Source organism: Ixodes scapularis, unplaced genomic scaffold, assembly GCF_016920785.2.
Source record: "Ixodes scapularis isolate PalLabHiFi unplaced genomic scaffold, ASM1692078v2 PGA_scaffold9__187_contigs__length_104089568, whole genome shotgun sequence".
NCBI classification, from domain to species: Eukaryota; Metazoa; Arthropoda; class Arachnida; order Ixodida; family Ixodidae; genus Ixodes; species Ixodes scapularis.
Genome location: NW_024609884.1, coordinates 7,716,532 through 7,965,778, shown reverse-complemented (window position 1 = coordinate 7,965,778; position 249,247 = coordinate 7,716,532). Strand labels below are relative to the sequence as shown.

General features: G+C 47.0%; 4 protein-coding genes, 1 long non-coding RNA gene and 1 other non-coding gene across 16 annotated transcripts in view; 3 read left to right on the top strand and 3 right to left on the bottom strand.

The window, feature by feature from the left end:
* Positions 1 to 45,341: 45,341 nt before the first annotated feature.
* Positions 45,342 to 218,088, bottom strand: LOC8041779 (katanin p80 WD40 repeat-containing subunit B1). 11 transcript variants are annotated; one of them, XM_042287100.1, is made up of 21 exons: positions 217,759 to 218,088; positions 167,043 to 167,173; positions 124,231 to 124,348; positions 119,749 to 119,849; positions 116,670 to 116,711; positions 115,028 to 115,111; positions 112,399 to 112,586; positions 112,170 to 112,320; positions 110,351 to 110,481; positions 109,478 to 109,531; positions 107,414 to 107,532; positions 106,253 to 106,279; positions 101,749 to 101,796; positions 100,560 to 100,806; positions 96,561 to 96,729; positions 93,610 to 93,792; positions 92,481 to 92,651; positions 87,023 to 87,099; positions 67,450 to 67,524; positions 55,443 to 55,559; positions 45,342 to 50,001 (listed from the first exon to the last, which is right to left on the bottom strand). In XM_042287100.1, exons 1-21 carry the CDS (start codon positions 217,799 to 217,801, stop codon positions 49,869 to 49,871), a joined length of 2,409 nt encoding a protein of 802 aa, XP_042143034.1. In that variant the 5' UTR covers positions 217,802 to 218,088; the 3' UTR covers positions 45,342 to 49,868. The 11 variants fall into 11 exon arrangements, with proteins under 11 accessions (XP_042143034.1, XP_029847281.1, XP_042143031.1 ...); XM_029991421.4 differs by having other exon boundaries at positions 93,610 to 93,771; positions 217,759 to 218,074; XM_042287097.1 differs by having other exon boundaries at positions 112,170 to 112,586; positions 217,759 to 217,823; positions 217,927 to 218,074.
* On the bottom strand, positions 83,699 to 83,780 carry Trnas-aga. The gene has a single exon. It is a non-coding gene; the product is annotated as a tRNA-Ser (tRNA).
* A 461-nt stretch (positions 218,089 to 218,549) lies between the features above and the next one.
* Positions 218,550 to 220,669, top strand: LOC8041774 (UPF0598 protein CG30010). The gene is made up of 3 exons (XM_002414958.5): positions 218,550 to 218,925; positions 219,005 to 219,053; positions 219,633 to 220,669. The coding sequence occupies exons 1-3, from the start codon at positions 218,782 to 218,784 to the stop codon at positions 220,112 to 220,114; spliced, it is 675 nt and encodes a 224-aa protein (XP_002415003.3). The 5' UTR covers positions 218,550 to 218,781; the 3' UTR covers positions 220,115 to 220,669.
* Positions 220,592 to 243,266, bottom strand: LOC8041773 (AKT-interacting protein). The gene is made up of 10 exons (XM_029991427.4): positions 242,763 to 243,266; positions 242,086 to 242,186; positions 241,827 to 241,887; positions 241,182 to 241,309; positions 239,611 to 239,675; positions 234,959 to 235,059; positions 234,441 to 234,529; positions 226,729 to 226,827; positions 224,756 to 224,924; positions 220,592 to 221,920 (listed from the first exon to the last, which is right to left on the bottom strand). The coding sequence occupies exons 3-10, from the start codon at positions 241,839 to 241,841 to the stop codon at positions 221,819 to 221,821; spliced, it is 768 nt and encodes a 255-aa protein (XP_029847287.1). The 5' UTR covers positions 241,842 to 241,887; positions 242,086 to 242,186; positions 242,763 to 243,266; the 3' UTR covers positions 220,592 to 221,818.
* Positions 243,267 to 248,270: 5,004 nt separating this feature from the next.
* Positions 248,271 to 249,247, top strand: part of LOC115329763 — a 6,478-nt gene continuing 5,501 nt past the window's right edge. The window contains exon 1 of the long non-coding RNA XR_003920154.3: positions 248,271 to 248,434. This is a non-coding gene — a long non-coding RNA (uncharacterized LOC115329763). The remainder of the gene's footprint in view (positions 248,435 to 249,247) is intronic.
* LOC115329761 (Down syndrome cell adhesion molecule-like protein 1 homolog) overlaps positions 248,428 to 249,247 on the top strand; it is a 6,321-nt gene continuing 5,501 nt past the window's right edge. Inside the window, exon 1 of the mRNA XM_029991424.4 lies at positions 248,428 to 249,247. This exon is cut by the window's right edge and continues 5,501 nt beyond it. Within this exon, the coding sequence (XP_029847284.2) occupies positions 248,538 to 249,247 (710 nt within the window). The 5' untranslated portion in view covers positions 248,428 to 248,537.

The window sequence follows — 249,247 nt, the reverse complement described above, 5'->3', positions numbered from 1 at the left end:
CAATTATTTACACATAATTATGATTACGTATGGTTAATTATGGCTAACCATGCCTACCGTTTAAGTGCTTATGCATTGCCTGCTATAGGAAGTATTCACTGGCGGCCATATCCGTGTGCGCGACTGCTGAGCGCGTGCTGATGGCGAGCTCTTCCACAGTTCTTTTGTAACGTGCATTTCGCACCCTCAAGATTGCCGATCTTTGCAGCCAATTAATGTGGGCTCGTTCAGAGAGCGAACGAGGCCGCGAGGGCGCAGCTAAACGCATGTACCCTGCCCTCAGAAGGCCACGATCCTCTCCTCGCACCGCAAGAACAAGACGAAAGGCCTGCCATACCACCTGACCCAGACGAGATAAAAAGAGAGGAGCGGCTTGCCCGAAAACTCAGGCTCATCTCCCTTCTTCCGCCAGATTCTTATCCGATCCCGCCGGAATACAACCGGTGGGAGGAGGGGAGCATCAGGCGGCTCCAAACAAATGCGGCCATCACGCCCATCTGGCAGGCTAAATTTTATAAGCCTACAGACCCGAACGACCCAGGCATTGACCCCAACTGCGAATACTGCGGTGTCCCGGCAACATGTTTCCACCTCGTGTGGGACTGCGCTGAAAGTTCGCGGTGTCGCGAAGCAGCGTGGAAGAAGCTTTTCCCACAGGCAAGAAGACCCACAACATATGAAGAGTGGACCCTTCCGGACCTCGCAAACCAGCACAGGAAGCAGATCCTCGACTTTCTGTTAGACTTTCTCTGTCTTTCAGAGGTGGCGAGGCATGTATGACCCCCTTTCCCCTTTCTTTTCCCCTCCACGTCACTCCAGATGATGCTACTCAAGAGGATGTGACGAATCCCCTTTGTACATATAATAAATACGTTTCGTATATATATATGCGCTCTAGACATCACCCACAAATATGGCACCCAGTGAATACTCATAGGCTCTGTATACGCTTGTTGCCTTGGCCAGTGTGTAACACTTCTTTGTCACGCTCGAACGTGACGCTTTTTAACATGAAATTCAGCCCATAAACAGATTGGTTTTAAACAAAGTAAAAAATAATAATAATAAAGCAAAGCGCAGACGAGTACACTTCTGACATATGCGTCCTCGTCTGTGTTTTGTCCTTTTCCTGTTTGTACTTTCTGTTCGCCATCAGCAATACTACTTTCGAACAGAAATCACTCGGTATTGCTGTGAAAAGGACCTTTCATGAAGCCGGCTGAATAATATGTAAATTTCTCATTTTTAAAATATCTTCAGAAAAGCAAACTGCGTCCAATCTTTAATGCGCATAATAATAACCAGCATTTGTGGTATAATATAAGCACACACATTAAAGCGCCGTTAACACTCTTGTGACCGAGTAAGACCGAGAGAGACCAGACCGGTTTGTAAGCCTCTTGCGACGTTTTAAGACCGGATGCGTTGCAGTGGAGCTGGTCCTAAGTCATTTGTTTCTCTCCCCTGCGGCAACCTGTCCGGTGACCTGGACATCGATGTCCAGTGCACTCAACAGCAATAATAATAATTAAAAAAAAGACGCGTTCTCGTAAAAAAAAAAAAAGTAAAGAAAAAGGAAACGAAGAGCGCGTCAAGTTTTGCTTTGCAACTGTGATTCCCAGCCTCGCCTTTAGAACTTAGCATATTTTGAGAAAGCTAAGGATTCGTGAATGACGCTCGCTGTCAGAAGGTTCTCTCGCGAGTCTATTCCGCATCACTCCCTTTGGTGATTAAATCAAATTGCCTCGGTGTATTGATCCTGGCAACTTTTCCCGATGAATATTTGTATACCACGTGTGCCAAAAAACTATACAGTCCAGATTTCCCGACTGGAAATCGCTGCATCACGTGAACAGTAACTTCCCGAGCAATACACGTGTTCCGCAAGTTCGTACAAATTCGAGAGTACACACGCGGACCGGCGGAAGCTTCCCTTCCGCGTGTGCCCGTCGACGAAGTCACACGCTGCCTGTCGCCTGAGCGGCGTCCACGATAATCCCATTCGGCCCCACGTCCGTGCACCCTCCCGTCAGAACGCGTCGACACTTTTCATCTTGCACCCCCGAAAATCTGAGCGGCTACAAACTATATCAAATTATGAAAAAAAAAAAAAAAGGGCAGCGCGGCCCTCCGCTGCCGGTTTGTATTTGCTCGTTGCGTTTTTGCGCGTTTTAATTATGGCGCTGCAAAGTTCCCAGATAGCGCTAAACGGCTGCGTGAGCGTGTCGCGGGCGGGTCGGCGCGGCGCACGCGGGAGGTGTCCGACCCCGACTCTCGGCGTTTCCCTAAAAGCTCTCGGCCGTAATCCGAGCCTATCTCAGTGCACAGGGCCAGCCGTGAGTGCCATTCAGTTGCTCATTGTGCTGCCGCTGCTCGCGTTCTTGCGCTTGCCTCTCGCTTTCGGCCCTTGGACAAAAAATCCCGATGACGAAAGCCGATAACTCTCGAGCAGAGCCCTTCTTTTTTTGTCGCTCTCACTCCAGGATTTGCCCCCCCCCCCCCCCCTTCCCTTCTTTCTATTTTTCTCCCCTATTCGCTCTGCTTATTTCTTCCCGTCTCGACAGTTTGATCTTTGCGGCTGGAGCTAAATTCGGCCCTGGGAATCTGACAGATGTCCCCCTGTTTGTGGGTGCTGCCTCCGAAGCCTTTCCCGCGTGCCCTCCGCGGCTGCCGAGAGCGTGCATTCGCGTGCGTGTGTTTGTGCCTCGGCCGGATGCATTATCTGCGCTTATCGGCTCAATCGGTAAGCGAGTCCGTTTATTCACGGCCCTCGCTTCACTGTGAGAAGATGGGTACCGCCCAGTCGAGGGCGGCGCTCCGTGCTCTGCCGGCGGCGGTCGTTCTCTGTGGGCGAGTTTTCTACCTGTGCGAACGCGTACAGCGCCGAAGACAAATATCGACTCAGCCAAGGAAAGAAGGCGTAAAGCGCCATACCGCCCTGGTCCACGCCGGGGCAAGAGGGGAAGGCAACTGACACAAAGGAACAATAAAGCTTCGAACCGTGGTTAAAAGTGCTACAAAGACGAACACAAGAGAGAAGACAAACTCACAACTGTATCTGAAAAAAAAGAAGATAGAAGTACACACACACATATATACAGATAGATAGATATATACAAGATGTTCCAAAAAAATTTACAGGGATTTTTTTTCTACCGCGAAAATAAGCTATGCTTGCCCAACGCTTATTCTCCGCCAAAAGGTAGCGATAGAGATCCGAACCAAATACCAACGTTTCCGCACGAACCGATATTTAATTCAAAAGTTATAAGTCGGATTTTCTGAAAATTTCAATGCGAAAATGAGGCCCATTTTCGCCGGTTTTCGGTTTCTGGCGTCATAGAGCGCCATGTATTCGGGAGATCCGTCGGCCACCAATTTCTCAGTGACATTTTCAGAAAGTCATTTATAACTTTTGAATAAAATATCGGTTCGCGCTGGAACTTTGGCATGTGGTTCGGGCCCCTACCGCTACCTTTGGGCGGAGGATGAGCGTTAGGCGATGCGTAGTTTATTTTTGCGGTGACAAAAAACAACAACAAAAAAACTGTAACTATTTTTTGGAGACACCCCGTATATATATATATATATTCTTGTTTTCAAAGACAATTGTGAGTAGCACCCGTGTTTCTCTTCTCTCTTGTGTTCGTCTTTTTAGCGCTTTCAACCATGGTTCAAAACGTTAATCACCAACTTGCCCAACAAGTACTTTTACAGAACAATAAAGAAACGAGCTGCTTGCCATTCACAATAAAAGGAACTCCATAAGATATGCACAAATGTTAAACACAGAACGATATGATTTCGGTGCTTGTCTGAAGACATTCATTGATATATGCAGTGCCGGAATTAATAAAACATAAGCCGGTGGCTGCGAATTTATTTAGTCGAGTATTTCAGGTTGCCAGAACGTCAAGCTTAGGTTACAATTTTAGACGAATGATTTTCATAGCGTGGTCAATGGAATCACAGCGACAACGGCAGCTGCAATGACCAGAAATTTGGGGGACGCTTAAGCTTCACCTTTAAGAGTGGATCACGATGGCGTTATCGGGTCCCGTTTGCAAAGCCTTCTTATATAAACGCGTGCTCGTTGCCAAGCGTGCAAGCGTGTATGCGTGATCTACTCAGCAGCGGCACGTGTCACGTGACGTCACACGTGGCTGTGACGTTATGATTCTATCGGCGCTAAATTTGGCGGAAAAAATTTCGCTAAGTTTGGCGGTGAAATTTTTCCGCCAAATTTTGCGGGTAAATCCCATAATGCAATGAGCGAAGCCACGTGTGACGTCAAGTGTGACGTCACACGTGGCTGCGCGTGTTGCATTATGGGATTTTTTTTGTCCCACCAACGCCGACGCCGGATTTTCTGCGACACGAGCTCCTAAACGCTATCGCGTTCAAACCAGTCGGTAAGTGAACGAACAACAACAGAGTGATCTGTTTTTAATGCAATAGCATTATTAAGCTACTACTCAAGATTTTCAGCTATGCATATTCTGGCCTCCTAATGCGCAGTAGGTATGCGCAATCGACCATTTCAGATCATTGCGCTTGTACCTTCTTGCGCCGCGCGTATGCGGAGCGGCAGTATAAGCACTCCCTTCACATTCGCACCCTCTTCGAAAGACCTCCCTACCTTGACGTCGTCCTCGACGTCGCCTTGAGGTCTTCCTAAGGTTGTCCTAGAGATCGTCTCAAGGTCCGTTCACACTCTTGCAACCGAGTACGACTGAGAGAGACCAGACCGGTTTTTAAGCCTCTTGCGACTTCTTAGGACCGGATGCGGTGCAGCGGAGCTGGTCCTAAGAGATCGCAAGAGGCTTAAAAACCGGTCTGGTCTCTCTCGGTCGTACTCGGTTGCAAGAGTGTGAACGGGCCTTTAGAGGTCGCTCAAGATGTCGCCTTTGACGTTGTCCTAGTCGGCGTCTATGACGACGTACTAGAGGACGACGTTAAGAGCGACGTCTAGGACGACCTCAAGGACGACCTCTAGGGTGATCTTAAGGACGGCAAGAATTTAGCGGGGAGTTTCCCCGCTAAGTTTAGCGAAAACATTGACGTCACTAGGGAGTTTTCGTAGATCGTTCTGGCGTCTCCGCTACGCCTCCGCTACGTTATCCGCTACGCCTCTGCAACTACTGCGCATGCGCCAATCTAGCGCGGAGCTTGCGGAGTTGCGGACGTGGTTGCGGAGGCGCCTTACGAGATAGCGAATCTCGAGATACGCTGGTTGTTAGATTGTGTCTTTTTATCTATTTTATTTTATTTATACATATATACGCGTATAAATAAAGAACACAACGAACGACGACGTTGAGAGGGTGACACACCGGGCGACGGTGGTGCCTCAATCTGAGCCCTGGTGCCTCGGAGGCGGCAGCTTCTACTTTGACTGGGCTACCTCCTTGGAACCTGATGCTTCGACTGCAGTGGACCCCAGTGAGCAACAGGGCCATAATGTTCCGGAGGCTCGTTCATGCACCGATCGAACGGCGTGCCAGATCCCCCAGCTCGCTTCTCACTCGCCCAACCCGCCTCAACGAAATTTGGACTTCTGCGAATCGGACTACCATCCTCCCCAATACCAACAATCCATGTCTTCGTCATTATGCATGTATATACTCATGACATTATCATGTTCACGAGACACGGCACCGCGGGCCTCCATGGTACGAGCTGGTGCCTTTCCGTGGTGCCGCGGCTCTCCAAAGCCAAATAAATTAAGCCTAAAGACTAAAGACTAAATTCTTTGCTGATCAACAGTTGGTAGTGCCTTAAAAAAAAAAAAAGAACAATACTGGTTCCCCGTTTATAGAATACAAATTCCAAAACTACACCATACCACTGGCACAGATCAGTGAAATAGCATACGCAAAACAGAAAATAAGATGGTCTGTTGAACGCACGTGCACGTGCGTTCAAGGCACGTGAACGTCCTCAAGAACGCTGCGCCGCTGCATCTTCGGGAATTGGTGGAGAACGCGTCCACGAACATAAAAGAGCGCGAGATGACAAAGAGAGAATCGGCTTGGCCGGCGATTACCGCAAGCTGGCAAGATGCGCTACGAAGAATTTATTCAGAAAAAAAACATTAACATTCATAATCGTCAATTAACCATGTGTTGTATTCAAAAAGAGGCACTCTGATAAAACAAATACGCGGTTGCAGTAATAGTAATTGTCTAATGTTTTATATATTACTTTTTACGACCGCTAGTGGCGCTGTCATAATCGCAGTATCGTAGCCCGCAGAGAACGGTCTACGAAAGCAACTTTCTGAGTCTCCGCTATGCCTCTGTTAGCGGGTCTCGTAGCGGGTAGCGGATAGCGTTGCGGAAAGGCCAAAACGATCCACGAAAACTCCCTACTATTTATGCACCAATTCAGTTTTCCCTCCAAATCAGGCGGTGTGCAACGATAAATGCAATCGCATTCATAGATAATCACCCCTGTGGTTTCTACAAATTTGCCTCGACCATCGATTTGCTGTCCTGTAATTTTTGTTTGTGTCTGCAAAAAATAAATTAGCCACCTTTTGTTCGTTTGCATAGCATGCCGCACCCAGATTCTATAAGAATTGTATTCGTAGATATCCTGCAAGGAAATCCCTTATATCTAGCTCCAAATTGGCGCGTGTTTTCAAAGCTTACACGTATTAGGTCTTTCTCTTCATCACCGGTCAAGGCGAAGACTTTCGCCGGTCTTGAGCGACGAGGAAGATCCACTCCGCATGCCTTGGCTATGCCTTGGCCCTCGGCACACTTTTCGGGGGGGTTGCTCATATTGCTCGAGACTGCTAATTCTGGTCAAGAACACGTCATGAATCAGGCCGCGAATAAATAAATAGTCATACCAATGTGATATGTATATTTTTTAATCGCGTAGAGCTTCCAGGCTTGTTGAAGACACTGTTACGAATTCAGTGCATATGCGCCCCGCCATTGGCGTCTCTCGTGTGTGTAAAGTGCGCCCGATCTTCGTCAGCTTGTATACGTTTTCGCCAGATCAGCACGGTTTTCAGTCGCTCGGCGCGAGCCATGGGCGTGGAGCAACGATTCGACCGATGCCCCGAACGGGCGACTTGGCGCGCGCCTTTTCAAAAACGTTGGGAAGGCACGAGCCGATTTACGTGCTTGGTCAGAGTCGCACAACGGCTCACCGAAGCGATCTGCAGAGCCCATGGTCGGCGTATCCCAGAACGATTAGCAGCGGTGCGTGAGACTGCCGCCGTTTGGCAGACCGGGGGAGCCCCGTCGGACCGCCTGGTTCGTGGCAAAGGAGCGGGTCGCGTGTGCGCCGCTCAAGCGACTCGCGGGGAAATGAACCCGCCCACGAGGGTCCATTTATAAGTTTCGGACTCGGTGACAACCGCGTCCGTCTGACACCTATGCACGCTTCCCGACGTTGCATTCCCGCCGAGGTTGTACCGGCTTCGTACTTCGCGAGCAAGGCGTGAGCGAAACAAAAAATAATAATAAGACCGAGCCCGATTCACATGGTGCGATTTTTCTTGCGATTTTGCAGCTGCAGCGTTTAGCCCCGCAGCCTTCACCAAGCATTCTTTTGCCGCACGAGCGACGCCGCATTTGCGAAATCGCAAGCAAAATCGCACCATGTGAATCAGGTTGTACGTATACCGTTCGAGGCTATTTTCGAAAGCGGAGGATTTTCAACGCACGTAGGTCCCAAATATACTCTCGTTAAAAGCATATTTGCGAGTTCTCTACACAATGAATATTTGAATACAACGCGTGGTTCTTTTTTTTGAGTAGTGGTCTGGAACTGTTATCTCATGTATTGAATATTGTGCGATTTTTCGCTGATTTCTTTTTTTTTTTTTTTGCACATGTGATCCAGCCTTCACTCGAGATAGCGAGAAAGGATCTGCCAATGACATTTTCCACCGACGTCGCAGCCTCGTTTTCCGCGCGCGCCTCAATCCCAACGGTCACCCCGAATGGAAAGACGCGGACTTTTCCGCCCAATTGAGGCGATAAAACCCAAGGTGTGCACCTCCCATCGGCCGGGCGTACATACGGGCGCTTCCTGCACGGCCAACGTAGAACGACTCACGCGAAACATCCCCCGCCGAGCATTCATTGAGCCGAAGGGAGCACGACTCATCGCGACGCCACTTGCTCGCGGAGCGACACCTGGGCCGCTCGAGCCCTGTCCGACAAACGACCCGAAATGTCCGCGCACGGCAGACATTCCCACAGGTCCTGCAACGCCGGGCAGTTCGTGAAAACGCCGTTGCCCCCGACGCGCAGAAAAGCGAGAGGGAACGGAAACGCGATCACTCGAGTCCGACTCCGCATTCAACGTCGCCCCAAATCGAGGCTCGAGTTACGTCCTCCAAGAGCACTGCCGAAGGGGGAACAGTCGCCGAGGGGGGGCCTCACACACACATGACCGGAAGTCGTAATGGGCATTGTGGCCCTGTTTACTCGGCTGTTGGCTCCCAGCGCTGTTGCGCATGTATGGAGGCTCCGTCGCCCGGGAGGACCCTGCCGGCGGGGGCGCCGTACTACCGCGCTCGCCTGCATAATGGAGCCGGCTCGGACTCGACGCCTGCGTCCGAGGGGCTTTTCGTTCCGATTGCGTCCTCGGATCCGTTTTTCACACAAGGTCCGCAACTATATTAGCGTGGGCCCGAGACTGGGGCCAGTCACGCCGTGCATGCTTCCCCCTCCCCGTTTAGTACCTGGCGTTTCTGAGCTCCTCGTCGAGGTGCGCCGTAAACGGCTTCCTCGACTTTGTTCGTAAAACGGCGCCGGTGACGAAAGTGCGGGGGTCGAGGGACGCGTGTGAGAACGGGCAGTTGACCCCGCCGTTCTTAGAGTATATTCTAGGAGGCGTGCAGTCGGTAGAAGTAACACCCCAAATTGATGCTTCCACGCGCATCAAATAAAAGGGGAAGGAAGGGAGGAATGAAGGAAATAAAAGGAAGACATACAAGTTAACCTCTAGAGGTGAACTTCTATGTTCCATTAGCATAGAGCTGCCACGTAAAGCGGTATTGCTGCCGTGAGATCACGCTGTGATTTCGAAGCATGCTCTCAAGAGTGTGCCCGGAGTGCTACCGCGCTCCCGGTAGCCAACAGTAAAACGAAACGAAAACAGTCAACGCTTGCGAGATCAAACGTCCAAAACCAAGGACCGGAAAATTATTCATAAATGCATCAGTTACACAACGGCCCAACCAATCGGCATAAAAAAAAATAAAAAAAAAAGTCAGGTGCACCATGAGAATAAACGGAATCAAAAGGTTTAGGGGCTGTGCAACGATATTGGGTAGGAACGTTTCTCACTTTTAACTAGCTTACTGACACTAGTGGGATCCAAGAATACTTGAACGCAACGCCACTGACTAAGAAGCGTCTTCGTCGCGGTGGAATTCCAAGGACAAAAGCGGACCTTTTCTTCCAGTCTCTCCTTCGCAAAACTTGATGACGGAGACAATGACAGAGCTCTGGGGACAATGACGACAATGCGATCCCCAGGAGTGCGTCATCGAGCTTTGCGATCCCCCCTGTGACGATATTTAAGTGTTGCTCATCCAGTGGACACGAAGACGGCGCAGGCATTCGATTTGGGCTCGCGACAATCAATGCCTCGACATGCATTCGGGTAGTGGTTCGTGCCCAGTCACTGGGATGACAGGAATAGCCGAACCTTAACAATGCGTGGAACTCAGCGCGCACCCATGTGCTTTTTCTGGCTACGGGTTCAGGCGGTAAACGGTGTTCGGTTTTCTCGGATTTTTCTGCGAGTACCATTGCGTAGAAATAAAAACAACAACAACAACAAAAAGTGCGTTTCATAGGTCATAAATGTCAAGGAATAATTCTAAGCTGTATTCATTGAAAGTAGAAAAATTGTTCCATCGTCCCTTTAAGAAGTCAAAAGGTTTCATTTAAAATAGTTGATATCTTTATTCGCAGTATAACAGCGGTGTCCGTTCGACACTCGTTAGAGCGGGACGAATCGGGCGCGGACAGAAAGCTTAACTGCCCAGTACGGCAACTCACAAGTTAAGGTCAACTAGGCGAGACCAACTATGATGGCGGTCGTCGCATTAAAATTTGTCCCTAGAGCGCTGTTCATATATACACAGCTTGTATTGTGACGTCTTTCGCGGCCATGCCAGTATTTTATGCGCTGCGAGCTTTGCATTCGCCATGTTAGTTGCACACCGCGAACGTTGTAGTTCGATGAAACCAGTAACTAGAAATAACCGTCAGTATATCAGAAATGGCGACACTTGCACGCTATACTCAAAGAAATGCCTGCGCGTCTACTTACCCGCAAAACACTCAAAGAGTCAATCTCTGCGATTTACGAAATCAGCTCAGCGAATGATGAGGCGGAACATCCGTTTAGACCTCAAAATGAAGACTGCGCTGCGGCATTACGCAATGCAAGCATGACGCTTTGTATTGCGTAATACCACAGCGCAGACTTCATTTTTAGGACTAAACGAATGTTCCGCCTCATCATTCGCTGAGCTGATTTCGTAGATCACAAAGACTGCACTCTAAAAAAAGCCCGTGCGTGTGCTTTCCCGCACAACACTCGGAGAGCCAATCAAAGCAACTTACGGAGGCAGCTCAGCGAATGACGATGCAAAACATGTGTTCAGACGAAAAAACGCAGTCGGAGTTGTGACATTAAGCAATTCAAGCTTGACGTTTTGCATTGCTTAATGTCACAACTCAGACTCCGTTTTTGGTCTAAACATTTGCTTCGGCATCGTCATTCGCTGAGCTGCCTCCGTAAGTTGCGGTAATTCGCTCTCCGAGGTGTTGTGCGGGAAAGCAGACGCATGGGCATTTTTTTAGAGTGTGGCTCTTTGAGTGTTTTGCGGGTAAGTAGACGCGCAGGCATTTCTTTGAGTGTATATGTGTAGTGAGTGACGAACTGAGAGCGACCGGACCGCCCGGCCTCCAGCAAGCGCTCGTTGTCTGCCGCCCTGCCTGTGCGTGCACGCCCGAAGCTCACGAGACGCTGAAGCTTTGTCGAGGGGATATATAGAAGCTCCCAGTGGAGGTGGAACAACTGAAGGAGCTCCCTACCGTTCTAATCTATTGGCTATTGGCGACGTGCGCGATCGAAAGTGTCGCTGTGGTCAACCTTCCACGATTGGCCAAATGCTGACTACGACGTCAGCAAAGGCTTTCTCATCGACAAATATAAGAGGAATGTAAGAACCTACATTTTGACGGTGTTGGCCGTGTTGGTTTCAGAGCGCAATGATTTCAAGCTTTCACCATATATGTGCAAATTCCAAACACCATCGAACTTGTTGTCCGCAAGGTAATGACGTCACGAGAGGGAACCATAGGAGGGCGCCACCAAAACACCTCGCCGCTAATGAAGGGTATTCACTGAACACGATACTTCAGGGCGATGTTTAGAGCGCATGCTCAGAACGAGCTTGTTAGTGGACTGCTAAGACCGGCAGTCTTGATGGTGCGGGATGCACGTTGCAAACGAACCGTGGAAGCCCGCTGTTAGCACGCGCTCAGCAGTCGAGCACACAGCATATATGGCTGTCAGTGAATGTGACGCTTTGTGCACGCGCCAGATTGCAGTCATTATTGATGATCTTCTCTTGTCTTACCGAGATACCAAGCCACTGTAGCGGGCCTTGACGAGCCTCCACAAAGGCCTATGCATGCTTCTGGGTAACGGCAGGCTTGATTACCTCAAAAACAGAACTAGCTGCTTGGTGGCACATAGGAGATCTAGGCATAGCAATTATATGCTGATTGGTGAAGGTCAGTATGGACTGCTGTGAATGATCATTTTAGGTACGAAGTAAAATGTAAACCAAATAGCATATTCCACTGAAATAATGTTAGAATAATCTTGAGCATACAAATGGATGTTTCCTTCAAGTTTTAAAGGTCGTAATAAAACTAAAATTGTTAAATCAGAAAAAAAAATGGCATTCAATTATGAATATTATTGACATCATGCAGGTATGTTACATAGCCCCCAAAATTTATCTAGACACTTGCTTTATTGTCCGTTCGGTCTCTCGTCACCTTCACCTTCTATGATTTTGACACTCCGATTATATCTCATTATCCTTGATTGTATTTAGACTTTGCTTCTCACCGTTGTTTCCTAGCCCGTTTATTGGAAAAGACTGAAAGTAAAAATGACTGCCACGTTCAATTAATATTTGCATTTCTAATTTGCAACCTTCATCTTGTTCCTAGTTAACTTAGTTCATTATTGTGAAATGTGATTCGACCTTTCTATACCAAGCAGACAGACGTTCAATAGTGGACCCAAACCCTGCGTATCTAAAGCGACATACAAAGAGCACCATTTTACTTCGCCCAAATTTGATCTGACGCAAACCATAAATATCTACTCACGTAAAAAGATGAAGCACATGAGAGGCTTCTCTCTCTCTCTCTTCTTAAATTGCACATATAGCATAAATATTTTTTTACAAGCTCCGCTTTATGTAGGGGAGACAGAACCTGCCACTTGAACCTCGACACAAACGTCACGGGGGCACCTTAGGCGAAAGAAAGGCGGAAAAAAAAAAGAGCGGGCCGTGCAAAAGACTTCCCACTTGGCGGCCTCACGCGTTGCCAGAGCCTCGACGTCTGCCACCGGGGCCCAACAAATGCACGCCAATTCACACGCACCGCCGCGCAGGCAGACACCGAAATGGGTCTTTTTATTCTCGATCCGTCACGTTGCCGCCCCGCAGCACACCTGAGTCCAGCGTGTTTTGGTCGCTGTCGGTCACCTTTTTCAGAGCAAAATGCGGAGCTAACGTCTCCCCCCTCCCCCTCTCCCCCTCCAAACCCTCTTATCATGTTTATTTTTTTTTTCTACACCATCATAACGTAATTCGAAACCTAAATTACGGCACCGCACTAACGCAGAAGCTGGACTTCGAAGCAGCGGTAGTAAGAGCTGCAGCAATAACAGCAAAACTAACAAGAAAGCAGAACGAAAGCGGCATCGAGCTAACAGGATTCCCCCAAGACTGGAAGAGAGGAAATGGAAAGTCTTTGCCGCACCTCCACGCAATAAAAAATTAAAAAAAAAAAAAAAAAGCCTGGCGACCGATCGGCCCACTGACATTGTACACCATCTCGCAAAATTCCGTGGCACTGCGAGGCCAAAAACTTTTCATTCCCTCCTAAAGAAGACACCATCTCCTATTGTTGTGATCCGCGATAGAGTGCCATCGAAAGCCGGACAAACAAATTTATCTCTATGCTTCTTTTTTACCATTATTTTCACTTCTTTTTTTTTTTTCTCAGTCTAGTATAAGCCATTTGAGATGAACACCTTCAGCCGTCAGAGCGCCGTCCGTACGACTTATATTCATCTTGGTTCACTTTGTGTACGTCATGTATTGGCTCAGAAGGAGCGAAAATAGATAGTGAAAATACTACGACTGTATTTTTTAGGCGGGATCTGTTTATTACTTCAAACGCATCGATCGTTCGGGGCTCGATTTTTGGCAAATAAATGCATACAGATAAAAGAGGCGTGAAAACGCTCCGCGCAGTGAAATCGGAGACCGAAACGCGGCGAGGCAGAGGTCCACAAAGGGCTCTGAAGAGGTCCTCGGTTAAAAAGATTTGATGGACAGATGGGTGAGTTAGCGGGGAGGGACGCGGGGCGCTGACGCCTGGCAACAAAGGCGCCCGAGGAGCAGCCCGATCAAACTGAGATAAAACAACTGATTAAAGCCGGGTCGCGCGTCGCAAAGACGTCGGCGTGGGAAGCGACGCGTCCGGCGTCGTCGCCAATAATTCGGGTACGTAATGGATCGACAACAGCGTTGCAACGCGACACGCGCGACTGAAAAGTCCTCTGCCCCCCCCCCCCCCCCCCCCCCCCTCGAAATGGAGTAAAATGTATGCGCGTGAAAGGGCGTTTCCGTCTTGTATAGCGTGATTATCACGGGAAGGGAGAAGGAAACATTGCAATTCACTTTCAAGCTAAGTTAAAGTTGTCATCTTCTGTAGGAGTGGATTGTATAAATACAAAGTTTTTAAAAAAATACCAAAGTATATTCGTCAATTATACTAACCAAACTGTTTGATCAATCTATGCAAGAATCTGTTCTCCCTTTAGACAGGAAAGTAGGGAAGGTGGTTTCCATTTATACAAAACAGGTGGCAAACGTTCCCCTCTCGATTATCGGCCGATTTCCATTACCTGTGGTCCTTGCGAAATTCTTGAACATGTCATATTCTCTCACCTTGTTAATTTCTTGGAACTTAACAGATTTTTTAACCCATCTCAAGATGGGTTTTCGAAAGACATTTTTATGTGAAACTCAACTTTTATCAATCACCGATTATCTTCATTCAATTTTAGACCGAGGATCCCAGGCTGACTGCATATTTTTGGACTTTGCCAAAGCTTTCGATAAAGTCCCTCATAGACTTCTGTTTCTTAAACTATGAAAGCTTAATATAGACTCTTAAATTCTCGAATGGATTCAATCTATTAACCAACCGCTCTCGATTCCTAACTGTCAATAACTCCAGCTCTTCTCTCGCAACCGTTAGTTCCGGTGCTCCATAGGGATCTGTTTTAGGACCATTATTATTCCTAATTTATGTTAATTATCTCTTACATAACATCTCCTCATTTATCTGTTTATTTGCTGATGATTGTGTGATTTACCGGGAAATAATTGGCCATAGTGGCAGGCAGCTGTGTGCTCCAGTCTGATATTAACAATATTGTCCAATGGTGTGACTTATTGTCCATGAGCCATAATTCTAACAAATGTTAAATCTCTGCGTGTGTTCCGTCAGTCCTATGAAAGTCCTAATTATCTTCTTAATGAAGCTAACTTAGAAGCTGCTGCATACTACAAATATTTAGCCGTGCACTTAACTTACAACCTTTCCTGAAAAACTCATATTCAGTACATTGCGGCATTGCTAATAGCATGTTAGGTTACCTAGCTTGGGCTAATTTTTTAGTTGCACCTGTTTCTTTGAAGTTAATTTTTGTATAAAACCCTAATCCGATCCAAACTAGAATATGCAACATCGATCTGGAATACCGGTCATGCCTTCCTCATTGATGCATTAAAAGCCATACAAAACAAATCTGCTCGTTTCATACTCACTAATTACCACTACACAGATAGTGTCATTAATATGAAATCAATCTCATTGCTCCCACCCTTATTTCAACGTCGGAAATTTTCAGGCCTCTCCTTATTTCACAAAATTAATTTTCATAATTCTATACTACGAGACAAATTAATTTTACGCCCATTTTACGTTTCCTCTCGTCTTGATCATCAACACAAGGCTGGCATCCCAAGTGGTAACACAACTACATTTCATTCATCCTTTTTTCCTCGTACCTTCCAAGAGTGGAACCCTCTTCCCGGTTTAATTACTTCCATCGCGGACATGGAGCATTCTAAATCTGCGCTAACTAACCATGTTCTTGACGAGTGTGTCTAAACTGTATTTATTTATTTTTTTTATCCCAATGTGTTCCTGTTTTTTTTTTTTTTTTTTTTTTTTTACTGTATTACTATATTGTTGCTCTCCCCCTCTGTAATGGCGAATGGCGACCAGTTGGCGTGATGACCAGCATTTGAAATTCCCGCGAGATAGGAACATTAGATTGGAACAGACTTGATTTAAGTTGCATTCATTCGTGGGATTGCACAAACGTTAGAAACGTGTTGTTGGATTAGCCAAGTCGACGCCAGCAATCGAAAATGTAGGTGTCTCCCTCCATGACACTAGTGGTCCAGGAACACGAGGAGTCCATTTAAAAGCACTACATTGCACTGAAATATAAGGTTCCGTTTAGCGCGTCGTGCCGAGGAAAATAACGTCACGTACCAGGTACTTCGTGGTGCTATACTACTTATTTCGACATTATGTGGCAGCATGAGTGTTGCTGGAAGATGAATTGCACGTTCCTCGAAATGCCAATTCTCTCCGTCGACATTAAAAGAACACTTCCAAATAATGCCCGTTGGGCTCGACAAGTAGTGACACGCGTAAAATCAGGTTGTCTCCCTTTGAGAGCCTGTCTGGTCGTCCGTCGTCGTCCAGCTGAAACAAAACGCGAGAATATTTACTACTCAAAAACACGAAAACAAGCGGCTGCAGAACACGCGAGAAAAACGCACGCACGCCAACAGAAACATGTCGTCCACTCAGACGCACGAATTTATGCTGCGCCATCACGAGCGCGATTTTATCTGTACGTCCGGCGCACGCTCGTAATGCGCTCGAGCACGCGTAGGATTACGGGGACTCGGGCAGAACAGCGTGGCAGCCGTGTTCCGATCGCAAATGCTCGCGCCCACTCCGGGAGTCGGGGAAACTCATCCCGGGCTCACGGCTCGACGCACGTCGTCAAAACACTCGAGCCGTGAGAGCCCTCGGAGCTCTCTTACAACAGCGCCGGTCGAGCGGTCCTCGGAGCCCAAGGAAAACACGACCCCAAGTTTGCCTACAACATGCCGGACGCACAGGGCGCAACACGGCAGCGCGTCCCGTGCCGGCACGTCCGTAGCAAATCCGGGCTTTAAAAACAATTGCTTTTTTTTTTTTTTTTTTTCACTATTACTTACATTGCTTGAGCACGTTTCCGAAGTGCGCTAACAGGTGCGAAAAGAACAACCCTTCTTTTGTAAATTCTTCCTACAGCTCATTCTTTTGCATAACCGTTGTAGGAAAAAAAAAAAGAAAAAAAAAAGATGAGCGTTCATGGTAATCTTGCAGTACTATGAAGTGAAATCATTACTTCTAGAAATTTAATACGGTTATCCTTAGTAAGCATTTTTATTGAGTTCAGGTCTGTTACCCAATAGCAAGAACCAAAAGTTTGGCCGTTATTTTGCTAAAAAAAAAGAAAGGAAAGAGGAAGCAATACCATATTTAATATGTTTTTTTTCTGTTTTTTTCGTTTTCAGTGCAGCTATTGTAGGGTGATTCCACGTCAGTTCATGCAATGATGGTCCGGGTCATAAATTAAATATTTTTGTTAAAAATATATATGAAAGCCATGTTCTTGGGAGGAGCATTCAGCTAGATATGAACGCCGTAACAATTTTTTTCGCTGAGATATAAAATAGAAAAGCTTGAGGCGTGGAAATTGAGAAGATTTCACAATGCTACTCTGCACAGTCGTCATTTCCTTATCGAACCTTTCACGGCACCATAACTTTTTAAATAGGTTTTACAAAAGCTATACAACACATACACAAAGAATTAAAAATACCCATAAAATATTTCAATGCAAACAAAAATATCAAACATGGCACAAAAACGCGTTTTAGAGACATATTCACAATTTTTTTGCAAATAAACCATTTTTTTATATTACTTCACAAAACATATCAAAATGCGCGTATTTAAATATTCTTTACGAATATATAAAGATAATATGCCCACCCTTAAGTATATTTTTGTTATCAACGCGGAAAAGCGGATGATTTCTCAAATTGAGGCAAGATTGGGCGTCGATATTTAAAAAACTCCATCTTTTATTTTCTTTAAACTCCCCTTGGCACTTTGCAGTGACTTGAACTAACCTGTGATGGCAAAAGATTGAGTAACATACGACCTCCAAGCGGGAAAAGCTACGACAAACCTTCACTCGGAGCGAGCCGACGTCTTCGTCAAGGCGGCTTTGCCGCACAGCACCAAACGTTTTGAGCGTTAGTTATGGCATGTATTTTATATTATTAAAATTCTTTTTTTATAAGCGGTGAGTATTAGTGACGTGAAAAAAAACTTTTAGCTGGAATACCATTAATTAGCTTACAAGTCACAGGAATAAAACGGCCCCACTCTGCAAATTCGCTACCGATGCATCATACATAAGCTTAAAACTCTCAGTTGTGCGAATGGCCATGTATACATCTGTATACATCTGGCCTCTCGGCATATGATGACTTTCACAGATGAGTTGACTGGATTCCTTTGACAGGTTTTACGGTGGTCCACTTTGCTTGCTTCACCGCACGAAACTCTCGAACTCGAAGGCAGTTGTGAGCACTGCGCAGAGTGTTTCGAAGCGTTTTGCGAAGTGCTGAAGGCATGTAGTTCCCACCAGGAACGCAAGCGACTGTACGTGCTTCTGCCACCAATCATCCTGAAGAAAAAAATATTGCGTCTGGTGTCGGAAGCGACTGCCTACATGATTGATCAAACATGAAAACTGAAGCGCAAAGGTGGTGTTTGGGCAACCCCTGATCCCTACATGGGGAAAAAGGCGAATGCCGAAGACGTGAGGGTTGCAATTGAGTACTACACACGCGACGACCTCGCATGCCCTGTTCAAAGCCCCAACAAAAAGGACGTCGTCAAAGCCATGATCAACAACATGTTCAAAGTCGTAAAAAGGTTTATGACCCGCTCTATTAAGGAAGCTTACCAGCTGTTTAGGAAGGACCATCCCCATCCCGAACTAGGTATCTCCAAATTTTATTCCCTACGACCAAAATGGGTAAAAAAAAAAGTCCCGAGCACGAGGTGTGCGCATGCATATATTGCGTCAATTTTCAGTTGCTTTTAACAGCAATAACAAATGCCCCAAAGAAGAAATTTACTGAAGACGACCTCAAGCGCATCTACCTCTTCTGCGCTCCACAGAACGATTGCTTTCTGCGCCGTTGCGAAAAGTGCCCAAAAACGCAGAGCATCTCGCTGCAGTGGCTTCATCTCGACGAAGACGAAGAGATCTGTTTCGCGTTATGGGACGCTGGCGAACTCGTCAAAAAGGTTATGGACACTTCTGCCTTCCTGCGGCAATAGGAGAGCGAAAAGTATATGAGGCATTCTTACATCCTTGACCTTGAACGAAGCCTGATACATGACACAAGAACCGCCTTACCACCCAAGGCAGTGATGTTCCACTTCGATTTTGCGGAAAAATGGACAGTACTCTTTCCAACCGAACTGCAGAGTTTTCATTGAAAAAAAAACTCAAGTGTCTCTCTCCACAAGTGTGGTTACGTCCACGCAAGGCACGCAAAGCTTTGCCGTTGTCACCGATGGTACACGACACATGACACAGCTCACGCTTTTCTAGCCAGATAGGCCATAAAGAGTATGTTAATGTTCATTTCCCAGTCTTTTTTGAAATAATTTTTGTATCAGACGGAGCGGCGGCGCATTTCAAGAATCGCTTCCAATTCCACGAATTGTCTCGGAAGCCGCACTCTTCGGCAAGATGGATCTTTTCAGCCACTGGACACGGAGAAAGCGCTTGTGATGAAGTAGGTGGAAGAACCAACGCTCACCAAGTTGAGATCTTCGCTCAACTCAACGATTGCCACCGCTAAAGACTTTGTGGAAGTGCTACGTAAAAAAGTAACAAATGTCTGCATGTTCCACCTGTCTGTGAAACGGGTTCGAGAGTTTCGTGCGGTAAAGCAAGCAGAGTGGACCACCATAAAACCTGTGAGAGGAATCCAGGCTTCTCATCTGTGGAAGTCATCATATGCCGAGAGGCCGGATGTATACATGGCCACTCGCATAACTGAGAGTTTTAAGCTTATCTATGCATAGTTAGCGAATTCGCACAGTGGGGCCGTTTTGTTCCTGTGAATTGTAAGCTAATTAATGGTATTCCAGCTCAAAGTCCATTTTCGCGTCACTAATACTCAGCCCTTATGAAAAAAAGAATTTTAATCATGTAAAATACATGTCATAACTAACGCTCAAAACGTTTGGTGCTGTGCGGCCAAGCCGCCTTGACGAAGACGTCGGCTCGCTCCGAGTGAAGGTTTGTCGTAGCTTTTTCCGCTTGGAGGTCATATGTTACTCAATCCTTTGCCATCACGGGTTAGTTCAAGTCACTGTAAAGTGCCACGGGGAGTTAAAAAAAATAAAAGATGGAGTTTTTTTAAATATCGACGCCCAATCTTGCCACATTTTGAGAAATCAGCCGCATTTCCGCATTAATAACAAGAAGACAATTAAGGGTGGGCATATAATTTTTACATATCCGTAAAGAATATTTAAATACCCGTATTTTGATATGTTTTGTGAAGTATTATGAAAGATGGTTTATTTGCAAAAAAATTGTGAATATGTCTCTAAAACGCGTTTTTATGCCATGTTTGATATTTTTGTTTGCATAGAAATATTTTATTGATATTTTCAATTTTTATGTATGTGTTTTATAACCTTTGTAAAACCTATTAAAAAGATTATGGTGCCGTGAAAGGTTCGATAAAGAAATGACGACTGTGCAAAGTAGCATTGTGAAATCTTCTCAATGTCCACGCCTCAAGCTTCTCTATTTTATATTTCAGCGAAAAAAATTGTCACGGCGTTCATATCTAGCTGAATGTTCCTCCCAAAAACATGGCTTTCATATATATTTTTAACAAAAATATCTAAATTATGACCCGGACCATCATTGCATGAATTGACGTGGAATCACCCTGTAGAACCTTGCGCCTCCCAGAAGAAACCTAACTGCCTTTTTTTTTTGCGTTTTCTCTTTTTTTTTTTTTTGGTTTCAATTAGAGCCACACTTTAAAAAATGTCTGTGCGTCTACTTTCCCGGACAACACTCGGAGAGCCAATCACAGCAACTTACGGAGGCAGCTCAGCGAATGACGATGCCGAAACATATGTTTAGACCCAAAAACGCAGTCTGAGTTGTGACATTAAGCAATGCAAAACGTCACGCTTGCATTGCTTAATGTCACAACTCAGTCAGCGTTTTGTGGTTTAAACATGTTTTGGCATCGTCATTCGCTGAGCTGCCTCCGCATGTTGCGGTGATTTACTCTGAGAGTGTTGTGCGGGAAAGCAGACGCACGGGCTTTTTTTAGAGTGCATCTATGAAGGATTTCAAGGTACCGTCATATTCTGAAGTTGAACAAACACGAGTCGTAAAGAAAACGCACAGGTACGGGGAAATCTTAAATTACACAAGGCTACGTTAAATCCGCAGCGAGTCCTTAATTAAGTCATCGAGCTCAGTGATTTCATCCAGGAGCTAGGGACGGTGGCTCCAGCCGAAGCCCCCGGTCGATGGGTCTGCGTAGTCAATCCGGCGATACACGCGATCGCTTGGGGCCCCACCCACAAAACTAGATGGTTCGGGTGTTCCATCCTTCGCTACCGAAGCATGACTTCGGCCTGCAGTGAGCGTCCCACTGAGAACCCATGCTCATGTTAAAACGGAAGCAATTTTTTGCTAAAACCTAAGATACCAGACGTGCAGGGTTAAATTTCTCACGTAACGGCATACGTAAAGGATTCAGAGAGCCACAAAAGAGACAGACTAAAAGCAAGATGTTTACACTCGTGTTTAGATGTCAACGTGTGCATTTATCAGTAAATACGTGATAAGATCAGGTGTGAAGACCTTCCATCGTGAGCGCCACACGGTTAACCCGAGCGGGAGCAAGGCGCTTGCGTACATTTTTCGCTAATATACTTAGGTCAAGGTTAAAACACCCCCGCGGAAAGTGATGCTTCGTATATAAAGGATACAGTATCCACTTTTGATTTCGTTCAGACTTGCATTTTATTCGGCCGATAAATGTGCGAGAAACCCGCGAACTGCCATTCTTACTAACCGTGCCGAGCGCTGTACGTACGGGATTACGTAGAGACATTACAAACCTCAGCGTATATTTTTGAGGATGCGTCTCCAGCTAAATCTCCGAACGAGCGATGGCCTTCGCTCGTGTTAAGCAATTTCAAAATGTGTACTTCGGGCTTCCCCGCAGAACGCATGGCCCTGCGGGGAAGCCCTAATGGCGAGGAAAACAACTCCAGCTGGCAACCGCAGGCGGGTCGCGGAAAGGGAAGTGCAAAAAGGGCCCTTTTTACTCCCCTCGAGTCAGAAACCCCTGCACGCACTTTGCGCCAGTCATTGTGCATGAGGCAGGGGGGAAGTTTAGTCAATTATCAACTTTCCGCCTCAAGAAATGCATGTTTGTTTAATTACCTGCCATATCGAGCGTGAAAGTGTTACCGCGCAGTTAGGATCGTTTCGCATCAATGGGTTATCTAGCAAACGTCACTGTATACACTATTAGTTTCCTACTTATAATGCATTAGGGTAGCGTACGGGCAGGACTCGGTATTCACTCTAAAAAATGCCCGTGCGTCTGCTTTCCCGCACAACACTAGGACAGCCAATCAGTGCAACCTACGGAGGCAGCTCAGCGAATGACGACACCGAAACATATGTTTAGAGCGAAAAACGCAGTCTGAGTTGTGACATTAAGCAATGCAAAACGTCACGCCTTGCATTGCTTAATATCACAACTCGGACTGCGTTTTTTGGTCTAAACATATGTTTCGACGTCGTCATTCGCTGAGCTGCCTCCGTAGGTTGCACTGATTGGGTCTCCGAGTGTTTTGCGGGAAAACAGACGCACGGGCTTTTTTTAGAGTGAGCTACTTCCCTACACAGAGCGCTTGAGCTCAGACAAACAATTCCACATTACGTTTTTTTTTTGTTTTTTTTTTTTTTACTTCGTTTTTAGGCAAATGAAGTTGGCGTATTTAAGTGCAAAAAGGTGGAGCTTCTCTACTGCACATTTAAATTGGTTCTGACTTTATAAAATTCACGAAAACAAAACAAAACAAAAAAAAAACAAAAAAAAAATCTCCGCCTAAGTTGGCAACGACTCGTGCGAATTTTCGGGAAGAGGCATTAGATAACTCAAAAACAGGTAATAGCTTGCACTACCTTCGCGTGTAAAAGCGAAGTACGAAGCCGGAGTAAACCCAAGACAAAGAGGAGGGGGGGGGGGACAAGAAATGGAACAACAAAATAGAAAAAAAAATAATGAAAGTAAAAAGAAAAAGAAAGTATAATAATAATAAGATCGGAATTAATGCACTGCCCTAGCTGCGAGAACTTGGCAGATGCTCTTTACTCGAGGCTTAAAATATCCTAACGGTGCTTCGGATGTTTCTATCAGCTAACGACACGGGGGCGTGACGCCCGCTTGCCGGTGCCATTTAATTGGAATTCAGCTCATTAAATTAGTAAAGCGTATAAATAAACAATATTCTCCATAATCGCACGCGCTACTGCACTGTGGTCGGTCGCGGCCCGGGACAATGAGGGACGTCTGTTTGCTCAGGGATTGATAATTAAATAACGATATCGTCGTTATTTATTAATCCCCACGTAAACGAGTCATTTACATCGCACAGGTGACGCAGCTGGTTAACTTCTGAAGCAGGGATTTGATCTGCAAGCCATCCAGTATATTTTTTTTTTATCTAATGCTGATGTAGAGTATGGCATTAACGACACGCACAATACAAAATGGTCATGATGATTATATCATATATATTTATGACACGATTTTTTTTTCCGAGCACTCGTGTTGACCTTTCATGAACTGCTTCGTAATCAAATATCACGGGGAGAAAAACATTTTGGTGCCTTGATATTTGTCGTAAATTAATGATGTACGCCATTCTTGAACCGCCAATTTTGGGGAGTATGTTATATAAACATTAGGCAACAAATGAAAAAGAAAAAAATAGAGGAATATAGAAAGACACTAAAAATTAACGTGACTGTCAGAATCAAAATCAGTGTCGGCTGTTATTTTCAAAATATATTGCACTCTCATTCCCGATGCGCGATATTAAAATGCTTTGTTCACCATCACGTGAAATGGCACATTTTTAAGTTTCGAGATACTGGCAATACAGCATCCGTCGGACACTGTGATATTCGCGTAGTCATATTTAACGGATGTGCAGATAAGGTAAATTTAATTTTAAAAGTAATAATATTACGTTTAAACAACATTGTCATTACTCCGCACAGTAAGGAATCTGCACTTCCCAAGCGAGAAGACAACCTAAATTCTTCTGATCTATTTACACGGTATAGAGCCACCAGAGTCTCATCTCGCAGTACAAAACAGACCATTAAAGTTAGCATTAGAAACGATTTTATTTCGACAAGAAGAAAATTGGAACTTGTGAATATTTAGACAACAAGAAGTTGGTCTGCATTGGGAAATGGGGACACTGCATGGTTTCGACTTTGTGGAGGAGCGCTTTAGCCCATTGAAGTAAGACCGCTAAACTGGACTCTGATGCGCATCCCATAAATGAATCCAACTATTGCACATATTTACGATAATCATTTATATCGGGGTGAGCAGGGCCAAGGACTGAACTAATCCAGGATTTCTGAGCTCTACACAGCGATATTTTGATCCACGTTGAGGCTACGGTGCGCACAGAGCAGGTGGCCACGGAAAAAATTGCATGAAAATGTACGAAGTGATATCATGGAAAGTACCGCCCAAAGACAACAAATTATATTATTCCCACTAAAAAAACCGATACGCACGCACGCACACGCACATTTGTATAATCGTAGGTTTATTCTAACGGCGTCATTCCATGCCATATCTGGCTTTCGTGACTGTGAGAACAGACACGCGTGGCAGAGGCACCGTGTGCAGTGGGTGCAGCGAGAGCTCCGTGCCCCGCGACACCGGGAGGACACCTCGCTCGCACGGAACCCCCTGGATCATGCACGCATGCACGAGCGTCCGAGTAGCGCACTCTACAGCCGACCTGCGTGCGGGCATTCCAGGAGCGCGCCCCTCCCTCGCCGAGCGGGCACCCGGTTGCGATCCCGCGACAGAGCATTCCGCAGGTGATCGTCGGGCCCAAGTTAGTCGTCCCGCTGCTTAATGGTCGTCGCAGGTGCCTCGAGCAGGGGGCCAAATTACGAGCGGCCTGATTAATGAGGAGGTCTGGTTGGGGCCGTGCGCGAGCCGCGTGCACGCACCGAAACCATAAGGGCCTGCGACGCACGCACGCACGGCGCCCGTCCACGCCCAAGGATGCAGCTACCGGTCCGGATGCCCCCCGATCGCCTGCACGCAGTTCGAGATTTATGGGGGCCAAGGCGCGTTCTCTTCGAATACGCGCCGCCGCCGGAATATGCGCCCCTCGCCGAATAATCGAGCAGCCCGACTCTCGGGAACCGTTCCTCTGTCCGCTCCGTGGCTTGGATGCGCCGTCCTTCCTTATGGAAAGAAAGGGCGGCTGCTGAATTCTGCCGCGGGCGTTTCTCACGCTTCGCCGCTCGGCGGGAACAAAGAACGATTAGCCCATGTTACGCGAAACAATCGCTACCTGTTCGCGCCTGCCTTCTTGCGTTCCGCACCAAGGCTCACGGCGGCTGAGGCAAATATACACGGCTGTCATACCGTGAATCGAACAGAGTCAAGGTGGGTGACGCTATCGCACTTACTATAAAAGTGGCCTTATTTCAGGAAACAAGTGACCTTTCCAACAAAATAATGCGCTCAAACGTGAAAACAAAATGAAAAAAAGGAAACCGATATTGTATTTATGTCCCAGTACCACGTGTAGATCACGTCCATTGACCGAGACAGTACCCACTTCAGTGACGCCCGCAGCAGCAGCAGTCAACGATTTTGCTTCTTGTATTCTTCTCTGGGCAGGAAGATGATTCAGATAGCTTCGGTAATAAAACCGGATACTCCGCCGACGTCTTTGCGCGTGCATCGTATCGTTATAGGAGGTATCGGGAAGATCAACTAAAACTGTCTATTGTCTCCTTTGCGAGAATTTAATTGAAGTATTAATGGGAAGACTTTCGAGGCGATTGGGGCGACCAATATGTTTGCCAATTGAAACATCATCGCGAGGATGATGACTCTTAGGCTAAAACCTCATTGAATTATACCTAGTCGTATAGCTAGCTAATCACGAAAACATTCGACGTCCAATTCATATCGTAAGTGGAATCATGTGGCTCAGGCTTCGGAACGTGACTTTCGAAATGTTTCTATCGGGTTTGCTACGAAGTCGCCTCTAGGCGCAGCGAATTGGAACGACACAAATTACGGTACCGCACTCAGCTCACTGAAGGTAATAAGCACGCTATAGGCAGGGCTCCGTGTTTTCGGATAAATCCCCAAAACTGCGAAAAACACCCGCCGGTAAATTTTTTGTCAATTCGAGTTATTATGTCCCCCCCCCCCCCCCCCCCCCCCTCACAGCAAAAAAAAGAAAAGTATTTTTTTTTTCTTTTTTTACAATTTGAGCAGCGCAGGATGTGAAAATGACACCATAATTATCTTTCAAGCCTCGGACCGTTTTCAAAGGCGGGTCTTACGGCTTGCCTCATCAAGGTTGGTTCAGGGAAACAGGTCATCGTACCATTCGTGTCACGACAAAAGCCACTCTTTTGGCTCCCAGTTTGGGCCATGGGATTTGGGATTTAGGGAAAGCAGAGGGTATGTTTCGGGGGGTAACAGTGAAAGCTATGGACCATAGAGATTGTATAAAATAGGGAAGAGGGGCAGTTGAGACTTCTCTATTATGTCCTTAACCACTCCACCTCGCGCGGCCGCGGGATAGATTGATGGGATGGCTACGAGCTTCCTTGCGGCCACCTCCGGCAGTTTATTGATATTAAGGTATCGACGTTTATCGAAGCCAAACTTGTGTGCGACTTTTGTCGTGGGACAAATTAGTATTGCCAATGAAACCAACGCCACATTCAACTGAAGAAATGTTAATTGATACAAGCGCGTTTTATTTTTTATCTGGCATACGTTTGCATCCGGTTATTTATTATTTTTAATGCGAAATTAATATCCGAATTCTGGAGAATTGGGAATCAAACAAACATAAACTCCGATAAGCTCCGAATCTTTGGCAAAAAATAAACTCCCAAAAACACCCTCCGAATTTGACGAAAAATAAACTCCGAAAACACGGAATCCTAGCTATAGGCCTCCTCCCCCCCCCCCCTCCCCCCCCCCCCCCTCCTCCTTCCACCGATCGACTCCTCTCTCCAAAGTTACCGCTCAGCACAGGCGCCCGCCGCGCCGAAACGCATCCGCCTCTAAAACCCCGCGAGTGAACCGTGAGCAGACGTCATGAGTCCAGAACAAGTGCCAAATTGAGCCGCCCGAGTACCCAATGCGGCACTCGAAGAGAGGGCGAGAGGGCAGCCAGACAGTTGAGCTGCCCTCCACGACGGAACCCCGACCGAAGCCTGCGCGGACTGCGAGGCGGCACTCGGCTCGCTCCCCCGTGCACCGGCCTGGGGTGCTCGGGGGGCTTCCCCAAGAGCCCTTCACGATCCTCCCGGCTTAATCCCGCGCCGCTCTCGGTGCCGCCCGGGTTCGAGCTGGCTAGACGCCGGAGTTCCGTCGGGGATCGGCTCCTCGCGCGTGCATTGCGCCCGTCATATGACGCTCGGGCTCTCCTTCAGGGGGGAGGGAGCGCTCGAGTTGGCGCCCGAGCAGTCTGGTCGAGGGCCCTTCGTCGCGCTAAATGCGCCCGAAGAATGTGCGCTTTCCAAATCCCCGGAGTCTGGACGATTCCGCGCTCCTCGAGCTCCGCATGTCTCGCCCACTGCATGGGGTCTCTCGCCCTTCGGTGCGCTGCCGCTGCGCATTTTGTGCGTTCTCGCGTTTCGGCGGCATTCCTCGGGGAAGGTGTCGCTGCCTCGAAAGACCGGACTGAAGGACGGGCGAGCCGATGATTACCGCAACTACAAAAATAACGTTAATATTTAAATAAACATGTGAAATAAAACGGTACGCGGCAACATCAAGCCCCGCGATGCAATCAAGCGAACAGCTTCGGCAGAGTTGTTTTCTATAGTTCCCCTTCTGTTACTAGGCAACGATATGAAATGCAACATCCTTTCTTGCTTTTTGACGTAGCTACAAATTTTTGAACATGTTATCGTCCCGACGAGGGCTAGAACGGAAAGTTTATAGAATCCAAACTACATATACTGTTTGACAGGTTGAGGTTTAACGAAGGTCGTGGGAGCGGTGAAACTGAAAAGAAGAATATATAAATAAATAAATAATAGCTTCATTTTATGTATAAGCATGGTGGGGGCTGAGGAAAAAAGCTGTCCAAGCAGCTTGACTGGTCCTCAGCAGCTTGACTGGTCCTCAGATGAGCTGTTCCCTTTCATATTGTTGCCGATCGTATTTTCGCGTGCTGACCGAACTCCTCGATCCGTCGCCCGCTAACAGTGAATTTGCTTTTTTTTCTTCTTTTTTTCTTTTTTGGCCTACATTTTGCTTTTCTTGAAAATCTAGTTGATTTAAAAATTACGACTCAATACCACTGTTCCACAATGTGAAAATATTCGGATTAATATTGTCGCGCTGTCGTGAACTGGGGCGTGGGTTTAAATTAGCATCAATTTTGAGAGCACGCCTTCCACGATTCCTGCTGATTACCTTCATGCTTACTGTTTGGTACGCACCGCTACAGTTCGGCTATATTCGTCAGAAACTATATAGCGAATTAGTGACATTACTTATCCGCATCAAAGCCTAATTGAAAACTAAAGAAAAGAGAAAAAAAAATATTTTTTTGAAAAAACAAAAACAAAATAAGTTGCCGAGTGTTCAGGAGGAACGACTAGCTTTATTCCGTATTATTGAAGAACGGAAATGTTCGCGATCGCAGCTTCGTTAAATGTGGCCTGGCCCTGTGCGTCAGCACGAAACATGGCATCCCACCGAGCATTGTTCTCGGGTCAGGCGTTCTTGCCCTGGGCCGCGTGCACCAAACACTGACCCGCGGCGGGGGACTCGGCGTCGGACGGCGCGAGGCGCACCGGCTTAGCGGGCCGTCTGTCCTCCCCCACCTCCACGAAACGCCATCAGAAAAAAAAAAGGAAAAAGAGGGGGAACAAAGCGCGAAAAAGGTCCCCAAGCAACGTCGAAGAACAATCCCAGCGAGGGTCTCCCATAACGAGCGTCGCATACGCCGGGGACGACAACGGTTATGACGATGATCACCGGCGTTGTCGTGCCCGTCGCGAACGTCGCCTCGCATATGGAAAAATCGTGTCACGTTCCCATCATTAAAAGGGTCTTAGAGCGGGCCCCCTCCAAGCGGAGCAAAAAGACGGCAAAGGGGGGGAGGCAAAAAAGAGGCCGGGCAGCAGGCAGCGGTGATCCGGCTCAGAGACCGCCCTGACGTCCTAATCACGGGCTCCGGGCCCGAACGCTGCGCGCTGGATCGCTTCAAAGGGATAAAAAGATGGAGGCGCACGTGCCGGCCGGGCACGGCCCGCGATCCGTGGGATAATCCCAAATTGCCCGAGTTTAACAAGCGCTAAACGCCGGATCTGCGGCGGCCCGCTCCTTAAGTGATTCATGCGCCGAGTCGTGCATGCCGACTGCTGCTCGCGCCTCTCCCGGTCTTCGCAGAGATTCATTCGGTTCCAGCCGAGGTTGCTTCGGGCCGCTGCGAGAGCTGGCCTCGCGTCCGGGGAGGTACGGGAACCGGCGCGGCGGCCCCGTGCGGGGGCGTGGCGCTTGCACGGGCTCCCTTGGATCAGACTTTGCCCGCGTTGTTTTTCTTCCAGAACACGACACAGACTGCCGTGGCGGTAGTGGAGGTTATCCGCGAGTCTCGCTCATATCGGGACACGTGAAGAGCCCCACATGGGAATAGGAAGGCGACATGTGAACGCGAGGTTGCAATTTCCTGCTCTTCACACGTCATCCTGTCCGGTCGTATGCAACTTCTGTAGCGTGGCATATCCGCCCGAATGCAAACACACGCTCGGAGGGACCCAAATTTAAATAAACGCAACCTGGAGACTAGTGTCTTGAAGAATTGTACTAGTACGATTGGAACGCAAAGGAGATGGCGTGAGGTAACTCTCGCATTCCAGTAGCACAAAGCGCACTCGAAGATTTGCGATCCGTGCGCATACGTGCCCGATCAGAATCATACTTCTAATTGAACGCTCGCTGCGTCTGCAATGGCGGTTGAGTTAGGCCCCACGCAGACTATTGCCACGCCACCGCTGAAGCTGGTTTCCATTTTACCAGCGACAAACATAACAGGCATTCGGTACCCCGGCGACACCGCGAACGCCGACGACTCGGCACGTTGACTCGCGTAGCCCGAGGCACCGCGCTGAATGCATCCATTGAATGGCCCGCGGACCCGCGCAGCTGGCATGAACCCCGTGCTCCGAGCGCCGCCCGCGCCAGTCATTCAAAAGAGGCGCTAATTCCATTCCGATTGCGTGGCCGCACGGGCGCTTCCAACGGGACGGCCGAGAGGCGCGCGCGCCCGGGCCGGGCCGCGTCCCGTCGCGGGAACCCCCGGGGTTGCCGAACATAGAGCGTCTTGCCCAGTGGGCGCATTTGCATGAGCGCCCCGGACCACGTGCTTTCATTCCTTCTTTTATTTATTTCCGGGGGGGTCGCCAGGAGGGCGCGTGCGTGCGCTCGCCGGTTCCTCGCTCGGCGCAATTAAAGGCAAGAGACGGCCGCCGAGGAACGCGCGCGAGGCCCGCATTTTAATTAGGAGCGCCTTGCACCCCCGCTGGCATCTCCTCGGAGGCATCCCAGAGCGGGGGGACCGCGCGCGCGGGGCGAAACGCTCTTCCCAATTAGAATAGGATTGGGCCAACTGACTCGCGATCGGATATTAAAAATGGGCGCTCGCCGGGCGGCTTTTGTCGATCGCGTCGCCGCCCCGGCCGAAATTTCCGGCGGGCCCCGGGCGCGGCGCGCCACCGGAGCCATTGTTGCTCCGCCGGGCGCAAACACGGGGGACCCTCGCCTCGCGGTTCGCACCCGGAATAGGAATACGGCGTTCACAAAAGTATACCGGCCGCGTTGGCATACGCGACTGAGCTCGCGGAGTACGTTTCAATTTCGGTCTCCTCGCGACGTCACAATGCGCGCACCGTTCGCTTTGTTGGCAGCCCGCGTTGAGCGCGTTGCATACCCGATGTGCGCCGTCGAAACGGGCGTACTCTACGAATAATTCGATTGGCCCGCCTCAGATTGGGCAACTGACCTCGCGTATGACAATTCGAGACTTCTTTGTTTGGAGAATGAACGTGTATAACAAGGCTGGGGGTCAGTGGGACTTTGCTAAGCATGGCCAATTTTACGAGACATTCCGTGGTATAATATGTTTTCAAGGAAATATCAGATTTCTAATTGATTTGCGTTTTGTGAGGCCCAGGCAATTACAACCCTCGGGAACACTACAATCTATTATCAAGAGATGCAGAAATCGATGTACGCGCAAATGTACACGCAAGACATCATCTCTTATGGCAGGTGCAAAGAAATAAAATACTTCCACTTTCCCCAAGCTCAACGCAATAGTCGAAATCTACAGTGCCCTCCAATCAATGCGAAATTTGTTACAGATGATAAACCCCCATTAAATGTTTGCGCAGCCAACACAGATAGCAAAGGCCCGAGTACCTTGGGACGCAGTTCACTATTATTTGTTTCACTTTATGTGCGAGCAAAACCGAATCTACAAGCACGATATTTTTTTTATTTTTTTTTATTTCAATGTAGCACTGAGCAAGCGTGCGTGCTCGGCGACTTTCGACTTGTTCTTGACGAGGAAAACAAATTCGAAAATGCGTAATTTACGTTCCAAAAAGTATACACGCTCAGCAGGAAAAAACGTGCGCGGTCTTTCGACGAACAATCTTGCAGACGATCGTCAGTGAAGCTGCGCACGGTGCACACGTCTCCCTGACCTGGTCACAGCACACGCGCTGAGGCGGCGTATTCCCGACCATATAGTCGGAGCGATCAACTGTGAAATAGTTCCCTAAAGGCGTCTAATGCCGCCCTAGGTTCCTGCTACGGCTCCGCGCCGGTCAAGCCCCGATCAGAGCGAGGCAACCGATCAATTACGGACGGACACAGGAGTCGCGACACGCGCGGTGACAACTCCGAAAAGGCCCGACCCGAGGCTCGCCGTCGGTTCCCCGTTGGAGCGAGAAACACAAGACTCCCCATCGATCAGGGATTCGAAAGCCGAACTGCGAGCCGGTCACGACCCCGCGCTGCAGCCGGACTCACGCCTCTGCGGAGGAAGCACCCGACGTCGCAGCCGGACCGAGCGTTGGCGGACGCGTGATGGATCGCGTAAACAGGCGCGGACGTTTGACACAACACGTGTGCAACCGACGACGACAACAAACAAACAGGGCACGCCACGTCTTTAGATGCTTACACAATGGCGGATCTCCGCGCGCGTGAGCTGACCGGTTTTTCGAATGCCACGGTCGGTGACGGCTGGCCAGGAACGTACGCGAAGTTGGCCATTTTTGCTGAAAAGCGTATTGTGCGCCATGAACGCCATTTAAATGACGCATGTATATGTATTTTTTCCCCACAAAATACACCGTATTTAATTATGGCGTTCTCACAGATAACGGATGCATACTTCGTGTACGTTTAACCTGTCATAGCTGCCAGTAACACTCACCAGCAAAATATTTGTGTATGTACAAGTTTACAAAATGGTGTACGTACAAGTACACAAAATGTGTGTATGCTTAAAAAACTGGCTTTTGTTTAATAGACAACGTTTACGCGATCTCTTGCTTATACATAAGGTAAGTGGCCCTGTTGATTTATCAGTGCTTTTAAGCACTCTTTGCTTTCGTGCATATGCGCGGTCCAGTCACTCGCAATGACCTTTGCACCCATTAGTTTTGTACCATAAGCCGCCAATTAGAAAAATTCAACTTGAATACGATATGCTTAATCAATCTGTATAAGCCATTTGTTGTGATTTTAAAACCTTTCGACAAAAGATAATTAAAAAAAACACGCCAATATCATGTTCACGCTAACAGTGTCGCGCAATGTATATACATTTTTATAAAGCATCGGGGCGGGTCACCCAATATCGCAGCAGTCATTGCATTCACCGTATAGAAATTGATAGAGCTCAATTGCACGCCCAGTATAATTTTCTTTTTTCTCATAAAGAGTTAGTGCCGAAATCGAACGGCGCCGAAAATATGACGTAAGTCAACTATAATGACGCCATGAATACTTACTACTACCTCGAATTTCCACCTTGTGGCAGCGCTTGATGCAGACCTACCCGCAAATCCCTTAGTGAAAACACGAAAGCTACACAGAAACTTCGGAGATCCGAGGAGTTTCAAAAGCGATCAATCCTTTTTGTGCTTCAAGCGAAAGAGACAACGAAGCAACATACGACAACTTGTACCGTCGCTCCTTTTCAGCCCAGTCCCGAGGTGAACGCGCTCGGCCAACAAGACAGCAACGACCGCCATTTCACGGTCTCCTTGTTTGCCCACTGGCGGGATGGAGCGGGCACTTGCGCTCTGGCTGTGAGCGCAACGCGGTATTAGGCCTGTCCGACAGTAGTCCTCCTCTTGGTCGTTTCTCCAGGAACGCCTTCCTAAACACAACAACGAGCCGCGTCATTCCCCGAGGAGCCGCCTTAAACCGCGGGCGGACAAACAGCCGCAATGTCCTCCTTAATCCGTTTATTTGTACACACACGGGACGTCGGCTGTGTCCCCCGGGGAGCTCGCAGCCACGGACATTCCGGTGAGCCGCGGAGTCGGTGGGCCAACAGCGCAGGTTCGCCCGTCCCGCCGCATTTTGGAGAAAGCGGTCAAGACGCCACAATTGAGCCCCGCACGGGCCCCGGCCATACGTCTGGGCATGGAGCGCGGAGACAAGCGAGCGGGCGCGAGTGGGGCCGTCCGCCCCAGCGCTCCCTCTTCACACCTATTCATCTTGCTCCATTCTGACGATTGAGTTGTTTAGGGCAGGGTCGCCTTCGCAGCGAGAGAGGGAGGGAGGCGAAAGAAAAGTTGCTGAATAAGACGGCTGAATGTGGTGGCGCGGAGGAAAAAAGCGCGTCTCGCCATAGTTGTGACTCTCCTGTCGCTCCCCCGCTTGCGCGACGGACTCGGCCCGACAATGTACCGGAGGCTCGGAACACGCCGTCTGACTTTAGGGGGGAAGCGAGCGACCCCGTTATACACGACGGAGCCGCTGCGCGGGCCGACGAGGCGGTCAATCCTATCGGCAATCGGAAGCTGCTCTAAACGATCCCGCAATCGAGCCCATCCGGAAACTAGAAGCTCGGAAGGAAATCCAACTGCTCGCCATTGTTGCACGTTGGGACCCCCCACGACACGGGGGCGCGCTTCCGACGAGAACTCTTTCGCGTTGCGGACTCAATCGCGAGAAAAGACTCCAAACTGTCCCCCCTAACACCCCCCCCCCCCCCCCCCCCCCCTTCACCCGCGTAGAAGAGAACGCGCAAAAAAGAGCGAAGCACCGAAACGTGACCCGAGCGGCGCTGAAGTGTAAGCTCGAAGCAACAAGCACGGGTGGCAAATGAACACCTTCTTATTTAGAGTTCCACGCACTAGCAATCCAAATACGGGGTCTGCTGCGTGGGGTCATTCCCTTCGACGAAGACCACTCATCGCCTTCACCGAGGCTCGATGACCCGTAACGACGGCGAGATCGACCGACGCCGAGCCATCTATCATCGAGTAATCTCGAACGCGCCTCCACTGAATAGACTTCCATCGATGGAGAAAAAGCACTCCTTTGATGCAGGGCGAACGGGTCAATTAAGAAACCCCTCGAATGCTCGAATAGAGATAGAACTGCGCCAGGAGCGAAGCGAGCGCGAAGGTGACCAAGGTCACGGGAGCTCCCCCATCGCCATGTTGGTGCTACTCTCGGGACAGCGTACTCCTCAGCCGATTGTTTGCACGGCATTGTGGCCCTGCCACGATCTTCGTCTCGCCCGCTTTTCAAATCTAAACTCTGCACCGTTCTAGGAGGCCCGGGGGCGAGCGCGTAACCCTCCTTGCGCCCCGAGTGCTCCTGGTCATTCCTATACTTGTTTTTGCCCTGAAAGACAAATTCGGTCATGCGAAATGTGCGCTGCAGAGAAGGTGCGCGCTCAGCAGCGAAGCAAGCACAATGGCTGCTGATGTGACATCAATGCAAGCCATCTACATCTACGATGAAGTCAGCCGAATAACAGAAAAAGCGAATGCCACTTATGACCGCGTCAGACATGTACCAAGTTACGCAAAAAAAGTAATTAAGTTAAGTTACTGAGTATTGGCCTGAAAAGGAATTTGGGTAGAGTAGAAATTACTCAAATGAAAAGTAATTGAGTAAATTACTAACTACCGTAAGAAAGTAGCGAATTACTTTTGAAATTCCTTTTATATTTTATAGTAACAAGAAAGTACATAGATGTTTTGATTCGTTAGCGAAATTCTGCTAACCAATATAAAGCGGCTTGTGTTTTCATATAAATGCTTTACTAGCTAGTTCCACTTCCGTGTGATTAATTGTTTTGTACTTTTTGTTTTTTGGTCAATGGTGTACTGCGGATGTATAATTTGTACTTTGATGTTTAGCACTGCCTGAGATTGATTTGCAGATAGTATTTGCTTGTTTACAGTGTTGCGTAAAGTACATCTAAAAAGTACTTGAAGTAATGTACAAAGCCAATTAGAGGTTATGTGCTTCAAGTGTCGTAAGTGCGCCGGGTGCAATGTACTTGAAGTAAAGTACTCTAAATACAACATGCTTTTAATGTACAAATTCTTTTTAACACAATACTTCATGATGCCCTTTCTTACCCTTTTTTAACATTCTTTTATCTGGTATGCATTGTTCCAGGGGTAATCCAAGGAGCATCAGTTTTTTTCGGAAATGGTGGCAAATATTGAATAAAGTCAAATCGCCACGGAGCAGTTGTTTTACTCTCGATGACGAACTGTTTAACACAATACACTTAAAAGGCGCTTATTTTTATCAGTCATTACTGCACTCAGAGAAATTACCAGACGATGTCAGGAAAGACGACAGCGCGTTTTCACGTGAGGATACGCCATTTTTGCTTTCCAAATTTGAGGAATGTCCTTTAAAGTGGGGAATTTTACTTTCTTCAGAAATTACTAGAAAAAAAACTTTTGTAAAGTACAAGTATACATGCTCGGAGAATGTACTTCAAGTAAAGTAGAAGTTTTCTAATCCTACTTGATATAGTACTTTAAGTACCATGTATTTAAAGTGCTTTCCAATTCAGCTTGTGTTTTTTGTGTGTGTATCTGTGTGTGTGTGTGTGTGTGTGTGTGTTTTTGTTGTTTTTCTTTTTTTTTTTTTTTTGTAAAAACGATGGGGCAATTATGAAGCTTCTCGAACGATCTTCGAGTCTCGGAAGACCTGCATATGTTGAGTTTTGGGAGGAAAGCCAACGCCAAGAGGTCATCTTTGCGTTCCCCTTTAGCACGCGATTCTTCAAGTACAAGCACCAGATGGACTTCAGAACGGGGGCTGCATTTTGTTGCCTCTTTTGAGTAAGGCTGCAGTGTATACACCTCCTGTTTCTGGCGAGAGTTTCTACGTTGGGGAGAAGCGGGAACAAACCCTTTCTTTAAATGCGTCAAGTCTCCTTGAGTTTCGGGACACACACTAAGAAATGCCAGTTTTCGGCGCTAATCCCGCATTTACCGGGCCTCACTTGCGACGTGTCTGTCCGCTCATTTTTGTGCAGGAATGTTTGTTGACCAGCAAACCTACCACTAAAATTCAAAAGTAATTTGTAATGTGAGTAGAAGTTACTCGGAAAAAGTAATAAAAGAAAACTACTAATTACGGAAATAAAATGTAATTGAAAGTTACTAAACTCTCAGAAAAGTAGTTACACTACAGTAACTTGAGTAGAGTATTTGAACTACTGACAAGTCTGGACCGCGCCCATGCGCACCTGGCTCCAAGCATCTCTGAAAGTATCACACTATGGCAGGTTAAAGGGGCGGTGCAACGATATCGGGTAGGAATGTTTCTCACTTTCTACAAGCTTACTGGCAGTGTAGTGGAACCCAGGTATACTCGCACTCAACGCCACTGACCAAGCAGTTTCGGACGTTTTCTTTCAGTCTCTCCTTCGCAAAACTTGATGATGAAGTTGTGGCGATCGGATTGTTGGCGTTGTCAACAATATGACCCCCAGGATTTCGTCGACAAGCTTTGCGATCCCCGCGGTGGCGGTATTTAAATGCCGTGTTAAATGCGGCTCATACAGTGGACATGGGCACTGCGTGGGCATTAGATTTGTGCTCGTGACAATCAATGCGTCGACATGTATTCATGTTGTGCCCAATCGCTGCGATGACGGGAACAGCCGAACTTTAACAAACCTATGGAACTCAGTGTGTGCCCTGTGTTTTGCCAACCCCAGCGCGTGGCTGTGATAAACGTTATGGGGGATTCACCCGCGATTAATTTGTAGCCTTTTCCTCACAGATGGCGCAGAATTTTTTTGGAACAAACGAGTTGCTCTCAGCTGCGAATGCAGCTTGGGCGCTCGGGGTTGGCTCGGGATTGGCTCGGGGTTGGCTCGGGGTTGGCTCGGGCCATGGGCTGTGCGCGTCGATCTATGCGAGCTTGGTTTTGCTCACCCGGCGTCCGCCGCTACCGGCAGTTCTTTGACTGGCTTTGATTTCTGACTGGCTCCAAAGTTGGAACCAGATTCCAACCATGCAAACGTATTTTATAAACACCCTATATGTACCGATGGTGGTATGGGTTGGTTATGGCCTCGGGTTTTCAGCGTTTGCAGTTGCGGCATTTGAGTGCAGATGGAGTCGCTCACTTCACGGAGCTCATGCCTCGACATCATGTATCGGCCTCGGCGACGTTTATCACTTGTTTGTCGTATGAGTAGGACTGACCACCGGCATGGTGCAGAGACGAGCCATGTGTAGCGCCAGCTCAATCGAACCTACGACTCCTTGCTTTTCCAGCTACGCGACGCCGTAGAATCGGAGCCCAGCAGGATTATCACATTCACGGTTGACAGGAAATGTCGTGTAGCTCGGAGAAAAACGCAACTGCGATTAGGGACTTCCGAAAATAATTGCCGAAGAAAAATCTAAAACCTATTGGAAACAATCTGAGGACTGTAGGAATTTTCCGTAGAAACTATTGACAACTATAAAAAAATATCGACTGTACACTATTGAAACTATATGAATAAAATATATCAACTTGATGGGTTGTCGAAGTTTTTTCGGCTGTTTTAGTTCGCTTTCCCGGGTGTGCCCTTTGGTTTTTATGGGCAGAGCTCAATGGGAAAAATGAAAAATCCCTGTCGCCCCTGACAAGTAATTAAACTACGTGTTGCATACGGAACCTGCTTGAATATGATGCTAGCGATGGTGATCGAATGCACAAGTATGGGGACATGATTTTACCCGCGGTTGAAAAGATAAGTGTGGCATTTTTTTTTTTTCGAACCGAACAGGTTGCGAGAAGAAAAGAAGCAATATTTTGTTTCGGGTTCGTAAGTTTTTGCACTGAAATATTGCCTCATTGTAAAAAAATCGTTACTCGGATTACATGAAATTTTCGTTTTTATCTTTTATTTTGGATCCAGTTAACGTTATGTTCCCAAACTTATTGTATTTGGAGAATGGAAAAACTAAAAGCATCACTAACTTGCCATATTGGCTTGGTATAAGCTTTTTTATCTTGTAATGTTGAACTCTCCACTACAAAATCTCTTACATTTATTGATTCAAAAATAGTTATTTATAGACTATGTAAGGGCTTCTGTATTGTGAAGTTGTATTTTATAACAACAGGTAAATCTTTTCCTAGCCACCGTTATTGAAATCTGCCAAACTAAAACCGAACAAAAAGACGCAACATATAACTGCTTTTGTCAACAGTTTCCCGATTTTCGGGAATATAAATAATCATCAGTAGAAAAAAAAAAAAAGAAAAGATCTTTAGCAGAGTGCATATTTTAATGTCAGAGGTCAATGCTATGCAAAGTAATAACCGTATATGACAATTGAACAATAAAGCGTGAAACAAACTTAACTTATGAGAACCCTGATAATGATGTTTGGGGTTTAAAGGCGCAAGAGAAACTTTGGCTATATGGCGCCAAGAAGGTATGTGAGACCCCTGATGCTACATGTCTTCAGAAAGTGTTTTCCCTAGCTGCAAGACAAAACATAAAATAAAAAAAAAAATACTAAATATACTTTATAGTTTGACAAATGCGGTCCTACTATTAAAGTATGAAGCCCCATATTTGCACCCCGTGCATATACAAAATATGTGCGCAGGGAAACTAGCAAAACGCCATTTCTGTTTTACCTCTAAATGCATTGTATTAGAATGCAACTTTATGTTTTGTTTCCTCTGAATTTCATGTTTTTCCCAGAACCACGCGTTGTTTGCCCGTACATATCCGTTGTCATTTCTTTTTTGGGTAGTGCTTAGTTTTCTGAAAGCCGACTTTCAATCGTATCGAGAGTCGACCAAAACCCAGCTATCGATAGTACTATCGATAGCTTCCAAGAGCTCGTTCGCAGTTATACTAATACCTAGCGTTCTTTTTTATTCCCTGTCCTTATATTGTCTTTGTATGCTTTTTTGTGTTTTTCTGTGTGTACTATTAATATATTTACTTGCCCTCCCCCCCATGTAATACCCTCCTCAAAGGGCCTTTTGAATAATTAAATAAATAAATAGTATTATCGATAGTTTTGGAACAACGACCGAGAGTATCGGTAGTCAATTTTTCGATAGTTTTGCATCACTAGTTCGAAGGCGTTCCAACAGCGCAGTGGAGACAGAGGCAGCTGAGCTTTGTCATTCCAGGCAGAGGTCGGCGTTCCAGCGCTCTCTCGTTTCCTCCCCTCCCTCAGTTTGTGCCCGCATAGCGGGAAACGAAGCGTCAAATGCATCCGATAAAGATGGCCATACACAGCACCTCAGCGCTACTCTTCCTAGCTGTCTTCAGTCCGCTGCTTCCTATTGCAAAACATTCTGAAGACTGCGGCAAATCCAGTGAGCGCCTCGCCTACAGACCTGCGTATATGCGCACGATAAGGAGGGGAGAACTTAACTATCGCTTCACAAGTGTCCCCCTTGACCAGACTTGTACGTAACGCGTTACAAGTAATTGATTACTTCTAATCAATTACAGTTAAGTGTAATTTTGTAACGCTTCAATTACATTTGTCAAGCTGTAACGCTTGGAGTAATTCAATTACTTTTTTTCTGTAATCAATTACAACATCAATTACACAATTACCAATTACATTTTTCATCCCACAATTTTTTTTTCTCACAAAAACCAGCATAGTCACTCAGCCATGGAGCAAAAATTATTGACATTTTTTTAACATCTAAAAAATAAAACTAGGATTAGTCGGCAAATCCTTTTTTCTTTTACGCCACGCTCTTCTACAAACGCGCCACCAGCCTTCGCTGGGGAGTTCCGGATCTCGTTGCAGATTGCTGATAAAGTCGACGGGAAGCGGGAACTCGCTATTGACTTTTTAGTGGGCTTTGTTCCTTAGGTCGACGCGTCAGCTACACGACAAGGTCCGGGTCTGAAAACAAAAAAGGGAACAATAACCAAACAAAATTGTGTACGCAATATTTTACTGTGTATTTGTGTATTTCTGTCATCGCAATAAAAAGTAACGTGAAAGTAACTTGAAAAGTAATCAATTACTTTGCAGTAATTGTTCAATTACTTCTGGGAGGCAGTAATCAGTAACGGTAATCGGTTACTTTTTTGACTGTAGTAATTGTAATTGTAATCAGTTACTTTTTTTCAGTAACGTGTACAAGTCTGCGAGCGGCGTACTCAAAATCTTGGGGTCCTGGGCTCAACCCTCCTTCAAGTACGTTCGGGATTTTGTTAATAGACCGATCCCACCAGCCAGTTTGACAACGCCACCGCTGCCGCGAGGCAGCGAGGGAACTTTAGTCTTTCTGCACGTGCGACAACCTCGCTAAAGCTCTGCGCGTGTGGAGCACGAGACAGCACGAGCCCTCTCGTGCATTGCCGTTTGCCTCCTGCCAACTAAAGTTATGACGGCGCCACGCATGCGCCAAATGCTTGGTGAGATCGGTCTATTATCAGTTTATGCACTTATCGCTCTCCCGCGCATGAGCTTGCGTTTCGTGTTCGGGTCGACGTCTAGCGCCATCCCAGCCAACCCAGCTCTTTGAACGTAGCACGAGACTCGGCTTTCCGCGCGTCACGGTGCTTGCTCTCGATGGTCACGGGAAACCAGAGGTGTATGTAACGCGCGTTACTAGTAACGAGTTCGTTTTTTTCGGAAACGAGTAACCTGCTTAGCTACTTTTTTTTCTTTTTTATAAAAGGAACGAGTAACGTACTTAGTTACTCTTAGGGCCAAGTAACGTGTGACGGTATTTCGTTACTTTTTAGGAATAACGTGTACAACACCGCTTAAACAGGCTCGTTTTAATTCTCAGCCTAACTATGCGTCCATTGCGATAAAGGCAGATGGGCGACCCAAAAAAACAACTAAGCAGTATGACAAGGTAGCAACGTTTATCGCTGAACACGTCAGTTGAACTCTACACCTGAAAATCTCCTTTAGCAAGCGAACAGAATAAGGTTTGATAGTTGAACCTTCTAGAGTCGTGTACAGACCGAATGTAAACCTGGAGGTTGCCAACACGGGAAGGCACGAATTCCAGTGTTAATTTAGAACTTTAGAAGCAGAGAGAACAAAAGAGAGAGGAGAATCCCAGATGCACCTGCAGCTCTTCTTCCTGAAGCACAGCACTGCCGTTCCTTCGAGCGCGTCAGTATAGGACGACTCTTCAGCGTCGCCGGAAATGAATTCTTAAGGAAGCGGGAAAACATAACTGATGAAAACTTGGAGAGGCAGCTACTGCTTAAGTACAACGACTACTTAAAAGAAAACAATTAACCATGAAACAAAATCGGTTGTGTGTTTGGTCGTCAAAGTGACCAGAAAAATAACTCGCTACCATTGAGGTAAAGTAACGCGGTAACAAGTCACGTATTTAGTTACTATCTGGGCGAGTAACGAGCAACGCTATTTAGTTACTTTTTTGGGTAGCGTTTACATGTCTGCGGAAAACTCACACGGCCTTTGGATTGCCTCCGACGGGTCATGCATCCGCCGCGGCCGCTCCATGCCGCGGGGAACGACAGGTTAGCAGAAGAGGCCCGTTCAATTATCGCTGCCATTTGCATTTTGACAATAATTTGTCATATTATGGACGTAACAACCGAGAGTAGGTTTATGGCGCACGAAGCTGGCTGCGGGTCACGGACGCAAGATTCTTGAACTCAAAATGGCGACGTGTATGGTAACGGGTTTTTGTCGTGTATCCAAAAAGCTGGAAGCATGACTGCTTCGTTCGAGAAACAAAAGAAACGAACTATATGTTCTGCACCACTTGCTTGTTAGGCTTGATTTAGATCCCACACAGGCCTGCGAGGACTATTTCATCAACAGCGTGAATAAACCAAGAATTTTTGCCGCCAGCACAGATATTCGATGAATCGCACTATTCGAAAACTAGGAATTCAAATTCAAACGTCGAGTCGAATTATTCCATCAATCACGATTAGATTCGAAATTGATTACCCCCCCCCCCCCCCCCCCCTCCACCGCCTTGTAAAGGGTCGTAGCTGTCTTTGAGAACAAGCGGATATTTTTACGAAAGCGCAGCACCGCAGGGAAAAAGGCACGACTCGTCGCGGTCAGGCGGCATGATCGAAGGACATGCCTTTGGCACGCCAAAGTGCCGAGTCTCTGTGTTTTCACACGCTTAGATACTGATCAAGAATCGACGCCGTGTGGATGCTAGCCCATCGGAAAAAAGTTTCGAAGCTGTGTTAATCACGAACGGTATGTTAGCTTACGCACTTTACGCTGTAAGTCGTCCGTTTGCGTGATTTTTGCAATCGCAAGGGATCGTTTGTACGAGTAAAGGCCCGTTCACACTCTTGCGACCGAGTACGACTGAGAGAGACGAGATCTCTTACAACTTCTTAAATGTTTTTAGAATGAGGGAACATACTGACATTGTGGCGCCATCTATGCGGTGACCCTGGAACTGCATTTCACAAGAGCGAAGGTTTTGCGGGATTTTCGAGGTCAAATGTGCGTAATACCCATAGAAAGGCTCGTTTATAACATTGTCAAAAGTTTTTCGAGCCAAGAAAGAAAGGATACAAAACTTGAAAGTATAAAACAGAGAGGACGAGGACGAGAACAGGACATCTTTCAAAAAAGATGTCCTGTTCTCGTCCTCGTCCTCTCTGTTTTATACTTTCAAGTTTTGTATCTATTAACCAACACGCTCGTTTTCAATTGTAAAAGAAAGGATAATTCTCGAGAAATAAAAAAAAATATGCCGGACCGCCGAGTTTACACTGCTTCCCAATAGATGGCGCCAGTGTGTTTTCTGGTTTAACAAGTTTTAAGGAACCCAGGTTTAAGAGGTCGCAAGAGTGTGAACGGGCCTTAAAGGTCATGCAAGTTTAGGAGGTACGTGCGCTTCGTCCCATGCACTATAATCACCGAGAAGATAAGAACAACCCTCTTTGCCGTTCTCACTCTGCCAGTGACTCGAATAGTTTTCACGTTAGGTCAAGCCGTGCGAGCAAATGCGACAGACCCCCGATTTGTAGACATTGGCCCAGAGCGAACACACTGCTCGTGTCACGATCATTTGACGACTCCCATGAGATTAGCAAAGTTTACAGTGATGCGATATTTCCGCCAACTTGCTTACTCTGCTACGTTTTAAAGAAATTTCAGGAATTTACGCCAACACTGCGCCTAAAGTTAATTCCACTTTATCAATATAGAAGCCGATAAGCCGGGCGTCGCTACACGACCGGATCTTTAGTAAGCTGAAGAAAGCTTTTAAAAATTTCGATAACCGCGCTTAGAATAACGTACTATTCAGGCCATATTCTCAAGTCGTCGATTGACCCGCAGTCCGACACTAATCGATAAATAATAACTTGAGGCACAAAATATAGTAACCATATAATAAAAACAATGTAACCTCAATGCAGATACGAAAATGACACGAAAATAAAGATCCGGTGGTGGCAGGTACTACAACAGAAAACGCATTCCACTGAAGAGAATCTGGAGGCCATTAGCTATGGCGGCAGGGCCATGCGATACGAAGATGGTGGCTCCTAAGCAAAGCTGCATGCACGGAGATACAGGAGCGTGAAAGGTGGAGCGGGAAAAACCCTTTAATTATTCTTGCAGTATGGGTTACCCTGAAAAGTCTTAGAAGGTCGAAAAGAAGTTACTTCGAAATATCTCATCTTTCATCGAGGTGGAAGGACCTCTACCATTGTACTAACAAGATAATCGTACGAAACGGGCACACGCCAAGATCAGTTAATGCAGGTCGCTAATAGAAGGCTTTAATATACCTGTGTCACGGTGCTGGCGTGGGGTACTGGAGTCAATTAAAATCCCTTGATACTTATTTTACAAGTAACGACAACCAACACAAATGATAAAGCACATTCGGCTCGAAAAAAATGTCGGCGTTCAGTTCGAACCTCTGTTGTTCGCCGCCATTCGCTTCCCTAAAACTTGCACAGTCACGCAGTCGGCGCTTCAAAGGATGTCGCTCCTTGTAGAAAGCTCTTATTCTAGGGACTTTATACTTCGTTTCATGTTCGGTCCGAGCGCGGCCAATGTTATGAGCCGACGGGCCAATCAAACAGCGCAAAAAGCGCAACGTCATGGCGGGCTCTTTGCGGAGGAGCACACAGTGCACAGAGAGACGGTGATTGCGGGCTGGTCCTATCAACAACAGAGAGCACGCCATGACGTTGTGCCTCTTCCGCTGTTTGATTGGCCCATCGGCTCATAACATTGGCTGCGCTCGGACCGAAGCTGAAACGAAGTATAGTATCAATGTACCCATGCAGTACGGATGACTAAATCACTTCTCAAGCTAAAGTCCTTTAAACTAAAAGAGTACCTGTAATAAATGTTGCTCGATGTCGCACGCTCGGTTGAGGGTACAGGCTGGGGCACCTATGCAAAAAACCAACCACAAAACGCACAAAAATAAATAAAAACATTTATTTATATATACCATTTTTTTAAGAAACGAACTAAACCAGGGTCTTTGCGTTACGGAACTTGTGAATATGCTTTTGACGACGAATTATCTGCAGTTTGCGTGCAGTATACACTCGGTTCTCGAAAACAACGTTTAACGATTTTCGTATGTTCAGATTTTCGGATGCGTTTCGCACTCCTACCAACAGCCCTGGGGTCAACCGACTAAGTGGTGAGAGAACATTGCTATACCAAATGTTTGCTTCGTAGAAATTTAAATTCGGTAGCAATACCATACGCTTATCTTTTTACCTTTTTTTTTTTTTTCTTGTATGTAGTTGCATTCCACACCGCGACAGTGATGCACGTTGGTGACGATCGCTGACACGAGCCCGAGGCACGCACGATGGACAGCTGCACGGATCTGCCGGTGGTTCCGAACGACGGCAAAACCGTTCAGTCGACGAAGGTCCAAGCGCGTTTTCCGAACTAACTTCTACCACACCGAGGTGCGCGAAACCTGAAAAGAAAAGCTACCGTGGCATTAGCAGACGGGTAGCGTGCATTCGTCGCACCGGTGATGACAGGACAAAAGGTGCGAACACACGCCGTAGCACTTTATTGTCAGCACGCAGACGTTGACTGTTCGCAGGTCGAAAACCACGTCCGCCCCGAACGGCAATGCCAGGGCGGCGGCCGGAAAGCAAATTCCCAGCAGCGAAGTAAAAAAAAAAAAACATGGCGAACGGTTATGCTCATGGTCAACGTGCGCAATCGTCAAACACAACCACTCTACGCTGTTAAATAACACAATCGGGAGAAAACACAACACAACTCGCTCGCTCGCTCCTACGACGCCAAAGTTAGTCGAGTAACACGCACCAGAAAGAACATGGCGGAGGTCGTCCTCGACAACCGACAGAAGGCAAGGTTGGTTTCGTTCAGTGTGTGCGACAGCAAGTCCACTGCACCACCCGCGTCCTTCGCGCTGCTTCGACGCAACACGATGTCAGGCAGCGTCGGGGAAATGACGGAGCCCGCTTCGAGCTTCTTCAATGATGTCCTTACCCCACTTCGCGTAGTATGTACACACAAACGCCGGCAGGAACAGCAGAGAACACGAAACCGGTCGAGTTGAACAGTCTGAGCCGCCCGAAAAGGCCCGCACACAGTAAAGCTTCGTCGTTTTCCCTGCCGGTAACAACCACTCAGTTTGAAGGAGGACAGACATCGTAAGGGCGGCACATTTCACCCTTCCTCGGTTTCGCCGAAGGACGCGCGACGCACATACGCCATCCTGACAACTTGCTACAAGATGAAGCGAGACGTTTCTGCCATCGGTTCGCGCCATCCAAGGAGCACAACTCGCCCTGTATGACCGTGCCCCTTCGTGAGACTTACTCCGCAACCGAGCATCGCGACGTACTGTTTGCACCGAAATAGGCCAAAATCACGAGGCACCATGTACTTCGCGTGGAATCAGCCTTTCTTACTAGCGCGTGTGCCACACATTTATAGGGTACTTGCGGCCTTCGCGCCAGTTGTGTTCTGTTCACTAATGTGCCCAAACCCTGATGCAAAATGCGTTCCAATGAGAGCCAGCTGAGGTAGCTAGGCTAGCTGAGGTAGTTTCGAAGCAATCAGAAGATGTTTCAATTTCAGACGTTCGATCAAGACGGGTTGGAATGTTGGGAACTGTTTAGTGGTCAGAGTTCTACGGGTTTTATCGATTCCGAACTCCTTGCAGACAGGAGACCCAACAAATCAAAAATAAAATATTCGAACACGCAGAAATCCAGTTTGAGAGTTGGTTTAGCGCCTGTCTGCTACGGAGTTTGTGATGTTCCTCGAAAATTTACGCAATTCAGCCTAGTTTACGCCACCTTGATCGCGTGTATTTCCACTCGGTGTTTGACTGAAAACCGACAGCAACCATACACGAGCGACTCGTAGTGCGAGTAACGCAGTCGCTTGTAATCTCTGGCACCTCTGAGGTCCCACGTACACAAAGTCAGTACCAATCGATTTGCTAATTTACGGACTAAAGCTACCGCGCTCCGCGATTCGAGCACCATTCTTCACGTACTCGGGGTCCAAACACGGCAAAAGGGAATTTCACGGCATGAATTCTTTGTCCACTGGCTCACGCAAGGTTCGGGTAAAAAAACATTTACCGAATTGTTGAAAAAGTCCACTACGAACGGGCCCGATATGCGGGTGATTACGCGAACCATCCCAAGATTTCGGTGAGAATAGGAAGTTCGTTAATCACACACAAAAAAAAAAAAAAAAAAAACATATTTCAAGTTTACCGCATCTATCGAAGAGGAGGATTCGAAAGGTCAAACGCCATCCAACTTTCAAATCTCGCGCCACGGGGGCGTTGGACGGATAACACGCTTCGATAACAAAATGCCGCCTAGAGGCAGTTTAAGGAACTTGGGAGTGCGTTTCATACACAGCGGCGACGGAACGGAAGCCTCGCAGCGCTGAACCAGCCGCAGTGAACATTTGGTTCCGTCACGCAGACACTGCCTGTTTACTGCTACGCGTGGTTTTCTTTATATCGTAATAATAACGCGAATACTACGATTCATAGTTTACATCGTCTTGACACACGTTGCGTTGCTACACAACAAGAGTTTGGAGATGGCCCGTTGCTCAGTGATACTCCGAGCACGAAGATTGCGCAAATGCAATTCGGGAAAACAGTGAGCATCTGCATGCTCTCAAGAGAGCTCAGTTGAAAACCTATATAGCTAAACCGCCTCCCTCCCCTTAAAGTTTAGTTTAAAAAAAAAAAAAAAGCACAAGACATGTGCTTGGCAGTATGTCGGTTTAGTTGCGTACAAAAGAATGAGTCGTGTATCCTCAGCTCGCTAATCTACTTACACGAAAACACGAGGTTAGGCTGTTCCATACGGTGTGTGCGATAGTTTCGTACGAATTCGAAAATGCGACGCAGACCCCGCGGCGGCAGCTGAAAGGAAAATAATCGCCCCAGCTCCGGTTTTTTCCGTTTCACACGGAATAAACTTTCGTTCGCATCGTCGTTGTTTCGACGAATGCACGTGGACCGGGCGCATCCAGCACGCCAGCAAGGCGCCAGCCAATTTGGTATCGTATCCCACCGCAAAGAGCGCGACTTCTGTCAGATATTCCGAGGCAACATTCGTCCGAAGAGGGAAATGCGAAAGAGGTTCATTCGGTCGAACCTCGCGAAAACCGAGCTCCAGCGTGAAGCTTCAGCGTACTCGGCATCGAATTTTCGTAATTCGCAGGGAAACATCGCGCTGCCACGTGAAGCAGCCAGAGGCAACGATGAAAAATACACACAATTTAGTTTACTGCACATAACGCTGTGCATGTCAGACATTTTGCTATGAGCTCTGCGCCCGTTTTTAATAAAGTGAATTTCAAAATAAACACGCCTTGCAAAAGGACAAAACGCAACACGCTCAGGAGCTCGCATTTGCAAGATGTGAACATTTTCTACAAACGTCTTAAAACCCAATAATAAAAAAATAAAAAAAAACTCTGAGCACGCTAAAGTGCACAGAGTGTCAAGGCAACTACAAATAACGATAAAAACCAACGGCCTTTTCATTTCCAAGACCGTTTTGTATATGGCAGCACGAGCGCACATGTTGGCCAACTCACTGCATTGAACGCGAAAGGCCTTACCCCGAAAAGCTTTTACAATTTGCATCACTAACTACCGGAGCAACGCTTGCTCGCGTTCATGTCAGGCATCTCCGCGCGCACACACACTCCCAATTTATGGATGTTGAAAGCAGGCCGAAACATCTTTACCGACTCTCACAAAACAGCTTCGAACGTCGCTCGTTCACGAAGCCAAGAACGACAGACACCCTTTTCAACATGACTCTCACAGACTGTTGTCGGTGAAATTATACATGACAGGAAAAGAGCCCGTGAGAGTTCCCTTCTCCACACTCGCTTACTCATCTAGCTTCACTCAGTGCTTGCACAAGTCGAAACGAATGTTGTAAAAGAAACTAAAAACAAACAAAAAAAGACATACACGAGAAAAGCAAGGTACAGCAACAGAAAGACCGAAGTTCATTTGTGCAACCTGCTCTACACTCCCATGTAAGGAACTAAAGAAAGAAAAAAACTTCACTTTTTACTTAATAAATATCACTCCATTCTGTAGATCACTCACTCACAAAGATAAAAGACAGTATGTAAGTACGCATATTTACATTATTTTTTTTTCTCTCTCTCGGGCGGTTCCTCTCGCAAACATTCAGCCGTTGTATCACAGCGCATTCTCCAGTACGCGATATACCTTCAAGTAAGCCAAACGCACACAAGCATGCACACTGACAGTCTCCTCAGTTTACTCCTCGGTATCGGGCAATTTACATTCGATGTCATCCAAACGTGAAATTTATTGAATGTTTTTCATGCGAATCCCCACGACCCATTGGGCCACGCGCGAGCCCCATCAGCTCTCGCGTAGGATGGCTGCCAAGTCCTGCCCCGGAGATTCGATTCGCCCTCAGGCTCTTCAACTATACTTCGTTTCCGCTTAAGCCCAAACGTAGTCGACGCTACGAGTTAATGGGACCAATCAACAAGCGTGAAAAGCGCAAGTCACTGGGACTTTTTTGTTTCTGATTGGTTCAGCGATGACGAACACCATGAGAGGCTGTCTGATTGGTCTCATCAGCTTTAAGGTGAAACGCAGTATAGAGCACCGAGGCTTTCCTTGTCATTTACTCCCTCCAACTACTCTCGGTCGGGAGCACAAAAACACCCCAAGAACAGAGCTGACGGGTTGGCGAGGCGACAGCGCGCACCAGACCAGACAAGAACCCACGAACACACGGACTAATCACGCCCAAGTAAATAAATCATGAACACACAAAAACGGGACACAGTGACGCGGCGGGCATGCACGAGTATATGTCCGTGGCGTTGCCATTTGCGTCGTCGACGCCAGAGTCCGCAAACGTAAAGGAACACCGTTAGGCAACTCATGGTAGGATATTCACAATGGCACTGTCGGTGGTGGTGGTGGTGGTGGTGGTAGTGGTGGCGGTGGAGGTGGTGAAGGTGGCGGTGAAGGAGAACAGTTCGACCGCCTCGGAGGCGGTTCACTCGAGGCCCTGCATCAAGATGTGCATTTCGCGGAACAAATGTCCGAGCTTGCCCTGCATGGTCTGCCTCTTGAGCAGGAACGACCGAATGGAGAACAGCTGGTTGTAGCAGCTCATGCACTTGTGGTACCTGCGACGAGGCAGACAAAAACAAACTCCCCAAGTCACACCAGGAAAACTACACACGCTTTGCATGCGAGCTATGGCGACGCCTCGAACCCAACGAACCAAGTTGAAGCACGTACTGCCTTTATATCTTTTGGGGAAGTGCTGTTTGCACGAAGATACAGATACCGCTTTGCGATTTCAGACAATGTTCAGATAACTGGCAACAATGATTTTAAGCACTTCTGAAGCGTCATTATTCTAAAGCGGAGCTTACGGAGTGGGCTGAACAACATCAGCGCTTGACTGTATCAACCTTCGGCCCAGTTTGGCAGTTTCGCGAAAAGAAAATAATGACACGCTCGTGACTGCGGCGTACGACGCCCCAACTCTTTATCCTTCGGCTCGAATGCCCGCGCTAGTCTTGTTTCTCGTGGCGCCGGTGGAAACAAAGAAACAAACAAACAGCAAAGCAAACGTAACCTTTTCTCTCTCTCTCCAATGAAAACCGAAAACCGGCGCAATTTCTTCGGAACTAATTTTTTTGCGCCTCCCAAAAATAATAGGTAGCCAATTGGTCCCCCGTCCTTTTCTCCTTTTGGCGTTCGACAACCAAGGACAAGACACAGAGAAATAAAAAAAAGAAAAGAGTGGCACGGAATCCAGGCAGCGGCAAGGGCGCGCTTCCACCGGCGAGGGTCAAGCGCGCACAGCGGCCACGCAGAGAGTCGTCCATTCGGAGCAATTACTCGACCGAGAGGTTTTCGGCGTGGCCGGCGGGGCGACGAAGACCCCGAGCCCCGGATCCTCCCCCACGCGGCACAGCGCCGGCCCGTGCACGTCCCGAACAACAAAGCGCGCAAAAAGGCGACCAGTTGGAGGGGGCGTCGCCGGGAGTCCGTCGCCGGCCAGCGCCAAACAGCTCGCTTCAATAATGATCCGTCTGTTGGGTAACTCTGTTTCGGAGTGTGTGTGTCTGGCTGCTTCGGGGGAGCCCGGCTCTCTCTCTCTCTCTCTCTCTCTCTCTCCCCCCCCCCCCCCCCCCCTTCCAGAGTTGCTCGTGGACGCGTGCATCCGATCCGGGTCCCTGTAATTGTAGCTCGCTGGCGGCCACGAGAGAGAGCGCGCGCGAGGTGCAGCAACAACAACGATCGCCAGAGTCGGTCTGCGATCGCAATTAAAATGGAGAGGGTCGTTGAGCAGAAGAAAATCAAAGCGCCGCTTTTCGTCTGCCTTTTGCCCGTGTCGCCCTCTCCAAGATCAACTATCGGGCTCCCCCTCCCTGCCCCCGGGTAATGGTAACAAATGCGAGCCTCGCGGCGGCGGGCCCGGCATCCCCCGGTCCTTCATGAATTTCATAGGCCCCTTTCCCCTCGCGCGTCCCACGCCCCGCGGCGAGCGCCTGTTTCGGAACTCCTACGGGCCACTCCTCTCGCACTGCACGATGTATTATGTACACGCCCAGTATTAGAGTCGGACAATTACGCAGTTTCTTGCCCCTCCCAGAACAGGAGATTCCATCGAGCGAAAGCAGCTGGCCGGAGAAAGGAAAGAAAGGAAAAAGCGCCTTCCGGACGCGGGTTCGGAGCCTGGCGCTCGCCTCGGGGGGGAGGCCCAGAAGGCACCCCCCCGGACCCTGGTCCCCGACCGACACCCCGACCGTACCACCGGCAAAGCCGACACGACGCTCGTCGTCCCAAGTGAACCTGGCACGCCACGAACGGCGACGGAATACGTATCTTTTAAAGAAAAAAAAAAAAAAGAACACGTTTTGACAAATTTTGGCGTAACTCAGTTGTCGCGCATCTTTTACGGGGGAAACCCGGCGAGTTTGATGAGATGCAGGACCGACTGACCAAAGAGAAGCGAGCGGACCGCATCCATATATAAATAGACTATTTAGCTGTGTAGCTCGAAACGGATACTGTTCCGTGTTTTTACAAAGGTCGTTAACAGCACCTGTTGGGGATGCATGCAACATGTGGTGATTGCATCCTCTCACGTGTATTAAAAAAAAAAAAAAATAAGAAATTGTTATTTTGCCTTTATTGCGCTCGCGTGACGAATCAGTGGTAAAATAAAGTTTAGAAATCAATTTCCTCAGTTTTCTCGATCAATGCTACTCAAAATAATTCCGTGAAACACACTGTATAATGCCTCGTTATAGCGTATCTGGCACCAAGGGCTCTCTGTATCATGACATTCAGGTATTAACATGCAGTTCAAACGTTGTTTTTAAAATAATACAGGACAGTTAGAAAGGTAAACTAAAACGACGGCCTCAAAATGTGTGGACTAATGAAGAAATAAGTGTGCCACATTAAAGCCTTGTGGAAACGATGCAGGCAAGACTCGAAAGATCTGCTTATGAAAGAATCTCGAGAGATACGAAATAAATTTACAGCCAAAATACGCCTAGCAAAAAATAAGTACTAGGCAGTAGACAGTTTTAATGGACCGTACACTAAAGCTTTGCGTGCGCAAAGAAATCGCGGGTAGGGAGTGCGCATGCGCAGCACGCGATAGAAGGGCTAGCGTGTTGCGTACGCACGCACCGCTATGGGGATTTCGCGTTGCGGGCTAGTGTGCTTTGCGGGAAGCTCTCGAGACATCTCGGGCCAAGCGAGAGCACCTGTTTCAAGATGGCGGTTACCTCGACTGGCGCAGTAAAGGGCGACGTGGTGTTCGCGAAGTTCAGTGTTATGTGAAATCCCGTGGTGTTCAGGTCGGCAATTCTTTCCGGGACCTAGCGGTCGAATCAGATCGCCATGCAGCTGAATGAGTGAACAGTGAAAATGTTCACCGCTCGCAATGTGCGTGACGACTCTTCCTAAAAATCGCTCAGGTTGTCGCTATGCACTGGACATCAGCAGGTCATGGATTTCTTCCAGCGATAGCATTGATAAAAGGTGCCGTTTCTACGGGACGACTGACGGAGGCTCCATGATTGAATTTGGTTACGCACTCGTCCCTTTCGTACCCCGCAGAAAGATGGTTGGAAAAGTTTTAATTAACAATATTTCTTTTGAGGACCACGGTGGCATTGTAAGCACGCGGAATTCAAGGCCCTATATACTGGGAGAGTTTGGCCGATGGGCGGAGCCTGTCGTCCGCTAGAACAAGCGGACTTTACGATAACACAATATAGAGGATTTTGCCTTTGGCCACTCTACTCGGCGTGCGCTAGCCCAAATGCGCGGTTAGTACTTGTTTTTTAAACAAAATTTCTTGTACTCTGAGTTTTGGTTATGCCTGCAATTGATCACTATATTTAAGCACTGGCCATCCTTTATTGATTTCCAAAAACAGAACTTACAAATAAGCTTTATTTCTTTTGGTTCAAAACAAAATTATGCTTTCTCAAACAAAACGAAATCTGGGAATTGAGCGCACGGGTTCGCAGCGCTTCTCCTAGATGGCGCTCGTCGCGGCACTGAATTTTAGCGGTGGTAATTTTTGAGACCTAATATTCAATACTAACTTTTCACAAAAGAGGAATAAGTTTAAGTTCATATAATTTTAAGAGATCAGAGCAGATAAGTAGGTTTGACTGGCGATTACTTTAGCACGATCTGTAAATTCTTTAGCACGATGCTGCTTAGCTGCCAATATTAAGGTTCTGTGGACTCGTCAAGCTGCAATGCTGTAGCTTTTTTCCACAGCTCCTTCATCTTGTTCGTACAAGGTGAAAATAAACTGATTTGATTTGATTACGTGTGCAGCGCCAAAAACACGTGCAATAACGAGAAACACCTTTATTACAATGGTGGGTCACAGCATCCCTAGTGTGCCTAATCCAGAGTGAGTTCGAAATTCGATAAGACAAAATGGCGGAGGCAAGGTGCCACCTGCTGGCTACCCGTGGTTGCTGGACTGACGGCATCTTCAAAAGAGCGCCAAACTCTCTCCCCTATAAAGGGCACTGGCGGAATTCTACGGCTCTGTTTAAAGGGACAGTGACACCACCAAAATTTGATTTCTTTTTTTTTTTTTTTGCCAGGAGATTTATTATGGTTTCAGAAGACTACCCAATCAATATTGTGCTACGGTGTCACGTATATTTTTAAGTAAGTAAAAAACGCAACTACTCGAAACCGAATCTGGACTGGAGAGGAAGAAGAAATATAGAGGAGGGGAGAGTTGGCGGAAGTCACGTGGCTGTGCAACTTTTTCTCTTCTTCGATCAACGTATTTGCGGCTTTCTAGAAACCACAAAAAAATTTGCGTCATATTTTTTTTTTTATATTTTTAATATTGAGTGTGTGCCTTCGATGACCCACGACTTTGATTACATTTGGTGGTGGTGTCTAAACCATAGCAAACGGCACGTGACCACAGAGAAGAGAGTAAGCGCGGCTCAAACTGGCCAGTTCTCGGTCGGCGGTTTTCGAGCAGAAAGAAAAGAGTGCAAGCACGCTATCGTTCCCGTTCTCAATTCACTCGGGAATTATTCCAGCTCAACGAGACCCGAAAAAAAAAAAAAAAAAAAAAAATATATATATATATATATATATATATATATATATATATATATATCTTCATAAGAGAGAGTTTTTTCTTTACAACAGTTTAGAGGGGACAAAACATATATTTTAATGATGATAATATCTGAAGGCGAGAATCTCGAACTCGAAGGTTTATCCTTTTTTTTTTTTTTCCCGCGGAGCGAGGCTTCGTGCAGCCGAGGTCCGTCCTCGAGCGAAGAAAGCTCGGAAGCAAAGATAAAAACAAAACACGAGGCAAATGAAAAAAAAAACAACAACTATAAACTATGTGATACGTTGCAAGATCAGAGCTACGCGGGCCGAGTGTTTGAGATCTTTAGGCATACTGACTCTTCAGAAGGTGTATGAGTATGTCATATTAATGCGCCATTATTATCACGAAGAAGCGTAAAAGCAGAGGTTAGAAAGATAAACTTGAAACATATGAAAGGTATGTTGTACCCACTATACTAAGAGGGGGGGGGGGGGGGGGGGGGGGAGAGCCACTATTTTTTTGAATAAATTACCAGATGACTTATTTGGCTTCTCTTCTTTAAATAAAGTGAAGAAACTGCTAAAAAACGAATGTAATAAATACAATATGTGATGAAATTGCATGAACCTTCCGTCTTGCTTTCGATTTTTAATTGTGTGTTGAATGGCTTTGCATTATTCACCCTGTATTCAACAAGCAAGTACTGATGTTGGATATGTTTTGTTTTATTCGCTGTGGTAAAAACACTAGGTTAGTGTTCAAAGAGTAATTATTGAATATGATACGGCGCTTGTGCGTGTGTGTGTGTGATACGGCGCTTGTGCGTGTGTGTGTGTGTGATACACACACACACACACGCACGCACGCACGCACGCGCACGCACGCACACACACACACGCGCGCGCACGCACGCACACACACACACACATACATACATACATTCCGGGTCAGGATCGCCCTCCCCCAGACACGCCGAGAGCACATTACCTCTCTTCCCTGGGGATGTCGACTCCCACTCCAGGAGGAGCCGTGATGTTCGTCTTGATGACAGAGCCGAAGTTCTTCAGGATAATACGGAGGCAGGAGCAGCCGGTCGACATATGCCTGCAACAAACGTTCCTCACATCAGACTCGGTCAGACCTTCTCGAACATTCTCAAAGAACCCGACGAGCTTCGTCGGGACCGGAGGCGGCTACTACAGGTCATCCAGAAAGGGCCAACTCCCAAAAACAAGAGGCCGCGGCTACGCGACAGATGTATAAATTGCCGAAATTCCCGAAGCAACACCCCCAAGAACAGGGCAGGGTCGCCCACTCCCCGCGCGACGCCGGCCCGAGAAGGCGAGAGCTGGACATTTGTCCCGGAGGAACATGCACCGCCCTAATGAGCGAAATCCCGCATAAATTGGTGAGGAATTCCGACACCAGCTCATACTGCACGGGCCGCACCTTCGGAACGTCGGCGGAACGAGGCTGCACCGAAATCGAAGACGGACGGTGGATTATGACGCGGCAGAGACGCGCCCGACGGGTAATTAATGATGCATAAGTGCGCGAGGACCCGGTCTCGCACCTCGTACGGCGAGGGGACAGAACGCGCTGCCGATGGCCGCGGAGCAATCCGAAGATTCCGGTCGGGAGCTCGACCTCCGCGCCGCTCCCGACTGCATCGGGAGCGACGGTGGGGGGACGCGCACCTGCTCGCCACGCACGCCCGGAGGAGACCCACCCTGGTCCTCGCAACAGTGGGAAGGAAATCTGGAAGGGTACGCTTTGTCCACTTTCTTCCCGCCGCCGGCTGTGGGGACTGCTCAAGACGAAGCAGTACGGAGAAGACGACCATTTCGCCAAGAACGTTAACAGAGCTGATGGACGCCACACAAGGTACTCCAGATCAGCTCACGATGTTTCAGTGCCGCCACTTCACTTCCTCTCTCCTGCGGTCTTTTTGAACGGCGCATACTACAATCCACACACTATATGTGCCAAGTCAACATAAGTGGAGAACATAAGTGGGGAACAATCAAACCCTGAGAGTGGTAACTGGACTACCGAGATACACACCCCTCGACGAACTAAGGAAATATGCAGGAATGAACAAGATAGAGGAGAAAGCAGAGTCACAACAAATCGCACACTTCCAACGCCTCGAAAGGTCTAAACATGGGCGAAGACTATTGGAAATGCTAGGATACTCCACGGAAGGTAGGCCCCCGATCGAGAAGGCTTCCCCACCATGGCAAGACATAGGCATAACTGACCACAAGCCAACATTCAAGGAACAAGGAACTAAACAGAGAAACTTCGCAGCCAAGAAACACGTTCAGTGGCTCGCGGAGGACACTCAATGTAAGGAAATAAGGTACACGGATGCCGCGAAACATGACGGGGCTGCCGCAGCAGCCTTTGTCGACCTTGCGAGGGACAGGACCTGGTCAGAGAAGCTTCCAACGCAGACCTCGGTTAAAGAGGCTGAACTGCGTGCAATTTTAGCCGCAGCCAAAGATATCCGAGAAAGAATCGACCTGCAGGTAACAGGGCCTGGATCTTCACAGACTCTCAGACGGCATTGAAAGCTTGCCGCAGCTGCAGAACGAGAAGCAGAACGGTTAAGATTAAGAAGATCAAGAATATTGCGGAGGAGCACAGGAAGCTAGATTCCAACATAACGATCGAGTGGCTACCCGGACACAACGATATCCCGGGGAACGAGAGGGCTCACCAGGCCGCAGCGGAGGCAGCTAGCAGCACCAGCTCCGCGTCAGGCCTTACCTCTCGAGTAGAAACGACGAACGAAATGTCAATAGACCCAGATGAAATGGCTGAGCAAGCCAAAGAAGGAAGGAAGGAAACTATACCTAAAGGGTCTTCTGCTAACAGAGGAAGACCCGATACCACCAGGGTACACGAGATGGGAGACGGTTCGGCTACGGCGAATCAGTACAAGGACGGCGTTAACTCTGGCGAAAACAACAAAAAAAAGCATCCTTCGAACTGAAGGACCACGAGGACCCAACGTGCAAGACATGCACAGAGGGATCCATGGCAACGACCAAACACGTGCTCTGGCAATGCAAAGGCCTGGAAGACTTTTAGAGTAGAGGCTTGGGACTCGCTACCCAGCGAGAAAAGGCCCACGAAGCTTGAAGACTGGACTCACCCCAGGGGACAGCCACAGCACAGAAAAGAAATCCTGGACTCCCTGATCAGCTACATCAGGGACTCTGGGGTCCATCACTTCATCTATATTTATACATAGTCACTTAACATTTCCTATCAATCCCTACATTCCTTTTCCCTCTCGCCTCAGGGACACCAACCCATAGACGAGTGAACCTTTCATTAAATAAATACATGGTCTCTCTCTCTCTCTCTCTGGGGGAAAAACGGGGCGTCGGCTTTATCATAAACTCAACACTGGGTTGGTCTTGCAGTCATACCTGTTACTTACACCTACACCTCGCTGGAACTAAACTAATACTTCTTATATTTTTCACACATACATAGCGCTACACGACGTAAACTTAAGCCCTCGGATGTCTACGCCAAGCACCAACGTCCGCTGCAAGGCGCGAACCCAAGCCCAAAGCCGAGGAAGAAAAACCGCCCCAAAACGGTTTTTATGGAAACTGGCCCAGAGAAAATCGGTCGCCTCCCTCGTCAACATTTAAAACCATCCCCATGTACGCACTTATGCTGGCAAAATACTTGCGTTCGCTTTCCGGAACGTAAAAGCCGCTATTGCCCCGGTAAGAAGGCGTTCTTTAGATCTCAACTTGCAAACGGAGCTCGGACACGCAAGACGGCGACCGCCCCGACACCCCACTAGGGGCCACAGTGTGGGCTTCCCCGGGGGTTGGGCGCAAGGTGCGCGGACGCCAGGATAGCCCGGGCCCCCGTTGCCCCCCGCGCGCCCCCGGCGCCCACCCCAAGTGCCCGCTCCGGGGCGCGACAACACCAGGCCAGCTGCGGCCATCAGCGTCGTCACTGTGATTTACGGTCGGGATGTGACTGCAGCCTGTAATTTGGCCCGTCGAGCTGCGAGACCCGCAGCGAGGTCTCCCCGCCGCCACCGGTGGTGCTCTGTCGCCCCTCCCTTCCCGGGGACGCGGTCACAGCACGCGCCCGTCGCACGCGCTCAGCTAGCCTGTGCACACGAGAATCCATCCAAGATGCAGATAGCCACCCCACATTAGAGATGGCGATCTTCCCCGCGCAGGTATACACTCGAGCGCGTCATACGACGCGCTTCCGGTTAGCCTTCCGAACGTTCACGCCAAGCATACTGCTCGCGTATATAAACTCTCGCACGCTTTCGGATGCCGTTCACCTTCCGAAGGATCCAGCAAAAGCCGAAGAAATCAGCGCGCACGATCGCGAAATCACCACCGCGCAGCAACAAATCGGCGAGACTCCGCGCACACTGGCGTTTTCCGATCCCTTCTGTAAGAATCGTCCGAGAGGGCGCATTTCTACTCGGCGGTGTAATTGCAGGGAGGGGCTGCTTTATTCCCCGCGAGTCGCTTCTCTTTGTCTGATTGAGATGAATCATGGCAACGGGTTTCGCGACGCCGTCGATGCTGCGCACTTGGAGCCGCTCAAATTGTTTGGTAAACGAGCCCTCTGCAGAGCTCCGCGCCGAGGTCCCAGTCGCCGGGGGCCAGGGGCGCGCACGAGTGGCACTTTGGCCGCTCGCCGAGGCGAGACCCGTCGCCAGCGGAGCGGGCACCTCCCACCCTGCCGCCGCCGCGCTCATCAAGTTGTTGACCTTTGCACGCCGCCTTTCGGCAATCGGCCGGCACAAAGTGCCTTCGAAAACTCGCCGCTCCGACAATTACCCCGTTACACAATGGGTCCTCCCCTCTCCCGAACGTGGACCCGCGAGTGGGTGCGAACGTACTTACGCGCGGGAGCTGTTCAGTTAGGGATACGGCCCACAGGCTATGTTCGCCACTTGTCCCGCCTTCGAAGGCACATGCATGTTTGTTCTGCGAGAAAGTAACTTGGTCTGCCCGGTTGCCGTGTAAAGCGAGCAGCGGAGCACGGTCGAGGTCGGCTGAGTCTCGCAGGAGGCCACGTCACGTCACAGCTCAACGCTGGAACAGAGACGCTCGCACGCGCATTCCTCTCGGGAGAGCTTTGATCATCGAAGGAGCGGAGTGAAATACACGTAGCAAATGACCGAGCCAATGATGAGAGCGAAGGATTTGCGTTCACGCATCCGGAGCACTGGTTAGATTTCATTATCGGGACGATACTGGCCAGTAACCTGTTGAGCAGGTCAGCCAGCCGCGGGCTCCTTTTGCAGAATAAACGGCGACTCTTCCTTTATTGGAAGGAGGTTACACAAATTAAAAGTAAAAGAAGTGGAACCTGTAAATCTGCTCTGATAGACGATGCGTCTGGCAGCCGCCATCTATCTACTCCTGTGAGCAAGCCCACGAAATCGCAAGCCTGTCGAAGCTTACGCCGCGCGCATGCCGCACCTGCCTGCACGCAAAGGGCAGAGCCGGGACGCATACCACCGGACGCAACGTTCGAGCCCGTTGTTCACAGCGCACGCCCGAACAAAGCGAGCTCCCGCTTATGTCTGCCAAGAACGACATTCGTACGGAATGTAGTACAGCGCGTACAAGCGATCGCCGGGTTTGCACAGAATATGTCATACGGCTGTTAGTGACCGTTTCCGGTTCTCGCTCCAGTGCCGGAAGAAAAGGCGAATGTGAACCGAACGCTGACGCTGCGCTCGTCTCATCACTGATTGGACACGAGCGCCAACCGAACGTCTTGTTCGAGGAGGTCCGAGTTACTCCCGTGGGTCACATAACTTAACCAAACATAGAGCAAGACGTTTGCAAGTACGGCCTCAGGGCGCTGCCATCTTGTTGCCGGTGTGTGTAGATCTTCTCATAGACAAGCATTGCGGAGGCGTACCCACGGTTTCCAGACTGGCGCCTAAACAAGGCGTTTTCCATCCACGGTGGCCAGACCTGACCCCACTCGCGGCTAGTATGGGCGAGAGCGTGATCACGTGGCAAAAGATCGATGCATGACTGGTCCAACGAGCTTGTAGCTTCCATCGCCTTGTCAGCATAGGGACGAACGGCTTTTGCCAAGGGCAAACAAATGTCGACACAACACTCTGGTTGCCGCCGCCGCTCATAGGTGGCGGTAGCTGTCCAGAGCGTTGTGTTTGCCGGTTGTCTGCTTGCCGCCGTCGCTCATAGATCGCGGCAACCCTTCCAGTCTCAGCAACCAGACAACTGGTGGCTGCTGTCGCTCATAGATGGCGGCAAGATTTTTTTGGAGGAAGAATAGCGGGAATGGAACGAGCGGCGATGTGCACAGCAGCGCGAATGGTTCCCGCAACCGCCGCGAGGCCGCTATCGCCTAAAGTTACACTGCGTCGAGCGCTTCAGATTCCCTTGCGAAAAAAGACCAGATCGCTCGCCTGGAAAGCCACCGCCGAGAACAGAAGCTACAGCTCTGCTGCTCTTAATTCCTTCTTCACCAAAATAAAAAAAACTAAAAGCTTTTTTTTTTTTTTTTTCATTTGGGTGAATTTTTTTTTTTTGATAGAGCCGTTCACGACTAAACTGCAGCGCGCGGCGCAACTCTCATTCTCTTCGTTCAAGTATGTCGCGTTTCCGGAGTTAATGGAGCCGGAGTTGCCTCGACGCCAGAAACGGCGGCGCTGCGATCGCATCTAGCTCGACGCTGCATCACATTCTGTGTGATCGCCTTTGTCATGATAGTGAAGGAAAGGGGAGATTTTATTTTCCCTGATAGAATCGAAAGATTGACATTGAAGCCACCACTGTGGTGCCAAGTGCTCGTTAAGGAAGTGGTAAAATATGGTGCTCCTCACTAGGGAGTTTTAGTAGATAATACCGATGACTCCGATAACGACACGTTATACTCTGCCGACGCCTTTGTGCATGCATCGTGTCGTTATCGGAACGATCTGCTAAAACTCTCCACTATCTGAGTAAAATGCGAATAAGCGTCGATGTCGTGTGCGGGCTAACTATAGCGCGTGGTGCTCATTGAGGAAGCGTTAAGGTAGTTTGCCGTCAGCAGGCGCTCAGGAGCAACGAAAATTAAAGTGACCCTCCATGTGTTTGAGTTCGTCTTGCAAGTCGCGTCAAATGCGCCAGTGCACTGAAATGAGCGGTCCTTGGAAGCGAATGGCGGCGGAGCACTCGCTCGTGGCACGGGTCTTGCGCGTTTCCACAACAACGATTGGCGGTATTTGTAAAAAAACGCCTTTACCAAGGGGCTTTAACGGAAATGGCAGGCCGCTACCGGCTACTAACTTCTCGATCGCCAAGTGGTAGCGACACGCTGGGAATGACAGGACGTCTCTTCTCGCAACTGTCACGACGTCTTTGGGGGCGCACTGACATCTATCAAAATGCACGTCATCGGGATGATCGACGTTGAGGAGCAGTACGATGTTAGATCCGTGACGCGCAAGTAGTTCCAATTTGCTTAACTACGAGCGTTTTTTGAGTCTCACGTTATTATTTTATATCACTAAGATGTAAGCCAGCATTTGTTTTACCGAGAAGTCCACCCTCCCCGAAACTTGGAAGCGTGATTGTCACACCGCGGTATACCACCATCGCTGAAAGTTGCGAATTACTTTGCGGTGCTTCAATGGAAGTTCGGAAGGCCGGCGGCGGCTGCGGCGGAGCGTGCACCTGAAGAGGCCGCCCTTAATAAACAACTGCCGAGACACTCCTGCCAGATACCGCCTAACTAAATGCAAAGCGAGAGACAGGCGGAAGCGCAGAGAGTCAAGAGCCCGTTGAAGAGGCGGCAGAACCCCGAGGGCAGCGTGCACGACGCACCAGATGCGGCTTCATCGAGGGCCCCCGAAAGGCAGAGCGCGCCAACAAATCGGCTCCATTTCAAGCCGTCGTCGATAAAGATCGGATCGCGTTTCCCAAAAACGGCCGTGAGAAAGAGAAGAAACGGTCGCACAAAACAAGGCGCCCGGTTGTTCGGCGCGACACTGAGCTGCCAAGAATGGCCCGGGCTGGCGCGCAAAAAAGGGATGCGTTTCAAAGGCGGCGATAGCATCGATCGTTGGTCGACAAAGAAGTCACAATGGGAGCCAGGGCCGAGTCCCACAGACGCGGGGGGGCCCGCGGACGCCGCCGCTCGCGCTCGGACTCCGGGCCGCACACAAAGGAACGGACTTGAACCGTCCGGCGCTCGTCAGCAGGCGCCCTCGCTCGGGACGCGGCAGCAGAGGACGGGCGCGATGGGTCGGCCGCTGCAGCCGTTCGAGAGTGTTTGGCACGACGCACAAACGCCCAGGAAGAGCACGATCCAGCAGCGAATGACAGAGAGGGCTTCCCGAGCGACTGTTCCGCTTCGTCACACTCCTTCCTTTTATAACACCAACAAAAAATTATCTCCACGTACGCACGACACTCATCAATGAAGCTCATAGTAAAGACTATTCTCTAAAGAAGAAAAAAATAAATAATACTTCGCATTACGCGCCAGAGCCTGCAGTTTGCTGAGACATCAGATCCGCATGAGAACCTCCGCCTCCAGCTCGTTTCCTTTCGTTGTGTGTGTCAACCAAGTGTCAACCGAAGGTCGAAAACTCAAGGTGGAGGAGGAGCTTCCTGAGTAGTTTTTATCTTCCAAGAGACTAGAGTGACCAGGATGCAAGCCGCGAAAGTTTAGAATCAATTCACGCACACGTAGCTACGTCAATGAAAAAAAGGGTGCAGCGGTTGACAAACCGATGCTCACGTGTCAATCAGCGAAACGTGCATCGCGCTGCCAGTGACGCAGCGATTGAGTCTGGAGGCGGCGCGGAACCACTCGACCCAAGTGAACCGTCTACCTGCATCCTCGAAGGAGACGGGCCGTCTCGAATTATTCGACGGTTCGCTGGACGCCTCGCGACTAACAGTCTGGAGTCAACGCGCACCAGCGGCGGGCAAGTGACGGGCGACCGACAGCCATCTATCGGGAGAGGTAGGCCCTGAGCACTACGAAACCCGGCAGCCCGACAAAAGGTCGTCTCCCCGTGAAGTCCCCCGAGCTGCTCCCTCCTCCGCAGCGGGGGACCAGTCCCCGTGACATCTTCATCGGGACCTCGGCGGAACCAATCTCCCCCTTGGGTCTCGCGCCGTGCTGCCGATTCGACGCGCCCCTGCTCGCGACGCTCGACACGCCGCGACGAAACGTCAAACGAGCGACGGACATGAGAACAAGGCGTCGTGGCACGTCGTGGGAACCAGCGCGGGGGAGGCGTTGACGCAAGGCGGCTCGACGCGTTGTCGTGCCCGGCAAATGTTTCCTCGAGGACAATCGCTGATCGAGCACTATGTTAACTAAACATTAAGCGGAAAAAAGAAAAAGCACAGAGCATTTAGCTGGAAAGCGGTCGTTTACTTTTAGCTATTTATTATTTTGATTTGTTTCAACGGGTCCAAGGATTTAGTTTCTGAGCCAATTAGGACGGTGTCTCAATTACACCAGAAATAACTGGTCACTGAATTACGCACTTCTTCCGTGGAAATACCCGAGAAAAAATAAAATAATAAAAAAAAAGCTCTGCTGCGTCTATGTTGTCAAACTTGTTTCTTCGTGACATTTTAGTGCAGCAAAAAAAAAAAAAGCTACGCTTACCCCCCCCCCCCCCCCAAACCCTTTACACACACACACATACACACACACAAAGAGAAAGAAAGACTGCCAATAATGTTATGTACTTCGGAAGTATATACTTCGGAATTAAGACTTCTTAGCTCAGTGACGCCGGAAAGAAAATTACGACCAGAAAAAACTTCCCCACAAAAACGTTAAAACCAGAAAATCGCAAAGTGGACTTGGAGCCGGGAGAAGCATAGATGGGCTCCATTCCGTCTTGCTCCAGTGGATGCACGAACTTGAAGAGTAAACAGAGACAACTGCAAGCGTGGCGCCCCGACTGGTGCCCCATACGCGCAACTACGAGCAGTTTGCGCGTGAACACAACTTTGGCAAGCTTGAAATTGCACGGGCTTGTCCATGCAATCCATGTCTTTAGAGCGCAAAAAAAGATCGCCAGAAAGCCGCGTGGGCGGAAAAAAAAAAACGCAAAAAACAAAACGGTAAAAAAAAAAGAAGAAAACTTTTCGCCGAATGATATATTATTTATCGAAAGAGACATTCCCTGCCCGGGCCACTTTTATATGTAGCTGTTGAACACCGCTCGCCTTAATCAATAAATAAATAATAAAAAATCGGCAAAAGGAAGCTAAAAAAAAAACGAAATCACGAGTTGGGAATGTTGGGCCAACAAACGGGCCACCTAAGAGCGCGCCACGCACACAGCGCCAGAGCGAGGGAGGGACTTTGATTTGGCCTCCAGTGCGTGTCCAACGCAAACGCACTCGAGAGTAACTACGCCAGCCCTCTCTCCCTTCGTCGGAGTCCAGGCTGCACAGAGGCGACAGAGCTCGCGCGAGGCAAACAATGGGCCCGGGCGCGAAGGCAGCGGGCCCGTGCGCCCTCTGCGACGGGGCCCAGCGGCCGAAGGTGCGCACCCCGGGGGAAGACGGCCCGGCATTCCGGGGGCGCCACCCAGCGCGGGCCGAGGGGAGCGAGTGCAGGTGCGGGCACCGGCGGGGCGGGCAGCGGGGCCCACCGGCGCATGCAAACAACCCCCCGCATTGTGCGCGCGGCGCCCAGGACCAACACACGGGGAGGGGGGAGCCCGCCGGCTCACTAAGCGCGCTCTGTTAATCGGCCTTCCGTTCTGCGCGATAAACGCAAATACGATCAATGCGATAAAGCGGCGGAACACGACGACTGCCGGGAGAGGAGGGCGCCCCCGGCTGAAAAGCCTCGAAGCCATAAATCTGGGGCGGCCGGGGGTTCCCCCTGCCGGCCCGAAGCCGTGACGGCGGCGCACAATGCGGCCGCGACCCACCACGCGAACCCGCCCTGCCCAGCGCGGGGCCCAGGGCTCCGGAGCATCCTTTCTTGCGCGCAAATAAATAATCCCGAGGACCGCCAGAAAAGAGGCCCCCGGGCCCTGTGACAGCCCCCCTCCGACGACAAGGAGCCATCGCCGAGCCAAAAAAATGCTGGCTCGAGCGTGATAAATAATGTGTCGCAGTGCGCACGCTCAATGCCGGAGGGCGGCGGCGACATCCTTGTCGTCGCGCCCCCCACGCACGACAATCGAGAGGCACGTTGGAGACACTGCCGACTCGGCCGGGACCACCCAGCGCAGAACCGTCGGCTTGCCGAGCGCACAAAGCCGCGCCCAAGAGCGTGGCGTCATCTGCCCGCGCACAGCGAACCCGGCCCATTTCAACGGTACCATCAACGCTTCTACAATTTAATCTCATGGCGTCCGAGTACGAAAAATGCGTGGCGAATTGCTAGCCAATCGTGTTGCATACGTGAAGCGTTCTAGAATCGCATACGTTTAGCGATACGCCGACTGCCTAGAATGAAGCGATACTATTGTCAATCGGGCTGATAAACCTAGCGATCTTCCAGAGTCCATACTATCGAGATCCTCTCCCTCATTGCGCACAGGTGGTTGAGTTCCTCCTCGCCTACCCCTCTGGTCACATGAGCTCCCCCGTGAACCAATCAGCATCGAGCTTCGCGGCCACGCCTATAAGGCTGCACGAAATGCGGAGCAACTAGCCAAGGAACGTTTACCGTAAAAAAACGGAACATCTGTACCCGACTTAATGCACGCTAAGCACGAATAGTACAGGGACGTTTCTGACGCTAGCCTGTGAAGCGCGAACGAGCGTCGATTTTGCCTTGTACCAACGCTTAAAACACACACATACACATAGGCGTAGACTACGGGGAGAGGGGGGCGGGGGCATTGGGGCTCGTGCCCGCCGCCCGCCGCCCCCCGCCCCCCCCCCCCCCCCCCCCCCCCCGGGCCATGATCCTTACTTGTCTTGTTAATGAGCGTTTGACCTGATATTCTGAAGCCGCAGACTTTATTTCCATGTATCAAAGAGAAAAGACTCGTGGCCTAAATGTCCCCTAAAAGAGAAAGGTCGCTGCCAATTCTTTTTTCCCCTAAACGTTGTGTTTTTCACTTCCCAGGTGGTCAACGTAACACTCTTTATAGAAGTTTTAGAAGAACATTTTTCCCGGAAATTAACTATGGAAACTAAAGACCATCGCCGAAATCAACAGGTCTGCGGGAATCTAGAACGGCAGAACGGTGTGTACTTGGGCGAGTTGGTTGTACATCGCAGATAATAAAAAGTGCCAAGAAAACACAAGGAACAAGCAGAAGGACGACGTACACCCCAGAGCGCTCTGTGCTGCACGTCGCCCTTCTATTTGTCCTTCGTGTTTTCTTGGCGCCTTTATTCTCTACAATCCAGAACGGCACACGCGCGTTTCCCCACGCAGAATATTCGTGAACCGACATTTCACTCGAGCGATCGTGATCTTGAAGATAGGATTGAACGCCGAGGTTACGCTTACTCGAAATTGCTACGAAGCACACGGTCGAACCAAGAAACGAGAAGAGATCTATAAAACATCTCGACGTAACTCGGAAAAAAAAAAAAAGAAGAAAAAAAGGTTTGCATTTTTTTATTGTTTTTCTTGTGTTTTAGTTATTTTTTTCTTTCATTAATGGAACCTTCAGTGATTCTAATGGAACCCACACAAAAATCTTTGAACGATGAAGTATGTGCAGCGCTCGTAGGTAATTGTATACCTTCCTGCGGTCTTCGGTCTGGTTGAATATAACCAATAATGGCAATGATGTTAATGTTCCCATAAAATGCACTTAGAGGTATTTTATGACCCCATATGGATCACTTAATTACCCCGACACCCCCGGCAAATGCGCAGACCCGCGAGAACCAGACCGCCACCATTCAATGCGAAACATCGCGTGCAAATATCAAAACCTTCATTGACGCCCGTCTGCCAACATTTGGTCACTACGTTCGTGTAAAAATTCATCAAACCCCAAATCATTACTTACGATTCGTATTTGCTTTGAAGCAGATCGTAGATGGCAGGTAGCACAATCTGGCACATATCCAACGTCCAGATTTGACTGCAAAAAACACGGAAAATAGGAATGAGGTAGACTTCTCCACGTCGGCAGATCAACATTTCCGACCAAAAACACCAACTATGAATACGTCCGTTTCAACAAGCTGTTTTAATTCGTGCGGTGGGAATCCTTGGACTACGGTTCAAAGACAAGCGAAACCCGCGGAAAGTGTTCCTCCTAGTTGGTATGCAGATTGTTAAAAAAGGTTTGTGCAGAATCACCACCATAAAACTGCAACCGCAACGCTCTTTTTTTTTTTTAGAAATATATTGGTTTAGACCGCGAAAATCTCAGTACACCTAATCCCAGTCCACAAAAACTAGGCGTAAACTAGCGACGTTCGCAGGCGAAATCGCGCGCCAGGCGCCTTGAATCGTAGCTGCCAGCAGCGCCTTTTTCAGCTGTTTCCTTGTCACTTCGCGGCGCCGAAAGCAAACTACGAATCACTTAGTACTTCGGACAGACTCTGCGACTACCACCCTCAGCCTAGGTTGGGTCTCCCAGATCCTCAAATCCAGACGCGAAATTTATTATGTCGGTACACGAGCCTACTTTATATTTTTGTTTTGTTTTTATTACCATGGGTCAGAAATTACGTTTAGCGTTCGCTATCGATAAAATTAATCCCACTATAAAGAAGTGTTCACTTTTGCATCACCTTCCATCAAAGATTAAAGCTCCCTAATCAGGCAGCTCTCAAATTCGGATTAGTAGCTAGGAAAGGAATTTTAGTTGGCACAATCGACGAAATGGTCAGATTGAAGTTACTATACTTATACACGCATCTAAATTATGAAGCAACTTCCACCAAACAAATGCGGCCACGGTTAGACGTCGGCGGGCTGCGCTTCGTAGGCCCTCTCAACGTCGGGCACCCTAGCGCCTTGTTGAGCGTATTTTGCTCCTACTGTGCCGCCATCTGGTGTTAAACTCCGTAGCCAACAACATTACATCGTTCGCCCCCTCCACTAAAGATGGCGCCACTGTACAAGCTTTAGACTCGTCACACAGATTGGTGCGGGATGTTTCCTTTATCTCCTCTTTATTTATTTTTTCCCTTGTGGAAAAAAGAGGGGGGGAGGGGCTTATTTTAATGTTGGCTTCAGTGTCGCCTACACTTGCCATACTCTCAATTTAGAGATATTAAATAGCATGCCAGGAAGTATTACAAAAATACAAAATATTAAAAAAATGAAAGCTCATTCCGATCCCGATAAGCAATTATATATATTTTTTAATTAATTAAATGCCTGAAGGCCTTTTTCATAAATGCAAAAACAGCATATTGATATGAAATGTATAAGGTGTTAAGAAATGTATATCATATTGCACGATATGACATGTATGGAATTTAACGTTCCACTGCTGTAAAGCACCCGAGAGAGCGCACAGTATTTATTTACAAATAAAGAAATAAAAAAAAAACTGTAGATGATTACATTATAATCTAAACCATGAGACAAGGAAAAATAAAATAACGGACAAGACGACAAATAATTGCAAACGCGGCTGAATTCATTCGCAAGGGGACCACCATTTATAGCTGTCCACACAAACAGGAAAGAGAGAAGACAAAAAGACATGCAGCCGCAAAGATGGCGGAACCGAGCTAGACTGACTGACCTCCACCCAACGTTCCTAAAACACTCAGTTGGGAAACTCGCCGTCGAAACTTGGGCCGCTGGCGTCCAACGAGACCGAGCTAGATACGACAACAGCGCCACTCTATCATTTGTCTGTATTGTGGTCACCTTGAGCTTTTACAAAGCATGTTTTTGCGTAAAAACAAACGGAAAAGACTCCTTTTTTTATGAGATTTTTTGGAGTTTAGTACAAAATGATGGGCGCATGATGTTTTTAAAATCTATAGTTTGCAGGGTTTGCGGCACAATTAACATTGTTTTTATACAACCATGCCTCAGTGGTGCTTTCAGGTAGCGCGTCCCGACCTAGGTGCATTTTAACTCCGGTAGTATGACGCGGCGCGTCCGCTAAGGATACGGGGGTGGCACCCCTGTAACCTCTTCCGCTGTATCTGTTTCGGCTCCAAAATGGCCGATTAAATCCAAAATAGAAGTGACGCGCAGTTCCTCGAGTGGCCGCTGCGGGAGAAATGGCGGCGTTGTGGTCGCCATTAGCTCGGTTGTCGAGGACAGATTGGGGCCACTTTTTCAGAGCAGTCTCTACGGCAGTTTCCCAACTGAGTGTTTTAGTAACGTTGCCTCCACCCAAACACCCCACCACCAGCAGATACCCGCTGCCAAGCTACCAAATAAGATATAAGCCTCATCAAGGCTATGTGAACCAAGCAACGCCCCCCCCCCCCCCCCCCTTTTTTTTTCTGACAACCCATACCTCAACGACAACAAAAACTCACATCAGAAGAAACTTTCTCGCGCGCTTGTTCAAAACTATAGACGGCTGGCTCACACACTATCCGTGGCCCTTTGTACTCAAGGTTTCCTCTAAAATTCTTTTGAAAGAATCACTTTCTTTTTTTTTTTTTGCACAAGGTTGAAGTGTTTCTTTTTTTTTTTTCCATAATGACAAAACATTTTTTAGACTTTTGTGTTCTAAGAGGCAGTCATTCACACACCAACCTGTCTGGTCCACATAGCAGAGTCCACAATCAAACAGGATTTTGTACACAACTTGCTTGATGCAACCAATTGAAGAATCCTCATATATTTTTTTTTTTCACACAAATCTTTTTTGTTTAAATGCGAACAGTGTAAGAATACCTAAGCGGAAATCCGCCTTAAAAACGACATTTACTTCGAACTTCTGAGCCAAAGCTCTGACTGGTTCTCAACCATCGATGTTTCGCGGACCCCTTGTAGATCGGCGGAGGTGATGGAGGACCCCGTTTGCGGTGAGGGGAGAAAAAAGGTATAGGTTAAATATAATAATGATATAAAATAGATATAACTAAGGGCTAGTGTGAAGTAGACTTCTCTTATTGACATACACACAAAAAAACTCGCCCGAAAATGAAAAAAAAAAAAAAAATTCTTCTCTGTCTGAAAAAAGACAACTTTTATTGCCGGGTTTGACTGAGCACGCAGGGCTTCGCGGACCCCTAGAATGTCTTCGCGGACCCCAAAGGCTCCACGGACCCCCATTTGAGAACCACTGCTCTAAGAATATGCAAAAACCTGTAAAAATATGAAACTACAACAACATTTCTCTTTGGAATCCCCTCAGAGCCTTTAGGCCGTTCTACAATTTATCTACGCAAAATCGATCCAAAAAAATCCAAACTATACCCAGCTAGCCTGAACCGCTCCAACTGTCTCACGAGCGCACTGCCAACACAATGAATACACAACTTTTTTACAGCATTGCCTCTAAGGGACTGTACAACGCCAACCTTTACAAGTTCTGAAAGGACAGTCTCTAGTTAAGACCCTCTTTGGTTCCCCTTTTCCATAAAACAAACACAAACTTTTACCATTTAACAACTGTAATCTAGAAATTGGAACTTCCCCGTTACCGTAAAACCAGCCGTGAACCCTTAACTCTGGTGCTACTTCAATAATATCATTTCGAACCTTACTTCCATAGTATTCATTTGGGGCGCAGATTAATATGTCGTTAAAAAATCTGCGAACAATCAAGCTTCCTACCTCCAAAGGTTCTTCAAAAGATGTCACATGCCTGTCTAACACAATGAGATAAAATTCAGACAACAGCGGATACACACACCTCTCCGCTGAGTAAAATGCTCTCCGTTAAACTTTACCATGGTTGAACCTTAAATAACAGTTCAAGAGTCGCAATAACATGTCAACAGAAATCCCCGCTTGATCTTGAAAATAAACTAAATTCAGCTCGAGAATGTCTCTCACCATACTCAGGTACAGAAAATATAAATCTTTTACATCTAGGGGCATGAAAGCACAGGCCTTCTGGTGAAGCGGAGATAGGCTATCAAGCAACTCCACTGAATTGCAAAGTGACAAACTACCTTCAAGATGGACAGTGTTGGGTAAAGTACATAAAAGAAAAGTACTTGAAGTAAAGTAGTATGTACACCGGGCGCAATGTTGAAGTAAAGTACGATAAATACAACACTTCCAAAGTCAAGTACAAGTACTTTTTTAACACAATATGTCATGATGTCCTCCAATCCCTATAAAGTTTTTTTGTTTGTTTTTTAACTGATATGTATTGCCCCAGGGGTAACGAGGGTGCATCAGGTATTTTAGGAAATGGCAGTGAATTTTGGATAAAGTGAAGTGGCCACAAAGTAGTTGGTTTACTCTCGCTTACAAACTATTTAATACAAATATTTTTTGAGGCACTTATTTGTACCAGTCTTATAGCTGCCATTACTTCACTGAGGAAAATGACCAGATGACGTCTCGAAAGATAAGTGTGTTTTCACAGGACTATAAGCCTTTTCTTTTTTCCTCTTAAGGCCGACGACCAGATTGGAGATTCTGCAAGGCAGAAGATCTTCCTCACTTTGGGGAGGAGGAAACAGGCAAGGGCGGACCGTGTAGAAGGGGGGAGAGGAGGAAGCGAGGGAAAAGTGGAAGGCACGAACTAGTCATCAGTCTTTAAGGTTGGTGAACTTGAAAGAGCTTTCACAGAGACCAAATTTGGGGAATGTACTTTGAATAATTACAATGTAGCGCAAAGACAACACGGGAAGGAGACAGAGTACATTTTATGTACTTTGAAGTCAGGATTTTTACTTTCCTCGGAAAGTACCAGAAAAAATACTTCAAAGGGATACTGAATCGAAACTTGAAATATACAAAAAACATCAAGAAACAAGTTGAATGGGATGAGCTAAACCTGTAATTGATTATCGCATGGTTGTATTTTAAGCGGGCGGCTATATTTTTTGTTCTAAACGACGGGGTTTCAGCAAGCGCTTCAAAATCAGCCATCGAAAAGCAAAATGCATCTCGGTAGATCCGCCAAATCGGGCGCGGCCTTGACGTCAGCATACATGCACTGAAGGGCAGAGTGTACCATAGTTACAAGCTTTGCCACTTGGAGGCGTCAACACTTTACAATCTCGCTTAGTGTAAGTACCTGAGGGCTGTAGCATATCGCGGAGCCGGCGGAGCCGATGGAGCTGGCTGAGCTGCCTCGAGTGTTTGATGATTAACCAATGCGACGAGAGGGGTGGGTGTGATGACCATGAAGACGCCGCTACATCACCAGTGACCATGATGACCGAGAAGTGATTTGGCCTAGTCGTAGCTGTATGACCGGTCTGCCTCGTCTTCGTCGTCCGCAACAGGTAACGGAGCTTATTCACGAAATGATCTTACGACAAAGCCTAAGAAGAAATCTGTATTCACGAAGCAAAATTATCACAAGTTTTTTGTAAGCTACGATGAAATCCTAAGACCACGCCTATGACGTACAGCTCCAGAGGTTTACTAACTTAAAGAGAAAAGAAAAAAAAGTACTTGAAACTGAAAGCCGTGACAGAGACAAACGCTGGAACCACGGATATCCAAAGAAGCTACAACGACAACGATCCCACCGACCAAGCGTCCGCTAAAGACTATATCTAGGAACGCTAGGCTTAGCAAGGCACTCCGGCGATCCGGGCCAAGACCATCTGCACACAACCGGCTGGCTTGCTGAATGGAATATTCCCAAGCGACCTTTGTGGACCCTTCTCGCATGAATAGTTTGAACCCTGAACTCTATTTTGGGGTAAGAAGGTCAGTCTTTCCCCTCGTCGTCCCTAGCTTGTTTTCAGGTGAAGCGGTGGCGAATGCTCCAGTCAAAAAAGAACACTCTCCTCGATTCTATTTTCTTTTTTGTGTCATAGAGCTTAAATAAACGCCATATGGATTGCCTTTGCAACATGGGTACAACACTTGTTTTAGTATGTCCATTTTATTCTGACATGACGGTACGCCAACACATGTCGAGTTAGAGCAGTTGTTGGGGGTTACTCAATGCCGGTCCAAACTTTCTCGGCCGAGCGTCACGTCAGCATTGAGTTGCGATTGTCTAGTGGCCCAGCGGTTCATAAAATCGGTTGTAAAAGAATGTTCCGCAATCAGTTATCAAGAACGCAGAAGAATGCGGTGCCAGTGCGGTTCCGCTCCCAGTGTGAACAGGTATTTACGTGGAGTTTGCTGACGCTCTTTTAGTTCAAGCGTATCTTCCTGGGACGTCAGCTCCCTCCCGCATTTCCGAAGCTCAAAAATGCCGCAGCAACTTGTTTAGATGCGTGCCACTTTGCAGAGCCGTACGCGCCGTCTCCTTTTAGCAACGATGGTAGTTGTGTTGACTTCAGAGCGATCGAGTTTGTTGCAGTCGACCAGGGCGACTATCTCGTCATCAGGAGAGGTGGGTATTCGGGACCGTTTAGATAGATATTTTGTGGCGTCGATATTACATTGCACGTATACAATCCCCAAACCACCCCAAACAAGCATTGCCGGAAAGACCACCTGATACTAAAACGAACGGTGACCAACTCTGCTGTTAGTTTCTTCATCAAAGTGCCTCCGTATCATGTTCAGGCCCAAGTAATCTCTATGAGCGAGCGTACTTCCTGTTGTGGTGCTGCTCTTACTAACATGTTGTCATCACGACATTCCATCGAAGCTTCACAGACGTCCACGAGGTGGTTTTTAGTTATAGTTTTATTCGGTTTAAAATATGTTTTCTTGTGTTATCCTATGTTATAAAGGTGTTGGTCACATTCAACTTTAACCCGCTTCATGTTAAAGCAAAAAGATGAGCTCCAGAATTTGTTTTCTGTACCCCTTTAAGTAAAGTACAAGTACCTACTCAGAGAATATACTTCAAATAAAATACAAAGTTTTCTAAACCTACTTGAAGTAGTACTTCCCAAACAAGTCTGTATGTACACAGCAAAAGAATCTACTGCCAAGAACGATTTTCATTGACCACCACGCAGAATGCGAAGCCCTGAAGCCCTCCTTATGGTCTTCTACCAGAAACTTTACTGCAAAAGAAGAACACAAAACCCCCTAATCTTGTTTAATGTGAGAGTTAACTCATACTCAGATAGAATTTTACACAGTTCACGCTTTACAATCAATACATCCTCTCTGGTCTTTTCAAAATACCCTGGAACTGCAGCCACTGCCCTTTCATTAAACGTGTCCACTGGGAGCGCTGCAAACTGCCCACTTTTGTCCGCCTCGAGCAAGGCAAATGACCTCCCAGAAAGCTTGTTTTTCAATGCTGAAATCTTATTCAATCTCCACAGGAAAAGACATGTCAACCAAATCTTCTCATTTTTTTTACCGAGTCGTTTACAAAAGACAACCGACCCTCCTGAGCCGGCACTTTGTTTTCAAGTTTGCCTGCTTCTTTTGCATGGGTTCTGGTGACAGTCGAACGCCAAACTCTGATTCGCTCTAATTAAAGGATAGTGGGAAGGCCTGGAAGCAAGCAGCATTGAAGTCTACCTACTATCCTTCCTATCAACCTACTATCCAAAGAAGCAGACGGGCTTGCGCTCCACATAGATTGCACACAAGAAAATAAAACAAAACGGGAAGGTCTAATGTTAAGGCAAAAATTTTGCTCCCTCCCCTCCCTCAGAATCAAATCTGACCTTCGTGAGATACCCATCAGAATTAAAACAATGTTCAAGGGCTTCTCTTGGACCTCATTTCTTTAACACCTCCCTTCTCTTGGCAGTCCACAGCAAATGGAAGTCTGACTGTTGTAAACAGTTCCAGGTGTGAAAGTCCACTGAAAAACGGAAGTTTTCACCACTCGAACTGTTTGTGTGGACGGTTATGAATTGTTCCCTTGCAAATAAACTCGGCTGTGTTAAAGATTTTCTGTCGTCTGGCTCAGCGCAATATCCCCTGGAGGCGCCGGAAGAGGATCCTTAAAGCCTACAGGAATCCAGCAAGTCAACAGCATTGGGAGCTTTTCGAGGTGCTGTGGAAAAGTGTCAGTGGTGAAAACTCCCGTTTTTCGGTGGACTTCCACACATGGAACTGTTTACGATAGTCGAAGTTCCAGTTGCTGTGAGCCGTCAAGAGGAAACAGGCGTTGAAGAAGCAAGGTCCAAGAGACGATTATCAGTGCTTTCTACTGCTCTTGGACATTATTTTAATCCAAGTGAAGTTAGTATCTCGCGAAGGTCAGATTCGATTATGAGAGAGGGACCGAAATTTTGCCTTAAGGGGAGATACAAATCTTAAAATAAACAAAAATCACACTATTTCCGTGGCTTTTCTTTTTTTTTTTTTTTAAACCACATATCTGAGTTGAATTTATCCCAAAATATGTGCCTGCAAGGTTTAGACCTCTAATTCAATGTCTAAGTATGAAAAAAAAAAAAAAAAAACTATAATTATGATGCCGCCGCAGCGTTCATATCGCGGGTTCAAGACAAAAACTAGCCGACCTCCGCGCCTGCAGCAATCCGCACCCGCTTTTCAGATTGCGGCCATTTTGGTCTTGTTTGAAAGTTGGTTCTCTTCCCTTCATCCCCATGTCTTTCATTGCCACCTACACTTCGGGAAATGTCCGCGTTCTGCGGGTTTTCCAGGTCCCAATAGCTATTGCTAATTGGCCGGCGCGCAGACGTCACGGCACTTTTCATGCTGCGCACTCCTGCCATAGGCCAAAACGCGTCCCTCCGCTCTTTTTCTCCTTTCACTCTCTCTGCTTCTCCTTTCCTCCTCGCGCTCCGCCCGCCGGGGAAGCGTCGTCAGCCAAAGCGTCTGCTCCCGCTCTGCTCCATCGCAGTTCATCTGCTTTGTTCCCTGCGTGGTTGAGCACACATTGTTTTGGTTCTCTTTTGTGGCGTACGTTGTCACTTTAGCTTGGTGAGAATTTTTAGGGAGGTTGGTTCGAGCGGTCGAGATGCCGGGTGACACTCAATTGAAGGCGAGTATATTGAAAAATTTCGGAAGAACGGCTAGACGAGCCTGGAACAAGAAGCAGGTGTTGACCGCAAGTGCTCCTCTGTGATCTTCAGCACCGCCGGACTCGTTGGATCTGCCGTAAGAATCGGCAACGCGACCTGATGAAGACATCGCAGGACCACGGTGTGTGGGACCAAGTTCTAACACGGACTGTTTCTCAAGACTTCGCGACGCGGTTTGTGTTTACTTCGCGTACTACTCTGCAGATGGGCAAGCAGGATGTGTTCAGCAATCGGACAAAAGCAAGCAGGCCTTGTCGGAGAAGTCGGCGATCTAGCGCAAGTTCTGAGCTGGGACCCAGTTCATTGTCATTGACATGAAGGTGCTGAATGACCTTTTAGCGCAGGCGAAATGTGGTAGCTGTGGCGTGGAAACACTGACGCTCATTAAGGCCGCAGATAAGGAGTGCAGCTTGGCGGTCAAGCTCCTGCTCGTCTGTAGTGCCTATGAATTTCAGATGAAGAAGTTCTCTTTCCCAAGAGTAGCTGGAACGACCATGATCACTCCCTTCGAAGTGAATAAGAAGCCGATGAGGGGAATTCAATCAATCGGCAAAGGAGTGACAGCCCTTGCAGACTTCTTTGCATTCATAAACCTGTCCCACCGAGGTCTGCACCCGAAGATCCTTTCCAGGGCCACCTGAAAACCCTGCTTCGTGCCTCAGAGAATGCAGCAAGTGAGAGTGAAGCTGCCAGCACGAAAGCAGTCAAGGAGGTGTACAAGGACTTCTTGAATCTCATAGAAAATGTTGATGTTATCTTCGGTGGATCTTGAACGACCCGAGGACGCAGCTCCCACACTGGTGTGGGGTGCATTGTCGAGTTGTACTCCGGTCTGGCCATCGATCATGTTGTGTACTCAAACTTCTGCCTTGGATGTGCCCTTAAACCACAACTGGAGGAAGAAGGGTATGATGACTGGCACGCAACCCACGAGTACCAGAGGAACATTGTACGCAATGCTGGTCGCATAGAGGTGTAAGTTGCACTCACCATGTTAAAGAGGTCCCTTTCTCTGTATGGGCTACGGTACACCACAGTTCTCTCCGATTGAGGCAGCCGTATATTTCATGCCTGGTCCGAAGCAAAAGTCTACGGCTTCATCAAGGTTAAGAAGAAGGACTGTATCAACCATGTCCACAAGCGGATGGGGGCTGCCTTGCGGAACCTCATTGACAAGAAAAGAGCTCAGGGGGAAACAATGGGTGGAAAGGGCCGACTGACCCAGGAGAGGATCAAGAAGATCACAAACTACTACAGCTACGCCCCGAGAAGCAACAGCCATGACGTGCCAGGAATGAAGAAGGCAGTGGCAGCCACTCTCCTGCACATGATGTCTATGGACAGTGCCCCAAACCACATCAAGTGCCCCGATGAAGCCGAGCCCCGGTGCAAGTACACCAGAGCCCTGGCGAACAGTGAGCGCCCACCTCCGCACAAAAGTCGTCTGCCGGACTGTGTTCGGTCTGCACTGGAACCGGTGTTCGCACGAAAGTCAAATTTGGGAGTTTTACGTGCCAAACCAACGACGGGCATCTGGAATGTCCCAGCAGAGCACTGAGAATTAATGTCGACCACCTGGGGATCTTTTGACGTGCAACCGAAAGCTCGGTTACACGGCGCCTTCTCCACAATAAGCCTCAGTCAGATTGCGGGCACCTCGGCCGGGATTCGAACCCACCACATGGGGATTCATAGGCCGGCGCTCTCGACTCGGAGCCACCGAGGCGGCGGTGTTTGCATGGCTCAGCAATGAAGACTTGCTGGCACAGTGCAGTAAAGGGAAGACGCAGAATGCCAGTCAGAGTCTGCATTCTGTCATCTAAACGCAGGTGTCGTAGAATGCGAATGCCTCCCTGGACAGCATGATGGGGGCTGCCGTTGAAGCTGTTGCAGTCCACAACCAAGGAAGGCGAGCAATCAACGAGTCTATCACTGCACGCCTGAGCCAGGGCCGTACCCAGAAAAAAATTTCGGGGGGGGTTTTCGGGGACAACGGCGGCCATTTTGAAAGTGTCTATTGTCTTATTTTCGCCTATGAATCATGTGCATCGGTGGTATATAATGGAGAGTTGCAGCAAACCGGAGAACCGGTCCCGGTTTGGTATCCGGTAGCCGACCGGCGCCACTGCGCGTGCGCAGAGGTGGAGATTAAAATCGGCTGGCTGCAAGTGCACCGACCAGGGCCGTACCCAGAAAAAAATTTCGGGGGGGGGGGGGGGGGTCAGAACCCCCTATCCCCCCCCTGGTTACGGCCCTGGCCTGAGCCATGTGGCTGGTCATTGCCTTGTGCGTAAGAGCACGAAGGACAATCTGTACTTGCATAAGGCAAACGGAGTACACCAGAGGTCCAGCAGCGTAAAGGAGTTCTCCAAGTGCCACAAGACTGGAAGCATGCAAGACTACAGCCCCGGACAGCTGTAAGGGCACTTTTCAATGCCACACAAGCAAAAGGCCCTTTTGAGAACCAAACAAATTGGCTTTTGAGCATTAATTCTTGCTACCCACTCCCATTGTCTAAAGCATAATAAACTCATTACTTCAAACTTTTTCTTTCTTTCTTTTTCACATTTTAGTTATTTTATAAATTTAAAGAAGAATTTTTTTTTTTTTTTCAGTGTTCCCATGAACCGATTATTTTACTTATCACTGTTTGTACAGGAAGAAATGCACTACATATTGACAAGAGATATTGCAAAGGGCTTTTCATACATATTTCTGCAGACAGTGTTAAAACTTCAAGTGTGATTTTCTCAGCTTTGGGTTTTTTTGTCAACATGCTTAGCCTTCTCATAGGGTTTGTCTTCCACAATATTAATATATTTTATAGTATTAAATTAATGAAGAACTGGACTATGGAGTAAAGCTATTTTTTATGGCTCAGTGTGGTCAAAATATTTTTACTAACAATACTGTAAGTTCATTGTAGTTTATAATTAGGATGTTTGATGTAATCAGGCAATCTCACCTGATGGTGTAGCTTTGGCAAGAATATAAATAGCTTTATAATGCATGGCAGGTCTTTAGCTACAAATCCGTATCATTCGCAACAGAATCTTTTTGTGGGAAAAGGCTTTAACAACTCGTAAGAAATGACCTAATTAAACAATTTTTTTTTTCTAACTCGGGAACTAATTGAGGTATCTTGAAAATGATTGCATATTTGAAAAGAGGATAACAAAACACATACTGTAAACGACCTATTTTTTGTGAGCTCAATATTTTTCGATTTAGGTCAAAGTTGAAGTTTTGGAGTAGTTCGCGGGTTCAAATTTTCGTGACACGGTGGGATCTCAATATAGATTCCAATGTGTTTACATTTTACAGCAATTGTACGCAGGACCTATTTTCCGCAAACTGTAGGCGATTTGCGAAAATTAGGTCCTGCGAAAATTAAGTCGTTTACAGTATACAGTACCAGAATATTCACATAAATAAAAGAGCTTTTTTCCAGGACTAATGTCTCCCCTTAACCGTAGACCTTCCCGTTTCGTTTTATTTTCTTGTGTGCAATCAATTGCGAACAGAGTGCTGGCTCAGGAGGATTGGTTATCTTTTGTAAATTAGTCAGTGAAAAGATTAGAGGACTTCAGTGACCTGTCTTTTCCTGTGGAGCGGAAAAAAGTTAATAAAGTTTCGGCATTGAAAAACAAGTTTCTTGAAAGGTCATTGGCCTTGCTCCAGAAAGAAAAAAGTGGTCAGTTTGCAGTGCTCCCAGTAGGCACGTTTAATGAAAGGGCGTTGGCTGCAGTTTCAGAACTATTTGAAAAGACCCGAGAAGATGTATTGGTTGTAAAGTGTGAAATGTGTAAAGTCCTAGCCAGAGATGGGCAGTATTTCAAATACAAGTATTTTAAATACGTATTTCAAATACTTTGTGTATTTTCTATTTGTATTTAATTACAAATTGGGTAATATATTTGACATGCGTATTTAAATACTAAAACGTGGGTATTTCAAATACAATTGTAATAAAATACAATTTTGTGGGCAAAAATACATCCCCTCAAATTTATTGTCACTGTGCAGAGCAGGTAGAAAACTACATTCTTCACCTAATGCAGTGTCTCTCAATCAAGCACAAGCATTTAGCGACTTTGTGATTATGGCGCTAGTCCAGGGGAAGAATAGTGACGAAATCGACGTTCACTGGCAGACTGGCTAAATAAGCGCCTGTGACAACTTGTGATGCTTTCCAGCCTGTTTTCCATCCATATTTTTGCCTGGAACATTCTGAATGTGCGGGTCGTCCAGATTTTCGTAACTGGTGCGAGTCGCAACAATAAAAAATTCTCTAGCTAGTGCTGCGCGTCTTGGTCGTCTCGGTTCTTGGTTGGTCTACTCTATACCAAAATGTAATCCACAAAAAAAGCTGCTTGAAGCTCTGTACTTTTTTCACCTATTATGTCCAAGCTGATTACATTTTTTTTGTGATTATATTTCTATTACGCTACTAGAGCCTCGCACACTAACTCCCGAGTGTGCGATGCAAAATTAAAATGAGATACCCAGAAACCCGTTGCAGATGCCCTGAAGTCGCTGACGCAAATTTTGAGGAATGTATTTGGAAAAGTATTTGGAGGAGACCAAATACATTTGGTTGTATTTCTACCTTGTACCTAAATGCTTTTCTGGAAATGTAATTAGATTTGTAATTAAATACATTTTTGACGAAGTATTTTGTATTTGTATTTTGATACATATTTGCATGCATTTTGCCCATCCCTGGTCCTAGCTGAGTACGAGTCAACTGTCACATTAAAGAAGATTGGGGGTTTTACGTTCTTCCTTTGCGAAAAAGTTTCTGATAAAAATTTCTAGTAGAAGATTGGAGGCCTTTCCATTCCACGTGGTGGTCAACGGAAACAGTTTGTGGCAGAAGGTTCTTGCTGTATTCATACAGACTTGTTTGGGCTAAGTTCATCTTGAAGGTAGTTTACCCCTTCGCAATTTAGAGGAGTTGCTTGATAGCCTATCTCCCCTGCACCAGAATACCTGAGCTTTGATGTCCTTAGATATAAAAAAATTATATTACTCCTTGGATGCTGTTGCTGAGTAGGGTGAGACATTCTCAAGCTGAACTTACCGTAGTTCCTTTTCAAGCTCAAGCAGGGATTTCAGTCAACATGTTACAACTCTTGAACTGTTATTTAAGGTTAACTGTGGTAAAGGTTTTAACGGAGAGTCTTTTATTCAGTGGAGAGGTGTGTGTATCTGAATTTTATCTCAATGTGTTAGACAGGCAAGTGACATCTTTTGTAGAATCTTTGGGGGTAGGAAGCTTGACTGTTCGCAGATTTGTTGATGACATATCGATCTGCGCCTCAAATGAATATAGCACAAGGTTCGAGATGATATTATCGAAGTATCACCGGACTTAAGACTCACAGCGGTTTTACAGTCATGGAGAAGATGTGATTTCTAGATGTACAGTTGTTAAACAGTAAAGGCCCTGTCACACTGAGGCAACAGTTGAACAACTCTATCCGGCAACACAAAGAAATCGTGTTGCCGGCGACCCTGTCACATCGCGGCAACAATAGTCGGACAACATGTTGCTGCCGCCCGGCAACAGTGTTGTCCGATTTGTTGTCCAACTACCCTGTCACACCGCGCTGACGGCGGGGACAACACGGGGAAGAGTCCGCCATCTTTATTGTTTACCTTCGTTTGTGTTTGGCGTGGCGTCACTGGAAATGTGACTCTACAAAGTGCTAGTGCGTTCGGAAGGCCAGAAATTACCCCGGGACGACATCAACCAGTGACTGCGATTAGAAAACTTGACACAAGGAGTATTTTCCACCCTTTATTTTATCAAAATGTTCTGCATTCGCTGACAAGGCAGATAGCCCTAACTGAGGAAAATGAGATTGCTGATATATGTTTGGGATTTATGCCACCCTATGAAGTGTTTCTGTCCGGTTCTTTCTTTCATGCAATTCTTATTTCTACCTTGAAATTGAGTTTGCGCCGACAGTACCCCAAAACGTCTTTTGTAGCGTGGTGTTGAGCGGAAAAATGTCATTCGCTCATGTGATATGGATCCGGTGTTGAGCTAACTGACAGTGCTTAAAAACTGCAACACCGTCACGATCGGCCTTCATAAGAATCGGTGGAATAAATTATTCTTCAACGCTGTCTATTTGCCTACCACCTCTTATGTGACCTATTTATTCCCCAAAACGTCCTAGGTATTGTTGAAGCAAATCAGGTGTCCTGATAGCAGCTGTTTCCAAGTTCCAAGCATCAACAATCATGATCAAAGTGGTCGTTTTCATGCTTTGATTTTTTAATCCAATTGCTTTCCTGGATTAGTATAATTATGCTTCATTAGCGGGTGAGTAGGCATGCCATTTTATTTCACTAGCAGTGATGTGAGCTGGTCTGGCAGTTCTAATTTTTAACACCAGTCTGGACGTTCACGACCGCAGCTGTGACCATTTTGACAATCGCTTTCCGTAATTATGCAGTAAACACATTCCTCAAATTATTTTAGCTTTATGCCAGCCCTAATTATTGTTAAATAACGTTTTCCACGATTTTATTTGAGTAAGACATTATTGATAGGGCACTAGCTCTGTCATCGAAGCTATCTGTGTTGTCGTGTTGCCGGCCCGAAATTCGCTCAGCCAGCAATCAGGGCAACACGCGTTGTCCAACACAAGTTGCTGCTATTTTTGTTGCCGAAAGCTGTCATACCGAGGCAACATTTTCGTTGTCGCCCATGTTGTGCTGTTGTTGCCGCGATGTGACAGGTTTGTCGGACAACACGGGTGCGAGCAACAAGTTGCCCGACTTTTGGACAACGTGTTGTGTTGCTGTTGCCATCGTGTTGCCTCAGTGTGACAGGGCCTTAAATGTTTGTGTTGGTTGTATGAAAAAAACGGAACTAAAGAGGGTCTTATATAGAGACAGTGCCCATTTAAAACTTGCAAAGGTTGGTGTCGTAAAGTCCCTTACAGGCAATGTTGCACAAAAGTTCTGTATTCATTGTGTTGGCAGTGCGCTCGTCAGACAGTTGGAGCAGTAAGCTAGCTGGGTATAGTACTAGTATGTATTTCTTTGGATCGATTTTGCATAAGCAAATTGTAGAAAGGCTTAAAGGCTCTGAGGGGACTCCAAAGAGAAATGTTGTAATTCCATACTTTCAAAGGTTTTGACATATTCTTGAAGCTTCGGCTCAGAAGTTAGAAGTAAATGTTGTTTTAGGGGCGAAGCTCCTAAGGGCCTAGTCCGACCGTCCGTCCGTGCTCACAAAAGAAGAAAAAATGTTTGCGCAGTCGACAGGATTCGAACCTGTGCGGGGAGACCCCAATGGATTTCTAGTCCATCGCCTTAACCGCTCGGCCACGACTGCGGGACGAGCAGGGGGCTCTGAGATGTGGTAGTAACTCGAGAGCTGGGGATGTCATGGATGAAATGTTGCATGTAGCCGCTCAACGTCTACAGAGGAGAGGGCGCTGCGGTGGATTCTCTTTCTCTTTTTGACATGAACCGTTGACTTAAGCGGTGGAGATGCGTTCCCACGGCTTCTAGCGGATCCAAGCTGATCCGCTAGAAGAACCACTGGCTCTGCATTTGACCGACCATAAAGCAGTAATAATGAAGTCAAAACGCAACCCGGAACCTAGCACTACCTATGACAGGGGTGGAACTCATGAAATGTATTTGGGAGCAGCCACGGGAGCTGTTCTAACCGCTGTTTTGGAGCAGGTTGGGAGCAGCTGAAACTACATTCTGGAGCAGGCTAGGAGCAGCTCAGATCAGTTTTCATTGCACTTCTGCTTGTGTCTTAGACGAGCACGGGAGCAATTTCAATAGTGCTTAGCAGCACAGATGAACATGAGTGGTTAGGAACCTAGGTAGATGGGATAACAGTGTAGCAGATGCGAAAACTTGAAACTTCGTGAGCCTTAATGAGAACGAAAAAGCAAGTACCATATATTTCTGAAGATGGTATCCTGGATATTTTCTGAGTGGCTTTCAGCTGCTCAAAATGCAAACCAACACTGCTTATCGCACAACTCACGTGCTCGACATAGTAATTATACGTGCGAACCACGTGACGTGCGTAAGCAATGGACGTGCTGTTGCGTGGAGGAACAGGGACACAAATTTCAAGTTTATCCTATTGTGCAACTCAATATCGAAGCAGCAGACTACGATTAACAGACTTATCGTATTCAAAGCGATTATAAGGAGCAAGGTTAAAGGACGCCGAGCAGATCTACCCCTCGCCTGAGAGCTGCTGGCCGGCAAGGTTTCGGATCGGACCGCGTTTCAGTTCTATCAAATCACAATTTATCTTGCTGGAATGCTGTTACAACTTCCAACGATGAAGTACTGAAAGGAATCTTTTGCTCATTTGTTTTCAACTGCGCTCACGTACGGATCCTGGGCCGCAGAGCCTCAGGCAATCTGCCGCTTAACGACTCGACCTCACCTTGGCCTACTTGCTTAACCGCTGATGGTTGAAGAATAGCAATCCAATCGCAGGTGGTGTAGCGCTTGGAATCCGAACCCCGAGTTTTTCCGCGCGCTTCCGACTCGGAATACACACGGAGAATAAACAGAACAAAGGATTGCAAGGCCGACCAAGCTAAACGCGCTTATTGCTGCCAATCGAGTCCATAGAAACCGAAACCAAGACAAAATACAATTTGTTTGGCGCACGTTGTGCGATTTGATGCATAATGGCGCAAGGTATTGGTTGTGGCGCAGTTTCCGCAAAATGGCGCAGGATGGCGCAGACAAATGCGTCTGGCGCAAAATGGCGCAAATGGCGCAGCCGTTCCACCCCTGCTATGAGCAATAAAAAAAAAATCAGCACCATCAGCACTACCTATGAACAATAAAATCAGTATCAGCAGCACCACCAGAGCTTCGCCCCAATCAACATCATTCACCACGTAGAGATGTGGTCAGTTTTCAAGACAGATTTTTGCTTAGGTAGTCTAATACTCAAGCTACACTAGCGCTCTCAACTGTCATTAGGCCAATAATCATTGACATCTCTAAACTGTCATTGAGCTCAACTAAGTTGTCCGGTGTTACATGGTTACATAGGCCTATGAACACCAGTCCAGGTGCGTGTCAAGGGACACAGTTGAAACCAAAACGACACCAGAACTGATGTCACATTATCTTTTTTAAATAGCGATGCAAATTAATTATATGCACACTTTTTTTTCACTATAAATGCTTAGAACAAAATAAAATAAACTTTTTTGTTTTTGTTTTTATAGTAAAGAAACAACAATTGGAACGTTTTGCACAAATTCAAGCAAGAGAGACACAACGAAAGCTTTATCGGCACTGACATTACAATGGCCGCCCTCGCCGAGCTTCGGCTTCCGCAACGGGCCGTGATCGTTCCAGTAACAGCTCTGGCCCCGAATCCTACCTCCTCCGACAACCTTTGCTGCTAAGATACTTTCTAGACACCTCCGCCAATCTTCCGCAATAGTAAGTGCTTCGCTAGTGCTGGCCATCTATGCGGCGGACACCGCCATCTTCAGCTCTATTGGGGTGAACCCCCATCAGTTATACTCGGTTTCACCTTATGTTGTACCGCAGCGAAGGCTAGAAGTGCGAGCACATGGCGTTGGCAGCTGCCCTTAAAACATGAGAAGTACCGCCGAGATGTGCCCCAGAGCAAGGAGCTCGCGCTTGTAGCCTTTCCTGCAGTACATCATAAGGTGAAAGAGTATAACTGAGCTAGGCTAGCTCAGTTGAACTCGGCGATTGTTAGCGGCTCAATGACAGTCGGCGCCACCGTGTAACTCCGGCCGATCGCGATTGAGTCAACTGTTGTTGGCCTAATGACAGATGAGAGTGCTAGTGTACCTAGGATATAACACCATTCGCGTTTGAGCAAAATAGAACTGTGTGAGAATACATAGGGATCCTCCAATTGGTTGCGCCAAGGAAGTTGTGCACAAGATTCCGTTTGCTTGTGGGCTGTGCTGTGTGGGCCAGACAGGTCGGTGCGTAAATGACCGCATCTTGAACCACAAAAGAAGCGTGAAAAATGTTTTTCCATCATCTGAACTAGCCAAATATATTTCTGAATGTAATGTGTGCTCACCACTATGGGAAAAGACTTCAATCTTGTGCAAAGAAAGCAATTCTTTCAAAAGAATCCTAAAGGAAACCTTGAGTTGAGAGGACCACGAACGCGTGAGGAAGTTCCTTCTGTTGCAAGTTTGTGCTGTTGTTGCTGTCGAGGGGTGGGTGGTCAGAGAGGGGGGGGAGTGCATCCTTTTGCTCGCTTCACGTAGCCTTGAGGGGGATTATCTTGTCGGGTAGCATGGTGGCGGTTGTCTGCTGGTAGTGTGGTGTCCGAGAGGAGGTCAGTCAGTCGGGCTCAATTTTGCCAACTTTGCGGCGGCATGTCTTTTTGTATTCTCTCTTTCCTGTTTGTGTGGACGGCTATAAATTGTTGCTTCCTCGCGAACAACTTGGCTGTGTTTGAGATTTTGTGTCGTCTTGTCCGTTAACTTATTCCTCCTTGTCTCAGGGTTTAGATTATGACGTTTCCTAACCAGTTTGATTGCATACTTTCGCTCCTTAGACGATTAATTGAAATTATTTACTTACGGCCTCATTGCAATCACATTGAGAATGTCGACAAGTGTTGATTGGTCCCGGATATTCAGAGCAGTCTCAAGAGCCATCTGCAAGAAAAAAAAATGGACGTATGCATGAAGCTTGCATAATGAAACTGACACACTGTGCTTTGCATGTTAATAATGTGGTTCTAAGCCCTCCCGTTCTTACAAGACAAGACTTAAAAGAAAAAAAATGTTTTATAGGCGTTTATATGGTTATAGGTACCATCCCTGCATCACTTAAGTGTAACTATTATGAAAAAAAAAAAAAAAAAAAAAACAGAGGCTGCTTGGAGTTGTGTAAATACAATAAATTAGAGCAACCACACTACAATGTAGATACAAACAGAACACAACAGTCTATTAACTTTATTTAATTATTTACTTCCTTGCCACGCCCATAGGCCATCAATCATATATGATCGACGATTTCTGCGCACTGCAAGAATTCATATTTGGCACATTGGAACATCTTGCAGCATTTCATAGACAGCTGAAGAACTACAGTTTTGGTTTTGATGCACAGTCGCCGACAGATTTTTCAGACTCCGATAATTCTGACTTGTTTGATATTTCGGACCTAAAGGAGGAACTGTGACCTACCCGATAGAAATAGTGACAATTAACGACTGACGTTTCAGACAGCTTGAAGTCTGAAAGTTCGATTTTTTGGAAAAAATCGTCACGAGCGATCAGTGGGAGAGATGCCGCCGTTTTAGATTCTATGTTGGCTGCACATGGATTGGCTTGGTATGGCAGCACTACTTGAGTACCGCTAAGTCCTACCGCTAGGTATGCTACGGCTTTTTTTGCTCTCTAGCTGCACGTCATTATCATCATCATGGTTACCATTCTGCTTTGTTCATTTGCCATTCTACAATCGTAGACTTGCGCCTCTCATCTTGTCGGTGGATCATGCTTTAAGACTACGCTGGCTTGGACATCATGGCCCTATCTGTTCTTCCGCTGCCGCGAAGTGTCGCGAAGAAGTGCGGAAAGTACTCGACCATAACGCTAGAAAAACAGGCAGCGATTCTCAAGCTGGTAATAGAAAGTGGCCAAATGCAAGCGGAGGCGTAACCAGAAGCAAGGCACTATTGACGGCTTTTTTAAGTCCGCTTAGACGTAACAAACGCCAATTTCACAGTCGAGCTGTTAACCCTTTCATGGTCGCATTTTTTATCCAAAGACGCGCCCCCGTGGTCGTTTTTTTTTACTTGGTGCGATAGCAAGGTCGCATAAAAAGTGTCGCATAAAAAAATCTAAGACTTAAAATAAATAGTACACACGCTTCAAAACATCTGTGGTGCACTCGCTGGAGGCTGAACAAAGCAAAAAGGAGTAAAACTTCGACGCGCCCGCTTCCGAGACGGTCTAGCAGACGTGAGGCTGTGTGTCAGACTCCGGACTCCGAACTGAGCTGGTTTCCAGTTGTTTCTCAGATGTCCAGCTGTCATCCGACTCAGAGTCCGAGAAGGGTTCAAAGTCTGAATCCGAAGAGCCATCGCTCCAATCTCCACTACACTACCCCCAAGCAGCCGGCACGCGCGGCCATCTCGAAAGTATCACTTGCACAGAGCGTCCAGTTTCGCAATTTCAAAAAGCCGCGCCACAACAAACACGACCGGAGTTACGTGGTCGTAGTTCCCTAGAAACCTACCAGATGGCAGCACATTCCGGCAAATGCTCCCGTTCAAGCAGAGGCGGGAATTTTTGAATGAGCAGTTGCGGATGTACAGGTACGTCAGCAACCATGCGGGACGCTCCCGCGCTGACGTACAGGTACGTCAGTGACCATCAAAGGGTTAAGGGCTAGTTTCCCCAAGATTGTGTCCGCCAGATTAGAAATGATGACACCAAACTCTGGACAGCTACCGTCATCTATAAGCGACGGCGGCAACCAGAGAAGTGGTTGCCGAAATTGCTCATAAATGGCGGCAATTTTTCTTTGGAGGAAAAAGAGTGGGAGCGTAACGAGCGGCGATGTGCGCAGCAGTGCGAATGGTTCCGCAACCGCCGCAAAGCCTCTATCACTAAAGTTCCACTGCGTCGAGCGCTTCAGATTTCCTTGGGAAAGAAGAGCAGATCGCTCGCCTGGGAGGCTACAGCTTCGCTGCTCTTCCTTCTTCACCAGAGTGGAAAGGCTTAAAGTTATTTCTTTTAATATGCTAATTTTTTTTGACTGCTCTATTATTTGGGTTTTTTTTTCAGCCCCTGCGAAGTCCGAGAAATCGGTCGGCGATTGTAGTTTAAAAGCACGGCAGTGGCAGCTGTCAAACATGAAGTCCTGTTCACATTGGACGCATCAACAAAGACAGCCTCAATGACATGATTTGATTCTGTCTGCTAATTAATATTTGGATGACAACAGCAATGAAGTGTGTCGATAAGATTGTATTATCTTATTTTAGCTCCGACAACAATGTATCATATCACAAACACACCAATAGGTGCAACTTGTCGCTGAACATCATTCAGATATTAAAGTGGGCTAGTTAGTTTAACATTCTAAGAATGTAAGGACAGGATTGCGCTGCAATGTCTTGTTCATGTCTTTGTCCGTCTCTTGCACTTCGCATATTTAGCACTGTTCGAGCTTTACAAGTTGTCCTGAGCAGGGGCACACGTTTTGTATGTGCTCCAAGCTGTCAAAAATGTAGAAGAGGAGAAACTACAAGCATTGCTAAAAAAACACCAAGGTCCAAAAAGAAAAAAAAAAAAAAAGGGCTGAAATTATTGTTGCTGCCATGCTTATTCTTGAAGAAATGCGTTAGCATTTCGCGCAACGGTTATAGCATGGGGAATGCGGCCTCTCAGCACTTTTCTGTAGGAGGAACGTCCCCAAAACCCCTCTTCTCCCTGGTGTAAGCAGATCAGGTCATTTAGCATCTGCATGAAGGACGTGCGCGATGCGTGGAAAGCAACAGAGCCATTTCAATGGTGTGCATACATGTTGTGCATACAGAGATGACAACACCTTGCGCTTCCCTCAGTTCCTGCTTCCCCGCCGTTCTTGACGACTGCACGTGAAGAACGACATGGCAGGCCGAAGAACGGAACCCGCAGCCCGCGTGCGTTCACAGGTCTCCAAAGCCGCCGGCAGGAGTTTCCGAGGGCGTCCAAAGCACGCACCCGCAAGCCGGTCACGTGCCGTCACACATATGTAACACACGGGGTGAAAGACGGGGGGGGAAGGGGAGTTGACACGCTCCCCAGTGATACACCCGCTTTCCCCCACTGCGCAGCTTCGAAATTGGCGAAGGGGGACGTCGCCGACGATCTTCGGCTGCTAGGTGTTACGTCATGGCGTCACTCCCTATAACCAGCCAATCTAGTGCAGCCTCCATTGCTATGCGTCCTATCGCAAAAGCCGCGCGAAATATGCACCTCACCACCATCTGTCGGTGCTTGCACAAGGTGCTCCCTAGCCAGTGGGGCTGTGGCGCCGTCCCGTGGCAACGTTGCAAACTTTAAATATGTTTGCTCCAAACCAGTCCAAGGTCAGCGCATGTACCAGGACACTAATGCTAAGGCTTTAACTTGTGTTCAGGAAGAAATACCTATGCATCATATTTCCTAAATGGCACAGGCGCCACCAAACCTAACTTGCCGAAGAACAAAAATAAAAAATTACAGTATCAGCTAGAGTGCTCTAACTCAAAGAAGTGACAGCTATGGGTATGGAACACACTCGGTATATTCAAGGGGCACTGACACCCCAAGGGTCGTATTTATTTTTATTGTCTAAAACGATGCAAGTTGCAGTCATAGACACGCAAAAAAAAAAAACGCTTCGCAAAAAAAACTTTTCCTGCGCGCGCGCGCCTTCTTATTTTTGGCGTTTGATTCTCCCGCCTCTTTCCTCCTCGCTTCTTTTGATTCGTGACGTCAAGCATCATGAAATTTAGAAGCTTTGTAGGCGACATCTTTATAACATTTAAAACGGCAATCCTAAAACATATTTTTTAACGCAATTGCGAACGCAATACGGCCCTTCTTTTTGAAATCCCAAAAATCGGGAGTTCGTTGTGGTGCCGTCTCCTGGATTTGTATCCTCCAACGGAAAACAGGCGATGACAGGCCATGGCAACAGCAGGGAGTCGTGAAAGAAAGTGGATTCTCAGGATTCCGCAATATTTGACGTCAAGGCACCGGCGCCGATCGCGCGGGAACTTCGAATTCGGCATTTGGAAATTTGTTTTTTACTTTACAAATACTGAATTCCCAAATTTCAAATTTTGAAGGTAATGTCCCGGCATTGTTTTCAATCGTTTCGGATAATAAAAAAAAGTATGATTTCGATGTGTCAGTGCCCCTTTCAGGAGTTTTTAAAATTTGTCATATGTTTTGATATAGTTATATGAACATTTCATTTTTTTCTCCTCTTTTTGTAAATTCCAACCTGAACAAGTGATTTGCTAAACATTTTCAATGCATTATTCTTTCCTTCGAAAAAGTAGTTTATTGCCTGCATTTTGGTGTGTCAAAATTCACCATATGGTGATTAGTTCTTGAAATAAAGAAATATGTCCATCCTTCGAAAATCCCAATTTTTCCCCATGGCAAGCAAAGAGTTGTAATACAATGTGGAGTTTTCCCCTACAAACAACACAGCATAAAAATACCCGCCCACGGGCGTCGGCAGGGGCAGTTGCCTGGTCATCAGGCAAACTAAAATATTATGGAGGGAGTACACGCTTAATATACGTCAATGGGGTCTTTGAACTGGACTTAGCTATTTTATTCAAAGACTCGGAACATTGTAGACAAGCTTGTCTACAAGCCGATCACCTCGTGTTTTCACTACATAGGGAAAGGCATTCGAGAGTATTTTAAAGTTTTTATTGCATAGGCGTAGTGCGAAATGTGATAAAATTAATAAATTACCGCTGGCTCCTTCGTCAGTGATAATCCGCTAGCTCTGAAATGTTAATGCCCCGTTCACCATTCCCAAGAGTTTTGTGACCAGGTTGAAAAAGTTAAATCGCTCAAAGTTCCGGAGGACTTTTTTTATGTAAGCAATTAGAACCTTAAGAATGTTTATGACAAAATTTGCTAAAAAGTCCAAGTATAATATGTTGTAAAAATGTTGTGGGAATATGTTTGTTGTGACTCATGAATATACAACCTCCTTGTTTGATTTGGTCCTTATATATTTTTGTACATTACAAAAAATATTTTTCACTTCCCCATAAAAAAAGAAAAGAAAAAAAACCACTGGGTGCAAAAGTTTTGCATCACCAAGACAAAATCCTGTTGATGCCCATGTGCCCACCAATAATATTATGCACAGAATATTAAAAATCGCTGCCACAACTCTGGTTATATAGCACGAAATTCATTAAACAAAGTATGGGCCCCTCTCGTATCATGGGAAAAGTGTGCTTCCGTGCTCCCGTCCACAACCAATGGTGGGCGGTGCTCAAATGACCTGCCAGCGTGCGCACCTTGAGGTCTTTTGTGCTCCACTGAGCGAGGACAATCTTGATGTTCCTGAGACGGTGGTGAAGAACTGCAAGGATCGTCTTGTGCTGTTCCATGATGCTGCCCACGGCCTCGGCCTCCGACATCTCCGGGACTCCCAAGCCTCCCCCGTGGTGGCTCGCTTGCAAGTGGCGCTGAAGCCCACCACCCACAAACATCAGTTTAGAGCAAATCACACAAAATGACCACACAACCAATCTAGGGCAAGCTCGCTCTCGGGATTCCAAGATGTAGAAAGTTCTCCAGCTCGCTTGGGTATTCTCTGTCGTTTTGATTACTCTCAAACATATCCAATTCCTCAACTTCAGCCTCACCAACAATTAAAAGGCCCAGAATAAACTATTACAAGTGGTGATTCAAAAGAGCTGTACAAGACAATCTACTATGTTGGGGTTGAAAATTATTGGTTGTATCCGGTCAGGTAATGTCTTACTTGGCTACAATCTCTATTACTAAACCTTTTGACACGTTTCATTCTGAATTAAGTCTGTAGGCAGAATGTTTGTCGCATATCAAACTTGTACGTGCCAAACCAATGAAGGGCATCTGAGGACTGAGGATCAATTTAGACCACCTGGTCATTTTTTGATGTGCAACCGAACTCTCGCTTACTTCTTCGCAATAAGCCTCCGACAGATAGTGGGCACCTGGGTCGGGATTCGAACCCGATATCTGGGGATCCGTAGGTCGGCGCCTCAAAGTCATTGAGGCGGCTTCATTTTCAGTCTCATCTGTGCCATACCGATACCCTCTGCCTTGCACATGCTTACAAAATGCTTACGCATCTTAGAGCTAACACATTAACTCTGTTTTATGTGAGCAGTAGTCGTACGCAACTTGTCATTAAAATGCTGACAAGCAAGTCAGGGATATAGAAATACGAAAGCAAAGGTCAGTAAATCTCGAAAGCAGAGCTTTGTGCGCATTTATGAAAGCTCGTCTTAGTATCAACTATTGGCAACGAAAGCAGTCGTGACATTCCTGCGATACAGACACCAGCAGATGCGAAAACAGACTCTACTATGTTTGTCACTTTCCACACCTCTCAAAAGACAGGGTCGGGAAATATTGAGTCGACGAGTAAAGACTCACCGGGAGGAACTCGTCCAAGTCTAAGCCCGCAGGCACGTCCCTTTGGGATGGCACGAGCTTCTGTTCTGGATGAACGACAGCCTTCTGGGGAGTCAGAGCTTCTTTGCTGTCTGGCAGTACACTCATCACAGGCCGCACAACAGACACCGTGGAACTCTCCACCTGCCGCGTGCAAGAAAAATGCTACCTTTAGTTAGATTGACCAGGCCTATGTAGAAATATTGGCTACGATCTATCCGATTTCCCCAGTTTTCGTGGCTTACAGCAAAACACACGTAAACGTCGGCTGGATATTTTTATGACAAACAGGTCGAAAAGAACAGGCCCAAAAATTAAATAGGCAGCATCATGTTTATATTGACACTGTCTTGTATGTGATAGCTGGAGAACAGATATAAATGCAGCATCCTGTTTTTAATGCAGCGCTGCTTTTCTGAAGGGCAATCGAAAAGGCTCTTGGCAACAAGACGAAAGAGAGCACATTGTTTATGTTCATGCTGCTGCAGTTTCACTCGCTTTTCTGCTCCACTGGGTCCTTCCTTACATAATTTGTTTCCGTCGCCTCTTTGTGCTGGAGCCTCACTCATGCAAAAGATGGTAGTATATCAATTAACACTCGTTTATTACGCCAAATCGTGTTAAAAATCATCAATGAAAACCACAAGTTCTAGTTATAAAGAAGCCATGCAAGTATGTGTCCAAACGCATCTGTAGCTTGGCAAATGACAAAATGCACACCTTTTGAAAAAAAATCTGCATCTAACAAAATCTTACAAACATCAGACCTAGCTGACTGTGGTATACAAACGTCATCATATAAAAAAATGCTTTAATTTTTTTCCAATGGGTAATCAAACTGTCTCCAACATTTACTTTGTACAAAGTGTCCCCACAAAAAAAAAAAAAATGTTTTTTTTAACTGCCAAAATAAACTATGCCTAGTCATTCTCCGTCCAAATGCAGCGCTAGCAGCTCGAACCAAATTTCAAGGTTTGAGAACCGTTATCTTATTCAAAGGTTAAGTGATTTTCTGAAAATTTCAATGGGAAAATGGGGCTCATTTCCACCTGTTTTCAGTAACTGGCGCAATTCAGCTCTAACGTAAAATACCGGGCAAGCACCCACTCAAAATTTAGAGATAATCGCGAAAGAATGGGGGTGGGCGTTTGTCCGGTCATGAATTTTACATATAAATGTACTACCGTAATATCCCGAGGGATGCCCCACCCTCGAAAGATAACCCGCCCCCAATTTTTAGCTTGATTCACAATATTTTAAACACCGAAAGACAGCCCAGTCCTGGTAATCGTAGTGTTCGGATCAATGATGGCCTCGGCGTAAATGCGGCTAGTTGGCTATGGCGGGACATAAGCAAACATTGCTACCTGGGAAGTACAGTCATCTTTGCTTCATTGTCCCTCGCCGCAATAACAAATTCGGCAGAAAAACATTATCTAAAAATAGCGTGTTTTTTTGGTCTTTCAAATTTTTTTTTATTGTACTTTGAAAGTTAGTTGACTCCTTATTTTCACCCGATTTGCTCTCGATTTTAGGTGGGCTATCTCCCGGGATATTACAGTATGCATATTTCCTGATATCTTACAAATTTGGGAATGGGCGCTTAGTGTGGAATGGGCGGATGCGCGGTTTTCTACGGTGTGTATTTGAGAGCTCCATCGGCCGCCATTTTGCCAATGAAAATTTAAGAAAATCACGTAACTTGATAATGGTTCTATATTCTGTTTCCCGACAACTTGACGAATTGTGGAGGCTACGGCCACTGCGAACCAATCAAAGCGTCGGAGCGAGGCACATGACACTACGTCACGGGGCGTGCGTGTCACTGCGCCAAATGCGAGGCCCGGAGAAACCGGCTGGCCAAGAGTCGTCTGCTGCGAAACCAACCAACTTCGGATGAAGGTCCCCCTCTGCAACATTTCTGTCCGCTAGAATAGCAAGCACTTGGAGAACAGCTCTCGAGACAACCGTACGATCACTTTACCCACGAATCTGCGATGGGTGCTAATGCCAAAGCCCAGTGCCATGTTTTGAGCGGAAACGGTCGACTACATGGCTGGAATCGCCAACGGCCACGGTGCTACATGGAGAAAAGAATCGGGAGCGGATACGCATGTGGCATCACTTTTTTGGCTCAAATATAATTGAAACTCATAAATTTGTGATTATTTATACCTTATTTTTTGTATCTTCTCGATAGAAATGGAATCGTGCGAGTTCAGTTGCCGTTAAAAGAAAAAGAAGCCTAGAACTACTTTTTGTCCTGGACGGCGCTGTTACTGCGGCGGTAACGAGGCCCCCCGTCGCCTCGACCAGGAGTGTTATCACATACCTTGCTCCGGCGCCCTTATTGGGTCGCGGGGGCTGCAGCCTCCACAGTTTGCCAAGTTATTGTGAAACAAAGTACAGTTCTGAACTTTGGCCTCTTGGATGAATTCCTAGCGCTACATTCAGGCGCTAGGAATTCTAACGTACAGAGAATGAGCGTTTTGTGATGCATAGTTTACTTTTGCCGTTAAAGAACCTTGTAAATTTTTGGGGGGCTCGCCCTCAGCAACTTCCATCTTGATGTCGATCCACAGTTCGATTCTCCTGCGCAATAGCCCCTTGCAAACGTTTGCAACAGGCTTTCTGGTCCCGTCAGAACTTGGATACACGCATAATCAAAAGTGCTGTGCCATGCTGCCTTAATGTTAAGTTCTAAATATGCTTCTATGTTTCCGCATAAAACACAATTTTCCATTTTCAATACAGCTCTCCCCCAATTCAAAAGCTGTTTTATTCAGTTTAGAGAACAAAAGTGAAAAATTTCCAAATACTGTGCTGCAAGTGTGTTGAGGCTTTTGAGGAGCATTCCTTTTTGGAGTACCTCCGACTGGAAAAATCTACAACACATGTAAAAATAGAGTTGTGGATAAAGAGAAGGCAGGTACCTGGGAGGTGCGAACCATGGCAGTAGCCTTCTCCATCGGTTTCACAAGACTGGTAGAGACCGCCGAGATGGGTCCTGTAGGCATGGCACGACTGCTGCTCTTGCTGGGTAGCGAATTCCGATTCACAGGTACGGGCAGGTTGCTGGGCAGTACCCCGACAGTGCTGTACCTGTCGGTGAAAACAAGAAGCATTGTCACTATTGAACAACTATTACCGGACTTCGGCTGCCCAGGCAGGCTAATTCTAGAGTGTAGCATCAATGTCAACGATAAAACAAAAAAACAAAAAATGAAAGTATGACACGAGCACAATGCTCATTCAGGGCACCAACCTCAGCAGAAAAACCTGCTCTCGCCGGTACCTTGCTGAAGTAAAATACAATAAAAAACAGACTGCGTTTATGTTGTGCCGTCCAGTTTATGCAAAGAAAGTCGCACAGAGCAACTTCACAACCAAATACTATACTCTCTTCTGAGATACAATACATGAAAATGTGTACTTGTAGCAAAAACCTTTACCGCAGCTGCAAACTGTATCTATACAAGTGTGTGTGCTTATGAGTACCATGTGTACAGTACGGTAAATAAGGTTACATTTAAAAATTACATATTATGATTCTGTTATCCAAGTAGACAAGGTATCTGCGAATCAGGGTTGGGCAGTATCGCGATAGAAATGTATCGCAATAGTATTTCAAAAATATGTTTCGTATCTGTATTTCTGTATCGCGATACATTTTTTTCACCAGTATCTGTATTCCTGTATCGGAATACATTTTGAATGGTCCTTTGTATTGCAATACAATCAGGGTGAAATGTATTTCGTTACATTTCTTGGGAAATACTCCTCTGCCCTGTCTGCCCCTGCCCGCCCCGCCCCGCCCCGCCCCCCGCCCCGCCCCCCCCCCGCCCCCCCCCGGAAAGAAAATCCAACTCAATTTTTTTTTTTTACTTCTCAAAGCACCAGGGTCAAGGAGGCGCTGGGGAATTGTTACCATCCTGACCAAGGTTCCTCCCGATTCTCCAAACTATTTTCCTATGCGTCCTCTTCTCCCTTCTGAGAAGTGTTGCGTAGTCAGGGACTCGAACTAGGTGGCGTGCCAGGAGTGGAGTCAGAGCATCTTCTGCCGCAGGTCCTTAGGTAGAAATTTCTTGAGTTATTATTTGCTAACATCCAATGCCCTCTGCTAACCGTCCCTCTTGCCTTAGCCTACGCAGTAAACCCGACCGGCAAAGCTGAGACACAGTCTGTTGCAGCAAGAGCCTGGCGGTGGTTGACTTGAAATAGTAGGATGACTCACGCAGTGAAGTTCAACACATGTTCAAATGCGCCTGCGGCTGCGCCCGTAATATTGCACGGCTTAAGGGTACGTACGTCATCAGCCGACGTGAAAGTAACCCGCTGCTCTGGTGCTCCGAAACCCAGGAAGGAAGTCAGACGTGGCCTCGCTGTGCCGACCCAGACTTCGTACACCTGCTACTCGTCTCGAGCTCGCTATTTATCGGAGAGCTCGCACTTCTGCCGGCAATATCAGGTTGCAATTTACGAAGTCTCTACTTGGAGTATGCAAGACAAAACTTGAGAACTGCAATCCATGCGTCGGTGGCAGAGGGCCGACAGGAAAGACCTTTACAACAGGGATGCCACCGTATCGTTTTTTCAACCGTAAGAGAAGTTAAGACAGGTGTTCCAGGATGCTTCAGGTAGTCCACTATTCTCGAAAAATCCAAATGACACTGCCTGCTTGATCTTCAACGAGGTAACCTACAACAAAGTATGTATTGTCCTTTCATACAGCAGCGTGCTAAAGTTTCATGTTCAAGGCTACACCTACAGATAAAAAATGCCAGTTCATTCTACCGCGACGTCATGTGATAAATGTTGACAGGAGCGTCCTTATTGAACAGGGGCGTGGTGATTTAGGATGATATATAAATTATTTAGAGCTCGAAGTCTTTTTGCATCCCTCATCAGACAGACAGGATGTCAGGGAAGGGACCGCGGCCAGTCCTTGGTGGAACGTTTTTTGAGCCCATCAAAGACTCCTCGTCGTCCGAAATAACTACCTTCAAGGCAAAGTGTCAAGCCTACGTAAAGTAATTTCAGGATCAAAAACTTCAACCTCCAACTTCAAGCTTCATCTCATTTGGCGTCTCAAAGAAATTTTAAAAATGTATTGCAGTATCAGTATTTCTGTATTTGTATTTCTGCCCTCCCTAAAATGTATTCCTGTATTTGTATTTCCAAATAGTTTTTGCCTTCTTTTAAGTTGTATTTCCAATACATATCGCGATACACTTTTACAAATATATCTCAGTATCAGTATTTTAGCTACTATTTTAATGTATCCCAGTATTTGTATTTCCAAATACACTTTTGAGTATTTCTGCCCAACCCTGCTGTGAATGAAGCAGACTAATAAGGGTCTAATTGTCACATATTGCATTAGTGGCACGAAATTCGAGGTGGTATTTGGACTTGTTCTGACAACTGTGTGAAACTTTCTACTCATAAATTCTGTTAAGGGGGGACACTACCCAGAAAATAATATTTCTGCAAAAAAGTTAATTTGGAAAAATGCCCTATTTACATCTGCCAACATCTAAAGAGTATTCCCAGAAAGTTTCATTTGTTTACAGAGCATGGTTATTTTTTTATAAATTATTTTCAGTTCGCCAATGCTAAAGAAAAGGTAGAGGTTGGAGCACTTTGAATGCGTTTTTCTCCAATCCACTTTTTGGCATAAATTCAACCTTAATAAAACTATTGTTTCAGTATGACACTATCAAGAGACTTAATATTTGCGGCTTATATGTGGAAATTTTATGGAACTATGAACTCAGACTTTGCATTTTCATGTTCCTTTATTTAAAAAAAAGTGTAATTTGCAAAACACGGTAAATGTAAAAAAAAGGTGTTTTCATACATTTTTTTTTACCTGATAAATGCATATTTTCAGAAATTTCTTTTCATAGTAACCGGCAACAGGTATTCCAGTATGCATTCCACCAGAAAAATATGTCGTTATTGACACCCTTTCTCAACGATAGATTCATTGAGCAGATTCCATGCAAAGCTATGCTTTACTTTGTTCCGGGGGTATACAATTGGTTTACAGGGCTGAAACTTTGCATGCCCTCCTTCTACATGGCTACAAGCACCACCTGCAAATATCACGTCGATTTAGTGAGCGGTTTAAAAGTTGACATTCCCACGTAGTGTCCCCCCCTTAATGGTTACCCCCCCCGTCAGTAAGACATTGCCTGGCTTAAACACTCTGCCAAATGCAATGAAGGCACGATAGCACTCATTAGGGTTTTTAACGAGCAGCAGTTCCTATCGGAATAATATGAAACGTGATATGCGATGAAGGAATTGTGGATGTATAAAAAAAAAAGCCTTCATCCATGCACCTTTTCTCTGGAGGAATTGCATAGTTTTCTCTGAAATGCAGCCACATATGCACTCTGACTGTGAAATGCCTCTGCGCCTACTGGATAGCACGCTATTCCTAGCCTACCACAGCTCCCATACAGAGGGGAGTGTTAGCACACTGCTACCCCCCCCCCCCCCCCTTCGCACAGCATTACGCCATTGGTTGCGTGCGCTAGTACATCACATGGGAGGGAGAATCAGCCACAGGAGAGAACATTAGCAACGAAACTCGCTCTGTTACTGACACTCTCTTTAAAGGGCAACTCCGGTTGCTTTAGCGATCAGTGACCCGCTGGCGGCCCGCTAAGGGGCGGCTGCTCGCAGCGGGTCGTAATTTTATTATTGGCATTAGTTGGGAATGTGGCGTCCCCTTGACGTAATATTTTGGCTGGGGTCGTATTTTGTGTCACTAAAGCGATACCAGTAATTTGTTCGCTTTTGAACTTTGGCCGGAGTTGCCCTTTAATGGTCTTGCTTGCTAGAGCACGACCAAAGCGAGCGAAAAAAGGTTGGTAGAAGGTTCACGTACATGTATCTATCACTTTATAAGAGATAAACCTCACCCAGGCACCGCAGCCATGATGCTCTGCGCAGGTTCGGGAGGTAGGAGGGCGCCCGAACCTACCAAGGATCCCCGTGCTCGCGCAGTGAAGGACGTGTCGACCGTCGTGACACGGGTGGTTACGCTAAGCTGGCGCACTTCCTTCACATTGCCCCTTGGTCGCTCCGTCAACACGCCTGGGTTCGAGGCACCCGAGAGACGGACCACTTTGCTGCTCTGCGGCTCTGTGGCCAGTGTCTTCATCATGTCTGCAATAGAAGCAGCTAGGTGACTCGCAAGTGCCATCAGGCTCCAAAGAGTTGCAAGCACCCTCAGGAAAAGACGCAACATAGAATCAGATTAGGAAAAAGAGTCGAGAGAAAGCAAACAAGACAAAGTTTAAGCAAAAAAATGGTGAGAGGGCAGGCTTTAAAAAGACAGGCATGCATTAGTGTGCTTGTCTTTTTAAGGAGGCATACAGCTAGGCCTGTCTCTTACTAGAGAAACATGCTCCAATGTCACTTTAGCAAGAATCGAAAAGTACAACCTTAGTGTTTGAGGACACATACGAGCTTTCAGCATAGAAGGCGAAGACCCTGGGTGCATGCACAGGTAGACAGATATTCATCGGACGTCTTTGGAAAGATGAAGGAAGCCCTTAAAGAAAGGAGAGGAAACTACGGACTAGCTGCCTGCAGCCTTAAGTTGCATCTGTCACGCAAATCTAACTTTAGCACTATTTCATCTGTGTTGAAAGAAAATTACCGAGCCTTCCGACATGCCATTGACAATCCTAGCATAGTGATGAGAAAGTCGAAGCATAACTCAAAGGTGGCTGAGGCTGCTAACTTGAAAAGGAGTCTCATGGAAGCCACAGAGTGGCGGTACTCCTTTTCAACAAACAGAATATTAGAAAGAAATGATATCTGAAAATTTTTTTCATTCTGAAGAGTTGAGAAGTCATAGTTGCATTGCAAAGAAGGGAGCATTCACACTGACAAATGCAAATGCGTTCCAAATTTCAATGTTAGTTGGGTGTGGGGTGGAAGTGAAGAAAGTCTAACCAGCAAGGATGGCATTAGATTGCCTCGAGGAACGGAGTAGGACGATGAAGGAAGCTCCACAAAGAGCAGCTCCTATGGAGGACTACCGGGACGGGAAACACGAGGGAAAATAACGAACACAAGACAAAACAACAGAACCAAGCCTACCCTCTGGGGGGGCTGGGAAGGGGTTGTCCTTCGGTGGAGTACGTGACACTGAAGTGAAACAAAAATGAGGGGGAGTTAATGACAAAACAAGGACCGAAAACGGCTGTCTGTACCACGTCGGTACCCATGTCATTGTCAACGAAATGCCAATGTTGCTTACTGCACACAAAGTTTCGATATTGGTTCATGATCATGTTAAAGCAAGACTGCACGAAAAATATAAAATGTTTGGAAGACAACTGGTGTACAGCTGTCCATTAGTAATGTACCATAGTTTGTTGCCTGTTGAGAAAAGCAGGAGAAGCTCCTCTGACAAAGCCTTTTACTCCTTCCACTTCAATGCAAAGCGCAAGTTCGTCTGCTTGTTTTGCAGGCGTTGTGGCGACGTCAGAACGCCAAGCTCCGATTGGCTCTGATTGAAGGATAGCAGGTAGACCTCAATGCAAGCTGCCATTGAGGTGTACCCTCTATCCTTCAATTAGAGCCAATCAGAGCTCGGCATTCTGACGTAACCACAACCCCTGCTAAAGAAGCAGACGAACTTGCACTCCGCATAGAGCGAATGTTGAAGATTAGAAAGGAGAGGAGGCAAGTCCACTCTCCTCCTTTCCAGCGTTTGCTCTGCTGAGGTTGAAAGAGTAAAGGGCCTTGTGGGAGGAGCTCATACTGCTTTTCTTAACCTGCAACATAATATATCACAATCAACATGACTTGGAACACCCCTACATGTGTCGCACGATACTACCAGCGCCTCCCGTCGGATGCTCCGCGAAGCTTAAATGTGCACTGAGGTCGATATACACAGCTTTCAGAAATCAGTGCACTGCCATCTGTTTCCATTCATCTGCTATTAACACGGTAATTCCCGGGCGATGTGCACTTCATATTCTCCACGTGAATTAGGCATCAACTGATGAAAAAAAAGCTTCAATTTTGTTTTCGAAATCTATTTACAAATAATGCTGTAGACTGGTTTTCGTTCTATTAATTCCATTCACTTCACATGTGTATCGTAAAAATTAACATCTTCAAATGTCCTTGGGTGGCCAGCATTGAGTCATATTTTACTTTTTCGTCTCACCGACCAAACATTTAATGGAACTTGTAACCAAATGTACTGCTTACGAGGCCTCAACTTTATGTTTAAATTTCTTGTAACACAAAACTCCGACAAGGCAATCTCATTGTTACAAGAAGAAAACAAATCTGAGAACTTCACCGAAAGAGTATACGCAGAAAGTGATTTCAGCCACAACAAGACAGTTATGCGACTGGAAATTCAATTACATCACAAAGAGATCACAACCAAGGGATACGCCACACAACAGTTTACACTGTTAGCCACGACCCCTAGAATGTTGTGGCTGTAGCGGTAGGTTTTTTTTTCCGAATCGGAACAAGCCAGGCTCATAGTGCCCCGAGGCGTTAAATCTCTCGCACCAAGTGGAAGGGGTTTACCGCTACAGCTGCAACGAGCTGGTGATCCTCCTCGTTTGTTGTCACTCAGAGATGCCTTCTGTGCTGAGACCTTGATCTCCATAAGCTTGAATTACCCAATCTGCAGTCACCAACAACTGCCCTCTTATGTCTGATATCGTCTAGAGCTGCGCAAATATTCGAAATTGCGAATAGTAGTTCCGAATAATACACTATTCGATATTCGCTTCGAGAACAACTGCACTATCGTGTTTTTCGAAGTGTTGATTGCGGCGGGTTAGCCCCGTTGAGTGCGCTTCTTACCAAGCACCGGTGCGCTGCGGAAAAGCAATACCCGCAGACGCGAGCTTCGCGAGTGTTGCTTCTCTGCATTACATCGGTGCTCGGTAAGAAGCGCACTCAACGGGGTAGCCCGCCGCGATAAACACTTGGAAAAGCAGGAATATCGTAATCGCGTGCTTGGAGGAAACGCATACATTCAAAGCGGGATGGTACACCAGTGCCGACTGTATTTGAAAATAAATGGAAACTTTGTGAATCTGTATATCTCCATCATAGTAAAAATTTCAAAATTAAACTGTTAAGCAAGAGTACACTATGTTAGGCAGAGAGGCCCTTACAAGCTGCGTTCATCATGCGCGATTCATTCTTTTTTTAACTCGAGATTAAATCATGAATATTTTATACAGCAAGATTTGTAAATTCACTCAAATGGGTATAGTTGGCCACCTTTATAAGATTCATTTTATGTCAAATCAGTAGTTTACTTGTCATCCCAAGACACCAGACCTTCTGAGGTCACAGTTCATAAATATAGATAGATTAAACTTAACTTATAAATGAATAAGTGGAACAACCTTCACACGTTTAGCTGGGTTTTCATCTAAGCATTATGCAATGGTAGTGAAAGCAACTAAAAAAGCGCCAAAAAAAACACAAGGACGAGGAAGTAGACAGACAAGAGCACTCTGTCTACTTCCTCGTCCTTGTGTTTTTTTGGCGCAAAGGACCAGATGGCCCAAATCGCTATCTTAATGGTAGTGAAAGGCGTGGAAAAACTATTCGATATTCGAATAAAAAATATTCGGCCAAAACCACTATTCGCTTTGAACTCAAAATCAACTATTCGCACAAGACTACTATCGTGCCCTGCGAATACTCTCTCAGGCTGAGTTCCAAAATGCGTTGGCGCTTTTGTATCAACCATTTCAACATTTTTGCACTCGTTTCCGATCAAATATAAAACACCGTATGTGATCGTCCGTCCGAATCACCAGACAGCGGATCGATGATTGCATGATGACATCTTGGGGCGACGCAGAGCTTCCTACGATAAAGTTTGCGCTCGATTTATGCTGCATAATGCGCAGCTATACAACTCTAGGGAGCGAAAAGATGCGGCTAACACTTGCTTAGCGGCAACTACCAGCGGACATTGGTCAGCTGTTCCCTTGTTCACCCAACCGATGCTCACTAACAGATGAGTGGAAGTTCAAAGTAGCGCAGCGATGGCTGAAGACTGTTTCACTCCAAGCACGTTTGAGCTTCGTGGAACACCCGACGAGAGTCAAGTACTGTGTGCGACGCATAGGGCTGCTTCCGGTCATACTGATCGTGATAGTACTTCTCAATGCGAAATCACCCATTACCCCAAAATATTTTTAGACTGAGTGGAGTTGCCATTTCATAAGCCATGTTTGTTAAAAAAAAATACTAGCACACATTAAAAAAACAAAGTGAGGAGTTCTTGATTTCTTTTGTTTTCTTTTTTACACTCGAGGTTGCACACAATTCATTTCATCAAGAAGTTTGTGTCTAACAGAACTGAGCAAGCAACATGGAATGTCTACCTTCATGCATAAAAAGCAGACGTCACATTGAAGACCTTCACATGTACAGCCGACCAGGATATCCATACACTGCGAAAACCCGAGCCCTTTCAGTGCTGTAAATGTGACCTTTGAATTAGAAAACTCTGCCTGCACTTCTCCAAACACAGCAAATGTTAACTTCTGCTTTTGGAATGCCTTTCATGTGAAAGGAGCATGTGCACAGTGGAACTGTCTCGAAGAGATATCGGCTTGCGCTTACACTATCTGTAGACTGCCGAATGGAAAACAGATGCAGTACCTTTCACACACTTTACAGCACTGAAAGGATTCATGTGAATGCTGAATTGCCAATCACTCGGACTTTATCCCATGAGGCAAACGCGAAGCATTAGCACAGGGCTCCAACTGGAGGAAGCCAAATACAAGCAACCAGCAAAAGAGCCTTAATATTAACAAGCAGCACCACCTTGTGCCCCTCCAAATAGCTCAAACAAAAATAGAGCACATACGCGGTCAAACTTGGGCGGAGCACGGGAGTGAATTTTAATTTGCAGAAAAATTTGGAAGTATGATAGCACTGGGGTATACCTATGTGAACAGAAGGTATAATATAGACATAATGAGAGAGAAAGAAGGGAAATAACTTGACATTGGAGCAAATCCGTGCATGAGCAGACAGAAAAACATCCAAAACATGCCGAGAGTAGGCTTGGCATTTGCTCCAATCAAGTTTGATTGCGATGGTACACTTCAAACGACCGACGCACTTGAGCAAGTCTCTCCCCAGAACTGTTAGCCAAGCGGCTGAGTAATTGTTAATCAAGTAATATCTGCTGGTATCATTTTTCCTAGGGAGTGACTCCGTGCTCAAAACAGCGTCCAAGTTGGCCCACACACCAACTCCTAGCAAGAGCTACTGGAAATGCACACAAGCTGGCACTACAGGTTCCACTGGTTGGCATCTTTGAAAGCTCTGTGTATCCCAGTCGACTGTACTCTAGGTTTCTGTAGTGGAATGTCTGCAGCCAATAGGCACCAAATCTGGTGTAGCTGATACCCCCCAAACAGAACACCAAACACGATTGACACATATTGCATGCAAAGCTTAAGCGAATGCATGCAGTCTGGCCATGCTAGTTTACTCTTGATTAGAATAAAGTTTAAAGCTGAAGCGTTCTTGCCAATAGAAATAATTAAAAAGCAACACACAACAGACGAAAACTTCAAATCCATACTTTTGTTCTTGTCCACAGATTCCAGTACTGTTTAAACAAAGAAGAAAAAATTCTAGTAAAAATGTGAAACCTTTCATTCCAAGCCATAAGCACCTGCAATGAGCTGCAACTGTGCAAGGCGAAGCTACTGATTTGGGCACAGTTGAGATTGTTATACTAGAGCCAATTTAGTCAGAAATGCTCTGTAAATAAGCTTACATATTCTATGTCTAAAACCCTAAAAGACGGCTGCATTCTGTTGTAATACTGCTTTAGAGAACTTTTACAAAAAAATGTAAGCAATTTTCACCAGTGGCATAGCCAGGAAATTTTTTCCGAGGGGTGCAAAAGTCCTAGGATGTCCACGACTTGGGGTGCGGGGGAATGTAAATGCATGTGTATTATAACGACGTTTGCAAGTACAGCCTCTGGGCGCCGCCATCTTGCTGCTGGTGTGGGTAGATCGTCTGATAATCAAGCATTGCAGAGGCCGGGTGGGCACGGTAAAGGCAATGCTTTACTATCAGACGATCTACCCACACTAGCTGCAAGATGGCGGCACCCAGAGGCCGTACTTGCAAATGTCTATAGGGTCGGCTGGATTTTGGGGGGAGAAGCGAAGTCCCCAAAGCCCCCCTCCCTCCTTCCCTCACTCCCTCCTCCTCTTCCACCCTTCTGGCTACGCCACTGCGCTACACTCTGTTCCCGATTTGGATTAACAACCTACAGCCAATAAAGTTATGTGCAAACGCTGAAGGTATTTCTCCGTCAACACACCCTCGTTTTTTGCTCCAAGTAAGGTAACATTAGTGGCAGTGTAAAGCAAACTAAGCATAATGACCACTGCTGATGCTGTAGCTAGTTTTTATGCGTCCAAGATTTGCAGACTTTAAAAACATCCCAAAACACTGTTATTTTCCAGATTATGAACACAACTAAACACAAGTGTGAATTTTTGGAGGCTTTGTTTTGAATATATTATTATCTCCCTTTAAGGCTGTTTTACATTCTGTACTAGTATATACCCATTTATTAGAGCACCAAAAATGTACTACTGCTTGTTTTGTTTACGATATGTAGAGGAATGAACAGCTTAAAATAAACTGCAGAGAAAAAAGTACAGTGCTCTTCAAAGCTTACTGAAATTCGTTTGTCAGATCGAAGTATCACAGACACACTCACATTCTTGTGATGGGTGAAATATTTTGTTGTAGTCTCCTAAGTCCTTTATATCTGCATCTCCTGGCTCCGCTTCCAATAGAAAAGGGTCTGCGTCGTCCACAGGCTTTGTGTGCATTACTCTGAAGGAAACAAAATCACGCAGTTAGTAGTAATAAGTTAAGGATGACAAATATGACGGATTGCACTTTGACCCAACAAAAATGCTGCTCAACACACCAAAGGCCACTACAACCAAACAGACTTGCACTTCCGTCCGATTTCAATGTGGCAGTTTGTATAATTTCAATCAATGTGCAAAAATTAAAAAATTAAATGGAAGAAGCTTTGTTACAGAATCAGAGAGGAATTGGGGAATTTGATATTCTCAGTTTCATTTCCCTGCCACACAAAGGCAGGCCCGAAAAGCGGCTCCAAGTCGGCTTTGAATATTTTTGGCAGTTCCTCCTCTACACTGTTAGAGACAGAAAGAGCATGCAGCAAGATAGCAAGGACACGCAGTACCCTGCAATGTCGCGGAGCCATCCTGGGCACAGCCAAAAGGCATTTGTAGCCAGAGACAGTTTCGAGGCTTCATTAATAAAATAAAAAATAATAAGCTTGAATTTTCATGACCTGTTTATAAAGTTGACTAGAAATATAATTTTCGGTTTCTAGGCTAAGCAAAAGAAGTGAGTCCATTTACTTTCTCTGCTAGTTTCACACACACGTCGTCTACAATGAGAAAACATGGCTGTGAGGATCTGAGGCGGTCGATGGAGAACAAGAGTTCTTAGCTCAGAAGGAAGTCACTTCAGCCTCGTCAAGGCGGAACTGCCTTTATTTTTGTCGAGTCTTGCACTAGACGTCATGCACCAAGTGTCACGCGCCCCATCTCCCCAGCCTCGGTGGAGCGCCACCCACTCCGACTCCACATGTGCCGCTGTTTTAGAAGCTGCCGACCCTGAAAGTGCATTCTCACTAAACAAATATGTACCTCTATTCACACACACTGTCATGCACCGACATCTGCAGCACTCCTCGGACTCCTGCGACCGATAGAAGTCTATTCGTTCCACACGGCGGAGCCAGATATTCCTAGACGATTCAAGAGGTACCGGGGTTATGAATACATCCATGCCGCCATCTATGATGTTTGTGGAGGCTAAGCTACTGTGGAACATTGAACTGCTCGAGGTGCCAGAAGTATGCCAAACGTTAAACAATCTTAAAGGGTGGCTGCCTGGTGGTGATCATCACTGACTGCGGCATTGAGATGAGGGCATATTCATCTTCACTGTAATTTCAACATGGCATCCAGCACTCCTCCAACATGGCATCCAGCACACCGACCTCCAAGACACAGTTCACGACACATCTATTTTCCTGGTACACGGATGTGATTCAGTATTACCTCTTGATGTCGTTTATGACCACCGGGAGCTGGGTGATCTACGCAATGCCTCGAATTATTCAGTCATCGTTCATGATTACCCAACCTAAGCTGGTAAGTGAACCACCAACACACAAAGCTCGCACAAGAGAAGCAAGTGTAGCACTTTTATAGGGGACACAAGGACGCTGCCTTCAAAAACGACCAGCGCGTGTTGTCACTGGCCCACATCGAATTGTGAGCCGGACCTTCCTCGTGAAACATAAAGACTGAACTTATAGACGACACAGGCTTTCTAAAACCCTGGCATGTAGAGAGTTTGAGCAGACAATGCTCCTCCAAGGCTCGAAGACATGCAGCATGTGACACGGACAACAAGGTCCAAAAAACATAAAATTTGTTCTGCCTGGACACCAGACATGGTTCAAGTGTTTTCTACTTCAGATGGCCACAATAGCTTAGAAGCTTCATCAATAAGCAGAGGCCAATTGTAAACAAATTTTGATTTTCCAAATAAAACACTTCTCGCCAACACAAGGTGATAGAAAGAGCAGAATGTACAGTGTAAATAGAGGGCATGGTCCGAATAATTTTGGTTAAAAGTTTTAACCAGTTGACATGCAAGATATATTGAAGCAGCTGTATAAAATACAGTCAATGCAAAACTCTGTAAAAAAATGTTCATATCAACTTACTGGAACTCTTCCGAAACCCGTTTATCTTTTGAGAAACTTCTTCTTGCATGGGACCTATTGAAAAATAAGGACATTAGATAATAAAATGCACACCTGAGTTCTTCCACATCTTTCATATGAAGCCATGAAAGATACATATATACAAAGTGCACCTGCTGAAGCAAGTAGTATTAAGTTAACCCCTTGGCTACTAATTACAAGTGTTACTCGTGCCCTCCATTACAGATCAGAAAACCTGACCAAAAGTCCGGCTCGTGCTTCGGAGCTTGTTTCGCTCACACCCTTGCAGATGGCAGCGCTATCACTATTGTTCTGCCCCTCTTCAGGTTATTTTGTTGTTTTGAATTTTCACCTAGGAAGGCTCTACTTTCTCAGGAAAACAAAAAGATGAACTACGTCTGCAAGTGCAGGAAAATGCCACATGGCCACAATGCAGAAATCCACTTTAGCTAATGAAGAATTACAGAAGCTTTCATTTGGAAGTGATGAGCGCTCTACCATTTCCAATAATGTGTCATACCACTGCTCTCATAACTCAGAAATATGATTTAAAATCATCAATTTCCACAAAAATTGAAGGAAGCAAACATGTTTTTTGCTCTCTACCTTCCTCAATATTTCCGACAGCACATTATAGTGAACAACTACTGAACAGACACATCAGATGACCAAAAATTAATAGTGAAAGCAACAAAACGTTTGGAGGTCACCTGAATGTTTCCTTATATTTTTGTGCAGATTGCCGACTTTAAATTTAAGTTTATGCTATGTTTTATGAAAAAAAAAAGTATGCAATGCGTTACAGAGTTTGAGGCGCACAGGGTTTATGCAATCGAGTCCCATTAATTAAATAAAACTGTGCTATCAACAAACCCTGTTTTGAAGGGACTTTTGCTGATGTACTGAGGCTCAGATGAATTGCTTGGAAACTTTCCCATTGGTTGGACCCTTTTCAAGTCTATCACATAGACAGCAACATTTGTTAGAGAAAAGGCACCAGCAATCTGAAAAAAAAGAAAGAGAAGAAGCAACGAGTTATTACTTCATTTGTGCTCATAAAAAAAGGTAGAGACAAAACATACTACATTCAATCAATGCTGAAATTAAGTATAATATTATGTAAAGTAGTCACCCTAACTATGACTTAAAGTTGTAACCCTTACTAGCTCCAACAAAATTTTGAAAGAAAAATGGGTTGAGTGTATGCCACGGCCATGAGTCTTTAGGCGTGATAACGTCTATGTCCCGAGTGTAGCGAAATCAAATGCACGCCTTAAATGTAACATTTATTTTGATGTAACAGAATTAATAGAATGAAACACAAATATGAGATGGAACACATTTATTTGTTCGTCACAAAATCAATTAACGAGAGTTTCGAAACAAATATTTAAACATGAGGTAAACTTATACTTCCAAACGTACACATGAAACCAAACGAAAATAATGTCAAGACACAACACAAGCGTATAAGTCCCACAGGCAGTCTCTAACAAGTGCAGATAGAAGTGCGAGCGACATTTGAACTTCGAAGATGAAACTCATCAATGGACAGAAGTGACTGATTATAGGACGATGGTAGGAGAAATATGAAATATACTCTCAGGCAAAATGGCGGCCCAAGGGATTTCGGTTTCATGGTTCAAACGCTACATTTCAGGGGGGATGCGGCCTCGCGCTTCCCCGAGCGCCGAGCAACGGGTATTGCACTGCCTCCCAGGTGAAAATCCAAAGTGGTATTACAAGTGGTACCACTTGCCAGCAAGTGGTTCCAGTTGAGGACCACTTTGGTTTTAGGCGGTTCCAGTTGGAACTACAAGTGGTTCCACTCGCTTTACAAGTGGTCATGGTCAGAAAACCACTTTAAAGTAAGTTGTTCCATTTGCCTTCCAAGTGGTCATGGTCAGAGAACAACTTTGTAGTAAGTGGTTCCCCTTGCCTCCCAAGTGGTCATAGTCAGAAAAACACTTTGAAGAAAGTGGTTCCAGTTGCTTTCCAAGTGGTCATGGTCTGAAGACCACCTAAAGGCAAGTGGTTCCACTTGCCTTCCAACTGGTCATTATAATGGAATAAATTTTGATTCCGATTCACAAACGAAACAAGGTTCCATTTGACATCTGTTAATAAATTACAAATGGTAAGGAGTTAAAAAAGTAACCCCTGTAGCCAAAAGAAATGTTAGCTTCCACCCTGATCATTACAATATGAGAAAGAATATCCATCAAACCTGTGGTGAAGGCCTTTTTGTTTTAAAAGTGGCCACAAAATATATGCTATTTCTTTTTATCAGCATTAAAGAATAGAACCCTAACTGCCATGCCTAAATTTAGATGGAACCATTTTCCCCAAACAAACATCCAATATTCCTCTCTCTGAGATGAAATCACTGATACAGACTTTTTCACCACCAGAAGGATTTGTATTAGGTTTCACGAGGTCAGTGTTGGCCTCATGTGCCATAGTTGCCCGGGATGCAGGATTGATTCACTCACCGGGGCAAATAAAGTTTCTGGCACTTGAGCAGCCCATTATTCAAATTTGTGCCTTTAGCAATTTGAGAAAATCGGGAACTCAGCAAAATCTATTCTCCCGTAGTCCAACTTCACTCACACCCTACGAACACGCCAAATATCGAAAGAAAAACGCTGCTCAAAATGACATCGAGCATCCCGAAGCGACGCCAAACACCCACCAGTTGATTGTGCGAGACAGAAATGTCGGCCACTCCGTTCCAGCCCATGACCAGAGTGTCGCAGGTCTTGATAGGTTCCCAGTCGTACACCTCCAGCAAGTCCTCGGCACCACTGAAGAGACAGGCTCCGTCCGGGTTGAAGAACACGCACCTGAAAGCAGCACGCAAGGAGAGCATGATGACTCGTTCCTGAACCCGACTGGCCAGCGTCCCACCAAATCGCCCATACCTCACTGTCCCTGAGCCGGCACCAGTGGAGGAGACTAGCTGGAAGCTCTCCAGGTCCCAGAACTTGACTGTGCAGTCCGAGCTGCCGCTCGCCAGAAGAAACTCGTTGGGGTGAAAGTCTACGTCGTTCACGGGACCGCAGTGGTCTTGGAACTCAAACAGCACCTTGCCCACGGACAGGTCCCACAGCTGCAGGCACACACAATCAACCCGCCCAAACTTAAAGGGACTGCCCCAGAAAGAAGTACACTCTGAATCTAATTATTCCACGCAGCATATGCTTTCCTCCTCTTTTTTATGTGGGTGCACTCTTACCTAGGATTAGGATTTAGGTGTCATTTCATGAAGTTTAGTTTCAGATAACCACTTTTGGCACCCTTGACAAAGGTGTCGAACCAAACTCTAACCAAAAATCGTAGCAAAACCGTTATTTTTTACCGAACCGGAACTGGAACCGAAATCAAGCATTTAATATTGAACTCGTATCAGAACAGAACCATAATCTCATGTGGCGGTTACCAGTTCATTGGAAAACGGTTTGGCGTAATAAAATGTGCGGCACACCTTAATTCTTGCAGAAGGATGCGCGAAGTCAATTAAATACTTGCGACGGTGGCATCAGCAGCGCAGTTTTGGCTAAACAAACGGCGGCGACGTGAAGGCAACTCAATAATAATGAAACAAACAAAATATTTTACGTCTATGTTCAGCATGACTTGGCGTCGGTGAGTCGACGCGGTGGCGTACACTTTTACAGATCATTTCACCTTACCACGAACCGCAAAGGACGCTATAAGCCACCCGAGCCAATCCGCAGCTCAGAGGGTGTCACGTGCCCCTCCGGTTGGGTGTTGCGACGCTGGGAGCGCAAAGTCACGTGACAAGCTACGAGCTGTGGATTGGCACGGGTAGCTCGTAGCTTCCATCAAAGAACACCATGAGGTGAAATAAAGAATATCTGGCTATGCCAAGAGGCTCGAGAGCTATTCTTTGAGTGTGTTTTTGCTGCTAAGCAGTAATCCTCAAGGGAAAAAAAAGCAAACATAAACATCAAAATTAAAAAAAAAAATTTGACCGGTGTTGGCCCGTTTGTTCCGCGGTGGCAAAATTAGGAGGCACCAGGAGGCGAAGCCGCGGTAAGTGCAACCGACACTGTGGTGCCGGTCGCCAGGACCCCAATACACCTAAAAGCTATTTAAAGAATTTTTAAGCCGAAAGCCTTATAAGTCCCATTACGGGAAAAGGCGATGTCGACGTTGTGCCCGAAAGATGGCCATAAAAATATGTCATCAAGCACGCACCGCCCAAGGTCAAAGCGGACGCGCCTAAAAAATAAAACACAAAGAAAAGCACAAAAGAAGACGTGGCGCGCTGCCTCCGGCGCGTCAGTTGCGCTTCTGACTTCATTCGTGCTCGTTGTGTGCTTTGTGCGATGAACTGTGAGGTGACCGCACCTACATCTACGGCCTCGACATCGGCAGCAGCGCCTAGATCTACGGCGGCTTCCGCAGGCAAATGTGGCCGCCTACGCAAATAAGCCACAGCCGAGGAAGCAAGGGAGAAGATCAATCCGGCAAGGCGAGCGAAGAGGCAGGCAACGAAAGTAACCAATGTACCGTCTCAGAAGTCACGCCGTGCTCGTCATGGAAGTTTAGAACATGAAAGACGAAACGTGGATGCAGAGCTGAGAAAACGAGAGGCCGAAGCTACGCGTCAGAAGCGTCAACAGGATCAAGAATTTTGAAAACGAGAGGCCGAGTATAAACGTCACTTTGAACAACAACTACGTCTACGTCATGCTACCCACCACATGCAGCATGAGGGTTCGAAAGTTTGCGGTCTGGTGGCCAACGGATAAGCAAACAACCACACACACCAAATACAATACCGGCAGAAACAACTTTAATATGTGTAGAAACATTAATCGAAAACATTTCACCCGCGGGACAATAATGCTTCGCATTCCTACAAGTAAGCAGTCTTTGTATTAAATTTTTTTTCTTTTTTAATTATTTTTAGATTGCTTTTTACTGTCTTTCTCCTCTTGAACTCAGTCGTTCAAGCAAGGCGTTTGGGTGTGCGGAGTGGGTAGTTTGCGAGTACGATCCATGCTATTGTCACGGTGTCACTGTGCGTGCCGGCTGAATGACTTCACATGTGAGTAGTGATGTCTCATTAATATGGACACCTCCGCTCCCCCAAAAAATCGTCCATAATGTGAGTTGTCAATAATAACGAGACAAAAATGCACGTATTTCCCGAAAATTGAGTCCACATAGCGGGGTATCCGTATTAACAAGACATGACTGTACTACACTTTGGTACTGTTTCTAAGCACTGCATGACCACATAATTTGCACAAAATGATGTTTGCGATAAAAGGTCCATTTGTTTTGCTGTCCTTGTTTCTGCAGCACGGCTTCTGATGATATTCTCTTTTAATGCAGATGATGCCACGCTGAACACATTTTGTCTACCAGTTTGAACTGGTTCGCAGTTGGCGGAACCATTAACCGAACAGTTATTTCGAATTCGTCACTGAACCGGAACCGAACCGGAACAAAATGCAAAGTTATGAACCCGAACCGAACTGGAACGATGACCGGTTCTACTCCCTGCCGTTGACATACCTTGACACTGCCATCGTCACTCCCTGATGCAATCCACCGGCCGTCCGGGCTAAATTTCAAGCTGTTGACACATTTGGTGTGGCCCTGTAAAAATTCAGACAAACTAAATGAAGAAATAAAAGCTACCATAATATCCAGAGAGACCCCCAAAAAATAACCCACACCTATTTTTGGCATGATTTGATATTTCTTCAAGCACACCGTAAGAAAGTCTACTTCTAGTAATTGCAGGGCACTGGCCACCTCGACAGAAATTGTGTTAGTTAGCCAAGACAAGAGCGAACATTGCTGGCTTGGAAGGCCAGTCGTCTTTGGTTCATTGCCCCTCCCTGCAATCACAAGTTTCGCAAGTGACGGAATCTAAAACTAGCACTTTTTAAACTTTTTTTTATTGCACACCAAAAGTTAGCCCACTCCTTATTTTCATCTGATTTGCTGTCGATTTTAGGTGGGCTACCTCTCGGGATATTACGGCACGCTGAAATTTTATCGAACAATAAAATGGAAAAAGGAACATCATACAAGTATAAATAAAAGTAACTTAAGCAAAAGGCTCATCTTCTTTGTTTCTTAACTCCTCTAAATACTAATTTCGCAAGAACCTTGTGAAAAGACCATCATATGTGCGGAAATGGTCTCTGTGATTCAGAAAAGATGCGTGGAAATGGGCATTCTTGAGACTCCCCCCCAAAAGCGTAATGAATTCACATTTTGCACATTGAATGTGTGGATTGCATAATGAACTGACAACAGTAAGGCAGAAAACACTTAAAGGACACATGCAAAGGAAAAAAACATTTTTTTTAAAAATGGCTTAGATGGAAAAAAGACGCCATAAAACGATTTTACAACGAAGAAAAAAAATTTTTTAGAGCTGTATTTACAGCGCAAAACGAATTTGTAGTTGGCGCCCGCGGGCACCGCGGAAAAGTGGTCCGTATTTATCACGTGACTGGTCTTTATTTATCACGTGGTGCTTGCGCTCTTTCGGAAGCTTCCTGTGGCCTCTAAAAGTAACTTATTCATCTTTTTTTGAAGTATAACAAAAAACCAAGACGAATAAGTAACTTTTAGAGCCCAAAGGAAACTCCTGAAAAAGCGCAGGCAGACGTGATAGACCTGTGCGCCGGTCAGACGACGGCGGCGGCGCCCCGAAGCAGACAAACTTGTGCGGCGGTGGCGACGGCGGCTTGGAGAAACGCGTTGAAGCGGCGTTCGCACAACGCTCAGCGTGCGGCGGCGACGCAGCGCGGCGGCGCGCGGGCCTACCACGTGACCAGCGGCGGCTCCCGCGATCGCCAACTACAAATTCGTATAGCGCCGTAAATATAGCTCTAAAAATTTTGTTTCTTCGTTGTAAAATCGTTTTATGACATCCTTTTTCCATCTAAGCTGTCTAAAAAAAATGTTTTTTTCCTTTGCATGTGTCCTTTAAAGTAAGCAAAGCATGCGGGTAAACTGGTCCAGTAATGATGCAATTAAAGACCCTGAACTTAGGTTGCACTGACCATCTTTTTGATCCCTCTCAGGGTTTTTGAACCCTGTCACAAAACACTGCTGCTCCATAAGCAAGTATGCATAGTTTGTGAAAATAAATTGTTGAACACAAACTTTACAGACCAAGAAAACAAACAAAACTCACCTGATAGGTAAATATGCATCCTTTTTTTCTTGTGTCCCAAAGCTGCAAACATGAATGAGATGACATGAGCATTTTGCTACCTTCAAGGAACACTGACTCCCAAAGAAACATTTTTTCTTCAATGCCTCAATAGGACACACGTGTCCTATTGAGGCAATTTGGAACAAACATGTTTTGAGAGTTCAGTGTTAGTTTGACATTATCAGGGGGATTAAAGGACCATGCCAAACTCCAAAAGATTCAATGTTATTTGATAATAGCAGTTAAGATGTCCGAAGAATTTCTATACATTGTAAGCGACAGATGAGACGCTCCCAAACTATTGTCCGTGGCAGCATCCATGGAGATTCACACTCATTCGAGAATCACTCCAACAGGGACATGTGAGGCAATGAAGAGGGTTAAAATTATTGGACTGGGAATCTCTGTAGCTATAGAGTTCTCACAATGCCTTTTTGCTGGCTTCTAGATAAGAGTGTGTTCTTATATCCTCTTTTTTGGAGAAAGCGCTCAGGTGTGTGTGGGTGCCAGTCTTGAACCAATCGGACATGATTACTTTGAATGAATACGTAAAGATATTGTCTGTGGGAAACTATATACTTGTATATTGTTTTTGGATTCTTGCATGCTTGCCTTTCTTTTTTTTCATACGCCACTGGGGTTATAGTCAGTAGGAAAGTATTCATGGGAATCTGCAAATGACCCCCACCCCTTCAGACAGTTATGGTCCACAAAGACAAAAAGTTTGAGTAACACTATCATAAACATGTGCTCACACTTGGGTGTGAAGAGACTAAGGATACCTGTGATATTTCCACTCTGCTGCTATGTGTCAAAAGGGGTCCCAAAGTGCATTTTGAGATCCTCGTTTTATGATCTTAACTCAACCTATGAGCTTTAAGCCTCCTAAAAATTCGAAATTACATTCATGTGGGACAAATTTGCGTATTAAAAAGGTGATCAAAGATCCCGACACTTACCATTGGCGCAGAACGACAGATGGCGCTACCAAACCTTGCTGAATATGGTCGAACGACAGACGGCACATGTCAGCATCTCGCGAGCGATGGGTTCCCGCGTGAACGAGCGGTACTGATTGGCCGCTTGTCCACGTGGGAACCCATCGCTCATGGGTGGCTGACAAGTGTTGTTAGTCGTTCGACCATATTCAGCAAGGTTCGATACTGCCTGTTGTTCTGCGCCAACGGGAAGTATCGGAATCTTTGATCACTGTTTTAATACGCAAATTGGTCGCGCATGAATGTAATTTTGGGGTTTTCAGGATACTTAGAGCACGTAGATTGAGTTATGACCACTAGGTGAGGATCTCAAAATGCACGTTAGTGACCCTTTAACATCTAAATGTGTGCCAGAAAAAGGGTGTGGAAATTTCCTTTTTCTAAATGTATTTGTAATGTAAATGTAAAAAATAAATATTTTTTCATGAATTCAAGACCTTTAAACAACTTTATATTCGCAGGCTCAATATTTTGCAAATTTTGTAGATTCTGGACTTTAGAGATATTTCGAGGGCATGAAATTTCGCAAGTGGAAGATTTTCAACTAGAAGTGATATGATGAGTATTTCTTACCAAGGGGTGAGTATTTACATACCTCTTTCACTATATTATTTTAGTCCATAGATTTTGAAGAATTGGGTCCTTGCAAAAATTAAGGCATTTAAAGTATATGACTAAGTCAACATCAACCTTTTTTAAGTAAGGGATTTCATAATTAATTGGATGAAAGCATATTCATGACTCCAGCAAACTATAGGGGGTGCGCTGGTCAGGCAAAATGGCGGAGAGGAGGTCGTTTTCGTCATTCGGCAACGCGGACCACTATAAATTTCTTTCAGTGCAGTGTAAAATCGGTGTCACATATAAAAGCAAAACAATTTTTCGACTATAGAAACCTTCTTCTAGTAAGCGCGTAAGAATGACACGGCAGAAGCATAAAAATAATTACTGGAAACAATGTTTGTTTCTATGCTACCTACGAGAACCAAGCAGCGATAGCAGACGACAGAGTCAAAACGACCTCCTTTCCTGAGCTTCTCGGCGTTGCCGCTACGCAGCATTGGTTTTGCTGGAGTCGCCAATACTGTAAACGATTTTACGGTACAACAATATTTCACAAATTTTGCTAAGTGTGGGTTTCGGGAATATTTCACCAGCCCAAACTCTTGCAATTGGGAGTGGTATGCTATGTATTTGTTACGCTAGGGCAGTGGTTCTCAAATGGGGGTCCGCAAAGGCATTCTAGGGGTCCGTAAAGCCCTGCCTCATCAGCCAAGCCCAGCAATAAAAGTTGTCTTTTCTCCAGATTGAGAAGAAACATTCCTATTTCTGGGCGAGTTTTCTGGTGTGAATGTCAATGAGAGAAGTCTACTTCACAATAGCCCTTAGTTATATCCATTTATTAGATTATCATAACCTATACCTTTCCCTTCCCCTCACCACGAACAAGGTCCTCCATCATCTCCGCCGATCCACAAGGGGTCCGCGAAACATGGTTGAGAACCACTCCCCTAGGGTAATATATTTGTGCTATCTATTTTCCCCCAATACTTTCAAGTTGCGCAATTAACTAAATTTAGGTCCTCGCAAAAATTAAGTTGTTTACAGTATGTGTCTGTTTTTATCTTATGTTTTGTGCTTTCATTTCCATCAATCTATGCAAATTTTTTCATATATATTTTTTTTTTTTCATTTATCACACTTTTATAAATAAAGCTTGACTCTTAATGCCTAACTTTGTCAACCTAGCCCTTACAGTTATACAACCAATGTATTTTAAACTACACGGTCTGAAAACTACATTAGCAATCAAATTTGTCCTTTAATTCCTCTCACAATAAGCCCCTTTCCAAATTATGCATTCTTTTAGAAGATATACAAATACTTCACAGTAGTGTGTGCAAAAGACACCACCAAGCTGACAAGACCATACTATAAACAGAGTAATTTCCATCCATATCTGTGTGGTTATAGAAATACATATTTTATAGTGTGTGCCGATTTGCCATATTGCAAGATTTTCAAAGCCTTGAGGTGCCACCTCTGAAAGGTTATATTACCTTTATGCTGGAATCCATTGACCCTGATGCCACAAATTCTGCATGGGGGTGGAAGTCCATGCACCGCACATTGCCCTTGTGGCCTACGAGCGTCCGGACCACTGAAAAGTGAAACGAATCAAAGCACTTATTGAGTTTCACAATCAAAACTGGTAAAACCGAGCTCCTCCTTAACAACCTACTGAAGTCTATAGATACAAAAAACAGGCGATGTAATCATCCTCATGAAACTAGGCATGTCAGCTAAAAATGGAACCAAATTTTTTTCGTTGAAAATTGACATTTGTTTTAAATGTTAGTACCCTCACAAGTTTGTATGAGATCACAATTTTTGTGAGAAAAATGTGCGTAGGAACTAGAATAATTCACCGCAAACAGTCGGTAGATGTGTAGGATGGCAAAACGCAAGGAACAAATTCAGTCGCCACCTCTAAACCTCTAAAATCAACAAACATGCATGCCAAGTTTAAAGGGAAGATGGGGCACTTCTGCATTTGAGAAAAAACACTTGAAATGCGTTCATTTGGCCTTCAGAATAACAAATATCACAATTATGTTTCAATGCGACGCGCCGGAGAGCAATCAGAGCAATTTCAAAATAGGGCTGAAGCCCCGCCTCCCTAGCCTTGGGCAGCCAAAAGAGCCGTCGATGACGTCACGGACAGCGACTGCCTTTCGCGTTTTCTCGCGTTTAACAATACTTGCGCAGCAAATGGTTTGGGTATTCGGGTTCACGGGGTAAAAATACACTAGAAATCACTTTTAACACATTTTTTTCAAGAAGCTCCGTAGCGTCCCTTTAAGAAGAAAAGAGTGAAGATTTAGAGTGTGACCCTTTTAACCGGGGGGGGGGGGGGCAACAGCGTGGTGGCAGTTATGATAGAACTTGTAGGTGTTGGACTACGCGTATATCTCGTTAGCTTTAAAGAAAAACAACTTCTTGTTTCTTTGAATCTTGAAAAAGAGCAAGCGTATTTAATTTATCATGCTTCACATAAACTTCCACACCTTTGATTACTAAAATAAAACCCACATTTCTGAAGTTTAGTCAGTCCTTTTAGATAAATATGCGCTCGGATTTCGAGTTACTCAATTGTTTAGGTTCAATTTGTCCGGTCATGTGATCACACACTACTATGTTGCTGCTTGCTTCGTAAACATGATTGAAGAAGTCGAAATCGTCTCCAATTATGGGCAAACTGTGACTGGGACGTTAATTGGCGCAATCCTCAAGCACATCATAGGCAAGACCATCGTTGATGAAACTTGATAGAATGGTGGTGTAAGTATTTATTTTAACACCCTCTCGGCACCTACACGCCCCAACTCGCACATCTCGCTCGAGATTGTGCAAACTGACAATACTAAAGGCTACAAAACGGAAGCACCTCCCCATTGTTCTGCTCCCAGTATGAATGCATTAAAATAAGTTGAGTTTCATCTTATCTGCCCTGTAATGTTTTATAGTTCACACTGAAAGAATAAAAACACAGAAAATACACGAGGGACAGACACACACAGTTCTTTCAATGAGCAACTACGTTTAAATGATGCTCATTACACTATGATGAACCACCTGAAAGAACTGTGTGTGTCTGTCCCTCGTGTATTTTCTGTGTTTTTATTATTTCAGTGTGAACTGTACTCTATCCAACGCGCTCTGCTATGTGTGCCTAATGTTTTATAGACTCTGCTGAATAATTTTATTATCTCATTTATGCGGCAAACACTTTCGAAGCCCACCTGATTAATCTAACAGTTTCGTCTGGCAAGGGCCAAGCGATCAGTGTAACTGCAGTCACTGCAACACCACCCAGCTCTAGCAGCCTCAAACACTAGCTGCAACTTCCAGGGAGTAGTGAACAGAGCAGTTTTAAACCCCATTCATTTAATTCCTGTTGCAGTCCACTTAACCCAGCATTGTTCAAGACCGTTTTAACAATAACACTACCGTAAAATCCCGAGAGATGACCCACCCCAGAAAGATAGCCCACCCCTATTTTTAACTTTATTTGTTATATTCTTTTCAACACCGAAAAATAGCCCACTCCTTGTAATAGTAGTGTTGAGATCAATGATGGTTTCGGTGTAAATGCGGATGTTGCTACTGGGAAATAAGCGAACGTTGCTGACTGGGAAGTACAGTCGTCTCTGCTTCGTTGTCCCTCACCACCATAACTAGCTTGGAAGGGACACGACCTAAAAATAGCAATTTTCTAAAACTTTTCTTGATTGTACACATTGAAAGTTAGCCTACTCCATATTTTCAGTCAATTTGCTCTTGATGTTAGGTGGGCTATCTCTTGGGATCTTACGGTATGCGTTCATATATCGCATTCAAAAAGACATTCCCCTACTACTGCCTCCAATAACTGTGGTTCTTTCATGGCAGGATCACGTTAAAAGGACTGATGAGGCCCAAGCACATGTGGCATGGCCAGAGCTGCAAACAAAACCACAAAACTTCCAAGACCCGCGGGGGGGGGGGGGGCAAACTTTTCTTTAGAGGAATGAACGAAACTCAAACTACTTTCAATCTATCAGAGTCAAAAGCAGTCCAACTGTACGTAAGGTAGCAGCAGCACAAAACTACCGAACCGCAACCTGTCTTTCGATTCCTCTTTTTGGGGAAGTGCTCGTGTGACCGGGGGGGCGGGGGGGCCTTAGCACGCGAAGAGCCGCAGCTTGGCAAGCCCTGGACTAGCCAATAAGAAGACACTATTTACAATTTCAGGTGTTGGACAAATTAGGCTCGACCGGTGCCTGGATGATTAGATTCGTTCTTCGAAAAAGCCAAGTGGAGCAGGTAGGATGTTGGGCTTTTTCATCTGGAAGCCCATTGGGGAAAGCAGCGTTGGAATCTTCCAAGAATATGTCCAGTGTTTACATTGTATTGATGAGCAGAGCTCATTGTTAGTAATGCATAGTAGTCTCAGATGACTGGCTGTTTTTCTTTTTGTTATGATGATGTGCAATTGCACTTATATGATTAAATGTGCCCGATGATGAGATGGGACTGCTGGTAGAATTTCGGAAACATTTTTCTGCCGGCTGCCGGCAGAATAGACACTGCCTAAAATTAACAAAACACAGCAGCATAAAATGGGAAGGAGTACTTCACCGTGCCTTCTACTCACATTAGGTGTCGGCAATCTTCCATATTTCGAATTGAATGACAAGGGGGCAATTTACTTTAAATAGATCACTGCCGTCAGCTGAACACGATGGGAATGAAAGGTTTAAACCTCAACAACCAAGGCGCACTTTGCGTTTTGATGTGTGTTTCTGTCTCCCAGTGCCACTCCACACACCGTGAACTTTCCGGCTCTTCATTGTATGATGAAGAAGACGATAAGGATAAACTTTATCCTTATCGTATCGCAGTTGTAGGAAACATGGTGAAACGTAACTTTGCGAATCACCAAAGACGCACTGGAGTCGACGGAGAACGAATCTTGACTTGTGACTGCGCTTTTGAGTGGGTCCACTCACTCGTTTCACCATTAGAGCAGATCCGACGGTTGCAAAATGTTTTTTCGTCTTCCAGCGACATCACGGACACACTTTCAGCCACATTTGCGATACATGTGCACGTAAAGCGAGGAACATTGCACGTCCCGCACCACCAAAACACTGGCGCGAAATTTAAAATGCTCTGTTTCCAGTGTTGTCAGGCGCTTACTTGGGCGAAATAAAACCAACATAAGAAGAACAAACGCTCGCAGCGCAGTGGAACGTAATCGGCGCCACGAGAAAACAGCGACGTTGCTCGGTGCTCTCCGTCAACTTTGACTTGAAAGTCACTAACAGAGATGAAAACATTGGTTTCAAGATTTTGATCGCCGCCAGCACGGAGCGCCGTAAAAGGAGAAGGGAAACGCATTAAAAACGACGACGACGACCCCCCCCCCCCCCCCCCCCCCCCCTTTTAACCTTGTCTGCGGCGCTGCACGGGCTTTTAAAGAACGCGCGTACACTGAGCCCCCCCCCCGTGACCGCGGAGCACGTGCCGCGGGAGATCTCGGCGGCATCTGGAAAAACGCCATTACCATAACACTTCACGCACGGTCACTTATCGTAAAAGCACGAGCACGCGAACGCGCGTGGGTTTGCGCGCCCTGCACTAAAAAGCTGGCAGAATGTGGGTCAAGCTCGAAAGGTTAGCGATAAAACGAGACGCAACCAGGCAACGGCTCGACATCGCACTACGAAACGAGCGACATCCGCGGCTGAGCAAAAAGCAATGTCACTAACGCATAACCTTTTTTGCCGTAAACGAAACACAAAAACAAGCGCACGCATCAGCGTCAAAAACGACGCTCTGGTGGGAATCTCTTCTTTTAATCTTAAGCTAAGGGAAAATAAGGACTGCTCTAGATGTAGCGATGTCGGGGTACCACTAGCAATCATGTTTCCAGCAAGAAAAAAAAAAAAAAAAAGCGGTAAAATGAGACGCTTGAGAAGCGTAGTGGGAGCACTTACTTTTGGCAGCTTCCAGGTTCCAGATCTTCACAGCCCCCGACATAGAGCCCGCGCAGACCATCTCTTCGGCAGGGCAGAACTTGACACACTCCACCGCCGTCGTATGACCCGTCAGGCTCTGCAGCGTCGACAAAAAATCAACACACATAAGGAGTGGGCCCTCAAACCACGCGTCACACAGCCACCCCCAGCCAGCCACGTCGCAGGAGGGCAGCTCATGTACCGCGCACCAAACAATACTCTGTGTCCGGAGAAGGAACAAGAAAATACCGAACAGTTTATGTCTCGCGATCCTACGGGTGAGTGCAATTCTCGAACCGCTTTATCCCCCGGAAACCGTGGAAATGCAAGTCACGAACCCCAATAAACAATGCATTATCTCCATTGAAACTTTGGATTGGGCTAGTTGGTTCATTATGATCTGGAAGACTTAAAAGTGCGAAAAAAAAAAAAAGGACGAGGAAGAGAGACATACAACACGGACTGACGCCAGTCCGTGTAGAATGTGTCTCTTTTTCGTCCGTGTCTTTTTGCGCTTTCAAGTCCTCCAGACCTTATCTCCAGTTGTTGTTGATGTTGTTGTTTTTTGTTTTTGTTTTTTTGCAGTGATTATTTTGACGTCCACAGTCAAAATATATCAGAATTATTTCGACATATGTGACGTCACTTCCGTAAAGTCTCCAAATGGTGGCTTCATTATTTCGACGTCCCCCTCTAATGTAGCCATCGCAGTGGTAGTTGTTTGGTGGTTTCGTTCTATTGTCGGTGTTGAGTTGAAAGAGTCATGCGTTACATCCCTAAAAAGTTTCCATCCTAGTACGTTCGCAGTGGAAATGCCTTATACAGCGTGTGTGTGGGACTGGCTCGACAACAGTTGATACTTTCGGACAAGACACGCCCGGCGGCGATGTTCTGAGCTCTCGCACGTCAGTTCGTTCGGCATACGTCTCAGTTAAAATTTTGAATCTACAACAAAGGCAAGCTGGGTATCCCTCTGCATTGCCTGCACATAACAAATGTTAGTGCGTACACTACGCAACACTGAGAAATTTGGCACGTGTTTTGTGCCTCCGTATCGTGCGAGCGCGTCTTCGTATGGAGCGAACCAGCGTTATCAGCTTTTGAAGCCGCGCCAAACGGCACCTAAATTCCCCTGATCGATGAAGCGAAGTGTGTGTGTGTGTGTGTGTGTGTGTGTGTGTGTGTGTGTGTGTGTGGAAGGAAATTGGGGGGGGGGGGGGGGGGGAGGGGGAGTGAGGGCCAATAGTGTACGCGCACAGGGCGCATTTGTCACTGGCTCATGGAGCGAAGCCTGTGGTCTCTAACAGCGAAGTGATGGATAGACTCCCATTGGCAGCGCGCGGCATAGTTCTAAGGAACGCCACCCCACTACCATGGCGCAGCGGCCCGGCCGCCGGCAGGTCGTCGGCAAGAAAGGGGAGAGGGTGGCCGGGCTCTGCAGAGTGGCCGGCCGCAGAGCGTTGCCGAATCGTGGGAAATTTCCCATATTGTGGGAAAAGGCATGACAGCCACGGAAAAAAAGGGAAAACACGACTTGAACACATGTAAAACGTGGTAAATATTTTTTTAATCAAAAGCTAAACTGAAATTTTGTCGTTTTCTTATCTACAGCGAACAAAAGGAAGGAAGGGCACTTCGCTACTCAGACATCTTGCTCTTTTGAAGAGCCAACCCAAACCACCACGACTCGCATGTGCATGTTGGTGGTTCGCGCGCTTTCCTCACTGCTAGCTACGCATACGTCCTCTGTCAGTGCGTTATATCATGGATTGCACAGTGGGTCGCGTTCCTTCCATATCACGAAAACGAGCAGGTAGTTTAGTTAATGGGCTGCTTGCCTTCATTTAATTTTCCTGGTTCATTCAACGAATGTAGAGTGCGCAAAAGGGGGACCAGTTTGCCGAACGTCAACTCCCACATTTTGTCATTTATGCGATGAAAATTTCTACAAAATGAGAACATAAGCGAGCTGTTGCTGTATTTAAAGATACTTAGTGTCATGCATATCTTACAAACGACTTTTGTCACTAAATTCGGTTTGTGGGGAAAAAAAAGGGGGGAATTTTCGCCGCTCGAAGCAGGAAAAAAACGAAGTGGCAGTGCGGCGACACTGCGCAGAGCCAATACCACCTAGAAGACAAGGCCTGCGCATGACGTTTCGTTAGTAGATCCCCGACCCGCCCCAAGCGGCAAACACCCCGAAGCTTGACGAGAGTAGGGGCCGCGCCGCAACTACGTCGCAGTCACTTGTGGCCGCAGCTGTGTGCGTGACTGCTGAGCGCGAGCTGATAACGAGCTTCCAGTGCATTTGCGACGTGCACGCGAACGCTCCCTCAGCCAGGAGCGCGAGCTAGCACGCGCTCCTGGCTTTGAGACGCGCATTTCTAGCGCGCGCGCTCGTTCTCCGGTAGAACGCTTCAAAGCAGCTACCCGAGGTATAAACAGCGCCCTCGAAAATGGCGTCCAGTGTCAGCATCCAGCGTCCAACGAAGGGCTTTTCAGCCCTTCGCGCAGCAGTAAGGCAATTTCGCTCATGCATTTGACGCTCCACGTGAACGTCTAACTTCATCGTATGCTATTTGCAAGAGACACTCGGCGTGAGCATCTGTTTCATTATCTGTTACACAAACCACTGAAGCAGGCGATGGAGCAGACGATGTAGCAGACGATGTTGCTCATCCGGGCTAGCTAGGGGGCGCTGAGGGGATCTACTAGTGATGACGTTTAGAGGAGGAAACGCGCAGGCCTTGTGTTCTAGGTGGTATTGGCAGAGCCCGCCCGCGGGCAACATCCGCAGAGGTCGCCCGGCCGGACTCAGAGCGGCGCGCAGCTTGGAGGAATACGCTACGTATGCGAATGCTTTCGCATTCCGACACGTTAGCAGTCTTCAGTGTCCTTGTAGTTTTAACCGGGTTTTGTGAGTTCGTTGTTTAGTTTAGATTTTCTTGGTTCGTGCAAACACTGCCTCCTTGAGATTTTTTGACCGGTGCGAACGAACAAAGGTTCTGGCGCGATTGTACGGGATACGGGCATTTTTTGCAATCAACTGCAAATTCAAATAAATTATGAAAAGCAACGGTGCCGCATTCTGTAATGTTGGGCACAACCAAGCAAACGTTGCGAGCAGCCTAATAGCTTATGTACTTTAAAACGTTTCTTTTGCAATTTTACAATATTTAAAAGGTAATAAAAACTACAGTCGACTGCAGATCTGTTTTCGGAAAATGCGTGTTAAACCGTGACGCCCCATGTAAAGAAGATAATATTTGTTTTATCGTCACTTTCGATCACTTTCTAGTCCAAACTCCGAAGTTCTCAGCTTGAGAAGTCAAAATAAGAAGAAACAAATATTTTGACGGGGGATGTCAAAATGATTTTGAAAATGATTTTCGGTCGCGCACCAGTCACCTATAGCTGTGTTTGGAGATTTGTGTTTGTCCTTTGTACCCCTTGTTCCCCGTCTCCAAGGATTATTTTCGTCTTTCCACGTCTTCAGGAAGTGGCTTCACGGACGTCAACATTTAAAATTATTTTGAACGTGGACGTTGAAATAGTCACTACTTTTTTTTTTCTTTTTTTATCACCTTAATGAGAATGATGAAGCACTCACCACTATTAGCCATCTTTTCGGTGTTTTTTTTTTTTTTCTATCAGCCTTGATTTTAGTGCTGCGTCTACCGTTCCCAGACACCGCTATCTTCCGTTCGAGGCGGGAACTATACGGCAATCGTTCATACAAACCTGAGGTGATGGGGCGAAACTGTGTTCATTGTACAACCAGGCACACAGAAGATGACGAGAGCTCCCTTCATAAACTCCTTCGTTTAATAAATAAAACCGAGCCGCCCAAAAAAAACAAAAAAACAATGGAGCTAGTAAGACCCTACACGAGGTTCAACGCGATCGAGCAAGGCCACAGTTCAGGGTCGAGGCTGTCCTTACACTCGAGCATCAGTGGAAACCCCAGGCTCTTCCGCCCTATCCGTAAATGAATCCAACGGTGACGTCGGTAATTACAGTACAGTGCTAACGCTTGACTCGAGACTTTTTTTTACCCCTTTTCGCTATCGACGACGCTACCGGGAATTTGTTATGCGACGCCCGCACCACATTATTCCAACCAGTTGGCACTGAGTCAGACTGAGCCGTTAAATCTCCTCCAAAGTGGACGCAGTCCATAAAGCTATACCTGAACTGGTCACCCGGAACAACGCATAATCATACAGTCGCCGTCATTTTGGTTGGCTTTTCGAAAGCGGTTTGCCAGAAAAGCCGGAGGGACTTCTAAGTAGATGAATCAATCGCAAGTACGAGCTTTCACGAGGTATTTCCTCTCGGAAGGTATGATGTTGCCTTCCCTCGTAAGCTTCGTGTTATCCAATGTTTTGTTCAACTGTGAACCTTCAATAACCAACGATCGATTGGCTTTTGTATTTCGTAATTAATTATAACACGCAGGATGGCAATTCCCAACACACTCAGAGACAGCGGTGATACCCCTACCACTTTAACCCGCATTATCGCACAGGCGAACTGACGTGTACCGTTCCGAGAAATTCGAGAAGAAACTTCTTAAACTGCCCCGACAGCTGCTGTTGCCAAGCGGCCATTAAAAATCCGCGGCTAATAATTACACGCGGCGCACTTTCTCCCTTCCCCGAGCGCACGCCAACGTGCGAGGTCTCAGATTCGATCCTACTGCGGACGAGGAAAAGCCGAACTCTGCTGGCTTCCCAAAAGACGCTCACAACTAATTACTCTGGAAGCACGTCCCGCAATTGCCATTGGAGACGGCAGCATGAGCAGGGTCTCGCCACCAAACAATAGACGCGGCGGAACAGGGAAACGGCACCACGTGCGCGGCAAAGAAAGAGAAAAAAATTAGGATAAAAAAATCTTAACATTCGTGTTTGTTTCAGGTTTTTTTTTTTTTTTTGTTTTTTTTTGGCAAAACGGCCGCAACTGTTTCACACACGCAAACAAGGCAATGCAATATAAAAAAAAAAACAAAAAAACACAGACACACGAAGTTGGCAAAATAAACCTTTACGGAAAATGCAGTGATGTGATTAGCCCGAGTCATTTTGTAGCACCTTTTGGAGCAGCAATAAGTTCCCATAAGTCCATTATAGAGCAGCAAAAAGTACTTTTGGAGCACAAGCACACACTTCATTTTAATTCGTACTACTGTGAATAGTATATATGTTAAGATTCGTGTGTTGGCCTGTCCAAGCAAAAAGAAGAAAAAAAAAAAAAGGTGCATGCTTTGCGTTTACACTTCAGTGCAACGCAGGTTTGATTCCCTCAAACACAGCTGTTTAGTTGCACATAGGGAGCCTTCATGTGCGCTTTGCTAGTGTGATGCCACCCTTTGTAATACCACTCGCCGACAAACCAGCAGCCATTTTGTTCCTCGACGATAATCCGTGGGGCTTATAACCCTCCCGGAAACAAGCACCGTATCTCAGAAGTTCGGAGCAGCGTTGTGGAACCCACGGAGGGAGGATTAGCATTTTCCCCCTCGGATGGGATTACCGATGGACACAAAGGCCACTTTCCGGCGCACGGGGAAACAATGAGAGAAACAAAATGGCGGTGGAAGAGGGTGTGGGAAAGGGAAACAGGCAGTTGGCATCACTCTATGCGAAGCGCACATGAAGGCACTCTAGTTGCACATAGAAGCACGAGGCATGGCAACAAGATTCTCATCGAATCTTGTTGCCATGCCTCAAGCCGGACCTGCAAACGTGTATAACACGTTTGCAAGTCCGGCTTCAGGGCGCTGCCATCTTGCCTGTCTGGGGTGCGCTTGGACCAGTCATAATCCGATTACGAAACCTTGCTAAGGCGTCGTAATCGGATTATGGCCGCTCCCGAGAGCGCACCCCACTGAGGAAGATGGCGGCGCCCTGAGACCGGACTTGCAAACGTGTATAGTTGAGACTGCCGTGAATGGTCATTTTAGGTACAAAATAAAATGAAAACCAAATATTATATTCAACTGAAAAAAAATGTGTTCATCATTTTCAGCACATAAACTGATATCTGAATCAAGTTTTAAAGATTGCAATAAAAATAAAACTCTTAATTGAGATTAGAAAAAAAGACACTTTTGTCATTGAGGTATGAACAATAATGACATTTTGTACGTAGAACTTCATGTTAACAAAGATCCGCATGTGAACGATTATATCTTCAGAACTTAATCAGTTATTTTATTGTGGCATTATTCTCAAGTCTGAGGAGATTAATAAAGTGAAATCAAGTTTTGGAGCAATGATGGTGCAAATGCCACACATTTAGGCTAAATATAGCAGGGTGAACTCTCTGGCGCAGTTTGGCACAAATGGCGCAGCAATCCCATCACTGATAATGGAATAACTGGCGTGGAACATATCGCCAGGAACTAGAAGCAAAAGCGTCCTATCTAGATCCATAGTAGAGCAAGGCTAAAGAACGGAGCCAGACGAATGTGCCCTTCTAAAGCAGAACGATTACAATACACGTATACATATACGTAAACAGAACGAGTACGGACAACAGAAAACGATGTGGCTAATGTGAACCGGTGCTTTCTCCGAGTACATGAAGTCGAATCGATGATAATGGCATTGAAGTAGTCAAAGGACATATCGACGTTCTCTAACAACATATAAGGAACAGGGGGACGGCTAGCAGAACATTGATGGAATTAGATCACCGCGGACCTCGCCGCCGATCCGACGTTGGCTGCTCGTCATGCGAGGGTTGCGGCGCGAAGAGTTTCGTTGTTGCTGTGGTTGATTTTTAGTCACACTTCACCTTGCTCCAAAGAACTGCTATTCCGCTGCGTAATTGCAAAGGAAAAACTAATTATTTGCCGGTCTGCAGCCGCGCGTGGCGGTTATGGGAACAACGGGTGACAACGTCTCTGGGGGGCACGCGGAAGTCAACAAAACCTCTCCCCCCTCTGCTGCTATACACTCGCCGTCAGCCCCGTGGCGAACCGTCTTTTGTATCCATCGCTCGCCGCGACCTTCGACGATGTTAACACTTGAAAAGTCGACAATCGCGGTGGAAGCGGCATCTGAAGAGAGAACTCAACGGGAAACCAGGTGGTACCCCAGAGTACGTCGCAAAAAAACACGGTTTTCTGCTCTTCGTTCCATAGGTGACACAGATTAATTCCCGCAGTTAATTGGGCAGTGTCCGAACATCCTTGCACCGCCCCCTTAATGTATTTATTCTACACTCCAAAAAGACTCCGCTCTTGAAAGGTTCTCCGACGCCCCAAAAACTCGTTCAGTTCGTAAAGACCAGCTTCGCCTCAAGCACAATCGCCCCCTGGCGCACTCGAAAGGTAACTGGGCGATGAAGAACTCTTTCGCATCAAAAAAATGAGCTTAAAAGATTCCCTAGTGTTAGCGTAGTTGAAAAGGCATTTGCCGTCTTATCCCGTTCGTCACACGGAGAAGTGGAGGATGGTCAGTCAGCGAATAAACTATGGCTTCCAAACGCTTAAATATACCCTTCCACGTCTGTGAAATAACTTGTGTCTATAATTTTTGTGAAATAATTTTTGTGACTTTCATAGTGTAACTCCTGAAACGTTCACATTTTTTCTTTGGCATAGTGATAGTGTGTGACAAAGTGTGTGGCACGAATGTGACATAGTTATTTTGGTCATTTTCAGTTTGTGTGTCTTTGCAGAGCGAGTTGCAACAGCCGTTTCTTCCTTTTTTTTTTTTTTTTTTTTTGTATACCCGCATACAGCTGACCATTGTAGGGCCCCGAGGGCTAGTCAAACTGCGCAATGCAGCTTTTTTTCCTCAGCAACTAGATGCACCCCGACTAGATGGAAATAAAGTTATTATTATTATTTTTTTTTTCCTGAAGAACCCTTTTAGAGGGTTCTTAAAAGATCTTTTTAGTGTGCAAAATATGGACAAGCCGAAGAAGCCCTAAAAGTTCTTTTACGATCAGACTTTTTATAGAGTGTATACAAATACTGCCACTCCTTTCGAGTTGGTGGTAAAATAGAGCCTTTCAAAATTAAGTCCTCTTCTGGTAGACCTGCAAAAACTGGACAGTAGGGTGTGAAAAAAAAAAAAAAATACACCACAAGGTTGATAAGTCCGTAACATAGCATATAAAAGGTAATTTCTACTCATATGCATCCAGTTATAGAAATGCAAGTTTCGCGGTGTTGGCCGTTTCTTTAATTGTACTGCATAGTTTTTGGAGCTTTGAGAGGCGCCATTTTTTCGAAAAGGACCTGGCACACGAAGTTTCAGCAGCTCACACATTCTACAGGCTGTTTAATTTTATTTCGAACCGATTTTTATTTATTCTTTTAAACAAAGGGGATCAAGATTAGGTGAGTGCCATCTTCGTTGTGTTTTACCAGGCTCGGCGGACATTAGATGAGGCGATAATCGTCATGGTGGGGTGGCTAACTAGCCAAGATTTGTTCAATAGCTTTTTAATCATTGATTTTAGGGGGCATGTTGCAACAGCATTATTGACAGCAACCACTATTAGAGGTCGGACCAATATTAATATTATGCAAAAACGTAATAATTTTTTTTAATTATTCAATCAATTCGCGCGTTTTTTTTTTGTTTTTTTTTTCTCACGATTTAAAACTTGCACGCGCAAAAAAAAAAGAGCGCCGCAAGCCCTGCCCACAATGACGCTTGGAAGGGTGACGTCACGATGTCGGCAGCGTGTTCTTGGAGGGTGCGCAGACGGCTCAAGTGACGATGCGACTGAAACGCCACTCTTCCAAGCGTCATTGTGGGCAGGGCTTGGGGCGCTCTGTTTGCGCGCAATTTTTAAATCGGGCGATTAAATCGCCACTTAGCGGAATAGCCAGAGAGAAACGGGGAGCTCGCGCCTAAACAAGTGTCCAGCGAAGGCTATAGTGACCGCCTGGCGGCTAAAGTGCGTAACAAAGAAGCGGGGATCAAATGGACCAGGCGGGAGAATACAGGTACAGAGCACGACACAGTTAGCACGAAGACGCGATTACAGTCCAATGTTTCGCCAACACATCGCAATAGGTGAGCGGGCGCGCAAACGAACAGGGCACCGCGGCGTTCCTACGTGTCACCGCGGGGGTGCTCGTGCCCCGAAACAATGACGGAGGCAGTGTCGCGAGCATACGACGAACCGCAGGGAAGGGCCAACGCCCGGCCGCTGTTTACGGGAGCGAGCACAGGCCAGCGCGAACACGGGCTCCGGGCCGCGTCAAGCACCGAGCGAGGTCGTCAGCACGACGCGCGGTTACGAAGCGGAGGTGTTCCCCGGTGAACGCCTCGTCACGTCGCGCGGGGGACCTCCACGGTCGACGGCGCTCCAGTCGGTAACAGCGGCCAACTAACCAGACGACAGAGAACGGATGCGGCCGGCGGTGATAAAAGTGAGGCGACAGGAAAATCTAGGCCGTACCCCTCGGACCGGAGATCGTTGATGCGGCACGCCCGAGCGTCCATTGTTGTGACAGCTCGTTCCGCGCATATATATGCCGCGCCCAATAGCGGCCGAAATCGAGAATGCACTCGTGTCGCGGCGTGGAGTCTCGTGGTTTCGCATCCACGTGTCGGCTCCGCCAGTTTGAACCCGGGAATTTCACGCGTGAAAACTTGGGTAACGTTAAAGGGGCTGCGCGACGATATTGGGTGGGAATGTTTCTCACTTTAGACAAACATACTGGAACTAGCGGAACCCAAAGATACTCCCACGCAACTCCACTCACCAAGAAGCTTCCTTGTAGCCGCGTAATTTTTAGAATAAAAACGGATGTTTGCTTTCAGTCTCTCATTCGCAAAACTTGAGGACGAAGGTGTGGCGATCGCATTATTGGCGTTGTCAACAATGCGGCACCCAGGATTTCGTCGTCAAGCTTAGCGACCCCCTTGTGACGGTATTCAATAGACCGATCTCACCAAGCGTTCGGCGCATGCGTGACGCCGCCATAACTTTAGTTCATAGCAGGCAGACGGCCGTGCATGCGAGAGCTCGTGCCTTCTCGTGCTCCACACGCGTAGAGCTCCAGCGAGGTCGTCGCACGTGCAGAAAGACTAAAGTTCCCTCGATGCATTGCGGCAGCGGTGGCGTAGTCAAACTGGCTGGTGAGATCGGTCTACTGCGACTCATACAGTGGACACGGGCACTGCGTAAGCATTCGATTTGGACCCGTGACAATCAATACGTCGACACGCATTCAGGTATAGTGGTTCGTACTCAATAATCGCTGCGACGACGGGAACAGCCTGAACAACAATGTATGGAACTCAGCGCGTGCCCTGTATTTTCCCAACCACAGCGCGTGGCTGTCTATGATAAACATTGGCAGCGTGTAATCGGCTCCAGATCACGTGCCCGCTTCTTCTGGCTGCGAGTTGAGGGGGTGAACGCTGCTACTTTTTCTCGGTTTTTTTATTGCGACTGCCCGTCGCGTGTAGGAAAAAAAAAAAAAAAAAGCGAACGCGTGTTTTGTAGGTTATGAACGCCAGTGAATAACTCTAAGCGGTATTTACCGAAAGTACAAACATGTTTGCGTTGCCCCTGAGACTTCATATCGGGAGCTTCCTCACCATGGGAACTGGCCAACGTTATGCAGTTCGCGCATCCCAAGCAGAAAGAGAGGAGGCTGAAACCGAGATTTCGTGCTCTGTGGACTCGCTTCCAGTACGATCGACAACATGCTGCGCGCGTCGTAAGGGGGGGGGGGGGGGGGGGGGGTGATGCCATTTTAAAAGACTTTGGCATCTCATAAAGCTTTAACTCGATACATTGACACATACACGTCACGTACGCACGGGACTATGGTCCAGGCGGGTGCTTTTACTTGGCCACCCCCCTTTTCAGTCTCCCACTCACGGGCTATATTTGATGAGCAAAATTGTGCGTGAAGGCACAGCCGGACTAAGGAGGACGCAATTATGAACCGGGCCCCCCGCAACCTGCTTACTTGGGCATTTTTTAGGCGTAATCTGAAATTCGCTTAATCAGAAATAGGGAAGTTAGTCGTCTACCCGACCCCAATAAGACCACAAATCGAATACGCGCACTAATCGATTTGGTCGCCATTTTAAAATTGTCGCACCTACAAATGAAGGAACGTCCAAAACCAATTTTTTTTTTCAAACAATTTTTTATATATTAGTGTCACGTCATTTCGCGATTCGTGGAGACCTATCTGGCATCGTAAGCTTTCTTGACTACTCCTTCCACATAGACGCTTTAAAAACGCGCCAGATCGAGCCGCCATTGCCGAGCTTCTCTTGTCTTGGAGAGACGCCGAGCCACTGAAGCAGGCGTTGACGAGCCTCCCGAAAAGGACTATGCTGGGGAGAAGGGCACAGTAGCACCTCAAGTAACGGCAATACCCTGTCCTGCTGTGGTAATGATGAAGTGAAGCAAACGGAATGACAATAAACGGGAACGGAAGGACGGTTATGGCGGCACCCATGCACAGTTGCCAGAAAGCGCCTGTAAGATATCACAACGCGCAGACTAAACACTCCCGAGCCAGTTTTCGTCGGAGTTGATAATGCGCGTAAAATCAAATTCCTTCATACTTCGTCTTTCGCAAATTCCACACCACCACTCCAATAGACCATTTTCGAAAGTCCTCGCCATCGCCTCTCCGCCATTGCTTGCTCACGTACCCCGAGCATGCATTGGGCACGAGTGTGACGTCAGCGTTCGGCGAGGACTGGGACCCAATCGCGCGCTTCGTGTCCAAACAATGGCGACCGCCAGTGTTGCTCGACGGACTTTTGAAAAGGGTCTACGGCGGAATAGAATGTAAGGCCAAACGCGCCTAACAGAATGTAACACCGCTAAAATCTCACGAAACGCTCGGTGCCTGTATTATTCGCAGTAATGAGATTTAAAATCGCACTATAGGAACTGTAAACCTCTTATTCTCTCAACTGTAGGCATGTACCATGCTTTGTTTTTACTGTTTTGTAATGTTTTGACAGAATGTTTGAATTGCGTTTCAACCCTCCCTTGGGCCACACTCGAAACGAGCTATCGAGGGTAAATCAACTAATAAATCCCAGACAACGTTCTTCGAATATCTTCGGCTTATTTTGGTACTTTCGCGAACTACTTGGCTGGATATTGCGCAACATCAGTTCTTCTACTATCGCAAAACTCGGCACTCCAAGCACACCGAAACGAAACAGTAGGGAAGACGTCGCCGATATCTCAATCGTACGCAGGTGATATAGAGCGGAGTTCTGCAAGATGCTGCGGCACTACTACCTGGAAATTTGTACTCGAGTGAAACCTTCCAACTCGGACACACTGCAGTCTCTTTTAAGAGGCCCTCCGCCCGGGTAGCCAGAGCAAGAGAGGTTCCCACGTGTCGACTCGAAGCCGGGCTGTGAGTCCGGAAACGCGAGCGCCGCTCTCGCGTTCGGAGCGGAACCACTGTGACGGAGTCCACCGATGGGCATTGCTCGCGCCGCGTCCGGACATGGTTGGGCCAAGTGGCCGAAGCGATGCGGCCGACAAAAGGCTCCCCCCGTCCCTGTTCGCACGGTGTGCCGTTGCACCGAACCGCTTCGCAGTTCGAGCGTGAAAACGCGACGCGCGTATCCTCGAGTGCGTTCGTGCGGAACGCCACTGGTATCGTCGCTGCAGCAGCCGCGGTGGCGGCGGTGGAGACCCAGTGCTAAGCGCGGGCAAGTGTCTCAGACGGCTGGGCGCCTCCCCCGGAGAAATCTCTGCGTGCCGCGAGCAAATCTTCCGTTTCTTTCGGTCGTAGACTTCCACCAACTGCGCGAGGGAGCCACGGGGTCTAAGGTTACGCGGCGATAATGAAATTCTGCCGCTGGATGTATTCGCGTCTTCATAAATGATAACGCATGCATGCGGTAGCGGCGTCGACGGAGCTGTGATTCACGCAGAGAGCCAAACCAGGGTCGTACTCTCGGATGTGGCAAATAATCGTTGGGAAATAACCAGAAAGCGCATTGACACCGGCAAAGCGCCGGCCATGCCCTTCGGGAAAACTACGGATTTCCGTATTTGTAGTTTTTTGTACCTCTCGAAAGTTTTTTTTTTTTTTTTTTAGCCAATTAATACGCTGTATGTCTAAAAACGCGAGTTTCCAACGTATCATATAAACTCACTATTTGCAACTGCTTCCGCTAGGCACAAGCATCAAAGACACAGAAGAAAAAAAAATAAACGCGTGACGATATGTCGTTGTTTTTTTTTTTTCTGCCGAATCTCGTGGTTGGCCAGACTCCCATGCCCATATGCTGGCTACGGCTTGGGCGATCCGCGCGTGCCGCCATCACCCGCAGCGCCGCACCCCGCCGATAATAAGACGGTATCCTTGAACCTATCGGGAAGTTGGTCGGAAACGTAGCAGCGGCGAGCCAAGGGAGAGGCACGGGCACCCTTCTTTTTCACCCACGTCGTTTTCATGGGCGTCGTGTTGGTCTAGGCCGGCTCCGAGCATCTCCCGAGCGCACGCCTTGGCAATGGCAAACCGGTCTCCGTAGAGGACGGCCCCCGCCTGCTTCGCTCCGCGCACGGCTGGATCAGGCAGCAGCCGTCGGCGGCGACCCAAACACGGTCCAAACAAGGTCCAAACACGATCCAAACACGATCCAAACACGATCCAAACACGATCCAAACACGATCCAAACCCGGCATTTGGTCCCGCTGCAGACCGCAGCATGTTTTCGCCAGCCCTTCGACGTTCGCATTTTTGGCGAGATTGTTATCGCTGCGATTACTGATCAGTGTTAAAATGATGTATAGCTTGCCTATAGAAAGTGAACTCAAACGGCGTTTTCGCGTAATGGCACGCTTTGAAGCCCAGTTCGTCGGACGATGCAGTGGTCGAAGAATCCCCGATTACAGTAGCACCGCAAGTCAGCGAAATGCCAATCTGTCCAAACGGACAAACGCAGACGACAACAAAAACATCCGGATGGCGTTTCTTTCTCTCTCTCTATCTCCACAAAATCAAGTTATTACAGGGCAGCTCGGTCTAAACACGACAAACACACCTAGCTCGTATACGCGTCTTTTTCGGTGCTTTCATCTAGAAAACGTTCCACATACTTATCCGTCAGCGCGTGGTTCGACCCGTGTAAGCAGCAGCAACAGAAATGAAACGACAGCCTCACGATACCTGAGAGCAGAGTGTCGAACCGGAACCGAACCGTTATTTTTAGCCGGACCGGTACAGAACCGAACCCAAATCTTCGCCGCCATCATAGAACTGAACCGGAACAGAACCGGAAAAAAAATATCACGGTAGCCGGTTCAAAACGGTTCACGTTATTTTTTTTTTTTTTGTTGTTGTTAATATCAGAAAAAGAATTTTTGATAACAAAAAAATCGGCAGAGCTCTGTATTACCATGTATTGGTCATATCATAATATACAGAATTGCACTGTATGAGAAATTGTAGGTTTTCGTTGCGCTTTTCTATTGACACTATGATTTAATCATGTGTAACGCGGTCACGTGACGTCGCGGTATCAAAACATGCTGTCAAGTAATGTCACGTCACGTGGCCTCGTGCGACCGAGTGAAACTGCAACGGCTTTCAACGCACGGGTTCCAACAAAGCCGGTTTCGTTGGAGCCGACGCAGCGGTTGCCATAGCAACCCGTACGTCGAAAGCCGCAAGTGTGAGAACCAACCTTCATGTCTGAAGCTCAGCCGATGCTCTATGCTTTGGCAATTCCCAGTGCATGACTATGATGAACACTGGCGGTACGTAATTAACGTCGGATCACGTGGCCGCTTGTTCTAATTGCGAGTTGAGGAGGGAAAGCTGTTTCTTTCCTTTATTTATTATTTTTATTTTTTTTTCCAAAATTTTGCGCCTGCCATTTAACGGAGAGGAAAACTAACGGATAATTGTTTGCAAGTTACCAACGCCAGGAATTAAGTCTTCGCGGTATTTACTAAAAACACACACAAAAAAGTTGTACAACCCAGTTTACATGTACACATTTCCCTTGAGGCACACAAACGTGTTATCGTTGTTGCTGTACTGCCTCAGGAAGTTGTCCCCAAGAATAGAAACATTCAAAGGATTAAATGTGACTTAATAATTAATTCGACGTTACATCGAACCACAAGTGTGACCGGTAGGGATACCTGAAAAGAAAGTTCTAAAGTGGACAGCCGAACGTTGGCAGTCGCTCTAAGTTTCACAGGAGTGTCGTTCTCAAGTTCTTCCCCAAGCTTCGTCCCACCTGAGCTCCATATTTTGTTTAAACTTCACAGTCTTTGGGTGCAAAATAAAAACAATGCAGGATTACTTATGACAAGTGACACAAGCATAATTTCCGAATTAACACCCCCAAACGGAGGAGGAAGCCCCTCAAAAATAAGTATTCTCCGAAAAAGCAACGAAGAAATAACAAGAAAAAAAAAAGGGGGGGGGGGGGGGGTACTTCTAAAAGCATACAGTGTTGTAAAGGTTCCTCTACCCCGCATCTTCGGCACAGACCTCAAAACGTGGCCCCGGAAACACTTTGTTTGCAAAACCACTCTTGCTAAAAAGTGTGTTTTAATAGCGACAGACGCTTATGCCGTTCCTCGCGACGCTGCACCAATCAAGAATAATCTGTGTGTCTGGAATACACGGCTTGCACTGAGCGCGAACCTTCTGCAGCGTGCATTTTGCAAGAACAAATCGCAATGACCACCAGCATACAGTGCGATGGCGTCGCGTGCAAACCATGTCAAACAATTCAGCCTTCTGGTGAAATGCGATGTTCGCAGCACTAGCAAAAGTGAATGTCCGAATTGTAAAGTTGTGCAGCAGATATAGCCGTCTCGCGATGATATACGGCAGCCTAATAAAATGATAGAGCGCATGACGTGTAATGTATAAAGCAGAGTTGTAAAGTGAGGGCCCAAAACCAGTGCAGGTAAAACCGAACATAAACATTAGCCTTCCGAAGCGGTATTTCGCGAAGTTTTGAGTTCGTGCAAGCTGATGCCCAAATGTGAGTGATGTTAGGATTATAAGAATCTTCGTCTCGCCTTCGCGCTGTTCATGTGTAATTAGAAATATCAATAAACCATTATGGTTTTTTGTTTTTTTTTTGTAAGGCGTTGTGTATCGATTCGTTACAAGAATAGCCCATTTATTATCTCTCCCTTTCTGCATATTTCCTATATTCGCCTTCAGACTTATCATGTGAGCACAAAGTCCTTTTTGGCACACCCTGCAACCCGGTGTTTCACACTGTCAAAGAGCGAACAAAAAGAACGCTTCCGCAGATTGGCTCAACCGCTGACGTAATTTCGAGTATCATCCTCCCGTGTCAGTCTCGAGCGGTAATCTCAACTTCATAACGACAAATTTATAAATGATAATAAAATATACTTAATTACTGACTGAAGAATTGACAACATAAATAAAGGGCCGATCATGTTAAACACGCACCATAGGTAAATAAATGGTCCCCAAATTATATGAAAGACGCCCTGCAAATCTTTTCCGGCGTTTTTAACCTCGATATGCACGCGTATAAGTGATTTGGGAGAGAATTAAACAAAACTTCTGATTTTGAAGCTGATTTAAATAACTATTTGTTCCTGACACATATATAGCTTCTCAAACATAGAAGTCTATTATTGCCTCTAATATGCTATGAATATCAATTAAATCTCTGTGGGCTCGACGAAAACATAGTACACAGGGGCGCGTGGTGGAAATATGACGATTACGCACGCAGTCCGTCAGAAAGTGACCCCTTAAGTAGCTGCCATCTCGAAATACTACTATGTTATGTTTAACAAAAAGGCATCAATTAGCGAGGGTCATGCTTATGTGCACACTGAATTAACCGGCATCTTGTCAGGAACAAACCTCAACAGCCAGGCTATGTCAGTTTGTCCCGTGGAAGAAAATGTTTCCTTGGGTACGCGCTAGTTTAGGCCAGATTCGATCTGAGTACGAAAGCGAATAAAGGTTAGAGTGAACAATTTTCATCACTCTTTTCTACACGATTCTTCGCCTACATCACGGTGATGAGAGTAAACAATATGTTGTTTAAGAAAACAAGCCTTGTGATTGCCGCTCAGTGTTTCTATAAAAGGTAGACTGAAAGAGTTTGTCCTCGAAGTTTAGCGACATTTTGAAAATATTATTGCTTTTAGCTCAGTTGCGTCGCCATAACACATTTCTTGAAACGTATTTCGTAAACTATATATATATATTTTTTTTTTGACGAACTATTTTGTATTTGTATTTCGATACATATTTTAATTACAAATCTAATTACATTTTTAAGAAAGCATTTAAGTACAAGATACAAATACAACCTAATGTATTGGGCCTCCTCCAAATACTTTTCCAAATACATTCCTCAAAATTTGCGTCAGCGACTTCAGGGCACCTGCAACAGGTTTCTGGGTATCTCATTTTAATTTTGCATCGCACACTCGGGAGTTAGTGTGCGAGGCTCTAGTAACGTAGTAGAAATATATTCACAAAAAAATGTAATCAGCTTGAACGTAATAGGTGAAAAAAGTACAGAGCTTCGAGCAGCTTTGTTTTGTCGATTACATTTTGGTATAGACCAACAAAGAACCGAGACGACCAAGACGCGCAGCACTAGCTAGAGAATTTTTTAGTGTTGCAACTCGCACCAGTTACGAAAATCTGGACGACCCGCTCATTTAGAACGTTCCAGGCGAAAATATGGATGGAAATCAGGCTGGAAAGCATCACAAGTTGTCACAGGCGTGCACTTATTTAGTCAGTCTGCCTGTAAACGTCAATTTCTTCACTATTCTTGCCCTGAAGTAGCACCGAAATCACAAAGTCACTAAACGCTTGTGCTTGATTGAGAGGCACTGCATTCGGTGCAGAACGTAGTTTTCTTCCTGTTCTGGACAGTGAAAATAAATTTCAGGGATGTATTTTCGCCCACAAAATTGTATTTAATTACAATTGTATTTGAAATACCCACGTTTTAGTATTTAAATACACAAAGTATTTAAAATACATATTTCAAATACTTGTATTTGAAATACTGCCCATCCCTGATATATATCATGATTTTATGTATTACAATTAATTCCCTAGTTCAAGAGCACAACTACGATTCAACGTTTAAAACTACGACGCAAAGTTGTACCAATCACGAGTAATTTAGGTGATCTGCCAAACTTCGAGAGGTAAAATATGTGTGACTGAGGTAAACAAATGCACGCTTAGTCGTATAAATATGACGTTTTGTATGCTAACATAGATTTTCTAATACTGATGCGTCGAAATTAAATAACGCAATTTCTTATGCGTGGTACCTAAAAATAATAGCAAATAAACGATTTAAAAAAAAAAAAAAACTATATAGTTACTCGTTTCACGGTGTCAGGGATGGGCAGTATTTCAAATACAAGTATTTGAAATACGTATTTCAAATACTTTGTGTATTTTGCATTTGTATTTAATTACAAATTGGGTAATGTATTTGACGTGTGTATTTAAATACTAAAACGTAGGTATTTCAAATACAATTGTAATTAAATACAATTTTGTGGGCGAAAATACATCCCTCAAATTTATTGTCACTGTCCAGAGCAGGAAGAAAACTACGTTCTGCACCGAATGCAGTGTCTCTCGATCAAGCACAAGCGTTTGGTGACTTTGTGATTACGGTGCTAGTCCAGGGCAAGAATAGTGACGAAATCGACGTTCACAGGCAGACTGGCTGAATAAGTGCCTGTGACACCTTGTGATGCTTTCCAGCCTGATTTCCATCCATATTTTTGCCTGGAACATTCTAAATGCACGGGTCGTCCAGATTTTCGTAACTGGCGCGAGTTGCAACAATAAAAAATTCTCTAGCTAAAGCTGCGCGCCTTGGTTGTCTCGGTTCTTTGTTGGTCTATACCAAAATGTAATCGTCAAAAAAAGCTGCTTGAAGCTCTGTACTTTTTTCATTTATTACGTCCGAGCTGATTACATTTTTTGTGATTATATTTCTATTACGTTACTAGAGCCTCGCACACTAACTCTCGAGTGTGCGATGCCAAATTAAAATGAGATACCCAGAAACCCGTTGCAGGTGCCCTGAAGTCGCTGACGCAAATTTTGAGGAATGTATTTGGAAAAGTATTTGGAGGAGACCAAATACATTTGGTTGTATTTGCAGCTTGTACTTAAATGCCTTTTTGGAAATGTAATTAGATTTGTAATTAAATACTTTTTTGACGAAGTATTTTGTATTTGTATTTCGATACATATTTGCATGTATTTTGCCCATCCCTGCACGGTGTAAATAGTGCCTACCGCAAAACAACACGGGGAAATATATTCTCAATTTAGTGGTTCAAACCGGTTCGAACCGGTTTGAATCGTTATTTTTGCTCGCCGGAACTGAACCGGAACAAAGCCGTGAACCCGGACCCGACCGGAACCGATAAAAATTTCGGTTCGACACTCTGCCTGAGAGACACCGTCGAACAACGGAACCGGAGCCGCCCGCCCCTCTCGAGACGGGGGTAGCTAGGAGCAGTGGTTTGTCTTTTCCCCTCGAACGGCCTCTCGCCGTCATGCATCGACTTTTGGACCACAACAGCAGTGTACCGCAGCCACGGTGCAAGTGATCCCGGCGAGGGACAGCAACCGCCAAGCTGACTTTAAAAAAAAAACAAAAAAAAAACACTGCCGATCGGAAGGTATGCCATCGTAAAGACGCCTCTTTCTCGCTGAAGCGTAGGATCGCGTGATCTCCCTCCAGGCCGGAAGTGCGGAATAATGGTACGGTACGATCAGTTATCGAAACGCGCGAGTTTCACACGAGGGAGTTTCGAAGATGCTGTGTTTCCCCGATGATGCAGTCAGTCGAAGGGAGTATTTGTACCTCAACGTCTCTCTGGTGTGTTTCGTGATCGACCCGTTTCTTGGCTCCGCCGTCCGTTTTGCCGCCCTTTCTTCGACGCTAAGCAGCGTATGGCGAGGGTCCGTGTCGGTTCCTTTGAAGTTGGGTCTGCGGCCGCCTACCTTACCGTCGTGTTTGTTAAAGGTTAGGCGGGCTACGAAACTCGAGAGAGGTTCAAGCGACCCCACGCGAGGCCCGGTCCTACTCCGCTTCACCGTACCATGAACTGCAGCGGAAGGTACACGAGCCATCACGGCCAATCCAGCGCTGGGAACGTGTCACGTGACCAGACGCCCCACGCGTCGCTGCGCCGAATGTCACACGTGACGCACCGCATGGGATGGAATCCGATGGCCGCCCGCTGCGGTCCATCGTACGAACAAGAGCCACCGACTTCGAAAGCAGCCAAAGTAAACGCGGTAAGCGTGATAGCTCACGACGAAACGACGACCGTCGAGGTCAGCCGCCACGCCCGATTCGCTCCGCCCTCCACAAATACGAGGGTCGCTTCGCGAGCAGTTGCAACCAACCTTCCTATAGTTTTGTGAGATTCTGATCCGGTTCGGATCAACGTATTGTGAGAAAGGCGAAAAACGACGACGGGGCAGTGCCGTGCACAACCATCTCGTGCCAGGCCCCGCACGTGCTGGCTCGGCTTCGATAAACTATCTTCTGTCATCACTTGTACTCTATGCTGCTGACGGCATCGTCGTAATACGTAGTATGCATTAAAAGTGCTGGGCGCTTATAAAGTGGCATTAAGCCATTACGGTACAAAAGTTAAAAAGTAAACAAATTGCGAGTCCAAGCGGCGAAGCGCGTGTTCAACAATACGACAAGATAAAAAAAAAAAAATACGAAAAGTGTAGAAGCATTAGAATCTGAAGACAAATTGCATAGAAGCGTAAAACCGGGGTCACACTGCTTATACGTCGTACAAAAAAGAGTGCATACAGATTCGACCGCGAGTCACCCCAAGATCCGTGTTTCGAATGCCGCATGGCAATGAGTTCAAGGAGGAAACCTGGACACGCGGCATTCGAACCACGGATATTGCAGTGACTCGAGTTTGCAGACTGTATTTTGTAGGATGTGTGAGAGCACTGGAACCCCGGCTTAAAGGCATCTGTTAGAACGCCAATGTGAAGTTTTCGGGCGAACGTTCGCATTACCCTGCGTGCGTCGCCAAGCCCAGGTCTCGTTACTATAACCCTTTTCCCAGCGCTCCGATTATTCCTTTAAATTGGAGCAATTTCACGAAATAAAAGAAAAAAATCTCCCATTTGAAAACGGCCTTGAAACCTGCGCGTCGTCGAAAATGTCCGCCGATGCAGTAAAGAACGAGCGTGAGCTATTCGCAGTACTATAAGACAGTAGCCACGAATACCCGAACGAAACACACGGATGTGGTATACTGCGCTACGTGTGTAGAAAAGGAAAATTTAATTTGTATCCATTATAACCTAACCTTGCCTAGTTTGCACATTGGCTACTGTCGTGGGCGGTGGAAGACTTTTATCGGTCGTGCTTCAACGAAGCCATTGCATTCGTCCATCGCTACCTAATGTCAAGCACGGGTGCTGACTAGGGCTGCGCAATTGGTCGATTAACCTACCGATTAATCGATTAATGCTTTAATAGCAATTAATCTTTTTAACCTGTCAATCGGTAAAATTTCGAGTAAACAAAAGAAAGTAAAAATTCAACGGTTTCATCACGCACACGCGGACGAGAACACCTGTATAAAGGACAAACTTTAGGTGAATTTTAACCTAAAGTAAACTGCAGTAAAAGTAAAAAAACAAGGGAGGTCGCTCTTGCCGGAGAATTTCAACGAACCTCTTTGCCTCATGCAGCTGAATCAAGAATCTGTGTCTTTCAACCGTTCGCAACTACACATCGAGGTTTATTCGAAATCAAAATTGTATAATGCGCCGTTTTGTCACATATTCAACCAAACCAAACTGTTTTTCTTTTTTTTCGTCTATTACGAGCAAAATGGACGAGACCAAATAATAGATTACTTAATCGATTAAAGGGGCGATTAATCGGGTTAAAGTTTTAATCGACGCACAGCCCTACTGCTGACGAGCGTTAACAAAAGACTAGAAGCCAAGTAACCCTCGCTGAGAATTCCTCACTGAGCTATCGCCCATCAAGGCCGCTCGAAGCAGCTTAACCCTAAACGAAAAAGAAAGCAAAACAAAACGAAAGGCGAAACTACGCGAGAGGTATCGACCTCGTTCTGAGCTAAGGCAGCGTTGTGCGAGAGCACTCGTTCGGCGTCTGCCCTTGTGATGACCATAGCATAGAAAACATGAGAAATTCGCCATGCCCTAGACTCGAGTCACAATGGGGGACAACATCTGGTGTCCCCCATTGCAGACGACGAGGCTTCACGTGAGCAGTAGAGAGAAAGGAAAGCATCAGCTGTCCGGAGGTACCCTTAGGACTCAATTTGCTCGTTGCGTTTGCAGTTCCAACGGCAACTGTGCTGCTGGAACGATTAGAACGATCGACACCTCCTTGCGGCGCATTCTAAAGTGTTGAAGAAGGCATACATACACAAGCAACACTAAATACGAAATTAATAGCACCCACTCTATTTCGTAATTAGGTGGCATAAGTGGTCACACCAAAACACATAAACGTAGCACACACCACGTTCGTGTGTGTTCGCTTCTTACGTAATGTCCAACATGATCCATGTATTTTGAAAAAAAAGAAACTGGCTCAGAGCTGCACCTTCTGCTCCAGGCTCCGAAGACACTATCAGCACACAACAGCAAAGAGATTTATTACTCATTTTTAAGGGCACCTCCGAGAATTCGGGTCGGTGACTAGGAAGGTGCCTCACTGCAACTTGAGTATACCAAGGTAGATTTCTTCTTTTTCCAAGCGCTTAGCCAGCATTGGTCCCGAAGTACAGCACCGACCTGCCAAAGGGAGCAGTGGAAGCGGCGCACAGATAGCGGCAGAAACGATTTGCTGGAAGTCCATTCACGTCCCAGCCGTCCTTCGCTGCCGAACCGCAAATGGTTTCGACGGGGACGTTCCGCGATTCCTTGCCAACAAACGAAAATGGAGCTTGCGCTGCGCTGCAATTTAAAACAAAACGGCCTAGAAAAAAACGAAAAAAAAAAAAAAATCAAAAAGAAGCCCTAGACAGACAAACGCATACCTGCAGTCGGGAAAAGCGTGGAAACCAAACGAGCTGCGACCATTCCGTCGCGGGGGAAAACAAAGAGCTCGGACGATGATACGCCGAGTTTGCTCGCCCGGAGTGGGTTGCTTCGGGTCGAGCGCCCGCAGGACGACGAGAAGCGGTCAGCGTCTCGTCTTCCCAGCCTTCGCGAAGTCCAGGAGCCGGCAATTAGCATGCCCGCACAGGGTGACGCAGATGAGCGGGAAAGGCCAGTTACGTCAGGCGGCGCCGTCCGCGCATACAAATCTCGCCGCGTTGGGACGACGGCCTCGGGAGGCGGGTCGGGAGCGTCCTGTCGTCTGTTCACACATGCTTGTCCTACCGGCAACGCTGGTGTCGGAACGACGACGCGAAACAACGGATTCGCCCGTGAGCAATTTTGAGGAACCGAGAAGGGACCACGTTGTTTGAAAATGCTCGCCCCTTTTCTCTTTTTTTTTTTTTTTTTCTTTCATTTTTTGAATTTTGAGTTCAAGTTCAGTACTCTTAAAGTAGTGGTGCAAAACTATCGATAGTGCTACCGATAGTCGACAATCGTAAAACTATCGATAGTACTATCTGTAGTATATACTATCGATAGTCGACTATCGATAATTACTTATCGTAAAACTATATCGATAGTATACTCTCCATAGTCGACTATCGGGAAACTCGATAGCATACTATCAATAGTCGACTATCTCGAAATTGTTTATAGTCGAATATCGAGAAACTATGGATAGCCAACTATCGTAAAGCTATCGATAGTGTTTTCTTAGGTCCCAACTTCCAAGTAGCGCTAAAGGTTTGGCCCAGGTGGGGCCCACGTGGGCAATGGGAGCTCGGGCAACCCCTGCAAAACCCACGTGGGTCCCTCGGGGGCGCAGCGTGGGCATGCCCAACTTGGGCTGCCATTACCATCGTGGGTCCGACCTCGGCTACGCGAGGGCACGCCCAATTTGGGCTGCCCGTGCAATACCGTCGTGGGTCCCACTTCGGCTATGCGGGGGCGCAGTTGGCGCAGATGAGGGCCTCAGGGAGGGGGGAGGGGGGGGGGGAGGGGGGGGGGGGGCGGGGGGGCAAAGTACGGGCATGCCCAACTTGAGCTGCCCGTGCTATACCTCCGTGGGACCCTTGGCTCTACGGGGGCCAAATGCGATGATGTGGGCTCCGCGGCGGCTAAGCGTGGGCATGCCCGAGTTGGCCTGCCCATGTAAAACCCTCGTGCTGTCCCATCTCGGTTCTGCCAGGGGTCAAGTTTGCGAAGAAGGGGGCTCCACGGCGGCAAAGCGCGGGCAGGCCCAACTTGGGCTGCCTAAGTAAAACCCAGTGGGTCCCACCTCGGCTATACGGGGGCAAGGTTAAAGGAGCTGTGCAACAACTTCAGGGCTTTCCTTAAATAATTGTGGAAGTTGATGCCTGACACTTCTGCAGTGAACTCCAGAAAACAGATTTTGCCTGGATACCCTAGTTTTTACTTTAAAAAATGAAAAAGATCCAGGTTTTTGCCACCTCTCAACTCGTGCATCGTCTTCCGGGTCACGTGCACAGTGACGTCACTAGAGTAGGCGCGGAGTTCCGGAAAAGTTCTCTTTTTAGAGCCATCAGCGAGCAGCGAGAACTCATCCGCTCCCGACCGCGTGACCACCCGTCCTTGCCCGTCCGGCGCTGTCCCTCCCCCCTCCGGCTTCTGGCGGCTGTTCGCGGTTTTGTGGACCTAGGATAGATGGCGCCACTAAAACTCCGTATAATAAAAGTTTTGTCGATGATACCAGGGTGTTGACGCATTTATATATATGTTGGAACGACAAGATTTATAAAAAAAGTTACCTTTTATCGAGCAGGTATTCGCACAACTTGCTATCTTTCTTACAACGACCCAAGTGACGTCACGCCGCTTGTTTCTCATGGCCGCCGCTCGTGGCTGCAGGTCGGGAAATATTCCAAGTTTTGCCTCGCTATTACGCGGCGGAATTGCAACATTGCGATGAAAGGAGGTGTGTTTTCTACCATTTGTGACACAGTGAACAATATCAAAAGCAGAAAATGCCAATTCTTTCAACGTTAAAATCGTTGCACAGCTCCTTTAACGTAGATGTGGCCTCCAAGAGGGCAAAGCGTGGGCATGCGCAACTTGAACATACCTGCGCAACTCCCAAAACGGCACTTTCCGCTAATATTGAGAATATTTACTCCATGTTCTGGAACTTCAACGCAGGATATGGGCTTAATGTTTTATCAGATCACCGATAATTGTAACTGTAAGCGTGAAAGAGAAATTTTAGGCATCCTAAACGTTATTACTAACTTGTTACTCAAAGTGTATACGTTGAGAAGGTCGTTTTACGCAGAGTATTTGAATTTGAGGGTGAATTCAAAACACGCTCGCCAGAATGTCATATATGTTCTAAAATTCGGTGTATGTAGACGGCTCAGCTGGTTATCAATCAATCAATCAATCAATTGTATTTCCTTTCCAAGAGAAAGATGGTAGCTGGGCAAAAAGCTGCAACAAACGTAGCTTGACAAGGCTAAGATAGGACTTCGCGTACAACACTTATCTTACACAGTGAAATAATAACTTCCCTACTTAATCGTACGTATAGAGGTGTCTTTCGCTTTGCATTAATTGACACACTACGTTTCTATAAGAAAAAAGAAACATTTTATAAGGTAGATAATATCAACATGAAGTCATCAAATGGACAATTATGGCTGATGTTTCTATGATTTGCCGGGTTTAATAAAGATGGTAGAATGAATCTGATGGATGCGATACAATATGGTTTGTGCGGGGGTTAGCACATGCCACTTTCACGAAGCCGTGTGTGAGAGGTGATAGTATTTTTAGTCAAGTTTGATATATGTAAAAAAAAAAAAAAGAGCGACGTTTATTTTTTAGTGCTGCTTTATACGATAATAGGAGCGGTAATAATGTAGATTTGGAGCTCTAACAACCTTAAGTTAAGTAAAAAGAGCATGTGTGCGAGAAAAGTGTGACACATTTGCGACCAGACTTAGTATTTTTTTTTTTTTTTGCAGGGTCAGAATCTTGTTTATATTTTATAGGTTAGTGGTACCCCATACGAGGTGAAAATACAAAGTGTGACTGCACAAGACCACTGAAAATTATTATCATAACGGACGTGGTGAAAATTGTGCGGTATCTGGACAATGTACCTACAGCCCTTCTGGCTTTATTATGAATATGATTGACGTGCTCATTCCATAAGTTGTCTGTAAAAATAACACCTAATATCTAGAAGGATTTTAGTGTCTCAATTACATCCCCACCTAAAATGATATTTAGGTTAGATTCAATTGTAATGTTGGGTAAAATAAAAGCCCGGAACAGCATGCACTTTGTTTTGTTTGCGTTAATCCGTAATCTATTTATTTCTGTCCAGTTGAGAGAGCATACGATGCGCCGTCTTTTCAATTTCCTCAGATGTATTGCCTTTGAAAAACAATGTAGCGACATCTGCATAGGCTATAACTGCACAGTCGGGAATACAATGCTCAATATCATTAGGAAGTAGGAGAAATAATAAAGGACCTAAGACACTTCCCTGAGGTACACCTGTAATCAATGTTTTCTTTTTTTTTTTTTCTTTTTTTTTTATGGATGAGACTGAATTATTGATTTGAACAAGTTGTCTACGCTAAGACAGGTATGCCTTAAATAAATTGAGTGTATGACCCCGTATACCGTAGCATTGTAGTTTATTTAAAAGAATACTGTGATTTACTAGGTCAAATGCCTTTAAAAAATCTATGTATATCGCTAATGTCAACAGGTTGTTTTCGATATTACTAACGATTACTTCTTTCTGGGGAAATAGACCAGATTCAGTAGATCTTCAATTTTTGAAACCGTGCTGGCAGTCCTTTATTAAAGAAAGACGCTTCAAATATGCCGACCGTTTACCATAAAGGATTTCCTTGAAGCCTTTTGAAAAATTCTAGCATTTATATTGCCTTTTAGTTTCCTAACAAGTTAATATCGCCACCCCTGAATATCAAAACAACCTTAGCAATTTGCCTAAGTTTAGGAAATTCATCCAAAGACATCGAAAGATTAAATATGAACGTTAATGGTGCATCTAACAAGTAAAAAACAAATTTAATTGGTTCTAAATCCAACATTTACGTCTTCTCCTCTGCTATTATTTATGCTTCGAAACGCTGATTATTATTTCCTTTTCATCAGCTGGACTTAGGAAAGAAAATTGCATATGTTCATAAATATCGCCACATGGGTCTCCTTTGCTGCACTCGAAGTGCTGTTGGCTAGGTTCACCATGTAGTCATTGAAAGCATTTGCAAGCGGCGTACCAGACAACTTTTCTCCAGTGTTCAATTTCAGTTAACGTGGCTTTCCGATCGTAAGGCTTCGAGACACGGTTCATATTTTTCCATGAGTTACCCGGCCTATTTTTCTGGATATTATTAAACAGTTTTGTATGATATTCAAGTTTCGCTTTCCTTCATCAATGAGTTCAGTTTGTGCCTGTGTGTCTTAAACTTTGACAGAGCTTCGCTATCTTTAGATTGGACAAATTTATGGTTCAAAATATTTTTATTATATATATATATATATATATATATATATATATATATATATATATAAGATTATGTGAATATCGTATCCAAGTTTGGCTCGAGCGAGCGATATACTTATTTGCCATGAGTTGCATGCGCTCTTGTGCTAGGTATAAGCGCCTCCGAAAAAATTCCAGTGTCTTTTCTTAATGTTTTTGTGATACCCAGGTACTTGGTACAACACGTCGCGCGGCAAAATTGTCGTTTTCTTATACTCGGTTCTAATTTAAATCAGAGCAAATATTTTTCCGCGTACAACTAATTCCAAAGCAATATTGAAGGAAAATCTGTATGGTTAAGGTATCAAAACAAAAAAGAGGAAAAAATACAAGACCGACGGACACGAAAAGCAGTTTTGCTAATTCGTATCTTTCTTCTTATTTTTATTATTTTTTTACTTGACCTAAATTTTGATAAGGTCCACTCGTATTTACTGCACCCTGGCTGTCGCAACCACGACTGTTGCGTCATTTGCTTCCACAAAAATAAGCACAATGCGTGGTTTCTAATCCTACCAGAGAATGTTCCCCCGACGCTCGTTCTCGACATCTCACAATGCCGCCTTGTTAGTACATTTCGATAGACGCGTACTTACGTGATTTTTTTTTTTTTTCACCCGTTAGGTATAAAGAAAATGCCCCTTCTCACACGGACAGAATCAGTAGACAGGGCCAGTAAGGAGTGCAACAAGCGACAAAGAAACACTGACACGGCGTCACACCTTCGCAAACAAACGAGTCGAGATCAACAGGGGAAGATAAAAGCTTTTACGACCGAATGTGGACGCGATGAAACGGACGAGGACCAGAAGTCACGGGACAGCATTACTCCCCACCAAAGCGACATATACGAGACGAGTCATGCCACTGGGTTTCCTGGCACGCTCATTGGGCCTGGAGGGGGCGAAAGAGCAAACGTCAAACCGTGCAGCATTTGAGCTCCGGCCTTTGAGATGAAAAACAAACGCGGTTTTCGCGCAGGCGGCACTCGGGAAAACGAAGCAGTCAGTCATTCCACCTGCGCGTCTCCCAGTCTCGTCACAAAACGCGACACGACAACAAACCGGAAGTTCTAACACGACGCGCGCACCGATCCCAGATTGATCTCGACGTTCGTGATTAAGGTGGCCCAGCCGTAACTCAATCACCACGCCTCGCTCTCAGCTCCATTTCAAAAGTCTGCAGCAGCGTTGTGGAGGGCACACGCGCGTTGCACTATCGTGTCCATGCCTTCGAGAGCAGTAAACACAGCCTGTGAGATGGAGTAGAACAGTGTCGCAAAGAAGAAAAAGAATCTAATCAGACGTCAATCCCAGTTAGTAATAACGAAGCAACGAATTTCGCTCAACTCGTGTGGCTTATCAGACCTGCGACGATATAGTATAGCGTATATTATACCTATATAGAATAGGGGGTGGGAAAGGGGCTTTTGTTAAGCCAAAAAAAGGTTGCCCACGAAACATCACCGACGAATGATCAGCGACGAACCGTGGGCCGATAATAACCAGCGCAAAAAAAAAAAAATTGTTCGGAGACAACCAGAGAGCCACGGAGAAGAAGCCCTCAAATCGTAGAGTGGCAGCGAACACGACTAACCGAGAGTTCAGTCACCCTGGACAGCGATGGCCGGCAGCGGCGGAGATTCGAGGAGCGATCGATGCGGCCATAAAGTTCAGTGACCTTCGGAGAAGTCTACGCGGTTCGTGGCCGCCGCCTCCCCCTCCCAACTGGACGCACAGAGAGAACAAAGCACCGGCGCAGATTCACGACGCCACAGGGCCCGAGGCTCTTCTTCCCCGAAACCGCGCACGACTTGTTTCCGCAACAAGCGGCACGGTTTGGTCGCGGCGGCTCCTCGCAATCAGCATGGATTCGTTCCGGCGTCGTTGGCAAGGACGAGCCGCGCTGCCGTCCGAGCCCGGTCCGGAAGCGCTGGGACGCCCAACCAGTTTCCCTCGTCAACCCAGATTCGCCGAGATTAGGACAGACGCGCGCGCCGGACGTCAATCGCCCTCGGACGTTGCGCTTCCACCCATCGTTGAAATAGTGCTCCTGTTGGCTTCATTTTTTTTATACTACCATTACGGTTTTGCATATGGACCACATATTAATTATTATTATTATTATTATTATTCAGGGTTTGCCAGGTTCCAACCCTTTTCCCTCTATTTTTTTTTTTCTTTCCGGCATATGAATTTTAAGCACACCTCACTCCCCCTCCCCCCCCCCCTAAAAAAAAAAGGGCATATTAGGACTAAAAAAAAACAGCCCTAAATGCCCAAAATTATATTTTATTTGTAAAGAGAGAGAGAGAGAGAGAGAGGAAAAAAGCGCTTACTATTTTGACCCGGGAATAAAGGAGAACCAATCAGCGTTCTACAGATTGATTTCCACTAATAGAGGTTAGGATAAAAATAAAACGTCTTTACGCGCTGCTGCCGCGGATTACTGTCTGACTGACCAAAGACTGGCGGTCGCGTTTTCCGGCGGCCACTCTAATCTTCAACAGCGCCCAAGTACACACACTACGCGGAGCTTGCGTCCTCATCATACACCGAAATATGGCGACTCGGTACCACCATCAAAAGGGCGTAGCTTCATTTGCCTCTTGACTGACGAGCGAAACCTCCCCCATAAAAGCAGACGCAGATAAACAACGATCCACGCCCAATGAATGCCGCCTCAAAGATTTGGAACGCAGCCAATGGCCCCTGCCTCGGATGCCGTCGGGGTTTACGATGGGTCGTACCGTACTTTCTCTAAATGCCGTGCGGGAAGTGGTTCACGGTGCCGCAGCGTGTGAACGAAACAGAAACGGAGGATGAACACACTGTTCTTGCGGTCGCCGTACCGCTTCGAAGGCACGCCTAAAAGTCCCGGTGGTAGCGCGAGACATTACAAACCGATACCTAGCAAAGCTCCCGTTCCCGCACAAGTGGATACAGTTTCCGATATGTTTCCCCACACACGGGTCAAAAGTACACACGTATGCACCACTTCGTTTTTTGCTTGCTTTCATTCCGCAACGAGGCTGGGGAGAAACATTTTTGTGCGGACACATAAAAGGAATCGTGAATCTCAATTGGTCCATAATATGCAGCTCAACCTCCGATTTGTAACGCCAATAAATGTAGCCACTCGATTATACCCTTTCCAGCACTTGCAGGTCCGGGGACTGCAGAGTGATCATGCCGGCCTTATGCCGCCGAAGTAGCGAAGGAATTGCCAGAAACCTCAACCCCAATTAAAATTTAAATTTTGATCTTTCTTCCGCATTTTTGTTGTCAACTATTACATCATCACTATACAGGCTATCGTGTAATACAATACCCAAATACTACTTTATTCGTTCAGGGTATAACGAACGACAATGACCGATTAAGCGATTCGAAATACTATATAGAGGCACGCGGGCGATAAAAATGGCGCTGCAAAACACAGCCGAGCGCAAAGATAATCTGAGCTCCTACAGCTTCCGAATGCCGGTGTCCTGCAGTAGCGGTCATTGTTCCTCGTAGAGCACGGGTCGAGCAAACATTTCGAGTCGTGCTTATCAACACCGGCCTGGCTTTCCTTGTTTTTTTTTTTTTTTGTTGTTTTTTTCGTACCAAGTGCACTAGCTGAAAAAAGAGTAAAAGAGCCTTGTCTCGGAAATCCTTGTCTCCGAAACATCCGAGACAAGGAAATATATGAAGCGAAGGAAGAGTACACGAGGGACACGCACAATGACGTCCATCGTTAGATCTCTCAGGGTTTCAAGTTTGATCAGGCTCGCGTATTATGCATATTCGTTAGTTTATACGGCTCTGTCAGTTTATACCGAAGCGACCTAAAGCTAAGCAAACTCATGACTACTCATAACCGCTATACTCGGTTTTCCCCTTCCCTATATGCTACAGCCGGTCCATTGTCCCGGACAGCGTACCGGGCCGAAACTCAGGCTTTCAGCCGGCGACAACGGCGCAGGTCGTTTTACGGACCTTCCTGTGCCAGTTCCCACGAAGACTCTAAGGAACAATAGCGGCCCGACATTTTTATTTTTATTTTTCTTTTATTTTTTATTTTGAGTCTTGCTTATGTTTGTTCCCCGTCACATCCATCATTCAAGCGTTCTAGCGACCGTACGCTCCCGTGGACAAATGAAAGCTGGAGAAGCCCGATGATAGCAGACCTTCGCATCGGCCGGCGGGTGGCGCCCAGGGTTGCACAAAAACAGATACACTGATTACGACGATGCGTCACTCGCTGCCATAGCTAGCTCCTATACCTTTATATCGGATTCGCTCGTACTCTTGTTCCGGACTCGGAAGGTCCCCTGTCCCCGCATTCCCATAATATCCCGAAAATCCGAGGAAGTCGGCCCTCGTACGAAATGCCCAATCGACCATCAAACCGAATTCTCCCAGATATGCAAAACCGAAGTGGCGGCCATTCTGCGTCGCTTCTAAGTGGCGGGGTGACACGAGTGCTGCATCACCGCAGGAACTCTCGTTCAATCGGTGAAAATACCCCGTCGAGCCGTGACGCAGCAGCTGGCCGCTCGTAGGTGACGTATAACAGAAAGCCCATCAGTACGACCCTGCTATCTGTGAGGTGGCTGCTGCCCCGAGTACGCATTCCGGCACCGACAGGTTGCGCTTCGAGTTTAGAAAATGGACCATCGCCCAGCCCAGCCCTTATTCAACCGGGACTAAAATATTTCATCGGAGCCTACCAAGTGCTGTACTCCCTCGAGTTGCGTGAATGCGCGCATCCGAGCGGGGCCCGCTGTCGTACGAGGAGAGGAAAGGCACCCGGAAGTGAGTCTGCGTTATCCGCGCTCGCCGGCAGGGCGGGCCGCTCGGCCGGCACTCGGCCAGCGTGATACGCTCGTCCCCCGCCTACCCTATACCGAACCCGCCGCAAATAAGAACCTCGCTCGGATCTGATAACGCACCCGGAGTTGGACGGCCAGCGCGCAGGACGAGGTCCCATCGTTTCAAACTTGCATCGCCCCGCTCGAGCCTCGAACAATCGCCTGCCGGCTCGTAGCGGGGTCTACCGAGGGATGTATAACACGGACAAAAGATATCCCGGAATACATAGAAAGTGCGGCAAGACCGTTTAACTATTCGAAACTTTCATCGGGATGATCGTCGTTGAATAGCAGTACGGTGTTGGGTCTGCGAAGCGTAAGTAATCCTTATTTTGTGAAATACGAACGATATGGCAGTCGTACCTTATTCTTCTATACATCAGGAAGGCGTAAGTAAGCACCTCCATTCGGAAGCCTATCATCCAGGAGCTAGGGAGCGCGATTCTCACACCGCATCGCTGAAAGTTGCAAATTCACAGGAGTCCAAGACCGAGCGCTAACGAACAATTGTCCCAAAGCGGAAAACACATCCGAGCGCGCAAAAAAGGCCCAAATTGTAAGGACGGAAAGTACGATGCTAGCAACCTGCCTCGCCAGAATTTTAATTTTCGTGAGAGCTCGCTTGATGAAAGTAAATGCCCGACACCTCGTCAAAAAAAGAAAAAAAAAAAAAAAAAGGACAACAACAAGGCGGGCGCGGACCTACAAATGCACCAACGAGCCTAAATCAACGAGTAGACGTAAGATTCAAAAGAGAGCACGCAGGCACGGTGGATATTGCGTCTCTATTGGACCTTCTGCCTCGTTGGATATGCAGACTCGCTTCTCGGATATTTCATCTCGGCTGACGTTGTTGACTCGAACGTTACCATTGAAATGAACACGCAGAAAATATATTATCTTGTCAACTATGTGGACAGGTCGGTGTGTCACTTTTCGGGAGGCGGGGTGGTGAGACGATGTAAAAATGATAAGTTGTTGGGTTTTGAAAGGTCTCTTGTGATGCATGCAATCCCATTTCAAGGCCAAAAAAGAAATGAAAAAAAAAAACATTTTTACGACAAAGTTGTTAATCTTTTTTTTTTTTTTTTAATTTTTAGTAAAAAACACAGCTTCTGACTTTTCGAAGAGTACAATCAATAGCACAAAACATTTGCAGACGAGGACAGAAGGAGAGGCGGCATTTGTGATAAAATCGACGGAGTGTTCAGTGCGAACACGCGCAGAACACATCACTGGTGGATTCCGCAGCCGGGAAACGCTTTACTGCTGCGGCTGCTGTTATGATGTACCGCCCTTTTGTGTTCTAAATACTAGAGCCGATGGCCTTGAACTCGGACTTTAAATCTGCTGCGAGCTCAATGCCCTTTTCTAAACCCGCCCAGCGGATTCCCAATACTGACATTATAAAATTGACTTTATGAATGTATGGGGACAATGTAGGTGAGTTGAAATCAGAGTGAAGAATTGACATCACGAATGTCACAGGTTGTGCAAGAATAAAAGTTTCGATGCGTTATGGTGACGAAGGTCGGCCGCAACACAAACGGAGGTGGCGGAACTTCGTTTGCGTTGTGGTTATTCTACTATACTGTTAGTAGCTTCGGCACGGGAATTTACAAAAGAAAAAGTCGCCCTCTCGCTCTTGTAAACTACAAAGCACTGCATATTGCATATGTGGAGGGACGATACAGACACATAAAGTCAATGTGTGTGTACCGAAAGGCTTCAGCCATAGCAACCGAGATCAAGAGTTGACCTGTCTTTCTCATGAAAAATATATAAGTATCATTATTATACCGTGAAACGAAAACGACCGGCACCAATTTAGTGCCCAGAAAGATATTTGGGATGGGAGCACAGATTGCTGTATGCTTGTAAGCGTCTATTATAATTGAAAACACCCAAAGCCGCGGTGCATTGAAACGAAAAAAAAAAAAGAAAACGAAAAAAACATAAGATTTTTTTCTGCAGTCTTGGTCAAATAAATAGCATAGCGCTCCTCTAGTCCGGCCGTGCAGAGACTGAGCATACACGAAGAATTCGGCTCCGGCACTGGGCACCTTTCGTGGCGAGTATTTTCGGTGCCGCACGCTACGCTATCAGCCCGCTCCTCTGGATAGAGGCAATGGAACCGGCGGACCGTTGGATGCCCATTGCCTGCAGTGGAAAGTGATTCTATTGTGGTTTTTCTATGGTGAACATAAAGTTAGCGAAAAAAGAGCGTCGTTCGAAAACGGTTCTTCTCCGTTGCCCGCGAGGGCGCGGCGTCGCTGGTGGCGCTAGGATCGCTATCCGCGCCTACCTGCACGCGTACGGGCAACAGAGAAGGACCGTTTTCGAACGGCGCTTTTCCGCAGCTCGAAGCACGTGGAGCGAAAGCTCGCGCGCTGCAGAACCCAGGGAGCCTGGGCTCAGTACCCACCGCTGCCCGTTTCGATCGGAATGAGCATCATGCCGGCGTGCGGTCGCGTGTCCCTACACTCTAAAAAACGCCCGTGCGTCTACTTTCCCACACAACACTCAGAGGGCCATTCACTGCAACTTACGGAGGCAGCTCAGCAAATGACGATGCCGAAACATGTTAATGGATCGAAAAAACGCAGTCTTAGTTGTGACATTAAGCAATGCAAAACGACAAGCTTGTATTGCTTAATGTCACAACTCAGACTGCGTTTTCTGGTTTAAACATACGTTTCGGCATCGTCATTCGCTGAGCTGTCTCCGTAAGTTGCGCTGATTGGCTCTTCGAGTGTTGTGCGGGAAAGTAGACGCACGGGCTTTTTTTTAGAGTGTATACTGCGTGGTGCACGTTAAAGCCCCCAGGCTAGCGGTTGTACTGCGCTGGCTAAATTTCTCATCTACAGCTGAGACAACAAACGCTCACTGAGGCTAACTCCCGGCGGTCTAGACATACACGCAACGTAATTCTTTACTCGGAGCCGGCAGAATCCGCGTCCGAAAAATTCCACACGGCCAAAGAGGTCGTTTCCACGCGCTTGCACCGCTCGTGTAAAGCCACGAAGAAGAAAGCGCCCTTCCCGAGTTTAGAGGTCACAGAGTTACCTCGCCTTTCGACACGCACACGAGAAAGCCCTCGTATATCCGTCGGAAGTCAGTTGAAGGGTCGCGCAAACACATCAGGTGGTGTCCCGCCCCGTTGCGGCTTTCAACCCCGTTTCTCGATAAAAAAGAGAGTCGGATAACGGGCCCTAGGGTGCGATAAGGAGACGCGGTCTTCCGTATTGGTAAATAGAGTGTGCGGAAACAGCTCAGCCAAGAACCACCGCGACGTCCCGCGCACTCAAGAACGCCTAAAGCTCATCATGCGCGCGCAAGTAAAATAGCGAAGGTCAACGCGACACCACAGTAAAAAAAAACACAAGCAGCGGGAAAATCCGGATACATTCAGGGAGCGTAAAACAGTCGACCAAACTGACCGAAAAAAGAGAAAAGAAAGAAGCACGCAACTTTCGTTTTCGCACTGCACAATTCAAAACCCGCGCTTCCCGTGGCTTTGAAGGAAGGCCTGGACGGATTGGTAAGTGTCGAATTAACGTTTGAGTGTGGCAGCAAGGTAGCTAGCTCAATGTGACTCGGTTTGTCTGAAAGCTTCGGTCCAAAAATCGGGTGAGCTATTTGAAATGACTGGCGCTGAAGAACTTGGGAACATCACGATTTCAGCCAACGACTTTCCGGAGTTCCGAACTAAGAGACCCCCTATGGCAGACCGGATCATTCCAACCATCAGCCTAACGGCGCAGCGCTGGAGGTTTCCTCAAAGATTAGCGTACCCCCTGGTACGACCGCCCGTTAGCGGCTCTATTATGCGGGTAACAGTTGAGGCGAACACATCCGTCCGGCCTTCCATTAAACGCGGTGCTATCTACGCCATCGCCGCGGAGCACTGTGAAAAATGCATAAAGCTCCACCAGAAAGCGACCACGAAGCTGGGAGAAAGACCTCGGCAGAACGGCGGCGGAATTCCAGTGATAGGAAAAATCTCCTTGGGCTCCTCGTCATTTCAGTTCTCATTCCCATTTATACATCGTGCCTGCCATCCTATTCAAAAGGTATAGACGTGAAAAGCCGCATGATCGAAAGACCAACTTTCCGGGTATATTTTCGGACCGCGAGGACTGAAAATCGCGGCGCGGGCTCGGTGAGCGAAGAGCTCGCCTAGTTGGAGAGCGCTTCGGCTTCGGACGCCCAAGCGGAGGCCAAGATCAGTCATGCTCCATTTCTCAATATTCGCTCCAAAGCCGCGGGGCGAAAAATCCAGGAATCGCCCGCAGAGCGTTCGAGCGCATTTTCTCCGTCGGTGTGTACACCTTTCGTTTACAAATTCAGTGACTAGAGTGCTCAGCACACGCGTGTTGACTTCGTGGGCACCGGGCAAAGGCTCGTTATGGGAACGGCATACAGCAGAGCCCTGACGAACCGCATGGTTCAGTCAAACGCGAATCGAGTGAAGCAGTATTTTTTCTATCACTGATCACTGAGGGTCACTGCAACCGAGTCACGTGACGCTTTGTTCTGGCAACTGCATTCTTCTTTCTCGTAATAGCTTCATCAGTTAAAGCTGCATTTTCTTCTATGGAGAAGAACGCTTAGGACCTCACACATCTAGCGACGCACGGCGTTACACTGTCAAACTGCAGCGATCCTGGGCTCAAGAATTCCGCATCAAAACGCACCAGAATGAGTCACTGTCCTAAAACAACAAATGGCAGTCCAGCCCCCAAACGCAAAGAGAGGCACCGATCTAATCGATGCTTCTCACTTTCTCGTGTTGTAGGGGAGGTTTTTCGGGAGAGCGATCGGGAAAATTACTGAGGGCAAAGACAAACTCAAGTCTGCGCACAACCCGAGATGATTTGTTTTGTTTCTGGTGCGCACTACACATATTTAATTCGTGCAGGTTCGCTGTCCCGTGTGCGACTCCAACTCGTTTACACAAACACGTCAACGGCTCGACTGCGTGAATGAAGGAGCGCCGGCGGAAACCGGCCCGCTGCAGGTTCCCCCGCCACTGAGGACAGCGGAGCGTCAGACGCACGTGACTCCGCTAAACAGCCTCAGGGAAAGGTTAGCCACACGGGTCGGTCACCGCCAGCTGCCTTCCTACACCGTGGACACGGGTACGGGGTCTCAAGCGCGACTGAAAAGCCCCTTGCGACGCACGCGTGCAGCCAAAGAACGTCCGAGTCGGAGTGAGTTCCGCGATGGTCGCGGCCGCCGTGTCTTCCACGCGGCGCAGTAAGACTGAAAAAGCACACACGGCCTGCCTAGAACGCGAGATAACTCTGACAAGTTTCAGAAAGTGTTTCGATTGCCCCACAACCTACTCTGTATATCACGCTAAGGCGAAGTGAAGCAAAGTTTCATTCGCAGTGCGCGTATACTGGTCGTCCAGCTTCCGGTTCCAGTGGTCCATCACTGCATGTCGGCGAAGGCAAGTCGAGGAGCCCGCGTTCTCGACTGCCGCGCCAGTCTACCGCTCCCGTTCGGACACTCGGTTAATGCGTTACACCAAAATTAAAACAAAGAAACAAGCAAACAAACAAACAAATAAAAAAAAATAAAAAAAAAATAAAAAAACTACGTGCGGCGAGGTTTGGTGCTAGGAAAGCGTCAAGTAGGAACAAAATAGCCGGTGTAAGCAGTGTTAACGAAATAAGTGCGCTGGAGAGCTGGGGGAAGTTTACCATGACGATTTTAAAGGGACCATAGTATGATTTTTCAACTGCTTCCTTAGCTTTAATCCTCAACTCAAAAGCGAAATGAGAAATCAAGTGGTCGTAATGTGCTTGGACACCGGAGTGATAAGTGCCGCCACGACATTTCATTGACCAGGAACGCGAATTCAAATGTTCGTCGACGGATTGATTGTTGACGAGCGCATACGTCCCAGTGACGCAGTGCTCGTGTCCAATGCGTGAGATGGGTTCGCCTCACGTGCTCGGGCACCGCGGATGCATCGCGTTGAAAAAGCGGAGAATTTTCGGAGAGAGAGAGAGAGAGATTTTTTATTGCACAATGATGGCTCTAGGTACGAAATAGTCTGCTATATTTTAAAATTTTCGTACCGAAAACAAGTTTTAGGCTTTCTACACTCGTGCTAAACAGTGTCCCACGCAAAGGTTTCTGGACACTGCTGCCACACCCAGTTGTACAAAGAGGTCACGCATTTAATTGAAGCCGGAAAGAAGAACTTGAAAAATAACATCTGAAAAAGCCCGCAGAGGCAACCGGCGTTTCGCAAGAGACGTAGCTTTTTCAGCTCAGTCTCTCGGGAGAAACGTCGGGTGCCCCTCGACGGCTTCCGAGATGTCCGTCTTCAAACCCGAGGTTCGCTAAGCTTGGTGTGCGCTTTCTTTGCTCGCCGAAGTGGCAGGCCTCGGGCCGCCCGGAGGTTTTTTCATCGCACGCTGAGATCAACGTTTTTGCAAACAGCGAATTGCCGCCTCGGTGGCTGCGAGGAAAAACGCCGGCCTACGTTTCCCCCAATCGTCGGTCTTACGTGCAACCGAGATTTGCACAAAGTCAGAAAAGCCCCAAGTGGTCGAAATGAATCCCCAGTCCTCCGCTGGGGCGTGCCAGGCATACTCCCAAATCTGATTTCCGAGCGGCTAAATGGTTCGTAGGTGGACTCGGGGTTCGAACCCCACGGGGACCCGAATGACCTCACGTGGGCGAGCACGGATAGGTTCGAAGAGCGGCTCCCCGCGCCCCGAAGCGTCGGTTTGTCCGCGCGCGCGCAGCACGCGCCGCTCGAGACGCGAGGTGCTCCAGTGGGGGCTCCCCTCCCGTCGTCGTCCCACAGCTGCGACCGCCGCTTCCGGGTGCGGCCGGAAAACACCGGCGACATCGGGAGGGGGGAACGCCAGGTCGTCGAACCCGGCCGGCCAGGCTACCTGCCGCGGCTGTTCTCCCGCGTACGGAGGGACGAGAGCTCACGCGCCGCTGCCCAGGCCGAATCAGACGGTCGCCCGTCGCTGGACCTGTTGAAAGCTGGGCCACGGCAGCTCTGCCGACTCGATGCCGTTCGCCAAGTTCGGAAAACGAGGGGAAAATGAGGAGCTCCCCCAGTTGCCCACGAGGGCCATCGACATGTCAGCCGTCCAGATTTCCCATCTTCCATATCTCGCACGGCGGTCCCGAAGGGCCGGGCTGATGAAGGAGGAAATCAACATTCAAGAAACGATCGGAAATCGGACACCGGGGACGCTTAAGAAATGAAAGACGCGGTCGACACACTGTCTGCATCAGTTCTAATCGCGTACGGTTTTGTTCCTTTTTTTTTTCTATTGCTGTGTGCACGTCTAAGGAAACTGCTGGCTTTATGTATACACCTCGACGAGAACAAATGCCTAATGAAAGGCCTTCCTTGCACTTTTACATACAGCCGGGGGGGAAAGTTGCCGAGAGATATGGCTGGGACGGTCATTTCCAGTGTTCGATTTCTAAAGCGAAGAGCACGCACCTGCACTGCATTTCTAAACGCCACAATTGTGTATAGAACCAGTTCTTGCGGAACAGGTTCTGCACGTCTATAAAGTAGAGCCTTATAGCAACTGAGCTCGGCGGAGCACGTCAAAAGCTGGGAAGTTGTTGTAGCTTTCCCAACGCTTCAGCTGCTTTTTTTTCTGAACACGCAGTTCTGAAGTGCACCTAAGGTAGCGTGCAGATTCAAGTTCCAAGCATCGATGCAGGCATGGCGGTGGGTGCTAAACAAAAACGAAAGTTAAAAAAAAAAAAAAAAATTTAATGGGAGGTTATAGAGTCGGTACCGTACAATAAAAGAAGCGAATGAATGGACCTAGCCGAACAGGATCAGGCCAACGCTCCGCGAGAGAAAACAGCGGGCCCGGCTCCGAAATAACTCTCCTTTCCGGGAGACTGCGTTTCTGAAGACACGTCAACCTGGAATTCGAAACCCGTTGTAATAATCCGCCCACCGCGAAAAGAAAGAGGCGGGGGGCGCTCTAATTTGCTTCAAAATGGCCAAATCCCGCTGCAGCCTTCGCCGCGTTCCAGCTCCCACCAACAGCCGAGTGAGTAGTCCGGCAGCCGAAACTCGCAACGCAGGCCGAGGAGAAGACAGTCAAGGCCGCGCGGAACGAGCTTGCACTGCTCGAGCGAGAGCCGCGCGGGTTCGATGGAACTTCGGCTCAAAGAACGCAATTTAGTCGCGACCGTACACGCTCCGGCGATCGAAACCGCCGCTGCTCCGTATCAAATTCTCGGACAAAAACCGGTACCGATTCCCCGCGCAGTGTGTGCCACCCTCAATATTGCGCGCACACGCGCGCTCGCGCGCGCGCGCGCGCTGCTGCTTGATTGCACGCGCGAGTGTTGAAAGAAGGAAAGAAAAATACGAGCCGGCGATGTTTCCTCCCTTTAGCGTACCCCGACGCCTTGAGCTTCAACAAAGGGACGAGGAATTCCACGCGGTGACCGACCAATTCGCTTTTCCTCTTGCGCCTCTGGCGAGAGACGAACTCGAGCACAGGATCGCTCCTTCAAAAAAGCTGGACGCGATGTAAGAAAGAAAAAAAAAAAAAAAAAAGCTATATGTATAGCCGAGGTGCGGTAACCGATTAAGGGACCGGAGGCCCCGGGAGACGGGGAAACGAGGTCGCAGCCTGGACTTGGCCCCAAATGAAGCGCGGCGCTTTCCCGGCCAACGCGACTGCGGACACGCCACAATATCGCCACGGAGCTACCGAAAAGACCGGAGCGCGCGGGTGCGTGCAGCTCTCGTGACGCTACGAGCTTCCCAAATCCACGAAAGTGGCGGCTCTAACCACAGGCACGAGTTAGCCCGCGCTCCATGCTTCGAAACGCGTCTTTCTAGCGCGAGCTTTCGTTCCGCGAAAGGACATTGCAAAGCCGCTACCCGGTGTAGCCTTTGCTGCCCCGCAGGCTTAAAGGGATGCTGAACCGAAATATGGATTCCACAAAACACGCGGCAAAAGCGTGCAACGGGATGCTGCTAACACCAAAACATCTCATATACAGCGATATCTCGAACGGATGGCCGTATTTTACAAAAAAAGAAAAAGAAAAGAAAAAGAAAAAGGAGGCGCATTTGACAGGAATGTTCACGTCATGTTTCTCCGAGAAGGAGAGGGAACGGCCTCGCCTCTTCTCCGCCTCGCCTCCTTGAGGGAGCGAAACGAAGAGAGGAGGAAACGACGTATCTCTACGTCACGCGCCTCGTCGGCCTGGTTCGATCTCGACCTCTTTTTCCAAAAAATACGGCCGCCCATTCAAGATATCGCCTTACGAGTAGTAGGGATTGTAGCGTCCCGCCCACACCTCCTGCATTTTTTTTTTTAATCCAAATTTTGGTTTTCCATCTCTTTAAGGGTGAATGGAGTGTATTCAAAAAGGAAACCCGCCAACGACCCTTTTGCAAAAATAAACGAGACAAAAAATAAGATGCAAAAGTAAGTAAAAGGTTAGTACTGATGGAGGAAGGGACGGACTTACCAATAGGCAGAATAGGCAGTTGCCTAGGGCGGCAGATTATTGGGGCCGGCCAATATGTGGCCACCTCCAAATTAATTGGCTTCTTTTTTTTAGTTTAGCTTTGAATTTAGTTAGTCAGGAAATTCTACTTCCAAATCTAGCTACTTTTGAAACTTTCAACTCCAAACTTCCCATGGTCTCTGACCATGGGGAGCGGGGCTTTAAAGGGAAGGGAGGCACTGTTAAAGATTGCTTAGGGAGGCAAAATGCTAAGTCTGTCTGCCTTTGGATGAAAATACTGTCAAAGTTTATTAATCACGACGTACGTTTCGAGCGGGGGCCACTCTTTATCAGGTGAAATATTGACAATTCGGGGGGGGGGAGTCTGAAGTGTATTTTGGAGAGACTGAAGAAAACTGTTTCACACTTCGGGGTCATTTGCAATGTTGTGTCTCAGTAGTATACAACCGCGCACGCTCCTAATTCAACCACGACGCCGCACAGACGCACTCAGAAAGTGGAACCATGCGAACAGCCGCGACCAATGCCCCGTCGAGATAGATTGGCGAGCGTTCCCGCGCGAGCCGCGTCGTGTGTCGGCCCAGCAGCGCCCGGCGTTCCCATTCCGCCAAAGTCCTAGATGGACGAGAATCGAAGGGGGAAAACGCGGTGCCGCGCCAAACAGTTTCTGCGGAGACGACGGAGCTGGGCCGAACGCCTCGGCGCCATGGGCCAAACTCCGACGTGCGCAGAGCCCCTCCCGAAGAAAAGGACACCGCAAGGTGGGACGGGCCACTCACCATGATGCAGTTGGTCTTCCCGATGGCCCACAGGTTCACCTTGTTGTCCTCGCCTCCGGTGACCATCACCCTGCCGGATTTGCGGCCGATCGCCAGACACTTGACGGTCGAGCCGTGAGCCACGAACTCCTCTGTGGGGACGAAGAACATGACGCCAGTCAGTTCAGAGAAGAGAGAGAGAAAAAAAAAAAAAGGTTCGTCAAGGCAGTTCAGTTACATGACCGCCGATTTTGTCGGACACCATCGTTATGATATCGATAGGAGGCACGCAAAAAAGGTACCCGTGAACAAAGAGCAGCGGTATTGTGATCCCCAAACTGCAGCCCTTCGTTGAGTACTGTGACCCGTTGTTCGCTGTTTCAGACACGTTTTCACCGATGTTACCGGCTGGAGTTGCGTTCGTACATGGCTAATACAGTAAACTCCGATTTATTACGCCGATTTACGGCGAGAATGAACACGCAAAACAGGACACGTCCCACTTCATTCGGTCCATTTTCGTCAGGGGCGAAGAAGAAATTTCGCTTTGTTTTTGTGAGGTTGGTACCTACCACCGCGCTACCATTTCACTAAAAACTTCCCCGCGAAAAAAAAAAAAAAAAACGAGAAAAACTTACTTTTAGTTTACAAAATCGATAATTCAGTTATTAATAAAACTATACAGAATGGGCATACTATACAACGTTTTGGTACAAACCCACCGCGAGTACACCAGAAATGGAAAACCAAGGAAAGAAATCGAGGCGCAATTTACAAAACGGAGATCGCGCATCGCAGCTTACTGCGGCGAGAAACCATGTGCTCAAAAATAGCCTCTTCTCCCAAAGCGCGTCCAGAAAGCCGCTGATACGGCGCGGAAGGTGCAGCAGGCCAACTCAACTCCGTAATTGCTCTCTCAACAATACCGTAAGACGGCTCAGACCTAAAACCACGCAAAAATTCCCATTCGAGGAGGCCGACACGGAAGAATGGAACTAATCTCGCGATACAGAAATAGCGCACAAAGAGGGGAAATTTTATATATATATATATATATACAAATCCCGAAAAAAAAGCACTAAGAAGAAATGATAAAAAGCCAACCTCTCCCCCCCTTCCCCCCCCCCCCTCCCCAAAAAAAGAAAAAAAAAATGGCCGCAAGATGGATTCAACCAGTTTCTGCAAAACGAGAACCAGATACTGCGTCCCACGCAAGAACGTGGTCTTCTATCGTGCTTCGGCTGCACGTTGCTTGCAGTCTTAACTCACGCACGGATGCTCTCGATGGTGCCTGAGAAGCAGCCTCGGGGGCAGTGTCATGGCTCGGGAAGGCGGACACCAAAAAAGAGACGCACCGTCGTTTGTAACGTCGCCGAAAGACGTGGGAAGCTAGACGAATAATAGCTTCGCACAGCGACAAGCAGGTGATCACATGAGGCAGTCTGAGGACACCGTCTCATATAGTCATAAACTGAAGACGAAAACAAATTTAAAACCGCTTTTTTAATTTATTCGATCATTCGAAACTAAACCAGGGCACCAGAGTCTCGCTTAATGCCCATAAAACGAGAAACGCTTGTCTTCAAAAACGCCCCGGAAAAAATCAGGAATAATCAGGATAGCCGATTCCTTTTTCAGAACAACTAAACTTAGCATGTCGCCGCTCACTCATAGAGTTCCCAAGAATTGCAAGTAAAGCGGAAGCAAACCACTCACGAGCGATTGCGAGGGGCAACGCGCAACACCATCGCGCATCGGAGGACAGCTGTCATACCACACCCGCGACGGGAACTGCTTTCACGGTTCAGATTTATCCGGAAATCTTAAATTTTTAGAGTCGTTTGTCGACAAATTTAGTATTTTCCTTCTTCTGCCACGATCGCCTTCTTTTTTTAAATTTTGACGTGCATGATTTGTCGGCATTGTAAGAGAACGCGAGAGGAGTATTTCGAGCAGTCATCTGATCAAAGAGAGGCGACACCAAGGCGTGGGGTGTAGCTAGTTTAACCTCGGACTGTCAAAGAGGAGTAACTAAATTAAACGAGGATACCAGAAAAACAAAAAAAAAACAAAAAAAAAACGAGAGAAACTCCACTGTAACGCGGGTCCTCTCGCTACCATATTTATTGAACATAGTTACCAGCGTCACCATTCGTAGTCCCCCTGCCTCGTGCCTCTTAACTACGTCAAAATTCATTTGCGTTCTCATGTACACATTGCGCTTAGTGTCCTCTGTCAGAACTATTGCATATTGCCAGCATTAGTTTTATCCTTCTCTTTATAGTCTTTTGCACTGGGCGAATGTCCCATATTTCCCAAGCGCTCTCTTTATGCCCGGTGGGTTTCCTTGGTCGCAATTTTTGTGTAAGGTCAGAATTAGCTAAACACTAAATTTCAAATTGAAGTTTTGAAGTATATACATTGATCCACCTTATGGTGGTGTTTTTACTACTTACTCTAACATTTTTGTGTGTGTGTGTTGAAATGCTTATATAGGCTCGTTCATTTTGTTTTTCCTGTTTAATATTTTTTTCCGGCCATCGAGCCTGCGGAAGATCCCTCATCCGGCTCCTTATCCAAAAGGTTTGGACACCCCTATATATCTTAATATATAAAAGTCAGTAAAGATGCAACTTGAGAGTGTTCAAACTTTACATCACCGTGATTTCCTTTCTTTTAATAATTAAACGAGACTGCTGATGGAGCATAGTTATGCGAACAAAAGCAAAACACACACAAGTGCAGAAGAAACAGATGTGTGAGGTCGTGAAAAAACTCCAGATAGTACGATACAAAAGAACAAAACAAAACAAAAACCGAAATGTCCAGTCAGGTTTCATCAAACAAATTCCGAAAACGCACTATTCCACTTGCTGCCGCTCTCTGTACAGTGAACACAGGAAGCAGCCAGTATTGACCGCAATAGCCTCGATATCGTTAGGGGGGTCAGTCGCTGCTGCTGCAGCTCCCTGGGAGAGGCACGAGGCAACGGCAACTCGCGTGTCAGGCACAATCATTACACAGAAGCGGAGCGCCGCATCATCCCGGCGGGGTGTAGCGTGAAGCAGTTTTGCCCAGCATGTGTCAATAGGGACGACAAGGTTGCGAACAGTCAGATTCCTTGTATCGACAACAAAAAGTCACATATGTGTGTCGTCGTTAACGGGGTGTTTCAGTGGCCGGACCCAAAGCATTCCCCGCAGGATATTTTTAGATCAGGTAACTTCCGAATGTGCGATTAGATTCCTTTCAACTTTCATTCAGTGAAAAGAGAAGACTGCAGTCAGGTGTTTCTTTTTTTTTTTTTTTCCTTTGGAAAGAAAATCTTGAATTTGATAAAGGATATGTTTCAGTGAACGTTGAAGATTGGCTCAAAATTAAGAAATCAATCATTCGGATTCTTTTTCAATGTTTTTCTTTACTAATAAACATTTAAATGGAACGAACACGGAGGGAATCGGTCAGCGCACTTCATAGCTGCGCGATTCGGAAGTTCGAAGCGAAATGCTTATCCCATACGCCCTTCCTAAAGCGACATAAAAGGTAACGACCAAGCCCCAATCCCGACCTCGCGTAGAATGATCCCAAAGCGGCAAGCTGTTCGGAACCGACAGGTTTTCCTTATCTCTTCGTCCTGGTCCGTCATCACGTTCGACCGAACATTTCCCTGGCACTGTCCAATACGCGACCAGGTAGTTCAGAAGAAGCATGTGTTATCCGCACGCTGCCACGCAACTCCATAAAAAAAAACGGCACGCCGCCAATGTACGTGTAAGAAAAGCGTGGACACCCCCGACCTTGTCGGCAGCCAGAAAAGGTCCTCTCCGGAGCCGTCAGAAGAGCACAGAGCGCCCGTGCACAGAAAACAAAAATACTAAAATAAAAAAGCGGGGCAACGGCAGCTCGGAGAAGCGGAGGAAGGACGAGCGGTTACGATCCGACGCGGAGTGCCAAGGTCGCGACGACTGACCCGCATCCCAATCCATAGCCTCTCGGGACAACTCAAACCCGGGGCACGTTCCCGTACGCTCGTACACGAGTTGGTTTCGCCGCAACAACGCCTAAGCGGCCACCCAAGGCCCGCGGTCGAGCGTAGCAGCGCGCGCGAGCGGTTTTCCCCCCCCGGGGCTCGAGCCCGGGCTCGTCCTTGACCACTCTCTGGGGCCGCTGCCCAGAGAGTCAAGAGAGCTCGCGTCGTCGACAAATCAAAAACGCGGTCGAGAAAGCGCCGACACCGAACACTCGGTCAGAACAATTAGGCGCCGCGAGTGTCGAGGGGCCGATTGACCGGCGCGCGTCGGGGACTCGCCGCGGGGGGCAAGACTTCCTTCCGGAATCAATGCTGCGACCACGGGCCGGAAGATGCGCCCCTTGAGGACAGGCCACGAACGGGGACCCGCGACACCTTGACCCAGTATGTCGACTCGCAGTCGAACAGGGCAGCGATTCCTGGGCGCTTGCGGACAGACCGCCTCACTTGCACGACCACGGCAAAAACGCCGCGGGTGTTCCCGCAGCCCGGGGCATTCGCCGAGGGCCGTGCCTGGCGGGGCGGCGGCCAGCAACGGTGCATCGATCGCCGTGGCCGAGGCCACGCCGCTTGAGCGCCGCTTACCATTACGGCACTAATTAGACGCGAGTGTCAAGGGGCATCGCCCCGCTGCTACCGGCGCAGGTTCGCCGCGGGCGGGAGTTCCCCCTCCCCAATTAATGCCGAGTCCGTCCGTGCCAAAGAACTCGGAAGGCGACTCGATTTCCGAAGGGAAAGACAAACAAACAAAGCCAGGAAGTGGATAGACGCCTGTTCTCGAGTCACGCAGGTGGGAGACACTGCAGGTTTGTGTGGAAGTGACGAATCCGAGAAATCGGCAATAAGATAAAAACCAACAAAACTCCCCAAGAAAGAAAAAAGCTATAGAATCGCCACGAATCTACATGGGGACCATTCAGGAGACAACTGCAAGGCATCTATATCCCTCTAGATGTGTCTTTATTACTCTTCTTCCCAGCAGTTTCGTCACCCCCCTCACGAATGAGGCAAAGTCAAATTTGGGCGTTTTACGTGCCAAACCAGCGAAGGGGCATATGGCATGCGTAGGACTGAGAATTCATTTCGACGGGGTCTTTTGGCGTGCAACCGAAAGCTGTGTTACGCGGCGCCTTTTCCGCAGTACAAGCCTCCGTCAGATTGTGGGCACCTCGGAAGATGATTCGAAATCGCAAACTGGGGACCCGTAGGTCGGCACTTTCGACTCCGAGGTGGACGAATGAGAGAAGACAGAGTTGGTTCCGTTGACGCGCACATAAGTCATTTTGAGGATGCCATTCTCACCATACAACCGATAAATGGATGCCAGCGGACTGAGTGGTCTGAGAGTGCAGCTCGAAAACCGCGATGAAGAGACATAGGCCGATCCCAGGCCTTCTTACTTCGCGGGGCGGACGGAAAAGGCACGGACCCTGCGGCGGCGGCTGTCACCGCGAGATACGCCTGGTGAACTCTCCACGCCAGAGCTGTTTTATTCTTGGCGTTATGGCGAATCCTAGCTTTATGCCACTCTCAGCCCGCCTGGCCCGGCGGCGTCCGCCCGAGCTGTCAATCAGCAGAACGGCCGGCTAGCCCTTTCGGCGAAGGGGCCACGGGGAGGCCGAGCGGGCTTGGCCCCCCACACGACGCCCCAATTAAATGGGCCCGAGTCACGTGCGGCCCAACCCATCCGTCGGCGAACGTGCACAATGAACTCGCTTTCGCCTCGTGTAATGCTCCATCGACGGAGACCGTGCCACGCTGCAGTGTACAAGCGTACCGCAACTACAATCGGAGGAAACGCACACACACACAAAAAAAAAAGACGCAATTCTACTAACGACTGAAACAGAGATGACGTCGGTTCGTGGAATTACCTACACCAATCGGCTATACAGTAATACAATTACCGTATCAAAAAAATAAAATAACTTTTTTTTTATGAAAGCGATCGAATATTAGTGTATTTTATATTGATTTTTTGAGGCAAAAGAAATCAATCGATAACTCCGACCAGTCACGCGAAGAAACGATCCTAAGTAATGCTGCGTCATAAACGTCTTATCGAGCGAAGAAAAAAAAAAACAATTCAACCTTTTTTTTTTAAATTAAATACAAAACCGTGACTTTACAGGTTGATATGGAAATCACAACAACAAATACTTGTTGTGTTGCTGTCCTCTCATAAACGTACAGATGTGTTGAATGAGTGTTGGTTTATTTTAATATTGCTACTTGCGGGAAACGTCGTAACTAATCCGGGACCGAGTGTTGAGCTGTTGCAAAAGCGCTAGATCAGTGGTTCTCAAAGGAGTGTCCGCGGACCCTTTGGGGTCCGCGAAGGCATTCTAGGGGTCCGCGATGCCCTGCCTCGTCAGTCTAGTCCGGCAATAAAAGTTGTCTTTTCTTTTTTTAGATTGAAGAGAAACACTAATATTCGGGTGAGTTTTCTTATGTGTATGTCAATGAGCAAAGTCTTCACACTAGCCCTTTGTTATATCCATTTATTAGATCATTATCATAATTAACCTATAGCTCCCCCCCCCCCCCCTCACCACGAACGGCGTCCTCCATCATCGATCCACAAGGAGTCCGCGAAACATCAAGAACCACTGCGCTAGATAGTCAGGAAGAGTTTCGTCGAGATCTCAATGAATTAAAACAAAACCAGACGAGATTACAAAATAATAAATATGCATGACAGGAACAAAAAAAAAATAGATAGACTAGAAGAAAGCATTTGGACATATTCAGGAAACAAAAAGGAACCGCAGACTCAATTAAGGTTACTGTAAGGATACTAGAGCTCATAATGTAGATCAGCGAAAGGAAATAACAGACCAACTAGAAAACAAATATCGACATAAAATATCTTAAGAGTATTTGGACCACCGGAGAAAGATGGTGAAACAATTTCAGGGCTACAAACAAAAACGTTTTGAACAACAACGTATTTACTAAGACGCTTGAAGTCACCGTATACCTCAGCTGAACAAACTCGCTATATTGGGCGGAAAAAACGGACCCCTGCAGTCCGGTTTTTATGAAATTTATACATTCTAATGAGAAACGAGATGTTCTAAAAAAAACTGCAAACAACTGAAAGGAAGCAAGTTGTGCGTAAGCTGTGATTATGCGAAAGGAAGTGACTACGAGAAAAAAGCTCTGGGAAAGCGCGCGATGCAACAAGAGAAAATGAGACAAAGTGTTCCTTGTTCACGACAAGCTTAGGATCAATGGCCAGATGCGTTACTGGAATAGCGAAAACAATACAAGGTGTGTGGACCTTGATAAAAAGAAAGACGACCGGGAATGACAATCGCAGCCATGTTTGCAATCTCTGTTGCGAGTTATTACCTTTAATGCCTGAAGCATTGTAAACAAAGTAACATCTTTGGAACATAAGAGAATCGTACATAATCCTCACATTATTATCCTAACTAAAACTTGGTTGTCACCCGAGGTAACAAGCGAACTTATTATTCCTCCAAACTATAAACTGTTCAAGAATGATAAAGTATCTCGTGGAGGGGGTGTTGCTGTTATTGTAAAACGCAATATCACTTGTTTACCATTAGATTGTGAGCTGAAAGAGACGCTGTTTTGTAAAATGTCATTGTGTAATGTATCGTTTGTTATTGTAGCTGTATATATTGTGCCGAATGCTCAACTTGAGTTTTTAGAAAATCTAAACATTCTGTTATGCAAAATATGTAAACAAAACCACTAAACTAATTATGGCCGGGGATTTCAAGCTTCCTGGTATGGGCTGGGAGCTTCTTTCTGCTGGACATAACCGAGATTACAAGCTGCGAAGGATTGTTTGATATAGCGTTTAATTATTACCTCGATCAAGTAGTTCGGGAATACTCAAGGATTACGGAATATTGTAAGACAATATGAGATTTGCTATTTTTGCCAGAAAATGTAAATAATTATTCTATTGCATTAACCGAAGGCATATCAGATCATCAAACCGTTTCCCTTGACGTAATTCTGCATCATCAGAGAGTGAAGCGTCCCACCGCAAAAACTAAGTAAGTTATTTAATATTGCAGATGATGTTACTATTCTCGACAATTCGGAGATGTCGTTAGACGTTTTTAGAGACCTCTCTTTTACTCATAGTGTTAACGACATGTGTATTTATTTTTAAAAAAAAATGGTGTGTTACTGCATTGCCAATTCCTTTCCAACACGGGTTAAAACAATAAAAAAAAAAAAACATAATTCATGGATTACACCTAAGATTATATTCAAAACAGTACGACTTAGGTTGGACTTATCAACGACAACTCAATCGGTAAAACCTTTCCACGATTTTGCTTCTGCAATGAACTCGAAAACACAAATTGATGTCCTAAGTATTGATTTTTCGAAGGCACTCGATCGCGTTTCGCATAAAAAGCCAGTAGCAAAACTAAAACATCTAGGAATAAATCAACATATCATTAGTTGGACCGAAGCGTACTTAAAAATGGATCACACAGTTGGAATTCGAGGAGCCTCATCAGACTCCTTAAGCATAACGTCTGGAGTGCCACAGGGGTCTGTGTTAGTTAGGACCGCTAGTGTTTCTTCTCTATATTAACGACATCACCAGAATGATTACACCTCCAATAGAAATTACCCTCTTCCCAGATGACTGGCTTATTTATTCACCAATCAAGACGTCTGACGACCAAGTATAGTGTTAAATCAATATCCGGATCAGATTGGCCAGTGGTGCCTTCATTGGCAACTTAGCTTCAGTAAGCCATCACACACCCATATCACTAATAAAAAGAACATAACCTCTTTTTCAGTATCAAATTGGACATATAGAACTCGACTGGCAAGCCTGCCTGCCACTGACGTCACGGCACTGAAAAGTGCGGGAATGTCGGTTTCTGCGTCATTTTCATTTGCCGCTTTCACAATAACTTTTATGAATTTCCCGATACAAAAGAGCATACCGGAAAGGGTAAAGGCTGGGAATTCGTGAAATATATTTAGTATGGGTAGCTCGAAAAATCGCCGGAGTACCCCTTTAAAGAAATAAATTCTAGATAAACGCTCAAAATACCGGAACAAGATTATCACCAATCGAACTGCTACCATCTAAAAATAAAAACCTTCCTACCCTTAAATAATAATAATAATAATAATAATAATAATAATAATAATAATAACTCCACGGGAATTATAACAGCTTATTGCCTCGTCCTTATGGCAGCTCTCCCCTATAATTGTAAAGAGTAGACACAACCGAACTATAGTTACAGGAATTATGTGCTCACATGCTGTTTATAAATCGTGCCATTTGTTTGTTGCAAATGTAAGAATGAATTGAATTGAAACGGGGCGCATATCACACCAAAGCGAAGCACGCGCCAAAACAAGAATTCCGGGCCAGATATAGCGTTACGGTTTACGTTGTGGGGTGTTGCAATGGTGCCTACCTGATGGCGGTGAGGGATGCAGGGCACCTACCACACGCGCTTTCCTTCCTGTAAGATCTGCGAGGACGAGAGGTGTCCTTGCCTTCTACACTGACGCCGGGTATCGCTGAATAAGAATACCACTCTTATTCACCGACGAAGGTTCCGTTAACAGACAAAACGGTAGATTCGTGCAATCAGTCTTCAAGTAGCTTGCACAAGCTTAAAGGCCGACGAACAACGAGAAAGAGAGAAACTCAATTCCTCCTTTCCATTCCAGAAAGTGACTCCAGCGGGGAGTAGCTCCTGTGGGGAAAGGAGGGGACAAGAGCGTGAAAGGAAATGGAGAAGTGGGAACCGGTTTTCTTTCTGCCAGAAGACGATTTTGTAGGTCGGCCTTTAGCGTGAGGCGCCTCAGCGATAAGCATCTCGATTGCTCAGAAACGCCGTGAACCGGACTGCAGATACCAAACAAGCATAAACGCCAAGTTACGGGGTTGCAGATTAATGTAGTCAACCTCAGAGTAGAGCACCGATGACGTGAAACATCAGGATAGTCCAGCGAACGGGTGAACCTAACGTCAAACGTTTTGTGCCTCCTCTTTTTAGTTCTTTTAATTATCTCCGCTATCACCACAAAACAAGGCACGTTCAGATTTCAGACCAATCTACTCATGTAGCACGTAATAGAGACGCCGCTATATTTTCTCGCCTTCTTCCCAATGGCTGGAAATCCAACAAAACTGCCAGCGCCGGACCTCGTGGATTGGGAGAGTGCTTGAAGTTATGCGGCTGGCGCGTTGTGCGGCTGATGGCGGAGAAGTTGATTCCAATAGCAAGAATATTGTCAAATGAGTTCAGAAGGCAGTTTGAATGTTTACGCAGATCGCTCCAAGGGCAAGCTTGTACCGTGAAAAGTGTTACGACTCATTATGCGGGGAATGTAGGCAACTGATCGCACTACAGCGACAAGCGTATCAACGAAACTACTCGAATTCTTGCCATCGTCGCAAAGCTCCACCGCGTATGATACCGCTCTTCAACAACAGCCACTCGGCTCGGTCCAATTCTAGGTACACTAATAACAGCGAATCGTGCCAACGAAGGCAGGGCCGCGTTCCGCACAGGCAGCCGCGCGAACGCGCGCCAACGGGCAGCACGAGGTCGTCTGCTCCCGAGAGTGCCCGCAGACGTCCGAGAACACGGACTGACAGACCGATGGGGGGGGGGGGGGGGACGAAAACTTGAAGCACGCCGCGCTCGCTCACCCCAGCCGACGCAGTAGGCGGCATCGTGCAGATTCAGCCAGGGCATGCCGGTGTCGAGGCGCGGCGCCGCGCAGGGCAGGGTCCCCAGCGGGGCCATGGGCACCGGCGGGTAGGCGGCCACCAGTCCCGTCGTCATCGGCGCACGCGACGACACGCTCCCGGCGCGCTCCGGTTCAGACTCCTCGATCACGGCGCGCGGCCCATCGATCCCTCCGTACGCCGCGGGCGACCCCTACCTGTCCGGCCGCGCGTTCGCCACATCGCAGCCCGTCCCCGAAGCCCCGACGCCACCGCCGGCCGTGAACCGGACCCCTTGTGAGCGCGCACAAGGGGAACCGACGCCTTCCTGGCTCGGTCGTGTCTCGAGGCTCGGGCAGTCGGCACACGGTGTGCCCAGGAAGCAGCAGCCCGGAGAGCACCACCATCTGCCGAGCGTCTTCCTTCCACGCGCTCGGGGCCTGCGGGCGGCGCAGAGTGGCGGCGGAAGGCAAACAAAGGGCAGCGCGGCCCCGCACGGAGCGCGGACACGACTTCGTGCACCGCGGGGACGCGGACGCCGCGCCCGAGCGTGCAGAGCGGGCAGACCGGCAGGTCGTTCGCGCCTTCCTCGCCAGCACGCCGCATCCACCCACGCATCTGGTGCTATCGCAATGGATCCGACCCGGCACTGGGGCGCCATTAGGGTCACATCAAAGTCGCTTAGCAATTTAGGCAAACGACGACGATGAACGGGGCACAACATCAGTCGGCCGAGTTACATGCCCGCCTTAATGCGAGGATATGTTCCTTCGAGGGAAGACCAGTTCGTGACGGGCTCCTTACACGCTGCCTGGACGGATCGGACAAAACACTCCACGCCAAACAAGAAGGAAAAAAAAAAAAAGTTTAACGTTTACTTCATTCGCTTTCATTTTGTTCATCACTGCGGACTCAGCAGGCTCGAGTGATAAAGGAGAAGGAAAATTCAAAGCAGAAAGTTAAGAACTTTTTTTTTCTGATCTAGACCACAAAAGGACCAGAACCGAGCATTAACTATTACCATAGCACAGGAATCATAGGATGAAAGAAAGAGAGAGAAATGGCACGTTAACCGAGTACCGGAGGTATTTTAGGGTGTCCCGCAGTGCCGTGCTCGTGATAGAGATCGCGTCTTGGAGCAGGCGGATGCAAGTCTTACCACGGCAGACATGAGTCGGTGTGCACTATATCGAAGCCCAAGAAGCCAAGCCATAAAGCAAAACTGGAGGATGTGGGGATTCCTTCTCCCTTCCCCGATGGCCGTGATAACGGCCACGGGTCGGAACGCTCGGCCTTTGCCGTGAGCTTCGACCTGTTCCGTGAAGCGTACGAGAGTCCCCTGTCTTGTACCCGGAGACCGTCCTCCGTTTCCCCAATCGGATGCGGCTCACGACCGAGAGGCCAGGAGGTTTCGCCTCGTCTTTTCCAGCTTTCGGGATGGAGACTCGTCCGGCGACAGCGAAAGTGATCGGACGTGTTGTCGGCGACCTCCCCGATGCTTCCCCGATCTTGGCTCTCCAGAACCCCGTGCCTGGCAGGTAAGAACCTTGCTGGCGCGGGAGGCACTTTGGATGAGGACATTGTAGTCATTTTAGGAGAGCGTCTTAATAAATGCTCTTAGACTCTGTCCTTACTCTGGTACGTGTGTCTTCTCTTCCACTATATTCGAGAGAGTGGGACAAGGTAGCGATCACTGGCACCGACGGAGGTATTTCATCGAACCGACCCGCGGTAATGTAGCCCTAAACGTCGGCTACATTGCCGCGGATATGTGGAATTGCGCTACTAGGTTTGACGTCTCCTTTGAGATCGCCGTCACTGTTGAGATATCTCTTTGGTTACTTTATCGGTACTTCGGTTAGTAGCTACAACCCCACAAGGAAGAGTCCCACTATGAGGATGACTAACCCAGGCTGATAACCAAACGCGCACCAGGGAGCTCGACTGGCCTTACAGCCTCGTAAAAGTTTGAACAGAACCGGCGCAGCCTTGTCAGATCCTTTGAAGCTTTCTTTTATTTCCAGGCAGCGTGTCCATGCACGAGCAACAGACGCTGTTATCTCTTATTCGTGCAAGTCCACATTCGCGTTTGCTCAAGACTAAGGTAACCAAATGATCTGCTCCCAGTGCAAGCTGAGACGAATGGCAATGTCTGGAGAAATTAGTAAGACGGATATAGTGAGTGAGTTACGGCTGCAGGGAGAGCAAGTATGAACAGAGAGCGCGACATTTCCCTTTGGCGCGGAACCTTTCATCGGCCCCACAAGGTCAACATCTGGACGCGAGGAAAGCGTCTGGTCAAAACTATAGTAATAAATTTAAAAAAAAAAATGATGTCGACATGGCCGCTGTCGCTACGCTGATTCTCGACGAAATCCGTTAGCATTTAGCGCAGGGGTTCCGATTCAGCCAAGAATGGAGATTCCAACCTCGCAACGGCTGCATGCCTTCGGAGAGTGTTCTCCCGGGCGTCGGCGGTTTCGGATGCAGCCACCCCAGGTTCCTTCGGTCGCCGCCTAGGTCCGCATACTGTTCGTTCGTGAAATGTACATCTTACACTGAAGTATGACAAAAAGGAAGCCTCTTGAACTTTCGGACATTGTGTGAGCCACTTTGATAGGTGTAGTTGCCACCATTTTATAGCGCGAGCGCACTTTCAAAGTGGCCGTGAGATAGCAGACGGCACGACAACCGCGTCTCATGTCGCCCCGTCCCATGCAAGGGGGAAAGAAAGCGGACTGAATGATCGAAGGAACGAAGCGAGAGAGCACGGCGGGAACCGCGCCGCGGCTTTCACGAAGCCAGTCCAGTCGAAACCACGACAGTCCAAACGAAAGACGGCTCCATGACCCAAAGCAGCAAAGGAAGACTTCAGTACCCCCGTTTGTCGCACCGCATTGTTGACCACCATGCAAAAGGAGTTTCTTCGTCCACTTCACGTCTACCGATAAGGTGTGTCCTCTTATCACTAAACGAACTTTTCGCAGTTCACGTGCTACTCGGAAAAGTTCAGTTCCCTCGGCGTCAAAACAGCCCCCATTGTCAGCCCCAGTAGCTCGCAGTGCATGGCTTGGGGCGGCTCGGAGTCGGGACCTTATCTCTAGCGCCAAACTAGGTACAGACGGCGATTGCAATGAACAACTACCAGCAAGCTACTGAGCGCGATATGGACGGCAGCGCATTGTTTGTCCGGGATGTCACATGACGTACACGCTCCTCGAGCTCTGGGGGACTTAACGCGATAACGAGGCAGCCGTGGACACCCGCTTGGCAGCTGGCCTGGACCCACGCCACAACTTAGGCTCTAAGATCCTAGGTTCTGCATCAGGTGGGTCGCAAAATCAAGATCACCCAAGTGAACATGGCATGGAGAGAAACCTGAGCAGCAGGTCGGCAAAGCGAGAGGTGATATAGTATACGCCCGACGGCCCAACCAAGATTTCACAAAGCGGAAAAAAATGGTTGGATATTCAAGTTGTAAAGAAAATGATGAGACACCCTAGGACCATAAATGCGCGCGTTTTTGCGATCGTGCTTTTATGGTGCAAACAAAATCTACGCGCATTCTACAAAAAAAAAAAAAAGAAAACACGAAAATTAGCGTTATGCATGGCTCTTTTCCCTACTAAAAGCGCGACCGAACATCGCGCCACGAACCTCGTATCTCAGAAAACGGGTCTGTCGCGATATTCAGTAGCACGCATTTTCCATTCGGGAAAAAGCCACGCATGATCCCAATCCTTTTGATTTTATTAGGACGTGTAGACTGAATTATCGCCATAAAAAGACGAACTCAAAATACATTCAAGTGTCCCTTTATAAACGTTTCGGAACCGCATGCAGATCCAAGAGACAGACCCACACCACAGACTGAGACCACTTCCATAAATCCGTCACCGCGCGCGCGTTGCATTCTGGGAACCCGAATTTGTGCATCTCAAGTTCTGGGATCCAAAACAGCTAGTACCAGCCACGGCCACCGGACGGCGGCCATTGGATGCGAACGGCGGGGCGAGGGCGCGCGACGGCCTTGTACCAGCGCCAATGGCGCACATTAAAGGCAACGTTCGCCGGGCTACGCGTTCCCACGCAGCCAACACCTACCTGGCCGTCGCAGACTGGCCAAGGCACGAGTGCTTCGCGGAAGGCTCGTGGAAATGCGCCGCTTTATGATCGAGGAGCCCCGGTGGCCCGTCGGCATCGCTGACTCTTCGCGCCTCCGAGAACCCGGACACTCCCGAAATGTAAATGGTTGGGCGGTTTTAAAAAGTTTTTCTTTTTTCTAAGAAGCAAACATGCAGCAATTTTGTTCGTGTGTGCAAGGTCATATTGAGGAATGTATGTGCTGCCTGCGGTTTAGCGAGGGAACATTCGAGTACACTTGCGACCGACTCCGACGCAACCGGCTGCTGCGCTGCCTGTCGGAGTCAGTCGCAAGTTTTTGAAACAGCCTTTAGATAACCCCCAAGCGGACGTAATTTCAATAAAAAGCACAAACCGATAAAAAAAAAGTGATCGTTGCCATGTTTAAGCATCTTAGATCGCTGGAACGATACGATACCCACAGAAATGGACATAATCGATAGAAAATTAACAGAGGGTGACAAGACTATGGCTTCTTCGATTTTTCGGCACCGAGGATGCAAGTTTCCTGCGGAAGTGAGCATTTCTCTTTGATTATTCCTCGCTCCAACTTGGGAAAGGTTTCGTTGAAGCTGCGGTTGATCACACCATGGTCCGCAATGACAGGTAATTACGAGCATTTCGTTTACCCGATTGCCAATGCGAGCCATTTATCGGGTTACCCTGCATCGTCTAAGGAGAATCATTGCAGGGAGTCGTTAATTAGACCAGTCGTTAATTACATCGTGGTTGACTTACCAGGTCAACAGTGCAGACGTGCACATAAACTCACGCGCATGTGCATAAAAACACTGTCGCGCCTACTAAGGAGATTCTATAGTATAAATAAGGCCTATCCACATCCACATATAACGGCGGCTTAACAAACAGAAAAAAAAATCATTCAACAGCATTGAGGTAATACCACAGGGTAAGAAATTCCACACTACAGAATCGTTTTTTTCTGAAGGAACCTACTGAAAAACGATTGTGGCAACATTCTCCTAGCAAGACGTCGGCCACCAAACACTACAAGGGTTCTGGAAAATTATTTTTCAAGTTCCTCCATATTCGAGTACCTTTATGTTTTCTTCAGACTCTACAATCTTGCGTGGGAAAAGAAAAAAAAAAAAAAGGAAGGGATAATTTCGAAGTTTCCGCTCATCGAGAACGGATCTGATAGATCCACGATGTCAAAATCGGGCCTCGCACTCAATTAGAGCAAAACGAGAGCAACCCAGTGTCCGCACCACGTCCGTCCCAGTAGTCGGGGTGACTCCCTCTGTGTGTGGCGGACGTGCGTGTGGTGCGCAAGAGTCGACATCGGCGAGCGGGCGTCCGGGGCGAAGCCGCGGCATCGCCGACGCCGGCAGCCGCGCCCACGGCGTCCCGGCGGTCCCCGGCGCCCACGGCTCGCATTCCGGCGCCCACAGGGCTACGGGGGGACACGCCGCCGACCGAACCACGCACCTCGCGCCACAGAGCCGGCCAAAGTCGGACAGAAAGAACGCCGGGTCCAAGCGACCGTCTGCCATTCGACGCGCTTCGGAAGGGCGGGGTATCCGAGACATCATCGAGGATTTCCGAACAAAGCTACGTGAAGCGGTATGCGGTTTTATAGCGGCATCGGGCCGAAGAAACACCGAACCCCCCTCCCCCCCCCCCCCCCAAAAAAAAAAAAATAAAAAAAAAATAAAAAAAAACATGCAGGAAAAAATGAACAGAAAAAAAAAAAATGTTACCGCAATTATAGTGGAACAAAACCAAAACGAGCGAACTGTATCCCCGCATTTATATATCATCCAGGCACTATCCGCATAAAAAAAGAAAAGGTTACAAACGAAGCGAGTTAGGCCGAGACATCTCCCCAGTGTTTACAAACAGGTTCATAAACACGGGGGTGTTCGTGTGTATATTTTGTTTCCGGCGCTTCCCACGCTGCTAGAGAGACGTGCCCAGCGCGGACTGGCACGAGCCCGGCGGCAACTTCGGAAGATCCGGCTCGCAAATGGTCGAGACACGCGGTTGTCGGTGTCGCGCGCGGCAGAGCTCGTCCAACGGCAGCAAGATGGGCGAGCGGCCGTCACACGCGCGCTGCCCGGACCTGATGCTGTAAGCGAAGCAGTCCGGAACGCCCCGCTGCTGGAAGACGAGCGAGCGCGTGCTCGGAGGATGCAAAAAGACGTCAGACGTCATCCATATGCAACGGAGCGAGCCCGAAGGTCGACGAGGTGTGCGCCGAACACCCGAGCCATATATCGCCGTCTGGGCGCTTTCCGAGTCGGGCGCGATGAAGGCCCTCGCTACAGAAAAACAGAAAACGTGCTCCAAGATCGACAGACGTCAGAAAGGTCGCGTGGAGTTAATCGTGCACACCCCGTCTTCACCCGCGAACTTCTCCGTCGACACGTCAAACACTGACCAAAACACGGTGCAATGATTGAACGAGTTGCGGCATCCTCGTTCAATCGGACGTAATGCCCAGCCATTGGAGCCTCTCTATATGAAGGGAATCCACCGGCCCCTCGTGTTATCTGGTTTTGTATCCTTTCGCTCTAGAATGCGGAGATAAGGGGGAAGAGAAAACGAGCCAAATATCAAAGAAAGAGTAAAAAAAAAAAATTGGCAAAGTCATGCTCAACTGTAAGACACAACCTTCCATGCCGTTCGCTGTAGCGCAGAATAAGCTGAAAATCGATACGTAAATAATTGCCGTTGGCCACTCCACTCCGTGCAGTGTCCCAGCCACTGCAGAAACGTGCCGCTGGACCGATGCAAAATAACGGACGATCACCGCGAACCGACATGTGCGCGGCCAATCGAATGAACAACCGCTCCGTCCTTAATCGTCACTCATCGCAAAACTCTGCGTGCTCCGACACCCATCCCTCTCCCCTTTAGGAGTGGAAACCTTTTGCAGCGCCCCCTTTCCACCAGCATGCTTTCCAGGCGGCTCATTAAACGAGGGCCCGTCTTATGGTCATCCCCGTGAGAACGGACCCAGTGAAGCGTGGTCGTCGCTGCTCGCGCCTTGGGACGAGATGCGGAGTCCGACAGTGACGTCCGCGGCGAGCGCCGAATGCAGAGCGTCGAGGATAAGCGAGACAACAACTGGAGGCGACGCGCAGGCTTGGGGGTCATTTAGAGCGGCGTGCTCGGCAGACCCCGCGAATAGCTCCTCGCGCAGCCCGCGGAGGGCCCCGCGGAGCGCGTTGCCCGCCCGACGAGACCATTAGCGGCAACTGACCCCTTTCGTTTTTTTGCTTCCTCGTCTTAATGGCGCCTTCTTAACCGCATACTACACAACCATCTGTTGGGAAGCCTTTAATCCCGGCACTCGCACGTTCCATACAAAGATGGCACTTTAGATTGTCGGTCGCGGCGAGGCGTTTGTCTAAAAACGAGCGAGGTGTTGATCGCGCACCGGAGGATGCGCCTGCCGCGAAGAAGAGACCCGGTGACCCGCGGGGACATTACGCTAATATCTTCGTAATCGGGAGTCTCGAGGTTCGGCACATCTATCCATACTGTCGCCTCGAAATTCTTCCTCCGTCGTTAGATGTTCTTTCAAATCGCATCATGCCCCGGGACGTTCTTCGTGGCTACGCGAAGACGACGAGGTCGAAGGAAACGCTCTCAGGTTCGATGGAACAACCTTAGGCGTAAAAACGAAGCAAAGAGCCACCCGCAGACACATCCCAAATGCCGAGGAAATGTAGAGGTTCACCCGCGAGTATCGAATGCTTTCGAAGCACCTTCGCGCACGCAAGAACCGCATTGTCGCCGAGCTGCTTTAATGGATCCGATTATGACCCGGAGGACGGGAAAGCGAGGAGACGTCGGGTCGTACAGGCACGTGTTGTTTGGAGAACCAGGAAACGCGCAGTCCCAGTGTCAGTACTGCGGTAAGTAACGTCAAGCCTCGATTCATTATCAAATAGCAGCGCGACAAGCAGCGACGCTATCCACCTCTGCTGTCCCCGGGATCATCAAGCCCGCGGAGTAGTCATTTTTCGTGTCATCGTCCTTGGCTCGGAAGGAAGTCCCGCTGCCGCCTTGGCATTAATGGCGCCTCCGAAAACCTTTGTCTCAGCGAATCATTCAGCCAGGTGTTAAACGCACACAGCGGGCACGATGACGACCGCGCTAAGGTGGCCCTGGAGCCGAGTGTCTGGGTGGGCCTCGCCCGCGAGCGTGGCGATGCCCACGGGGCGACAGCGAAATAAGGATGTGCCGCCGAGTCCCAAGGTGTGCTTTCGCAACGCTTCGCGCACGCCTACACCACGAGAGAGCGCGAGTACAGGGACGGTGGCCCGAAGGCCGCGCGGCAGAGCGCCCCGCCGTCTCCACCCCGTCGAGCGTCGGGGTCGAGCGTCGGGAATTTCGGAAGGATCCACCGGGTAGCCGAGACCGGCCGCCGAAGCTGAGGCGAGGTTGTCCGAATTCGACGGGAGGCAGCTTCGTGTTTCGCAACGGGCTGGCCACTGGAGAGGTGTTGGCACCGTCAACGTTGCCCGGAAGATGCTCCCACGATGCGTCAAACCCACGGACACCGAATATAGACTTTTGCAAGCACTTGGGTTAAACGCGATGGCGACAGAAAAAAGGCGCGCTTGACGTCAACAAGGTCCCAACAATGACAAATCTCAAGCCCGCTCCCGGTCGCGAAAAACGATATTTTCCGAGCAGTGTACAATAGAACCGCTGGATGAGAAAGCAGAATTGTCCCAGGTACGTTCAAAGATCGCCGGACGGATCGGACTAGACCTCAATGGACTCTCCAGCTCGAGAATGCCCGCACCACCGTGTCCGAGAAATTCCACATTGCAGAACTGACCGACCCAGAACGCCCGCTTCTTCCACTGCATTACAATGACAAACACTAAATTTCACCACGCCCCGAAATCGATTTTCCGTATCGCATAAAATAAGTCTCCCACAGAACCAGAATAGGCTTCCGGATGACCCCACAGCCTCATCTGAGCGTAGTAGCCGCAACACGGGCTACCCTAGCCATTTAAGCGTTACGCAAGAGGTCAACTCCACGAGGTAATACTAAACGGCACACGACACCGTGCGCAAACAAAGCGGAGCGGCATAGTAGGTCGGTGGAACGAGCCTCTGAAAGCGGCATCACGCTGCCTCTCTGGAGAAATCCAAGCACAATATGCGACGCCAGAACGCGCTGCATGCACAAGACCATCGATTTTATACGGATCGCCAGTGTGGCGTACAAGAGGCATGTCGAACGCTCCGTCAGCAGCAAGAAAATGGCCCGGTCGGATAAAAACCTTCGGAACGGTCAGCCAATATAATGGCAGAAGATTCCTCCAGGGCGGGTGACCATGACGCCGATTTTCAATGGCGCGTTTCGCTGCAACACGAAAACTGGTTCCTCCGTCCGTTGCCTCGTTCCTTGCGTCGGAGCAACGTGCTGCCTCCGTATACCGCCAAAATTGATATAAGGATTCGAAGCAGCGAATAAGGGTGCGCGTCGACCAATCCAAACCTACGCTCGCGTCAGCCAGCCATTTGTTCCATTAACACTGTACTAGGTTAACTGTCCCGCTGTAACAAATTCTCGCAGCATTTTTTTTTTTATAACCCCAAGGTTTTTTTTATTATTATTAATTGTCTAATGTCAATTACCGCAGTTTGGCCATTCATCATAAGGAATGTGTCACCAATGGGAGGTGGAAATACGGGTGTTTTAATCCGCAAAGCAAACTGGGGTTATGAGCGGCACGCCCCGAAGACCCCTTGCGCTAAGGAAGACCGAAACGAAACCTCTAGGTCACGAAGGCGGTCCGAACGGAAAGTGCTAATACGTTGTCAATAGCTCGAGCTGCGAGTAAGGTCTGTCGTCTGCCCAGAACTACTACTTTGATCGTGCGAAAGGAAGGTGGCGGAAGCTCGCTCGGGCTAAACAGCAAAACCACGCAGCCGTCAAAAGTGCGCCCCGTGCGTTGCAGCGTAAAACGAGCAACCGAGAAGCGCTGTTCATAAAGATGTCGGCCAACGCACAACACGTGCAAAGTAGAAACAAGCCAAAAGCGTGCACACAATGCGTAGAGCAAGTCGTCTGCTTCTTGCGGTGACGTCAGAACGATGCCGAGTTCTGATTGGCTTTCAACGGAGGGATAGTGGGTAGAACTCAATGCTAAACAGCTTGAGATCCACCCACTATTAATATTATTATTTTTTTTTTTGCAATTAGTTAATAAGAGCTCGGTATTCTGACATCGCCGCAACCCCCGTGCGAGAAGCAGACGGACGCGCGCCCCGCATAAACCTTTTTGCGGAATTACCCGAGCATCGAAAGGAATGCCGGGAACGTAGGTACACGCGCTGCGCGTGCTGGCGTCTTCGGCTCTTAACTGCTCTAAAACAGAAGTCTAAAACAAATGGCACTTCGCACGCGCGTTCCACGGACGCTTTACTGTGGGTTATTTACTTCGAATGTTTTTCTATAGGGAAGGCGAGCACGCGCAGCGCGTGTACCCACGTTCCCAAAATTCTCTTTGATGCTCGGGTAATTTAGCGAAAGGTCTATTGCGTGACTTCTCGTTCGTTATGTGCGAGGAGCTTCACTTCTCAAGTTGATAAATATCGGCCAGTTTTCATTTTTATTTTTTTACACTCCACACGGAAATTGTTAAGTCTGTTGCTCGGTTCCTATGATAGCGATCTTTCTGAGTGTTTTGGAAGGAGGAATCGCAGTCACGTCGAGATTATTCTAAGGGATAAGGAGAAATTCGAAGAAAAAGGAAAACTGGAGTTTCGAGAAGGACCTTGGCCGCCCGTGTTCACTTTTTTTCTTCTTTTTTTACTTTGTTTTGTAAACGGATTTGGTTGGAGAAGGCACGCCCTGTTATAGTGTCCACCCGAAAGACAAAAACGTAGTTTTGGGACGTGTCGGCTCCGAGGCACGAGTCACCTGCGCTAAATATATAATTAAAAAAAAAAAAAAAAGGAACTTGAGACATGAGCCCAGAGCGAAAATCAAAGACAGCCACGATGCCGTCGAGCAGAGAAAGCGTCCCAGGTCGGGCGATGTAGCGACAACGTCCTTGCGGCCCGTGCATCTGCATACGCCAGCGTGCGAGGGCGCACCTCGCCAGACGAGAACGACGATAAGCAACGCTGAGTCCTGCGGAGCACAATCTCGACTCGTTCAGGACTGTGCCAATGCACAGACGCAGAAAGACGAGAGCAGCACGCATCGAGCAATCGGCCCCCTTTTCGCCTCCACGAGGAAAATGCTACATGACGCGACCGGCAAAAAAAAAAAAGCGCCAAAAAAAAAAACAAAAAAAAAAAAACGCTGCAATTTCAGACGCCGCAGCGCAGCAAAAATGCTCACGTCTCGCGACAATAATATACTGGCGGCGAAATGTTTCGGTGCCTTTTTCCGGCGTGCCATATGACCGGAAAGTTGCATCTCGGGGCTCCATATATACTAAGTTAAAAAACACACGTCTAATGATGAAGTCGAGACAAAAAAAAAAAAATTACAGTATTTCTTACAAAATCCTGGAGCTCCGATAAGCTCAGGACGAGCGCTTATGGTCAACAGGTCCAACGAGTCAAAACGTCCAACGAGTCAAGAGGTCCAATAGCCACGTGACAGCCGAGTCGAGAGGTCCAACGAGTCAGAAGGTCCAATTCGAGTAAAGAGGTCCAACGCGTCAAGAGGTCCAACGAGTCAAAATGTCCAATTTGTGTCAAGAGGTCCACCGCGTCAAGAGGTCCATCGAGTCAAGAGGTCCAACGCGTCAAGAGGTAAAACGCGTCAAGAGGTCCAGCGCGTCAAGACGTCCATCAAGCCTTATTTTTATCTTCTCTGTTTATAATAATATTGTCATTAATGACTGCTTCTGACGGTTGCTGACTGTTTGACCTATTTTAATTATATTGGAGAATTTGCAAGTACTACATAGCCATTGAAGACAAGTAGACAGATACTATTTGTCACAATGTATATGTATTTGAGAGTTAAAAAATCGATAGGGCCGGCGACATATTTTGGACTTGTAGAACTTAATATCTGTGTTCCAGTCTCTCTGTTCTAGGAGTAAGGACTCATTTAGGCCATTTCTACGGAAGTGTCTCTCAAATTTCCAAGATATAAAATACAAAGGTACCTCAGCATCTCACGTTTAGCCTTCCCTTTCATGTATCTCAGTGTTTTCAATCGCAAATACTTCCTTGGGTAACTTTGTCCAGTCCCGGGTTCTCGTATGTTCTATAAAAAATATGAGGCACTACTATTTTATGCTTTAGTTTTTATTCACTGAGTTCACCGAATCACTAAAGAGGTAAATAACCCAACATGGGAAGAAGCTCAAATATCATTAGAGGGCGTCTTTAAACGAGCCCAGATTATGCCACTTGGCGTCCAGTAGAGTGTTGCAAATGAATGCGAGCATTGTCTCCTTGAAACGTTATGACCGGTGCAAGCTATAGCGAGTTAATTTGGGCCGTTGGGTTACTTAAAAGCAGGGTGCAACCACAAATACTTATGCTAGTGATATGTAACTCCTTTACTGCTCTTTATTTTGAAAATGCTGTAACATAAACCATGAAACTGAACGTTTCATGATTAAGCATTTTTGACACGAATTACCTTACACTTGTCTGTCGATATCATTTATTTTTCGTTGAAATTACGCGATGTGTTTGTCGGTTGGAATTGTAAGATGGTCGGTTACTTGCTCAATCATTTTTAGAAAATTCGTTTATAGAGATTGCAGTCGATTACAGAACTGTTCGTATCGGAAAGCAGGTCGATCTCTGAAGCCGATACATCTCGTCCAGTGCTAGGCCATGGCGAATGGAAAAATGACTAAAAATGACTAACAAACTCTCTCTTCAAGTTCTTCGAAGACCAAGCATTTCAAAATATCAAGGAAGCTATTTTGACGAGACGTGAACAAATTTAAACAATTATTACAACTTGTTAAAATGATGTCACAGAAATCAAAAAAAGAAAGAACCATATGTTCAGTTATCCTGACGTCAAACGCCGCAATAGTGCTTTAGTGTGATGGTGGACGTCGAAATAGCAAATAACTATGGACATATCTTTCACATGTGAGGAAAGAAGTGTTCAAAATAGTTTTACAATTATTTCAAACCCGAAAGCCGAAATAGTCACCTCCCCCCCCCCCCCCCCCCCCAAAAAAAAAAAAAAGCATCTCAAATTGTGAAATGTTTAGACCTTTCCGGCTACGTGTTCGATATTCGCGAAGGAGAGCAACACGGGAGATGCAGATTTACGACTTTGTGGTCAGGGGTAGAAGAGAGAAGGCACACAGGTCCCCAAAGAACGAATGTTGCTATAAGCTTGTCAGTTTATAACAACAATGATTTCCGGTGTTTACAAATCCAGTGCCCAGCATGCGATCCCCACAGCCCAGCGCGCGCGTATCTGTCGCTTCAGAAACCAAGCAAACCACGGGTCATACGCACGAACACTGATTACATCACCGGCCAGAAACGATGTATCAAAGAAGTGTTCGTGAGATCCCCCCTGCCATGTGGAAGTCTTCACAACTCAACCTTTTGCTCTTTTTCGACATTTTTCTTCTCCGCCTTTATTGATAGCATCTCTGTTGTCTGCTTTTTTTAATGCGCGAGCGTTACCTGGCTCAGTCAGCGAAAAAGCCGTCGGCAAAATACGTGACTTGTCTAACAGAATCCAACATAATAATAATAAAAAAGAACCCTAGTTACGTTATATCTTTGGTCACGTGATCTCTCTAGTCACGTGACCAAAAAAAAATTCTGGTCACGTGACCTCCCTGGTTACGTGAGCACAAAACCATCCCATGCCTGGTTTCAAACCCAGGCACTCTTGATCGCGCAACTAGCGCGCTATTCGTTGCGGAAACACAACTCGGGAAAAGGTAGTGCTCGCGCATTCTCACATCGTAAGAGAAAGCTTAGGTGCCCTCAGAGTTGTTGCTGTTGTTGTTGTTGTTTCTTTTTTGCCTGTACTTATTTCGCACCCCTTGCCTGTACATATTTCACACCAAGAGATGCAACGAGTCAAGCTATCCAATATTGGACCTCTTGACGCGTTAGACCTTGACACATCGAGGCACGAGTCGAGAGATCCAATATGGGTCAAGAGGTCCAACGCGTCATGAGGTCCAACGAGTCAAGAGATCCACGGCGAGTCAAGATGTCCAACGCGTCAGGAGGTCCAACGCGTCAAGAGGTCCAATATTGGACCTCTTGACTCGTTGGACCTCTTGACGCGTTGGACCTCTTGACTCGGAATGCAGGACGAGGAGGTAGCGACGCTTTGGTTCGCATTCGTCGCTGGGCAGCGTACCGTCGTATTCGCAAAAAAAAACAGCGCGTGGGGACCTGGCCGGAGGGGAACAGGGGCTCTTTTCCTCGTGTACGGCGGAAACGGCGAGCTTCAGCTCACAACTGCCAAGCTGTCAATCACAATCGGAGAGAAGGCTGAAGTAGAAAGTTGCCTATGTATTTCATTTGTCTAGAATATCTCTCTCATGCCCTAATGCCAACTGACAAAGCGTGACATGACGTCGTGCACGCGGGACCGTTCCCACGACGGACAACGCTTACAGAATGCGTCACAGGTAACCCGAACATGCACTCGATTTCTTTCTGTTTTAACTTTCTGAAGAAAAAAAAAAAAGGAGGGAAGGGGGGGCATTACAGTTACCAGTGTTGTGAAGCGTACGAACGACCGACCTGGGTGACAAAGTTTCATATTCGACGCATCTGCGGGTGAGTGAATTGCGACAGGGTGGCGTGTCGCGTTCAGGCTCTAACCGCGGAGCGCACATCCTGCCGAGCTCGCACGTGAGCCAACAAAGTCAGACAGGGACGCACAGGGGGATCGAACAAAGCAGACGACACATAATGCCGTCGTAGAGCAACAAAAATAAATAAAATATGAGCGAGCTATATACTTGCGGCGATTACAGTGTTCCACTGACGGCATTCGCACACAACTGGGACGCTCTCTCCGGGCTTGCCCGAAGGTGGAGCATGCATCTTTTCTCGCAGCGCACCGTTTGAATCTGTATATACGTCGCATGGCCATTTCTGCAACAGCTCGAGAGCCCCGGGGCATCTCGAATTAATCGATATTTTCGGGGCGCGGCATTAATCGGCGTCAGATTATCCTCGGTGTCGTCGAGAGGCCGGCCGTCTCGCCGCCCATGGGAGCAAGCGGGCACACACGGACAAGAGGTCGGACGCAGTGGGGGCCAGCCGCAGCATCCAGGACAGGCGAACAGCGGCTCGGGGCATCTCAACGGCGCCGAACATTTCCTCGTAAATAAAGTTCGTGGTAGAAAGTGCCCCTGGAAACGCCGCGCTCGGTGAAGGAAAATACCGCATGTAGAACGTGAAGATAGTCCTCGTCCATCGCCTCCGCGACCCCCTACCTCGTGGCCCTTAGGTGGTGCCATCAACACGAGGGAGAACCCAACTGTCGGCTGCCAGGTCGCGAGTTTTTCTTATCAACGTCAGCGAGAATGCAGAAGACCCGAGAATCGACGCTTCCTCGTGGGCACGCATCTTAAACGCCGATACTGTATCTCAATAGAGAAGGCAAAGGGGAAAGTGAAAGTAAAGCAAATTAAGCAGCAACATGCAACAGTGGATTTGGGCTGTCTCTTACACGGGGATGAGTAGAAACACCTGGCTAGTTTGAAATGGGAATTTGTAGTGCTGTATGTAGGCGAGAGTGCCATTCGTCATACTACATCGACTAACCCAAAACTGGTGGGTTGGGCGAGCAATTTATAATTTATAGCATGAAAGAGGAGGTGAGTAAACGTTTCTTTACGCTATAGGTGGCGCAAGCTTCCACCCAATACTACCACCACCCATCCACATGATAACCTCCATCTCAGAGTTTAGTTCGCCATGGAGCGTTGATCTTCGTGTTAATTTGTACATACGAGGGTTTAGTACAGTTGAATCGATGCGATACACCGTCTCGCAACACAATATTTTTGCGAGTATGGAAATTTCTAGAGGAATAAAGGTTCTGCTGCTGCCACCAAACCACAAGGTCGACAAAAATCTTAAAAAAAAAAAAAAAATTACTTGAGTGTTGGCGAAACTATATTCGTTTAAAACTTTGCAAAAACATTGCGGAGACCGGCTTCCGCGAAGGTAAATTAAAGGTTTTTGTTGTTGTTGCTTTACGCAATATGAGTGGTATATTTTTTTAGAATGTGAACTCATGCCACTACAGCAAGCAGTCCCTCAAAGTTCGTTGTTGGCCGCATCATAAGCACCACCGCTACTACGAGATACCAAAATGGCACAGATATTGCTCGTCTCTGAACTTTTCAAAATCACGAAGGCGAGCAGGAAAGGGTAGACAGATGAGCGTGTTGGTGCCTAAACTACGAAAACGAAAGAGGGGCACAGACGACAATAAGAAAGCCCCCCCATCTCTCCTCCCCCTCTCCTCCCTCTCCCTCTCCCTCCCTCCCTCCCTCCTCCTCCTCCTCCTCCTCCTCCTCCTCCTCCTCCTCCTCCTCCTCCTCCTCCTCCTCCTCCTCCTCCCCCCCCCCGTCTGCATTGTCTTCCAAGTCCATCTCGTTTTTGTAAGACCTGGTTCGATCAGGTCCACAAGAGGAGCACGTGCAAAAATAATATGAACCTTGAGAAACAAACCGCCACATTTCAGAGCGTTTAGTTAGACTAAAGAGTGACCTTGAAGCGCGAAGGTTAACGAGAACTGGCAAGTGCTGTTGGTAGTTCATCAGAACGGCCCACGCTCAAGGTTAGTCAGCGATGTGTCACGAGTCGTGAGCTGAGCAAGGAGCGCGCCGCGAGATACCGGGGCAACTTCGACGCCTAGTGTTTTCTTCGGACCGAGCGTCGGCGCGCTCACCTTACACCCCTCTGAGTCCATCACTTCTCTTGTATACCCTTTAGTACAGCTCGGATACCTAGGTGCATGTTTAAAACAAATTGGCGATTTACACTGTTCGCTCTAATGTAATTCCAATAGAAAAAAAAAGCGAGATCTTTTTTTTTTAATTAAAGAGGAGATAATTGGGCAATCCTGTAATGAAACTTGATCGTACCCGCCACGTAAATGTATAAAAACAGACAAAAAAATATGATCGCCATACATGTTTATACATACCTCGTATATTTTACTTCAACGATACCGAAGCTCCAAAATTAAACTGTACACAGTTCCTTCTTCTCAGCGTAGTGATTAAAACCTAAGTGGCTACTTGCGATAAAATTGCACGTCTCTCAATCTCTTCTTTTTTTCAGAGAGTCCTCCCAGGGGCTAACAAGTTAGGCGCCCAGGGCGTCGATACTGGCCCCCTGCCGGACAGCGCGCCTCAAGTGGCATGGCACCATGTAGGTCAGAGCAGCACGTCGACAGGGCCGAGGCACCGAGCTCCTCAGAGTCCAAGAGAAACGGGCGTTTTGATTTTGTCCGCCGTCCACCGGTCACCCCGGGCCGCGAGAGCTGCGGCATCGAGGTCGGGCCGTCGTCGCCCCGCGGCAGCCAAGGGTACAGGACGAGCCGCGAGCCCGACTCGGGATAATGCGCCCGCCCGGATTGCGGTCATGGCCGCTAAATTGGGTCCGCACGACCAGGTTGTCGATACAAATCGGAAGACCTTGACCCCACACTCGAAGAAAAAAAGGAGGGAAAAGGTAGCCACGGAGCATTTTCGTCCCTTCTACTGGCGCGCCCCCAAGCGTACACGAGACGAAGGGAGGAACCAGACGTTTTTCTCGTAGACGGGAGGAAAGTTCTGCCCTCCCGCGTCATCTTTCAAAGATTTTTTTTTTTTTTTAAGGGGGGGGGGGGGGGGGGGGCACGTCGCACGCGTTGTTTAATAAAGGATGTTGAGCTGATTCACCGTCATCGGTAGCGAAGGCCGCCTGTACAATTCAGACTCTGTCCAAACACACAGTGCAAAAACAAAAACAAATGCTACGATCGAAAAACTGGCGTCCTTAGCTCGCGACATTCTATGACGTGCTTTGCAGGGAAGCGAACACGTGGCTGCTAGGGACCGCACTTGAGGGGGGTTGCTTTATCGGCTGTCGCAAATAATTACGACATGAACGTTTACTTTTTACTAAGAGATACATCCCTTCGGCCGTTGCAAATACCTTCGGAGGAATGGCACTGCTGAGAAGAAATCAACATACTGGGAACGTCATGTATTGCTTAGGCGATCATCGGGGAAATCCGTACCTTCAAAACGGCGAGTATATAAACCTGATTCACATGGTGCGATTTTCCACTGCGAATTCGGTACAGCGGTGAAACGCACATGCGAAATTTCCCGCTCCCGTTCACGTTACGTTGTCAAGGAACAAAAGCGATCTTCCGCATTTGCAAAGCACGCGATTTGAAGACGAACGCTCATTTCAGTTAAGTTGTTTCGGTTTATTTTCTCGTATTTTGTATTGAAATAGGTGAGATCTCCACAGCCTTGCAAATACGTCGCTTTGCAAACCGAGCAAAGCACGCGCTCTGGCTCTCGCAGAGCGTAATGGCCGCCACTGCAAGTGACAACAAGTCAGCACTGCTCCGTAGAAAAAAAAAAAAAAAAAAGACTTCAAACTTTTACAGAAGAAAAATCTACTTCTTATAAATGGAAGTCCACGACGATGGTGGGTAAGGTCGTGCTGGCGAAGCAGAGGCACAGAATCGGAGTTTCACTCAGCGGTAAAGCGCATTCGTATATAATTGATGTTGAAGTGGTTCTTTACAAGAAGGTGTCTTGAAATCTATTTCCCTGCAGACCCTCTTTATGTTGCACAGGGACCCAGAGTGCTGGGCATCATCCGGAGATATTACCGGATGATGCCCAGCACGTTCGAAAGACTCCACGCACTCCTGGAGGCGAAGCTCACCAAACAGTATGTCGTGACAGAGCCCATCCTCTCGCGGCTTGCCATCACTTTGGGGTAAATTGAGCCCCTTCTCAAACAGCGCCGAATTGAGTGATCATAAAGCGAAATGTCCTTGGGTTTCTTAGCGCACTCAATGTTAACCTTTCAGCTAGTAGTAATATTAACTTGCCCCCGCTAAAGTGGCAGTTATTGCGCTTCTGGCAGCGCTTGACCGCGCGCACAAAATTAATATAACCGCCTCGCTTGTTTACATGAAAGGGAAGCTGAAACTGCTTAAATATATATAGTTAATGCTTCTTTCTGACGTAGTTTTTCACGGAGAATATAAATATCCCCATCATTTTTCCTTAAAACACTAAACGTGAAAAAAAAAAAGAACAGAAAAACATGCAGCCGTTCATTGGTTGGTCGAGCCAAGACGTCATAAAATGACCAGGCGCGATTCTAACTGCATCTTTCTCACAAGGATCAACTGGCAATCCGCATACCTCATTTCGGCTTCGCTGAGGTGCCTGCATCTTCAATAGAAAGATGCTCGGAACTGTTGGAATAGCAACCATTACCATTTACTGAAGATAAGCCTCTTCTTCCACAACACACATCAGTTCCAAGATATGAAACTAATGGCTGTGGAAGGTCTTCAGTGAATGGTTGCAAGTCCAGCAGTGTGTTTGCGCTCTCTCTCTCTCTCTCTCTCTTTTTTTTTTCGTGTATCTTCTAACGTTTAGCTGGCATCTTTCAGAAGCATGAATTACCAACTAGCTCAGAATCGACGACGCACGACGTATAGATCTGCGAGTCGAGCAGCACGAGCGAGGGACCTTTCGTGACGTCATGTTTTCCCCTCTCCATTTACTCCCCTCTCCCGCTGCAGCGGAGGGGCGTGGTTTCAACGCCACCTCAAAGGAGTCTTTTAAGGTAATTTGGGCATCAAATAGCCTACTCTTTTGTGATATTCGTTGTGCTTCAGCTTCCCTTTCGAGATGACCGCAGTGTCAGGTTACGTGGATGTAACCTTTGTTCTGTTTTAGCAAAACAGGTGTCCCACAAGGTGTTTGGAATAGCATTTTTAACATTATACACAGCAAGCGTATTTGTTTATGTATGTCTCGTCAGGGATGTCAGTGCAGGGCCTACCATTAGAGTTCAAGGTGGGCGTCTCAACAGTGACATCCATCGTGCATGAGACCTACCAGCACATAGGGAAAGTGCTAGGACCGAGTATACATGAAGGCAAACTGATTTTTACGTATCCATCTTGGGCATCGCGTAGAAAATAACGTCTTGACATGATGCGATTTTACTTGCGATTTCGCCGTTGCGACGTCGCGCTTGTGCGGCAAAAAGGCGATTTCGGCGCGAGTACGAAATATTCGGACCTGGGGCAGCTGGCAAACTTCCTTCGCAACGCCGTCAACGCCGCGCCACTCCTGAGGACACCCAATAAGAACGCAGCTCGTCCAGTATCTCACGGTGTTTTTTTAGCAACGCAGATGGTTAGAAAGAGCCGCCGGCGTCTCGACAAAGTAGATTGCAATGGCAGCAACGACAAATTCACCGGGACAACTGTTCGCCATACGGAAAGTGGCAAGCGATGCAACAAGTAGCTTCGTGAAGCAATTATGAGCCACGGTTGCGCCGGTGTCGCGGTCTCTGATTGCAAATGTGTGTGTGTGAAACAGCCTTTAGTGTCCTGTAAGTTACACCTACACAGAAGACGGCTCACTGTTGCTTGAAAGCTGAAACATGATTCCGCATAAAAATATAAGATGCAACGGGAATCTCAGAACGCCAATCTTGGAAGGAGTTGCTGTTGACGATGCGATGATTGCAAGCTCCTACCGTACACCCTGCAGAAATCATTAAACTCGTTGTTCGCGACTATTTATAACTAGCCAGAGACGAACATTGGGGCAAATCCTGGCCCTGCCCTCATGGCAGTGACTTGTTCAGATGGGTGCGAAGACTGCTTTTCTTGCGAGAGCTGCTCGCAGGTAAGGGGATCCCCGCCAGTAGCCCCAGGTATTTGCCCGTTCGAAAACTATGCCAACAATTTTCGGCTGAATCGCGGCAGCATTCTGTGTAAAGAGCGAAGATGAAACGTCCTCACTAAGCCTTATTGAGCTCGATTCGGGGCCGCCATAATGAGATGCAGACGAGGGAGGAACTTTATTTCCCTGCTTTCAGGGACAAAATTTCCTCCCTTCCAGAAGGAACATACAAGATCGTTCCTCCAGAAATATATAGATTTTTTTTTTTTTTAAGTGCACTTTAATACAGACACAGAAATAGAAAAGAAAAAAGAAAAACAGGGGATGCGTTCTGGGAAAAACCACAGGCGCGAGGGATCGAGAGAAACCCGGGTCATCGATTGCCTTCTCCCAGAATGCGGTTGGCTTTCCGCCTTAACCCACGCTCACCTCAGCCTACGTTACGCCACATTATTCGCGATGTTCATAAATCATCGAGTGACTAAACGAAGGAACAAAAAAAAAAAAAAAAGGAGGCAGAGTGGCGGACAGATTCGAATGGTTTCTCCGAATTCCCGTGCCACGTACGCAGAATGGATGTATACGCTTCCAATTTAATTATCCGACAAGCATACCCAAGTACTAAATTGTGATAAGGGCCCACGCGTGAATTTCTGCGGAACAGCAGAAAGTTATTCACCGCGATCCACGCAGCGAACAACGAGACACATATATATATATTTTTTGCAAGGAGCGAAAGTATGCAGGCGAGCTGCAGGTTTCTAATTTGCGATAACGAAAGAGGGACATAGAAGACAAACAGACAGCCTGTGCTGTCTGTCTGTCCTCCATGACCCTCTTTCGTTATCGCCAAAAAAAAAAAAAGCTGATCAGGAAGCATCATAATCCCTGAGACAAGGAGGAATAAAATAATGGACAAGACAACACAAAACGTACGTAATAAGCGCTAAAGTACCGAGCGTCTTGTCCGTCATTTATTTTCTCCTTGTCTCAGAGTTCAGATTATGACATATACTTTATGTAAAAAAAAAAAAATGCGGACAAAGATGTTTGGTACTTTAGGGCTTATTACGAACGTTTTTTAGAACAAAAGATTACCTTGACCTCGACATTCGACGGACTACTTCCGTACATTCCCAGGCAACTCCAGCGGAATCGACGCCGCGCAGCGGCAACACCGAGAAGCTCTGGGAAGGTCATTTCGCCTCTGTTGTATGCGCTTTTGCTACTTGGTTCTCGTAGACAGCATGACTTTACGCGCTTGTTTATTAAGATAGACTAAATACTCTCGGTTCATCCGTGCCGTAATAAAATAAGGGATTTACGAGGACGTGGAGACATCTTAGCGGTGAGCAATTTCCCTTGTCCGCCAGATAAAAAAACAGGGCCATCAAGCACAGCATGTTCCCCAACCTGTAGTGAAACCGACGGACTAAATCGATTTATAAAACAAAGATCGCCGCAAAAGTCACGTCAAAAAAGCAAAAAAAAAAAAAAAAAGAAGTGGATGCTTAGAAAACGTCTGTTTATGCTTCTTTGTGTATATTTGTTAATTAAAAAGAATATAAGAACCCTATGCTTTTAAAACATCTGGCAATTCGAACGTTATGATACACGTTATCAAACTTGATTACGATGGTGTGTTGGTGGGGGCGAAACCTGATAGATACTAATTTACGCGAAGACCCAATTTTGCGAATCACCTACCACTCGAAAACATTTGGTCGTGCTAACAAAACAAGGACGACAAAACGTCAATACAGCGCAAATATGAAAGTTTCGTTCAGCATCAATTTAAAATTCGCACAAGCACACGTACGTGCATAGGAATTACGTATGAATAATAGAGTTTAGGTAGATCGCTCCGATGACTCCGATAACGATACCCGACCGATACGCCGACGCCACCGTTGCGCATGCATCGAATCGTTATCGGGGGTGTCGGAGGTATCGGAACGATCTACTAAAATTCACTAATATCTTTAAGATATCGTTAGCCATAAGTCAGAACGCACGCCCACCCGCACAACTTTATTCCACGCTTTCGCCGACGTTCCTTGCTGAAAAGCAGTCGGGACGTATGTCGCCTTCGCTCTTGAGACTTCTTGACAAAACTGCTACACTCACGATTTCACTTGCTAACGCAAAATAACGTTCCCTGTAGACATGCAATCCTACGGATCCAGTACAGCCTGGGTACGTCAACCTGATTGCAACCAGCCGCAACGTCATGATCCACTATCTCCCAAAAAAAAAACGGTAAAAGAAAAAAAAAAGAAAAAAACAAATTTTGGGTGTGTGTGTGTGTGTGTGTGTGTGTGTGGGGGGGGGGGGGGGGGGGGGCGCTTTTTGACAGCGGTGACGGCGGGTATTCTTTTGAGGTAATTCATTGTTTCATTCAAACGTGAACCCGAGCACGACGTGCGAAGCGCATCGGACAAGGTCACCGCAAACTATTATTCTCACTTTGACGACCTTCCGGAATACGACACTTGTCTTGTCACCCGACGAAGAGGCTTGGGGATTTTCAATATCTTCCACCTTGCGAAGTTTAGTGCTAAAAAAATAAACCAGAAGTATAGCTTCGGCCAAATGTGCAAATTCGGCAAACGATATTAAAAAAAAAAAAAAATCGTTTTCAGTGAATATTTTTGCGCTTCCACCGTGTTATTCTTACTCACTGCCTAGAAGGATTTCATTGTCCAAAAAGCTCGGCGCGGAAATAAAGAAGGAAATGGCGCCACCTGGCAGAGCAGGACTGCAATTTTTATCGGGTATAATGTGTCATATTAACAAACTGACTAAACCATAAGAAATTAATAAGTTTGCTTTTGTATTGTGTACGCAGTGGTAATTATTCTCTAAAATGTAGAAGAGACTAAAGCGTGAATTATTTTCTTTTCCTCCAAAATCTTCAATTTCGCGTAGAAGTCGGGTAGCACTGTTCAAAGGTCCAACTTCGTCCAATTCTGCCAGAAGTTCGAGGGTTCGGCTACACTGCCGTTCGGCAAACCAGCCGAACGTCGAGGTTCGACATCGAAATTCCGGTGCGACAAAACTTGGCGACATCCCAAATCGAGATCCTCCAGTGCCCTGGACAGGTGAGGCCGCCGATGCTCCGGTCACGGGGCAGGTGGCCAGCTGATCGGGCAACCTTGAGGACGGCGCCGAGAGCAGAAGAAAAGAAAATGTGTTGGACCATTCACTGCGAAGTTCTTTACTGTGTGAGGCGAGATTGGGAGTTTTAAGGACGAGGAAGTATAGGGCTAAATCTGATGAGACAAGACATTATGTGCCGCCTGCCATAATGACAGCGAGACACTAGAGCACTTGGTTTTGAAGTGCACGGGGCTTCGCCCTGCCCCCCCTGAAGGGGGTAACGAATTCGGCCGGGGCCCTGGGTTTCGCTGGCGACGATGGAAGGACGGAAGAGAAAAGGATTACAGTCACAAAGAGGCCATTAGAAGATTGGTAGAAATTATCCAGGGAAAATTAAATGATGCACAGCTAACTAGCACAGTTGGCGGCAGGCGGAACAAAGGAAAATTGCCCCGAAGGTCATCCTGGTGATATCCCAACACCAACTGGCGATAGTTAGTGGGAGAAAACTGGCTTAGAAGGGCGGGGAGGAATTATATGTTTGTCTTCTTAGACTTAGGCTAGGTGGCGCAAGCTACCGTCCGTTACAAAGGGTATAGCCATTAACATCCATTCATCCATCCATCCATCCATCCAGGAAGGGCCGTCCCGGCTTTTTCTCCTCCAAGTATCTCGGAGGAGGAAACAGGACCGAAATTAGTCCGTCCATGCGAACAGTACGACGACCTTCCGGAGAACGCGTAATGGCGCTCAAGGCCGACAAGCCACGCACGCCACGCCACGCCGCGTCCCGTCCCACCCCCGTCCCGAAGAAGACCGACGGACATTCGGACAGGCTCGCAGACTCTGCTGCCAGACAGGAGTTGGGCACCCAACAAAGTCCGGGGACTCCTTGTCGGGCTACGTTTGTACTAAGCGGCACGCAAGCACCGAACTGGTAAATCATAGCCCAAAGTCCACGTTAGTAACAACAAAAAACTCGCCAATCTAACAAGCCATTGGCGATATTTTTTTTCCTCCATACACAGCTGCACGCGCCCATTTGCGAAAGATTTTATGCCACTGAAAACGTCTCTTAAATCAGTAAGAGGTAAGTATCAAGCGAGTTTGAACAGTGCGGCTCTAAAGACAGCCTCCTAGCCCTTTTCTATAGATATTCCTCGTTATGCGAACTTTCTGAATGGAATATAGTTCTTGGGACATTACGCACAACGCGGCACTGAGATGCTCGAATAAATGGCCCAGAATCAATTAGGGTCTAAACGATAAGCACTTGAACATTTCGCCCCAAACGGGCATTAACGCAACGAAGAAAGCGGTTGATTGTGGATGCACGCTGCTTGATTTGCCCGTTTTGGGGAGCTTCAGGGCCAGCCCAGATACAACGCAAGAGATCCACAGAGTGTTGACGCGGGTGCCAGTCACGTTCTCATGCCCTCTATGCTTGTCCTCTGATCACAGACTGACAAGCACAGCGCTCCTTCCTTAGCCCCTTCAAATAATCGTTTCCTGGGAGTCTTCATTTACTGGGCTGTCCCAAGCACGCGCAATAGCTCATTTCTGTGAAATACCGTATGCTGCGCAGTGACTGGGCACTTTTCGCCAGGGGAATAAGCGCTGTGAACGCGTATATAGTTGGCTCCGAGAACCAGCGCAGGACGATGCCAGACGCGGCGTTAGCGTCGGGTCTCGTCCCAGAGCCCGGGCACCGGGGCCGTGACACCGCCTCTCGGTGACCCGCGGGGTCGCACCGCGTCACAGGTCGACTGCTCTTGATTCGCGCTAATGAGCACGACACCCAATCAGGTCGTCATCCGCGCACTCGCGCCGAGCACGAGTCAGGCGAGCGGCACGTTGGTCGCGTGTCTCGGTATTCCGACCACGACCGAGGAAGCGACCGCCGGCGACGACCACAAATCCACTATACACCTTTTCTGCAAGTGCGCCGCCATCTTGAATTGACGTCACTTCCAGAATGGGCGAAAACATTGCTTTGCCTTTGCCACGCCAATAGAAGGCATTTAGAAAATAAGCGTAACCGTCAGAGCCTCGCTTACGAAAGACGCTTCTCGATGTAGCCTAATCAAGAAAAATAGGTACAGCAGAGACAGCGCACCCGCCCATTGCGAAACTACTCGAATTCGATTGTATAGATGCAGCGACGCCAAGTCCTGCCTGCCCGCCTCCGTTATTTTGTTTCACTCGGTTTTAGGGCAACGCAGGTAGTTTATTCGAGGGAAGCGCCGAGACTTGACTCTGCGTAGATATGTGAGCTGCGATCGAAGTTCTCGCGAACGTATGAGACCCCTTACAACCGAATGAGCTAGTTCACCCGCCGTTCGTGTGGGTTCTTGTTCGCTGAATTTGACTGTGGTCAAGGTTCTCGCCGGTTGTGTGGTCGCCGAGGACGGTATATAGGGTAAAGGCTGGTTCACATAGCACCCGTCTTTCTGCGTTCCTTACGTTACATATAGGTTACTGAAGCACTCGCGTCTCGAGTGTCGCGTGCCAGGCCATCTTTTCGAACTGGTAGCCACGCTTTATATCAAGCACAGATGTCCCCGTCCCGGCGACTTGTGGCGGAAGCAAACGTACCAAAACGGGGCCAAGCAAATAAACCAACCCAGTTTAAAAAAAAAAAAAAAAAATGTCCCTTCCTGATTGACTTCCCAGAGGGACGCATCTTATCTCAAACACGGATTTCTACTAAACTAAACTGCCCTGTCTTACTAACTTCGTTTGCTACCGCCTGGTAATATTTGCCGGTATAGTAAAATGTACATACTTCTACAGCTTCGCGATTCCGACAGTATCAGGCACCGGCTGGAACGACGAAGCTTTGCTCTTCAGGGTAAAGAGCACTTCCATCGCTTCGCTGGAGAAGCACAATGCAGAGCATATGAAGCATTCATGAGGCGCACAATATGGGACTCCCATCCAGTGCCTCAGTTGAAAGGGCGTTCTGCGTTTGGCACTTCCGTCACAAGGGATCGTAACGTTAGTTCGGCAGTAATACCATTAAAAGACTTAACATTCGTGTTTTATATTAGGCACAGATTAACTGTTGATGGTAGAAATACTAGCTAGGTGGCGTAAGCCGCCTCCCAATTTAAAATGATTCAGTCGCATAGATCCATCCATCCACCGCTGAAAGCCCCCGACCACCGTGCTCCCGACTGACGCAGCCACCCATCGGACTGGCGGGTTTTTCGCGTCCAACCCAAGGCTCGCCGAAGGCCCCGGAGTTCAAGCGGGCATTAGATGTTCTCCGACGCGAGTTCGCGATCGGGAGATTGTAGAAATCGGGCAGCCAATTCGCCCGACTGAGGTGCAACCGAGATTTGCCAGGCAACGAAAACTTCGCGATAATAAAAAAAAGGAAAAAAAAATAAAAATATTTTCATGGCTTTGACATGAGGTGAACCCGGTCGTCCCGAGGTTTCCCTGCTAGCTATTTTAACTGAGACTACACACAACCACTGCACAAAAACTTTCACCGAAGAGAAAAAAAAAAAGCGAAAAAACTCGAGTGCATTGTTTAGTAGAGGAATTCCTTTTCGTTTACCAACTGCAAGGCTCATAAGGCGACAAATACGGTACTGTGCTAGTTTCCAAATCAATAACAGTAGTAAAAACAAAGCGCACACCCTCACGGAGGGTTGGCAACTCTGAAGTAACACTCGTGTGAGGACTTCCCCATAAAAATGTCAATTTATCAAAACGTACACGTTTTAAATGAATTACTTGGTGCAACCTAAGGTCACTTTCTTTTTTTTTTTTTTCTTTCTTTTTTTTTTTTTTTCTTGGCGGTAACAGCGGGTATGCACGTGTTGGCGTTGAAAGCATAAATCATGGTCTCGCAAAACGTAGGTCGACATTGTATAATGGAGAATTTTAGAATAACGTACGCAATTTTAGCGCACGCTATCGCTAAATTTAGCGCTTGCGTTAGCGCACGCTACGCAAAAGAGTTTTAGAATAGCGTTTCTCCGCCGCGACGCAAAAGCCCAGGCATCTCGCGCTTGCAACGCCACCAAGTTAGTCACAATTTTTATTTCACACACAAAATGCTGTACCTTAAAAAAGAAAAAAAAAAAAGTTTTTGACTTATTGATTTGCTCAAATAAGAGAATGCGACGGGAGCGGTCGACCGGTCGCGTCCGCCTGCATCGCCTCGGCAAGAGAGGTCTCGTGTACTGACCCTCACAGACCGTACCTTTGCCGAGAAATGTATTCGCGCGTCGCAAGCCTCAAGTTGCCGGCGATTGTTGGGCCGCCTTATTGGGTCTTCCAAAACGAGTGCAATGTCGTCCCGACGTCGCGCGCTCACGACGCCGCCAAAGCAGCCGCAGGCGCAGTCCTGGGAGCCGCCATTTTTTTTAACTGCGCTCGTCTTGGCTTTTGCCAACTTCTCATCACGAATCCTCCTTGGTGGAGCGCAAAGACTCTTTGCGTCCGCACGCAATTCCCAAAAAAATAGCGTACGCTAAAATAGCGCACGCAAAATGCAAACTGCAGTTAGCGTTCGGCGCATGCGCAGCGGCGACGACGCTCTTCTTTGCGTACGCGGTCTTTGCGTACGCTATTCTAAAACTCCCTAATAATACACACAGGCAGCACATGTGCACGGCCGCTCGATCCCCCTCTCCCGGGAGACGGGGATCGGCCACAATACTGCGAAACAAACTTGTGCCGAGTTCTCGTACGAACCGTCCACGAAAGCGGAAAGCGCACCACACAGAAGGTCACAAAGACGCCTTCGTGAAGACATGTACAGGCGCCGAAAAGGAAAGCCGGCGAAGACTGCAGCGAGATGGTTACGACGCGAACGTTAAATGGTCAAACAATATTGCCTAATCGACGTGTTGTTCCCAGGCGTACTCCGAGCGTCCGGGCATACAATTAATAAGCGCCTGCCGTTTTCCTCGTTGAGAAAAAAAAAAGAAGGGCCATAACAAGCTCTTTTCCCGCTTTATTTCGAACCTGTTAGGAAAGCTCCCACGCCGTGATTTACGCCAGAGTGCCAACTTCCCCAGGCACGCGGGGGTCCTCGAAGAAAATTGCTTTGACGTGAACCGAAACGGCTGAGAAAAAAAGCTGGCGCGAGAATGGCAGGCCACTTTCGGGCCGAACCACTCGGAGCAAAGTATACGTTCGTTGCACGTGTTCGTGGCCCACGCTCGGCAATAAATCAGTGTCCCAGCATTTTACGCAACGTCCACAGATGCGAGGACTTCTCAAGGTGGGGCCCGGGGAGACCAACACGCAAATAAACATGTACAGCGAGGCAGCTGCGCTGCTCTCGTCAAAGCAGAGCGTCCAAACCGCGCGCGTGGCTGTCAACTCGGGAACAGGTGGCCTCAACTAACGTCATACAAAAAAAAAAAAAAAAAAAAAGAAAAAGAAATGAGATTGGTGAGACTTGAGCTGCGCTGTGCGCAACGTCCAAGAGTTCACCCGTCGCAGCCCTCACCACGCAAGGTCTACAAGCGAGGCGTCCAACGTATCCGCTGTCTCAAATATCCTATTTTCGAACATTGAGAGACTCGTACACGAACTAGTCGACTGGAGTCACGACCGTTGTCCAATCAAATCCTGATTCTAACCACACGTATTTTTTGTTTGCTTTCTTCTTCTCAGACAATAGACTTGGTCTTAAACATGGCAAAATATAAAACAAAAAGTGATAAACCTGTCACATAATGAACGGCAATTTTTAAAACCGCATCGTACTGGAGGCCTATCTATTCGAGTGAAGAACCAAGCAGAGTACAGACAACGAAACCATTGGTGCAGACCTTCTTCGCGCTGCCATCTTTGATTACTTCATACCGGCCTGCGGAACGCGTTCTGAGCATGCGTCCACAGCCCAGTGACTCGGCACATTTCGCCCGGGGGAAAATCGCTGGAAAACACAAAGGACGCTGCGAGCGCGCCTTACTTGCGTCCTCGACCGGCCTCCAACACGGTATGGTTAGGGGCAACGCGTACACCGCAAGGAAGTAATGAGGTTCCGCGCTACCTCCAGGCTCCATGCCGCAGTGTCCTTCTGCAATTCAGGGTCATTACGGGCTTCGCCCTTCTCAACAGACTCCTTTGCCCAGCGAGTCAGGAGAACGAACGGGAAATCGACGGGGGCCGAAGCTCGAGCTGCGCTTGCGTGAACCGGGGCTGGGAATCGGTTGCCCCAAAAGGGCGGCAGTAGAATCTGTCCCGACAGCAAGACAGCAGCCGAGGATGGAGCCTCGCCGATGCACGAGAAACTTTACAAAACGGCAAGAAATCTAACGGCGCAACTACACCTTGTCAACTATACTACTCCTCGGTTGTCCGAATAAAACTTTGATTCTGGATTATTCTGTGTACGTTCGGGTTGTTACCGTGTCATACATTTCGCAACATCCTCACCGTATTTTGAGTGCGGCACCAGTTGGCACATCCAAGCGATCGCCAGTTTTTACCGCTTCTACCTCACAACTGAAAGGGTGTCATCGAAACTGCTACACTGTTTAGTCATAACGGCAAGGGGCGTACGCTATGGCATCTGTGAGCCAATCAGAGCTCCGGTAAACTCAGGATCGCCATTGAGCAAGACCATGGCAAGGCAGGCTGTTGGGGCAAGCGCCGTTGGAGGTGTCGAAACAGCTCGAACTCCAAATTCCTCCGATAGTTGGAGCAGTCGATGGAACAACTGCGTGCGTCATCGATCGGTCAGCCACCAGATACGGGCCGCCCTGTCGCGCATGCTCGTTATTGCAAGAGCCCGCGATTGCGAGAGCCCGCGAGCTAGGGCCCAAACACGCGGTTATTACAGCGTGCCATTACGTGCTCGACCCGACGGACCAGTAAGTACCCGTGTTTACGACGCGCACGCCAAACACAGAACACAACAATGCCCTTAATGCATTTGTATCAGAGTTGTTCGCACGATTCCGCTGACACAACTCGCGGACTTTGATGCGCGAGTTTAATCAATATTTCGACACCGATGGACGGCAATTTTTTTTAAGCTGTGGTCTTAGTAAATTAAAACTAAAAACATCGTTTTTTTTTGTTTTGTTTTATGTTTTTTTTTGTTTTGTTTTGTTTTTTTACAGAGCGGGGCGCATCTTTTGTAATTTCTGGCGGCATTAACTATACTACGAAAACTGTCTTAAAGGACTTAATACAGTTTTCGTAGTATAGTTAATGCCGCCAGAAATGACGAAAGATGCATCCATCGCTCCTCGGTCAGCCGGACCCGAAGAAAGAAGGGAGATGCAGCAGACCTCCGGCGGACGTGGCTCGGCTTTCCGCGCGGCTGCCGTCGACAATCCCCGAGGCAAACGACAGACAGCGCCCCGCCACGAAAGCCCAAAACAAACCTTTCCTCGACGACACTTCTCGGTGTGCGAAACGACGGTGGTGTTCATTTCCACACGCTCGCACAAGCAAAACACGAGACCGGGCATCGTCGACAGCTTTGCAAGCGCCGCTTTCCCCGCACTTGCGCCCCTACCGTGGCGAATGCCGCATGTGGCTTCGCCGGTTTCGTAGGGGGCGACGAAAGTGTTTCTGTAACGCTTTCGCTGCAGCGCGAACCGTTTCCTGAACGTCGTCCCGCGCATCGCACGGACAGCGCGAGTGTTGTGTGGACCACGGAACGTGCGTCGCACAGCCGACGACGCCGTGTTGTTGTCGGCCACCCCGGAAGACGACCGCGACACAGATAGCACGAAGAAGCGATCGCAGCTTTTCGCGCTTCTTCTCTGAGAAATGAACGGCCTTCATGAACACTACTGGTACGCTAGAACGTGCTCATCCGGGGTTAGCAATATTTGGAGTTCGTTGCTGCCCCGCATGAGTAAGGCAAAGTATAAACACGCGTTCGTGCTAAATATGTCAAGCAGTGTGCAGGCGCAGAAAACTGAACGGGGACAACAAAAGCTACCGAAAGCATCCAATGATTTTTTTTTATTTATTTATTTTTTTTTTTTTTTTTGGGGGGGGGGGGGGGGAGAAGATAGCTAGTACTAGTGGCTGGTGGTTAAAGGCCGGCCCGCTGAATCGTCTTCTGCCGGGCAGAAAATCGGCTCCCAGTTTCCTTCTCTCCCATTCCCTCTCGCCCTTTTCTTTCCCCAGGAGCGGTTCGCTGAGCTACTCCCCGCAGAAAGGACGGGGGTCTCCCTCTTTCTCGAATGGAAAGGAGAAATTAGGGAAAAGTCCTTACTGGCTGTTCGTCGGCCCTTAAGGAAAAGATATTAAAAGTATATACCTACGGATAAAATCAGGACACGGGACGCACACAATGTGCAGCCTGTTTTTAGCTGCGCGCTGCACGGGTTGGTGTCGCTATGGTCACGTGATCTCTTACGCCAGCCAATGGGAGTGAGGAGCCACCCGTAAGTGTGGCGCCTCACTCCCATTGGCTGGTGTAATCGATCACGTGACATCATCCCACTGAATGATGTCAATCTCATTGGCTGGTGTCACGGTTACGTCACATCTTCCCACTGGATGACATCACGCGTCCCGACACGCTGAAAGCGTGACCACCGACACTCTGATGACCCCCCCGTGACAACCAGTTCCGCTGTCACGGACGTACAACAAAAGGAGAGTCATTAACAGCAACAGGCTATATAGCTTTCCAGCGCATATCACCCGGGCAAAACATACAGATCCTGGGTTGTGGGCGCATGAGCGATATTTCGCAGAAGAGAGATATTGCGCATGCTCAGAACGCGATCCACAGCCCAATAAGCAAGTTGGCAGCTCGCAGAGGGCGATTTTTGGAATGGTCTAGACTCCGTTTTCACAAGTGTGCACAGATACGAGAGCGCATCCTCTGCAAAAATGCGTCGTTGGGGCACGAGCACGCGCGCAAAAAGGCCTTTCTAAAGTCACGTGTTGTGCAAGGGCCAAGCCTCTCACAACGCTGGGCAGAACTCGTGAGATGGAGCACAAAGAATGGCGTAATAGCGGATGTTAGCAACGCAATACACGGCCCGACAAGAAAAGCCGTTCCGAACGTTGTCGGGAATAATGGTGTAAGGCCGTGTTAAACCCTTCTTTCCGGTCAATAGCGTAGGGACATCAAAGAAAACGCTAGAGCTTCCTCCCGGAGGTGATTTGTAGACCATTAGCCTTAAACACTCGCAAACTCTTGCCAGAACACAAAGCAAACGAATCGGTCGCTCAAAAGCGACAAGTCGTTTTCAGAATGTAACGCCCTCCACTGACGCTAGCCGCAATCGCAGAATCCCAGTCCCGAAGGAGTCAATAAAAAGACGGCATTCTAGTCGGATGGAGCATCCTCAAAACTGCTCGTTCACAGCAATAAAGCTTCGGAGCCGCAAGCTGCTTAAAAGAAAAAGAAAAAAAAAAATACCATCGTTTCGAGAAAGAAAAAAAGGCGGTAACAACTTTCTCCTTCCCACCCTGGACAAATGTTGCGAGATTGAAAAATTGTTTTCGGTTCACGTATACTTTCCTCACACCTTCGCTGTCAGCACAGAGACCTGATGTCAGCACAGAGACCTGAATACGCAATAAAAAGACTGGGCGATGATACTGGTACGATTGCAAATGTCCTAGGATATGGCGTCATAGAAGGAAAAAAAAAATGCTTTGTACAATCGAAATTAAAAAAAACAAAAAAAACAGCGAGAGCGTTTAGCCGCTACACGAGATTATGCTTTATATCCCAAGCTGTGTGCAGCGCTATGAAAGGTATACAGGAGCAGGAGTCTAACCTTGCGACACGCTTTCGTACATGCATGCCTTGCACGAATTATTTCTTCTCGGCAAGGCTTGCCGTGGAGAACAAATACGATGATGCCAAATGAATGCTGCGGAAGGTCCGGAGCAATGGCGACTGCGGTGACGCCAACGCAAGTCCTCTATTCGCGGCGACAAGTGTGGGTATGGCCGCCTGGTGGAATTTTTTCACAACCCAGAGTGAGGATACTTCAACCTGCTCTGGTGGTGCAAGCACGTGCAATGCCAAGCTTCTATGCACTATGAAAATTAAAACATAACCGTGTGGGTAGCACGTGCTCTACCCATAGTGAGGAAAACAGAAGCGCCCCTAGCGAGCTTCTCACGGCGAATACACGTCGTAAATAAAGCCACGGCCTCGCTTGTCCCACTGCTGAATGGAACTCTTGAAACGGAATACAAAAGCTTCAACCCGGTTCGCTGTTTGCTGTTTATAAAGGCGCGTAGCGAATGCTCACAATGTCCGCGAGAAATTCCGCCAAGTCGGAATTTCCCAAGCCGCAATTATATCCCAACCACACAGCACACTACTATCCCTCCATGTTCTCGGGCAGTTAACATCTGTCTTTCGAATGCAACGAACAGGAAGGTGACCAATCAGAGGCGATCTGGAGAGACATGTCGCCACGTGGCACGCGGTACGACACTCATGGCACCGTACTCTGTTGTGTTTTGTCATTGGCTAGATGGCCCAAGCAGCATACAGCCGTACGCATTAATTCGTACATCTAGGGATCGATATATGCAACATACATAACACTCGGCGTGAGTACAACTGTTAAAAATGCTCAATTTTAATTTTGATAAACAATTTAGTTCTCAAAGAAAAAAAAAAGTAAAAGCTAGGTGGCGCAAGCCGCCCCCCAATTCGAAGAGTTTGGTCGTATTCACCCTTAGCAATGCCGCAATCACTTCTTTTGACTACTAGCACAATAACCTTGAAGTGGACACTGGCTGTCTAAAAGCTTGGTGGCTACTGCCTGTTCCAAACTTCTCTGCAGATCCTCTAGACAGGAAAGGGAGAAACAGGGGGCGTCTGACAGCGCATGCCGACAACCAGCTGTGGACGCGCCGAGCCAACACACGCCACAGAAACCGAGCCCACGCTATCGAACTCACTGATTAAAAAAAAAGAAAACGAGAAACACGAGGCACGTAACGCACATTTGCAGGCGAGAAGTGCACGTCGTGAGCTCTGGGTGTCGCAACGTATAGCGGCTCGATGAAAACATGGCGTTGAAAAGCAAAATGGCTTCGAAGTAGAGGTGAGCCGAATTCGCCGAAGTTGCGCCCTTACCCGCCGAAGCTGCGCCCAATCCGCCGAAGCTGCGCCCAATCCGCCGAAGTTCGACTTCGACAACGTCCAGCATTTAACATCTCCCAGGAAGATGTTTAACAAAAATTGGCGCAGACGTTTCCGTATCTGCGAACGCCACGGCTGGAGCCTGCCGCGAGCACAACCATGGGAGCCGAGGGGCTTGCCTTCGTCGAAAACGAAGCCCAGTTTCTCGATACCAAGATGAGGAAACGACCGAAATAGTTTTGTAACGAGCCGCACGTAGCGTTATATACAACCCATTTCTTGACATTATTCACATCGTGAACAACCAACACGAGTTCCGTCCTCTGCTTCTTCATCTCGTTGCATAACTGTGCTTGCTTACAATTTTAATAAACGCGTCAAAAATACATCCGCGAGTGCTCAGCAACTGAAGCGAGTTGCTGGAGGTACACGGCAGAGAATTATATCCCTAACATGAATACAATATTTATACTGGCTATGTTACAGGAATGTCAAGCTAATATGGCACTGGGGGGCTGGATTGACCTGTAGCCAATTAACAGGCCACAAAGTAACCTAACACAAAAAAAATGTTGGTCAAAACACGGTGGTATAAAAGCCGCAAGTTAATAGGCACCTACTCTCCTGTGGTACGGAGAGGACTAGAGTCTGTTGCAACATATACAGGGTGCTTCACCAAACGCGGGTCAAATCGTTCCTAAGAAAAGTAAGCATCGCACAAAAAAAAAAGGATGTTGTATTGTTTTTTGCCACAGCCCGGAGCTCACACCTGTAGCATCGGCTGCGTCTGGACTTAAACTGAAACAAAGTATATATGCTTCGGTTTCCTATCGCAGCACACATTTGCGCCAGCTGACTTTTTCTTTAGTATCCTTTGAGAAAACTTGACGACGCAGTTACGGGGATCGCAGTGTTGACGTATTCACAGGGAGTGAGTACTACATGGTGATAATATTCAAATGCGTCTCATCGATTGGACAAGAGCACTGCGTGAGCGCTACACGTGCGCCCATGACAATAGGCAACCTGCAACGCTGTATGGTTTGGCGCTATCTAGCGACTGAAGCAAGAAACATTGGGTATGCCAGGGAGTGGCGGCTGCATAGTTCAAACGTGAGCTATTGCACTGGTGGCGCCGCCTAGCCTAGTGTCTGAAGCAAGAAATACTGGGTAGGCCAGGAAGCCGTGATCGCATAACGTGCCAGTAAGCTACGGCACTGGCAGGCCACTCGGAACGTGACTACGTATCACCGGAGTGCGCTTTTACTGGCAAGTATCAGGCTTTTCGCTGCGTCATGCTACAATATGTGTGCGTTGCCCTCGTATACGTAGCGCACATCGGAGCGGAGCCGTCGGCACGCCAATCTGGGGCTTATCGTTCACCCTTTGCCAAGTTACAACGAGACAGGGTATAACCGTGGGCTCTCACTCTGCTGGCACCGCCTGGCTGTTGGTGGTGGCTCGCGCCTAATCGCTGCAATGACGGGAATAACTGACGCCTAACAATGTCTGAACTCAGCACGTGCCTTGTGCTTTGCCGACCCCACCGCGTGGCAATCATGAACACTGGCGGCATACAATCGGCACCAGATCACATGGCCGCTGTTCTGCATGGTTACGAGTTGAAAGAAACATTGCTGTTTTTTTTTTGTGTGTTTTTTTTTTCTCAGTTTTTCTTTTTTTTTCTCCGGCTGCCATTGCGTGGAGGGCAAAAACAACAACGCGTGTTTCGTAAGTTATAAACGTCAAGGAATGTTTCGAAGTGGTATTTACTGAAAATACAAAAATCGTTGAACACCAAAGTAGAGGGACCTGGAATGCACGAGCAAAAAAAAATATATATATAAAGATTATCGCGTGTTGTGTTTAAGTTTGGTGCACTTGTAAACAGGTGGTTAATTAGAATGCAGTTCCACAGACTGCCAACGAAGAGTCATTTGCATTCCGCCAGTCGCATACTGATGATAGGTAATATTATAGAAGTCAGGCTTTGAAGAAGGCTGGACGTTTCAGTCCAGGCTTGTAAAAAATATTCAAAAGAAGTATTTAAGTTAGTGAATATCAGGAAAAAGTTGTACTAAGTCAACTTTTAAAAGTATCTAAACAGCGTATTACACACAAAAATAAAAATAAAAAATTATCATTTCGACAAGCGCGCTGATGTACGTATTAGGAAAAGGAAAGCAAAACGTGTACGACGGACATGTAAAGGCGGACTCGTCACTTACCAGATATGTACTCTCAACTTACAATTTAGATTGCAATTCAGTCAAACAACTAAATGCAAAGAACTTCAAACTTCCCAAAATTCCTACCCATAAAAAGAAACTCGGTTCACTGTCGTCGGTGGGTAGTCTTTTGTGGCAGTTCTCTCTGGCAATGTCCTCCCACCCTCGCTTGTAGACACGCTGAGCATGCGCCCACGTGCCCTCCTACTTCGGAATCTAAACAGAGGCCAACCAGTGGAGTCACTAGGGTCAGCGGCAGCTGGGGCGGTGGCCCTCCGCAACGCTCCGCAACGCAACGCAACGCAACGCAACGCACCCCCCCTTTGTGACGCCACAAGGCCAGCACTGTCCTGCGCTTAGCCACACACACGAATGACGACGTGTTCTTTCATGTTCTGCCCTGTCTGGAGACACGCATCCCCCCAGGCACCTGCTGCTGCGGCTCACCCCTTCCCCACAAGCACGGAGGCAGCAATTTGTAACACCCTCCCAAAAATATTGAAATTTGTCGTTTTGGCGACCTACCAATCTCCCGAGAATAAAACACGGATTTAACTTACGAGTAACGTAAGAAGTGTGTAAATTACTTGCAAAAAGTATTTAAGTACTTTTTAAAGTATTTGTAAGATTTAAGTTAACCCCAAAAGTATTCGAGATAGTGTAACTTGAATAGTGCACTTAAGCTACATTAAAAGTCTATCTTCCTTCGAGAGCTATTCCTACCAGCTCGCTACCTTTACGATTTTTTGAACAGTCTAAATGGAATGGAAACATCGTGTGAATTCGGTACAAGAGGGCCGAGAGAGTGATTAAACTTTGATTAGGAGGGCCTGGAAAATGAATTCGCACAACATAAAATTTGCACAAGCTGGTGAAAGAAATGCTTTGAGTGAAATTGGTGACGGTTCTGCCAAATTGATAAATGTATGTAAAAATGCCAAATCATTTACTTCTTCCTCAGTGGCTACAATAAAAAGCAAGCAATGCATGATTTTCACCCCATCCTTGCCATTTTTGTTTTGTTCGTGCTGTTTGTCAAAACTGAGGCAGTAGTACTTGACAGCCTGAGCAACACCGTCACTTATGCAATACATTTTATACATACTGTGATAGTGGATACACCAAGATGAAGATTTTTGTCAGAAATATTTCCAAGCTATGGCAAATTGATTGCAAAGATGATAACAAGCTTGAGCTTAAAATACAAATTACAACAACAACAAAAAATTAGTTTTCATAAAGACTTCGAAATAGCATTTGGGTAGCGAAGCGGGACATGAAGGCACCCTACATATGGGCATTCATTGCTACATGCATATCATGTAGGTTTTTGAGGTTTTCTGCAAGGGCACTATTTATCATAAGTTGATTCAATCTAGGCTGAAACTACCTCGGTGAGTGAAACAACTATGCACACAGTAAAAGAGTCATTTCATGGCATACTCAAGCTGAATAACTATATTCGTAGGGGTGCGTGTGTGTGTGTGTTTTGTCGTTCGCACACTGTCTCTAAAATTATGAAATGCAAGATGTTTGATTTCTCTTAACGACTTTATATGTAGTAGGCACATTCAATTAAGTTATTATTTTTGACCTGATTGGCTAAAATCACGCTTTACTGTTGAATTGAACATTTCAGAATAAAGTCGCTACGAATTCCGAAGATACAGGTGCAGAGTACAGAGTGAAACATAACCACAGTTAAAACTTCAGAAAGTTAAGCAATCACTAACAAGCTAGGAATCCTTAATGCTATTTACCACCACAGCTCCTGAAATTACACAGTCAAGTTGTGGTACCATGTTGGGGATTATGTAATTTCATATGAGCATTGAGCCTACGCAATAGGGAATTCAGCTACTGCATTAGCCATAACCGTGGCATGTCTACATGGCATAAGTGATGGAAACCAGGATCGATGACCCTTCGATACCTATTTTGGAAACAGTGAAAAGAATGTAGTTGTAGAAGCACAAAATAAAAGGCCCAAAATTCATTCGAAAAAAAAAAAAAAAAAAGAAACAAGCAGCAGCTAGTTTCAATGCCGTAGCATAAAATCTAAACAGTTGTTCAATTGCAGATGTATTATTCTACCTGATAAACGAATCATGACCCCATCCCAAAATGTTGTCTCATCAAAACATTTGATGTGGACGTCCAATCCATAAATTGATGTCATTTAACTGAAGTATCAACCACAACAACAACGCCCTGACGCCCCAATGTGCATCTGTGATTGTCGCGAGGTCGTGATCAGGCGCATATTATACCTCCTTTCAAAATCCTGTCGCAAACTGAGTGCCGTCGGTGACATACCTGCACACATACTTGCTCTGCGGTTAGGCACAATGTCGTCTCGAAGACTGAACGAATGCTCGACTAGCTCGAGAAATCCTGAACACGATCCTACCCTATAGGGTCGCGTGGGTAGTTTGGTGGTCAATATTAATCGCACGCGATGGCAAACATGGCAAATAACGAACTACTGGGACCGAAGGGACCTAATCAATGAATGACCGCTCGTGGAAAAAAAAAACGAAAATGTAGAGGCCAAGGCACTTCGGAATGGAGAGAACATGTAAGTAAATGTCAACAGGTACTCACGGAGTTTCCATGCTCGCTTTGTTGGCTTTGCCATGTCCGTCATTCCCGGAAATCAAAAGGTAATCCTACACAAAAATTTGGCCTCTTACACTCGAAGAGTAGAACACTCATGATACGCTATGCATGTATTAAAAAGGTCACATCACATGGCTGTTTATCCTACACCACCTTAGAGACGGCATGCTGGAGGTTCGTCCGACTCTTCGTTCGCAGAGAACTGCAGGTAGCACCGAGACAAGGAACGACCGAACCGCACAAGTCCAATCAAAACGAGCACCCAGTAGTGGATCGCAAAAAAACTCGTTCGTTCTGCGGAGCTGCTCCCTCTGTACGAAGGTTTGAAAAGCGGCCTCTCTTATTGGTCGAAACAAAAATGGTTGGCTCTTTCTTGCTTCTTTTTTGTAGCCGTCTTTAAAGTGCTTCGATTGACTGGTGGGCTGTTCGCTGCCGAGGAAAAGAAAATGAGCCCTAGAAAGAAACAGCGCTGCCGACTGGAGCACACCTGGCAGCCAGGAACGTTACCAGCCACTTTGAATCCTTCGAATGGCATGAACCACATTTAAAATAAAAGACCACAATATCTCTTTGCATATTTTTTTTAATTATTTAATTGATAAAATTTATTAAAACTTTTTTTTAATTTAAGAACGCAATATTATTATTTCAGCCGGAAACAGAGGGCAGCTTTGCATCAGGAGCGCTCACGCTGCTCACGCCATTGTAGCGGATTTTTTGCGAGTTCTTTACGCTCGAAAACAGTAAAAAGGACGGAAAAGAACAACATTTTCACTAGGCATTCAACATACTCCAGTTTTTCCACTGCAGAAATTCGTTCGAGCCAAATATCCGGTGATCGTTATCAATGTCCTCGAGGTTAAAAAAACAAAACAAATATTGTAGAATATAAATATTGCAGCATAGCCGTTTCCGAGACTGTCGAGGTGCAACTTGCGTGTTGTCTGCTGTCCTTTTGATCACAGATCAGTCGAACCGTCGGACCATCCGACCGCACGAACATAAGTCATGATTAAATGTGGCATGCGGAATTTGAAGTTGTATGATAGACTGAGGGTGTGTATAGGATTTCGAAGGATCCACTATGTTCAAGGCCAAAGTAGTGAACAGTACGCAAGGGAGTATTTCTACTTCATTGACCACCAAGGCATGGTATGCACACGAATTCGTTTCCTGCGGCTGCCGTTACCTTTGTGATCTAACCGCTAATGATTTTGTTATGTTCTTCCAGTTGTTTCTTGACGATTCTAGAATGAAGAACTTCACCTCATGTTTTAAAGGTATCGTGATCAAATATTCGTCCCGAAATGCAGTAAATATTTGTAGGCAACGCATACCCTAACGCCGAAGGTACTCTTGGTAGCACACCGCGCTAGTTAGTGAGAGATGTCAACGGGAAGGCTACACAAAGCGGAGTTCAAGCTCGTCTGCTCCTTGTACAGGGGTTGCGATGATGTCACAACGCCAAGCTCTTATTGGCCAATTGGAGAAAATGGTGAGTAGACCTCAAGGCATCTAGCATTGCAGTCTACCCACTATCCTTCCAGTCAAAGCCAATCAAAACTCCGAGTCGTTCCGACGTCACCACAGCCCGAGCGCAAGAAGCAGACGACTTGCTTTCCGCATACTTCCAGAATTGCTAGCCCACCTACACTGTACGCACGTCAGTATTCAATACCTTCAATGTGTTGCATTGCAGCAACAACAGTAGCCTTTACCGGAAGGCCTGCATTGTCGCAGTCATACACACCTCACCCTTTCATCTTTCGACTAACTCGGCAACAAAAACCCCGCATTTCTTTTTTAAGCCAAAATTTATTGTTTACTACCATTCGCCTATTCCCGTTTCCTCATTCCAGAGAAAAAGTTCCTGGAGTTTTTCTTCCGCCGACTGCGACCCAACGAGACCGGCAAAAATGAAGCAGAGTTTCCATTTGTCTCCCCCTGTGGCCGCGAGATGAACTTTGTGCGCTGCGACGACCTACCTTTTGTCTTCACCCACGTGGTCCCTCTAGAAGAACCAGGACAAGGGAAGCAAAGGAACTTCCTTCTGCACAACCACGCAGGCGACCTGCTCAAAGTTCCCTTTGAACCGCAGCACCTATGCATGCCCGCCGGGACAGGCCGCGTTTACCACCCGGCCCCGGAGAGAGCCGGCGGAGTGGGCCTTGTGCGCTCGCTTTTAGCCATCGAATTCAGCAGGCACTTCGTCTTCGCCGACGCCAGCGACGACATGTCGCCGCCTACACATTTTGACTGGGAGGGCAAGCGGTACGAGCTCAGCCACACGCTTCTGCCGACCATAGAGGGTGTGTCACGCTGGGACGGCACAGAACGATAGAAGCCACAGGAAACTGGGCAACTCGCCTGTTGTCCATGCTGTGCCAAGTGTGGGGTTGCAGAACGCGGAAATTGTGCTTGCACAAAAGTCGTGCATCTAGTGACAACCTGCCTACCGCATTGCCACGAGACTCGTCTTAACCACTTGGCAAAATGAACAATGGATACAGCTAGAGAAGGTAGAGGTCGACCAACAATGATTTTACAAGGATGGTTGCGGTGACCCCTAAAATGGCGAGTACAATAGAATACATCACTGTTGTGCAGACTAGTACTGTCGAGACCGGTTATAACGAAGTCAACGGGAATCTGAAATCACTTCGCTATATCCGCTATTTCGTTATAACCGGTCTCGACAGTAATGCAATATGACGGTGATATGTGAAGTTGCAGTTTTATAACTGGATGCAGAAACATTGTTGGACTGCACTATATCACTTAGTTAAGCACTAGACCAGCAAAGCTAAGCACAGAGAAGTATACGGTCTTCCAAGTGTTTATTTAAAAACCAAAAATGAGTGACACCTTAGAAAAAAATAAAATAACTAAACTGAGATTGGGCTTGCCTAGCACAGCTATGCATTTCAGCATAAGATAGCATTCTTTGACATTTCATTACCATGAATGCCACAAAGTACACATGTTGCAAAATGACTATGCCGATATGACCTGCATTAAATTTCCTAATGGACTGCACGAGCCACAGGGACCTTCGTTCCTGAGAAAGAGAATTGCGGAATTATTTGGAACTCGTTTTTCCCGATAAGACAGTCATGAATGAGCCCCCTTTGACGAGAGTCCCACCACCGATTTTTCACAACGTCAGAAATAGCTTATATATATAAAACATGCGCTAATTTCACTTGAGCAAGTGTCCACCTCCAAAGTTTCTTGCAATTATCTTGCAAGTTTGGGTGGGCACTGTGGTATTTTAGTGCAAGTGCAATATTCCAGGGAAGTGGTTTACGGGTTATTTCTTAAAATTGTCTAGTTGCACAAGCCTTGGAGCTTGACGACAGTAGGGAATAAGATCGTTGCCAACTGCACAAATGTATCAAACTTCCCTGCCCGAACTCGCGCCAGAGTGGTGGCACTGACTGCGGCACGGCACAGACACAGATGTTTCGCTCGGAGAAACCAGCTACCTGCGAATGTGCAATGCCCACAGCTTACGACACACGCACATGCTTAATTCACAGAGTCGGTGCATGCCTTCCTGCGCCTCCGAAGCTAGCAGTGCAAACAAAATCAACACAATACATCTCTAACAAAGTACACTTACAAACCAAATAAAGTATCTGACCACCGATGGCACGTGCCTATGGCATGTGCCTATGCCACAGTTAAGGGCCATGACACATCTATAGAACACCGTATCAATTTGGCAGGGGATTCAGAACACACCGAACAAGTAAAAAGTTCAATTCATGCAGTCGTGTGACCCTTAAAATTAATCTCAAAATACATATCTCTCTTGGACTAATGCCACAGTGCTCATGGGATGTTCTCTAGTTGTAGGTCCCCAAAGTTGCTAAAAGCTCTCACCAAGAAGCCTAACAGGCAGCTTGACAATAGAAAGCCGCAAGCTGTTTTCATGCAGTCAACTATGCAGGAGGGAGCAAATGCCTTCTGGCGAGAAGGCTGTAGAAGTCTGGGTAAAATTGGTTGCTCGGAGCTTGTGGACGAGGTAGGCATCAGCGAGGCATCACGACACGGTCTTGGAGAACACTTGCATGCAGCCTCGCTTCACCCAGGTCAGACCCACGCTCGTAGGAGAATCTTCTGCTGCATCTTCCATGGCTTCCACCTGGGTTATATATAGGATTCCGTGTTTTCAGATAAATCCACAAAACACCCTCGTGCCAATGCCCCGCCCCGCCCCGCCGCTGCCACCCCTGCCCCCTCTCCCCCCCCCCCCCCCACACACACACACACACACAAAAAAAGGGTGGCATCTTACAATTTCATCAGCGCACAGGGTCAATGGTCCTGGGAAAATGCCACCACAATTATCTTTCAAATCTCGGACCTTTGTCAAAAGCGGTCTTACCCCTTATTCAGGACAACAGGTCATTTTACTTTTGAGCCACGACAAAAGCCACCGTTTTGGTTTCCAGTTTGGGCCATACTATTTATGCTTTAGAGGAAGGAGAGGTTATGTTTTTGTAACAGTGAAAGCTATGGACCATAGAGACTGCATAGAAGGGGGAACAGGGGCAGGTGAAACTTATCTATTACATCCAACCTCTTCCATCACCTACCCCGCACAGCTGCGGGGGTAGGTTGATGGAAGAGGTTGGGACAAATGCAGGCTTCCCAGCGACTACCTCCACAAATTAATTGATTTTAAGGTGTGGACATTTATCGAAGCAACACTTGTGTGCAACTTTTGTTGTGGGAGGTATTAGTATTGCCAATGGCAATGTACCAACAGTAAATCCAGCTGAAGAAATATTAATTGATACAAGTGCATTTTATTTTATTTTTTTTGTCTAGCATACATTTACACCCATATATTATTTATTTATTTATTTATTTTTAATAGGAAGCTGCAAAATTGAACTCCGAATTTCGGAGAATTTGAAATCAAACAAAAATGGACTTTGATAAGGTCTGATTTCGGCAAAAAAATAAACTCAGAAAAACACCCTCCGAATTTGACAAAAAATAAACTCCAAAAACACAGAACCCTAGTTATGTATTGCAAGGATGAGTCTGCTAATTTTAAAGAGCAGTCAACATTTCAAAGACACTATGCCACCTTGAAGGTCATCTGACTGGTGGCACAAGTTGGGGGAAGGATCAATACTGTCTTTTCCTGTCCATCTGTTGGGCAGAAGATGTACACCTCCAGTTGCAACAAGCGCTTCTGTCACACGGATCGCAATTTTTATCAGTATTACTATTAAAAGGCTCGACTATGATCTTTGACAAGATAAGAATGCAAGGCTGTGCATCTCAAATGCCCGGCCTCCATCCAACATGCACTCCATGCCTTTCCCTATGCTGTAGCTACACGCACACGCCAGAGATGCTGCCAAAGCGTTGTGAAATGTAGGAAGCTCGTGCTGAAGGTGGGACAACGGAAGCTCTTCCCTGCCATCCTCACCTCGTCGGTATAATGTTTTGTACACCAGGTAGGGCCTAACTAATTTAAAGGGGAGCTCTGGCGAAATACTAACGGTCATAAATTGTTATAAAAATTTTGCCATATACTAAGTATTCATCCGTGAGTGTGCCTATGAAATATTTAATCCAAATATTAATTTTCTTTCGAGAAGATGAATTCTGAAGTTTACGCATACACCTCCGAATCACTTGCTGCCGCTTTACTCGCAACAACAAGCGGGAGCAACCGTGACATCAAATGTTATATCCGAGAGCAGACGACGCTCCCTCCTTTTTAACTTCATTTTTTATTTTAAAACATATGCAGTACTGAACGCTTGCTACTAGAGACCATACACATGAAGTATTGTAGCAGTCGGAACACTGTAGTTCGAGAAAATGAATGTTAGGGCTGTGAAAGCGAGGTATATTAAAACCGAGATAATAAAACATTAATTGTATTGTGGGACGAGAGATAGGGGTAGGTGAAGCGTGACCAGGAGGCCACACTTCACCCACCATGTGAGGAAGCTCATAGACAATCCCATTTAAATGTTGATTTCTTCACTTTCATCACGTTCATCATCACAATCACCTTCAATTATTACACCTCCTAACCCGCTCAAGAGCGGGTTGGAGGATCTGATCCCCGAGAGCGGTCACTCAATAGATCCGTCCCTGGATCTGCTTGTCTCGTCCTCGCAATACATGAAACTAGTATTCTCTTAACATTAAATTATAGATAGATAACAGCTCTTCATTTTGCAGCAGTTACTATACTCCGTTTCACTTTAGGACGAACCGCAGCGGGCACTACGAGTTATCCCAGCCAATTGCAGCACTTTGAAAGTATCAAGTGAGCATGCGTCCAGCGCGTCACTGTTTCCCCCTCTTGAAGATCACGTGACACTAGCACCGCACTGGAACGGCTTCGACGACTCGATGCGTCATCTGCGGTTCATCGTAAGGTGAACTGGAGTAGACTTTTGGAAGTACATGTATTAAAAATGGGCACTTTTCAGTAGCTGCACATGCACACTCGCTGTTGTTTCCTTTCATTCTGTTCACTCTGCTTTATCACTGCGATCGTGCAACAGGTTATTGACCTTTTAGGCACCAGAGTGTTGTTTTGTAGTCCCCAATGCAGGCTTTGTGTGAAGTTGGTGCTCACTGCAGTGACTGGTCATCTCGGTAAGGCAAGAGAAGGTCAGTTATGGTGGCTCAAATCTGGTGTGCAGGAAAAGGGCTAATACCACCCTAAACCATACCCCGCCCCCTTCTCCCAAATAGTTCCAATGTCTCTGCAAGGCAGGTGTATATGTGGGGTACTTTTGATGGGGGAGGAGGGTCACCGTATCCTACGAGCCTTCAGGTGCATGCTCTGTCCCAATACTATTAACCAATATTAGTGATAGCTAAGAGAGCTTGATCACTATGCGAGTGTGGAGTGCTACATCGACCCCCTAACAGTCACAGTTGGGAGGTTGACCCTTTACGCTGGAATGTCAGGTGTCGGCGTAGAGTTCCTCCATACCCTGCTGAGAATGTGACGCTGGGCAACTCGTTCCCGGACATTGTCATCCCAAGGCAGGAAGTGGAAAGCATGGCCGTCGTCCATGGAGGGTTGCTCGTACAGTCGCTCCTCGCAGACAGCCAAGTTCTCTGCCACTTTCACCTTGAACTGGTCCAGGTTCTGTTCATACCTGGAGTAATGTTCAGTCTCATGCTCTTGGGCACAAATCAAATGACAAAGCACTGCTACATTGTCACTTTCACCAACTCGTCAGCGGGTTCTCAAATAGGTTCCCAGGCACTCCAGGGTTTCCCCAGAGTATGCTCGAGGGTTCCCTAAAATTCTCAAATCTCCTTAGCCTTCCCTGAGTAAAGTGTTCTAACACTATTCCAGATCTGAGCCACCTATTAATGCATAGTTAATATGCCATCCCTCATATGTGAATTATTGCTTCTAAGGTCTGTACTGCCTTACTGCATCAATGCAAAGACCAAGAAGGGTTCCTCGGCTAACAGTCGAGAAAGACGGCCATTGCGAAGTACCACAGAAGCTCGAATGCGTAGGCCCGACAAAGACATGGCTCAAATCTAACGGGGTTTCTACACATAGTCCAGCTGAATCTTGAAACAAAAGCCCGGCCCAAGTGTTTTAATTTGCAACATCCTCTTACATCACACAATATACAGCAAGCAATTAAAAAACGACAGAGCCCTTCAAATGCTCATTCTGCGTAGGACGACGGGCAAGGGCAATTTGTCACATCAGAATGTCAAGACCGATCCAAACAAGTAATTTTAAAGTTCATTCCCAGACAAACGAGCAGGTAAACACAGAAAGAGTTAAGTGAATAATTCAACAGGGTAATGCTGCAAAGTGATTGGCCACAAGAAAAAGAAAACATGAAATCCTGACCATTCAGTCTTACAGGGTCACTGGGGTCACGATAACCACAAATAAAAAAAACAAAGAAGGTAAACTGAAGCCGTCTGCTTCAATCATATTGCAAAGTGTAAATCCGTGCGACACACCCTTGTCAAAGCCAGGACCACTACGGAGAAAATGTTCCAAGTAAAAAAAATGAAAGCCGTTTACAACTAACTCCCTGTAATGCCGAATTAGAGCACAGCTCTTAAGGAGGAGGAGGGAAGGGTACTGAGGGGAGGATATACCCCTCTTCCCTCCTCATCCTGCCTGCTACTCCTCCCTCCAAGCGCCGTCGGCGTAACCGTGAGGTCACGTGACTTCACTGGGGTCAAGTGACCTCACGGGGGTCACATGACATCACCGGGATCACCCGACCTCATGGGGGTCATGTGACCCCACGGGGATTACGTGACGTCACCGGGGTCACGTGACCTCACGGTTATGCCGACGGCGAAGCCGCTCAAGCCGAAAACAAGTGCCTAAGAGCTGCGCTCTAAAATACGAGCCCTGCCAGAGGCTGACAAATGTGTGGACTACCCAAACAAAGCCTGGCAGCAGGGTTTTTGGGTGGGTTTGAGCCTGTGCAGTGCTCCAAGAGGCACTCCTCGAGATAGAAAAGCCTTAGAACTCCCGAGCGAGAGGATGCCTTGAACTGCTTGTGAACAGATGCTGAGATAATGTAGGACCGAGCTCTCTGCATCTTTTAGGTCAACTCGTGCATTCTCTTTCAAATTCGACACAACTATCGAGTGAAATGACATGCAAATTGTGCATCTCCTTTCAAGTTCAACAATTCGGAGATTGAATATGACAACAGTTTCAATCTGCGATTTGTAAGAATTTTGCAAATATCCTTAAAGCATGCTTCAACATGCTGCTATGCACACAAAGGAGTTGTGGTACGGATGACAATGACAGAAAGCAAGCAGGCCAGCCAACCGACCGTCCAATTCTTTACAAGAGAATGTGCACGTCTTTATGCATTCATACAACTGGCCTTGCACGATGAAACCGCAAGGCAAAGGCTTTGCACAAACTGCCCAGATTCCAAAAGAGTGAACCGGTCTCACAGTGTGGCCGCCTCAGGATTCAGGGGGGTCTGAGTCTCAATCTTGTAGAAGGCTCGTCGTGCACAAAGCAGAACCTGCCACAGGTAGTTGACATTCTTCCTGCAACAAACAAATAATGTATGTTACTATTGGAATTTAGCCTTTGTAACATTGTCAAAAATGTTCTAGCTCTGGAGTACTCTCGTTTCAATTAACTCCAGGTGTTGAGGATGTTCACTAAACTGAAGGCAGAGTTTACCACAGGCAAACTGCGCATTTGGCCACCCTAGGCGGTCTTGAAGGTGCCTGTGACGATTTCAGTGTTAAAAGATTAGAAAAGGAAAAAGAAGACGTGGTACGGGGATTTGGCAACATACAAGAAGAAGAAGAGGAAGAGGAACGCGAGCATCGAAGAACGGCAGGTGGTCATTTTGCAGAAGGATTGGACCTCGGCGTCGCTCCAGGGCAAGTGCACCAGCGGCTGGCATTGCTTCAGCCCCGCTGGGGCACTGCATCCTGACGCCAAGATTGCCGCCAGTGCCAACACCATATAGACTGCCAGTCGTGACTGACGATTGGGAGGGGGGGGGGGGGGTGGGGGTCAACATAGAATCAGGACTAAACTTCCAGGACAATATTTAATTAGGATTTTTGACTTTTTGCTTAATTTCGTTCTTCTTACAATCATAGTCGTTTTCTTGTAAATAGAAGTATTTACCATCCACGTTTTGTGTCGCCTCCGCTGATTTCGTGTGCCGTTCCGGACAAATGTGACAGTGCACCCCCCCCCCCCCCCTCCCCAATCAATCACTTTCATTTCTTCCTTCATTTGCGGTGGTAAATGGTAAAATAAGCAGCACATTAAAACAGCAAGTGCAAATAACATACCGAAACCACATATGCCAGTGACTGCAAAAAATGGAAGAAAATGTATTTTCTTCCACAGTATTTCCAAATACGATATAGCTTCGCCAATGCTGGAAACTCCTCCGAAAATCTATGGGAGCGGCGGTGAACGTGACAGTGGCGCCTCTAGCGGACTCGGAGTCTACGGAAGCAGACGACGCAATGGAAAAGTATACACGAACTCAACTCTCCTACGTCACGCCGCGGTGGTGTCGCGCCGGACGCACTTCCGGTCTGAGGTGGTGGGCAGAAGTCGCCGTGCCAGACATGCATTCCTGTGTTCCTTTGGAAGAAATGAGACAAAAAACCTGCCTTCTCGTCAAAATGCTGCGACGGGGGCAGTACCAAGAGAGTCTGGAAAGGTTTGAAGATCAGTTTTCATGTGTTTTTGCCCCCTCCGCTCGTCCGAGAACGTGGATAGTAGCCGTGAAAAGGGCAAACCAGACGCTGTCGAACTACGATAGCGTGTGCGGGCAACACTTTGTGGTCGCTAGATGTATTTGCTTTGTTCCAACATGAACGAGAGAAAACTGCCAAGTTGTCCGGACCACCCACGGGTTCAGTGCGTCTTCAAATTCACACGGCCGCCTGATCGGTAGAACTTTCGTCTGCTCTATCAAACTTGTCTGCTTTTTGTCGTCTGCTCGTTCAAACAAAAGCGACCCGTAGACCAAACTTTGACCCTGTGATTGCAATAAGAAGTAATTTCAGGCCTCAAAAGACTTAAGTAGGCTCGGTGTAAACAGTAGATACAAGATGTTGATCATTGGTACCGGTGGCCATCACCGACTTGTTACGCTTGGTCTGTTCCCGCTTCCGATTTTCAGTGTTGACGTCGATCATCGCCGCTACCTTTTACACTTTTGCAGCACGAGCTACGTCGCGACCGAAAATAGCTAGAAGAATCTCATCATGGTTTTGGCGTCCATTCTGCGGCGTTCATGCGAATGAATCGCCGCACGTCAAATTATTTACGGAAAGTTTAGCGGCGTAACGAGCCTTGATCATTTCGCTCAGGCAATTAAAGTGGTAAGACATTGCGATGAGGACGTAGAATCGATAATTCCAACGCGAAAAAGAGTGTGCAAACTCGCACAGACGCCGACAACGTGACATTCGAATGGTTTATTGACGCGAGACGCGGTGCTTCTTGCCCGTACTCCATTGCGCATGCGTTCCAACTGTCGTCTGCTCTTTCAAACTCAGCTGCTTTTTGTCGTCAGCTCGTTCAAATGACAGCGGCCCGTAAATCAAACGTTGATCCGGTAATTGCGATAAGAACTAAGTGCAGGCCTCAAAACACTTTTCAAGGTTGGTTGGGGTAAGTAGGCTAAGTGTAAACAGATACAAGAAGATATGTTGATCATTGTTACCAGTGGCCATCAACGCCTTGTAATGCCTGATTCTACTTGCGGTTCTCAGTATCGACGTCCACCATCTCAGCTACGGTCCACGCTTTTGCAGTCCGAGCGACGTCGCGACTGAAAATGGCGAGCAGAATCTCATCGTGGGAGTCAGACTGTAGCGCCCATTCTGCGGCGTCCACGTGAAATGAATCGCCGCATGTCACATTATTCACGCAAAGTTTTGCCTCGTTAATTTTGCTGAAGCCACTGAAGTAGTCAGGCATTGTTAGGAGGACGTAGAATCAACAATTCCAACGCGAAAAAGAGCACGGGGACTCCCACCAGCGCCAACAACAACGCAATTCAATGGTATGTTTATGGGCGACGGCGGGCTTCTTGCCCACCGTCCACCGCGCATGCGCGGCGCCGGTGGCGTCCGCTAAGGGCGCTCCGGTTTGTTTGTAAACATGAGTTGGTGTATAGGCTCCGCGACGTCCTTGAGCTTTGCGAGCCCCGTTTCTTCACCCCAACAGCTGAAACAATTCATTACGGTCAACCCGTTTGCAAAGCGGAATCCACTGATTGCAACTGCAACGACAAACAAATAATAATGTGCGCATAAATGAAGATAGAGCAGTTTATTTAGAGGTCTCAAGCGCCACTCAGGGGGATCACACGCGTTTGAAGCACATCTGGGAAGCGGAAAAAAGGCGTTTAGCCACTTGAACTACGTCGTAAGAAGTTACTGTTTATCCGTTACAAACTGCGTTGTCACAATTTCTTACCTAAATAGGCGATTATTAAAACGTGCGCAAACATATGTTAAAATTACCAGAGCAAGCGCACCAGCCTCTGCAGCATTACAAAAACAAAGAGTAACGAAAAAAATGACCGTGCAAACACTTTCCGAGCTTTGCAGAAAAAATGGGGTCCCCATCCCAGACGAAAATAAAAAGAAATGGAGAACAGTCGTGAACAACGGCCGGCGATTGCAATGAAGAAGTTAGCAGACGATACAAAAATACAAATCACCCAGCAAACACCTCCTTCAACGACGACGATCGCACGGGGCATCGGTTGAAAATTAGCAGGTGGTGCTCGCCCTCGGTGTTGAGTCCACAACAAACAAAGCGGAAGCAACACTACCATTAAAAAAAAAAAAGAGCTTCATTATTTTATTTTTTTTTCTTTTTTAGCTGCACGTTACACGTTTGTTTATTTCCTTTCGCGGCGTTGGTAGGAACTAAGTACAAAAGAGCTGCAATCTGCTACGTGCTAGCAGTGTGTGACCTTTTTTGCTTTCGCTTTTCTTTTCCCAGTGACTTTGGCAGGTTGTTTGTTTGCTCGCTTGGCGCAGCAGTTCAAAGGTACATTCCAGTACTTGTTGGCGTACATGTCCAGGCAATCCTTGCACACCATGCCTTCGTTTTGAGTGTCGATCAGCGGCCTCAAGTGCGTTTTCAGCTGAACTTTTGTTTGGTGAAATATTCGTCTGTTGAGGCGTCAGTGGCGATTTTGAAGCCAGACTTGGATAGCTGTTCCAGTTTAATTTGAAGTAACTTAATTACTCACATTTGTTTGGTCTTCGGGAAGCGGAAGGAGGATTTCCCTTCACAACAGAAAAACTTGTTTTCGCAGTGGAGATGACAGGCACATGGCATGCCTGCCATCTCCAAGTATGCGCTGGTGTATGCCCGAAGGCGGCCGGTTGATCAATCAACGATGACTCATAGCAAACGTGACCGTGTACTCAAATAAAATCCAAATAGAAATGTATAACGAGCTTACACTTCTTAATATATGTATTAAGTATCAAAAAGTACATATGAAGATTTCGGATCAGAAATTCAATCGAAGGCGAACTTAGGAAGTTATAGACGACAGTGGAAAAACAACAACAACAAAGTTGCAGACGGCCCTCCAAATGTTTGGGCATAGCGTAGCAGACGAACCGGTGATAGTAAGCGATGAAGCGAAGGAAAGAAAGTAAAAACTAAGCCAAACAAGGCAAAGGAAAATATGCGATGGTTCAAACGTCAAGTGAGCACAAGAAAGAAAAAAGAAAAAAGTCTAATTTGGGGGTTTTACGTGCCAAACCTACAACGGGCATCTGGCACGCCCCAGCGGAGGACTAAGGATTAATTTCGACCACCTGGGGATCTTTTGACGTGTAACCGAAAGCTCGGTTACACGGCGCCTTCTCCGCAATAAGCCTCCGTCATATTGCGGGCACCTCGGTCGGGATTCGAACCCGCCACCTGGGGATCCGTAGGCCAGCGCTCTCACCTCGAAACCACCAAGGCGGCTAAAGAAAAAAAAAAAAAAAAGGGCAAACAATTACATAAACGCAGGAGGAAGAAAGACCGCGGTGGCGTAGCGTCACCTCAAACATAAAAAGAAAGTAGACTTTGAAAAATGGAAGGAGGTGCACGACCGTCCATCGGGCGTTCTTTTTTGTAACTCCGCTTTTATTAGTTTCAGTAATAGCGTCAGATTTGCATGTGCACAATCGTCCGTTTCCAGAGCATACTGACATCGCAATAAGGTACGTGGTTCGAAATTGCCTTTTGCTTCTTCATCCGGAGACGATCGGGATATAGCCAGCTCGCCTATTCGACGAAACGGTTTTAAGCAATACAAACATGAGAAATTGAAATTGCAACAACAAAAAGAACTGATCGATATGCACGGTAAAGTTGAAACGTAGCAATGTTTTAAACATTTTTTTACATTGCCCTTTTCGAAGAAACAAGGCGAAGGTACATTCGTGTCTTGCCTGGCAGACCTTCTGACGGAATGTTTTCTTCGGGAGACCCCGAAAATTGCACCCTACAAGCTGTAACATCTTTCCCTTGCGAAGAAAATGTTCTTGACTCATGAGGTGGAACCTACTTTTTAACATTCAAAGCAGTGAATACCCGTGGCAATTTTTTTTCATTGCTCACCTCGCACGGAGATAGGTAAAACCCATGCATTGTGGAGAGTTTGTCTGCTAGCGGAGACTCCGAGCTCGCCAGGGGCGCTGCGATCACTTTTCGCCTGCAATCCGCGGGAGTTGCCAGTATTGGCTTACATGGTATTTGGCATTTCCTTTTTCAGCCTAGGCAGATATGACATATGCTCCAGATGACTGGCGTGCAACAGTCATCCCGAGAAGGTGTTAGAGGCACGTAACTCGCCTTTTTGAGCTAACGGACTGCGATTTCGCATATTTAACTCGCTTCCCAAACATAGCATTGCCCAAATCTCAAGATCTAAAGCTGTTTTGGTAGTTGGCATCTTTACAACTACCTACTAGCTCACTTTCCTATTCAGTCACAACCACAGGAGGTGGGACCAGCATAGCTGGATAGCAAAAAAAAAATATGCTGCAACAGACAACTACTAAAATGGAAAAATACTATGTGCGCAGCTGGCCAAGTAGGCAGCACGCTTGGCTCCCATGCAAATGGCTGGGGTTCGAAACTCGCCACCGCTTGTCGTTTTTTCTTTATGCAAGTAGAAAATTCTAGAATGTTGAAGAGCCGTGTAGCTTGTTCATGCTCAGAATGTATACTTCCAGAACAAGCGAGGTAGAATGTTCTAGACACCCAGGGAAGGCTCAAAAGAAGCCGAGCCGCACCGTACAAAGTCAGTCTTTTGCCAGCGCTCGACTCTGCGTTCACGCCGACATTCGAAGCCTGCGACGCTGATCTGTTACCTTCCTTTATTCTCTTTCGCTTTTGTTTTGGCACAAGTTTGCCCCATTAAACGTTTAGTTCCTCTTGTTATTTACCGCCTCATCAATTGTCATTCGTGACAATCGGTTTATGTACAGTATTTACGTTGCCATCATCAGAGGTGGGCAAGGATGAAAGCCCAGAAATTGTGATGTTGCGCTCATGCCAATTGCTCCCTGTCAAGTTTACTCCTGCTTCACCTTCATTATGTCGTTGACTAAAGAACTCTCCGCATTCCGGAAATGTGCAAGAAATAACTGATGCCTCCAGAGTAGAAAGCAAGATTATTGACAGAACCAAATGTTTAATTTTTTTGTCTCCCATCTTTCATTGTGGCTAGCATTCTAAACACCAACGTGCCTTTTTTTATTTTTTCAGATTCTGCACTGTTTGCTGTAAGTTAGGAGCCAGGTCATAAGACTAGGAGCAGTCCAGCTGAAAAGACTCCAGCTGGAACTGGTCCCAATTCGATCCAGCTCAAGATAAGACTTAATCCAGCTGTAACCAGTTCCATAATCCAGCTCCAGTTGCACTGATTTTCACATGGGAGCTTACTGTGCCTATTGAAAACTCAATCTCTGGAGTTCATTAGAGCAACATGTCACTGTAATAGGACAAAGGCTCCTACAGAAAAATACACACAAATGTACCAATGACAAGTGACAGAAGTTGCCAAAATATTGCACACAAAAATGGCAAGGCCCCCACGTTTGTGATTTTTTACATCGACCTCGGACCGACTTCGTGAAACGGACAGGACCATAAACCTTTTCATCACAGCAGTTACTTGACCGGGTGACAGGGGGCACTGACATACGCAGCACCCTAAGGTGGCCTCAATTTGGTCGGTTTCGATTTCAGCGGTCTCGCGGCTGTGTTCGTGTGTTATGTCCCTTTTGCTTAGTTTTGCGATATAAACATATCCCTTGTAGTACAGAAACCAATAATACAGTGGTAATAGGCCACATTGAGAACTCCGACGTAGTTACGAGCCTAAATTGTGGACGTTCTGACAAACACCTTCATCTGATCATGTTCCTTGTTCGGCCAGGTTCGGCGGCGGAACGACTGAAATGATGCCGGGAGAGGGTTAGTGATGTCTGCAGCCGTACTGGACGTACCCGCTGATACTAGTTTCCATAAAAATAAACTAATGAAGAGACTAATGCATTGACGTATAGGTCACGTGCCATCAATTTCCCCAAGGTGTAGGTCACATGATGCAACTTTCCCGCCAAATTTAGCAGGGAAACTGAATTTATGTATAGGTCACGCGACGTCAACTTTTCAGCTAAATTTAGCGGTGAACCTGAATTTGTCTGTAGGACCCTTGACGTCAGGTCACGTGACACCAATTTTCCCGTCAAATTTAGCGGGGAAACTAAATTGGTGCATAAGTCACGTAACATAAATTTTTCCGCTAAATTTAGCGGGGAACCTGAATTTGTAGGACCATTGACATCAGGTCACGTGACATCAACTTTCCCGCCAAATTTAGCAGGAAAACTGAATTGGTACATAGGTCATGTGACGTCAATTTTTTCGCTAATTTACCGAGGAAACTGAATTGGCGCATAGGTCACGTGACGTAAATTTTTCCACTCAAACCTGAATTTGTCTAGGTCCCGTGACGTCAGGTCGCGTGACATAAATTTTTCTGCCAAATTTAGCAGGGAAACTTTTCGTTTATGTTCACGTTGTCGCAAAAGTGGGGGCAGGCCACTAGCAGCTGCCGCTGTAAAACAAAACGAATGTGACTGACCTCCACTTTTGGAAGTTGCGTTTGATGTCTAGTTCTCCCGTTCCAATGTCAACGAGAGGGTGGAAGATGGGTGGTTCGAATACCAGGTCCTGCACAAAAAAACATGAAATGCAACAATTCAGGCTTAAGGTTCGTTCACACTCTTGCGACCGACTTCGACCGAGAGAGACCAGACCGGTTTTTAAGCCTTTTGCGACTTCTTAGGACCGGATCCGCTGCAGCGGAGCTGGTCCTAAGAAGTCGCAAAAGGCTTAAAACCAGTCTGGTCTCTCTCAATCTAACTCGGTCGCAAGAGTGTGAACGGGCCTTTAGATTATTCTTCAAGCAGGCATGTTAACAATCTTCCAACCACAAAGAAAAAAAAAATCAAAGAAACAGGAAAGGCTAATGCTAAGAAAATAAAAAAAAATATTGCTTGGCATTAAAACAAATTGCGCTCATTCGTGAATGGGCTTTCAAGATACGCATTCCCATTCTTGTCAGGAACACTTGTAGAACAATGGCAATAAAAATCTCACCGGGCAGTCTCCTTCGGGGTAGCTGTCTGGGATGTGGAGCGTGAACCTGAACACGCCACCCTGATAGAGGCCTTGCCGGATGAAGAGCACACCAAACCACACTGCACGGGCACCAAGGGAAGACGGTTACAGGTCTTCAACACCCTCACTTTGACTCGCTGCTCAATCAGGACCCTCAGTTTTCAGTGTGTACCGAAGCACAGCGATAAACAATGCAGTCATGGCTATTCAATGTTAAAACTTAACATGGGAAAGGGCAAGTGCTATCACGTACTGTGTCCCTTGTGCCATCTACTGGGTCAGCCTGATGGGAACGAGAACAATTCGTCACATGCACGCTCCCCACAAGCCAACTGGTAACAGGACGATCTGTCACATGGGAACATTCCTCATAGGGCGACTTGTTCACCCTAAAGCCCCTCTTATCCTCGGAAAAGTGGCGCCATTCATTGTTGTAGAAATGCTCGAGGCACGTGCCGCGCGCCACTTCTAGGAAATTCATGGCGTCTGAAATCTAGTTGAGTGCTGCGCTGTGCCGCCATGATCTTCCCAAGGGCTGCACGTTGCATGTGCCTCGTGCATTGACGCACCTTGCGCTACTTTTGAAACAGGAAGGGGCTTTAGTTGACCCTACAATAGACACTTTTCGAAATTCAGTGCAGCAACTTTGATCACTATCATCATCTCAGTGTATGGCATCTGTGCCAAATTAATGACAGCCTTCTTGAGGCTGATGAAGGAAAAAGTTGAAGATAACGAGTGGAGGATATATGAGGCCTGTATATTCGAGACGTCAGTAGAACACGAGGCACGAATTAGATACAACGGCTGCGGAAGCATTTATTCCGGAGTGTGGTCCATTCAATCTCTTGGCGCAAGTTTGGCTCTAAAGCCTCTTGATTGCGGAAATTTAATGAAGGTGTTTATGGTCACCGCTCTGTGCTGGTCAGTTCTCATGTTCACACCATCGAGACTGAAACAAATCAAGAAAGAATTAGAAAGCGATCAAAGAACCAATTCTCATCTGCCACTGACATGAAAAAGTGACTGTGCCCAATGAAATAGTCTCACCACCGCCATTAGCTTGTCGAAAATAAAACTAATCTTCAAGCCATTAGACAACACAGAATTTCGAAAAAGGTCTATTAGTCACATTGAGGGTGTGGGAAACAATAGTAACCTATGAAATGCAATATTCAACAACTTGTCATATTCCCCGATGGCTATAGCTTTGAAACAATACGACGCTAGCTGTATTGACAACATATATAAGGTGTGCTTAGAAACACGAGCCAAATCACTCCCGCGAAAACTATGAATTGCACAGAAAAAAGGTTGATGCCGTAGTGGTCTGTGTCAAAGGGCCCATTATGGAAAATTATAAACTTTCAGTATAATTGAGTAATTATTTACTTTTTAGTAATTAAATTTCATTATTAACTTTAAATGTATGGTTTCCAATTAGAAACTTTATGCAAATCACTCAAACCACTACTAAATCCACCCATATTACAATGATACAATGCTGCGCAGGCGCGCAAAATGTCTGCCCGCGCAGCATTTTACGTTGTTCTGAAAAAATGCCCAATTCGGACGCATTTCTAGGTTTCGGTTTCTTGTCTAAGCAAATCTCCACGCAAGCAATCCAGCTCCCCGTGGCCAAAACGTGCAACGTATGTGTAGAAGAGGCTAGAAGAAAGCCTCTGGACAGTCACATGAGGTTTGCCTTTTTTACGTTGGTGCCAGTGTAAAGATGCACCATTACACACAATGCTTCGCGGCACATGCACATTGCGCATTATGGCCAAGGGGGGTGGGATTGCCGGCGTGGAGATGCGCTTCGATAGGAAACCGAAATTTAGAAACGCATCTCCATTGAGCAATTTTTCTGAACGCCCTAAAATGCTGCACGAGTCTATTATTGTAATATGGGTGGATTTAGTCGTTTTTTTAGATGATTCACATTAAGTTTCTAATTAAAACCATACCTTTAAAGTTAATAACTAAAAAGTTAATCATTAAAGTAATTAATTACCAAATTGTACCGAATGCTAACGAGTTGTCTTAAAGGGCCCCTTGACACAGAGCACTACGGCATCAACCTGTTTTCTGAGCGACGCATAGTTTTCGCAGGAGCAATTTGGCCCGAGTTTCCAAGAACACCCTGTATATGCGTGCAAGATGTACGAATGATGTGCAGGCATTTGAGCATTGCCTTGAGTAGAAATGCCATAAAATATTTCTATTAGAAATAAAACGAAGGAATGTTGGTGAAGATGCTCTTGGGACAGATGACACACTCAAGTTTCTCTCCGTTTGTGACAGTCTGTCTTCCATGTCGATATATCTTTTTTTTTTATTTTTTAGGTTTTTATTTATCGCACATTTTAAAATTCAGCATTTATAAATTAACTTTTTGAGGTCATCTGTCAGGTATCTCCCGACAAATAAATATTCTCGTTCTGGACAAGTGTCGGGGAACCCCGACAGGCCCATATCTCCTTTGAGGTCAAGCATCGAGCGCCTCCCGACAATTTCTACTTGTGCCATCTCTTGTTGGGTATGCATACTTGGCTTTCTTGTCACCCCAACAAGAGGCGCGACACTTTTTTTTTTCTTTTTTGCTAGATGTGCGAGCGGGCATTTTGCGCACACTTTTGGGCGTTCAACATGGCATCCTTTACTTTGCCCGCGTTTTACGGACTGTGCAGTCTGCGGTGACAGGAAAGTCAAAGGGCAAAGACGTGAAACTGTTTTCTATTGTAAAACCTGCACTCGACACCCTGGCATTTGCTTTGAAAAGTATCATACGCTGCAGAAATACCGCTGGTAAAGCTCAATAATTCAAATGAAAACGTTCAGGACAGTGCAGAGTCATTTCAAACTGAACATATTGATTGTAGAGTATTAAATAGTTGAATTTGAAGTCACTCACTGATTTGATCTTTTTTTTTGCTAATTCTGATTCTCTAATTCTGACCAGAGGGGCCTACAAGGAAAAAACTAACATGACTCCAAAAGGCTAATAATATTAGGATAAAATAGAGTTAAAGAGCAACTCCGGACAATATTTTCGAATTTCAGATTACGACTATTTTCAGCCTAATCACTGTACCTAAAGCACTGGTTTTTTTTTTGTACTTTTTTTTTATTGCGTGTAGTTTTATAAATATCACAGCGGGCGTCTGCGGCAAAACCGAAACAATCTGCTCGAGGAGGATGGAAACATTGATCACCAGCTATATGGCCGCAATATGACGTCACCATAATGCTCCGGTTTGCAGTACAAAATGAGGAATCAAGTGCGGTACCGCACCACGCCCGCGACGTCACGCATCGCCCAGTGTTGTTCGACTAAAAGCTAACCCGCTTGCTGCCCGCTAAAAAGCAGCTGGTCGCAACTTTAAAATCCGTTTTGGTGGTGTATGCGGCTTTATTTTGCCGTAATATTTCGGTTGCGATCATATTTAGTACCACTAAAGCAATATCAGTCATTTATACTGATTTTGTTTTCGACTGGAGTTGCCCTTTAATGAAAAAGCTTTATTGTCTGGATAAACGACGTCAAGATTCTAACACTTGATGTTGTGAGCCCCATACAAAAACTGAGCAGAGTCTGTCCACTGCAAGATGCAGCTCCGCCCAAGGATAATCTCCCGGTTATTGAACAACAGGTTGCCCATATGGGGAATCATCTTGTGACCAATGTTCTGCAGTAACCAACGGGCCTGACACAAATTGTCCTCCGACAAAGTGACGCTTGACGTGCGACAAACAGACTGTATCGCGACTTCTATGACCCTTAGGAGGCACTACATAAATCAGTCTTAACATAGCGTGCTACAATTTACAACAGAGGTGCCTACAGGTGGTGCATTTTGTGCATCAAAATTTCAAAACTGTAACTTAAGTGAACAAAAAGTAAAAATGTAAGAGTATTTTTTTCTGTGCCTAGAGAGACTGTCTTCAAATAACATACGTACGATTGGCACAACAGCCAAACAGACCATGGCTGAAGTCCACAAGGGGCATCCGCATACCCGTAAAAAATTGTTTCTGTTGGATTTATGCCCATTCAATGTGTTTCATTACTAGAAATTTAAAAAAATCATGTAGTGACAAAGAACAAGAAAGCGAGTACCACGTTTGACTCAACAAGATTCTCTAGTTTTGACAAGGGGGCTGTTGCTGCCATCTGTGGCCCCAACTGGACAAGTGTTGTCTGCAGAGACATTGTGAAAAAAAGTTCTTCCACTTAATTTTTGCTTAGGTCAGTTCACTTTCTATTAATCTTTATCACAAAATGCACCTCCTATGGGCATCTTTCAGTAGGGATAATTTCACAATAAATCTATTGGATTTCCAAAGCAAACCAAAATTTTGTGTGATACATTGAAACTGAAACTCTTTGTTTTTCATTTGAAAAAAATTAAAAAAAAACTAATTTTGTTTAAAAACATTTGTTTTTACAACTTTTTAGTAATCGGTCAATCTTCATACAACACTTCCACGTTTTAGTGATGGTGGACACCTCCCCCAAATTCCTCAATTTCAATTTGTTTATTTGCAATCGGAACTTCATAACACAGAGGCTAGTGATGTGAACAAAAAAGTGAAATGTGCTCTGGACAATGGAGTCAAGGATCACTTACTGAATGCTGAACTTGCTGATGGCATTACGTATACACCTGAAAGCTGCTGCTTCATCAGTAATAGACTGCAGAAAGAAAGAAAAAAGAAGAGCCAGAGGTATGACAGTCAGCATGCACTAAAACTTTTTAAAAATCACTCGCACATATAATTGCTGAAACAAATAAGGACCACGTGTCAAAGTCATGCTTTTGTAATACTTAAGTAATCAAGTGGATGATTGAATAAATTATATGCATCCAAAGAGATCCTTTCCCATTACTAAAGCCGATTCACACGACAAACTGATCCGCGGATGGATTGATCACGTGACGACCCATGTCCGCGGTTCATTTGTCTCCCAAGCGCGTCCACACGAAGGAGACGACGAGCAGACGCCAGTGAAAACGGACCGAACCTGTTCGCCACCCCACAGTGCCGCGAAACTCCAACATTGCACCGTGGCACCCTTGTCCAAGAAAGAAATTGATGTTTTCCAACATGATAAAGAATCGCATGCCGCTGTTACGTACAGATCGAGGCAAAACACCGCAAAGGCTTTGCGCAAAGTGCCACTAGCTTTACTAACCCAAGGCATGACAGTAACACAGGCATGGTCCTGCCCGAGAAGGGTTCGACGTAGAAGCGACAAAGTTCTGGGCTCGCAGAGGGGCCTTCACGCACTCCGCACTCAACACTCAAGTACATCACAGCCACAAGAATGGTTTTGCTCAGTGAAAGCCTGATTGGACGTGCAAGAATTATAGCGGCGTGCTAGACGAGTTTTGAAGGAAGCTTCTTGACACGAACCCGGAGGAGTACCGGAACCTGCGTCGAGTCAGCCAGACAGGGTTTCTGCAGTTCCTTTCAAGCGTGGATTTAAGAATCACGCAACAATATGAACCAGCGAGAGCACAAAAACACAACGATGGACCATTTTTGTTTTAATCGTCCAAAAACAAAAAAAAACAAAAAAAAACATAGTACCGTTGCCAGACTGAACGCTTTTCAAATCAATCTCCCGCCAAAAATGTGCGATAACTAGGCACTCGACTTTATCAGTCCGCGCGTCCGCGGACGAAGCGCAGATCACAGAAATTGTTGACGTGCCGGTCACATGTTACATAGTCCGCAGACCAAAATCGCAATTTGGACCGTCGTGTGTATCAGCTATAAAAGAGCACGTCACTTGGCGACACTGGATGTACATGGGCAGTGCACTAGACTGCACACATCACATACAAGTCCAGACCAGGGTCAGACAAACTGTTATGACTTGAGATCCGCAGCAGCACCTGTAAATACTCCAAGGGCCGCGTACGCTAATGTTGCGTTCTGTTCTTACGTAGCAACTTCCAGGGAAGCAAATGGCAACTGACACAGATTTTTCTGTTTCTTACATGGTATGCTAGGGACACGCCCCATGTACAATAGCAGGAAGATTCGACAGCATGTCATGGGCGCTTGGCTAATTGAAATTAAATATTCCTCTCAAGCTTCAATTATAGAGACACTGCATCAATAACCTGTGCAATTTGATTATTCGCTCAAACGACTATAAAGACAGCAAATTGGGAGAGCGGGGTGCACTCACTATTCAGACATGAGTGAATACTCTAGGAAAACGGGGCCGTATGCATGGCCCCCATGGCTGCGTCGCTCCAGTGGTTGCAGGCAGTGGCTTCCGACCCCCTCAGGTGTTGCTGGTAGCATCTTGCGACTCTACATGCAAAGAGACAATGTATGAGAAACACTACTAACTATTTAGTTCCATCAGCCCTTCAGGATCATCATACCTATAGCAAGTTCACCCATAACTGACAATGCAGTGGAGGGTATGTGCTCAATCGACCTGTCATACTTCTAGATTTCCCCTCATGACCCCACTACCGCCCATACAGTGGAGTCAGGTTGATTGGCCCCAGCAAGGGCATAGTTCTCCCCGCACTGTCAGCTTAGGGGTGAGCAGACCATGACGAGGGGCCCTTTTTAGTGCACATCTTGATTTTCGTTCCCTCGGCATAGTCCCCCGCCTAAGAATTATTGCATGCAATAGACTTTCGTATACCAAATATTAACAAAAGTAAACAAATGTGTCCCTCAGTAGGTGCCGACGAAGTGATATAACAAGAGATGCAAGTAGGTCTTGAATAATGGCATAAGTAACAAACCATTACTGCACTTAACACAACGCCTGTCAACAGATCAGGAAATGTTGGAAGCCAAGCGGCAAACTTACAGAGCGCATGGACATGTTGCAGCTATGTTGGTCAAAGGCAGCTACCTCTTCATAGGGAAGCCTGAAACAAAACCTGATGTGTTATCTCAAGTAGGTGCCAAGAAATATGGCTGAGTGACGTCCCTCTGTTCGCCATGCTAGTTCCCTAATAGCAACTTCAGTTTTACAGAGCAAAGAACACAGAAAGCAAGCTTTAGTGGTATAGACAAATGCCCCAGCATTTATAAACAAATGAAATATTTGAAAAGGTACCAGTCACCTAAAACAATGAACTTTCTGCTCAGGCACATTTCTCCCGGGTAGAAGCTCGAGAAGTTGCTTTACAAAGCAGTAGCAGCTGCCTCTCCAATCCCTGGGTATCTGAAATCGTTGGAATAAAATCAGTTGGAGTACTCGGAGTGTGCGGAAACTTGATCTAGCACAAAGGTGCTGGAAAGTTTCATGAACCCAGCAAATTAATAGTGACACTGATTGACACATACAGCGCACGCGTGCATTGAGATATTCGGTGGCGAGTCCATTCGCCTAGCCCCCAAGCGAAATTTTTGTCACCAATCCATCCATGTCAGTAACAACGAAGAAAGAATGGGTGTGTTGTGCACCGAAAAGCCATCTCGACCGCATCGAGAAGGCCAATCAGAGAATTACTTTTAGACACAAATAAATAAGGCCATTTACTAGGATTACAGTTACTAGAAACTTTCGATGGTTGGTTTTGCAAACACTAGGAAGCTCGTGAAGGTTGGTTGATGACCCGCCCTAATGAGGTTCACGGAAACATTCTCGAGGCCACGAAACATTCGTGGCCTAAATCGCTTAATTTTTTAAGTGTACTGTTCCCCCATTGACACTGGAGACTAGGCAGAAGGATAGCTGATCGACTGCATCACACTAACCACAGAAGCTGACTTTCATCAAACCACGATGCTGTCTTACCGAACTTGAGCCGACGATTGATGAAGGAGGAACGCAACAGGCGTGACTACAGCAGCCAGCTAGGCCAGCTAAGCACGGAATAGCGAGTGATTATTTCCAGTAATACATAATACGAACTGCAGTGATTTAACGTGAACCAAGATGAACCAAGCAATTTACACAGAATACGCGCAAACCCCTACGCGCAAGCAGGAAAAAAAAAAAAAAGAAACGAGACCAAGAGCGACTTCCGGCCAAAGCTATAGGCTCCTTGCACAGGACGTCACTTCCGTTGCCCTCCAAAGAAGAGGGAAAGAAGGAGCTCCCCTCTTATCAGGATCCTCCTTTGTGCCTCCCGGATTTGTACAGGCGTCGCTATTCTCCCCCCAGAAGATTATAGAAGATTAACCCGTCACTCGAAATTCTTACAAAAGCAGCTTCCCTCTCCTCCTCTTACTTGGTGTTCAAAAGTGTGCGATGTGACGTCAGTGCAAGAAGCCTATGGCTAAACACCAAACTGAAGGAACAGAAAACATGGATGGATGGATGGATGAATACGGCTGAGCCCTTTGGATCGGGCGGTAGCTTACGCCACCTAGCCATTTTGTTTTACCATTTAAGCTTAGAATATTTAAATGTGAAATCTATATTCACTCCGCAGTGCAAAGAAAGTGAGGCTATGAAACCCCCTTGCCATCAGTGAATAAGAAAATACCTAGTTTTCTCTCGATTTCTGCCACCATTCACTTAATCTTTGCTTGGTAATCTCTACAGTCTTGAAATCCACTCTCCCTTCGCTGTCTCTAAAACCCAATGACTTTATTAAATCTATGTTGTCTTCGGTAGGCATAGGGTGAAGCCCTTTACAGTAGAGTATCAAGTGCTCAGCCGTCTCGTCCTCCTCTCCACAAGCAATGCACACTGTATCCATTTCCTGGTACTTCACTCTGTATGTTCTGGTTCGCAGAACACCCGTTCTTGCCTCAAACAGCAATGAGCTTCCCCTAGAATTGTCATAAATGCTTTCTTTGGCAATAACTCTTTTGTTTAATCTATAGCTTTCCAGAGCAGTCTTTGTCTGCATTCCCTCTAGCCACCGATCCCTTTCTGTGGCCTTAACTTTCTTCTTAACTGAGACTTGCTCTTCCGTATCTTCGCTATAGCCCAAAAACTTTCCTCTTAATTTCCTAGTGCGCTGTCTCCACTTTGTGTCTACACTCCTCATGTATAAATAGCTGAAAACCTTTCGTGCCCATTGCTCCCCATCCATTAGCCTCAACCTATCCTCAAATTCTACCTTGCTCACCGCTTCCCTGCTCTCAAATGATGCCCATCCCATGTCTCCTTGTACTCCCTGGTTTGGCGTTTTGCAATGCGCCCCCAAAGCCAGTCTACCTACTCCGCGCTGTTTTATTTCTAGTTTCGCATGCACTTCGGATTTCATGCATAGCACTGCGTTTCCAAAAGTCAAGCCAGGCACCATGACCCCTTTCCAAATCTCTCTCACCACCTCATACCTGTTGTAATTCCAAAGTGCTCTATTTTTCATTACAGCTGCATTTCTGTTGCCCTTACCTATTATATACTTTTCATGGTCTCTGAGATATTCTGCACCATCACATATCCATACTCCTAGATACTTGTATTTACTAGCTCTCTCAACTGTAATATTCTGTATCTTCAGCCTCTCAACTTCATCCTCGTTAAAAATCATGACTGCCGATTTTTCGCTACTGAATTCTAAACCTAATTCCTCTCCTTCCCTACCACAGATGCTCATTAATTCCTGCAACTCTGTCCTGTTGTTAGCCATTAGTACAATATCATCCGCATACATCAATCCTGGTAAGGATTGCTGAATTTTTTGGCCTAGCTTACTGTAAGAAAGGTTGAACCCAAGCCCACTCTTCTCTAGTCTATCCTCCAATCCTCTCAGATACAACATAAACAGCAAAGGCGATAACGGGCACCCCTGCCTAAGGCCTCGTCTTATCTCTATTTTCCCTGTCGCCTTTCCTTCCCATGTTATAATCACCTTGTTATCTTTGTAAATGTTCCTTAATAGTGCTGTTAGTCCTTCATCTAGGTTTAAGTTCTCCATTATGTCCCACAGGTTTCTTTGGTTCACATTGTCATAGGCACCCTTGATATCCAGAAATGCCAGCCAGAGCTGTCTGTTTTCTTTTTGCGCTATTTCTATACACTGTGTTAGAGAAAATAAGTTGTCCTCCAACCTTCTTTGTTTTCGAAACCCGTTCTGTAACTCGCCCAGTATGCCCTCGCAATCTACCCATTCCTCCAGTCTGTTCTTTATAATCTGCATTACCAACCTGTAAATAACCGGTGTCACGGTTATAGGACGATAATTTCTAATATCAGACTTATCTCCCTTTCCCTTATATATCATACTCATCCTACTAAGCCTCCATTCATCTGGAATATTTCCTTTTGTTATCATGGTACTCACTACCTCCCTTAGTTTTGCCTTAGATTTAGGACCCAAATTCTTCACCAGCTTGATAGGGATACCATCTGTGCCTGTCGACGTGCCACTAGGGACTCTTCGTTCCGCCTTTTCCCATTCTCTTTGTCCAAAATCCGCGATGTCACAAACTGGACTGCTACTTCCTTCGGTTCTCCTATCTTCCACATGTACCCGTTCCCGAAATTTCTCCTCCATCACTGCTCCTATATATTGTATCGCATCATCTCCCTCTAATTGATCTCCCTGATGCGAGAGTATGAACCTCTGTCTAGCTTGCGTTGTTTCACCGAGTGAGTTCAAGTGCTCCCAAAACTTCTTGGCAGCATTTCTATCTTTCTTACTTACATTACTCATCCATTCCTCACCCTTTCTCTGAATTTTCGCATTGATCAAACTGGATGCCTCTCGGCGACATGTTACAAAATTGTCCCATTTTCTTTTTACTTCCGTTTCGGACTCCCCACTACGCTTGGAATACCTGTGTTCTCTAGAGGCTTCCTGACGTTTTTGTATCGCTTGCTTCACTTCTTTGTCCCACCAACTTTTTGGTCTATGCCCTTGCTTCCCCTTTCGTTTACTCTTAACTTTGTCTAGTTCTAGAGAAAAAAGCCTAGTTAGGCTCTCATAGGTCCAATCTGTATGCCATTGCCCTGAAACTGCTGCCTCTATTCTTTCAACAACTATTTCCAACTCTTTGTCGCTGCAGAAAGTTTGCTTTGAATTATGTTGTCTAGTTTCAGCATTTACTTCTCTGGCAAAATTCAGCTTAATACGTTTGTGATCACTACCAAGACTTTTGGAACCTTCTTCATCTATTTTCATTACTTGTAACTTACCATATATTTTGTGTGACATGAGTACGTAATCTATAGTTGAATGCAGATTGCCAGTTTCCCAAGTTATGTGCCCGTCACACTTCTGACTGGTATTACATAAAACTAAGTCATGTTTTTCCACCAGTTCTAGTAATATGCTTCCAGTTGAGTCCGTATACCCATCCAGACCCTCAATATGGGCATTCATGTCTCCCATAATAATTATTTCGGAGCCTTCGCCTAGTTCACTAATGTCTCTTGATATGCAATCAATCATTTTTCTGTTTTCCTCTTTAGCACCTGTCCCTGTCCATAAGTAAACCACTCCAAGGACTGTTGATTCCCCAGCGACTTTTCCTTTCAGCCACAAATGTTCGGCGCACTCCTTTCTGATCCTTTGAAAGTTCATATTCTTCTTAATAAATGCTCCAATTCCACCTCCCTTCCTCGTTCCCTCCATTCTGTTGCATTCTTCCCACACATAGTCAGGGTTGCAAGGTGGCTGCTCCATGTCTCTGAGATGTGTTTCCACAAACCCATACACCATTAAATCCTCCTTTCTTAGTTGCTCCTCCACCTCTTCCCATTTTAACCTATTTCTACCACCCTGCATGTTAATATATCCAATGTCTGATTGTGCTGATTTTTTATACCTGTTCTTACGTTTTCTCCTCTTTTTAACCCTGGGTGCCTCTCCTGACTTTGTTGGGTTTTCAGTTACTTCAGTGCCCCCAGGGCCCTCGGTCCCCCCAAAAAAGCAGTCACCGTGCGGCCCATCCTATCCCCCACCCTGTAACCCGTGGCCTCACTGTAGTGAATGCCATCTGCAAAAGGGCGGGAGCCAGCCTCGTACACTTCTCTGTTTACTTCCATTACGTCGTACCGAAGCTGTCGACTCATACCCTTAATTACTCCGTTGGCTTCGACAACCCTCCTCTCCGTTAACCCGGACTGCCCCCGAACTTCTGGAATGGTGCACACAACCACATGCACATTCTCAGACACGTCCCTCAGCTTACGTATTCCCACGTTTAGCTGCTTTCCGAGGTTCTGGCTCCTACCCTTCAGCACATCATTAAGCCCCGCATGAACTATTACTAGGTTCCTTCCCTCCCGGTTATCCCACACCCCCTCACGTGCTGCGGTCATAGCATCCACCATACACTTCCCTGGCTGGACCTCTACGGTTACCCTCTGGTCTCCCTTCACCCTGTTATGTACACCCCTCCTAACCCGTGCTACGTTAGAGCTCCCCACTACCAGTACCCTAGATCCCCCTGGTGCCTGCGCGCCTTTGTCCTGCGACTTATCTCCTGTCACCTGACTGCCCGACGCCTGCTGCTCGAAGGCGCCATTGAGCTGAGGTTCAATCAGCTCTCCAGCGTCGTCGAGCCCGCCTGCCAACAGGCCGGACTCCCGACCACCAGGGACCCCAGCCTGCAGACTGGTGGTTCGTCCCGCTAGAACTGACACTTCCTCCTTTCTTCCCTCGCTACTCTCACTCGCTCGAATTACCCCTTCCAGGCGCTCTACCCTACTGTCACACTCCCTCTTACGCTCCTCTAAACCCGCCTTCCATACTTCCCCCAGCTCTTCCGCCTGCTTCTCGAGGCCGACCCGCTGCTCCCTCTCATGATTAAGCTGCCTAGTCAGCTCCTCTACCTGGGCCTCGAGACCCACCCGCTTCTCTCCTTCTGCCTTAAGCTGGGCCTCAATCTCCCGAACTCTACCCTCCCATTCCCCAGTTACCTGCTGAAGCTTCACACAAAGCCGACACTCGAAACTCACCTCCGCCGCCACCTCCAGGCTCCCGAAACCCGTCTCCTCCAGGTAACACCACCTCCCACACCCCTCGCACTGCACCAACTCGTCCCCACCCTTGTCATGCCGACCCAAATCTAGACCCATGTCTAGACCGGGAACAAACCGTCCCTTCCCGCCAAAAATTCAAACAGAGCCTACTTTGCGAAACTAACGTTAACTGCTGCTGTTCAAACCTAATACTGCTACCGCATAGTCACTTCCAATCAACTCTCAAAAAAAAAGAGAGAGAAAAGAAGAAAAACTGGCACTTAGCTTCGGATGCTCGAGGAGAACCAGGAAACACGTCCGCTCACCGCAACTCAGTCGAGTTGCGGTGAGCGGACGAATCTACCAGTAACTCAGAAAACAGAACGGAATAGCTGCGCCCTCTTGCGGCCCCCGCCAACATCACGACCGACGACGAGGGGACGGGAGCTGGAAGCCACTGGGAAGCTTGTGTTTGTTTTTGTGCCCCTAGGCCCTAGGCTATGCCCTAGGCCTTGCGGATTGCGGTGACCAACAAGTCGAGATAATTGATAGGAACAATGAATTTTAATAGGACAGCGCCCGGAACGCTTCGAAATAACCATGTGAGTACAGCTTGCCCGCGAGGCACATTCAGAGACCGAAAAATCGAAGGAAGGAAATCGGCATCCGCTCGGCAATAATATCCCATGACCCATAACAAAAGCAATGGTAGTAATTATTTGTTTGGTCCTCCTGTCCATCTGCTCCGAGTTGAGGCTCTTTGCCTGGGCTCAGCAGCCGCCCAAACTGACTCCGCTAACGCTTCCTAAAGACCTCGTAGTCGGCACCGAAGTCCGACTGACCTGCACTGTAGCTGTAGGCGACACTCCTTTAGAAATCTTGTGGTTCCGTAATGACAAGCGAGTCGTGTTTTCCGCAACCCTTTCTGAGCAGACGGGGACGTATTCGTCTACGCTGACTTTCAAACCGTTAAACGAGGAACACGCCGGAAGATATACATGCGTGGCGAGCAATGCAGCGGGCAAGGACAATGCGTCGGTGGATGTTGTCGTGAATGTTGCGCCCGAGTGGGTAGACAAACCGGCAGATCTGAAGATACCCGAGGGCGGCGTTGCGCTAATTCACTGCCAAGCGAAAGGATCGCCCGTGCCACGAGTGAGCTGGTCGCACGACAATGGTGACAGAGTTTTCACGCTGGGAACCATTCCAGGAGGTGGTTACGACAAATACAGGGTGTATAGTAATGGCACCCTCATCGTGCGGGATGTACAGAAATCCGACTCTGGCATGTACACCTGCGATGTCAGTAACGGTATAGGGATAGGATTGAAGAAGGCTGTGGCAGTCACTGTGTATACAGTGGCACGGGCACAAGTATTGACGCAGCACATCAGTGCAGAATCTGGCCATACAGT

Bases quoted from the DNA above. Each gene is read 5' to 3' on its own strand.
- LOC8041779 (XM_029991416.4), bottom strand. From the start codon at position 217,801: ATGACGGACATGGCAAAGCCAACAAAGCGAGCATGGAAACTCC. The intron at 116,712-119,748 runs GTAATATAACCT...TCATGTTTGCAG, and splicing joins CAATGGATTCCAGCATAAAG to CTTTGGGACACAAGAAAAAA. The intron at 96,730-100,559 runs GTGAGGTTTATC...TTTCACCGACAG, and splicing joins ATCATGGCTGCGGTGCCTGG to GTACAGCACTGTCGGGGTAC.
- LOC8041774 (XM_002414958.5), top strand. From the start codon at position 218,782: ATGATTAAATGTGGCATGCGGAATTTGAAGTTGTATGATAGACTGAGG. The intron at 218,926-219,004 runs GTATGCACACGA...ATGTTCTTCCAG, and splicing joins TCATTGACCACCAAGGCATG to TTGTTTCTTGACGATTCTAG. The intron at 219,054-219,632 runs GTATCGTGATCA...TCCTCATTCCAG, and splicing joins CTTCACCTCATGTTTTAAAG to AGAAAAAGTTCCTGGAGTTT.
- LOC8041773 (XM_029991427.4), bottom strand. The intron at 224,925-226,728 runs GTGAGACCGGTT...ACATTACTCCAG, and splicing joins AATCCTGAGGCGGCCACACT to GTATGAACAGAACCTGGACC. The intron at 221,921-224,755 runs GTATGGAGGAAC...TATATAACCCAG, and splicing joins AGCGTCACATTCTCAGCAGG to GTGGAAGCCATGGAAGATGC.